General features: G+C 60.3%; 7 protein-coding genes and 1 long non-coding RNA gene across 16 annotated transcripts; 4 read left to right on the plus strand and 4 right to left on the minus strand.

Annotated features, from left to right (window-relative positions):
• Nucleotides 1–4,781: 4,781 nt before the first annotated feature.
• Nucleotides 4,782–19,089, minus strand: DRG2 (developmentally regulated GTP binding protein 2). Its single transcript, XM_082860370.1, has 13 exons — nucleotides 18,972–19,089; nucleotides 15,500–15,660; nucleotides 13,896–13,985; nucleotides 13,289–13,349; nucleotides 11,928–12,018; nucleotides 11,328–11,400; nucleotides 11,119–11,224; nucleotides 10,367–10,464; nucleotides 10,066–10,142; nucleotides 8,948–9,036; nucleotides 8,172–8,230; nucleotides 5,803–5,856; nucleotides 4,782–5,463 (listed from the first exon to the last, which is right to left on the minus strand). Exons 1-13 carry the CDS (start codon nucleotides 19,033–19,035, stop codon nucleotides 5,377–5,379), a joined length of 1,110 nt encoding a protein of 369 aa, XP_082716496.1. The 5' UTR covers nucleotides 19,036–19,089; the 3' UTR covers nucleotides 4,782–5,376.
• Nucleotides 19,090–28,231: 9,142 nt separating this feature from the next.
• On the minus strand, nucleotides 28,232–43,988 carry GID4 (GID complex subunit 4 homolog). Its single transcript, XM_082860148.1, has 6 exons — nucleotides 43,728–43,988; nucleotides 39,650–39,709; nucleotides 34,382–34,489; nucleotides 32,214–32,315; nucleotides 30,834–30,964; nucleotides 28,232–28,509 (listed from the first exon to the last, which is right to left on the minus strand). Exons 1-6 carry the CDS (start codon nucleotides 43,914–43,916, stop codon nucleotides 28,446–28,448), a joined length of 654 nt encoding a protein of 217 aa, XP_082716274.1. The 5' UTR covers nucleotides 43,917–43,988; the 3' UTR covers nucleotides 28,232–28,445.
• Nucleotides 43,989–44,378: 390 nt separating this feature from the next.
• ATPAF2 (ATP synthase mitochondrial F1 complex assembly factor 2) lies at nucleotides 44,379–57,065 on the plus strand. 2 transcript variants are annotated; one of them, XM_082860146.1, is made up of 8 exons: nucleotides 44,379–44,662; nucleotides 50,259–50,306; nucleotides 50,548–50,693; nucleotides 51,685–51,782; nucleotides 53,189–53,269; nucleotides 54,792–54,904; nucleotides 55,248–55,363; nucleotides 56,761–57,065. In XM_082860146.1, the coding sequence occupies exons 1-8, from the start codon at nucleotides 44,530–44,532 to the stop codon at nucleotides 56,896–56,898; spliced, it is 873 nt and encodes a 290-aa protein (XP_082716272.1). In that variant the 5' UTR covers nucleotides 44,379–44,529; the 3' UTR covers nucleotides 56,899–57,065. The 2 variants fall into 2 exon arrangements, with proteins under 2 accessions (XP_082716272.1, XP_082716273.1); XM_082860147.1 differs by having other exon boundaries at nucleotides 50,262–50,306.
• A 1,084-nt stretch (nucleotides 57,066–58,149) lies between these two features.
• On the minus strand, nucleotides 58,150–77,582 carry DRC3 (dynein regulatory complex subunit 3; the record flags this gene model as incomplete). Its single annotated transcript, XM_082860590.1, has 12 exons — nucleotides 58,150–58,284; nucleotides 58,458–58,589; nucleotides 61,429–61,552; nucleotides 62,604–62,674; nucleotides 64,309–64,440; nucleotides 65,236–65,418; nucleotides 66,411–66,515; nucleotides 67,062–67,181; nucleotides 69,673–69,819; nucleotides 72,338–72,504; nucleotides 74,763–74,879; nucleotides 77,426–77,582. 12 exons carry the CDS (start codon nucleotides 77,580–77,582, stop codon nucleotides 58,171–58,173), a joined length of 1,569 nt encoding a protein of 522 aa, XP_082716716.1. The 3' UTR covers nucleotides 58,150–58,170.
• A 3,914-nt stretch (nucleotides 77,583–81,496) lies between these two features.
• On the plus strand, nucleotides 81,497–163,485 carry TOM1L2 (target of myb1 like 2 membrane trafficking protein). Of its 2 annotated transcripts, XM_082860373.1 has the most exons (15): nucleotides 81,497–81,615; nucleotides 125,550–125,634; nucleotides 131,260–131,338; nucleotides 134,960–135,109; nucleotides 139,517–139,651; nucleotides 140,860–141,000; nucleotides 142,671–142,787; nucleotides 147,472–147,605; nucleotides 149,510–149,558; nucleotides 149,859–149,982; nucleotides 151,336–151,453; nucleotides 153,005–153,080; nucleotides 159,655–159,714; nucleotides 161,290–161,326; nucleotides 161,969–163,485. In XM_082860373.1, exons 1-15 carry the CDS (start codon nucleotides 81,564–81,566, stop codon nucleotides 162,115–162,117), a joined length of 1,506 nt encoding a protein of 501 aa, XP_082716499.1. In that variant the 5' UTR covers nucleotides 81,497–81,563; the 3' UTR covers nucleotides 162,118–163,485. The 2 variants fall into 2 exon arrangements, with proteins under 2 accessions (XP_082716499.1, XP_082716498.1); XM_082860372.1 differs by lacking the exons at nucleotides 161,290–161,326; nucleotides 161,969–163,485 and having other exon boundaries at nucleotides 159,655–160,385.
• A 7,692-nt stretch (nucleotides 163,486–171,177) lies between these two features.
• SREBF1 (sterol regulatory element binding transcription factor 1) lies at nucleotides 171,178–187,832 on the plus strand. Of its 7 annotated transcripts, XM_082861221.1 has the most exons (20): nucleotides 171,178–171,335; nucleotides 178,325–178,394; nucleotides 179,725–180,141; nucleotides 180,506–180,693; nucleotides 180,772–180,909; nucleotides 180,990–181,211; nucleotides 181,939–182,053; nucleotides 182,199–182,419; nucleotides 182,629–182,830; nucleotides 182,951–183,129; nucleotides 183,406–183,667; nucleotides 183,748–183,914; nucleotides 184,067–184,235; nucleotides 184,658–184,766; nucleotides 185,024–185,133; nucleotides 185,249–185,381; nucleotides 185,548–185,713; nucleotides 186,091–186,291; nucleotides 186,392–186,503; nucleotides 186,868–187,831. In XM_082861221.1, the coding sequence occupies exons 1-20, from the start codon at nucleotides 171,216–171,218 to the stop codon at nucleotides 187,095–187,097; spliced, it is 3,531 nt and encodes a 1,176-aa protein (XP_082717347.1). In that variant the 5' UTR covers nucleotides 171,178–171,215; the 3' UTR covers nucleotides 187,098–187,831. The 7 variants fall into 7 exon arrangements, with proteins under 7 accessions (XP_082717347.1, XP_082717342.1, XP_082717341.1 ...); XM_082861216.1 differs by lacking the exon at nucleotides 178,325–178,394 and having other exon boundaries at nucleotides 171,178–171,306; nucleotides 181,996–182,053; nucleotides 186,868–187,832; XM_082861215.1 differs by lacking the exon at nucleotides 178,325–178,394 and having other exon boundaries at nucleotides 171,178–171,306; nucleotides 186,868–187,830.
• A 1,667-nt stretch (nucleotides 187,833–189,499) lies between these two features.
• Nucleotides 189,500–202,318, minus strand: RAI1 (retinoic acid induced 1). The gene is made up of 4 exons (XM_082860591.1): nucleotides 196,829–202,318; nucleotides 193,032–193,125; nucleotides 189,913–189,962; nucleotides 189,500–189,581 (listed from the first exon to the last, which is right to left on the minus strand). The coding sequence occupies exons 1-4, from the start codon at nucleotides 202,310–202,312 to the stop codon at nucleotides 189,567–189,569; spliced, it is 5,643 nt and encodes a 1,880-aa protein (XP_082716717.1). The 5' UTR covers nucleotides 202,313–202,318; the 3' UTR covers nucleotides 189,500–189,566.
• A 34,386-nt stretch (nucleotides 202,319–236,704) lies between these two features.
• Nucleotides 236,705–240,068, plus strand: LOC309975926. The gene is made up of 3 exons (XR_014326977.1): nucleotides 236,705–236,750; nucleotides 238,745–238,864; nucleotides 239,988–240,068. It is a non-coding gene; the product is annotated as an uncharacterized lncRNA (long non-coding RNA).
• The last annotated feature ends 34,941 nt before the right edge of the window (nucleotides 240,069–275,009 follow it).

A 275,009-nucleotide genomic window follows, 5' to 3' on the forward strand; every position in this document is an offset into this window, starting at 1 on the left:
CAGGAGGGGAGGGAGGGAGGCCTGGGGGAGGCACAGCGGTCCGGACGTGATGGAGGAACAGCAAGGCCAGGGTGACCGAGTGCAGTGAGGGGCGAAGACGGCGGGTGGGGCAGAGGTCAGGGGTGAGGACTTGGCCACGGCTGTGGCAGAGAAGGGATGGAATTGGACCTCCTTGGTCTTCACAGGATCCCTCTCGCTGCCACAGGAAGGACGGATGGCAGGGGCTGAGGGCACAAGCGGTGGCTGTTGTGGGAGCTACCGTGGCGGTCCGGGCGAGCGACGCGGGGGCCTGGGCCGGGCTGGGCAGTGCGGTGGACAGAGTGCGGGGATGCTGGTATATTTTGCAGGTGGAGCCTGCAGGCAGCTCACGAGCACCTGCACGGTTTCCTTACTGAAGCAGGCGGGAGAGTGGAGGCGGCCAGTGGAGGTGAGGGAGGCCGTGGGTGGAGCTCTGCACGTGGTGATCTCGGACGTCCGCCGTCCAGGGAGTTGGCGGGACTCGCACGGCTGTCAGGGAGTCAGCGGCGTCTGGGTGGTGCTGGGGCCACAGCTCGGCAGGATGGCACCGGGGGTGGGTGCACGTGGAGGACGGGCCCTAGGAGTGAGCCTGGGGCTGCACTGTTTGGGGCCAAGGCGGCCCCAGAGACCAGAAGGGTGGTGTGGGCAGGCCCTGCTGCCGGCTGTCACCCAGGCCACCTCCCCAGAGCAGAGAGGAGCCGCGGCCTGGAATAACGGTGTCGGTAATAACAATGATAAGAGCAGCTTATTCTCCGCAGGCCCTGTGCCTGGCTCTCTGTTTATCTCATGAAGGCGCCCGTTGGCCCCAGGAGCGGAGGGTGCCCTAGTGCCCACACGTACAGCTGAGGAGCCCAGGGCAGAGGCTGCATCCAGGACAGGGATGGGACCGACCCAGAGTTCCGAGCCGCCCCTCCCAGCCCCCAGGCTCCTTCTCCGAGCAACGTGGGCGCTCCTATGGCTGGGCTGGCCGCTCTGAGCTTCCGTCTCTTCATCTGGACAGTGGGCTTCGCAGCCCAAAGACGCCTGCCTGAGGTTCGCTGCAGCCCGGTGAGTCGCTGGCCAGCATCCAGCGCTGGCCTCCCAGCTGTTCTCCTGGGCAAACCACAGGCCACCGAGGACCCCCAGTGTGGGCAGGCAGAGGTGTGGCTCCGGGCGGTGTCCCCGGGCCCCCCTCCCGTCCTCACTTTCCTCAAATGTCACGTGGAGCCGGGGGGTGGGGTTGCACCCTGCAGTCTCTAAGGGGAGCCCCCTTCTCTGGCTGGTTCAGGGTCCCGCCTCCCTCTTGGGGTCCCTGGCCTCTGCTGCAGGCACAGAGCAGGTGTCAGGGAACAAGTGTCTCACTCATTCATGTGTCACCTGCCACATGCCAGGCACCGTGCTGGGCTCCAGGGGGCCACAGAGTCGAGCAGAACCAGGCATGGCTTCCGCCCCCACTCAGCTCCCAGTGTCAGGGGGACATGGATGTTAAGCGAAAAGCCACACCAACAAGGGGGGAGCCACAGCCGTGGGAAGAGCCGTGAAGGCCAGGCCACGACGCAGGTGGGCAGACGCTGCATGGGGAGGCCAGGGGGTTCCCTGAGTTTCTGACCCTGAGCCAAGATCTGAGGGATGAGGGAGCTAATCAGATGGAAGAGGGAACAGTGTTGGGGCAGAGGGAAGAGTATGTGCAAAGGCCAGGTGGTGAGAGAGGTGGAGTGACGTGGGGCATGTGGAGTGGCAAGTGGCCAGAATGGGAGCTGGGGTGGGACTGTGGTCTCCATCTCTATGGCAGCAGCGAACGTGGCAGGGCTTTGAGCTGTCAGGGATGCTGCGAGCAGGTCTGGAAATAAAAGTAACCAGCACCGCCAAGCTTTCCGACGTGCCGGGCTCAGGGCCAAATGCTCTCCCCCAGGATCTCACTAGATCCTCACAGTGTGTAGGGTGGAAGCTGCTGTTCCTGCTGTGTAGCTGAAGGGTCTGTAAAACAGGTCTCAGGGAGGTTAGGTCGCTGAGCGAAGGGCCAGAGCGAGGACCCGACCGCCTGCTTCAGAGCGTCCTGCGCTCACCTGCGGCCTCACGCTGCTCCTTGCGTGGCCGTCCTGGACCAAAGCTTTTGGGCCACTGTGTGGAGGATGGGGCGCGGGGGCCAGTGGCTGTGCCGGGGTCAGCTGTGGTGGGGGACACACTCAAGTCAAGCGGGCAGCCCCAGAGAGGGTTGTGTGGGGCCTTCGGGGCTGGCCCGGTGCCTGAGGCCAGGTGGGAGGTGTGGGAAGATGACAAGTTTGGTCTGAGACGCAGAGGGTTTTGGGGTGACAGTGGGCCGTCCAGGTGGAGAGTTGGGGAGGCAGTTTAGCCCTGCAGGTCGGGGGTGACAGGGTCAAGGCTGTCTAGGAGAGGGACAGAGCGAGAAGGGGGGACCCCAACTCTGGCCTTAAGGACTGTGTGCCAAGGAGGCGGGGAGGGGCTGCCGAGGAGGGGCCCAGGAGAACGAGGTTAGAAACTTCGCAGCTCCGCGGCGGGTGGCATGTGGCCTCGGCAGGAGCTGTTCTGGCAGCACGCTGGGGAAGCTGGGGGCAGAGGGTGGACATGGGGAAGCCAGGCCGTGACTGGTGGGGGGGAGGGGGTGGCCACAGGGAATGATGCACCCGGGAGGAGTGTGTTTTCAGTGAGGAAGGCCCAGCAAGAAGGCGGCTGTCTGCACACCAAGGAGTGAGGCCTTGGGGCACCTCGATCTCTGACTTCCAGCCTTCAGAACCGTGAGAACATCTTGTCCATTGTTTAAGCCACCAGCCTGCGTACTTTGTTATGGTGGCCCCGGCTAGGCCCAGGAGGATGAGTCACACAGACCCAGGAGAGAGCATGCGAGCGGAGTGAAGGCCCTGAGGTGGCCTCTCCATTGTGGAGGGAGGGGTGGCTGCAGATGAGTGCGGAGCGGTGGGAGTTTTCCAGCCGGGGTTCGAGGGGGCAGGGCCGTTTCAGAGGCTGTCAGTGGCACAGGGAGGCGCCCACCCTGGGTGGTGTAAGCATCCCCCCGGGGCCGGGCCACATGGGATCTTGAGGAGGACAGATGAGCTTAGGGATTTTTGCCAAAGAAGGTTTCTGAAATGAGGAAGCGGGGAGTCTAAGCTGGAGAGGAAGGGACACAGGGACGAACACGGGGACGTGGATGGACATCCGTGTCCTGAGCCCTTTGGCACCCGAGTCTCATAAAGCTGCAGGCCAGGCCCCCTGGGAGCACAGCCCTGCAGCCAGGGCAGAGGGACGTGTGGGTACTGCTGACCTTCATAAAGACAGGCCGTTTGAGCAGAAGGGACCTGGGGTCACCCTGGCCAGAGCCTCCCTGCACAGAAGGCCCAGGAGGATGAGTGATGGCAATAGGGGGCGCCTGGGACAGGGGCTGACCCTTGGGGTGCACCTTGGTGGTGTGGGGCAGGGACTTTTGGGAGGTGTTGGGGGGCTTCACCAGCCTGAGGGATGCCTTCCCCAGCACGAGGCGCTGCGAGAGACCAGTTCATGCCGACCTACCCTCGCGCAGGCTGGACAGCCTAACCATGCTGACTACAGATCCAAGAGGCCGAGGACCCATCACAGACGCACAGACTGCCCTGGAAACGAGCCCACCCACGGGAGACGGGGGGGCCCAGTGACCGGAGCCTCAGACCCTGCCCCGCCAAGCCCGCACTGGCCAAGGAGGCCCAGACCTCTAGCCTCATCTCCATCCTTTCCCAGCCTGCTTGGGGGACACAACAGGCCTGGATCTGACGCCCTGTGAACCTGAGGCAGGAAGCGGCAACGACCATCGCCCAGGCAGAAACCCTCCCTTGGGACCTTGTGGCTAGGCCTTGTGGCAGGAGGTGGGGCCAAGGTAAGCAGCCCACCGTCGCCGAGAGGAGGACGGCGCTGGGCATCGATCATGTCATTTTACAGATGAAGAAGCCGAGGCTGAGACAGACCTCACGGTGAGGGAGCAAGGCCACAGGTCAGCCACCACCCCCTCCCCCTTCCCCCTTCCGCCTGGGTGTGCTAGTCAGAGACCCCAGGGGTCCAGGGCCGGGTCACCTTACCTGGGTCCAGTGGCCTGCTCCCTGCCTGCATGCCGCCCGACGGGGGTCCTTCGGCCGGGCCCCAGGAGTGCGGCTGCCAGTGGAGAAGCTGCGTCTGTATCATGGGCGGCAAGCCCAGCCCCCCACGCTGCCCGCCTGGGGCCCCCATGCATATTTAATAACGTCTATTATTCCTGTTTTGTCACCGGAAAGGAGCCTGAGCCGCTGACAGAGAAGCCAAGAACAGCCGGGAGAGCTGGGCAGTGGGCCTGCTCCACAGCCCAGCCCCCGGGGCTCTGCCCCACCTGCTGGCCCAGTGCCTCCGAAAACCTGTTGCCACCTGCCCCAAAGGCTGCAGGGCCGGGAGGAAGTCTTCTCATTGGCTCAGCAGCCTCAGCTGGGGCTCCAATCCCAGCTCTGCGCTCACAAGCCGTGTAGCCGAGGGCAAGTCACTGCCCCTGGAGCCCAGGCTGCTCGCAGGCCCGCACGGCGCCTCGCATCACTCCTCACAGAGGCCCCCCTGAACCCCAGGCTTGGGCCTGCTTCCCCAAGGCCCAGGATCCGCACACTCACTGCTGCCCCGACCCAACCTGGCAACCGAGTTCAGCAAACTCACAAAACTGTCCTTAGTGAACAGGCATTGTTTCCACTTTTTATTTCAGGAAGGAGAGCCGAGAGATTTGGGGGTGCAGGGTGGGGTGGTATTTAGAGAAAACGCAGAGCCCAGACTCCAAATCCGCCACCCGAGGTAACTGCACCGGGCTGGGTCCTGGGCTCTGTGCTGGGCAGGGGGTGCCCTGGGAGGGGGTGGCCCTTCTGGACTGGTCAGGCTGTGGAGGGCGTGAGCTGGGCCTTTAAAGCCCCAGATCTCTGGTTTCCATCACGGGGCAGCCCTGGGGTGGGGGGTGGATAGGGGGTTTTGTCCTGGGCAGCCCCCTCCCTGAGAACCAGAAAAACCGGCAGGAGCTGAGGGGCCGCCAGGGACCCAAGTAGGCCCACGGCATCAAGCCAGCCATCTGCACTAGGCCCTAGCTGGGGACAGGTGGGCAGCTTGCCCATTCTGCACTGGAAGGGGTGGGGAGTGGGGGGAGAAGGCGCAGGCCCAGGGACCCAAATAGGACCCCTTCCAGAGTCCAGTCTCATGGGAAACACTGCCAGCCCAGCCCAGCCCCAACCTCGTCCTAAGGCCCCAGCATGCTGTCCACCATCTGCCCATTGAAGAAATTTCTGCAAGCAGCAGAGACATGAGAGACCCCTTCCTGGGGTGCATTTGTATTTCCCCACTTTAGGCTCTGGTGAGTTCCACTGGGGGCGGGGCGGGGCGGGGGCGGGGCCACTACTTCTTCACGATCTGGATGACGTCCTCGTGCTCCATGGTGTGGGTCAGGCCCACCCGCTGCGGGCTATACTTGGTGCTGGTGCCCTGAGTGGGGAGCGGGACGGGGGACCACATCAGCCTCTGTACCCACCCGGCCGAAGCTGACAGTGTCACTGGAAGGGGGTGGAGGTGCAGATGGGGGGTCTAGAGTGGGGGTCCCAGCGCCAGCAGACCCCGCAGCCTCTAACAGCAGGACTCCCAGCGGTCCACCCGGCCCGGATTCCTAAGCGGGAGGGCCGTGTCTGGTCTGGGTCAGCATGCAAGCCACACACCCCGCAGAGCAGGACTGACAGACACCCCAGTCCCCATGCGGAAGGACGGGAGCTCCTGCCTGACACTGAGGCTGCCCCGGGCGACCCTGCCCACCTCCCGCCCAAGACTCACCCACACCAGCGCGTACTTGAACTGGCTGGCGAGTGACCGGTGGATGCGGTGGCACTGGGGGACGGGAGAGGGACGGATGGTGAGCCCGGGCTGCGCCCAGAAGCAGCTGGGCCCAGGGCAGGTGCTCTGGCGGTCCCCACGCAGCCTTGTGCTCACAGCTGCTCTGGCGCTCCCGCTTCCTGCCTCTATGGGGCCGCGGCCACTGAAGGACCTGGGCCCGCCCACCCACCCTGCTGGAAAGGCAGCCCTGACAGGAGCTCTGGCAGGTGGATGAGGGCTGTCAGGGTCCCCACCGGGCCTGCCTCTCTCACCTCCTGCCGCCCTGACCCGGAACCTCCCACATAACACGTCACCCCCAGCCCAGGATGGCCCACGTCCTGTAGCACTCCCGAGTAGGGACAAAGGTCACAGGAACCCAGCGCTGTTAGGAGGCCCGAAGGGAAGAACTTGGAGGGCAGCCAGCTCTTCCGCCCGAGAATGTGGCCCCCTGGCTGCACAGGCTGAGCGGGCGCGGTGGAGGCGGCTGGGGTGAGGATAGTGCGACGTCGCCTGTCCTCCATGTGCCCACAGCCTCACAGGCCCTGGGCAGAGACCAAATGCCTGAGCCCAGACATCAGGCCTACAGGACCATTTCCGGGGGGCCATCCTGATCTGGGCCTCCTCTGGGTGACCAAGGATGCGTGGCCACAGCAGAGGACACTGCCGGCAGGGACGAGCACAGACACACACACACCCGTCTCGACACTCTGTTTTCTAGACCAAAAGACGAAATCTGACGGTCCAGGTCAGCTCTGCCTGCAAATGCGCGTGCCCCCGAACGACAGAACTAGACCTGCCTGACAAGCTCAGGGTCACACGGTTGCAGAGTCGTCCCGGGACCCTGGGAGCCCTCGAGGCAGATGGGGAGGGTGCCCTCCAGTTTGCTGCAGGTCCCATCGTGCCCTGGCATTCCTGACACCAAAGTCAGTAGGCGCTGTTTCCCACTGAGCCTGCTCCACGGCTCTCCCTGGAGACAAGCGTTCCTATGCACTTGTGTCTCTAGCAATGAGGGAGGATGGAAGGCCGCCCAAGCTGCACCGCACAGCATGTGGGATTCAGTCCCCCGACCAGGGATTGAACCTGCGCCCCCCCTGCAGTGTAAGCGCAGAGTCTTAACCACTGGACCACCAGGGAAGTCCCCTAAGGTCATTCTTTTTAATACTGTTTGTGGATGGGAGACCCTTGAAGCCCACAGTGTCTCTCACCCCTGCCGGCCCTGCCAGGTCCTTTCTGCCCCTGGGGCTTATGGCCCGTGATCCTGTGCAGGCAAGGCTCTTGTCAGCTCCACTACGTGGACTGCAAAGGCCCCGGGGGCTCCGTTACCGCCAGATGAGGTTACCCCTCAATGTTAGTATGTGGGCGCCAGGGTGCAACCCCATGTCTGACTGGCTTCTCTACTTTGGGTCTGTGGTCAGCACCCAGGCAGGCCTGTGTGCACAGCATGGCACCTGTGATAGGTGAGTATCCAGGAGGGGCTGAGGTCCTGCAAGGCAGGCCTCGCTGGGACAAGATCCAGGCTCTGGAACCAAGGCCCCCGCAGGCCCCTCCCCACCTTCTAGCACCTGCTGCCTTCGACCCTGCGACCCTCCGTGCCAGCTGGCAGCCAACGGCCCACAGTCCATGTTCGCTCCTGCCTCGGGCCTTTGCACCTGCCGCCCCACTGCCTGGAAGAGCCTTTTGCTCCTGGCCTCTCCAGCTTTCCTGCCAGGTGTGGCGGAAGCCCCACGTCCTGAGAGGGCCTGAGAGGGCCAGGGCATGTGCCAACGTGCCGCCGCCACCCCCCACTGCACTCCCCTCGGTGTGGGACTGTTTAGCTGCAGGACTGGGTGGCTGGCATCTGTTGACCCCAAAGGACCCCAGTTCCGGCAGGAACCGGGGCTACTCGGCTGGGCACTGATGCTCACTAGCGTGTTGGGTGCACTGAGCCCCCGGGGGTGGAGCCGATGGGGCGCGTGGAGGGGCGGGCTGCGCGGGGGGCTGAGTGGAGGCAAGCATGGGGGAGGCACAACTGGGAACGCACAACCCAGAATCGTCCTGGGCGGCAGCTCTACTGACCTAACGCCTGAATGGCCCCGAGGACCCCGCAGCCCTGGTGGGACAGGATGGTGACGACCGCTTCCCAGGCGTCTTCCCTGCACCGGGCAGCAAGCCGAGTGCCTTACCCGCTGGGCCCATCCCACGCCGCCCCCTAACTGCAGCTGGGTGGCAGGACACGCGCCCAAGCACCCGATTGCAACGCGGCGGCTGAGGGCCAGGAAGACGTCAGGCAGGGCCCTGGGCGATGGGCAGAGCTCCCCCCACCCTGGCCTGGACAGGTCTCCTCAACTCACCACGTGCTCCACAGAGGCCCCTTTCCGGAGGATGATGGCGTCCGTGAAGTCCGGCCTCTCTGCACAGACAGGCGGGGCGGGGCGGGAAGTCAGCAGAGTCGGGGCCCACTGCCACGCAGCCCCCCTCCGCAGGAAGCGGAGGCCCTTCCAGTCTCCGGCTTTGGCCTGCGCTTCCCCCACTCCCGGGCACACCCTCGCTAAGAGCCCCGAACAGACTTCTACAGCCTTGACTCAACACAGAAAATCAAACCACACCCCAGTCCAGGGAGCAACCTCCTGCAAACCCATCAGCCACAAGAGCCCCGGCCGAGGGGACCCGCAGGAGAACCCGGGCTGGACCGGCTCCGGCCGGGCAGCCTCATCTCCCGCTGCAGACACAGCCAAGGTCGACGCAAACTGCCCAAGCTCGGCCGCCAGGCCGTGGGATGTGAGGCGTGTGCACAGGGGCTGGGACGTCGGGGAGGCCCCCGTGTGCCCAGTGCCCTAAAGCCTTGACGTAGCGTCTGTCACCGCTTGGGGAGCCACTGCTGGCGGTGTCTATCCCATCCCCACATCCCCCTCAAGGCCAGCAGCCCCAGAACTCGGCATTCTTTGCCACAAGGGCTCAGGCCGAGGCCTCTGACAGGCTGCGGTAGAGGGTGGTGCCAGCTCTGAGATGGGAGAAAGCTGTCGTGTAGAGACTGGCTGGGCCGGGGCTCTGGGCGCCGCGCGCAGACCGGGCGGCCCGGGGGAGGGGGAGGCCCGGCCGCTTCTCGGGCCGTGCGGCCCTGACTCACGGCCTCTCTTCTTGGTGTAGATGCAGGTCAGGGCCAGGTACTCCCAGAGCATCTCCAGCAGATAGTCCAGGTTCAGCTTCATGCCGCAGCTGCCGGGAGGAAGGGGCCGGTCAGAGCATCCAGGGCTCCCGGCACCCAGGCCAGTGCAGCCCAGCTGGCGCCCATGGGGCAGCACAACCGCAGGCCTGACGGTGCTTCAGCTGCCAACACCTCTTGTCACTGTCACGTTCACGCCCAGCACAGCCTGCCATCTCTCCGGGGCCCTGTGGAGGGCACAGGGCACCTGTGGCAGCTGGGGTGGCCAGAAGCAGAGGATGACAATGCAGAGCCCACCCCCCGAGGGGCCCAGGGCTGCCCGGCAGGGGTTTCAGCGATGCGGTGACCCCTGGCTTGGTCCTTTGCCGCTGTACTGCCCTGAGTGGGGACCCGCGCTCCCCTGCGATGCACGTGAGCAGGTACAGGGGTGGCCTGCAGGGCCCTGAGGACGGGGCCCGGACGCAGCAGCAGGAGGGGAGCCGAGCTGTCCTGTGGGAAGGACACCCGCTCTCTGCTGCTCTTCGTGGCTGCTAGGGACGCCCGGGAAGCAGTCCTGGCGTGGGCCTAGGAGCCCCCTCCTCCTCAGTCCCCAAGGCCCTGCTCCCCAAAAGCCAAGCGCCATCGTGACGCTGCAGAGCACCTGGTGGAGCTGGGGAGCCAGCAGGGTGGGCACAAAGCCAGGCTGCCCCGACAGAGGGCCCCACAGCCACGGCGAGCCAGAGTGCAGGCGGCTCCCAGGACCCGCCCCTCAGAGAAGCCCCCACCTGAGGACTTCAGTCCCTTCTCCCCACCCCAGCGGAGGGGACAGGAGCCACATCTTACAGGGCCTCAGGAGCAGCGGGCTACAGCCTGGCTCTCTGGGGGTCTGCAGTTAACTGCTAAGCCACGAAGCCGCTAACCACTCTCACTCCCAGACCTTGGTGGATGAAGTCCTTCTGTTTTCTTAACCAGAGCTTACCCCATCACCCACCTGGCCCAGACAGGTTAGGGGGGACTCGGCCACGGTCACCAGCAGCTACCCCGCGGCGCACAGAGGCCTGACAGATGGACTCCCACTCAGAGAGGGCGGCCGCGAGCCTCACCTAATGACCACGCTGTCAGGTTTCCGGGCCAGGCGGTCCACTTCCTCCATTGAGATCTGGTCGATTTTGTTATAAACCTGGGGTTGGAAAGGGGGAGGGGGTGTTGGGGAATGAGAGGAAGAGAGCAGTGTGGCAACAGGGCTCCACCCGCTGACTCAAGGATGGGGAGAGGCTGAAGGGGCCTGGGGGAGAGGCTGCGCTGGCGCTCTGGGGCAAGCCCGAGGCGCCTGCGGGATGGAAGCAGCCCCTGGGGTGAGGGCTCCCCTCCCACGTGGCTGCCCCGGGGGCTGGTACCACTTACATACAAGCAGGGCATGTACACGCGGTTGCCCATGATCACGTCTATGAACTCGTCCGGGGAACAGTCTTCTCGGAACAGCACCTCCGCGTTGAAGATCTCTGAGGGGCCAGGGTTAAGGGCAACCTGTGCGCCAGCAGCGCCCCCCCCACCCCCGCTGCCAGCAGGGCCTGAAACAGCCGATCGCGAGAGACGCTGCCAAGAAGGACTGTAAGGTTACCTGCTTCCACGGTTTTGCAGGATTTTAACGTTTGGGGAGCTCCCTCACTTTTCTCAGGGAAGCACAACGTGTAAGGGGTTCAATATTTTGAATCTTTGCTGTTACAACAGAAGAAACGACGCCCTTGCCAGGATCGCCAAGGCAGCCAGTTCCAGAGCGCGGAGCGCTGGTCCCGCTCCCACTACGACGCGAGCTGCCCCCTGCGGCTGCCCTGCCTCCGCTCCAACCACCGCCCCCAGCCTGGCCCCCCCCCGCCCCCTGGGGTCGCCCCGAGGCCTCCGCAGCCCAGGAGGCCCTGTCCCTCGCCATCTCGTCTTCCTTCCACACGTGACCGGCCTTGTACCCTGCAAGGAGACAGGGGTGCACGGCTACGGCCCGGCCAGCCTGAAGCTTGGGGAGCGTGAAGCAAAGGGGACAGAAGTGCCTCATGTGAGCTGGCCGCAGCTTTCCTGCGGCTTGGACGGAGCTGGGTGATGTGGGCTGTCTGCGTCACCCGGGCCTCCGCTGCCCGACGGCCACGGCCCCCCTCTCGCACCTTCGGGAAGGATGCTGTACTCATGCAGGATCAGCTGCACCAGCTTCTCTGAGCACTGGGTCAGCGTGACCGTCGAGTTGAAGGAGATGCCGCCTCCTTTCTTGGGCTGGAGGAGACAGGGAGGGGTGATGCTGACAGAGCGGCAGCCGCAGCCCGCACCGCTCACCCTGCGGGCCGCGGCCGGTCCCACCCCCTTGCCGAGGCCTCACCTTGAAGTAGATGTTGGGCTTGTGCTTGTTGAGGCGGATGCCGACCGACCCCAGCTCCTTCTCCAGCAGGGACCTGGTGGAGCCCCCATGGCCTTCACAGGTGCCCGGGGCAGGCCGTGCGGCCTCCACCCTCCACGGCCTGCCCCCCCGCACCCGCCACCAGCCGCCGAATGTCCCCTCCCAGCAACCAAAGGCGCTGAGGACGAGCCCCAGACCCTCGGGTCAGTCCGAGGGGAGATCGCCTGCTGTGCCCTCAGCCGCAGGCCAGGGCGTGAGCAAGGCTCTGCTGTTTGCGGCCGGGCTCCTGGCAGACGCTGGGCAGCAATGGGGCACCCAGGCCCCCGCAGACAGGAGCCAGAGCCAGGGGGGCACGGCACAGCCCCATCCTCCAGACGCAAGCCTCTCGGGGAGGCTGCCCCAGGCCACCTGCACTGGGTGTAGCCGTGGACAGTCCTGCCACTGCTCCCACATGGCAGAGCGCCAAGCACCCCTGGAACCACCCACCACGAGCTCAGGGACACACGGGCGGTAGCCGCAGTGTCCTGTTCCCCCCGCAGGGCCTTCCCAGGCATGTCAGCCTGCCCCATCCCAACTGCGGACCTCTGCACCTCTCCCTTGGTGGCGTCCAGCATCATGATGACGACGTCGGCTGTGCGTGCCACGGCGATCACCTGCCGGCCACGGCCCTTCCCTGGTCAGGAGGGAGGAACGTGGTTACACAGTGACATGGGCAGGACCGCGGGACGCCCGCAGCCCATGGCGCAGGCTCCTGCCCCTACAGGCCCGCGCGGTCTGCCGTGCGCCGCCCCCAGGCAGGTACTTCTCCTGAGCCCTGTCTCACTCGTGGAAATGTGTTCTAGGAGCAACCCCGACACCAGCGCCTGGGGAGCAGAGGCGCCCCTGCTGCCCCCCACCCCCACCCCGCTCCGCGGGCCGAGCTGGGTGATCCTTCACCAGCTGCTCACTCAGCCTGCAGAGCCACACTGGGCAGTCGCTGTTATCTACCTGGTCCAGACACCAGAAAACCGAGGCCTGGCTTAGAAACACTCAACCACTTGCCCAAGACCACAAAGCTACGTGGTCCCAGGATGTGATGAGTCTGCCCCTCCCAGAACGAGGGTTACGGTGAGGAAGCAGCAGAAGGCACAGGGAGGGGCTGTGGAGCCGTCACCAAGGTCAGACCCTGCCATCGGACAGCCAGAGAAGGCAGGCACCAGGCCAAGGTCACACAGCCACTTGGGGACTGGGGTCACAGCAGGGACCCAGTGGTCTCCAGGGGCCTCCTGACTACAGCGGGTGAGCCTCCCCCGTGGGGGCCAGGCCTCCTCCTGCTGGCTGGGATGGCAGGTTCCTGGGGGACCACCATCGCTCCCCACGCCAATCCAAGTAGGCAGGACCTCGCCCTGATGAGGGCGGTGGGCACGGGACCCCCAGGAGGAGGCTCCAACTCCAGTCCCGCACTGCACAGGTGCACGGTCATTTAGGGCAGACGCTCAGCCGTCCGTCCCCACGCTCCTCCCGGCCGTGAGAAGGAAATGACGACACTCACTCGGTCACAGGGGTGTCAGAGGATTAAGCGAGACAACGGTCCGCACGGAGCTGGCACCTGGCAAGGGAGGGACGACCCCAGCGGGCAGCCACCTGCCACCAAAGCCGAGGGCGTGTCCCATCTCAGAGGACAGGGCTCCGGGGCTAGGGCTCCACTGCCGTGCGCCCGTCCCTGGCCGGGTCCACCACACACTGGACGTGGAAACCAAAGCTGCCTGGTGAGCCGTGTGACCCTGGGCAAGCCACCCACCTCCTGGGCCTCAGTCCCCTCAGCTCTGAGGCCAGAGTCTCTCGGGAACAGAGCACTGGGCCCGGGGAGGGGCTGTGAGCCCAACCCTCCCGTCAACCGTCCACAGGCGCCCACAGGGGAGCCTGGGCTCCACCCCGCCCCCCCCACCTGCTCCCCCTCCCACCTTGTGCTGCGCCTTCGATGATCCCAGGAAGGTCCAGGAGCTGGATGTTGGCGCCTTTGTACTAGGATGCAGGAAAGGAGGTAAGGCGGGGCCGGCGGGCTGTGAAGGGGCCTCCCGGGCCTAGTGTGAGCCGCGGCCCCACCCCAGCCAGCCTGGCGCGGACCATGTCCCGTGAGCCGAGGGGCCGCCTGGAGGGCGGGAGTCTCTATAAGCCCCCGGCAGCCACTGCTGATGGTAACAGCGCTTCACGGTGGGAGGCCCAAGGCCACAGAACCCCCGTTGCCCAAGGCTCCAAAGCTTCTCAGGGAACAGGAGCCAGCCAGCCACGGGTGACCGAGCCGGGGCGGTGCAGGGCAGCGGGTCACAGAGGGGCACCGGGGAGAGCTGTGCATGCTGGCAGACTCTCGGAACCAGCCAGGATTGCAGGACGGGCCAGGCATCTCTGGGGTCCCGACAGCCCCAGCCCCCAGCGGTGTCCGTGCTTGAGGGCAGAGCAGCTCAGCCCAGAGCCTCCCCCGGCACACGAGACACACACACACACGCACGCGCGCGCGCGCGCGCGTGCGCGCTCACCCTCCCTCCTGGGATCCGGCAAGCCCCGACTTACTTCAATGACCCCAGGGATGCAGGTCAGGGTTGTGAATTCATAGGACGCAGCCTCGCTGGCCGTGGAGGTGATCAGGCTGAGGAAGGTGGACTGGGAGAAAGCAGCTCGTTGCAGCGGGGGTCCTGCCCGCCTCCAGGAGCCCAGGTGCGACGCGGGGAGACCCCCACCCCCCCGCTGGGCTGTGATGACAACAGCTGGAAAAGTCACCTCTGGCCCTGCCTGGGGGGTTCAACACCACACCACCCTGTGCCTGAGGCCTCAGGCCTGCCTCGGGTGGACACAGGGACCTGGTTCCTAAGGGGGTTCCCCCGCTACATTGGGGCCCATCCCCAGCTCCACGGAACCTCCAGACCCTCCTGGGCCCAGAAAACTTGGAGTAGGTGTCGGTCCCACAGCACACAGCTGCTGCCCCCAGGAGGGCGAAGAGGCAGGGACCCTCCTGCCTGAGAGCGCCGGCGGTGGCGCAGGGCTGCAAGGGAGGGAGGGAGGGGAGCGGGAAGGATCCGGATGGGACCTCGCGGCCGGCCCACGGCAGGAGTGGGGCCACACCTGGCCGGGACTGAGAGACCCTGCCTTCGGTCCTGCTTCTGCTGGGGACCCGGGACCTCGATCCGGTCCTGACCTTATGAAGGAGGTGACAAGACAGGGGGAGCGCAGTGATGGACGCTGTGGCCCAGAGGCCAGCACAGCTGCGGGCAGTGCCACGAGGCCAGCCTGGCCTGGCCCGGTGCCCCCACCCTAGTCAGCAGGGAGCTGGGGTGCAGCTCGCTCACACGCCCTCAGGCCCTGGAACCCAAACAGGGCTCGTGAGAGATCACAGGCCTCAGGTCACAAAGTCTCTGCCCAGGGGGCCTCTTGGAAACTTGAGGAAACATAAAAACCTGGTGGGGTAGACAGGTGTGGCCAGCCAGGCGGCCCTGAGAGCCGTGGTTGTCAGAGGCCAACCTGGGGGACACCCCCGAACCTGTCTGGCCCCTGCAGGAGGGCGGCCCGCGCCCTCCTGTGCTCAGAGAGCCCAGATTCCCAACAGGGCCCAGACCCCAAGGGCACAGCTCTCGGTCACTAGAGTGGCTCCTCCCAGCCTGGGCTTCTCACCCGGGAGAGAAGGCCTTGCAGGCTGGAAAGTAAGGTCGAAAGAAAAGGCTAAAACGAGCGAATCCACGGCAACACCCTAGGAGTCAAAGCCTGGCCGTGCTCGCCGGCCGCCCAGGGGTCACACCCGGTCAGTTCAAGGCGCCCCGCCACCCTCGCTCCCCAACGGCCTCCGCCTCAAGGTCCCCTCCTCGGGGCTCTGCTCACACACCTGCTCACAGGGCAGCTGCCCCGCTCCACGTGCCTGCCCTTCCCCTCTCCTCCGCAAGCTCGGGGCTGAGTGGGCAGGGGCAGAACATGCCTGGCACGAGGTGCACACTCAGTGAACATCTGTGCTTGGGGACAAGGCAGAGGCCAGCGGGGCCACTCCTGCTGAAGAGTCCCCACCGGGCCCGGGGAGGCTGGGTCTCCTGCGCCCTGGAGCTGGCTCAGAGAGGAGGGAGGGGGCGCGGCCGCGGCAGAGCGGAGACCAGCCACCTTCCTCCCCGAGGCCTGCGGTGCCCATCACTGACCTTACCCACAGAGGGGAAGCCGATCAGCGCCACGCGGGCGTCGCCCGACTTCATGACATCGAAGCCCTCGCCTTTGGATGAGGACGATTTGGAGGGTTCCAGGAGCTGGGCCCGATACTTGGCGAGTTTTGCTTTCAGCAGGCCCAGGTGATACTCGGTGGCTAGAAGACAACACAAGATGGAAGGTGAGTGTCCCGGGTGGGTTGGGAGGGTGCCGTACGCAACCGAATGCTGGCCGGGACCCTTAGAGCCAGACAGCAACCGACAGACAGACACGACCCAATGTCAGTGGTTCTCAGCCAGGGCGGCACCACTCCTGGGGGCATCCTGGAGGGCGTTTTCAGGTGTCGCTGCGATGGTGAAGTGATGGTGAAGTCTTCACGGGCACTTATCAGGCAGGAGCTGGGGAAGCCCGCAGCTCTATAAGAAAGTCAGACCAGCAGAGCCAAGAACTGTCCTGTGTCGCAGGGCCACAGAGGGAGCCTGGATCAGGATCTCTGGGGCCCAGAGCCTCACAGGGCGTTTTTACAGCGTTGACAGACACTGACATTCCCAGGAGTGGAACTACTGTGTATGCTGAGGGAAGAGTATAGCATGTTTTGTTTGAAACTTTACCCAGACAGGCTTGCCTGCTTGGGACCCCAGGCTGCCAACAGGGAGGCCTCGTGGAGGGGACGTGAGTCACCCACACGACACACCTGCATCATCTGCACTGTGGCTACCACATGTGCAGCGCTGCAAACACCTCACCGCCTCCTTGTAACTCCACTGTATCTTGGCTGTGCCCCTACATTCATTTATGGAAATAAACCCTATTTTAGTTATAAATTACTTTCCTTTTTCTCCTCCTTGATATCGATTTTTTCCAAATTCTCATGTACGTAAGTTACACTACTGATGGGGAGCTGCACTGCAGGGCAGCAGAGGGAGGGTACAGGACCTCAGCTACGTGTCATGTTGCTGTGGTCAGGTGACCGGCCTGGCCACTTCCCGTCTCCACCACTGTCCCTCTCGTTGGCACAGTCCAGCCGCCCATTCTCGCCTCAGGACCTTTGCACTTGCTACCCCATTTCAACCTCATCTTCCCAAGGCTGACTCCTTCTCAGCTCCATGTCACCTCTTCAAAGAGGCCTCCCCTGCCCAGTCATGCAGAGGCAATGTCACGCGGAGCTTAAGGGCCTGTGTTGGAATTCCATCCTGAAATTACGGGCCATTTTACTTTGGAAAAGTTGCTTAACCTCCTCGTGCATCAGTTTCTTAATCTGCAAAATAGGGATGTTATCAGCGATAACTACTTCTGCAGATTTCTGTAATTAAAGAAAGCTCTGCGAACAATGACCAGCACATGGTAAGCTCTCAATACAAGTCGGTTATTATTACTGTCTGCAGTAACCCCCTCCCCTGCCAGGCCCCTTGCTGGTCCCATTTGTCTTCATGCTTCTCAGCACCATTTGAAACGAGAGCCGACCCTGGAATAACACGGGTTTCAACTGCACGGGCCCACTTATACGGGAATTGTTTTCAGTGATGTAACAGTGCTACATGGTCTGCGGTGGACGGAATCTGTGGCTGCGGAACCGTGGACATGGAGGGACGGCTATCGGATGCGGCATTCTAAGATCGTGGGGTCTGCGGTGGGTCCCGGAACCAGTGCCCCCCTCCCCCATACCGAGGGACGACTGAATCTTGTTTCTTTGCTTCCCTCCCTCCAGAAGGGCAGGATCCCCAGCTTCCGGTGCGGTGCTCAGGAAGTGTTTTGGCAACTGAATGAGTGAATTGAGGGCAGTGAGAAGTGGTCAAGGACAGGCTCAGCAAGTCGGGTTCACGTGGTCCTTTCTGTCACCCCGGCGCATGAGACTCTGAGCATCTCTGAAGGGAAGGACTACGTCTTGATCCCTTCATCACCTTTACATCCCCTCCTGGACCACTGCCAAAGCGGCAGCATCTCAAGCCTCCTGCTACTTGCCTTGAGCCCCATGGATGATGCTCTGCAGGGCAGCCAGGGGGAGCTTTTAAAACAGAAGTCTCTGCTGCTTAACACCCTCCACTAGCTTCCACTGCCCTTAGAACACAACCTGGACCCTTTCGCATGACCTACAAGGCCTACACGACTGGCCCACTCCTTTCCCATCCTGCACTCCAGCCCCAGCCCTTCAGCTCCTTCAACAAGCCAAGTTCATTCCTGCCTCAGGTCCTCTGCACCAGCTGTTTCATCTGCCAGGAACAGTCTCCCCGCAGGTCTTTGCATGGCTGGTTCCTTCTTCTCATTCTGGTCTCGGCTCAAACGTCCCCACCCACCTCATGGTGGTGTTCTCTGATCATCCCACCTTAGTAGCCCCAGCCCTTACCCCGACACGCTTGCGACATCACCCTAGTTTGTCTCCACAGCGTTTATTATTGGCTGAAATTATCCTGTGTATTCAGCTACCAGTTTACAGATGGTCCACTGGAAGGTCAGCTCCATGCGGGCAAGGACGTGCCAGCCGTTCACTGCTTTAACCACAGTGCCTGGCACCTAGTAAGGGTTCCGTGAGTATTTACAGAATGAGAGTGAAGGCAGCCCCCCAACTTCACAGCCAAGGGACGACAGACACTGAGACCAACCACAGGCTTGCTTCCTGCTCCTGCAATCCCACAGCAGGGCTGGTCAGGCACTGGGCCTCGCCCACCACAGCCAACCACATCTCCCACTACTCCAGACCCTCCTCATCTAGACTCTCCTCCTCCCTCTCCCATGAACACGCCGTGCTCACCCCAGCTCCCGTGTCTTTGCCTCAGCAGTGCCCCTCTCCTGGAATCCCGCCCCCAACCAGCTCAAGTCCCGCCTCCTCCTGGAAACCTCTTTGGGTGTCACCGGTCTCCTCTCCTCACTGCTCCTCCCCTCTGAGCTCCCGCAGCCCTTACAGTCTGCGCCCAGATTTGATGCGTCAAGTGCTACCTATGCTGCGGGATCCACTTTAATACCGGGTGCTCACACGCGTCCAGTGCTTTGCAAACAGAATCCGGTTTAACTTAGCTGTGAGCTAAGAGGGCGCACGGGGTTATTACCCTCATTTGCAGAGGGGGACACTGAGGTTCCCAGAGGTGAGGTGACTTCCCGAGCTTTCACAGCAGGTACGAGGTGGAGCCGGGGTCCAAACCCAGGTCCGCCAGACTCAAGTCCTGACTGCCTCCACCCCACCGAGGGGCTCCGGGCAGCTGGCAAGGCTGTACCTGTGTGAGGGGGGGGGGTCTCCTCCTGGACTTCCGCCCACAAAGGAGCAGAGCACCAATCCACCAGGCCCGACCGCCAGGAGACCCGGCTTCGAACCCCGACCCCGCCTCTCCGGGTCGGATGCTTGCTCCGTATGCTGGGGTTCTCTACTCGGCCCCCTTGTCGGGCCCCGATCCGCACCCTTGGGATCCCGCCCGGCTCCTCCGGCTCCGGCAGCCCCCCCGCCCGCCGCAGACGCCCCGCCGGGCCGGCCCTCACCCTTGTTCTTCTGCGTGCGGGCGATTTCCTTCTCGATCTCGGAGATCTTCTCCAGGATCCCCATGGCGGCGGCTGAACCAGGCGCACAGGCGAGACAGGCTGCAGCGGCTCCGCGAACTCCGGCCCGTCGGCGGCTGCAGATCAGCGTGCGCCGGAAGCCCACCGAGAACGGCGTCCGCGTGCGCCCGGAGCACCTGGATGCAGACTCCGGGCAGGCGACGTCGAGCGCAGTGCCAGATGCAATTGGTTCCGCCCGCTAGGCCGGCGGGGCTGGAGAGGGGTGGGGGATGGGCCGGGCCGGGGCGTGGCCAGGCCGGCGGGGGCGAGGCCAGGCGAAGATGTGCAGGAGCGGGGCGTGGGAGACCCAAAGGGACCGTCCCGCGGTGGACTCCGCACTGCGGGTCCCAGCACAGCCGACTTCGCTGGTGTAAAGAAAAGGCGCTGAGCTGAAAGTCTGGTGGCTTATTTTGTATCGAGGTTAAATATGGGTCCCCAACCTAGCCTTACTACCCTGCCAACAGATGCCTCCTGATAGGACGCAGTATAGACAGCATCTGTTATGCGGAATTCTTGCCAAAATATACTGTGTCTGAATTTACACCCGAGGAAACATCAGACAAATCTAGAAAGTGGTACATTTTATGGGACAAGTGGCCTGTCTTCAAAATTGTCAATGATGTAGGTGGAGGGGCTGGCGGTGGGGAAGGGATTGTTCTAGATTAAGAGATGTTAAATATAATGTGTGGACCTTGCCTGGATTCCGGTTGAATTTTTTTTTTAATATATTTATTTATTTTTGGCTGCGTTGGGTCTTCGTTGCTGCGTGCGGGCTTTCTCTAGTTGTGGAGAGCTGGCTTCTCATTGCGGTGGCTTCTCTTGTTGCATAGCACGGGCTCTAGGCGCGCAGGCTTCAGTAGTTGTGGCACGTGGGCTCAGTAGTTATGTCTCGTGGGCTCTAGAGCATAGGCTCAGTAGTTGTGGCGCACGGGCTTAGTTGCTCCATAGCATGTGGGCTCTTCCCAGACCAGGGCTCGAACCCATGTCCCCTGCATTGGCAGGCGGATTCTTAACCACTGTGCCACCAGGGAAGTCCCGTCCGGGTGAAAATTTAAAAAGCAGTTATGAGAAGACATTCTTAGGACAATTGGGAAAAATCTGACTTTGGATAGAATATTAGATATTACAGAGTTTTTGCTAATTTTCTTGGGTGTAATTATGTAGGAGATTTTCTTTATTCTTAGCAGATGCACGTGGTGGTGCTCAGGTGTTGTCTTTGTCTGCTCAGGCTTCCATAACAAAATACCGCTCACTTAAACAAAAGAATTTAATTTGCTCAGTCTGGAGGCTGCAAGTCCCACATCAGGGTGCCAGAATGGTTGGGTTCTGGTGCAAGTCCCATTCCTGCCTTACAGACCACCGCCTTCTTGCCACGTCCTTACGGGGCCTTTCCTCGGAAAGTGTGCGCAGTGGGAAAGAGAGAGAGAGAACTCGCTGGTGATTCTTCTTAGCCCCCTCTTATGACCTCACTTGACCCCAAAACCTCCCAAAGGCCCATCTCCAAATACCATCACACTGGGGGCTAGGGCATCAATATATGAATTTGGGGAGGTGACACAAACATTCAGGCCGCAACAGGGGTAAAAGGTCATGATGTCTATACCGTACTTTCAAGTACGTGTGTGTATATATATATATTCAGAGAAAGTGTGAAGGAAATGTGGCATTATGTTCACACTTGTTGAACATGGGGGAAGGGTGTGTGTGTGTGTGTGTGTGTGTGTATATGAATTATTCTTTCAACTTTCCATGTTTTTTTTTTTTTTTTTCGGTACGCAGGCCTCTCAGCATTGTGGCCTCTCCTGTTGCGGAGCACAGGCTCCGGACGCACAGGCTCAGCAGCCATGGCTCACGGGCCCAGCCGCTCCGCGGCATGTGGGATCTTCCCGGACCGGGGCACGAACCCGTGTCCCCTACATCAGCAGGCGGACTCTCAACCACTGCGCCACCAGGGAAGCCCTCCTGCATGTTTTTTATACAAAGTTGGGAGTAGGGAGCAGGTCACTGGAAATCACGCTGTGTTCAGATCCAAGGTTCATAACTGTGTGTGCTTGGTTAAATTTCTTAACCTCTCTGAGCCTATTTCTACACCCTGAAAACGGGGATAACATGGTTGCTGTAAAAATGAAATAATAGATAAAGTTTGCTTGCTCATAAGTCCTCCTTGAATGCCAGAGCCACTGTCCATCACGTGTCCTCCAGGGGTGTCACAGCCTCCCCAGACTTAGCCCACGTTTACCAAACGCCTATTATGCACCAGGCTCCAGGCTGGACAGGGGTGTCGTAAGCTCCAGCTTGCCGCTCTCCTCCTCCTCTGACAAAGCAAGGTTAGAAGTCATGCAAAGTGACTGGCCCAGCGGCTCAAGCTTTTCATGGCAGGGCTGAGATGTGAAGTCCAGGGACCCCAGGGTAACAGGCAGACAGCGAGGAGAACATCTATGTCTACAGGTCTGTGAAGTTCAGGGAAGATGGGAGGTGAAAGCCTCTGGGAACTGGGCAGTCCAGGCAAGCGTGGAGCCCTGGCCCGGTGCGGGGGGAAGGTCCTCTAATTCCCTCTGCCCCAAGACGCGGTTCCGGGCTTTGACTGCCACCACCCTTGTGCCCACGGAGGTGTGTTCACTACCGTTTACATCTGGGAAGGTGGAAGTGTCCTGGAATGCGACTCACCTTTCAAGAGTCCTGGCATCTCTGCTGTTGTGTCTGCTTCACTCGCAATCCCCAGGGGTCTGTTTCTTCATAAATATTGTGAAATCAGGCCTACTCCCAGGGTCAAGGGAGAAAACCCAAATGTCAAGCGTTTTCTAGGCAACGAGGCCTTTCCTGCTTGGAAGGTCTGGGTCTTCCAAACCCAAACCCCGGACGCCAACTACCAACCTCGCGTGTTCATGTCACCCGAGGAATCTCAGAGTAAGAGTTTACAAACTTCTGAAGTGGCTGCTAGTGGAACTGTAAAATATTTGATTTGTGCATCAAAGGATACTATCAACGGAGTGAAAAGGAAACCCACGGAATGGGAGAAATATCTGCAAACTATATATTGGATAAGGAGTTAATACCCAGAATATATAAAGAAGTCATTAGGGCTTCCCTGGTGGCGCAGTGGTTGAGAGTCTGCCTGCCGATGCAGGGGACACAGGTTCGTGCCCCGGTCCGGGAAGATCCCACGTGCTGCGGAGCGGCTGGGCCCGTGAGCCATGGCCGCTGAGCCTGCGTGTCCGGAGCCTGTGCTCCACAACGGGAGAGGCCACGGCAGTGAGAGGCCCGCGTACCGCAAAAAAAAAAAAAAAAAAGAAGTCATTAGTCAACAGCAACACAACCTGATTTTTAAAATGGATGAAGGACTTGAGTAGACGTTTCTCCAGAGAAGATATATGGATGGCCAACAGCACGTGGGAAGATGTTCCACATCACTAGTCATTAGGGAAATGCAAATCAAAACCACAATGAGATAACGCCTCACGCCCGTGAGGATGGGGTGTGTATTTGTGTATCTGTGTGTATTTTATATATATATATATATATACACACACATATATAGAAAGAGAGAAAGAGAGAGAGTGGGGGAGAACAAGTGTTGGTGAGAACACGGAGAAAGTGGAGCCCTTGTGCGCTGTTGCTGGGAATATAAAATGGTGCGGCCAACTATGGAAAACAGTATGCAGGTTCCTCAAAAATTAAAAATAGAACCACCACATGATCTGGCAATTCCACTTCTGAGTACGTATCCAAAAGTGAAAGCAGAGACTTGAAGAGGAATTTGTACACCCACGTTCATTATTTGCAATACCCCAAAACTGGGAGTAACCCAAGCGTTTGCTGATGGATGAACGGATAAACAAAAGGCGGTCTATACATACAATGGAATATCATTCAGCCTTAAAAAGGAAGGAAGTTCTGACACGTTTAGTGAAACAGGCCAGTCACAAAAGGATAAACACTGGCCATCCCACTTACACGAGGTCCCTGGAGCCGTCAGGTCCATAGAGGTGGGAAGTAGAAGGGTGGGTGCCAGGGGCTGAGGGGGGGGAAGTTGGTGTTTAATGGGGACTGAGCTCCACTTTGGGAAGATGGAGAAGTTCCAGAGATGACGGAGGCGATGGGTGTACAACACGATGACTGTGCTTAAGCCACTGGACTGTACACTTCAAAGTGGCTGAAATGGTAAATGTATACCGTGAACATTTTACCACAATTAAAAAAGAACCTCAGTGTGTGTGACAGTGTGAAATAATTCACCCGCAAAACCTTCTGAGCACTTTCCTTCCCTCCCACACTTGCTCTGACTCCCCCTGGCCTCTACCCGTCTGTGCAAGCCACTCCCTCAAGGTTAGAAGTGACCTTCACGCGGCTGGACCCCATGGTCAGCCCTGAGCGTCACGGACACAGTGGGTCCCTCCTTCTCCTGAAGGCCCTGCCGTCCCGCGGCCCGCAGGACCCCAGATCCCTGGCCTCCCCCGCCACCCTGCTTCCACCGCGGACCCCTCCTCCCATCCATGAGCACCCCCATCTCATGGTTGTTGTTGTTTGTTTTTTTTTTTTGCGGTACGTGGGCCTCTCACTGTTGTGTCCTCTCCCGTTGCGGAGCACAGGCTCCGGACGCGCAGGCTCAGCGGCCACGGCTCACGGGCCCAGCCGCTCCGCGGCATGTGGGATCTTCCCGGACCGGGGCACAAACCCGCGTCCCCTGCATCGGCAGGTGGACTCTCAACCACTGCGCCACCAGGGAAGCCCCATCTCATGGTTTTAAACACCCTGTCTAGATGCTGACAGCTCTCCAATCCCCGTCTCCAGTCTAGACCTTCCTCCTGAATTTCAGGGCCGCACGGCCACCATCACTTGGAGTCTAACTTGTATTTCCCACAGACTTAACGCGTCCAAAACTGAGCTCCGCGCCCTCCCCTCAGACCCCCTCCACCGTCGGCCGCTGCACCTGATGACCCGCTGTCCAGGGCACCAGCCAGCTGGGAGCGGCCACGCGTACCCCCCAGACCCGGCCGCCAGAAACCCACCGCCCGATCCTCACGGGCCCAGGGCGACCACGGGCGGCCCAGTTAGAGCCGGACCAGCCTGTGGCCGCGAGTGCCCATGGCTGGAGGGGCGGAACCCCCCACCTGTGCCACGTGCACTGCAGACGCACGCGCAGCCCAGGTGCATCTTCCCGGGAGCCGCTCTCCATCACGGCTCGCTGCTTTCTTAGTTTCTTAGTCGGCTGGGCATTCGCTCACCACAGGGCCAATTACATCAACTACAGCTTCTGATTTTCTGCATCCCTGCTGCCCACCCCCCAGAGCCGGCCCGTTTTCAGGGGAGGCAAAGGCTCCCACTCCCCCGTGTGATTCTCCCACACAGGCCACCATCCCGGAGCCCACACTGCTGCTACACCTTCTCATGCAATGGTCTAGCCACTACCCCTGGCCTGATCGTCCCAGGGCCAGGCAGCCTCGTGCCCCAGGCCCGCCCGAATCACTCCAACTAGCCGGCCCTACACGGTCTGCCCCCCTCCCCCGCCGCCCTTCCCTCAGAAAGCCCAACAAAGATGGCGGTTTCTGTTCACCTTCTGCCCAAAACCTGGTGCTCCCCACGCGACCCCGCGTGGCAGGCGTGCTCCCTTCTCTTACAAATCTCTCCATGTCTCCACTCCGACACCTCCATGAATCAAACGTCGGCAGCGAACAAATGAGACAGTGACCCCGACTAACACAGAGGCTGCTGGTTCTTCCAAAAGCCTCGGACCCCCCGGACAGCTCTCGCTGTTACACTCCCCAGGCAGCCCGTCAGCTTCACCCTCCAGCTCGGCAGTGGGCTCCCACTGCTCTCCACCGGCCCCTTCAGTCCCTCCACCCGGGAAGATCCTTTAAAAGCTGCACCGGGTCCCATCCCGCCTCTGCCCACACCCTCCGATGCCTCTCCTCCTTCTGAGTAAAGCCAGAGCCCTGATCCCGACAGCGACCGACAAGGTCCCACAGGCCCCGAGGCTCCTACACACCCCACGCCGCTGTCCCCTCTGCCTGGAGGGCTCACCCCCACACGTCTGCGTGGCTTGCACCCACCTCCAGGTCTTTGCTCAATGTCACCCGACCGTCTTTTCAACCAGCGCAACCCACAGTGGCCCCCAGCCTGCCGCACCTCTGCCTGCTCTTCCCCTGTAATGCTTGTCCCTCAACATCTAACAGACACGGATTCTTTACTGTGTCATTGCCATGTATCCCCCTGCTGGGACATAGGCCATTCTCGGGATCCGTCACGTGTGGACGGGTCACAAGCACCCAGGACGGCGGTCAGCACACAGCAAGCGCACCTGGGGGAGGTGAGCACAGACGTGGGAGAGGCTACCGCCGTCCCTTCTCTTTACTTCCCGGGCTCTGAGGTTCCAGATGGGGAGGAAGTCTCACTGGCTCCGTCCACACACCAGCCAAGCACCAGGCTGGCATCTCTACCCCGACATTACCCAGCAGGTAACCCTGCTCCGCGGGCCAGCTCACTAGCCTGGAGGCCTCGCCCCTAATCACGCAGATGTCCCCCCGTGTTGGAATCCCCTGCGGGGGCCCAGAAACCTCCACAGCCACAGGGCCGGAAAGGGGGTTGGTTTCTTCTAACAGAACCGTTTTGCTTTAGAAATAGGACAGACTCACTGCTTAAATACCTTTATTATTTTTTAAAAATTATTTGGACATTGATAGCTCTGCAAAATACTTCTCCCGTCCCAAACCCTCAAACCCTTTCCACATGTACTCCCTAAAGAAACAAAATACTTTTTGCCCATTCAAATCTAATTTTTAAAAACATGTAAGATTCAAAATCAAATATTACTTTTCTTTCCCAGAACTCGTTAGTAATTTTAAACCACAATGCACATACTCAATGGCATTTCTTTTTAAAAATTAGCTTATCTGACTATTTATGAGGAAAAAAAAAATCAATTCAAGGCCTTAGAATATAAATTCCCTGTTTCTGAAAGCAAAAGACATTGAAAAGCCCCCTTTGCTCCCCTGGAGTTCGTGCCGTGCACATCACCACAGAGCCAGCAGGCAGATGGACCATCTGCTTCACGGGAGGCATCGCTTCGTTACCGTGGGACCGCAGCTGAGACGCCGTCGAGTCTGAAAGGATGGGTGGGTGGGAAGGGACGACACCAGCAGCAGTGGCGAGGCTGAGAGTGCGGGGTGGAGGGCATCTGAGCAGAGCAGGAGCTGAGTCCTGAGGATGGGGTGGGGGAGACGGCAGGGAGTGTGCATCTGCCCTCGTTTCTCGACGATGAATACAAGAGTCAACCAAAAACACTGCACATAGAAGCAGAGGCATGTGGGTTTACGAGAAGGCCCAGGAAAGAATAACCTGGGCTGGGGATGACCGCCCGAGCTCCTTCGGGAGCTAAGTCAGGGCAGGTGGTCTGGGAGTTACTCAGGGGATGTGGAGACCACCCCTTCTGCATCCTCGACAGACAGGTTTGTACGAGAACCAATCTTCATCACAGGTGTGTCCCAAAGAGCTGGCAAAGGGTACCACTTCTGCACCCCCGAACACCGCTGCACTTGACCCCTGGCTCAGCAAGGAAGCCAGCCCACAACAAAGCCCGGCCCGCCCGGGCAGCAGCGCCGCGCAGACACCCTGCCCTGCCCGCTGGAGGACGCGCACGCAGCCCCGACAGGCTCCAGGCGGACCTCACCCGCGGCATTCTGAGTGGCACCTGAACCCTTCCAGGAGCTGGTTACACCCTGCGGCGCTGGCCCAGGCCTTGTGCCCCCAGCTGGGATTGACCAGAGCCAGCCACTCCACTGCCTTTGGGAGTTTTAAAATCTGGGAAACATTTCTGACTCATCTCTGGAGACAGACGTGAAGCATCTCTCCAATGCAGCCACCAGGCAACTTTCCAGGGTCCCCAGGCCCTGGCCTTTCCAGGTGCATCCCTGCAGGGAGCTTCAGGACCACACAGCCCAGTGGCCCTGACACCCACCCACCACCTTCCCCAACACTTCTCCTTTAAGGCTTCTCCTGACTCAACCTCAGGAACATACAGTACGTACGTCAATGAACGAAAGTCACTTCTTGGGAATAAGAGATTGCCCCACCAGGCACCTAGACGGAAGGGCTTTGTGCTTTCTTACTCCGCCCGTGGACATGCACCTCGCGTTTGTTTTGCTCCCGTGGGTTAAAATACTACCTCGTTGTTAAAGCTTTCCCTCCAGTATTCTGAGCACGTCTTGTAAAGCACCAGCAAATGCCAATCCCCCAAGCCCTGCCCACATCTGCGCGCTACAGCGGATGCCACGCTATGAGGCTTTCTAAACATTTAAACGACACAACTGCACGCGCACGCGCACAGACACACACACACTTTGGCACGTGAGCCTCGAGCTCTTTGGGAGTGCTCATATGCTCCCACCCCTCCCCCACGCCAACGCTGCTGAGCTGCCTGACGGGACAGGGCGCCACGAAGCACTGCTGTTCTGAGTAGCGAAAGGAGGACGCACAAATGCTAAACCGGCCCCCAAAACGGCTCTCACGTTTAGCGCTGTGACTGACGCAATGCTGCAAAACTTCTGTACCACATGACCAGTTTCAAACTGCTGGCTGATTAAATATACATTTACAAATAGATATAGGTATAAAAACTACTAAGTCAACATTTGCTGTTTTCAATGTGAAAACGATAAAATGTAATTCTGAATAATTGTGCATTTGCCATAGGGTCCTTGTTCAAGGGACCATAAAAATAATTTTGTAATAAAAAAACCTTTTTTTTTTCTTTTTTTTTTTTTAAGTTTAGTATTGCCCTCAAGTTCAAAAGTTTGGAGCAAACGTGCTGAGTGAGCAGGACGGGAATCTGTCCCTGCCAGGGATCGGGAAGCCTTAAATCCTGTGACCTGGACAGCAGGCCCGGGGAAGCTGCCGGCCACTGACTAGCTCAGCGTGAGCATCCCAGGTCTGGCAGCTCCCCAACCCCGCCGAGCGATTGGCCGCCTCCCTGCACAGGGCTCCGGGGGCACACGGCTGCTGGGCTCGGCCGTCCCTTGAGCTACCAGAGTGAGCAACCGGGGGGCGGGGGGCCTGGTGGGGCCCACTGAGCACCAAGGCCGAGGGAGGCCGGGGCTGGAGGGGGCGTGGGGGAAGGGATGTGCGTCTCAGTGATACAGAAGTCAGCTGTGCAGGAGGAAAAGTGCATTTACGGTAGCTTAAAAACAGCTTAAGACCAAACTGCCACAGAGAGGGAAGAGGAACCGAGGCCGCCCTCCACCTGCCCTCGCCGGTCGGCCGCACGCCTCGGATGCCGTGGGTTGACATTCATGCTTTCTGATGCGAGTCTGCTCGTGAAGAAACAGGAACACACGTTCTCCTGGTTCTGGCAGGTACACAGTTTTCTTGGCAAATTTCTTTTTTGCCAAGTTCAGTTTATCTGGTTGCTGTCCCGGACCGCTGTCACCGGAATTCGTAGATGGGCGCGCTGTGTTCTGGAACATGAGTGAGATTGAGCGACTGATACCTGTGGGGAGGAGAGGAGGGTGGCGGGGGGGGGATCGTCAGAGCATCCTGAAAACCAGCACAGGGTGTGGAACCTGCCCCGCCGGCGCCCGCAGAGCCCATGCCTACATGAAACGCTGGCTCATCTCAGACTCCGTCAGGGGAGCTGAGCTTGGCCTTGTTTCCATTTCTCTGGTTAATCCCCCTGGACTACGCAGAAGACCTGCCGTTTGTGGGCCCTGCTCCAATCCTGAAGCAACGACAGCCTGTCTCAGGAAACGAGAGGCCAAGTCCTCTGGGGGAGGGTGCAGACCAGGCCCTCCAGCCCTCCCCACCGCCCTGCTTCCCTCCGAAGCCGTGCGACCTGCAGAGCAGAGATCCGGAGAGCTTGGGATCGATGACGTCACAGCCACCCCCCCCAACCTTAGCGACTTCATCTTCCTTCTCCCTAGACGCGGCTGCTAGAGCATCCGAGAGCTCTGCGGGGTGTGCGTCCCCGTGACGGGTGCTCCGAGGAGGGAAGCAGATGAAGGATAAACGGGGCGGGACGGTCCCCACTCGGGGATGCTCAGTGTGTCGGCTCCCCCCACCCCATCCACAGAAGAGGGAGGAGCAGCAGAGAAGAGCAGTTTATCTCTTACCCAAAACATCAACAAGAAGGGACGATGGGGGCTTCCCTGGTGGCGCAGTGGTTAAGAATCCGCCTGCCAGTGCAGGGGACACGGGTTCGAGCCCTGGTCCCAGAAGATCCCACATGCCGCAGAGCAGCTAAGCCCGTGCGCCACAACTACTGAGTCCACGTGCCGCAACTACCGAAGCCTGCGCGCCTAGAGCCCGTGCTCCGCAACAATAGAAGCCACCGCAGTGAGAAGCCTGTGCACTGCAACAAAGAGAAGCCCCTGCTCACCCAACTAGAGAAAGTCCGCGCGCAGCAACAAAGACCCAACGCAGCCAAAAAAAAAAAAAAAAGGAAAAGAAAGGACGATGCATTAGCCATCAGAACCCTAACCCTGGGCCTTTGCACCCAGTGGGATGGCTGTAATCCTAAATGTTGGGAAGGACACGGGGAAACGGGAGAAGCGGAACCTTTGCTCATCACTGGTGGGAACGTGAAAAGGTGCGGCTGCTGTGGGAAACAGTTCCCTGAAAAGTGAAATATAGAATACCCCGTGACCCGGCAATCCCACCCCAGCTGTGAGACCAGAGAAACTGAGAGCAGGGACTCAGGCTCTTGCACACCCACGTCCACAGCAGCCGAAAGGTGGGAATGACCCACGTGTCCATCCACTGATGAACAGATAAAGACAAGGTGGTCCATCCACACGATGGGAAATCACTCAGCAATATAAAGACGAAGACCTGACACACAGCGCAACCCGGGGCCCTTCAAAGCCGACGCTCAGACACAGAGGGCACACGGTACGCGGCCCATTTGCATGACACGTCCAACAGGCAAACCTGTACTTAGAGAGCGCAGCTTAGTGGTTGCCTGGGGCTGGAGGGGGCGGGGAGGTGGGGTGACAGCTCAGGGGGGTAGGGTTCCCTCTCGTGCCGATGCAAACGTTCTGAAATTGAGTGCAGTGATGGCTGCACAACCCTGTCGACACGAAAGCCCACTGGACTGTACCCTTCCAGTGAGGAGACTGCACAGCAGGTGAACTGTATCTCCGTAAAGCGGGTATTTTTAAAAGGATAGGAAAAGTTTTAAAAACTCATTTGAAAGCTGAACAGGTGTTGACACCCCAACAACGGCCGCTCCCACAGAGGCCGGGGCTGCATGGAGCCCCGGGCACTCGGCTGTCGCTGGGTAGCCCCACGCAGCGCCCCACAGGAGCCTCCAGAGCGTGCCCAAGTCGCGAGGAAAGAATTTCCACGTTCAGAGAGGAAGCCAGGTATTTCATGGCACCGTCTGCCCTTCAGGGGTAACGGGGCACTCGCAAAAGCTCACGGAGCTACGAGAAGGCCCGCAAAGGTGCCAAACACCTGCCCTCGGGTGGCACGCGGCCGCCACCGGGGCAGAGGCCCAGGGCAGGGCCGACCACGCCCGCAGGCACCGGTCACTGGCCGGCACCAGGTGGGAGCGTGAGCACAAAATTAAAAAGGCCGCTGACAGCCAAGTTCCCGCTGTCCACAGCGGGGTCTGACACTTCAGTTACTGATTAAACTGGGGAGGAATAAATACAAGACCCGCAAGATTGAGACAAACATAGCTGAAAATACTTGCTGCTTGAAAGCGTTTAGCTATGAGTCCCTGTGCCCAGAACTTCATTTTTTCACCTTGTTTACACTGCCCTGTGGACGGAAGCGAGCCCCTCGAGAAATGAGGCCTCGGCGGCCGGTCCTTACCATTCCGAGCTCCTGTGGTAATAGTAACCCTCTATGGAGGCCGCCGACTTCTGGAAACAGATGTAGTAAAAGCCGGCAAAGGAAGCACCGCTGATGTCCTTGATCGTGTGGTCCGGGACCAGGAACTGCTCCTGCACATGGATGGGGATGGAGGGTCAGCGCCGGGGGCTCCGGCCCCCCAGGCCTCCCTGCCCCCTGCAGGGGGCTTGCTAGGCAACTGTGAACCCCCGAGCCACTCGCATGTTCAACATACGAACATGGCCACCACGTGTCGAGGTCACCGGGGTCAGAGCCGAGAGTGGGCGCCGTGGTGCCCACGCCTCGAGAGTACATCACAACTTTCCCACCCCTGAGCCGCGGACTCACGCTTCTGCTGCACCCCAGGAACCGTCGCTAGGCTCCCGGTCACCTTGAGAGCCGAGGGTCACTTCTATGGCCCGGGCCTCACCCCGAGGGCAGGTGGAGCTCGCTCGCCCTGGGGACCCCCCCATCAGCAGCGGTCAGAATGGTGCTGCTCTCCTCAGACCCCGGGCAGAGCCAGCCCCCTGGGGGGTGAGGCCAGGGCCCGCAGGAGGCCTAGACGGCCCACGGGGGAGTCTCCCTGCGTGAGAAACTCTTGGAGACCAAGCAACTCTCCTTCCCTTTCCCCAGTCTCTGAAATTGTAGTTTTTCAAATTAATTTTGAAGTAGAGTCTCACCCGACACTTCCTTTAGCGGGTTGCTTAGCTGGCCGGCTGCGAGGCGGGACTCAGGTTTTCCCCCGGCACCTGCCTGTCTGCCGCCAGTGCCAAGCCCCTGCCCCAGTTCTCACCATAGAAACACAGACCGGGAAGGAGGGTGCTACAGGATTCATCTGCAGGAAAGCTGGCGAGATTTCACCTAAAGCGGCTTTTTCCTACAGCTTGGGGGTGAGGGGCTGGAGGTGGGTGTAGGTTCTCGAAGCGATTTCACACGCTCGCCTGCTGAATTCAGTACCCTGTGGCTCTAACCCAGGAAACACCGGAGGGGGCATCAGAGCCGACCCAGTGAGCCTGGCCCAAAGGGGTTTTCAAGGGCTGGGGGAAAACCCAAATTCTGTCCCCAGCCCCGGGTTTCCTGAGCTGGAGGGACCGGGGGCGCCGTGACGGCCCACAGCCCGGGCGAGGTCACTTAGGGGCGGAGACGATGGGGGTCTCCTGAGTACACAGGACACTTGGGATGACCCAGCCTGCAGGGTCGCCGGAGAGAACAAAGGGAGAGGACACAAGAGCGTGGAGGGTGCCGCCCCAGGCCTGGGTCCCGCCCGGAGCTCTGCCTGCTCCCCACGGAGAGTGAGAATGGGCCTGAGGGGCCTGGGACCCAGGGGCCACACCACAGACCAGCACAGCCGGGCAGCCTTACCTTCCACCTCATGAAGACATAGTCCCCACTCTTCAGCTCTTCGTAATCAAAGTCGTCTGAATTAAACGATTTTGCATACTGATAAAAAGCCAGAAACTTGCCCTGAAAGCCAAAAGCAGAGTGTGAGAATGAGGGACAGAGGAGGTGGCGGGTGTGCTGGGCCGACGCAGTGGTCCCTCCAGGGCGAGGCGGCGGCTGGCGGGCAGGGAGCGTCTGGTCACCCCATGCACTGGGGCCTGGACCCCGGGGCAGACGCCCGGACCCTACGCCTGCCTAGCTAACATGCCAGGAAAGGCCGCTGAGCGGGGATGGATACACCCCCGGGCCTTCTCTCACACCTCACCCCAGACAGACGCAGCCGGACGATGAGGGACGGGGTCTCCGTACATCAACCAACGGGGGCAAAGACTCAGGCTGAACCAGCCTGTAGTGTCGGGGTTGGGGGGAGTTAGTAAAGTGGGGTCCCCTGACAACGCAGTGGCCTGGCGGCTTGGGGCCAGCTAGCTGAGACCAGAAACAAGTAACACTTGGTAACGGCAACAAAGCTGTACCTTTATGATCATGTTTTTGTTAAAAAAAAAAAAAAAGGTCCATATACTCAAAAGAGATTTAGGAAAAGGTCAACCCCTGCTTTAGCTTTAGGTGTTCGGCATTATAGATGTTTTGCTTTTGTTTCCTCCAAATATTTAAAAATAAGTATGTATTAATTCTATAAAAAAAACTCCTGAATAAAAAGTTAAGACAGAGAGGTATTAAGTCATAGAATCTGTCACACAGATATTTTTATTCTAAGTAGATTATGTGTGAGGAATCTTTATCGCGATAATGATAATCACCATAATCTTTTATCCCTTTATCGTAACACCCACTTCAAATCTCATTCAGGAAAACTCGAGGGTCAACTACAGTGTCCTGACCACAGTGTGCAGTAGACATCGTGGCTCCCCAACAGACAGAGGGGCACTCAGAGTCCCTGGGGCCCACGTGGGAGTCTGGGAATCCCACGTGGGGAGAGGGCATCGGGAAACCCTGAGTCCCGCGAAGGCAGCCAGCGCTCCTGGAGGGAAACCATCCACATGCCTGACCTCGCACGCCCAGCAGGCCGGGGCCCAGGGTGGCCTTCCCGGCCCCTCTTTCACTCAAAATAGTTCAACCCAGCCTAGGAAGGCTGGAGTCCGGGTGTCTCCAGCTCTAACGAAAGGCAACGGGAAGTTGGAGTTGCTCTCCAGGTTCTTCACCTGCAGCCAACCAGCCTCAAACTGAGTTTTCATTGGGCCTCAAAGACCTTGCTTTTCGCAGGACCAATTTGAAATGGAAAACAAAGTTGGAAGGAAGACAGGCCGTGTGCTCGCTGGGCTGTGCAGGAGAGGTAGGTGCCAGGCGGGGAGAGCCAGCCAGGGCAGGGCCTGACAGCTCCCAGGGGTGCTCCCCGACAGCGACACCTTCCAGGCTCCCCAACTTCCGGACGCTCGGCCCCGTTCGTACTCTCTTAGAAACACAGGTGGCCATCTATCTCAGCGTCTGCTTGCTACGTTTAAAAGCTCAAGTTTAAATTCAATTGAAACTCAGCATTTGATAGATGTTTCTTTCCTAACTTAAGTATGAGAAAGCGGTTCACCTACAAGGACGCTGACTCAGAGTGTCTGCAGGAGGGGCCCCCCAGGAGACCGTGGGCCCGGAAGCAGGAGAGCGTGTACACAGCCAGGAGTGCTGGTGGGGACAGTGAGCTGCTCTGGAATCTCCACTACTGACACCTCATCCTGGGTGCTTTAGGGGTGAGCGCACTGGACTTCCTCGGTAGGAAACCAAAGTTCATCCTCGCCACAGCCAGCTAAGCCAAAAGGCGCTAGCGACCAGCTGAGAAATGGGTTTTTAAAGACACAAGACGCGCGTGGCCCTGGCGGAAAGGCCCGAGGAGGAGCTCTGAGCTGTCTTGAGGAGCTCATGGCTGCGAGCACACACCCGTGCTTGACAGGTGCGGGCGTTTCCAGGGACGGAGCGGCCCTGAGGTCCTGCTCGTGAGGGGGAACCGCGCCTCCGCCCTGGCCCACCCTAAAGGCAGAGGCCGTTCGCAGGCTTCCCCAGAGCAGAGGCAGCGAGAAAGGAACAGGGGCTGGAGAGGGACGGTGCCACGAGCCCCCGGGGGCCCAGGGCAGAGGGGCACTCACCCAGTGCTTGCGGTCAACATCCTCGTCTGCATCCCACTTCCGGGTTAAGAAAGGGTGCTTTTTGCTGATTATTTCTCCTTCAAAGAAGGTCGTGAGGGTTGGATACTCCTATGGTAAGAACCCAAATGTCAAACACGACGTCAAACAGCAGTTGTAACCTTTCACAAAGGAAGAAACCAACCTCGCTGTAATTTCTCCCCAAAACTTTGCAGAAATGACCGCCACACTGCTGAGCAACCACCCAGCCCAGCGACGCCCGCGGCCGTGGAGGGAGCCTGACGTGAAGGGGCTGGGGGGAGGGGGTCTGTTGGATTCCGGGGCCTTTGCCAGAAGCAGAGAACCCTTCTTTGGCGCACTTGTTAAGTGCTGATGGCTCAGAGAAGATATTTGGACAGGTTATTTCTGAATACAAAGCAGATGGTAACTTGATAGGTTTTACTTTCCAAGGCGAATACCCAGAGAGGCTCCGAAATCGAGCTCCGTCTCCCTCGTGCCGCGGCTCAGCCACTGCTTCTCAGACTGGCTCAGCCTGTCCCTTTTACGCCGACTCTTCAGCTTCGGGGGGTGGGGGGAGGTTGGTAGAATACCTTCATGTATTAGGCATTCGTATAATTCTATCGCACGAGCTAAGACAGCTTATGCGACGGGAAACATTGATAAATCACGTCGGCCCTGGGAAGTCACAACGGCTGCAAAAACAAGTAAGCCGTCATCCTGATTGGGTGCTTGGAATACTCCGGGCAACCTGGCTACTTGTTCCTCTGATAGTAAGGAAGCACTAAAGATTTTGAAAAAATTAATGAAAGAACAAGTCAACATCGTAAAAAAGTGTACCGTTTCTCTGCATTTCTAGAAACCAGCCAACCCACCTGCCAGGTGGCCCCTCAGCACCACCCACCCGTCCGGGTACCTCCCGAGGGTGCGGTGATGACCCGCCGCCTGGCACAGCAAGGGTCACCGCCCTAAAATCCTAGGACCATAGAGGTCCCGCTTTCTTCTCACCCCACGTAAGCCCCTCTCAATCGGCATCAAACTTAACTACCCGTTTAAAATAAATCTGTTCTCATGGCTTTGCCACTTCTCCCGGCTCGCCTGCCACGTGGACCGGGGCTTCCAGAAAGGCCGTGGCTGCTTTACCGCACACATCCAGGCAGCCTGTCCTCGTAGCAGTGAGCTCGAAACACTACAGATTTGCCACCCCCCCCGAAACGCAGCCCTCACCCCAACACTGGTGCTGGGTTCCTCAAACAGATATTTATAGATACAGAGTGAAGAGATTAAAGAGGAGATAAGTTCCTAAGTGGAAACCTGATTTTTTTTTTTTTTGCGGTACGCGGGCCTCTCACTGTTGTGGCCTCTCCCGTTGCGGAGCGCAGGCTCCGGACGCGCAGGCTCAGCGGCCATGGCTCACGGGCCCAGCCGCTCCGCGGCACGTGGGATCCTCCCGGACCGGGGCACGAACCCGCGTCCCCTGCACCGGCAGGTGGACCTCAACCACTGCGCCACCAGGGAAGCCCGGAAACCTGATTTTTAAAGGTATAAACCAATCTCTACTCATCCGTTTTAGGAAGGACTGCTAAGGGAAAAAGTTCTGTGTAAGCTGGCGGCGGACTTGAGGCGCTAAATAAAAAGCTACAGACAGTGTACCGGCTTCCCAAGTTTCCTCAAGACTTCCCTAAAATAGAAGGATAAGTGGCCAAGTCCTCCTATTATAACACAAAGAACATACTTATGTTCAAGTCACGAGTTTTCCTAATAAGTGATTCTGCGCCGACTTCTCTCTCAAATGTTTCAGGCAATCTACCAGGGTGACCACAAGGTACCCACAAACTTCCAAAATTAAATAAAATAAACACCTAATGAATGAGAGTCATGGGCACAGAAGGAACCAAAAAGACAAAGCCTCTCACAGGGCAGGCGAGGACATTCGAGCCCTGACTACAGCTGGCGGGGGAGTCACAAAGGGGGCGGGGGTGGCCAGCACCCCCCGGGGGTGGGCTCCCTGTGCCAGGTCCCACTCCCCTCACTGATTCCAGGCTCGCCTGCCTGGAGGCGGCTCCAGCTTTCCGTGAAGACCTGCCTTCCGGGGGGTCCACGTTTGACTGGCCAGTAAGTCAGCAAGAACTTCTGAAACCAGCAGTAAACGAGCCCCTGGGGCTCCGGACAGTGTGACTGGCTCCCCGGTTCAGCCTCGGGAGCGTCCAGAACTGTCTGGAGAGTGCGTGGCAGGCCTGACCATGACACCCCCAGGCTGGGCTCCCAGGCCAGGTGCCAACCGCCTCCGCCGGGCCTCCCCGGGGACGCCCCTCTCCCCGCGGGTGGCTGGCTCGGGACTGCAAAGAGAATGTTATTTGACACCCATTCTCACAATTCTGGGATTTAACTTCCACAAGGCACACAAACTTCAAAAACCGTACTTATTTGTGAATGTGAGGCAGATGAGAGGCAATTTATCCCCAACGTAACAGTGAATTTTCCCTATTTCCGTACAGACGAGGAAGACCGTGACTATGACCCAAACCGTTCAGTTACATTAAAGCAAATCACATATTTGATTTTTCAACAACTATAAATGGAAAAGCAAACCAAAATGGGTAACTGTGTTTTACAACAGGTGTAAAACCATTCAAAGAATCATCACCCTTTTCTGCATTTTACCAATTATCCACAGTGACCGTGTACTAGATTTGTAACTTAAAAAAATGTCAGACAGTTGTACAATGCTGTGACTATACTGAAAGCCAACAGACTGTACGCTTTTTTTTTTTTTCGGCCGCGTGTTGCGGGATATCAGTTCCCCAACCAGGGATGGAACCCGTGCCCCCTGCAGTGTAAGTGCGGAGCCCTAACCACTGGACTGCCAGGGAGGTCCTAGACTGCACACTGTCAATGGGTGAATGTATGCTATGTGAATTATATCTCAGCAAAGGGACTAAAAAGTTATTAAAAAAGATGAATTCACAGACTCCTGACGCTCGGGCAGGACGAAGGGCCTCAGGAAACACAGCCCTCCTCTAGTAAAAGGCGGCTTCAGGCGGGAAGGGCCGGGCCCAGGGAAGGGCCAAGCCAGCACGCCATCCCCTCAGAGGCGGCTGGCTGTAGGTGGCTCGGGGGTGCTTCCCTTCCTTAGCGCCACCTGCTCCTGGTGGGACGTCCACAGCATTTCCGTACACGGTTTGTGGATTTTTAATCCTACTTAACCATTCGTACAAAGCTTCCTGTGACCATTTGGAATTGGTGTCCACATCCCACGTTACAGATTTTGCTGGTTTCCTTATGAAGTTAAATGTCTATGTCCTGCGCTCAACAAATGTGTTTGGCCACCTAAGAGCTGAGCATATTCTGTTTCCTGTGTGTCTTCTTGGTTTTTTGTTTTTTTTTTTTTTGCGGTACGCGGGCCTCTCACTGCTGTGGCCTCTCCTGTTGCGGAGCACAGGCTCCGGACGCGCAGGCTCAACAGCCATGGCTCATGGGCCCAGCCGCTCCGTGGCACGTGGGATCTTCCCAGACCGGGGCACGAACCCGTGTCCCCTGCATCGGCAGGCGGACTCTCAACCACTGCGCCACCAGGGAAGCCCGCGGGAGCTACTCTTTGTTGCGGTGCGTGGGCTTCTCATGGCGGTGGCTTCTCTTATTGTGGAGCATGGGCTCTAGGCGCAAGGGCTTCAGTAGTTGTGGCTCGCGGGCTCTAGAGCGCAGGCTCAGTAGTTGTGGCGCACAGGCTTAGTTGCTCTGCCGCATGTGGGATCTTCCCGGACCGGAGCACGAACCTGTGTCCCCTGCATTGGCAGGCGGACTCTCAACCACTGCGCCACCAGGGAAGCCCTCCTGTGTGTCTTCTACTAGCACAAACCTCCGGGTGAGAACCCTTCCTTTTGCTGTCATTTTCTACCCCGACTTGATTGGATGTTTTCTAGAGGAGGGAAGAGATACCTTTTTGTCTCAACGACAAATTTCACAGGAGATTCCCAGACTCCCGGTGGGGAAGCAGGAGAACAGGAGGAACGGGGGCGACGCAAACAAGTGTTTCCAGACCGAGGAGGACCAGCCTTGTCAGGTCCCTCGGAGCCTCCCACTCACTGACCCTGCGTCTTCCCCGGGAGACAGAGCAGGCTCCTGGAGCTCTCACCTCGCAGATGAGGAAACTGGAATAGACAGAGGTGACAGTCGTGGGGCCAGCAGAGGCGGCGCGAGGATGCCCGCCAGTGCCGCCGAACGCCGCGGCCCCCAACCCTCGGCCAGGCGGCGCCAGGCCCTCCTGCTGCCCGCTCAGCAGCGGGAAAAGAAAGCACGCTCTCTCTCGCCTACGATATTCCCAGGAGTTCTGAGGTTTAAGGTGGTTCAAAGAAAGGAAACACCTACGTTTCCGACTGCGAAGACCTCAGTCCTTGGAGGAATGATGCTCGCCCAGAGGCTGAAACTGACCCATGACGGTGGCAGCTATGCTCTTACTATGCTTGTTTTCCTCAAAAAGGATTAAAGGGGCTTCCCTGGTGGCACAGTGGTTGAGAATCTGCCTGCCAATGCAAGGAACACGGGTTCGAGCCCTGGTCTGGGAGGATCCCACATGCCGCAGAGCAACTGGGCCCGTGAGCCACAACTACTGAGCCTGCGCGTCCGGAGCCTGTGCTCCGCAACAAGAGAGGCCGCGATAGTGAGAGGCCCGCGCACCGCGATGAAGAGTGGCCCCCAGGCTTCCCTGGTGACACAGTGGTTGGGAGTCCGCCTGCCGATGCAGGGGGCGCGGGTTCGTGCCCTGGTCCGGGAGGATCCCGCGTGCCGCGGAGCAGCTGGGCCCGTGCGCCATGGCCGCTGAGCCTGAGCGTCCGGAGCTCCGCAACGGGAGGGGCCACAGCAGTGAGAGGCCTGCGTACCGCAAAACAAAACAAAACAAAACAAACAAACAAAAATAACAAACAGTGGCCCCCGCTTGCCACAACTAGAGAAAGCCCTCACACAGAAACGAAGACCCAACACAGCAAAAATAAATTAAGTAATAAACTCCTACCCCCAACATCTTCTTTAAAAAAAAAAAAAGGATTAAAGTAAAATCAGTAGCGTTGGGCATATGGTGACCTGTTTATAAACGTCAATGGTCTGTGAGTCTGCGTGCTTTCCAACAGGACACGTCCAAACTGCCTGCTCTACGCTCCCCCTGCAAAACCACACTTAGAAATGGGGCTCCTGAATGAGGCCTGAGGAGTCGAGGTTGCTGGCCCTTCAGCACCGAGGCCCCCTCTGGCTCCTGCCCGTGGGAGGCGCACTTACCTCAGTAAGGCCTTTGATCTTCAGATACCCACAGAGGTACGAGTTCCCCGTGTCCACGTGCTGAAAAGACACACACAGCCTCGTTACCAATGGAGGGTCCAGCAGGAGACAGCAGGGTCACGTCCGGCAGGCAGAGGCCCCTTCGAGGCCAGGGCGGCAGGCGGGTGGGGGGCGAGGGAGCCTGGAGGCCGGCTCGCCCAGTGCAGCCCGGGGCTCACAGGTCCTGTGGCACGCTGAGTGTTCAACATTGAGTGAGGCCTCATTTAAGAAACTAGGAACATTTTGTGGCATTTACCAGATCGGGGGACCCAACTACTTCCAATACACCATGAGTCAAACACCAAGGCAGTGCTTAAAAGCTGCAGTGAACTCAGCCAGCCAGACGAGGTCAGCACCAAAGCAAGAGGGCTTCAACGAAGCTGGGGCGGTCCCACCACCCGGTGTTGGGGACAACGGTCTCCACCCGAAAACCACCACAGCCCTGCAAACGTCCTTACCTGCTGACCTGGGCATCGGACAGCACCGAGCAGCTGATCCGAACTCACAGGGGTCAGTAAAGAAGTTGTGTTAAAGGACACACAGCTCTAACCCAAGGCCTTAAGTTTCAAGGATGCAATTCTCACTGAATTTCAATATAGTTTGGGGTCTCACAGCTGCCAGAAAGGGTATCAGGTGGCAAGGATACTTGCTAATAAGATTAAAAACTGCACTGTAAATTGGCTAACACTTTGCATGGATTACCACCTGCTTAAGAATCAGAATTTCACCCTGGCCTCCATCCAAGCATGTGTCTCTCCCTTTCTGCCCAAATTGATCTTGATGAACTCAAACCCACCACAGCGCAGAGAGCTTCAACCGAACAACGGGCCAGCATCTCAACAAGAAAGATAACAAGGCAAGTGCTCAGCAAGAAGGTCTTGCAGCACAGCTGTGTCCAACAGCTGCTCTTTTTAATATTCCTTCCACAGTGACCTGGCCTTCACTTCACTCTTAGCTTCTTGGATGGCAGAGGAGAAAGAAAGCAATCACAGTGACAAAACAACCACCACAAAAAGAGCAGTCAGAATCTTACAAACGTTTGAGGAACTCTTTAAACTGGAATTTCCAAAAAAAAAAAAAGGCACTCCAGAAGCACATGAAAAGAGGCCCAACATTGTTAGTCGTCCCGGAAGTTCAAATCAAAACCACAATGAGATACCACCTCACACCCACTAGGATGGCTACAATCAAAAAGAGGGACAATAACAAGTGTTGACGAGGATGTGGATAAACTGGAGCCTCAGACGCTGCTGGTGGGAATGCAAAATGATGCAGCCACTTTGGAAATCAGTCTGGCAGTTCCTCAAATGTTAAACAAATAATTACCATATGACCCAGTATTCCACTGGTAGGGAGACATCAGGAGAAAGGAAGACGTATGTCCACATAAGAACTTGTACGTGAATGCTCACAGCAGCGTGTTCATACCAGCCCCAGAGTGGAAAAAAATCCAAACACCCGTGGACGGATCAATGGATAAACAAAATGCTGTAGACCCACACAGGGGACTATTAGGCAACAATAAAAAGTCAGGAAGCACTGACACCTGCTATGATGTGGGTGAACCTTGAAACACTGTGCTCAATGGAAGAAGCTAGACACGAAAGGTCACATTATTGTATGACTCCATTTACACCAAAAGTCCAGAATAAGCAAATCTTAGGTGAAAAAAAAAGGGGTTGCCTAGGGTTGGAGGGGCGTGACAGCTAAGGGTTCTTTTGGGGATGATGAAAACGTTCTAAAATTAGATTGCAGTGACGGTTACACAACTTTGTGACTACATTAAAAAACGACTGAATTGTACACCTTACACGTGCGAATTGTGTTAATAGGTGCATCGTATCTCAGTAAAGCTGTTACGAAAAACAGGAAATAAATGAAGTTACAAAAAGCATAAGTATTCTAAGAAGGCTGAGCCCGAGAACCCAGTCCTGGCTGAAAAACCAGATGATGGAGCTATTCACACGCCACTGACTGTCTCCACGACGGACAAGCTGCTCACCAGTCCGGATACAGGGCAGCATTCCTGGGTGAGACCACTGCCCCCACCAACACTCCAAGGGGCCTCCAGCCACCGGCCAGGTCCTCCACTTGAGCCGCCCTGGGACCTACCAGTCGTGCACCAACTCAATCCCCACTCCCAGCGGTTCACGAGGAAGTTGGCACCTGACAGGAATTCAGAAACAACACACTAAGGAAAGGGAGGGGAGCTGCTGCAGTAACCAAGGCGAACTTCTCTTCTGACACTTGGCTACCCTGCCACTTGTCTCCGACCCCATCCTAAACCATCAAACTCAACAAGGGGCACAAGTTCAAGGTCATTGAAAACATGATCCTCACCAGGGATCTCACTCCTAGAATTCTATGATTAGCTGCAAAAAGTAAAAAGCCCTGTAACTTCCTACTAAACTCTCACATTTGAAGCAAAAGAGAAGGGGGATTACCACATTAGGCATCTCACCATGAAGACTGAAATAACTCAGCCACGGTAGTTTTTTTTTTTTGGCCGCACCTTGCAGCTTGCCGGATCTCAGTTCCCTGACCAGGGACTGAACCTGGACCATGACCATGAAAGCACCGAATCCTAACCACTGGACCGCGAGGGAACTCCTACTATTTTCAATTACAATAAATATCGTGGCTCATGATAGATATTTAAGTTTATAGACCAAAGACACAACACGGAAATGGAGTTCTCCCAATCAAAAGAAATTATCTATTCCTACAAAGCAGTAAGAAAAAAAAGGCTGATGAATGCTCTGCAGTGAGTGGAAAGAAAACACATCCACAACTGTTTTTTGGGTGGGAGAACTACATGCTCAGAAAAGAGGCTGTTTAAGATTTAAAATTATTAAAGGGCAAAGGGCAAGCATAAGGAAAAGACACTTACTACGTTCTGTCCTCACACAAGACCTCAAAGCTTCTGGAAAGCCTTTCAAGAGGACAGATGTTTGGGGGGGCTTCTGGGAACAGCCTAGGAGGTGAGGTATCAGACTAAGGACAAAGGGGCAAAGGGAGGAGGAGGTGGGTCCTGATGCAGGTCTGGGCAGCTAGAGAGAAGGAACAGTTTTCTAGGAGGGAGAGAAAAAGGAGTATCAACCACTGCCAATCTCCTTGGGCTGGGAAGAAATGTCAAGTGTGCTCCCATTTGCATGAGAGGGGTGAGGTGCAGGAAAGGGCCGGGACAGGTGAAGCTGCAGTTCCAAAGCCATTAGGGGCTGGCAGCAGGTTCTCAGAAATCCAGGTCAAATGGGGGGAGGTGGGTGGACACGGGAAGGAAATACAGTATGAGAAATAAAGCAAGTGAGTTACATTTCCCAGTACATGGGTATCAGAGACTGGGAGGAAGCCCTGGCCGTGTCGATCAAAGTTAAGAACACGAAAGAGCCCTGGAGCCCGGAAGGAGGAGAACAGAGGTGTAGGACAGGGAGATCTGGGCAGACAGGCCAGGGAGACCGGGAGTAGCCTGGAAGTGGCCAGAGGGCAGGGGTAGGGAGTACGAGAAGCCTGGGCCAGGAAGAGACTAGGGGTTGGGGGGCTAGGAGGCCAGCTTCTTAACAGACGATGAGGAGCCCACCCAGGATGAGGGCCCGGCCTGGGGGGTGGGGCAGGAATCAGGGTAGGCTGGGCACTCTCAAGCTCAGGGGCTAATGGAGGGAGGGGGCTGAGGAAGTCCCCCAAGGAGGAAACCCCAGGAGAAGGAGGCGGGACCCAGAGCCTGGGCTTCCTGGGACCGAGGAAAACGTATGGGGCAGCAGGCACGTCTCAGGCCTGGGAGGGTCCCGAGTCAGGGGGAACCACTGGAGAGCTCTTCGGGGTCCGAGAAAGGCTAGAAGGAGGGCTGGTCCTGGGGCGACAGGCCACGGGGAGATAGGGCCGGGTCTGAGGCCGCCGGTCCCCGGCTCTGGCCCGCAGAGTTGGGGTGCGCCGGAGTCTCCCGGCAGGCCCGGGCAGGAGGCCCGTCCGCGGCCGCGGTCTCGAGGGGGCGGCGGCGCGGCCCGGCCAGTGGGCGCCGCGAGAGGCCCGGCAGCCGGCTCACCTGCAGCACCACCTCCACGTCGTACGAGTTACCCTTGCTCTTCTGGTGGCCGCGGAACTTAGAGCCGCTGTAGAGCAGGCTGGTGGCCACGCCGGGCTGCTGCGTGTTGATGGGCGGCGGCGGGATGAGCGAGGCGGCGGAGGTGGCCGAGGCACCGGCCGGCGGGGGACACTCGGTGCGGACCGGCATCGCGGGGTCCCCCGGAGCCAGGGCTGGGGGAGGGGGGGGAACCACCGCCGCGCGGGAGCCGAGGAGGGTGGCCGGGGGTAAGGCCGGCGCGCGCGTGGGGCGGGAGGGGTCTACCCGCCGGCCGCCTGCGGTCTGAGCGCTCCGGCCGCCACCGGGACCCCGGGACCTGCGAGCAGGGCCTCCGGGTGCTAAGCGAGCCCCCTCCCCGCCTGCGCTCTAACACACACCCCTTCCGATTGGCTCCGGCGCGCCGGGGGGCGGGAGCAGGCTAGCGCGGCGCTTCTGCCTATTGGCGGGCGGAGACAGCACGTGGCGGGCACCGAGGCCCTCTGGGACTTGTAGTCTTCTTCCCGAGGCGCGGCGCGGGGGCGGGGCCTGGGCGTTTGTGATACTGATTGGCTGCGGCGTGCGCTGAGGCGCGCGGCGACGGCGCGCCGCGAGTGTCGTGCGCAACATGGCGGCGCCCAGGGAGGCTGAGGATGCCGGCGGCCGGTGAGAAGTTCCGGTCGCCGGTGAGAAGCTTCGTGCGGCCAGAGTGCGCAGCGTGCGGTCCCTCCGCTCAGTGTTCCCCGCGCTCAGATCTCGCGCGGTCGTTCTCCCAGGCCCCCGCGCGATGTGGAGGAGCTGCCTCCGGCTGCGGGGCGGGGATCGCCACCTCCTGAACTGCCCCCGGGGTGGCCTCACCGCCTCCAGGGGGCCCGGGCCAAAACCCCCGGCCCACGCCCGGGCCTACGCGCCCCCAGCAGGTGAGGGAGGCCAGGGCGGAGCAGGCTGAGGAGTTGGCCGTACAGGGTCACAGGTCGGAAGGGAAGCCCCGGCAAGAGCAGGGACCGCCCCAGAGCGCACGCGCGTCGTTTTCTTTAGCACGTGTGGCTTTTTTCTCTTCCGTTAGGAAAGCAGAAGTCATCCTTGTTTTCAGGCGGGGAAATTCGGGTTCTGGGTCGGGATTGCCCCAAGGGAGAAGAGCAAACTCTGAGAGGTTTGCGGGGTAAAGGCCGGTCTGCCGGGCTGCTTTCTGTGTCCCCGCGACCCGGCCCTGAAGGGACCTGGAGCCCGGGCTTTCAGTCTTTCATCCCGGCCGCTGTCTCCGCAGCTGTCCTGACCCTTCTTCCTACTGCCTTCCCACGACCCTTGCCATCTGCTAAGGAGTTAACACCCCGTGCCTCTTCCTCCCCTTTCAACTCAGATGAGGCTTAGGAGAAGGTAGTGGCTCTTTCGTTGCTTCTGGGGAGAGGTTTTAGGGGTAAGAGTGGGAGTGACTCCTTTGAGTGAAGATAGTAAAGCTCTCCTTCCAGTCACTCAGTATTGATGTGCTGAGGGCGGGAGGCACCGTTGTCTTCAAGAGAGACGTAGCCTCTACCTAGGTGATGTTCAGTGTCGAGTGCAGAAGGTTATAACACCCTGGTTAAACAATAGCCTATATCCTGCGTGAGGAAGGTACAAAGAAGCACCTATTCCCACCTTGGGGGTTTTGAGGGTCTAGAAAGGGTCTTGGGTGAAAGGACATTTAAGCTGAGTCTTGACAGACGAGAAGGAGCTCGGTGTAGAGGAGCAGGGAGGGTGGAACGTGGGCGGCTGGAACACGTCCAGAGGTGGCAGCGGGTGAGGGAGCTCGCTGTGACACTGCCTGCTTTAGGAAATCTAGAGCTCCACAGGCAGCTTGGCATCGTGGCAGAAGCACATAGCTGGGGTCTGATGCTGCTGAACCAGGAGCTGTGTGATCTTAGGCATGTGACTGCTTCGTTTGGACATCATTTTTGTCTGTGAGTTGAAGGGCTAGGTTGTCTCTGAGCGCCCTTCTGTTCCATAATTTTATACAAATAGGGAAGAGGAATGGATGTAGCAGGGAGCAGAGATCTCACTTGTCAGGGCCCAGGTGAAGGGCCTGGAGGTGATCCACGAAGAGCCAGTAAAGGGGAAGCAGGAAGGGCATCTGTGACCGTGTGATTTATGATAAGAAATGTACACATTTGGTCATTTTCTTGTACTGGCATACGTCTCCTAAAACCTTTGTAGCTTACTAAGTAATGAGAGTTATCGGAGAATCTTTTGTTAAAATAGTCGGTCTTCTGTCCTAAAAGAGCTCCAGAGTGATAAAGGTGAAAGGAGGGTCTTATTACTCATAACAAGCCCCTTTCAACCACACCTGAGTGTATGTTAACAAGGTGACTTTTTCCTTAGGGAAAGCCCCTAAGGATGGCGGCTGATTGCCAGGGGAACCAAACACACTGGATTAGAGGGTTGGAAGTTTCAGCCCCACCCCCTGACCTCTGGGAAAGGGAGAGGGACTGGAGATTGAATGGAGGTTGATCACTAATTACCTGTGATTTAATCATGCCTGTGTAATGAAGCCTCCATAAAACCCCTGAACTATGGGGTTTGGAGAGCTTCAAGGTTGGGGAACACATGGAGATGCAGGGAGGGTGCCCAGAGAGAGCATGGAAACTCGGCACCCTTTCCTCCATACCTTGCCCCATGCATCTCCTCCATTTGCCTGTCCCCGAGTTGTATCCTTTTGTAGTAAACTGGTACTCTAGTAAGTAAATTGTTCTCCTAAGTTCCGTCAACTGCTCTAGCAACCTATCATGCAGGACATAACTCTTGTAAGACTGAGTCCTTAAACTATGGGATCCAGCGCTGTCTCCAGGCGGGTCGTGTCAGAATTGAGTCAATTGTAGGACACTCAGCTGGTGTCTCAGTTGATCAGTGGTATCCGATCGGTAGGGATCCCTAACCCTAACCGCCCCCCCTCCACGTTTGGAGCATAGTATCTGTGTGAGTGTGTAAAGGAAAACGGGAGCGTTGTTTTTCCTTTACAGCACCCCAGGGAGGCAGCACACGAGCGAAGGGGACACGTTCAGGAATTCCCTTAAGTTTCCTCAATCAGAGGGTTCATCCAGTTGGTGGGTGCCACTTGCCGTCATGGTGGCACTGACCTGCCTCTGTTCCTTTCTACTGCAGACTTGCTAGCTTCGGCTCTTGGTAGGTAGTCAAACGTGGAGGAAGATAAGAGTGGGTGAAAGAGTGCCGAGCAGTGGGACGGAGCGTCTCGCACCGACCTGAGCGCTCTGCTTTTCCGACCTGAGCGTCGGTGCGTCTTTGGAGGAGTGGAAGGTTAAACCCAAGTGGTGGCTTCTCCGTGAAGACTTGGAGAGGCAAGTAGATTGAACTTGGCTCCTTAGGGACAGCTGTGCCATTGAAGGTTGTCAGAAGGCGAGGAGGGGGTTAGGAGAGGGTCACCGGGCTGTGTGGCGTCCAGCCCCGTACCAGCCGTTGGAGCCGTCAGCCGCTTAGAGGGGAAGGTGTTCGGAGAGGCTGCCTGTCCAGCTGAGGACGACACTGGTGAGGGCAAGGCTGGGGGTCTCCTCTGTTTACAAGTTGTCTGTCGCCTGCACAAGTGGTTTAGCTTCTCAGTCTCTGCCCCGTCTTCAGAGGCTGCTTGTGCTGGGTTGAGGCAGATGCTGTAGATAAGGAGGCCGGCCTGCCACCTGTTTTTGTTAATAAAGGTTTATTGGAACCCAGCCCTGCTCATTCACTGACATGCATCTAGGGCTGCTTTCACCACAGAGTTGGCTGGCTGCACCAGAGACTGGATGGCCTGCAAAGCCTGAAATACTTTATTTGGCTCTCGGCAGAAGTGTGCCAGCCCCTGCTCTGGATGCTAGAGCGATTTGGAAAAGAGGTGCGTTGAAGGATTTTTTAACAGCTTTATCGAGATGTGATGCACTTACAGTTCACTCACTTAAACTGTACAACTCAGTGGTTTTTAGTATACTCAAAGGGATTGTGCAGCCATCGATTCTAGAACATTCTTATCACCCCAAAGAATCCCTGTACCCTTTAGCTACCGCTCTCCGAGTACCCCCTCAATCCCTCCAGGCCTAGATAGCCACTGCTTTATTCTCTGTGTCTGTAGATTTCCCTAGTTTGGATATTTCATACAAATGGAATGTGGTTTTTTTGGACTGGCTTTTTTTCATTCAGCATGTTTTCAAGGTTTATCCCAGGGGTAACATGTGTCAGTACTCCATTCTCTCTCACAGCTGATAACATTCCATTGTAGGGACACACCATGTCTTATTTATGCAGTCATCCATTGGTGAACATTTGGGTGGTTTCCATCTTTTGGTGTTCTGAATGCCTCTGTAAACACTTGAGTACAGGTTTTTGTGTGGGCATATGTTTTCGTTTCTCACAGGCAGGTATCTAAGAGTAGAATTGCTGGATCAAATGGTACCTAACTTTCTGAGGAACTGCCACCCTGCTTTCCAAGGTGGCATTTCCACCAGCAATGTATGAAGGTCCCAGTTTCTCAGCCTCCTTCCCAACATCTGTCTTTTTGGTCATAGCCATCCTAGTGGGTGTGAAGTGGTGTCTCGGGGCTTTGCTTTGCATTCCCCTGATGATGAATGATGTCAAACATCTTTTCGTGTGCTTTTTGGACACTTGTACATTTTCTTTGGAGAAATGTCTATTCAGATCCTTTGACCATTTCTTAGTTGGGTTATTTGTCTTTTTATTATTGAATTGCAAGAGTTCTTTATATAGCTGGCCCGAAGATTCTGAAACTTGAAAACGCTCTGTCACAGCCGCCCCAGGATTATGGGTAGAGGGACCCCGAGTCAGAATCTAACTTTAAGGCTTAAGGCCCGCCAGGTGGCACTGTTTAGAAAGAGAAGGGTATTGAGGCAGCTCTGGGAAGGCACGTCCTCTGTTCCTGATGCACCGTGGTGGTTGCAGTTCTGAGGCTTTGAGTCTTTCCAAAGCAAAGGCCAGCCCGGAAATTGAGGCTGGTAGAAGGATCACTCACTGGTCTGTGAAGCCTGGGACAGGAGGAGGAGTGTCCGGGGAAGTGACACAGAAAATCGCCTGTTTCTTTATACGTATTGAAGCAGTCTCGCAGGAGAAAGGGAGCCAGTGGACATTGATTTCCAGTTCAGCACTCTTCACAGGAGCAGCTTGTTAATGTTCCCGCTTATATAGCCTGGTTTCTTGCGGCAGCTTTTAAAATTCAATGCTTTTTCACATACCCATTTCTTTGTATCTACATAGTCCTTAAAATTGTCACTTAAAAGGCACCAAGTGTGGTTTTGCTACAGAAACAGACGTTCTGTAAAGGGAGTGATTCGTACTCAAAATAGACCTGTTCTGTGCGATCCTGCAAGACTAGCCTGTCTCCTGCCTGTAAGGATGGGGTTTCCATTGCTGGTAGCTCGCCCTCTGTCACTGAGGATGTGGGTGCTTCACAGGCTCCTAATCTCATGACTTGTCTTATGAGACCCAAGACCTTGGAGGGTCCAGGGAGAAAACCTCCATCTTTTGACATTGTTGGGGAGCATGGATCCCGCCAAGTGAATTTTCCAGATCCTGGTCTCGTTGCCTGTGTGAACCCCCTATTTGGCTCCCCCACCCTCCTCGCTGGGACCTGCCGGCCTCCTCCCCAGATGTGGGCCTCTGCAGCCATCGTGGGCACACAGACACACACACACACACACACACACACACACACACACACACACTCTGAAAGCCATCAGCACGGTTGGGCCTGCCCTGCTCTTCTGCAGCTCTCAGGTGCCATCTGGCTGCTTGGAGGTCTTCCTTTGGCCCAGAAGAGATGAGTCTTCTTGGGTTTAGTGTCCGTCTACCCACGAGACAGTACGTGCCTCGAGGGCAGGGTAGCTTTGAGTCCTGCCCTGGAAGGGAGTTAGTCGTCACCAAGTTTGCTCCAAGACTGGAGTTTGCCCTCCCCTCAGCGCAGCCCTGAACCCGCCTGGCCGGCATCTCTGATCAGCACAGAGGTGGAATTGGCCAGGACAGAGGAGGGGGGCAGAGGTAAGAAGACCCCCTCGTGGGAGACATCGCTGTCCCGGCAGCTTTGGGAGGTTCAGCCTGTGCCATCAGTCTCTGCTCCGTCCTTTCTTTGACCGCCAGGTCTCTTGGGCCCATTTCCCATGGCCGTGTGGGGCGTGTGGTAGAATGCTCTGCTGTACCGGCAGGGTGGGTCCCTCCCCCAGGGATGAGTCAGCCTTCAGGTCCCCCCACCCCCCACTTCCTGCCTGGTCTGCTTTGGACGTGCTGCCCAGCCAGGCACTGGAGAACATGCTGGACATCGTCTGGGCACCCCGACCGAGGCCTCCAGACAGATGCAGGGGCCTCCAGTCTCGTGTCGGCGGGGCTGCTGCCCCTAGCCTCTTACTCAGAAGCCACTGATCCATGTGGAGTGGGGAGACCCTTGGGTGCTGTGTGGAAGTCAGGGTGGTCAGTCAGAATCAGCAGTGGTGGTACAGGCTCCTCCTGAGTCTCCACAGCATTTTAAACTGCGCTTTTGAAAAATCTTCCCAGCAGAAAGGAAGAGGTTCTATCAGAATGTCAGCATCACACAGGGTGAAGGTGAGTGTCTGGAATTTTCACTGCCTCTTTTGTTTCTGTGAATGGGTGGAAACACTTTTCACCTCCAGCCAGCTCCTCGGTGAGCTTGACCTTGGCGCTCTCGTCAGGTGTGTTTCTGTAAGCCACCCACCCCCCAGAAGGATCTCGGGGCGTCTTTGCACCGAATCAAGTAGCTAAATATAGGGGTGGTCACTCGATTCTGCTTATTAACCCCTGAGAGGTTTTCATCTGTTCTTTCAAGCTGGCTTTGAGATCAATCTGGACCACAGGAAGCTGAGGACTCCCCAAGCCAAGCTCTTCACCGTCCCCAGCGAGGCCCTGGCCGTCGCTGTGGCCACTGAGTGGGACTCTCAGCAGGACACCATCAAGACATACACCATGCACCTGGTAATAGGTCGCAGCCCGTGCCCGAGGCTGCCACGGGCTTCGTGGGGCAGCGGGCAGAATTAGGGATCCTCTTCCGATTTCGATAAGGCCCTGAGGCTGTGGGCACCCACCCCACCCCCACCCCCAGGGCCTGGTTCCTCCCTGGGTCTCGGGACACAATCCTTCCCTGGCCGCCAGCTCTCTTATTTCCCTCTGGGGCAGCCGTTCCTTTGTTTTGTCGGCTCTGAGGGTCTGTGATGGTCTGGGTCATGTGCTGGTCATGGACATGCTGGTCACGCCTGCTGTCCATCTCAGCAGCACGTAGCCAGCCTGGCCTCAGCTCAGTTCGCACTCAGCAGGGTTGGTGGCGGTGCAGACCCTCCCTGAGAAGCTGGCCTCCCTGAGGCCCTAGAGGAGCAGCTGGGGGAGAGGCCCACTCGGTCACCTTGGGCAACTTGCCGCCCCTCGGGCAAGGTCCCCACCCTGAAAAGTGGTGGTCAGGATGGGACCAGACGATGCGTCGAGAGTCTGTGCTTCCCGGCACATGGACCCAAGCCCCAGGCAGGCTTCTCAGCCTCTCTGCCCGCGTGCCAGCTCCCCTGGAGTGTCCAGGGAACAGGGGACACGGGCTGCAGACGGAGCCTTCAGGTAGCTCAGCAGCCTGTGGGCCACAAGGCAGATCTGGAAAAACTGTCCTGCCCCTGGGTTGGCTGGCTTGTCCCCTGCTTTCTGAGGCGTTGGGGAGTTGGCGGGTGAGCCTCTCAGCCGGATCCAGGAATGCCTCCACGTCGCCTTCACTGGACCTGATCTCCCTGGGCCTGGCTTCCCACGTCTCTGTAATGGTTACAGTGATAGTACCTCCTGGAAAGGGTTGTGGTGAGGGTTGAATTAAACACTGCAGAGCCTGGTAGTACAGAGACTGAGACCTTGGGGGAGTTCATTGTTCCTGGGGCCTGGGCAGTGTCCTCGGGACTGGCTGTGCTGACGGGCTCTCTCTCTGCCTTTGATCCAGACCACACTGTGCAACACGTCTCTAGACAACCCGACCCAGCGAGACAAGGACCAGCTCATCTGGGCAGCCGCAAAGTTCCTGGACACTGACACCGTCTGGTAATGGACGTGCGGGCAGCCTCCCCGGGGCCTGAGCGAGTTCCTCAGGCTGTTTGCCTGGAGCCTTCTTAGTGGAGGAGAGGGCAGGCCCTTACCTCCTCAGCAGTCAGCTGCTCTGCAGACCCCAGGCGGGAGGGCACGGGCTGCCCCAGCGTCGGGCCGGCCCTCTCCCACAGCCAGCAGCTGTCCCCTGGCCTGGGGCGGGATAGGCTGGTGGCCTCTGCAGCTCTCTCAGGCTCCAGGACCCAGGGGGTCATGTCCGGCCACCGCACGTTCTCATGTAGGTCGCCTGCTCCTCACTTGTCCGCTGGGTCACGGATGGCCCGACCTTGGCATCCAGCGGCCGGCCTCCTCGTCTGCATCCTCCCTGCGCCCAGGTTCTCTCACGGGTGGGTTGGGGATGTTGACAGGAAGTGGAAGGAACAACTGAGCAGCCCCATGTCTGCCGCCCGAATGCTCTGACACCCGGGTACCTCCAGGATGGCACGTGAAATCGGCACTGGGGCGAGGGGACAGAGGTGTCCCTGCAGAGGCCGCTGGCACTGCTGGTGGAAAGTCCGCGCTGTTTGCATTAGGGACCGTTTAGTTACAGGGAAGAGCACCCTTCCAGCCCAGCTCAGAGAAGGGGGTTTTCTTGGAGACCATTCCAGTACTGAGAGCAGATGTGGGTGGGAGCCCTCTCTGCCCTGCGGGCCACTCCTCTCCCCTGGGCAGCCGCCTCCCCGCACCCTCGTGACCTCCCTGCCACTTCTGCTCACACCAGCCTGGCCTCCCCGGCACCCCCAAGGCTTCTGTCCCAGGAGGCCTTGCAGCTCAGCTCCCCTCAGCTGACCTCATCTCTGTCTCTTGGTCAGAACAGTGGTGTGGCCTGGCATCGGTGGTGCCGGGCAGGGCCGCTGGCGGCCGCATCTGTGGCTGGGAGGCACGTGGGCAGACAGGCAGCTGGCCCGTGGCCGGGGTACCGCCTCTTGGGAGGGGCTGGCAGGCAGGACGAGTGACTGAGCTTCTGGCGCAGCATCCTGGGACCAAGGGGGTGTGGGTCTGGGGACAGTGTTAGTGTTGAGGGCAGCAGCAGGGCAGCACTGCAGGCAGTGACCTGTCGATAACTGGGGGTGTTCGGGACAGTGGGTCTCAAAGTCAAACTTACGCAGAACCCCTGGAGGGCTTGTGAAGCTGCAGGTTGCTGGTCTCCACCCCCAGAGGGCGGGGCCTGAGGATGTGCATTTCCAGCAAGGTCCAGGGTGAGCCCTGGGCCACACTTTGAGAACCACTGCTTTAGGGGAAAGGCGTGGGGGCGGGGGTAGGGGGTGGAGAGGTCTGCTGTTGCGTTTTGTGTATCTGTGTCTGTCGCTGGATGAAAGAATTGTACTTTTTTTATTAATGGAGGTGCTTTTGCACTGAATTAGCTGCAGGGTGGAAGAACCAGAGACGCTGGTGGAGCTGCAGAGGAACGAGTGGGACCCAGTCATAGGCTGGGCCGAGAGGAGGTGAGCCGCTCAGCGCTGGGCAGGCCAGGGTCCAGGCCATGCTGGACAGCCGAGGCCCTGAGCTGGTCAGCGTTCTGAGTTCAGAGCACCCAGGGGACTCAGGACAGGGCCACCTTGGGGGAAAATGCTGTTCAGTGCTTCTTCCCCCATTGGCTGTGTGACCTTGGGCTAGTGACTTGATCTCTCTGAGCTCCCTTGTTTGTGAGTGGGGCTCATAATCCCTGCCTCCCAGGGTGTCGGGAGGTGTACGCGAAGTGATGCACCCTGCTTGGCACACACTGAATGCTCGCATTGGCATATACCGCCCTGCTCGTTGTCACAGTTGCTGTGCAGTCGTATACACAGTCACAAAGCAGCGTGTGTGATCCTGACACATGGAGAAAAGTCTGGACAGGTGAACCTGTGGGTGGGAGGTTTCCAGGGATTGGTGATGCCCAGTGCTTTTCCTTAGCAGGAAGACTCTTGTGCGGAATTGAATAGGCCATTGATATGGCACAGTTGATTCAGTTTCATTTCATTCCCAGGGGATTCGCAGCGGGCTCTGACCCTGTGCTCCCTTGACCACGGTATTTTGTAAGTGTGCGTACATGGAGTGGTTTTGGCATAGCGTTTTTTATCTGTACACGTTTACAGAGCACCCACGATGTGTCGGCATCCTTGGGTTTTGTAGTAAGAGGCATAGCCAGTGTGCTGAAGGATCAGATAAAACTGAACGACTAGATGCCACGTGAGAACCGCAAAGATGCGATGCCATTTTGGAGTCCAGTGAAATGGAGCAGTAGTTTGGTGCCTGCAGGCCTTTGCTGTGGTACAGAATTGTCAGCTTTTTGTGGCAGTTGAAATTTTTCACACGTAGCAGATTACAGGAAAACGTGGCCACTTCCTGTGTTCCATTTGTACTATTGGAAATTTCGGAAAGACTGTTTCTAAAGCAATGGGGAAAATCAGTGATATGTGAGAGGAAATTACAAAAATTGCTTTTATTCCATTGTTTTTTCCTGCATTTTATGTAGTTAAGATTGTTCTTGGAAATGTATCGTTCTTGAAGCTAGCTCGTGTCCCAGACTAAAAACAGTGCCTTGTGTATGGTAGAGGCTAAATAAATGTGTGAAAAAGTGATTGCCTGATACAGGACATACACAACTATTGTAAAGAAAACAATATTTAAAAGAAGACTTTTATGGCTCATATGTGAGGACTTTTCTGCAAAGGTTTGAAACGCAGGCAGCCCATAGGTCTGATGGACGTTCAGGCCAATGAATTCGAATCTCAGGAGCTGTAAGTGACCCCCTGCTTCCTGACTTGCCAGCTGTGTCTCCATCCAGAGCTGTTTCTTGCCCTCTGCTCTTGGTGACAGAAGGTTACTAGGTCAGGAGGCCACGGACTGCAGCGGCAGGTGCTGTCCGTATTCCCAGTGGGCCCCTGAAGGGGCACACGTGTGCTCAGCAGGCTGGGGCTCTGCTTCTGGGCAGAAGCTGGGCTGCACAGCAGGACAGACAGACATGCAGCCTCTTCCTTTTAGATACGGCGTGAAGATCGGCTCCTCCACCAGCATCATGGGGCCCAGCATCCCAGCCCGGACTCGGGAGGTGCTGGTCAGCCACCTGGCCTCTTACAATATGTGGGCCCTACAAGGTACGTGGTGCTTCCTGTCGGCCAGGGAGGACGGGCTGGGGGTGGAGGGCTGTCATGCTAACCTGTCCCCTGGTCCACGGGCCAGCAGTTTCACACCCTTCCTGGGGGACGTGGCTCTCCCCTCTTCAGGAATCTCCATTCAGGTCTCCCTGGCCTGGCTCGGGTCACGGGGTGGAGTGCTCGCTCTGATGGGCCGGGGCCCGCCCCAGGCAGGAGCAGGGCAGGGATCCCCGAGGGAGAGCAGAGCGCTCCTTGAGAAGTGTGGCGAAGGCTCTGTCCCCCGCCTGGCGACTGCCCTGTGTGGGATGGGGCCCCAGGTCCTGACCTGGCTGTGTCCCTGCAGGGATTGAGTTTGTGGTGAGCCAGCTCAAGTCCATGGTGCTGACCTTGGGCCTGATCGACTTGCACCTGACGGTGGAGCAGGCTGTGCTGCTGTCGCGCCTGGAGGAGGCCTTCCAGGTGAGGCGCAGCCCCAAGGCAGACTCCCCGAAGGGCACCCCGCCGTGTACACGCGGAGCCCGGACACTAAGGCCCATAGAGGTGTCGCGTCACAATGGTAGCAAACCACGGCGGTGCTGCTCAGCCCTCCCTCACCGCCTCGCCGCCTCTTCTCAGCACCGTGTCGGGTGAGGGCTCTTGTTTCCCATCTTGCACAGGAGGAATCCGAGGCGTGGGCGCCCCCTGAGATGATGCCAGAGGTGGGTCTTGGAGCCCCCCTCTGCGGGTGGAGGTTCAGGCCAGTTCAGGCACAGCTGCAGGCTGGGCCCCTCAAGATGAGCAGGGGCCACGTGGGTGCTTCTAGAAGGAGGCTGAGCCTGCACACCCGGACGTGTGCACGGCGGGCCCTCGGGGCTGCTGCTCGTGCACGTTTGGTTCAGGGGGCTCAGAATTAATAAGGCTTTGCTGCACTGCCGTTTGCGTTTTTTAACTCAGAATGATGGTGTTCTCTGCAGTGCCCTTGTCATTTCTCCAGCCTCAGAAGGTTAACTGCTGTTACAAATTGGCTCCTAGCATGATGAAAACCCTTTTGTAATGACAGTATTTCCCAAGTTCGTCTAGTCATCGTTCAGGAAAATGCCAGGGGATAAAACTGCTTCTGTGTTGTGAGAGGCCGGCTACTGTCTGGTGTGAGAAAGGGTTGGATGGGAAGAGGGTGATCTGGGCCTGGAGGCGGCAGCCAGGAAGCCTGGTTTCCAGTCCGGGCTCTACTTTTGGCTGCGGGGTCCGAGCGGGGCCATCGTTCCCTGAACCTCACATTCCACCCACCGCAAAACAGTTCTCTGAGAGTATAAAACGCCCTTCAGATGTTCTGGGCCACCTGAAATGCAGGTAGATCTCGAGTTCCTGGGTGGGGGGCCCACGCCTCTGGGCCCCTGGCCAGGGAGGGGCCCACAGGGTGGGCTGGAGTCACACTGACAGCCATGCTCAGGACAGGGCTCCTCCTGGAGAGAGAGTCTGCAGCCCTGCCCAGTACAGACATGCCGGCCTCTGCTGTCCCGGCCTCCCCCAGGAGCCCAGCTGCAGCGACCTTGTGGCCCTGGCTGGCTTATTCATCCCCCCGCTCCTACCGGGGCACTTACAGCCCTGCCCAGTGAGGCAGCTCATGGAGGGTGACACTTTGCAGACTGCCTCACGCCAGCCTCCCCGTGGGAAGGTCAGGCCCCTGGAGGAGATGCACGTGTGGCCGTACCCATGAGCACGGTGCCTGCTCTGCCCGCCCCCCCACCGCGTTTTCTCACCTGTCGCTCCCCCTGCGTGTCTCTCATGTTCGGGTGGGATCAGAGCCGACTCTCCTCAGCTATGGGACGTCGTGGCTCTGGCCAGTCACCCAGTGGCCTGTCCCGTCCTCCCCTCAGATCCAGAAGTGGGGCAACGTCGAGTGGGCCCACGACTACGAGCTGCGGGACCTGCGGGCGCGCACGGCCGCCGGCGCCCTCTTCGTGCAACTCTGCTCTGAGAGCTCGGCCGTCAAGCACAAGCTGCTGCAGGGGTGAGGCCGGGCCCCAAGCCACGCGGCTGGTGGAGGCCAGCTCGGGCCGAGGCAGGGGGCGTGGGTACGAGTGACTATATTGAACGATTCTTTGCCTTGAAGCGCGTGGAGCCTCCACTCATTGCTCCTCCCGTGGTCCCCAAGGCCACCCTGCCCACCCACAGGGCATGTGCTGCTGGGCCGGACCCTTCCACTGGGGAGCTCTCAGTGGCCCTTAGCCCCAAGGCTTTGTTTTCCGGTTTTTAATCAGTCTTTTAAAACTGAGTCCCTCTTGGTCCGAGCCATCTGTTTCTGCTTGTTTGTTCCTACTGTTTTAGCAAAAATGATTTACTCTTAAAAATAGAAAGTAGGGTTTCCCTGGTGGCGCAGTGGTTACGAATCCGCCTGCCAATGCAGGGGACATGGGTTCGAGCCCTGGTCCGGGAAGATCCCACATGCCACGGAGCAACTAAGCCCGTGTGCCACAACTACTGAGTCTACGCTCTAGAGCCCGCGAGCCACAACTACTGAGCCCTCGCACCTAGAGCCCATGCTCCGCAACAAGAGAAGCCATGGCAATGAGAAGCCCACGCACCACAACAAAGAGTAGCCCTGCTCGCCACAACTAGAGAAAGCCCGCGCACAGCAACAAAGACCCAACACAGCCAAAAAAATATATAAATAAATTTTAAAATATATATTTTAAAAAACAAAGTAAACGGTGTTCGTTGTTTCTGGGATAAAAGCCTGGGCGAGGCCACCTGATGTGCGCGTGACCTGCTCAGGGATCCCAAGGTCCTCCTAACAGGGCCACTCACAGGGCTCCAGACTGCAGGTGGGGTCTCTGGGTGCCTGGGCCAAGGTCAGGGAGCAGGAAGAGTGTGTGAGTTTGGGGCACAAAGGCCTCGGAGCTGCCAGGCCTTGCTCTCCCCCATTCCGGGGGCACTGGCCAGCTCCCCGCAGGCCCCCACCTCGCACCCTGAGTGTGCTCGCCAGGGGTACTGTCACATCCCCACCTCACGGGTGACGCCCAGCTGTGCTCTCAGCTGTGGAGGGTCCTTGGGTTCCTGCAGCCTCTGCCAAGGTGGGCTGGCTGGGCCCCCAGGCTGTGCTGGGAGCTGTACCTGGGGAAGGGTCTGCCCTGGGCCCCGCGGAGGGGCGGCCGAGAGCCTAGGAGTCGCTCTCAGCAGATGCCAACTGCCCAGACGCGGACACAGAGGATGGATAAAGGTAACCAAAGTCCTTTATTTCTCTACCTGTGAAGTTCGGGTGTCGGGGGGAGGGCTGGGCCGCAGCCCTAGTCCAGGAGGTCGCTGTACTCCAGGCTGTCCAGCTCGCTCTGCACATGGTCGACGTACTGGTTGATCTCCTTCATGCGCCTGCGGTTCCTCATGATCTCGTCCTTGTGAATCTGTGGAGCATACGGCGGCTGGCCCAGTCAGGCGGGATCCTGAGCCTGCCTTCCTGACTCCGTTCCTCCCTGCTCCAGCCCTGCATGTGTGTCTGGTGTGCGCGTCTGCCCCAGGGCGGGCCTCCAGCGTGGGCTCCTGCTGCCGGGAGACGCCTGCCCTCAGCTGCGTTCACCTTGTCCACCAGGTGTGCGCGCCAGGAGTTGACCCTGGTCACCAGCTCGTCCTCCCGATTGTCGATCTTCAGGAGGTGGATGTCGTGTGAGGCCCCGACCGCGTTAACGATCGTGTCTTTGTCAACGAAGAGCTGGGGAGCAAGGAAGCGCAGGTGAGGGCCTGGACCCGCACGAGCACAGAGGCGATGGAGCCAGAGGGGACGGGCCCAGCTCCCTGCAGGCGGAGGCCGTGCCCAGCCCGCATGCTGCTTCCTCCGCCCGTCTCAGACGACCACGCCGTCGGCCTGGTGGCACCAGTGCCCGGAAGGGGCCCTCGGGCAGCAGGGCAGTGCTTGGGGGGAGCATGCCCTCCCCAAGAGAAGGCAGGGCAGCCCTGGCCACCTCGCCAGGCGTCTCCAGTCTAACTTGCCTGAAACCTGCCTGTCGAGTGGGCAGCACGAGGCCGGCCGAGGGGCACAGGGCTCCACTGACGACAGAAGGTCCCACAAACCGATGGGACTCTGCTGCCCCTCACGTCAACCCAGTCGGACCTGGGGTCCCACCTGGGCTCCTGCCTTGTTCCCACCCGCTTCCCCGCCGTGGATGACGCTGTGGGACGTGGGCCCCGCCAGGCCCGGCTGGTTCCAGGTGTTCACACGTGAACTGGCCACGTGCGCCCAGCACAGCTGCGGGTCCACATGGTCACTTCCCAGCGCGGGGAGGCCGTCACTGGCGGCTGCTTCAGCTTTAAGCAGAGGCGCTTCATGTCGCCAACGACGGCGAGGGACCTGAAAGCTCTGTGTTGTAGAGAGGGCACGGGCAGGTGTGTACACGTGGGTTTTTTCTCTCCTTCGGGAGTGGTTAACCTAATGGTCTCCAGAATACAGTCTATGGATCTTGAAATGTTAGTGTCTCTGCAAAAAGAGTGTTCTGAGACCCTGTTACTAATACGCTCGCTGATGGTTAGAAACAGAAACCAGACTTTTATCGCCGAGGGCCTCATCTGAAAGCCCCTGTCCTGCCCGTGTCCACCACCCACACGCTCCCTGTCATCTCTGAGCCTCGGTTTCCTCGCCTGTGAAAGGGAACCACACTGGCACCTATGTCACTGTGTCGGCTTGGAGATTAAAAGGGCAAATACACGTGCAGAGCTGCTCAGGCAGCTGGCCCTCGGGAGGCCCTCGGTCCCTGGCAGCTCCTTGTGGTGATTCCGCTCTAGTCAGGGCTTGCTACCCCACGTTTTGCTGCTTAAGCGTAAGGAGACGGTGTAGCATCTCCTGCTACAGGTGTTCCTAAAGGACGGAGCTGATGGGCCCGCAGAGGGAGGGGTGTCCAGCGGGCTCTGCCGGCTGCCCCGTGAGGCCTCCAGGGTGGCACCCGATACCAGTGCCGCCCGGGAGCCCAAGGCAGCCCCTTAGCCCAGAGGCAGAGCCCCATTACCCTGGGGCCTGGGGCCAAGGGCAGACCCAGAACGCCCACTTTGCAGTGAGGGCTCAGTGCCCGGGCTCGGCATCTCAGACTAAGGTTTGAATCCAGACTCATCCTCACAAGACGAGGTGTCCTCACAACACATCCTGGGTGTTTACCGAACTTCTCTGAGACCCTGTCTCCCCAGCTTTCCCATCTGTAGACTGGGTGGGAATGCCACTTTCAGGGGTCCTTTGGTGAGTTAACTAAGCCCATGCGAGCCCCACCCAGTCAGCAGCCTGAGTGTCCCAGGGCGCGGGAACAGGTGTCAGATGGCGCCGGGCACAGCCACCCTGGAAGCACCCGCCCAGGCTGCTCACCTCCCGTTGACTTCGGGGCCTCCTTTTCTGCATGTCCCAGTCCTGCGAGAGGTGTCACAGACCCCGGAGCCTTGCGTCAAAAACTCCACGACCGCTAGGTGGTCTGTCAGGCGGCTCCAGGGTGGGCTCTTGGGGTCAGCCTTCAGGCTCGGGAAGGTGACCTCTCCCTGTGTCTGGGTGTTTGAGGAGGCCCTGCCACCTTTCCACTGCCCTGGCGACTGTCTCGGCCCCTGACAGGCTGCGGAGTCGGAACTGCTGGTCCCTGCCTGCAGGACTCCCCCAGCACCTGACAGCGGGCGTGGTGAACCCGGCACCCCGGGTGGGGTCTGACAGCGGTGGGGAAGAGGCCACTCCTGCCTTCCCCGGGGGGCCTGTATGTAGTGTGAAGAGTAACCTAAGCAAGTCGATGCAAACACAATAGCTTGGAACCGTGACGGCGGCTCTGACAAGGATGAACGGCTGTGACGGAGAGACAGTGGGCCTTTGGGAAGGTGATGGGGGCCTCTCCAAGGAGCTGGGTGTGAGCTGAGATCTGAAACATGGGGAGGAGCCGGGTGCACGGAGGCCTGGGGGAAGGGTGTGTCGGGGCGGGGCTCGGCGGAGACCTTGCTCCAGGACTCACTAGGGGGAAGGAGTCCCTGGTCTCTGGCTGCTGCGTGGAGAAGAGCGGTAAGGCCAGGGTCCCGCAAAGGGCGGTGGTAGCTTGCCTTGGTGGAATGCGGAGGAGGAGAGAGGTGAGGGGGGCAGTGAATGGTGAAAGAAGGAAAGTGGGTGCCCTTCGCAGAGACACAGCCCACCTGTTGCCGGCCCCCAGCGCAGGAGACCTGGAGCCCCGCGAGCGGGCAGAGACCCCAGCAGTGCTTCCCGCCATAGAGACTCGGGGCTGAGACGACCTTCCGGGGAAATCTCGGACCTCAACCTCTATTTGTCGCTGCCTCTCTTAGAAGGTGCCAGAAGCCCCACAGAAATGAGCTTTGGGAAAGCCACCTCTCGGTAAGTTGAAAGCACTGAATTATCACAAGCTCCTCTGTAGCTGGGCTGCACTGGGTGCCCACCAGCTGCCTTTCTTGCCCATCTCGCCTGCCCACCGCCCCTCTTGCAGATGAGGAGACTGAGGCTCTGGCAGGTTTTTCAGGCTTTACGGGGGCTGTGGGGCTGCGAATGCCTGGCGCAGGGGCCGCCCCGCCCCCGCCCCCGCGCTCACCGCACGCACGGCGTCCGGCAGGTCCTCGTCCAGCTCGCCCTTGACTATCTTCTCCCGGGTGCTGATGGCGATCTCCAGGAGCTTCTCGTGGTGGTGGTTCTCCAGGTCCCGGCACTGAGCCATCGTGCAGCGCGAGTTAAGCCAAGGCCGGGCTGGAGCAGGCCGGGTGCGCCGTCCCCTGCGCTGGGCCCCGTGGAGCCCCGCCGTCAGGGCCCTCCGACTCGCCCGCCACGCACCCCCTCGGGGTCCCTCCTGGCCCGCTCCTCTCCAGCCCTTTCTCCCTGCTGCGGCAGCCGGAGTCCCACCCGCCCCTGCTGTGCTGGCGGCTCTCACACTCTGTGGTGACCTAAAGGCCTCCTCTTGGAACCTCCTCTCCCCATCCTCTGGGCCTTTGCACAGGCTGCCTCCTGAGCCTGCCTGGGACGCCCTCCCCACCGTTCCAGCCCGTCCCTCTGGCCCACCCTCAGGCCCTCACTGAGTGGACCCTCCAGGGAGCTTATATAGCCCTGTCACCCAGCAGGACCGTGGGCCCAGGAGGGCAGGACTGGGGGGACTTCTGGGGTGGACTTCAGGGGCCAGAGTTCAGGTGGCAAAAGGTCAGGCGTGCCCCCAGTGTTGGTTCCTGACCTGACATTTAACCCATCTCCTGATAGATGATGTATTTGTCAGTGGCTTCAGCATAGAGGTCGCCCCACCCCCAGGGCATGTGCACCTGCAGTGGGGGGGCGGGGAGGGTGGATCTGGGGGTGTGGTCTCCTGGTGAAGTCACTCATTAGAGAACAGATGGGCCACGACTTGTGCCGCAAGCGGTGGCCTGCAGAGCCACCCAGTGGGCATCCAGACTTCTACTCTAATAAGGCCCCTTTGTGCTGAGGGTCAGGAGGTATTCCTCGAACATTCCAAGTGGTTGGCAAATCTCCATCCTTTGAAGGTGGGCTTTTTTCCTTGGTGGCAGTGGGAGGGGGCAGGCATGTGACCCCACAGGGAGCCACCTGTAAGGGACCCCACTTAGTTGCATCCTGCTTAGCTGTAAAGAAGCTGTGCCCCTCTGTGCCTTTTGTTTAAAATGCAGGCGCCTCCCCCCAGCCCCCTGCAGGCGGGGAGCGGTGGTGCGAGCCCTGAGAGCCCCGCGGCCCGCAGCGCCTCCCCGCAGAGGGCCATCAAGGAAAGGATATAGGCTTTGGACGTTTTCGACAAAGAGTCCAACCAAGTCGATGATGTTCCTTTCAAACATGTTAATAGTCTCCTGGAAATGATAAAGAACGTGCATATTCAGACATGAACTCCAGCGAACTGCACCAGAGCAGAAGTTCTCCTTACCACTCAGCGGGCAGTGACCGCAGACCTGGAGGGTGAAGACCAACCACCTGACCTTCCCCAGGTGGCGCTGTGAGCCGACCCTGCCCCTCTCCCGACGACTGCCCCCAGCCGTCACCCTCCAGCCACTTTGCCTCGGTCACCCCCCAGGGCTTTAGTGTGACACCTTCTCCAGGCCTTTGCCTGTGCTGGTCTCTCTGCCAGGAGCCCCCCACCAACAGGCACACACAGAGCTCACCCCGTCCTTGGGGTTCTCGGTGGCATCTGCCTCCGCCACCTCCAGAGAAACGGGAGGGTCGCCAGGAGCCAGGCTGCCTGCCAGCTCCACTACGGGGTGTAACTCGAAACGTTGTTAACTTCCCTGGGCCTCAACTTCCCACCTATGAAATGGGTTCCCTTCGCACAGTATGTGTCTCACGAGGTTGTGGTGAAGCAGAAACGGGTTTCTTCACACAAAATGCTTTGCAAGGTGCCTGGCAGAGAGGAAACCCTCGGGAATGCCAGCTGTTACCCCAGGCCTCTCACCTGCAAGTCTCCCGCCTCCCTCCCTGAGGGCACCCCTGTATTGCTGCATCTAGTGCTGAGCAAGGCGCCCGGGCCTCACCCAGAGGCCCTGGGGAGGGCTGCTACCCACTGAGCCCACAGGGTGGGTCACGCCCCTGACCTACTCTAGACTCCAGGGGCTGCAGGGTGGGCCGACGGCACAGGGAATGCACCTGAATCCGAGGGCTATCTATAGACTGAGCTAATTACACATTTTTCAAATGTGTGTAAACCCTCTTGTAATGAAAAAAAATCGGGCCACTGGAAAGTGCGGCTCCAAAAAATCGGGCCACTGGAAAGTGCGGCTCCACTTAGTAGCCTTTTGGCGGCTAGTAAGTCACGCACAGGCTCTGGTGAATTGCGAGATGCTGACAAGGGGGTCCTCCCGGTCGGAAAGGCTGGGGGCCGCTGCCTGAGCTTCCCGATGCCCCAGAGATGTGGGGAGCGAGCGTCTGCTCTGTGATGTGCTGGGAACCTGGACGAGGCAGGCATCGGGGAGGCGCTGGCGGGGGCGGGCCACGGCAGCAGGCGGGAGGTTCTGTTGGTCACTGCTCTGCAGGCCCCAGCCTCCGCCGCAAGCTGCCTGGTAAACAAATGCGCAGGTCGGTCTGGCCGCCCCGGGTTTCACTTTCACGTAGCAGCACTCCGTTAGGCTTCTCGCTCGCCCTGAGATGCAGCGACTACAGGCTGCAGTGCCGGGAGCCTTCGTTCTATCCCGGAGTGGGGTGTGAAGAGCAGGGTGCATTTTGTTTCTCGACAGCTCCTTGGGTCTAATAAAGGACTCTCCCTGCCGCGGTTCTGCACTCTTCCTAGATGGGGAGACTGTTCCAGAAGAACGAGCTCACCTCTCATGCTGCACAAGGGCCACCTGTCATCTCAACGACTGAAAAGCACCAGAAGCACAGAAAGCTTTCGTGTGACCCGCCGAGTAGCTCCCGGGAAGGTGTTCCCTCGCCAGGTTCTTGCACAGGAACCAGGCAGGGCCGTCGCGTCACCTGTGTTCCCTGGGCCCCACCTCACCTCCAGCTGCTCCACCAGCTGCATCTCCAGCGTCATGAGCACGTTGACCAGCTCGGTGATGTCCTCGCTGTGCTCCGCCATCTTTATCTCGAAGTTGGTCAGTTCAGACTCGTCTCGGATGGAGCTTAAAGTCTGGAAACAAAACCTGTGCTTTAGGAATCCACAATTAAGAGTAATTCCTGAAGTGACAGGCGGCAGTTTGGTTTTGTGGGTCGGAACTTGGATTATGGGGTCGGACTGCCCAAGTCCGAGCGTCAGCTCCACCCCCTCCACGGCGGAGGCTGTCAGAGCAGAGGCTCCACCAGCTGGTGAGTTATTAGGCGTGGAAGGAGCGATGGCTTCAGAGTCACGTGGACCTGAACTGGGACCCGACTGGGTCACCGTGGGACCTCGAGTGACTCCCGTCTCCTCGGGTGCAGGGGCAGAGAGCCTGAGCTTCACGAAGCCTGGGGATGGGGCGCTGTCTGTGAGGCCCTGGCTCACCATGGGCTGACTCCCAGCCCAGCGGGGCTCTGCGGGGGAGGTTGGAACACAAGGTGGGCCCTGTCTTGGGGGAAGCCAGCTGGACCCCCGCAGCACCCCGTGTGCAAGTAGCTGTCAGGTCCGTCTGCAATGAGAGGTGCTCGTGGGCTGGAGAGCGCGGGGGTCCGAGCCGCACCCAGTACCAGCTGTTCACTGACAAGGGACCTGGAGGCTTGGCCGGCAGACGCAGTGTCAGCGGAGTGACCAGGCGTCACTGGGGGGCAAAGGGTATTTGTGGTCATGGCCACCCCATCTGGAGGAAGATCAGGCCCCTTGCCGGTATCAAGCCTGACCTGAAAGCAAGCGGCTTGCCCCGTGCGGTCTCGGGTCGTCAGAGGCAGAGGGGCTGGGCCTCTGGCGGGTGGGCACCTGGAGGAGGGGGGAGGGGCTGGGGGCGGGGCCTACCAGCAGGTGCTTCTCCTCGAACTTGGCGATCTCATGCTTGCCCTGCTCCTGCTTTTCCTGGATGGCCTCCTGGACACACCCCATGAAGGTGTCGAGCTCCGCCTTCCGCTTCTCCTGCTGCTTCATGCCGAACTTGAAGATGTTCAGGCAGATGACGACGAACTTGTCCTTGTAGGTGAGTGGCCGTTAAGGAAGCTCACGGCTGCCTGGGGGGCGCACATGGGGTGGAAGCAGCTGCCGTAGCAGAGCTGCAGTTGGGATTTGGAGTATGAATCGGTGGTTGGGCATCTCCAGCCTCAGCCTGAGGGATTCAGGGAGGGTCCTGCGTGGTGGGGGTGGGGCGACAGAGGAGAGACCCCCCCGGGGGACCTAAGGGGGTCAGGAACCCGGAGAAGGGGGAGCAGCCAGGGAGCTGAGCAGTGTGTGTTTTTGTCTCTGGGGCCCTGTTGTCCAGGCCGTCTTTGTTGCTCGGCGGCCACAGGTGCACAGGGAGGCTGCGGAGGTCAGGGGACCGCAGGCTCGGGGCAGAGAGCCCCAGGTTCAAGGCCTGGCCCTGCAGCTGCTTCTATGGCCTCCTCGCTGCTCTGGGCTGAGGGTCCCACATCTGCAGCGCCTGCCACACGAGGGGCGCTGAGGTGCTGAGGTCAGGCGGGGCTGCAGCCTAGGGCCGGGCTGGGTGGAGAGCTGACCCCGCGCACTCTGCTGAGCGGTGGGTGTTCAGGGGCAGGTTTCTCTCTGTGACTCGCGGCCCCTGCGTCCCTCAGCCACGGTGACAAGTGCCCATCACATCATCTGGGGGATGGGATGCAGGCTCAGCCCACAGCTCCTAACTGCACAGCCTGGATAATTCACCCTCTCCAAGCTCAGCTTCCCCAGCTATGAGAAGGCAGTTGGGGTCCAGTATAGCACCCACCCCATGGGGTGGTTGAAACAGTTTTAAATGCTGCATGCAAAGCACACAGCAGGAGCCCACAAACAAGGTAATGAGGGTCAGAGTCACAGACACGGTCAGCCAGCCTCCATCTCTGCCAGCCTGGGCCCTGCTGACCAGATACCCGTGTGTCCCTGCGCTCACAGCCAACCTGGTTCTCGAGGCCCTGGGTGGAAAGGGAGCCCCCCGGACTCCCACGCCCAGGCCCTGGGGGCGGCCGTGACCCGGAAGGGTATGTCTGCACGAGCTCGCCCACGCCGGGCAGGTAGGACAGCTGGCTACCCTCCACGTCCTCGGCGTACATGCTGTCAAACAGGAAGGGGCCGTTCAGGTGCTCCACGAAGGCCGCCTGCGGTCAGAGACACGGTGGGCTCCCTGGGCAGGGCCCTGCGCTGGGCACCGGGGCCAAGGTCGCCCGGCCCTTGGGAAGGCAGGCTGGGGAAGGGCACGCGATGGGCCCGGCACAGGCGGGGGTCCAGAGGCAGAAAACTGAAGGGTGCCCAGCTCAGTCCGGCCGGAGGAGAGGCACCACGGGGAGGAATGAGCTTTTCTGGCTGCCCCCCTACCCCCACCACCCCACCCCCGCCGCCAGGAACCAGCCAGGGGCCTTAAGGACAGGGGCTGCTCTGAGAGATGGTTCTGGCACAGAGTCCCCGGCCCTTGTGCTGGAGGGGCGCCTGGGGGCCGTGGGATGAGGAGGGGCAGGTCCGCGTGCTGCCCTGACTGAGGTTCTGGCAGCCCAGCAGCCCTGGGCACCAGCTATTCTCAATCAAAGGACAGGCTCTGGGGGCCTGGGCCCTGCTGACCTTCATGGCACTGGCCCATGACCGGTGGCGGCAGCATCCTGGGGCGGGGGCGGGGCGGGGCGGGGCAGGTCCTCCCACCGGTCTCCTACCTTGTGCCCCTCCAGCTCCTCCCACCGGGCCTGCTCTTCCTCCAGCTGGGCCTGCATCAGGCTCTCCTGGTGCTTCAGCTCGTCCACGCTGCACTGGTGCTTCATCTCTGCCAGCTCTTTCTGTTGGAGGATCGGGAAGTGGCATCGTCACCAGGGTCGTGGGGTCCCTCCTAGCTGCTGGCCTCTGCCGTGCTGTGGCCTCTCCAGCGTGGGCGGGGATCCCCTCCCCGCAGCCCTTGCCAAGTATTCTGAGCCTCAGGGAAATCAGTGGGGGAAGCAGCACGAGCAGGCCGAGGGTCCGTGGGACATCCCTGGGGTGGAGGCGCCCAGCGAAGACTCGGCCGCTCCCCCAGGCCTCCCTGACCAGGCTCTGGCCCTCTTGTAGGGCTGCACAAGGGAGAGGTGCAGTGGGTGCCCGAGCCACAGGCCTGGGCACGAGGTCTCAGCCCTCGGCTCTGGGCCCTGCCCCCTCCGGTCCTCCTCCACCCGTCCTGCGTATCCCCCTGCCTGCACTGGGGGCTGCTGGAGCCCCAGGTGACATCACCTGTGCTAAGGCTTCAGGTACAAGCACCGCCGACTCTCTGTGCTCCAGTATCTGCTCCCCCCACCCCCGCCCCCTCCTCTCTCTCAGGACCGTGGCCTGCACGCCCTGCCCTCTCCCTCTTATGCTGTAAGCCCCATGCCAGCTTCCAGGTCCCTGAATGCTCATCACATCATGAACTCTGCTGAAAACCACAGGGTTCTTCTCCACAGGCCTCCGTCTCAGCAGGACAAGCCCTGAACCCCAGCGTCTCCCTCCTGCCTGTCTCCCCCCCCAACACAGAAAGCCCCCCAAGCTCACAGCCCTCACCCATTCGTGTGCTCTGCTGGGACTGTCCACCGTTCCTCAGGGCTGCGCCAGCCTTCAGGCCCAATGGAAATGGGGAGGCACCGCAAGAGCCTGCCCTCAGCCCTGGTCGGCCTCGGCTGGGCCCGGCTGTCCTGCTGCCCGAGCCTGGCAGCACCAGCAGGTGAGAGGCTTGGGGCTGGCCTGGGGGCAGGCAGCAGCAAAAACGGGGGTTCCCGGTGCCCCTGCTTTGCGGGGCTCTGCTCTTACAACCTTTCCCTCATTACTGATCTTGGTGCTGGGCGGCCTGCCCCCTGTGGAATCTTCTGGGGAAGAGGAGAAACTGGCTGGGGAGGGGCTCGGGAACCGTGCGGTGTCCGGCTGTGCATGGTTTTTTGTTTTTTGGGGTTTTAAAAAATATTTATTGTATTTATTTGGTTGTGCTGGCTCCTTAATTGCAGTACGTGTGCTCCTTAGTTGTGGCATGCAAACTCTTGGTGGCGACATGCACGTGGGAGCTAGTTCCCTGACCCGGGATCGAACCTGGGCCCCCTGCATTGGGAGCTCGGAGTCTTAACCACTGTGCCACCAGGGAAATCCCTGTGCACACTCTTATGATGAGTGAAATACACCCCAGCAGCTCTTCAGCTATTCCAAGCATTTGAGCCCACGCTGCCTTTCAAATTATTGTCTAAATGCAAAAAGTAAGACTTGAGCGTCTTGGGACTTCCCTGGTGGTCCAGCGGTTAAGACTCTGCGCTCCCACTGCAGGGGACCCGGGCTCGATCCCTGGTCAGGGAACTAGATCCCACGTGCCGCAGCTAAGACCCGGAGCAGCCAAAAAAAGTAAATAAATATTAAAAAAAAAAAAAAAAAAGACTTGAGAGTCTTGGAACTCAAGATTTCAGATTCTTGTCCTGTTCTGGGACAAGAGAAGGCCATGGTCGGAGGAGGGGCAACTCTCTGGGCACCCCGACTCCGGCTGTTCTCCGTGGACCCCCCAGGAAGACACCCGTGAGTGGAGGGCTCCACGCTTGGCAGGCGGTGTGGCAGCCAGGACGGCAGCGTCAGCACCGAGACCCGGGGCCCAGCCGCCCTCCCTGCTTCCACTGGGCTCTCCCTGAGCCCCACATCACCTCAGGCCCCACCCAGGCACAGGCTCCTTTCTCCCAGGAAGGGCACCAGCTCCCAGGGAGAAGGGTGGGCAGGTCCCTGTCCCCCACTGCCCACGCTCAGCACGCAGGGATATCCCGGTCCTGCCGCCAAAGGCCTTGTGTCGGGCGGGGTTCTTTTCTCCAGGGGGCAAAGCACCCACAAACGTCATGCTGCAAAGGACGGGAAGCTCACAGCAGGGGAGTAGGATAGAGGCAGGGGCGGTCAGGCCAGGCCGGGCAGTGCACTGGGGAGGGGGGCTTCCTCCCGGCCCTGCTGCCAGACCGCCGGGCCCAGCTCCCCGCTCAGCACCCCGGCCGCGGGGGGCCTCTCTCTGGGGCCGGTGCCCTCGGCTCAGAGGGCGCTACCGTGAGCTGTCGTGGCATGGAGGCGAGTCCTGACTCTGCCCTGAGCTGCTGACCCCGCTAATCGCCTACCCTCACTTGGTCCCCCGACTTGTTCACCCAGAAAAGCAGACGGCGGCCTCGAGGTGGGAGGTGGCACGACAGTGACGGGGGCAGTAAAGGCACCGCGAGGAGGGCCGCCCTGCGCTCCTCCTGTGGACGCGCCCCTCCCCAGACGCCGGGGCCTGCACGCTGACCCGCGGAGCTGGACGCACGAGGGCCACGCTACCATGTGGTCGTCGATGCGCTGGAAGTCCAGGTACACCAGGTCGGGGAGGTAGGCACAGATGAACGTCCTGTAGTCCTCGGCCTCGGCGACTGGGTTCCCCGAGAGGCTGAGCGTCCGCAGGTCCTTGAACCGCCGCAGGTAGATGATCTGGGGGAGAGGGGGGTCGCCTGGGTCCTCTCTCCGTCCTCTGCCCGCACTGGGCGGAGCCACGAGGGAGGAGCCATGGGCTTTGCCCAGGACCCGTGGACCTGGGTCCCCATCTCCTCTTCTTAAGGTGGGTGCAGGGACGTGGTGCATAGGTGTTGAGAGGACCAAATGCCACACGCTGTGAGGGCCTCCACCTGCTCCCGTAATGCCCTGGCTGTGCCCATCGCTGCTGCTCTCAGAACGGGCGGCCTTTTCCAACTGTAAAGTGCTGTGCAAGGCCCAGCGCTCCTAAATTCAACGGAACCTGATTTACAGTTGGCCTGGACCAACTGGGTGGCAGCTAGTGGGATGTCCACTGGCGGCCGTTTATTCTTCCTATTGTTAGTAACCGGGGGAAAGTCAGCGAGATGCCCGTACCTCATCTGACCGCAACTCGTGTGCTTTCCTGAAGGAGCGTCTTTGTCATTTGTTTATTTGTTCAACAAAGATCACTAAGCACCTACCAGGCCTCAGGTACATGCCAGGCCTTAGGGACACAGTGGGAACAAAGCCCTTATAGCAGGAGCTGGCACTGTAAGGCAGGGGACAAGAATGTTTTAAAAGTAAGTAGAATCATTGCTGTTTGGTGTAAGTGCTAGAAGAACTCAAAGGGGGAGGGGGTGGAGAAGGGGCCTTAGGGACCATGACGGGGGGGTTTCAGTTAGGATTGAGGCCTCTGAGGCCTGAGGGAGCAGCCAGGGAAGAGCAGGGGCCAGTGCATTCCCAGAAGCAAAACCAGCACAAGCAAAGGCCCTGAGGCAGGAAAGAGCGTCCTGTACCAGGCACTCAGCAAGGCCAGGGGAGGGAACGGAGCGTCCACAGCAGGGCGTGGCATGGCCTGAGAGCCAGTGTCCCCTCCACGCCCAGGCCTGGACCTGCGTCCATTAGACTCTGCAGTGTCCGAGGGGCAGCAAGCCAGAGGGGATCTGCTCGCTGTGGCCCTGGGTACTGGACAGACCCAGGCAGGAACAGCTCAAGACACTCAGAAAGGTTTTCACAAGCAAGATTTGGGGCTATTGGGTGTGCCCTTAATCTGAAAATTCCTGAATAAGCATCATTTCCTGCAGAGCTCTCCTGTGCCCGGTCCTGTAGCAGCCGCTTAGCCCTAACTGACTCAGCCCTCACACCGGCCTGCCCCGCAGGCCACCGCTGTCCCGTACAGGTGGGCACGCGGGCCCCGGGTGCTGAGTCCCTGGCCCAAGGCCAGGCGGCCAGGAGCCCGTTAAACCTCAGCTCTCCACTTACACCTCCCTCAGCTGTCCTGTGTGCCCCCGCCCCGCAGGGCAGAGGGCAGCTGAGCAATCAGGTCTTGAACACTGGCAAGAGGTGGGCTGGGTTTACCACCTCCCAGGGGCGTGCAGGGCAAACCTCCCAGACCACACGGCCTCCGGGGTCCGGCCCTCAAACACAGGTGAGCAGCCGGCACCTGACCCGCCCCAGGCCTTTCACCTAAACCGCCTGGCCCGCCCGCCCCTCTGGGCTTGGTCGGGTGGCTGAGGGCGCGTCACACCGAGGGGCACCGTGGGAGAGATTTCTCCTGCTCTCTGTCCTGCTAGCTGTGGACGAGGAAGACTGCGGCCTGGACTGCTGGGTCACAGCCACAAGGAGCATCAGCCCAGGGCGACGCTAAGGCCGGCTGAGCCGAGAGGTGGGTCGGCCCCTCCACGCAGCCCCCTGCTCCGGCCTCGGCCGTGGCTGTGATGGACGCGGCTGCAGCGCCCATCTCTCCCCTGCTCTCCGAGCCCCACCTGCAGCGAGGCCGGGAGGGAGTTAATGCCGGGACGTGGCTCAGCCGCGGGGACAGGACTGGGGCTGGTGCTTGGGCCCCAGCACTCAGGCGTTCACTTCTGCACGCCCGCCCAGTGGCACGGAGCTCCCATCGCGCACGGCGGCAGTCTCTGTCACACACCTGCACGGTGGCTGTGGTTGCCCCGGGGTCACCCAGCTTCCTGAGGTCACCCCGTGGCACCCAGGGCCCTGCCCCGGCCCTGCTGCCAGCTCACGGAGTGTTGGCAGGGCGAGCGTCTCTGGTCTGCAGGCAAACCTCCATCCCTGCTACACTCATTCGTGCGGGGGTGAGGGGGTGGGTGTTCCTTCTGAAACGCAGGCCTGCCCTGGGCACACACGGCGTAGAGCCCCCCACGGCTCTCCTCTGCCGCTCTGGCTGCCTGGCCCTGGGCACCGCCCTGCACCCACACCCCGACCCTTCCAGTGACCTGGGGCTGTTGTTGGTCTCTGTCCCCAGTGAGCACGAGCCAGAGGCCCCACGGCCGAGGGGGCCCCACCCCAGCAAATGTCTGCTGAGTGCGGGGACAGGGAAGGAAAGATCCCACCGGGGCAGGGGCACAGACGGACCCGCACGTGGGCTCTCGTGGCCTAGGCTGGTGTGTGAACGTCATCCAGTCTGGAATTCTGGCCTTTCTGGGACAAGGGGAAGGTCGGAGGCTCAGCCTGTGGCCCCCCCGGCACCCTCGCTCACGTTCGTCATGTTGCCGATCTGGTTGTTGCCCAGCGACAGCACCTGCAGCTTGACCAGCGCGTCCAGCGAGTCGATCTTGGAGATCCGGTTGTTGAACAGGCTCAGGTCCTCCAGGTTCACCAGCGTGTCCAGCCCCTCGATGGCCTCAATGTTGTTGAAGGACAGGTCTGGAGAACGGCTCCGGGTTAGGGTGACTGTCCTGAATCCAACCCCCCCCGCCCCCCGGCTCTGCTGCCACCTTCCCGGCCCCAGACTCGGGCGAAGGCTCGCGTCTGTGCGGCCCTCGTTCTGGGATGGAAGCTCCCTGGTGGGTCGGGGCAGCGCACCTTGGGGTGGGGGAGACCCGCGCGGGCCGGGCTTCCCCAAACTCCAGGCCCAGCCCCGGCTGAGACCTCAGGAGCCCCTCTAGCCCAAGTTTCTCATCTTTGGGAATAAAACTGCTTTTCTGCCACCACGGGTTTGGGGGTTTGGTTGGGGTTGGTGTCCTTGAACACCGTTGGCCCAGAGGCCCAAACTGGGAACTTTTCAAGAGCTTCAGCTAAAGCCCTCAGTGTAAAGGGGACTCAGGAAGTCGGTTTGGCCTCCCTGGCACCTCAGGGGACACTCACCCGGGACACTCTCCCTACGCCAGGCCCTCCCTGGGCGTTTCCTCGTTTGTCATCGCCTGCATCTTAGGGCTGAGGGAGCCGAGATTCAAAGGGGCCTGGTGGTCACGTGCTCACGATCAAGTGCACGTAAGGAAGGTCGGGTGCAGGGGGCGGAGGGAACGCACAGAACCGGCTAGCACGCTGGCAGAGCGGGACCTGAACTGGGTCAGCCTGCTTCCTTTCGCTCCTGCAGCCGGGCTCTGCTCTTTGCAGGCGAGCTGGTAAACGTTTAACAAGGGGGTGGGCGCGGGCAGCCCTGCTCTGTAGCTCTTGCTGACTTCGGTGGTGTAAGTGCTCCCACTGTGGCCAATTTCAAGCTACCAACAGGACTGGCCTGACTGTAAAGCTGGGACAAGATGTGGACAGTCAGCTTCTGGGGGCAGTGCCAGCCGGCTCCCGCTCGCCCCCGGCGCTGGGGCAGCTGACCAGGCCACCAGCCGGGCCTGTGCTGGCAGGTGGGGGCAGCGCATGTGGCTGGACAAAGGCAGGCTTCTGACTCTCTGAGGGGCACCTGACCTCTTGCCAGAACTTTCCCCTCCGGCTCTCTCGCCGCCCCCCCCCCCAGAACACTGGGCATCACAGGGGCATCTCACAGGGACCGGTGACCCTTGTTTTATGTCTGCGAGACTGCAGGGCCTGGGAGCTCTTGCCTAAAAGCAGGTTCTTCAGAGGGGGTGAGGCTCAGGGTCTAGGCTGACCCGTCACCTCTCCTCCTCCAGCTCCTGGTGGTGCAGGTGGGCCGCCGAGCCCGGGACTCAGCATTAATGGGTGCTGGGCTGCCAGGAGGGCTTGTCTGGGTGAGACCTGGGCCCGGCAGTCAGGAGACCTGGCTCTGGGCTGCTCTGCTGCCGGTACGTGCAGCTCCAAGTCCACCAGCCCCTCAGCCTCTGCACCCGTGAGATGCACTGTAATCCTGCCCCGGGGGGGGGTTGCTGTGGTCTGGCGGCCGTCCTCACAACCACAGCTGCGTGTCCTGCAAGCTGGGAGGGGCCTCGATGCCTCAGGCTGCCTGTATTGGGAAGCAGCCTGACAGGACGGAGGGGACGTGGCTTTGGGATCAGACAGGCGTGGGTCTCGTCCCAGCTCTGCTGCGTCTTGGTCACAGAGCTCTGGGCGGTGCCCCGGCCTCTGGAGCCCCTAGGGTGACTGGGAGGGCCAAAGAAGCCCTCTCAGTTGTCTCGGGAGCTCCCAGCTGGCCCCACCCCTAGTTAGGTGCCCACTGCCAGACGTGAGGGTGCTGCCCGAGGCCAGCAGGTGGACGCAGTTCGGCAAAGCCCCTGCTGCCTTGGCAGTGAGGGCTGGACCCCTGGAGTCAGGCGAGCCCCCTGCTCGCTGTGACCTCAGTTTGCTCCCGTCTACAGTGGGGTCGCTGTGTGGTTAGAAGGCCTCACACGGAAAGCGCACGGGCCGTGCCTAGCACGTAGAAAGTGCTCAGCGCACGCTAGCATGGGGATGGTTAGTTCTGGTTTGATCTGGGCCCCCCAAATAGCAGGGGCCTCAGTTATCTGTCACCCTGAGTCTAGAGTACCTAGACGGAGTCCAGGCTGCTGCCATGAGCCCTCCCGGACTGGGAGGTTTGACAGCTGGGGCAGATGTTCTGCCCTGTGGTGTCCAAGCACATACGTGCTGAGCTTTGCCCAGCGCAGGCCCAGGCTTCCTTGTTCCCAGCAGATGGAGCTCCTGCTGCACCGGGGCCGCCATGGGGCTGGCAGGGAAGTTTACCTGGGGGGCAGCCTCGGGAGGCGTCACTGGGGGCTGGGGGACGTGCGGGGGCTCACCCAGCCAGACCAGGTGTGTGAGGTTCTCCAGGCCCTCGATCTTCTCGATGATGTTGTTGTCCAGCTGCAGCTTCCGCAGGTTCTCAAACTGCCAGAGGTTGTCGATGCGGAGGATATCTGAAACGATGTTGGACACACTTTGGCTGGTTCTGGCCCGGGTCAGGGTTAGGGTATAGTTCCAGGGTCTTGGGGGCCGGATGACTGATGCTGACCGTGGGAGAGGCCCCAGAGCCCCGCTGCCTTCCCCGGAGCGCAGGGAGCCCTGGAGGTGTGGGCCCAGCTCCGCGGAGCTCGGGGTCCCTGTTGGTGCTGCCGTCCGGGGCCACCACAGGGCCGGGTGGAGCAGGGTGGAGCGGGGCAGGCCCTCCAGGGCGGGAACTCACAGGGCTCCCCCTCGGAACACCTGGGCTCAGGACACAGGGCACGGGCAGGGCCCCCCAGGGTGACAAATAGAACTGAGGCTGCAGGGGTGGCCAGTCAACTAGTGGAGCCGTTTGGAGGGTGCTCTGGCCACATGGACGGAAATAGTTAATGTCTGTGCCCACTGACCCTGCAGTGTCTCTACCTGGAATCACACTGTGCCAGTGCCCGAGGATGAGGCCCCGAATGTCCATATACGGGGAGGGGATGAATCGCCCCACAGAGGCAGATCCTGACGTCACTCAAGTGCCTGACCCCACGGCCGCTGAAGACCACCCCCCTGGTCAGGCAGCCGACCCATCCCCTTGCTCCTGAGCCAGGCGGAGCTTGGTCTCTGTCTCGGCTGCCAGGAGCTCTGAGTAATGCTTAGTGTGACAAGCACACACTGTGTGTGTAAAACTCTAGAGGCCTGACCTTGTCCCCGGTTCTCTTAGAAACCACAGAGAGCTGTTGTTTACATGCCCCTTTTTCTACGTTTGCTTCTATAATGATTCCCAAAACATAAAGTTAGAGTATGCCCGTTAAAAGAACTGAAATAATATAGAAGTGAAAGGAGTAGAAAAAAAAAAAGAAAAAAGCCCTTAATAGCCACACATTCGGGGCAGCCGTTTCAACATTTATTCAGACAGGCAGGCACCCCTCCCAGCTGCCCACCCCAAGCTGGGTCTCAGTGGGGGGTGGTGGGCAGCATTTCTCTGACCCAGGGCCCTGCCCCTCCCGGTCCCCAGGGCTGCCTGGGATGGAGTTTGTCCCCAGCTCTGTGGTCACATTTCCTGGAATGACACCAGCCCCACCTGTGCTTCTGGGGCAAGGCCCAGCCCTGCCTCTGGATCTCCTGGTCTGGATTTTCCTTCTCTGGCCCTGGCCTTAGACCGATGGCCTTGGCTGTGATTGACCGTGCAGACACCAGCCCTGGGCGGCTCCCCCACTCCTGGGCGCCCTGCCTGGCGCACCTGTATGCTGGCTCTGCTCTAGGCCTCAGCAGTTCACGTGGAAAAGCCCGAACGACACGAAAGAGCCAGATGTATCTGACAGCATGACAGGGCTGCCCAAAAAGCCCATTCAATCTTCCACACAGACACGGGATCTGCCTCTGCTGCCACTGGCTTGGTGCAGCCTGTTGTCACGGCTCCCTGTCCCTCCTCTGCTCAGGACCTCCCTGGGCTCCTGCCTCACTCACTCAGAGCCAGATGCCGCCTTTCGGCCCCCGAGGCTGATGCTAGCTGATCCCTGCCTGACCACACTGCACCCCACTCCCCTTCTCTCCTCTCTTGCCTCTACTTCTCTCAACAGCACACGTGTCCCCCTCCCTCGAAGGTCAGCTCCACGAGTCCCTGGTGCGCAGAGCAGCGCCCTGCACGGGACAGGCATCCGCTACGTAGTGGGGGAGGGGCAGCAGGAGGTCTGAAGACCACTCCGCCTCCCCTTTAGCCCTTTCCCGCCAGAGCCTCAGGGCCCTCCCTGCTCTGGGCGGCCTGCGGGCTCCATGAGGCCGGGCCGGGCCTGCCGTGCGCACCACATCCCAGGGCTGACTCAGTAGCCCCTCGTGGTCACTGAGTGACCCGGCAGGCCAGCGTGGAGGCCCAGGACACAGCAGGAGCGTGAATCAGCCCGGTCCCTCTGCTGTGACCGGCCTGCGCCGGACATGAGGGGTCACGGGACCCCCGCCCACCCATCCTGCTTCCTCACCTATACCCTCCGCCCGACTCGCGGGCCTCCTTTAGTGAGCTGGGCACTGGGCCTGTGCTGTCTGGTCTCGTCTTCCCAGCCAGCGCCTGAGACACGGATTCCGGTCACCCCGGTTCACAGGTGGGGTGCTGAGGTCCTGCCTGATCCCAAGCCACATCTCCCCCCAGGCTGTCCTGCGACCTGGAGGAGACCCCCCCTTCTGTTTCCAGTCCCTCCTCTGAAGCTGCTCCCCCAGCACATGGCCCTCCCCCGACCCCGCACCTTCCTGGCCACGTGGACCACCCTCTTAGGTCCCCCCCACCTTTGGGGACCAGCGTGGCCTCTGGGGGTCACTTAAGACTTGGAACGGGAGGATGTTACCTCGCTTTGTTCTTACTCAGAATTGGGAGTGTTGTGGCTGTTCAAGTGCTACCCACACTTGGTATCAGGCTCTAAAACCGCCCGTGCTGGTACCGCACCTTCTGACCCAGGCAGCCCGAATGCGACCGCGGGCCGTGGCCCACGCATGGAATCGGGGAGCCCTGCGCCTGCCCCGCCCCACCCAGGATACGCACTCTGGAAGTCCAGCTGCAGGGACAGGACGTCCTTGAAGAGGATGCCCTCCTGCTTGGCCAGCTGCCCAGCCTCGTCTCGCGGGCCCTGCTCCCCAACGGCCAGCTTGAGCATCTCATCATCCATCACCCTGGGCTCCACGTCGCACAGCCGGTTCATCCTCCCTGGAAAACACCACGTCCCTCGCCCTGGCCGCTGCTCCTGCCTCCCTTTGAGGGCGGGGTCTGGCTGGGGTCCTTCCACGGCATCGTGGGGCAGTGTGGCGGCCACGGCACTCTGAAGGCGGCCCCCTCCTGCCCTTGGCTGCTGTACCCGGGCTGCTGCGAGGCCTCTCTGGACCCCCGCCTGCCTGGCCCCACGAGCAGGCTGTGTCACCACCCCGGCCCCGGTGTCCACACGGCTCTCTTCAGCCTGTGGAGCTCAGCTGCGCGCACAGCCGTGGCCACCTCAGGCCTCTGGCTTTCTGCGCCCGCCCTCGTCGGGTTTCTTGGCACCAACCACCGACCACAATCCTCGGAGGCCCCCCTTCCCTGAGAGCCTCACCCCCCCCAGGTGGCCATGTCTGTAAGCTCCCCGCCCTCAACCGCAGCTGCCCAGCGTGTGGCCACTGGTGGACACCAACCCAAGCTGGTCATTCGTGTCCCCCTCCCCCCCGAGAGACGTGAGCTGCGGCCGGAGGACAAAGTGCCCATCAGAGCTGGCCAGGTGCATGGTGAGTGAGAGAGTAAGAGGGCCTGGGGCAGACGGACAGACAGAAGCAGAGATGAGAATCTGATCCAGCAATAAACGTGAAAGGATGGACAGACTGACACAGAGGCTGCTTCTCCTCACTGGCTTCCGGGCCCCTCCTGTCCCGACCCCAGGCCCCGGGAGTGTCCTGACTTCGCACATTAAATCCTCTTTTCCTTAAACTAACCCCAGGAGGTGTCTGTTGCTAATGGGCCAAAGGGATTTGGCTGAGACGCTAAGGGGGGTCTGTGGGGTGGGTCAGTCACGGGCGGACCTGGGCTGCTGTTCGTGGCCAGACAGAGCCGTGGCCCTGGGCAGCCTGACCTCACTTCATCGTTGCCAGCCGTCTTAGTGAGAACACCCAGAAGGGCTGGACCCTGCAGGAGGGCGCGCACCACTGGAAACTCCCCAATTCTGCCTCCGAACCCTCTGCAAACTCAGTTCTCCCCCTACTTTCCACCCCGTTCTCACCTCCCTGCTGGCTTCACCTTCTGCCTTGGCCCCTGCGTCCCCACAGCCAGGCCTCCCTGCCCCACTGGTCCCTGATGCTGGGCAGCCCCACATTCTGCCTTTCATTCCAACGAGCGCTACTGGGGACACTCTTGACGTTGGGTGAGCCAGGGTGGGCCTAGCCATCCTGCACCTGGTCTCCAAGACTGCCCACCTCCCCTCCCCGTGCCGTGCAGCTTATGCAAATGTGCATCTCCTGTTTCTGGAGTGTCCATGACCCATGGTCCCAGGGCCTTTAACTTTCACAGGGCCTTTCCTCCTGCCCCCACCTCCGCCCCCTGCCCCCTTCTCCTCTGGTTCCTTCCTGCCTCCCAGTCTCTGCTCCATCCCCTTAGGGTGACTGACTCAACTCCCGAGGACGTTTCCAGTCCTCCAGCTCCCCGTCCTCTGAAACAATTTTTTCTGAGATTTCACATACCTTGACACCAACTTGTCTTTGGGGAAATTTTAACGTGCTGCATTTAGCAGATGTTACCTGAAAGTGTTTGTGCTTTTTTTTTTTTTTTTTAAAGAAAAGTGCTGTACTTTGGGAAAGGATGCTTAACTCTGATTTCAAAACTTTGGCTGACTTCTCTTCACTCCCACCCCACCAGGGTCTGGCCCCTGTGACGGGTCAAGCCTGCTTTCCATCAGGCCCAACAATCACCAAGTGATGTGGAATGGTTGTGTTTGTTACACACACAAGGGCAGGACTTGCATCCTTTGGCAACTAACTTCGCCTTCCCAGCCTTTGACCTCCACCTGTAAAAGATGGGTAACTCTTCCCTCCTACATTTGTTTAAGATCATTCATTTAGTCCACATACGTGTAATGAGTAGTCACTACATGCTGTGAATAAAACTGATCTCCTTACCTCTGTTTCAGACCTGAATCAGACAATTATACAAATCTTTAATTACAAACCATGACAAGTTTGTAGGTGTAGGGGACTGTGACAGCATACATGCAGGGACCTGTGCTGGCCAGGGAAGACCCCGCTGAGACCTGGAGGATGAGCAGGAAAGAAGGAAAAGGGGTCTGCGTGGTGAGGGTCCTGAGGTGGGAGAGGAGGAGACAGGTTCCACTGTGGCTGAAGCGATGCAAGCCTGGAGAGGCCTGCAGGAGTGTGGCGGTTATCCTAGGATCCCCGGGAAGCTCCTGGGGCTTACTAAGGGCAGTGACATGATCAGACTTTCATTTTAAGAAGCTCATTCTGGCTTGTAGTACCAAGAACAGCAAGAGTCGTGAGGCGAGAGGTGGCAGGGGTGGAGGTAAGATGTGGATTTTAGAGATCTCTAGGAACTTAGTTTACATGAAGGACTGAGTCTCCACAGTTTTCAGGTAAGAAAATGGAAGCAGGTTAGAAACATCAAGTTACATGCCCACGTGGATACATCTAGTACATGGCAGAGGCAGGAGGACAGGCCTCCAGGGCCCATTTTCTTTAATCACGACTCAACTGTGCCCAGGCACACTGCGGATCATTGTCAGAGTTCACACAGTTTCTCACAGCTGTTCGGGGTCGGGGCCAAAACCCCAACATTCCTTCCCAAGGGGGTTTTATCAGTAATTCACCACCCAGCCCGGGTTGCTGTTGACTTGCCTGACAATAGTGTTGTGGTGGGCGGGGAAAGCAGCAGAGAACCTTACACCTCCTCACAGAGAAACAGATCCTGAATTGTCCTGCGAAACAAGACCTTGGGATCAACTGGACCTGGAAAATAGAGCGCCTATTGGCCGTGAATTAATAAGAGAAACCCCACCCTTTACTGAGTGCTCACTCCGAGCTAGAGCACGTTCATGATCAAATTACAGGTCAGCTCTGGGAGCCATTAGAGAAGGGAGCCCTAATGCCCTGATGTCCCAGACAGGGAAACTGAGGCCCGGGAAGGGAGCTGCTGACAAGGGACAGACATGGACCCGGGCATCCACATTCCAAGTCAAAAGCCTTCACCAAGAGGAAGTCTAGGTCTAAGGAAGAGGAACAAGTTAGCAGCATTGAGAGGTCGGACAGAGGGTCAGTAATGCCCTCCTGAAGAAGCGTCTGTCGCTGGGCCGGGTACCTCTCTCTGGCCCGGAGGCCGGGGGTGGGACCTCAAAGGTCTCTTGGGGGCATGCGCCCGGAGGGAAGGCTTCCTCAGCTTCTCTCCCCACAAGGCCTGAAGGCCCCGGATCGGCGTGCGGCCGGCAGGGGCTGCCAGGGGCCTGCGCGCTCTCCTCTAGGTGGGGCGGCCGGCGGACTCCTCCGGGAAAAAAGGCTCCTCCCGCAGCCTCTCGGCCACGGGCTCTCAGAGACGCCGGCACTGTCCGCCGCCTGCGCCTCCTCGCTGAGCCCGGTTGCTAGGGGAACCAAGCGCCGCGCTCCTTTGCTGGGGGAAGTCAGGGAGTAGACATCCTGGGTTAAAGTTGACGACCACGTGATCACATTTCTGGGCGGGGAAAGCCTCCCAGAACCAACTAGCCGTAGGGAAAACAAATGCTTGTCCAATCAGCACTTTCTAAGGGAGAGGAACTTACTAGCTCCGCCCTGCCCCCGCCCCCTCTTGAGTGACTGACTCGACTCTTGTCCAATAATATTAAGGACTCCCTGGATTGACAATACATAAATGAATCAAAATACACAGACTTGCGTTGGGAGGCGGGCCAGGGGAGGTGACGGAGATTCCTGTGACCTAGGTCACCGCCCCGCCCAATCGGACGCCGCGGGATGGGCGTGACTTCGCGGAAGGAGCTGTAGGGGCCAATCGGAAGAGGGCATGGCAGCCATCGCCCAATAGACGCCGGAGAGGCGGGGCCAGGGGCAGGCACCGGCGTTCCCGAGGGTGGGGCCGGGGCAAGTGTCAGTCAGGCAGGGAACGCCGCTGGGGACGCGGAGACCCGGCGGCTGACGCGCGCTGGCTGCTACCGAGCCGTCCGCCCAAGATGGAGTTCCTCCTGGGGAACCCGTTCAGCACGCCGGTGGGGCAGTGCCTCGGTAAGGCCCCCACGGCGGCGCCCCGAGGCCTGGGCGGTGCTCCGCGCGTCCCTGCGCTGCGGGGCCCAGTCCTCCGACCCGGCCCGGCCGCCGCTTTCCCAGCGGGCTCCCTGCTCTGGGCCCGCCCGGCGGAGCCGCCCTCGGCGGGGAGCGGGAGGCCGGGCGCGCTCCTGGGGAGGCTATCGGGGGCGGGAGCGGCCGTGCCGGCTAACGACCGGAGCCCCGGCCGGGGAGCCTTGTCGCCGACTCTCCCCGTGACCTTGTGCGAGTCGCTGCCCTGTCGGGTCTGGAGTTCCGTCTGTCAGAGGCGGGGGTCCTGATGTCCGTGGTGCTGCTGTCTGCACGGTGACTGTCGCTCCCCTGCGCTCTTGAGTCTGCCCGCGGTGAACCCTTCGGTGGCAGATAGAGGGTTACTCGGCAGTTCTAATCCTGTGGGGGGCTCGGAAAGCCCGAGGTGCAGGTGAAGGACCACCAGAGGGCCCGCCCTATGGAATTTCCTTACTGAAAAAGCAACGTGCCTTTTCACCCAAGGTGGGCGCTCATGCCAAGTGTGATCAGTCCAGAATGTTGATTGGTTTCTTTTAAAACTGGGTTCCTCCTGGTTGGTGGAAGGACTGGTGAAAGGTCTTTCATGAGCACGGACCTTTGGAGTCCTTATGGGCCTGGCTGGATTAGGCTGTAGTGATTTGTTTATTTCCTGCTTTACTTATAAATGTCCAGCTTACTTTTCAGCCTTTAGTGGGGCCTGTGAAATTATTGAGGCCTCTCGCGTTGGCTAACTGGCATTTATTTGGGAGCCTTTCTTTTCTCTGTGGTGTAGCGTCTCTGATGAGGGGTGATGGGCCCTGGAGAGTGTTTCCCCACCTTTCTCGAGGCTCCCACCCCCGTTCTTCTTCCTCAGCTGCTCTTTCACTGCGTCCATGTTCTAGAAACTCATTTCTCAGTTGGGTATTGAATTCCAGTCAGCTAGGAGAGGGAGCCAGTAAACTTGGGGAATTTTTTTTTCTTTTTCTTTTCTGTCTGCTTTACAGTAGGAGACTCTGTTACTACCTTTGAAATGCCAAGGTAGTTGATGAGGGGTATAAGTTAAAGGGGACTTTAAAACATACAAACGTAAGGGATGTACAGGTGTATAGCAAGGGGAAAGAGCATGATGCTTCTCTCAGGAGGACCTGAGTTGAATTTTGCTTCGCCCGATTCAACTGTGGGACCCGAGAAAATTGTGCAGCCCTTCTGAGCCTTAGTTTGCTTGGTGGGGGGCGGAGATTGATTCATCCCCACACTGGAGAGGCTGTGTGGGACAGCGGGCCCATCTGTGATCAGGCCCCGCGTCCACCGTCCCGTGGACAAAACACTTGACCATGAAGAGGATGGAGCCTCCTCATTGCCAGTTGGCCAGCAGGCCAGACCTCGGTAATTTCACAGCTCAGTTCAGATAAATGACTAGAGGCCAGAGTGAGTATCTAACGTGTCTTCTGTGCTGTTGTGACGGTGTAAAAGCGACTCTCACGGCAATTAGTGCTGTTAGTGTTCTTTTAAAAGTATGTGCTAAAAAAAAAAAAAAAAAAAAAAAGTATGTGCTAGGGGGTTGGTGGGAGGGAGGGGGTGCAGAAATAGAACAACAGCGACAAAGCTAATGATTACGAGCAGAGGTATACCTCACGCGAAGCAGTTCCACAGCCATCACTTGCTCCTTACGGCTGCGCTGCGAAGTAAGCTTTATTGTCCTTCCCACTTTAGAGAAGAGGAAACTGAGGCTCAGCGAGGTGGAAGGATGGCTCAGCCGGTCAGAGGGAGCTGGGATTTCATAGCCGTCCCGGTGCTCAAGGGGTTGAGGGGGTCAGGAGAGGGAACAGAGATGCGTGGGACAACGTTGACCGACAGGAGGCCACGCAGTGCCGGTGCTCAGTTGCCTCGTGGGCACCGTGAGTGCTGTCAGGACGCCACTGCGCCCAGAGGAGCTGCGGCCTGCGCCTGGCGTCTTGGAGTCAGAGGGCCGTTGGTGAGGATGGGTGGGAACTACACCGGCAGAGAAGAGGCCCCCTGTGCCTGGGGACAGGTGGAGGAGGCGGGCAGGGGGCGTGAGCACCTCAGTGGTCCCCAGTCCGCGTGGAGCAGAGGTGGCTGTGGGGAACAGGGGCAAGTTGGGTTTGGGCCCAGGATGGAGCCCTGTCCTGGGTGGGTGGCATCAAAGGCCACATTCTGTAGCTGACCACAACTGTTAGTCTCTCTGGACCTCATTTTCCTCACTCAGCAGCCGCTGCGGCTTCTACCTAAACCATTCCCTCCGTCCATTTCAGCAGGCGTTTTGAGTGCGTATTGGGTACCAGGCCCCAGGATACAGATATTAAAAAGCTGCTCGGAGGGGCCCTTCTGTAGCGGTAACGCACCCACCAAGGTGTCCTGAGCTGCAGAGCCTCAGGCTCACCGTCCGGGGGTCCGTAGAGCCGCGATTACCCCGCCTCGTGCCTGGCCTCACTCGAGCTCCCTGGCCTTGTTCGGTCAAACGTGTGGTCTGCCCGTCGCAAGGCGGCGGCTAAGCTCCATCTGATGTGGTTTCGTGCCTTCCCTGCATCCATGCTGCCCGTGGTCCTGGAAGGTGGCTCCCGAGTGGAGGGCACGGGTCAGAGCTAGGACGGGCCGCAGTGTGAGGGCCGAGAAGCGTGGAAGAAGGCGGAGTGCTTCCTCGTGCCGTCCGACTCTCTCCTCTGAAACAAGTTTCAAATGGTCCTGTCCTAATGGCTGTCGCATATGCGGAGTCCCCAAGCCAGGTCTATGGTGCTCTGCAGACGTGCACGGTTCTCCTTGTGTTGGCCGGAAAACGTTTTCAGATCGTCCTTTTCCAGGAGTGAAGTTTGGATTCATTTAGTTGAAAAGATTGGTGAGTAGTTCGTTAATTGCACCCAGAGTATTGGGGGCAGGCTGGTAGCAGGAGGACCAGCGCTTCTCTGCCGCAGGGCTTGTGCCCGTGGATTGGGTGATGTGGGGTCTGAACTGCCTCCTGGAGCTTCATGCATTCAGGGGCTCTGTATCGCCTCTCTTGTATACCAAGCGAAACGCTTACCAGGATGTTCAGTCCAGTAAAGGAGCTAAGACAGGGACCTAAATCAGGTAAGACAGAAAGCGTTGGCATAAGATTGGACAGATAAACAAAGTAAGGTAATGGAGGACAGAGGGGTCACCTCCAGCAGCAGTAATAACAGTTAAAGGTTTTTTGTTTTTTAAAAAATTTTATTTTATTTATTTATTATTTTTGGCTGTGTTGGGTCTTCATTGCTGCACGTGGGCTTTCTCTAGCTGCAGCGAGCGGGGGCTACTCTTTGTTGCAGTGCGCGGGCTTCTCATTGCAGTGGCTTCTCTTGTTGCGGAGCACGGGCTCTTGGCGCACGGGCTTCACTAGTTGTTGCGCGCGGGCTTCAGTAGTTGTGGCTCGCGGGCTCTAGAGCGTAAACTCAGTAGTTGTGGTGCGCGGGCTTAGTTGCTCCACGGCATGTGGGATCTTCCTGGACCAGCGACCGAACCCGTGTCCCCTGCATTGGCAGGCAGATTCTTAACCACTGCGCCACCAGGGAAGTCCCTAGTTAAAGGTTTTGCTTTTTTAAAATTGCGTACTGTGTTACCGTGTGCCGGAGACTGCAGTAGGTGCTTTGTGTATCTTGCAGTCCTTTAATTCTTAGAACAACACTGTGAGTGAGGTACTGTTATTATTTCCACTTTGCGGACAGGGACCCGGAGGCAGTGAGAGGGTCACACAGCTAGCAGCGAGGGAGCTGGAGTTGCAACCCAGCGTCCCAGCATTCTGGCTCTGGAGCTGCTGCCCTGGGGGGCAGGTGAGGAGGGGCACCTCGGGGGCAGGAGGAACCCAGCCCTCAGGGGGTGGGATTCGGCTCACGTAGGAGAGGAGAGGAGGCTCGGAGGGCGCTCTGAGCGAAGGCTGGGTGTGGAGGGGTGGTAGTAACGCCAGCCTGGGGAGCGGTGGGGGGCCAGGTGGACAGACATCAGGCCTGACTGACGAGGCTTCGAATGTAGGCCACGTGGTTTGGCCTCTTTCATTGGTGGCACTGGGGAGCCATGGGTGATTTGTAGGGAGGGGAGTGGCACAGCTGTCATTACAGAGCCAGGGACATTTCCCCTTGGCAGCCCCCAAAAGGCCATTCCTCTCTGACCATCAGAGCCCCCGTGTGTGCAGAGCAGGGGTCCGATGGGGGAATCAGCACACGCCGTGCCAGTTCCCCGAGGTCCGGGGTTGGGCCCTTCCTGGAAGCCCCCAGTAGAGATGAGGGGTGCTGAGGTGGGTGGACGGAGCACGGGAAGAAGTGTGGGGTTCTGAGAGCATCTGTTCTTAACTGCCTGCATGGTTATAGAGCACCGGCCCGCTCCCTGCCCCCCTGCTTCCCGCTCAGGAGGACAGGAGCAGAGAGGATGGCTCGTAGGGCTTGGCGGGAGGGCTGCCCTGCTTAGGGGGCGCTATGGGGCTGTTAACAGGCCCCATAGAACTGTGCTGTTAAGAAACAGTGCAGACCCGTGTAGAAAGCTTGAAACATACACGCAAATGCAAAGGGGGAAAAATCACCATCCTGCGCTTTCTTACAAACTCTTTGAGACTCTTCTCATTTCACAGAATAAGTAAAATAAGTAGAGTGCTTGTGTATTTGACCCTCTATTTTCTCAAGCCTTGGAGATGCAGTGTTGTGTAAGTGCTCTTAGCATATTTCTGGGCGGTACGCCTGCTTTTTTGTGGGGTGGATGTCAGCTGATGAAGGGGGTATAAACACAGTGCCCAGAGGGGCATCGGTTAAGCACTGTTGCTCTTGACCTAGCAGATAAGTCACTCAGAATTTTTAGGCTAACCTACTAGTCTGAAAAGAAAGAAAGAACGTTCAGACTTTTTTTTGGTGACTCAGCTTGTTATGGCCAGGAGAAGGGCCTGTTAAAAACCAGCCTCAGACTTGGTGCGTATTTCAGTGCTCCCTCCAACCCTCCTGACCTAGAAGAATTTCCGATCTCCTCCATCCAGTCCTGGCTGTCAGCACTTGCCTCCTCCTCCAGGCAGCCTTCCTAGACCAGCCTGTTTGTGGTGCTGTCTCTTCTCTGAACTCACCGTGTGTGTTATCCGAGGCATTCACTTGGCTCTGTCCTCACCCTCCAGGGTTTGTGAAGACTAGAGGAGAGAACGTGTGTGGGTCCCCAGCACAGCTAACATACTCTTGCCTCCTCCTGCCGTGCTGTTTCCTGTTGTTTGTCTTGCGTCCTGTCCTGTTTATTGCCTCATCTTCCTCAGGGCAGGATGTGTACCTTCTGTTTACCCGTGACCTTCACAGCACGTGGTACAGTCTGCTCTGCACAGTTACTCACTCCAAAGGTTCCTTTCTATCAATGTTATTATTTTTTTAGCATCTTTCAAAGCTAAAAATAGTAGCCATCATTTACTGGCCCTTCACCACGTGCCAGGCACCCTGCGAAGTGCTGTACAAACGTTATCTCATTCAACATTTCTTTCTCAGGAAACTCCATGAAGTCAGGGGTGTCCTGTCCATTTTACAGGTGAGGACCGGCGGCTTAGAGGAGTTAAGCAACTTGCCCAGGGCCGAGCCGTGCTCCACACCCAGGGCTTGAGCTCCAGGGCTTCGTCCTGTTGGCCCGTAGACGGCAAGCCTGGCCTGGAGCCTGTAGACAAGAGGTGGCCTTCGCTGATCCACTGTGAGTTCCAGAGCCTTCTAGGTGCCCTTTCCCTGCTTGTTCTCTTCCACCACGGGCACTGTGTTTTGGCTGGAGACAGCCCCGTCTCTGCCTCTGTGAGCAGCTGCCTGCGTGTGGGTCCACTGACTGGACACGGGGAAGGGTGTGTGTGACAGAAATGCTGCCCCGTCGCTTCTCACAGGGCCCTTCAGGCGATCACTGAGACGCTGTGTGTAAAAGCATAACGCGTTGCTGTGTTTTAGTGTCTCCCGCACGCCTCCTAGACTCGCCTTCCATGAGGGCCCTCGTTTCTATTCGTAGCTGTTTATTTACTTCTTACAAATTGTAGAAAACACACAGCAGAGAATTTACCATTCTGACCGTTTCAGAATGTTCAGTGGCATTCAGTACATTCACCTTGTTGTGCAACCATCACCAGCATCCACTTCCAGAGCTTTTCTCATCTTGCCCAACTGAAACTCTGTCCCCATTAAGCACTAACTCCCCTCCTCTCCCCCCAGGCCCTGACCCCCCCGACCCTTCTACTTTCTATGAATCTCACGACTCCAGGGGCCTCACGTGAATGGAGTCATGCAGTGCTTGTCCTTCTATGCCTGGCTTGTTTCACTCAGCAAGATTCACCCATGTTGGAGCAGGTGTCAGAGTTTCCTTTCCTTTCTTTCCTTTTTTTTTTTTTTGCGGCACGCGGGCCTCTCACTGCTGTGGCCTCTCCCGTTGCGGAGCACGGGCTCCTGACGCGCAGGCTCAGCGGCCATGGCTCACGGGCCCAGCCGCTCCGCGGCACGTGGGATCTTCCCAGACTGGGGCACGAACCCGTGTCCCCTGCATCGGCAGGCGGACTCTCAACCACTGCGCCACCAGGGAAGCCCTTCTCTCTTTTTAAGGCTGAGTAATACTCCATTGTGTGTATAGAACACATTTTGTGTATCTATTCATCCACCTTTGAGTTGCTTCTACCTTTGGGCGGTTGTGAATACTGCTGCTGTGAACATGGGTGTGCAAATATCCCATGTTTGTGTTCGTGTCCCTGCATTCAATTCTTTTGGACATAAACCCAGAGGTGGAATTGCTGGGTCATGTGGTCATTCTGTTTTCAATATTTGGAGGGAGAACCGCCATGCTCTTTTCCACAGCAGCTGTACCGTTTTACATCCCCACTAGCTGTGCATAGGGTTCCAGTTTCTTCACATTCTCCCCCAAACTTGTCATTTATTTATTTTTTTATAGTAGCCATCCTAATGGCTGTGAAGTGTTTTCTCACTGTAGTTTTGAGTTGATACCGAGCATCTTTTCATGTGCTGATTGGCCATTTGTGTATCTTTGGAGAAATGTCGACTCACATCCTTTGCACATTTTTTAATCAGGTTGGTTTTGTTGTTGAGTTTTAGGAATTCTCTCTATTTGTTGGATATTGACCTCTTATTAGATATTAGATTTTCTCCCCAGGGGGAGAAAATATTGCCTCTTTACTCTGTTGCTTGGGTCCTTTGATGAAACCCAGTGTATCTGTTTTTTCTCTTGTTGCCTGTGCCTGTGGTGTCCTGCCCTGATTCTCAGAAGAGTCTGACACGTGCCCTGAGGACAGGCAGGGTGACGCGGGCTGTGCTGGTCGGCCTCACTCCTCACCGGGTGCCGGCTGAGGGCCCCACAGGCAGCAGCCCCGCGAGGCAGGCGCAGTCACTCACGTCTGGTAGAGAAGGAGACAGGCTCAGCAGGCGAGTCCCTCCCGGAGGCCTGGGGTAACAAGTGGCAGCGCAGGGACTTGCACCAGGCCTGTGGGCTCCAGAGCCAGGGCCCTTACCCACTCAACCGGAGTTGTCTGTGGAGTTGAGTAGATGCACTTGTGGCTGAAAATCTGCAAATAGTCGTCTCAAGTTCAGATCGGCCTTAGCATTACTCGCTGTTCACCCGGTTCCAGTGCGAGTCGGCGCAGTGTCCTTGTCACCCCTGTTTCCAGAGTTCGGTGAGAGGCAATGCACCAAGACTCTCACTGTGGATTTTCCTTTCTCTTCGGATGTGCTTTGGATCCACAGTGTCAGGAGGAGGAAGAGGGATGAATAGACGCCAGGTTCTCCAGTGGCCAGCTTGCTTTTCAGGCATCACCAGCTGCTGTTTTAATCAGGATTGAAGCGCAGGCCTTGTAGTCTGGGGGGCACGTCCAAAATTCTGTTTGAGGTTTTGGTTTAAAGTGGAGGTTGATGGAGAGAGCCTGGTCCCTCCTCTCAGGGAACTGGGCCTCTGAGAGCTGGGAACAAGGCCAGGGCCCGGAAGCGATGCTGTTACGTTCTCTGCCGCTACACACGGGCTCCTGGAGTGGCGTTGTCACTGTGGGAAACACGGCCTGGGGAGGGTGCTGCCTGGTGTCGGAAGGCGGAGTTAACTCCGGAAACTTCAACCAGCGATTCCAGGAACCACTGAATTCTGGCTGGAAGGGCCTTCGTGGCATTTGATCCAAACCCCTCACCACTACCGTTGAGGAAACTGAGGCCCAGATAGGCTAGGTCTGTGCTGTTTCTACCCCAACAATTCTTTTTGTTTTTTTTTGTTTTGTTTTGGGGGGTTTTTTTTGGCTACACAGCGCAGCATGCGGGATCTTAGTTCCCCGACCAGGGATGGAACCCATGCCCCCTGCAGTGGAAGCACAGAGCCCTAACCACTGGACTGCCAGGGCAGTCCCTACCCCGACAGCACTTCTGACACCAAATGTGTGGGTTTTTTCTGGACGCTAGCCAATTCTGACACTAACTGGCATCCCCAATCCAATCCGATTCGATTCACTTCGACCTGTCTGCCTGCCTGGGGTTGTTGCAGGACCGCAGGGAAACGGCTCAGCCCCACGAGAGCGCCGCACTTCAGACACCAGCACCTCTGACTAGCTGGCTGTAAATTGGGGGTGTTCCTGTGACCCCCTCTTCAGGTTTGAGAATTTGCTAGCTTAGCTCACAAGACACGGGAAAACACCTTACTTGGTTTTCAGGGTGAGTCCGTCACATCATGAATGACTCCAGCTCACGAAGATGAAAACTTTTGTTTCAAAGTTAACCACGTTTAGTCTAATCACGTGGGACTATTTAGCTCCCGGTTTGGTGGTTGATAAAGTTAGCTCATGAACTCCCCTTTGCGCTTCTGTTTTTCCTGCTCTTTCTGGCTTCCGTCCAGAACAGAGGAGCTGCTCCCAGACAGGACTCAGGAGGGCCGGGGCTGGCCGGCGCCCCGCTGCTGATTTGCTGTGTGACTCTGGAAAGGTCACGTCCGACCGTTAACTCCTGTGATGAGGGCGAGTTGAACAAGTTCATTTCCACGCCTGAAGCTTAAGGCCTAAATCAAAGTAGCTTTCAGTTTTTCTTCAGACCTTTAGCCTCCATAACTCAGCCTCAAGGGCACAGAACAACTCTCTGCATACTTAAAAAAAAATTATGGTAAAATATACATAACACAAAATTCACCATCTTCACCATTTTTCAGTGAACAGTTGAGTGGTGTTAAGTCCATTCACCTGGTTGTTCAGCCATCACCACCATCATCTCTAGAACTCTTTACATCTTGTAAATCCGACACTGTCCCCATTAAACAGTAACTCCTATTCTCCCTCCCCCCAGCCCCTGGCACCCCCCTTCTACTTTCTGTCTCTATGAATTTGACGACTCCAGGAACCTCATATAGGTGGAATCAGACAGTATTTGTCTTTTTGTGACTTGCTAATTTTACTCAGCAGAATGTCTTTAAGATTCACCCATGTTGGAGCAGGTGAAAAGAATCTTTCTTCTTTTTTTTTGCGGCACACGGGCCTCTCACTGTTGTGGCCTCTCCCATTGTGGAGCACAGGCTCCAGACGCGCAGGCTCAGTGGCCATGGCTCACGGGCCCAGCTGCTCCGCGGCACGTGGGATCCTCCCGGACCAGGGCACGAATCCACGTCCCCTGCATCAGCAGGCGGACTCTCAACCACTGCGCCACCAGGGAAGCCCTCTCCTTTCTTTTTAAGGCTGAATAGTACTCCATTGTACGTATAGGCCATGTTTTGTGTATCCACACATCTATCTTTGGACACTTGGGTTGCTTCCACGTTTTGGCTGTCGTGATTAATGCTGCTGTGAACATGATGTACAGATTTCTCTTTAAGATCCTGCTTTCAATTCTTTCGAGTATATACCCAGCAGTAGAATTGCTGTCTCATATGGTCATGTGGTAGTTGTATTTTTAATTTTTTTAGGAACCTCTGTACTGTTTCCATAGTGGCTGCCCCATTTCCCATCCCCACTCACGGTGCACGAGGGGTCCAATTTCTCCACATCCTCGCTGATACTTTATGTTCTGGTTTTTTGATAGCAGTCATCCTGAAGGGTGTGAAGAGGTTGCATACTTTTTGGGGTGTATTATTAAGCTCCCGGGAGAGTTGGGGAGCCAGCGCCACGAGGCGCCCTTCCCTCAGCTCAGAGGCTCCCTCCACAGTCGGATCTGTGCCAGGATGGACACGTGAAGAAAGTTCCGGGGAGTGATTGGGACACCTGCGGCGAGGACCATGGTGGCCCTGGGATCGGGGGGCGTCTGAGTAAGGTGGCATCGAGCCTGCCTCTCGGGAGGAGCTGGAGAGGCAGAGCAGAGAGCCGTACGTGGGGGCCAGGGCGGAGGAAAGGCCCAGAGGTGGGTGGTGTGCCCGGCAGCTGGGGGCGCTCCCCCGGGAGTGGGCCGCCGACCACCGGGGACTGGCGGGCAGTCACACTGAGTCAGTGCTCTGAGGGTCTCGTGCCCCAGCTTGCCTGCTCCCTGTTCTAACTCGGTGGGGGGTGGCCTCGGTCGGGGCCTTAGGGAGGCAACAGGATCCAGCTAGAATAACCTGGCTTTGATTTCACCGTCCTTGTTTATTTTCGTTATTTTTATGTTACTTCGGATTAATGCCAGATGAATTTGCATGAGAGAAGGGAGCCTCGTGGCGCTGGTTCCTCAAGTCCCTCGGGAGCCCCCGAGGGCCAGGCCGTTCCCCCCACCTGCACCCAGCCCTCCCTCCTGGTCCTGCCGGGCCGGGTGCTGGGAAGCATGGCCAGTGCACTGGGCCCTGCTGGCGGGCAGGCCGCACCGCCCCTCCGGGCGCTGGAAGAGGCAGGTGGGGCCCCGAGGGGCGGGCTGGAGTGTGCCCTGACAGCATCTGAGCAAGGACCTCTGCACGTGCCCCTTGGCTTCCGCCTGCTTAGGCTTCACCTGCTCTTTGGGACAGTCCACCCTCACGGCCCCCCCGCCCCCGCCCCGCATTTCCACCCCTGCGTGGCATTGCCACAGGGGGTGGGAGGACAGGCCTGACTCTGTCCTCCCACCCCCTCCCCAGGATCATCGTGACCGCATCTCATGGCCTGGCTGGTGTGGGCGGGAGGTTATGCGGGGAGATGTAGCTGCTGGGGGGGATCAGGCCCTGCGCCCAGCCCACTCTTGGCAGGGGCACGTGGACCAAGCGGAAAGTCCAGGGCTGTGCCCTGGGGCTGCTCCCGCTCTGCAAAAGGGGCACGTTTTTGTAATTTGCTCAGCACTCCCCGTGGGCTGGCTGGAGAGCCGTGGCCCACACCCACCCCCTAGGTAAGGGCTGGGGGCATCCATCCTGGTGTCCATCCTGCTGGCATGATAATGTGCGTGGCTTTCCTTCTCTTCTCTGTCCTCCAAGTTCTCTGTAATTAATTTTTTTAAGTGGAAAAACCCAGAGTCCTCCATTTCGTGAAGATTACTTGGGATCTAGTTTTGTGCGGTGCCGAATCAGAGCCACAGAAAATCTCCGTGGACAATTAAGGGGTCACTTTTGCTCCTAAAATATCAACATTGACTAAGGTTTACAGGCTAAAAGAAGAGGGAGGGACTTCCCTGGTGGTCCAGTGGTTGAGAATCCGCCTTCCGGTGCAGGAGATGCGGGTTCGAGCCCTGGTCGGGGAACTAAGATCCCGCGTGCCGGGGGGCAGCTGAGCCCGTGTGCCGCAACTAAGACCTGACACAGCCAAAAATAAAAATTAATTAATTAATTTAAACAAATTTTTTTAAAAATAGAGGGAAAATGGGTGAGTGTGTGCTGAAGCTTGATAATGAGTTTGCTCTGCTGTGATGTGGGCCTGTCCCCTCCTCAGCGCACGTCCGTGGTTTGCGGCAGAATTAGCTCTTTATTGTCTAGTGGAGTCCAACTGGTGTTGGGCATTGAAATCCATGTTTATTTACGTTCGTGTGTGTGTGTGTGTGTGTGTGTGTGTGTGTGTGTGTGTCCTTTCAGAGAGCTGTTCATTCCCAGCTTGGCACTGTTTTCTATCCTGTGCCCAGAGATTTCTGAGCCATGTATACATATATATATAAATATATATATATATTTTTTAAATTTATATATATATATTTTTTGCGGTATGCAGGCCTCTCACTGTTGTGGCCTCTCCCGTTGCGGAGCACAGGCTCCGGACGCGCAGGCTCAGTGGCCATGGCTCACGGGCCCAGCCGCTCCGCAGCATGTAGTATCTTCCCGGACCAGGGCACGAACCCGTGTCCCCTGCTTCGGCAGGCGGACTCTCAACCACTGCACCACCAGGGAAGCCCTATAAATATATTTTTAATATTTATTTACTTATTTATTTGGTTGCACCAGGTCTTGGTTGCGACAGGCAGGGTCCTTAGTTGTGGCATTCGAACTCTTAGTTGCGGCATGCATGTGGGATCTAGTTCCGTGACCAGGGAGCGAACCCGGGCCCCCTGCGTTGGGAGTGCACTGTGCCACCAGGGAAGTCCCTCGTATGTATGTGTATGTATATATATATATATATATATTTTTTTTTTTTTTGCGGTACGCAGGCCTCTCACTGATGTGGCCTCTCCCGCTGCGGAGCACAGGCTCCAGACGCGCAGGCTCAGTGGCCATGGCTCACGGGCCCAGCTGCTCCACGGCACATGGGATCTTCCCGGACCGGGGCACGAACCGGCGTCCCCTGCATCAGCGGCATCAGCAGGCGGACTCTCAACCACTGGGCCACCAGGGAAGCCCTATATTTTTAATATATGTTAAATCATTCATCAAGGAACGTGTGTATGCTGAAACATTGGTGGCCACCTCCCTTACAATTTGACTCTTTCTACCCAGTTTTTAACTGTGTTCATCCTATAGGCACTGTTTCTTGGCTAACGAGATAAAATCATCTTTGAAAGGAAAGCTAAAGACTCTTGCATTACCTTTTTCTCCTTTAAATCCACCCTTTGGTATTTGCAAAGGTCAGATGAGCGATTCTGGCGTCCGTGGCCCTGATGAGTGGGAAACCGTACGTTCCCATTGGCCTCTGAGGATGAGGGATTACTGCGGTGGCCGAGGCATCTGCTGTAATGTCAGGAGCGCGGCGATGGGAATGGCAGGAGCAGCAGGCCCATGAAAAATGCAGGAAGAGGGAAGCTCCTCTCCGCTTGCAACCACGCGGACACCTCTGAGCATTTGTTCTCCTCTGTTAAACCTTGTGGCTGAGAATCAAGTACGGGGGGCGCGGGTGCCCCCGTCCTGAGAGGCCGCCCGCGCATCAGCCTGTTTGCGTTCAGCGTTCGCCCCCGTGGGGGATGTCGGCTTTATTCTAAGTTAAATAAAAATCGTCATGTTGGCGCCTAGATTTTCGCGGGAGAAGCAGGTGCTGTGCGTTGGGAGAGTAATGAATACGGCGTCTCTACCCTCTCCCAGGAGCAGATGGTCTGCGTCAGTTCATTTTGTGACCTTTCTTTGCTTCTAAGACACCAAATCTCTGATCCCACGGATCATAAATATTCTTTAGGTTTGCAGGCACGGAGGTAAGGGGAGCAGCAAGCTGTCGCTATCGTTTTCCATTTGTCTGGCACCTTTGGAAGGAACTCATTACAGCATGTTTAGGCCCCGCGTAAGCCTGCTGCAGCCATGGGCTTTACGGACACGTGAAGGGCGCCGCAGCCAGGCTGCCTCAGCCAAGGTCGGGGAGGAGCCCTCTGCACAGCGTCCTGCCGTCCTCACCTCTCCACTCACTGGGCAGCCCTCCCAGCAGCCGGCACAGCGCCCGCCCATCTACCCAGGGCCACAGTTTTTTTTTTTTTGCAGTACGCGGGCCTCTCACCGTTGTGGCCTCTCCCGTTGCGGAGCACAGGCTCCAGACGCACAGGCTCAGCGGCCATGGCTCACAGGCCCAGCCGCTCCACGGCATGTGAGATCTTCCCGGACCGGGACACAAACCCGTGTCCCCTGCATGGGCAGGCAGACTCTCAACCACTGCGCCACCAGGGAAGCCCAGAGCCGTGTTTCTAAAGTCACTAATCGTGATAACGGCCACCTCATCTTGATCGCCCATTGTATTGGGGGGGGCCATCAGGGGTGGCCTCGCCCTGCCCCAGAACCCGCATTCTCGCAGGAGGCAGACCGGAAATAAGAGCAGTCTGGGGGTTCCTGATAAAAGGAGTGTGCGCTGTGCTGGGCTCAACGGGAGGTGCCCCCAGAGCTGGTCCCCCGCAGGGTTGTATGGATTGAGGGGGGTGCTGGGGGAGGACACAGTTCTGGGTGTCCGCGGGGGCCTGGTTCGGGGGCGGACAGTCACCCTGGGTGTCGGGCTGGAGGGCGTGGACCTCGTCTGGAGTCAAGGGGGAAGCCTGGCAAATGAACTTACTACAAAATAGAAGTAGAGTCACAGAGGTAGAAAACAAACTTATGGTTACGGGGAGGGGGAGGGGGAGGGGCGGGGGGGATAAGCTGGGAGATTGGGATTGACATGTACACACTACTGTATATAAAATAGGTAACTAATAAGGACCTGCTGTAGAGCACAGGGAGCTCTACTCAATACTCTGTAATGACCTAGATAGGAAAAGAATCTAAACAAGAGTGGATACATGCATGTGTGTAACTGATCCACTTTGCTGTACCCCTGAAACTAACACAACATTGTAAATTAACTGTACTCCAATAAAAAATTTTTAATAAGTGGTGGGGGGGCTTGGGGTGGTTTTGAATGCGTGGGGGGACCACGTGGCCAGGCTTCTGTTTGGGGAAGAGCATCCTGGGCGATGTGGAGGGCGGGCTGTGGGAAGAGGGCTGCAGGGGTGACGCCAGCGAGGGCCGAGAGCCCCTGTCCCGCTCCGGCTGTCATTGCCTTCTCCTCCTTCCGTCTCTCATGACTCCATCCTCCTTCCTGTCACCCAGAGCCTCTCCACACCCCAGTAGTCCTGCTTCCCTTCTGCCACCTCCCGGGACCCCTGGGGCAGGGGCTCACCCTTCCCCAGCCCCCCTACAGCAGCCTGGGCTTCCACCACGGGACCCTCAGTGGAGACCACCTTGCTTTCGACTCCCCGGTTCGGGCATGGGCAGTCCCCTGGGGCTGGGCCCTGTGGGTAGAAGAGGGGGCGGGGGCTACAGGGCAATTATCTCAGTGGATCTGAGGGGACTCAGAACTGGGGGACAGCACACCTCAGTTTGAGAGCCTCCTCCGCCTTACACATTCTCCAGGAGATGAGGCGATCTTTTTGGTGTTTACTTTTTCCTGGGGAAGATTTCAAACATAAAAATAGGGAAAACAGTGTAATGAGCTTCTACGTTCCCCATGACTCAGCTTCCCCAAGTCCTCGGCATTTGGCTGAGCCGACCTAGTCTCATGGACTCGGCTCGCCTCATTATGTGGAAGCAGATTCCATGTCTCCTGTCATTGTGACCGTGCGCGTCTCTGAAAGGTCAGGGCTTTTGGCTGAAGCCCGGGAGCCTGGACTCCCTGAGCCCGGCCTTCTTGCCTGCCCGGTGGGTGAGGACGCCTCGCCCAGGGCTGCTGGGCACGGGGTCGCTCGGGAGGCCTTTGCCAGAACCCATACAGCTGCTTTTCTCCACGACCTGCTTCGCACCCGGCACCATCACAGCCTGGGGGCGGGCGAGACCCGGGCCTGTTCTGGGCCCCAGCGCTCACCACCGTGCTTGGGGCAGTGGCTTAGGCTGGGCCTCTGTGTCCTCATCTTTAAAAATGGGGCAGTCGGAGCTCCCTCATAGGCTGGGTTTAAGGTTTAAAGGAGACAATGTGTTATGTGTCCGTACATGATAAGCTCAGTACACGGTAGCTTGTATTGTAAACATTCTTTCGGTTATACACCCTGCAGCATATTAGCCGCTATCCCTGTTTTACAAATGAAGCAACGGAACCTTAACACCAAGATTAAGTCACGTGCCTGCGCTCCTGGGGCGAGTGAATTATAGAGCCAGGGGTCTGAGCCCAGGTCTGACTCCCCCACGGCCCCCCTTTGTTATGGCTAATTCTTTATTGAACCGTGCTCAGCGGCCTCGAAGAAAAGAACGTGCTGGTCTTGGATCAGCAGACCAAGGTCATGCGGTCCTGCCTCTGTCTGATGTTCCAGCCAGCGCAGTCTCCTAGCACCTGACAGCACATGCAGGTTCTCCCCAGACCCCTCGCCCGTATCCTCCGCCTTCTTCCCGCTTCTCCGTTGTTAGCGCCAGTCAGCCCCGCAGTGCAGAGAAACGGGGCGGGCCAGGGAAGACAGTTCAGGTCAAACACGGGCACGTCAGCCCTTTTGTGCTGAGTTTTAGTGGAAAGAGGCAAGCTCTAAAGGGCAGTGAGGGTCGTTGGTCACCTGCAGATGTTTGTTTTCCAGTCCGCCGAGATAGTGAGGGGCGGACAGGACGGATTAATCCGTTTCAACTGTAAAATTGATGGGAACGGAAAATGTGAAGTAAATGTGCCAGAGCTGGACATCAAACTCAGGCCCGGCCGGTCTCTTCGGTCCACAGTGCCTCGGGCCACGCAGGCAGAGACCCCGGGGGCAGGTGAGAAACGCTGCCGGCAGGTGACCCACTGGCTCGGAACCCTCCTCTGGAAGATCCGGTCCAGTTCTGGCTTAATGGGAGTCAGCGTCACTGGGCCAGGACTCAGCTTCCTGTCTGGCTCTCCACACCTGTTCAGGGAGGTTCTCCGTTACCCAAACGTGCAAGCCAGGCAGATGAGCGAGTTTTCTGTAGCTGTCGGAGGGCAGAGCGCGGACTTGGGCATGTTTAGGCCACGGCCAGGCCTCTTCCTGCGCGTCCACCGTGGCCGCTGGGCCTCCATCAGTGAGCAGCAGAATCGCCGGGGACCCGTGGCTCCTCCCAGTTGCTCAGCCTGCCCAGGGAAGAAGTGGCAGTTAGCAAAGGTGGAGGACGGCCTCTCACTGGAGAAATGATCTTCTCTGTGGGTGTGAGTGCGTTCTGGGGTGTCACATCTGGAACACCAACCTTCAGTGGTGTAGTTTCCCCAAATCAAACGCTAGAACAGATTTTAGGGGAAGGTGGAGAGTCCCAGTGGTACAGATCTTACAGGTATGACTTGCAAGCCCCGTGGAGGAGCCTGCCCTTTGGGTAGGAAAGCAAAACCGGTTACTTCACTGCTGGAATGACAGCCTGGCTTTCTTGGGGTCCAGCCAAGAAAACAATTTATGAGACTGACCCCTATGCTTAACCAGCTAAAGCTTTGGGCTGAAATCCAGAATTCTTATTATGGGAAGTGGAGTTAAAATTGTTCCCTCTGAAACCCAGTGGCTGTTTATTTGATTAGCGAGGTCGCTCCAATGACAGCTGTGGAGCCCAGTCTTTAATTAGGAGAAGAATTTGCCCTGAACTTCATCAGAATGGCATTTCTGAGGGCCTCCATTGTTTTCCTTCCTGGCTTCTTCCAGCCTCGCCTTAGGCCCAGTCTTCATCCAGGGTCAGAGCTTGTTTCTTCCCCGACGCTCCATTCCACACACTGTCAGCAGCCCCGGCCCCTCTGCCTGCACAAGCTGGGGGGCTGCTTCTGGAGCCCAGGGTCCGCATGAGGCCTGCGTGCGTTTGTTGCATGAAGTTGGGTAAAGCTGCCGAGTCTGGAGCGCCTTTGTTGCAGCCACGCGCTACTGCAAGTGCTCTGCACGTGTAAGCGCATCTCATCTCAGTGACAAGCAGGTGAAGCAGAATCCGAAACATCCGGTTTCACAGGTGAGGATGCTGAGGGGCAGAGATGACGCAGCTGGTTAGTGACGTGCCCCCTGCGGAGCCTAGCACACCGCAGCACTCAGTGGAAGTTTATCGAGCCTGGGCATCTTCCGCGCCTAAACGTCCCTGACGTTTATCATCTGCCCTCCAGTTGTTTTGTTTGTTGTTTTTGTTTTGGCTGCACTGTGCAGCTTGTGCAACCTTAGTTCCCAGACCAGGGATCGAACCCAGGCCCTGGCGGTGAGAGTACAGAGTCTTAAATACTGGACCGCTAGGGAATTCCATCTGCCCTCTAGGTTTTACTTTAACTTTTCTCTGAGAATATTGAATGTATCAATCTTATCTTCAAATCTGGGTTTACTTTTTTTTTTTTTTTTGCGGTATGCGGGCCTCTCTGTTGTGGCCTCTCCCGTTGCGGAGCACAGGCTCCAGACGCGCAGGCTCAGCGGCCATGGCTCACGGGCCCAGCCGCTCCGCGGCATGTGGGATCTTCCCGGACCAGGGCACGAACTCGTGTCCCCTGCATTGGCAGGCGGACTCTCAACCACTGCGCCACCAGGGAAGCCCCTGGGTTTACTTTTTAAACTTTGTGTTATGGAAAAATTTAAGCATGTGCAAAAAAAGAGAATAGTATCATGAAGCTCCACTTAACCCTTTATATAACTTCAACAGTTATCGACTCACGGCATATTTTGTCAATATGCCCATCTACTCGCTCTCCTGGCCTGTATTATTTTGAAGTAAATCCCCCAAATCATAGTATTTCAGCCATATATTTTCAGTGTGTATCTCTATAAGAAAATAAACTCTTTTAAAAACAACCATAATACCATTATTGTGCTTCAAGAATGAACAGTAGGGTTTCCCTGGTGGTGCAGTGGTTGAGGGTCCGCCTGCCGATGCAGGGGATACGGGTTTGTGCCCTGGTCTGGGAAGATCCCACATGCCGCGGAGCGGCTGGGCCCGTGAGCCATGGCCGCTGAGCCTGCGCGTCTGGAGCCTGTGCTCCGCAACGGGAGAGGCCACAGCAGTGAGAGGCCCGCGTACCGCAAAAAAAAAAAAAAAAAAAAAAGAATGAACAGTAATTCCCTAATGTTGCATATTCAGTTGGCATTAAAGTTTCTAGTTGTCTCTCTTTTTTTTTAAATTGGGGTATAGTTGCTTTACAATGTTGTGTTAGTTTCTACTGTACAGCAAAGTGAATCAGCCATATGTATATATATATCCCCTCTTTTTTGGATTTCCTTCCCATTTAGGTCACCACAGAGCACTGAGTAGAGTTTCCTGTGCTATACAGCAGGTTCTCATTAGTTATCTATTTTATACATATTAGTGTACATATGTCAATCCCAATCTCCCAATTTATCCCACCCCACTCCCGTTCCCCCCTTGGCATCCATGCATTTGTTCTCTACATCTGTGTCTCTATTTCTGCCTTGCAAACAGGTTTATCTATACCATTTTTCTAGATTCCACGTATATACGTTAATATGCGTATTTGTTTCTGATGACTCTTTACAGTCTGTTTGAATAGGCTCTGGCAAGGTCTGCATTGCGGCTGGTTGATGTGTCTCTTCTGTCTCTTTTAATCTGTAGGCTCCTCCTCCATATTTCCTTTACTGCAGGGTATTTGTTGAAGAAACCAGGTCACTTGTCCTCTTGAGTTTCCCGTGGCTTGGATTGTGCTGATTGTATCTCCGTGGTGTCATCTGACATGCTCACGTGTTCCTCTGTTTCCCGTAAGCTACAGTCTGACCAAGTTGAGGTTTAATTTCCTGACAGGACTCCCTCTCAGGAGGCAAGGACCTCTGCTGTCTCTTTGCGCTGTTCACAACCACTGATGACCAGGGCCTAGATCCACTGATTCTTTAGGGATTGTAAATGGTTTCCAAACTGGGTTTTATTCCCTCGAGGACCTGTTCCTCAAGGTGCCTGTCCCAGGGCCAGGCACAGAGAAGGCTTCATAAGACTCGCTACCAGTTCCGCCCTCTGGCTTCTCTTCAGCATTCCTGCTCACTGACCGATCGCTAGGAAATGGGCCTCCCCGGGAGAGGAATGAAATTGTCCCTTTGACTCGACGCTCCCCTCACCCACCCCCGCTCATGTCCTTGTGCTTTTTCCCTTCCACCCTCGGCATTGGAGGGTGCTCGGCGGCCCCCGGGGAAGAGCGCTAGGGCAGCAGGGGCGGCCTCGCGTGGGGCCCCCCGGGTACCAGCGAGAGCTCAGTTCTTCTCGGCTCTGAAAGCCGCTGCCCGCTTGGCCTGGCGTTAGTCTCAACACCAAAAGATGGGCAGTGTCTGGGAGGAGAGGGCTGGCCTCCCTCTGCAGGCCCGGGGAGAGGTTTAGTTCAGCTGGCAGACCCTTGTGTACTGGGAGTAAAGGACTGTAGACAAGTCCTTTAGCGGATGTCCACAGGTCGGGGTCACCCCACTCCCAGGGAGCTGCGTTGTACCGCCTGGCAAGGCTCTTGGGATCAGAAGCCAGAGCCGACCCCGGTGAGCCCGCTGCCCTGCGGGTCTGGGCGAGTCGCCCCGGGTGTGTGGACAGGGGCGCAGGGGCAGCTCCCTTAGGGTCCCGGCCGGGGTTCCACTCAGGGACCAGGCAGGGGCCTCGGCACCCAGGGTGGTGGCTCTCCCGATGGCCTGTCCCCAGGACGAGGCCCTGCCCTGGGCGGGGGCAGATCTGGAGAGGTTCGCGGCCACCTGGCGTCTTGGGTCCCTCCTGGCCACCGTTTATCGTGTGGACCACGTGAGTCACGGCGAGTCTATGGCCCCCGTGGTGGGCCTTGAGCTGAGCCTAGAGAAGGTGGCTCCAGGGCCCGGGAAGCTGCTGCGAGCCCAGGGGTCAGAACCCGTGCACAGCGCCACCCCTGGGAGCGCGGGAGACGGGCCTTGTTTCACCTGCTTGGTGGTCCCAGCCTCCACTTTCTGGAGGCCTCGGCCTTTGAGCCCATGCCTGCGAGCCCCCCGATTCTGAACCCCGTGGGGCCTTGAACACTCTAGTTCTGCCTCAGGAACGCGGTCATTTCCTTGTCGCTCGACCCCCGTAAAAGATGGAAGTGAAAGGTCTAGTGTTCCTCGGGTGGGATTAGAGCAGGACGCCTGTTCCAAACCCAGGGGAGTAGTCAGTTGGGCTTTTATGGCATTTCGGGGACACGGGGTCAGACCAAGGGGTTCCCTGGAGGTACCCAGAGAGCTCTGGGGACACGAACCGCGGTGGGGACAGCCTGCCCAGCTTTGCCTGCCTTTATATTTGGGTGCAGGGACAGATGGGCCCGGCCCCCTCTTCTGCTCCCCCCGAAACTTGTCACTACGCGCCGTGGGTCTGGAGACCCTGAGGGGAAGGGTCACGGGAGGTGTGCTCACCCTGTCTGACCCCGCAGACGTGGCCGCTGGCGAGCAGGGCGGGATGATGGGAGGGGGCGTTTTCGGCCCTGGAGCCTTTTTCCTCCGCAGAAACGTAGAGAAGTAGAGAGAAACAGTCATTATCCTACTACCCAGAGGCCACTGCTCTGGACGTTTCGGCCTGTTTCCTTCCTGTGCTGTTAATGTATTTTTGTTTACAGAGATTATACTGTAAATACAATTTTGTGTCCTTCTTCTTACCATAATAAGCATTTTAAATTAAAAACAGCTTATAAATACCATGTTTAAATGACTACATCATGTTCCATCATGTGGGTATATCGTGGTTTACTGTACCATTCCCTAAATGTTAGGCATTCAGATTGTTTCTTTTATTTTTTCCTTGCCGTTATAATTAATGCAGCAATAAGCCCTGGTAGGGCTTAAGTCTTTGTCTGTGTCTTAGGTTATGATAATGAATTCCTGTCACTGGAATCACCCTGTCAGAGGGGATGCTCCTTTTCGAGGTCATCACTCTCTAAAAACTTTACTGCCTTTTATTTTCTCAGCCTGTTTCGGGATCCAGCGTGGGTTCAGGTGGCGGGTTAGTGTGTGAAACGGGGCTGGGAAGGCTTCGTGGAAGAGAGCTTTTAGGCCACGTTCCGAAGGGGTTGGTCGTTCCTGAGGGTAGACGCAGGTGGGGAGGGTGGGGAGACTGTCCTAGGCACCCAGGCAGAGCAGGAGACGCAGATGCCCAGGGCTGCTAGTGAGTGTGCACCTGGGAGAGCCGGGGCCAGAGGAGGGGGGACGGGAGAGGGTGGGGCGGGGGTGGGGGGGTGCGAGCAAGGCCTGGGGACAGAGCGTGGACTTGGCCATATGGAAGGGGGAAACCAGGGAGGGGCTTTGAGCAGGCAGGTGACGTGAGGAGGCGTGCGTGCTGGGTCACCTGGCTGCCGGGCGGAGGGTGGACAGGACAGGGCGGGAAGGGATGCCGCCAGTTAGGACCGTTGGGTGAGAGGGGTTCCTCGCAGACTTGGCTACATGGATAGGAGACAGTGCATTTCGTTTAAATTTACATTTCTTCAATTCCTGCTGAGGTTGGACATTTTTATGTTGATTTGCCAACTGTATTTCATCATTTGTGACTTGACTCCATGTGTCCTGATGGGTCCCAGAGGCGCCGTCGCTGCAGATGTTAGGTGTGGCCAGACGCGTGGTCCAGCTTTGCACCGGAGCCCTTGGAGAACCAGCGAGGGGAGGTGGTGCCTGGGCCCCGGGACGTCCTCTGCTCTGTCCCGTTCTCCTCAAGCTGGCACCGTGACCAGGGCCTTGGAAAGCATGGCGCGGCAAGCGCAGGGTCTACTGACCAAGAGAGTAGTAAAAGTGGCCGTGGAGGGACTTCCCTGGCGGTCCAGTGGTTAAGACTTCGCCTTCCAATGCAGGGCGTGCAGGTTCAATCCTCGGTCGGGGAGCTAAGATCTCACATGCCTCGTGGCCAAAAAACCAAAACATAAAACAGAAGCAATATTGTGACAAATTCAATAAAGACTTTGGAAATGGTCCACATCAAAAAAAAAAAAAAAAAGTGGCCCTGGAGGTCGCTTCTCTGCCATCAGATTTGAGGAAGAGGCTCAGGATGCAGCCAAGTCAGCCTAAGTCAGGGGGTCCCTAGCGAGCGGGGTCAGCTGTGCTGGAGGAGAAGCCCAGTCCAGGCTGGGTCCTACCAGCAGGCCGTGCGCACTCGCTGGAGCGGAGAAGGTGAGTGAGAACAGGGCCCTGGGGACGAGGTTACCTCCCAGCCCCAACCCAGAGTTAACGGCAGCCAGCTTGGAGACCTTGCCTATTAATGTATTTGTTGCTGGCTTTTCTGATAGCCCCAGAAGCTTCCTGAGGAAATCACAGGCAGGGGCTGGCCAAGAGCGAACCCTGATTGGAAAACGTTGCTTCCTAGCTGGCTGCTTGCCAGACGGCAGGGTCTCTTGCATTTGGTCCCCTCTGAGGGGTGGCTGGCTCTGTGTGCAGTATGTTCACCCCAGCTCCACCCTGGTCGCTGTGACGGGGTCGCTGAGTCGCGGTGCGAGTGGCGGTGGGGTGGCTGAGTAATGATCCGCGTTCTCTTTGCAGCTTCTGGATTAGGAAACCCAGGGACCTTGAGCCGCGTCTCATCCTGGAGCGTTTCCCGGTTAAATCTGAACGGTGTCAGATTGTTAAAAGGCCACTGTTATGGCCGGGCCTTGTCGCGGTCATGCCCTCACTGTGGCTGGAGTCCCCCCACTTTGGCATTTAATTTTACACCAAGACCAGGGACTTCCCTGGTGGCGCAGTGGTTGAGAATCCGCCTGCCGATGCAGGGGACACGGGTCCGAGCCCTGGTCCGGGAAGACCCCACATGCTGCAGAGCAACTAAGCCCCTGAGCCACAACTACTGAGCCTGCACTCAAGAGCTCGTGCTCCGCGACAAGAGAAGCCACTGCAGTGAGAAGCCCACGCACCGCAACAAAGAGTAGCCCCCGCTCGCCGCAACTAGAGAAAGCCCGCGCCCAGCAACGAAGACCCAACGCAGCCAAAAATAAATAAATTAGTTAATGAAAAAAAAAATTTTACGCCAAGGCCAGATCAGATAAGGCATGGCAGAGAGTTGGATGAGCTGACCGACCAGAGGCCTTCCCGAAACTATTCCAGGGTCCTGATGAGTCCTGGTTGAAAAGAAATACACAGTTTTTATAGAAAAATGTGGAAAGTTAACCCCACAAAGCCGAAGCAGACACACACGTGGTTGCTCTCGCACCGCAGTGTTGCCCAGTTACGGCCTGGCCTGGGCCTGCAGGCCTGCCTCCATCCACAGGTGCGCGCTGATTAACGTAAACCTGCGTGTACGATCTTTGCCTTGACGTTCTCCCACTTGACGTGCGGGCACCGCTTGCCCAGCTTCCCATTTCCTCCCCACCAGCAGCCGCGTGTGCCCGGGGGCTCAGGCGAGCCTTCCCAGGCCGTGAGTCACCTCAAGGGACATGCTGTCATCTCGGTCAGGGCCTTGTGGCTTCAGCCAGGTTTGGGTCCCGTCGCATTCTTCAAATGCCGTCAGATCATCATCCTTTCAGGATGGCTTCAATTTTTAAAGCAAGTTAGTCATTTTCCACGGCCCAGCGTCCTGTGCTGGGCGAGGCTGAACCTGAGACTTGGCTGCTGCCAAGGAGAGCACACTTCCTGGGTGACCTGCAGGGGAGCGGAGAGGATGAGAGGGTGCAGCCCTCAGGCACCTGGGGCGCCCCGACGGGCCGGGGCCTTGGAAGCCAGCTCTGAGCCGGGCATGAGCGTCGTGCTCAGACCCGGGGAGCTTGGCAATGCGCCCACGAGGACGGGATGGACGGCCTGGGGGAGAGGGCCAGAGGGACGTGAACCTTGCCTGTGGCTGTGGTGGACACTCCTCGTTTCCCCCTGTCTTGGGGTGGCTCTGGGCCCAGCTGGACCATTCTTTTACGCAGTTTCCCTTGCAGCTACGCGTGGCCGTAGGGCACAGTTTTGGCCTCCGAGAGGGACAGTACCCCTTCAGCAGTAAAATGGCAAAGCCCTCTGGCCCACGCGCCTTCTTCCTTCCTGTTTCACGGACTCTGCCTGCTGGGGCAGCGGCTGTCTCGCAGGTACAGGGACGGAAGCACAGGCCAGGGCCGGCGGAGCAAGAAGACAAACAGATCCCGGTCCTGCGTGAGGGCCTGGAGGGGCTGCTCCCGCCCCGAGCCTCCTGCTTCCAGAGTTCTGGTTCCGTGAGGAAAATAACCCACCATCTGTTTAAGCGACTTGTTAGTTCGTTTTTAATTGCTTGCAGCTGAATGCAATCATACCTGATAAGGTAATGTTTTAATATTTTACAAGGGAGAAATGTATTTACATATTGTGTAATTAAAAATGAAAAATAATTTAAATCCCCACAGATTTCTGGGCCCACAAAAGACACACTGAAACAGAATCTTTGGGGATGGGACTCACATATCTGTATTTTTAACAAACTCTCCAATGATCTGTTGTAAAATAAATCATTTCCATATTCGTTAATACTGTTCCCATTTTATACATGAAAACATTGAGGTCCAAGGAGCTTAAATGACTTAACCCAGTTTTTTTTTTTTTAATATCGGAGTATAGTTGATTAACAATGCTGTGTTAGTTTCAGGTGTACAGCAAAGTGATTCAGTTATACATATACATGTATCTATTCTTTTTCAAGTTCTTTTCTCATTTAGGTTATTCTCCCAGTATTTTTAAGTGAGACTTGTGTCCAGCGCTGTCTGGTTCCAGAGTGCGCCCCCTGCTCACCCCAGGGAGGCCTGGCTTCCCCTCCACCTCACTGTCACACTACTTCTGGAGGGAACTTCCAAACTGGAAGATTCAAAACTGTTTTGGACACGGTTTTGCACTGCTGTCCGGGGCAGTATCCCTGCAATGCACATGTCCCCAGGAGAGGAAGCCAAGTATGGTTTTCTGGTGTGTTGGTTAAAAAGTGGACTCATCAATTCTTGGTCGTGTCTTCTGCTTTTGAAACAAAACTTCTTTGAAATTAGTTTTTTCCACAGACTTTCTCTGGTTAAGTCACTTAAGAATTACTAGACCATCTCACCCGTGAAAGGTAATTATGGTTGTTTTATAAGTGTGGAAGACGTATAGCTTGTAAGTGCTTGAGGAGTCTCCTGTGAGTTATTAGAACTTGCAGGATTCATGTTCTACCAAATTAGCCAGCACGAGCTGATAGATTTTATCTGTAGTTCAGCAAGGCTTGGTCAGCGCTGTACATTCATAACGGTTAAATACACACCAGCTCCCTCAGAGAGGTTAACTCTGGGTAAGGTGGCCACCTCAGGTTGTAATAGCGCGATTTGCCTGGGATTTGGAGACTTTTATGACGAGAATGCTCTTCTGATGGTGAAGAGGGTCTTTGCTGCGAGAAGCAGGGGGTCAGTGCCCTGGAGCCCCTCAGGTGGGCTGAGCGCGTCCTGTGGACCCAGCGTGGCCTGGGGGCAGGAGCTCCTTGTCCTAGCCCTGGGTCTGGCATGAGCCCACCGTGTGTCGGATCTCTGACTAATTCCACACGGTCAGACTCTCAGACAGCGCTGTTCCCGAGGTCCCTTGGGCGTGGGGCACGCTGGGGCATGCTTTCCTACATCGCCTTCAGGGAACTCCTTTGCTGGGGGGGTCTCTATGGTAGCAGCTGTGGCCACCCATACTTCTCCTGAGGGCTGCTCTGTGCCAGGCCTTTACAGATGTTCATTCAGTTCTCACAAAAGCTTTGCAAGGTGTAGGTATTACTCTTCCCGATCCCTAGGTAAGGAAACTGAGGCTCAGAGAGGTCTAGTTACTTGCTCAGGATCACACAGCCGATAAGCAGCAGAATCAGACTTGGGCTCAGGTCAGCCCGACTGCAGGCTGTGTGACCCTGGCTCCGTGGTGCTGGTGCTTGTGTTGGGCGGCGGCAGGGGCCCGGGAAGCATGCTGGACGAGGCCTCTTTTGACTGGGAATCTGGGAGGCCTTTGGAGCAGAGGCAGGATCTAGAGTGTAGGGTAATTCCAGGTAAGCTTGGGAAGGTCGCAGTGTGTTCTGGGAATCAGGAGGAGCCCGGCTGGACGAACCGTGCCATCCCCCGGGGACCTGGGGAGGCCAGAGGAGGACGTGAGGCTGGGAAGGTGACGGGTCAAGTCAGCGAGGGTGCGAGGCACCGGGAAGTTGGGGGAAGAACGTTTTGTGTTTCGTGTGAAGCTGTTTTCAAGATGTTTTGTATTATGCTGCCCATCATTCCTTAACACAAGAATGACTGCAGTAAGTTCATCTTGAAGTCACTCACTTAGCGCCAGGAGAAAACAGTCCCCCCCTCCCAGTGGAGCACCGTTTACTCTGCCTTTAATCAGAAAGTGAGACTGTGGGCTTGTTGTCTTTGCCTTTCTGCCCAGGCAGCCAGGAAGGCCAGGCCTGATTTGGTATCTGACTGTAATAACTCTCGTACCTTTCTGGTTCTTGGGAAAAAGGTTCATCTTTTATTCCATGTGTTTTCTAGTCTTCATTTCATTTTATTTGCCTTGAGTATAAATTATTATTAAAGACGACCATAAGTTCCTTTTGGAAGGAGGCAGGGTGTATCCTTTAAATATATTCTAACTCTTGGTAAGAAGAAACCGGGACTGACTTCCTCGCATGGTCATAGGAGCAGCCGTGAAGGGCCAGGCCGGGGCAGTGGTGGATGAAAGCGTTCTCTCGGGTTAATGGACTGCCAGCCAGAGGCTTCCGCGAAGGGCGCTGTACGTCCTAGCCAAGGGAGGGAAAGAGCCCGCCCCTGGGAACTGCGGAGGCGCCGAGTCCGGGGAGCCGGCTGCAGGCGTGTGCCCCCCGGGCTCTGCAGCCCCGCTCGCCTCTCTTTCCTTCTGTCTTCACACTTGGCTGTGATCCGCTCATTCCCTAGAACCCCCTGGACCAGTTTTTTGGCTCTTACTGGGAGAATGGACTAGGTCGTGTGTCGGCAATTCTCCGTAACCGCTTCCCGGAGCCTTTAGGGAAATCCTCTGGGAGATGACTCTGCACAGTTAACATCAGCATCCCAGGCCCACAGAGAGAGGCTGCAGACCCTGAGTGCAGAGTCTGCTCGTTCTCCGGAGGGGCCTCCGCAGAGAGTGCTGCGGCCGCCCGGGTGCCATGGAAATTCATGTTCTGTTTAGCTTCTCAGGTGTTCCTATGAACAGCGCAGCTAAAGCACCTGGGATGCTCGGCGCAGGAAGCTCTCCCACTGGGGTCGGGCTCTCGGACCAGCCTGTCCAGAGTGTGTGCCGAGTTGGGTTCGGATGCACTTTTCTGGAAAGGTCTTCCCAGATGCTCACAGGGAATGTATGCTTCCTTTAACATTCCATCCAGAAAGAGTTAAGAACCACTGCTCTGGGGCTTCCCTGGTGGCGCAGTGGTTGAGAGTCCGCCTGCCGATGCAGGGGACACAGGTTCGTGCCCTGGTCTGGGAGGATCCCACATGCCGCCGAACGGCTGGGCCTGTGAGCCACGGCCGCTGAGCCTGCGCGTCCGGAGCCTGTGCTCCGCAACCACTGCTCTGAAAAACGGCCTCTGGTTTTCTTCCTGACCTTCTTGAATATCCATATCAAACCACTTCCCCCAAAGCATGCTGCTCAGAGCAGCTGTAGGCAGAGGGGTGGGGGGCCATCCGGGCCATGGAGGCACAAAGCCAGCACCGGGGACGTGGCACAGAGGGCAGTCCCCCTCCCCCAGTCCCTGCCGCCGAATTGTGCTGGGCCGTGTGTGTCGGGAACCCGGGCAGGGGAGACCCAGGGCAGGCTCGCAGAAACGCAGCACGGCTTTGCCTGTGTCCAGTGCGGTTTGGTTTTGCCTGCGCTCTTCCCAAGCCGAGGGCTGCAGGGTGCTTTGTGCACAGAAAGGAAGCATTGTCCTTACTAAAGATGCCTTTTCCGAAGGGTTCCTGCGGGCGGAACAGCTCTGCAGAACAAACCAGGCCAAACCTCAGACTGGACCGCAGCCGTTTAGATTCTGTTTCGCTTGGGGAGCATCTGCCGCGTCCCTACCGTGTGCTGTGGAATCCCTGGTCTCCTGGGGCAGGGAGGTTCGGGAGTAGCCACCACACGGCCCCGGCCCCGGGGCTGCGGGGAACCAGGGAGGGAGGCTGCGGGGCCCCGAGCGCTATCAAGTCAGCAGCAGCGGCCAGGCCTCTGTGAGAGGACGCGGCTCTGTGTTCTCTCCCAACCCTTCTCTTATGTGAGTGCGCATTTTACCTTGTGGTGATTAGTAGGCATCTGATACTTTGGCTCCCCGATTTTCACTTAGCATTCCTGCACTGATTTCCACTTAGCAGTGAGGCCGAGGTATTTATCATTTTTAAAAGCCATGTACATCTTTTGCCTTATTGTTGGAGCCTCGTGGAGCAGCCATCCTCTCATTTGCTGAGAACAACAGGGACTTTCTCAATTAGGCATCCTTGCAGAATCAGCTCCCCCCGCTCCCTAACTTATTTCCTGAGGGGTGTCTTGCTGAGCCAAAGTTATGAATAGTTTTATGCCTTTCCTACTGAATTTTTTCTTATTATTATGGAAAATTTCAAACATATGAAAAGAAGAGAGACTATCAGGATGCCCTCCCGTGTATTTACTGGTGTGTTTCAACAGTGATCAAGTCAGGGCGCTTGGGGTCACCTACAGCCCCACAGACTTTTCCTGCCCCGATTGCTGTGCAACAAATCCAAATCCCAGACATCACATAATTTCATCTATAAATACCTAGGTGTGTATTTCTTTTTTTTTTAAATAAATTTATTTATTTTTGGCTGCGTTGGGTCTTTGTTGCAGTGCGCAGGCTTTCTATAGTTGCGGTGAGCGGGGGCTTCTCTTGTTGTGCAGCACGGACTCTAGGCGCACAGGCTTCAGTAGTTGTGGCTCGCGGGCTCTAGAGCGCAGGCTCAGTAGTTGTAGCGCACGGGCTTAGTTGCTCCGCGGCATGTGGGATCTTCCCGGACCAGGGCTCGAACCCGTGTCCCCTGCCTTGGCAGGCGATTCTTAACCACTGCGCCACCAGGGAAGCCCGAGATTCCTATCCTTCAGAAATACACACTTAGGGCTTGTGTATTATACTGAAGCCTGCGCGCCTAGAGCCCGTGCTCCGCAACAAGAGAAGCCACCATAATGAGAAGCCCGCGCACCACAACGAAGAGTAGCCCCCGCTCGCCGCAAGTAGGGAAAGTCCCCGCCCAGCAACAAAGACACAACACAGCCAAAAAAAAAAAAAGAATTATGGCTACGTTTCCATGTAATCTCCCTGTTTATTTTCACTGTTGGTATTCCTGATTTTTTTATGTCGATAGATAGGCACGATTTCCCAGGTGATTCAGAGCCTTATTGGGTTGGCCTTGGAATGCAAATCACACGTGTGTCGTGTCTGTATCTCCCGTGCTGCCCAGACTGGCTCTCCCTTTGGTCCTCCCTGACTGTCCGGGTGCCCCACCAGGTGGCAGAAAAACCAAGTCATGGGTCACCCGCTGTGGGACAGGAGCTGTTACTGGGGAGACCTGGTCAGGATGAAAATGCCTTTATAGTCCATGGAGAGGTTTTCTCATGCTTGGGACAGAATTGCATCCAGCTATTTTTGATGGAAGAATTAAATAAGTTGGGCTTCCATGGTGGCGCAATGGTTAAGAATCTGCCTGCCAATGCAGGGGACATGGGTTCGAGCCCTGATCCAGGAAGATCCCACGTGCCACGGAGCAGCTAAGCCTGTGTGCCACAACTACTGAGCCTGCGTTCTAGAGCCCATGAGCCACAACTACTGAGCCCACGTGCCATAACTACTGAAGCCCGTGCACCTAGAGCCCGTGTTCTGCAACAAGAGAAGCCACTGCAATGAGAAGCCTGCGCACCACAACGAAGAGTAGCCCCCGCTCGCCGCAGCTAGAGGAAGCCCACGCGCAGCAACGAAGACCCATTATAGCCAAAAAATAAATGAATAAATTTATTTTTTTAAAAAAAGAATTAAATGACTGGATTTTAGTTTTGGTCACAAGTTTGCCATTTTATTCTTAGTCTTTTGCAGTACAATAGCCCCTTCTTTGTAAAACAGTATAATAACAGAAAGAAATTTTAAAGATTTGCCTCTAAGCCACACTGATTATTTTCACTTCTTTCTGTTTCTCTTCCGGCACAATCCATATGCATCCCTTTAAAAAAAAAATTGTGTCTTGTGTTCTTTACATCATCACAAAATGTTTCTGTATGGTTTTAATAGCAATTACTTATAATGGCTATATGGTATTTAGTTAAGTTGATATAGATACCATCATTTACTTAGCCACCACTTTTTTACTTCATATTTGAGAAGTTTAAGAATTTTAAATAGGGACTTCCCTGGCCATCCAGTGGTTAAGACTCCATGCTTCCACTGCTGGGGGCGCGGGTTTGATCCTTGGTTAGGGAAGTTCGGCATGCCTTGCAGTGTGGCCAAAAAAAAAAAAAAAAAGGATTTTGAATAAGACTATATTGAATGCATCCCCGTGTGTAGCTTTTTTCCTTTTTTTACAGCTTTATCAAGATCTAATTCCCATACCATACGACTCACCCTTTAAAGTGTACAGTCCAGTGGTGGTTGGTATATTCGCAGCATTGCGAAGCTGTCACCACAATCAGTTTTAGATCATTTCCATCCTCCCATGTCCATCAGCAGTCACCCCTCATTTCCCCCAACCCTAGGCAACCACCAATCTACTTTCCATCTCTATAGATTTGCCTATTCTGGACGTTTCATGTAAATGGACTTATCCAACCTGGGGTCTTTTTTTCCCATTTGAAAAATAGTGAAAAAATACAAATTTGCCATTTTTAAGTGGCATTAAGTACATTCATATTGTGTGCAACCATCACCACCGTCATCTCCAGAACGTTTTCATTTTCCCAAACTGAAATCCTACCCCATTAAACCCTCACTCCCCACCCCTCCCCTAGGCCTCGGCCCCCACCCTTCTACTTCCTGTCTCTATGGATTTGTCCCCTCGAGATCGCTCCTGTAACTGGTATCATGCAGTACGTGTCCTTCTGTGTCTGACTTCTTTCTTTTTTTTAAAAAATAAATTTATTTATTTCTGGCTGCGTTGGGTCTTTGTTGCTGCGCGCGGGCTTTCTCTAGTTGCGGTGAGTGGGGGCTGCTCTTCGTTGCGGTGCGCGGGCTTCTCATTGCGGTGGCCTCTCCGGTTGCGGAGCATGGGCTCTAGGCACGCGGGCTTCAGTAGTTGTGGCACGCGGGCTCAGTAGTTGCGGCTCACGGGCTCTAGAGCGCAGGCTCAGTAGTTGTGGCGCACGGGCTTAGTTGCTCCGCGGCATGTGGGATCTTCCCGGCGCAGGGCTGGAGCCCGTGTCCCCTGCGCTGGCGGGCGGGTTCCTGACCCCTGCGCCCCCAGGGAGCCCCGTCTGACTTCTTTCAGTTGGCACAGGGCCTCAGGGTCCATCCATGTTGGAACACACATCTGCATTTCTTTCCTTTTTATTGCCAAGTATTATTCCATTGTATGGATCTTCATCTGTTGTTCAGTTGATGGACATGGGTTATTTCAGCGTTTTGGCTGTTACGAATAGTGCTGCCATGACGTTCAGGTGCAGGTGTTCATGTGGAAAGATGTCTTCATGTCTCTTGGGTGACCCAGGGGTGCAATTGCTGGGCTGGGTAGCTTTTTTATTTGAAATATCCCTTTAAGCTAAGAGTCCTAAAAAGATTGTTAGGTCAAAGGACAAGAATCTTTTACAGCATGCCCCTGGATGTCTGTTGTTTTTCCAGAAGGTTCTTAAAGGTGTGTGGCCGCCAGGGAGGTGATGCCCTGGTCTCCCTATAGCCGTCCCAGCAGTGGGCATCGTTCTTTTAAAAGTGTGTGTTGATTCAGGAGTAGGAATTTCGCTTCGTTGCTCCGACGCGGTATTTGTTCTTATCAGCTGCTCTTCCTCCTCGGGCTAGACCTCCAGGTGGGAAACATCTGCTAACATGTGAGCCCCATTCGAGGGGTTGTTTTCGCCTGGTCCCCACAGAAGCTGTGAGTGGGTGGCCAGGAGCCTGTTCCTCTGGACCTGGTTCCGGGGGCCGGCTCTTTGCAGGAGTGGGGCCACACACTCAGGCTTCACCGAGCACAGCCGGGGTGAGCCCTGGGGAACTTGGGGGAGGCTTCCTCCAGGCTGGGAGTTTTGTAATTGGTCTTTGAGGCTGGAAGGAGACCTTCCTTTTTGGTGTCGTTCATGGTGACGGCTGTGGTCCCTGGCTAGTCTCGTTGGCTGATGGGTGCCTGGCCGGCGGGGTGCAGCCTGTCCTGGTCATGGTCCTGTCCGTCCACACACTAGGAGCACCCTAAAAGCCGTGGAGGCGGCTCCTCTGCCTTCCTGAGCTCCTGTCCACAGAAGGCTTGAGGTAGGTCCTGTCTGTTGCACACTCACTAACTCACTTAATACTCACCCCCTGTGAGGGGGAGGGACTGTTGTGTGCCCGTTTTTATGGATGACTAAGCTGCAGCTGAGAGAGCTGGAGGAATGTGGCCACGGTCAGATGCCCAGGGCCGGCCTGGGCCCCGTGCTCGCTCCCTCTTCCCCGAGCAGTCAGCTGGCTGTGTGCTCCGGCTTGGGCCCTCGGGGGTCACCGTGATCTGTCTCCACCACACGCTGTCGCTGTTCTTGCAGGAAGCCTGCCTCTCAGAGGACGGTGGGGGGGGGGGGGCTGTTCCCAGCCGCGGCCCCTCCTCCTGCAGGCCCGGGGTGGGGGGGGGGGCGGGACCTCTGCGGGCCTCCCTCCGTATGGTGCTCCCCCGCACTCACTGGGTCACGGTCTGCGTGCCTCCTGCCTGCTTCTGTTCTGTGCCTGCCAGTGCCCTGGCGCGGAGGCCCCTCAGGCAGTTTGGGCTTGAACTGGGAAGCCTTCCGTGGCTCTGTGGCTCGGCCCCTTGCCCTCGCCTCTGCCCTGGGGGTGCGCATGGGCGAGGCCAGCAGCCCCAGAGCCGCAGGTCAGCTCGATTTCCTGCAGCTCTGACCTGAGCACCAGCCCCCCACCGGACCTTTCTCTTCCCGTCAACCGGCCCAGCAGCCTGGCTGTCGGATAACAGCCGGAGACCCCGGCGGCCCCGCGCTTGCGGCCTGGCCCGGCTCCTGCAGAGCCCTGCGCCCCCAGCTGCCCACCCGGCCCTAAGTCGGCGCCCCCAGCCCCCGTCCCGCACCCGCCTGTACCTACTCGGGAAATGCTCCATCGGGTGCCCCGTGTCTCTGCCTCTAGAGGACACACCCACGTGCACCTAAGCTGGGGACCCCCAAGGGGGGGGTCCCAGTTAAAAAGAACTTGGGTCAGCAGCCTGGGGCCTGTGAGGCTGACAGGCGTCTCCTCTCTGCTGCGGGCTGGCCTGAAGGGCCCCTTTGTTGGGGGAGGGGAGCGTGTGGTGTCCTAATTAGGCCGGCGTGGAGTTGGGGCTCGGACAGAGCTGCCCCTTGGAACCGAGCTCTCCAGGTGGGAGAGTAAGTTAGTGATTTTGTGAATTTGTCAGTCTTTAAAGAAAATAGGAGATTAAAAAGAGAAGACTAAATGCAGTGTGGTATTCTGGATTGGATCCTGGACAAAAAGGGCATTTTAGTGGAAAAACGGAGAAATCCGAATAAAGCCTGGAGTTTAGTTAGTAGTTCTCTGCCGATGTTAATTTTTCAGTTTTGACACGTGAGCAGTGGTTCTGTAAGATGTTAACATTAGCAGAAACTGGGAGAAGGGCACATAGGGACCCTTACACAATCTCTGCGACTTCTCAGGAAATCTGAAATTATTCCAATATTAAAAGTTTATTAACGAAAAAAGGAAGAACAAGGAGAGAGTTGACCTGGCAGCCGATTGCACTTGATCCCTCACCCCTGCTGCCTGTTCACTTCTCGGCCCAGGCCTTCTCAGCTCCACCTGGGAAATCAGGAGGGCAGGCTGTGGCCGGGGACTGGGGCCCTGGCTGCTCTCGAGGCCCCAGCCTTGTCTGTGGGTGTCGGGGTCCCAGGCTGCGTGCGCCAGGGTGACCTTGGTCGCTGCTCCCTGCAGGCGCTGCGCTGTCGCTGTCGGGCTGATCACCCCTCGGCCTCACTGTCTTCCCCTCTGAGACGGGCTGCCCTCCGTGGGGGCGGGTCTGGGGTACATAAGACGAGTCTGTGAAGAGCCCGGCCCAACAGAAGGTGTGCTCGCTGGACACCGGATTCCCTCCCCTTGCGCTCCTTCTGTGCGAGAGGAGTGCGCACCGGCGCCTTGACGACGCGAGGTCAGAGGTGGCAGCTCTGAGGGTGAGACGTGGCCGGCGGGGCACGGGCAGCCTGCCCAGGGCCCATGTCCAGAGTCGGGAGATGTGACATGTGTCGTGAGTGACTCGTAGGCAATCTTACCGGCTGGGCTCTGAGACCTGGGAGCTTCAGCGTTTGGATCCCTGAGGAAACGGTGCCTCTGCCTCGCAGGTGGGCCGGGCCGTTGGGCGCTTCCTTCTGGAAGGGGAGCCCCTGTGGCGCAGAAACCCAGAAATCAGGAAGCTGGGTGTCTGCAGGCTCCTGGGCATCAAGCGGCCGGGGTGGCTGGTGGGCGGCTGTTTACCTGTAGGTGGCAGTGGTGACATGGGAATGCGAGGGAAGGGTGTGGGGGGCCATGGCACGGGGGCGGGGCGGGGGGAGGCCACTGAGTCATGGGCTCTGCAGTGCTTCCTGTTTCGTGCTTAGTTCATTTCACAGCTGCCACGTGAGAAAACCCGCTGTGATTATCGCATCTTAGAGATGACGGAAAGCCTTAAAGAGGTTGCGTTCCGGGGGTCACACAGTAATTGGCTGAAGTTTGAAGCCACCAAAGCGTGGGTTCCAACTCCCTGCTCAGACTCCACAGTCACGCCTGTTTCTCCTGCTTCTGAGCCCAGAGGGAGACCCTGGGGACAGCTGGCGCCCAGCGCTGATCTCCCCAGGCCACCCAGGGCCCAGCGCCCAGGGCCGCAGAGGGTGTCATCGCTGCTTGGCATCACAGGCCAGGCCCTGCCGCGGATGCGGAGACGTGCTGCCTTCGTGCAGCTGCAGGTTTAGACGGGAAGCCAGGTACCCCCACGGTTTGTTACGGCCGTCACATTGGGAGAACCTCCCAGAACAGAGTTGGAACGGCCTTGAGAACTTGGCCCTCACATGGACTGTACCGTCAGGTGCTGGCGCCTGTCAGAAGCATCCCTAGGGATGGTATCTAAGGAGGCTCGGGGGAGGACGTGGTGGCAACACTAGACATGGGCAGGCTGGCGGGGGCGAAGGCTTTCCAGGCCGGAGAAGTCCAAGTAACCTCCTGGGGGCGGGACGCAGATACAAGGCCCCTTGGCTGGCAGAGTCCTCTGGACCCGGATGTGGCTCCCGCTTTCACACTCGGGCAGGTAACCTACCTTTTCCTGAAATGAGGACTCAGCTCCGATGGGTCTCCTCTTCCCTTCATTTGCTCTCACAGTGATGATCGGGTTTGGTGAAGTTCTATGTAAGCCCAGGAATGCTAACTTTCACCACTTCTATTCAACATGGTACTGGGAGTCCTTGCTGGAGCGATTACAGGAGAAAAGAAATAAAGGACATCCAAATGGGAAAGAAAGAAGTAAAATTATCTTTGCTCACAGATGACATAACCTTGTATGTAGAAAACCTAAAGATTTCATGGAAAAAAAAAGTGTTAGAATTAATAGATTCAGCAAAGCTTCAGGATAAAAAAATCAACACTCAAGAATCAGCTGTATTTCTATACACTAACACTGAACAATCTGAAAAGGAAATTGAGAAAACAATTTCATTTATAATAGCATGAAAAAGAATAGAATCCCTAGGAATTAACCAAGGAGGTAAGAGACTTATACACTGAAAACTACAAAACACTGCTGAAAGGAAGGAAAGAAGATAAATACATGGAAAGACAACCCATATTCATGGGTTGAAGACTTAATACTTTTAAGATGACAAAACTACCCGAAGTGATCTGCAGATTCAATGAAACCCGCATCGAAAGCCCACCAGCATTTTTTGCAGAAATAAAAAACTCCATCCGAAAATTCATATGGAACCTCAGCGGACTCCAAATAGCCAAAACAACCTTGAAAAAGAAGCACAAAGTTAGAGGACTCAGCTTCCCTGATTCAGAATTTACAGCAATCAGAACAGCGTGGCGCTGGCATAAGGACAGATGTACACCAATGGGATAGAATAGAGAGCCTGGAAGTAAATCTTCCCATATATGCTCAACTGATTTTTGACATGGGTGCCAAGACCGTTTAGTGGGAAAAAGACAGTCTTTCCAACAGATGGTGCTGGGAAAACTGGATATCCCCATGTAAAAGAATGAAGTGGGACCCATACCTTATACCATATAGAAAACTTAACTCAAAATAGGGCAAAGACCTAAACATAAGAGTTAAATTATAAACATTTTAGGAGAAAACAGGGGGATAGCTTCATGACGCTGGATTTAGCAATGATTTCTTGGATATGACACCAAAAGAAAAAAAATAGATAAATCAGACTTAATCAAAATTGGAAACTTTTGTGCATGAAAGGACATCAAAAGAGGAAAACACCGCCCACAAAATGGGAGAAAATATTTGCAAAGCATGTATCTGATAAAGGATTAATTTCCAGAATATATAAATAACTTCTAGGGACTTCCCTGGTGGCGCAGTGGTTAAGAATCTGCCTGCCAGTGCAGGGGACGCGGACGGGTTCGAGCCCTGGTCCGGGAAGGTCCCACATGCCACGGAGCAACTAAGCCCGTGTGCCACAACTACTGAGCCTGTGCTCTAGAGCCTGTGTGCCACAACTACTGAGCGTGTGTGCCACAACTACTGGAGCCCACGTGCCTAGAGCCCGTGCTCCTCAACAAAGAGCAGGCCCCGCTCACCACAACTAGAGAAAGCGCGCACACAGCAACGAAGACCCAACACAGCCAAAAATGAATAAATAGATAAAAATTAAATAACTTCTACAACTCAACAACAAAAAACCAAACTACCCAATTTAAAAATGGACTTGAATAGACATTTACCCAAAGAAGATATACAGTTGGTCAATAAGCATGTGAAAAGGTGCTCAACATCACTAAGTCATTAGGAAATGCAAATCAAGACTGTGATGAGATACAAAATAACAAGGAGACGAGGGTGTGGAGAAATTGGAACCCTTGTGCACTGCTGCTGGGAGCATAAAATGATGCAGCCGCTGTGGGAAACAGTCTGGCAGTTCCTCAAAAAGTTAAACATAAAATCACCGTATGACCACCAATCCCACTTCTAGGTATACACCCAAAAGAACGGAAGGCAGGGACTCAAACCGGTATTTGCACGCCAATGTTCATAGCAGCATCATTCACTGTAGCCAAAAGGTGGAAACAGCCCATACAGATGAATAAACAAAGTGTGGTCTCTACGCGCAATGGAGTAGTATTCAGCCTTAGAAAAGAAGAAAATCCTGACACTTGCTCCAATCATGGATGAATCTTGAGGAAATTATGCTTCATGAAATAAGCCAGTCACAAAAAGGACAAATATTGTATGAATCCACTTATGTGAGGTACTTAGAGGGGTCACTTCCTAAAGACAGAAAGCAGAAGGGTGGGTGCCAGCAGCTGGGGGAGGGGGATGGGAGTGAGGGTTTAATGGAGACAGAGTTTCAGTTTGGGAAGATGAATAATTTCTGGAGATGATGGTGATGACGGTTGCACAACAATATGCATGTACGGAATGCCACTGAGCTGTGCATTTAGAAATGGTTAAGGTGGTAAATTTTATGTTATGTATACTTTACCACACACACACACAAAAAATCATGGGTGACTTCCCTGGTGGTCCAGTAGTTAAGACACTGAGCTCCCAATGCAGGGGGCCCAGGTTCAATCCCTGGTCGGGGAACTAGATTCCACATGCTGCAACTAAGAGTCCGCGTGCCGCAACTAAAGATCCCACGTGCCGCAACTAAGACCGAGCACAGCCAAATAAATAAACAAATAAATATTATTTTAAAAATCACCAAAAAAAGAAGAAAATAAATCATAGGCCAATGTACTGTCAGAGTGGGGTAGGGGACTGGGGGGATCAGAGATCACTGAGACCTGTTACCTCATTTGGCGGGAAACAACACCTAGAGAAGGAACCAGAGAAGAAAAGGGAAGCAGAGTCCAGGAGCTCAGGCAGAGCCAGGACTGGAGCCAGGGTCCTCGAGCTGCAGGGCAGGGACTCGGTCTGTCTTGCCTCCTGCTGTTTCCCCATGCCCAGCCCTCAGTGGCTGTTAGCTGGAGGGCTGTGTCCCGTTCCTTCCCCGGGGCGGGACCCCCAGCCCCCTGGCGCTGTTGGAACACGTCTGTCTGTCCCTGCCTCGTGCCCACAGGTTCTGGTGGGAAGGCACAGGGCGGGACCCAGGCAGGGGTGTCTCACCTGCAGCCAAGGTTGGAAGCAAGTTCTCCATCACCACTCACCCCCCCCCGGCCCTCTCCAGCTGCGGGGTGGGGGAGAGGGGCTTACCCATTCCCTGAGGACTTCACACCAGCTCTGGCTGGTTCTTCCTGGCTTGTCTTGTCCTATGTGCCCTGCTTACAGGGGCTTGCCGTTGTCTGTCACAGTTGGTGGGCAGGGGCGGGGTTGCCACTCACTTCCCCATGGCCCCGTGGCACTAGGGCCCAGGGATCGGGGCCCCAGTGCTGTGGCTGGACTGGGTCACGACTGGCCGTCTCCCTCTCCCTGCCCGCAGGTCAAGGACGGTGCAGGGCACTTCTTAGGCTGCTAATCTCAAGTACATGGCATGGGGACCACGGGGTTTTATTTTGCCTTAAAGTTCCAGAGGAAGCTGCCTCTGTAGTCTGCGGGCTGTTCAGATGTACTTTATCTGCCTTTTAAGGGGTGAAGGAGGAGTGGGGCCTGCTGGCGTAGAAAAGGACATCCCATAAAGCAGGGGTGAGGCTCTCCAGTGGAAGAGGACCAGCTGCAATTAACATTCACAGAGCAGGTTAGGAATCTGGAGCAGGCGGCCACCATGGCTCTGAGTACAGTGTTGGGGTTGATTTTTCTTTCCGCCTGGCTGGTCTGTGCCCACCTGCCCCACTAGCATGTAGCAATGCGGAATCCAGATGGCTGCTTCCGTCATTGGTGCGTGTCATCAGATGAGCTTCTTGCCCATCCGGACCCCCTTTCCTCCGTTCTCCACACCGGGCACGAAGCAACCCGGAACGCTGTTTCTTTGCGCCGGCACCTCTGGGCTCCTTCTCACACTCTTGATTGTTGGGGAGGTAGAAAATTTGGCTGTTTTTTCCTCCATTCTCACCAGAAGGATGTTGCTGAATGCAAACATGCTAATCCAGCCTCTTCCGCCTTCTGGGGCTGGCTGTTTCTGAAGTTGCTCCATTTCACAGCAGAGTGGGACGTCCACAGCCAAGAAACCAAGCCACTGGGTCTCGAGGCTCCTCCCAGCAGGACCACCTGGGATTTCCCACTGCGTGGGAGGCGTGAGGGGTGGGCTGCTGGAGAAAAGCCCTGCTGGGAGAGGGCACTGTCATGGCTGGCAGGGTCGAGCGGCCCCCCACCAGGTATCAAACCCGTGCCCCCTGCAGTGGAAGCGCGGAGCCTTAACCACTGGACCGCTAGGGAAGTCCCAGGGTCGACCTTCAAGGCGTCCTGGCCCCCAGCCCGCACCAGGCAGGAGGCAGCCTTTTCTGAATGGAGAAAATGCCATGGCAACAGCATCAGGATGACATACTCTTTTACGCTGAAAGTTTAATGGGAGCTGTGTCTGCCCCTTCACAGCCCTGCGCTTCACAGCCCTGTCCAGCCCTGCCCTGCCCAGGCCTGCTCAGCCCCTGGTCATTAGCATATCACTGGGGACCTCTAAAAGGTCAGCCCTTTGCAGCCCGGGTCACTGGTGCTTTGATCTTTCTCCATCCCAAGGGCTAGCTGGCGGGAATGACTTGGCCCTTGTCCCCTGGAGCATTGTGTTTCTGCTGTTGCACCAGGATTTATCTTCTGTTTTGACAATTTATGTGATAAAAGAAATGAGCCTGAACTTTGCGTCCTCTGGCCTGGGGACAGGACGGAGGGAGGGAGCCCGTGGGAGTGGCCACAGTTGCAGGGCAATCAGATCCAACTCAGTTCTGTTGCTGGGGGAATTCTTTTATGAGGAGAGGAAAACGAGAGCTGATTTGAGCTCCTTTGTCAGCCGTACCTCCTTCATCTGTCTCAGCCGAGCCAAATACCCACAGCTGCATTTCTGTGGCATATCCAGCAAAATGAAAAGAAAGCAGCATTCTTTGGGGGTTGGTTCTTTATAATCAAAAGGAGTATCTATCTTTTAGCTTGAAAACTCAGAACGCCGATAATTGGATGGAAAGCGCTGACCCCGAGGATGGGTTCTCATGCCTTTGACCCCCTTCCCGGTGCCGGGGGAGGGGGAGGTTCATGGACTCTGCTGCTACCCCTAACTTGGATGTGAGGTTCATTGATTGAACGTTTCCTCTGTTAAGCCTCCAAGACAGTGTCCCCGTGGCCCTGCCACGGTGCCACTGCCGCTCTCTCTTCCCAAGTCTGTGCCGTGGCCCGTGCTGTGACTGGCCAGACCACCGGCGGAGGGCGGCCCTTTGGCCAGCTGGCCTGTCCCTTCGCTGGCTCCGTAGGGTCGCAGGCAGGACGGCTTTATTAGGAGGCCACTGGGTTTGTGGCCGCAGACACCCCTGCTGTGTGACCCCTGGGGGCAGTCCCCTCCTCTGGGCGTGGACACCTTGAAGGGGAGGGCCCTTCAGAGAGCCGAGTGGCTGGGCGAGCGGGGGTGTGGGGTGTGGGGTGGGGTGCGGGGGCAAGGGTCGTCCCGACGCTGCCTCGTTCTGCCCTCACCTCGAGCAGCCTCTGCCCTCGGTCTTCCCTTCTCTAGACTGGACGGTGCTTTGGCCATTCCTCCTGCGTGCCTGCCCCTGCTCTCCCCCGATCAAATGCTCCTGCCAAGTGGCACCGTGGGCTCTGGTGGTTGAGACCCCTGCCCCCCGCCCAGCCCACCGCACACATGGGCTCATCAGGGGTGACTCTCACCGCTTGGGGGCAGGTTTGCTCATTCGCAGGTAGGGAGTCTGGGTGCCCAGGGTGACGAATAAAGGGGGTGAAGATTTTGGGGATATAGCCTTTTCGGTAAAAATTAAAGCAGTGAGGCTTTTTCCATGCAGACTGAAGGCTGTTGCACAGATGTTTGGAGCAGTAGCAGTAGCTGTTTGGAGTGTGTGCTCACCGCTTGTAAGGACAGCCTTCGTTTGGGCGTGTGAGTTCCAGGGTGTTGTGTACAAAACAAGCGTCCCTTCTCCGCAGCTGCCTCCGGTAAAACAAGGCCACTTCCAACACGTACAGAGGTCGCGGGGTTTTTATGGAGCGTCAGTGGAAGTGCGGGTTGTTTGAAGCTTTTGTTGAAAGGGGGGTGATGGCCTTCCTCTCGAGAATCGTGCAGTTAGGATGGGGCAGGCTTGGAATTCAGCTAAGATCCCAAAGTTGGGTCCAAACTCGCCTGTGCTAACTGCTGAGGCCATATCAGCAAATGCCTAGGCGTTAGAGACAGACAGACCTGAGACCGGATGTCAGTGCCACCAACTCAGCTATGTGATCCCGGCCAAGGACCCAACCTCTGAGCCTCACTTCCTTCTTTCTAAATGTGGGAGAGAATCATGCCTACCTTAGGGGGATTTTTTTTTTTTAATTGTGTTAAAATACACATAACAAAATTGGCCATCTTCACCATTTTTAAGTGTTAAATACATTCACATTGTCGTGCAACCGCTCTCTGGACCTTTTTCATCTTGCAAAACTGAAGCTCTGTCCGCATTCAGCAGCAACTCACCCCCTCCTTCCCCCAGCCTCTGGCACCCACCATTCTACTTTCTCTCTATGAATTTGACTACTTTAGGATGCTCAAATAAGTGGAATCACACAGTATTTATCTTTTTGTATCTGGCTTGTTTCACTCAGCATAATATCCTTGAGGTTCTATTCATGTTGGAGCAGGTGTCAGAATTTCCTTCCCTTTTAAGGCTGAATAATATTACATTGTGTGAACCTACCACATTTTGTTTATCCATCATCTGTGTCTAGACACCTGGGTTGCTTCCTGGCTATTGTGAATAAAGCTGCTGTGAACATGAATGTGAAAATACCTCTTTGAGATCCTACTTTCAACTCTTTTGAAACTCTCTTTGGGTGTGTACCCAAAAGTGGAATTTCTGGATCATATGGTAGTTCTCTTTTTGATAATTTGAGGACCTGTCATATTTTTTTTTTCTTTTTTTTTTGCAGTACGCGGGCCTCTCACTGTTGTGGCCTCTCCCGCTGCAGAGCACAGGCTCCGGACGCGCAGGCTCAGTGGCCATGGCTCACGGGCCCAGCCGCTCCGCGGCATGTGGGATCTTCCCGGACAGGGGCATGAACCCGTGTCCCCTGCATCGACAGGTGGACTCTCAACCACTGCGCCACCAGGGAAGCCCCCTGCCGTATTTTTTATAAGGGCTATATCATTTTCCATTCCCACCAACAGTGCACAAGCAGTTTCTCCACATCCTCTCCAGCACTTGTTATTTTCTGTTTTTTTTAATATATATTTTATTTATGGCTGTTTTATGTAACTGGATCTTCATTGTGGCACAAGGGGTCTTTTAGTTGCGGCATGCAGGCTTCTTAGTTGTGTCACGCATGTGGGATCTAGTTCCCCCACCAGGGATCGAACCTGGGGCCCCTGCATTGGGAGCGCAGAGTCTTAGCCACTGGACCACCAGGGGAGTCCCTATTTTCTGTTTTTTTTGATAGCAGCCGTCCTAGTGGGTGTGAGGTGGTATCTCGTTGTTTTGGTTTGCATTTCGCTAATGACTAGTGATTTTTAACACTTTTTTTTTATGGACTTACTGGCCATTTGTATATCTTTTTTGGAGAAATGTCTGTTCAGGTCTTCTTTATTTATTCTAAAGGATACTAACTCCTTCTCAGATTTGCAAATATTTTCTAACATTCCGTAGGTTGCTCCGTTTTTACTCTGTTGGTTGCGTCTTTTAATGCGCAGAAAGTTTTAAATTTTTGTGCAGTCCGGTTTATCTATTTTTTCTTCCGTTGCCTGTGCTTTTGTTGTCACATCCATGAGTAGAATCATTGCCACACCCGATGTCATGAAGCCTTTCCCCTGCGTTCTCTTCTGAGAGTTCTAGTTCTAGCTCATGGGAGTTTGGTGAATGAAGGGCAGGCTTAGGAGTCAGTCCCCGGCCCCCCTCCCAGGTATTCTCGTGGGAGCAGCACCCAGAGGTGCTGTCGGCTCAGCCCATCTGCCTGGTGGGAGAGTGGGGTGGGTCCGGGTCCCTCCTCTTCCCCGCCGGGGTCCTTATTCCAGGAGAAGTATAAGCCAGTTTTCTTTCTGAATTTGCAGAAAAGGCTACAGACGGCTCCCTGCAGAGCGAGGACTGGACGCTGAACATGGAGATCTGCGACATCATCAATGAGACGGAGGAAGGGTGCGTGTCCCCCACCCAGGGCAGGCGGGCGGCGGGCCGCTCAAGTCGGTCTGTGTGCAGCCCGCTGCCCTGACGTCTGACAAGTGGTTTTCCTCACCGTCCTCCCCCCGCCCGCAGTCAGAGCAGTGACCACCTCTTAATCACAAGGGGAATGACGTTGCTTGGCTTCGGGGTCCCCTGCAGCACGATCCCCACCTCCTCCCACCTTCCGCAGCCCTGGGGGCTGGCTGGAGTCCCAGGAGGGAGAGGCCCCCGGGGTCTGTGGGGTAGTGGAAGGCGGGGCGCGGGGAAGACTTGTGAGGCCCAGGCCCCCCCACCCCTGCGCCGCCGGGTCTGTTCTTGCTGCTGTATTTACGTCCTCTTCTGCATCACAGGTACATTCCATGTGTACTGCTTCCAAATTAGTCGGTATGTGGCCCTCTGTCCACACTGTAAAAATGGAATTTACGGTAGCCACGCCCTCTTAAACCCTCTCCAGACCTGGGCAGCCCTGGCCTTGGCGCTGTCCTTACTGGCCTTGCCACGTGGAGGCTGGGGACCAGCCTCTGACGGTTGGCCCTGCCTTCATTCAACAAACATGTCCTGAGTGACCACCTCATGCCGGGTCCCAGAGTGAGTACTGAGGGCACAGCAGGGACGGGACAGACGGAGTCCCTCCCCTGCGCCACGAGCAGGACAGTTACCACGCACCCTGGTCAGCTGATGACATGGCTGGGGAGGAAGAGCTGGGGGTGAGTGCTTGTGAACAAGTCACCCAGGAGGGCCTGGCCCAGGTGGCTCGAGGGGCGGAGGTGTGAGCACCAGGCCAGGGAAGGGCTTCCCAGCGCACGGTCCCAGGACAGAGGGGCTCTGTTGTGTCTGAGGGACAGCACTGGGGCCGGGGGGCCGGGATCCAGGCAGGGACCCTGTCTTCCACTTGGTCTGACGTTCATCTTATTTATTTATTTTTAAAGATTTATTTATGATTTATTTAATTTATTTTTGGCTGCATCAAGTCTCAATTGAGGCATGCGGGATCTTTCCTTGTGGTGCGCGGGCTTCTCTCTAGTTGTGGCGCGCGGGCTTCTCTCTAGTTGTGGCGCGCGGGTTTTCTCTCCTGTAGTTGTGGTGTGGGCTCTGTAGTTTGTGGCATGCGGGCTTAGTTGCTCCGCGGCATGTGGGATCTTAGCTCCCTGACCAGGGATCGAACCCACGTCCCCTGCATTGTAAGGCGGATTCTTTACCCCTGGACCACTGGGGAAGTCCCCATTTTATTTTTTTTATAGTTTTTTTTGTGTTTAAATTTATCTGGCTCCACCAGGTCTTAATTGCAGCACTTGGGATCTTTAGCTGCAGCATGTGGACTCTTAGTTGCGGCATGCAGGATCTAGTTCCCTGACCAGGGATTGAACCCGGGCCCCCTGCTTTGGGAGCATGGAGTCTTAGCCACCGGACCACCAGGGAAGTCCCTGAGGTTCATTTTAGGGACCACGCTGGCTGCCATGCCCAGGACGGCTGGGCTGGGGCTGTCACAATCACCCTGGTGTGAAGCGATGGCAGCTTTGACTGGGGTGGCAGTAGAGGGGGTGAGAAGCCATGAGAGTCTGAGCATTTCTGAAGGCGGAGCCGGTGGAATTTGTGCCGTGGGCCTGAGAGGAGAGACAGGATAGATAATCCGAGGTTCGGGGCAGCTGCATCCCAAGGCCCAGCAGGCCGGGTTGGAGGTTCAGCTAAGGTTCAAGCCCTTCCGAGGCGGCGCTGGCGGGAGGGGTGGAGGGCTTGGCCGCCCTAGGGGCAGCAGATTGGGAGCCCTCTGGGAGGGGAGCTGCAGGCAACCAGCTCGGTCCTGGCAGGAGACGGGATGTGTTGAGGAGAAGGCATTTTAACCCCGCAGCCCCTGGCCTCCTTCCTGCCCACCCCGCCCCCGGCCTGTCCACGTTTATTGAGCCCACGGGTGGGGCGCGGCCTCTGGAGGCCGAGGCGGGTGCTGGACGGGTGGCCAAGGCCGTGGGTGCAGAGGGGAGGAAGTGGGAAGTGCGGGGGGGTGGGATGGGCATCTGGACCAGAGGCCGGAAGGGGGCTCAGGCCGCGGGCACTCTAGCTCCCTTTGCCCATGTCGCCCGCCCCTCCGTCTGCCACACCGAGCTCCTCCCTCACCCACGGGCCTTCCTGACATCTCTCTGGCCCCGCTGGTCTTTTGGTTCCGTGAACCTCCCACTCTCATGCCCAGCTTGCGGGTCCCCAGGAAGCGCGGAACGTGCACACGTGTCGGAACGGAGCGTCCTCGTCCCATGGGGGCTGGAGCGCAGCCCCTCCCCCTGCCTTGTCGAGGGAGGGTCCTGGCCCCTGCTGTCGGCCTCTTCCTGAATGAGGGGAAGGCTGCCCTCTCCCTGTCCCAACGCCCCGCGGATAAGCCCCTGTTGTGTGATCCCCTCACAGCCCGTATTGTACTTGGGCTCGCCACAGCTCAAACTCGTGTGTTCTGATGTGTGTGGGAGGGAGTGTCTGTCTCGCCCCCAAAGCCCTGGGCCCCGAGCTCCCTGAGGCAGGCATCTGTCTTCCTTACGGCCACATCTCCACCACCTGGACACATTCGTGAGGTAAGAGAGTAAGTGGATAAAGTCCCTGGGGACTCAGGGCCTGAGGACGAAGGGGGTCGTGACCCAGGGCTACATGGGCTCCACGAGGGAGGCCAGTGCCAGGCGCCTGGGGAGGGGCATCCAGGTGGGGTCCAGCAGCCGCCCAGTGGTCAGCGGGCAAGGTGGGTGGATGGCAGGGCAGGAGAGAGGGACCAGGGGCCTGGGTGACCCTGGGTGGGTTCCCCTCCCGTCTCGGTCCACTCGGGTATAAAGTGGGTCCCAGCAGTGGCCGCTCGTGGCTTCACTGCCCCGCCCTGTGCCCAGCCCACGCGAAGCCCCGGCCCACACCAGCTCAGGCAGCACCCTCCAGCCTGACAGGGCAGGGCCAGACCATTTTAATGATGAGGGGCTCAGGCTCTAGCATGGGAGCTCTGTCTGTGCTTCCTTTATTTATTCGGAGCTCACCTCTGGGAGACGGTCCTGCTGGGCACCGATTTGGTGAGCTGTCCTGCAGGCCCCTCCCTGGGCTCGCCCTAACGCCCAGGCTGGGGTCACCTCCAGCCTGGGGCCTTGTGTGGCTGTCCCTCGTGCCCTGGACCCTTGGTCACTAGGCAGGAGTGCCCTGGCTAGATGACCTCCCCGGAATGTTTTAGACCCTGTTTACCAGGCCTCACCCAGACCTGCCAGGTTAGATGCAGCAGGCGTGTGGATTTAGTAAATGCCCTTCAGGCAATTCTGACATGCGGCTCTGGTGAGGATCCCCTGACCTGGTCGTTTTCGTGACCATCTTGGACCGTCCCCAGCTCATGGACTCTTTGTGCCCCAGCCTCTAAACTGGAGTAGCCCCGGATAAATGCAATGGAGCAAGGGAACAGCTGGGAGGGGGCGGCCAGGAGGAGAGGAGGTGTCCAGGGTGGGCGGGGCGGGGCATCGCCCCCCTGCAGGGTAAGTGGGAAGCAGCTCAGAGGTGGCAGTTCTGGAGCCGAAGGACAAGGTGGACTCAGGATGACCAGAGAGAAGGTCTCTTCTGGGTCTGGGGTCCAGCTCCCGCAGCCCCGACCTCTCCTCCTGCTCGGGGCCCTTTCCTGCTCTGCTGGGCTCCAGCACCCCACTCCCCTCTCCCAGTTTCCTGCTCTGTGTCTGATGGGCTGCTGTGCGGTTCCTCTGACAGGACTTTGATTCTGTCTCCGAGGCTGCTTCCCCGGGGAGAGAGAGAAGTACTTGCTTTGGTGTCCCCAGTGCCTCTCAAGCAGCACTTCCCCCATGGATTTTCGGTGGGTTTTCACTTTCTCTCTAACCCGGGAGCCTTCCGCCTCTCTGATTTCCCGCCACCGCCAAGTGAGCAGAGCCCTGGGAGGCTCTTCCCATGTAGTGCCCCGTGGAAGTTCAAGAGGAGGGATGAGAGCGTGCCCGGCGGGGCCTTTGAGACAGAGGAAATCAGTCCCCGCTCCTGGCCAGCGGCTGCTGACCTTCATCAGCCCCAGGCCACCAAGTCCTCAAAGCCGAGAGCCTGTCGAGTCCCATGTTTGCAGAAATCAGCACCCCTGTTTGGGAACTGCAGCCACACTGCAAACACACCTGGCAGGGACCCCTCCCCAGGGAGCCGAGAAGTTCCGCGGGGAAGCCATGCTTCAGGTGACTTGGGTCTGTTTATTCCTTCTAGAATCCTCGCCTTGCTTCTGTGTGTTTCTGTTGAAATTGGGCTGATTGGCAGAGCTGCTCCCCTCTCCTTCCCCAGCTCCCTCACACACGTCTTGAGAGTATTTTTTTTTTTTTTTTTGTCTTTGTTTCTGGGCACAGGCTTTCTCTAGTCACAGCGGAAGGGGGCTACTCTTCTTTGCGGTGCACGGGCTTCTCATTGCGGTGGCTTCTCTTGTTGTGAAGCACGGGCTCTAGGCGCGCAGGCTCAGTAGTTGTGGCTCGCCGACTCTAGAGCGCAGGCTCAGTAGCTGTGGTGCATGGGCTTCGTTGCTCTGCAGCATGTGGGATCTTCCCAGACCAGGGCTCGAACCCGTGTCCCCTGCATTGGCAGGCGGATTCTTAACCACAGCGCCACCAGGGAAGTCCTGGTAAATAGGTTGTATTTCCAAACTGTCGGAATAGGAGGCCCCGATTTATGAACCTTCACTTTAGGAAAGACCCAGATTATGCTGGCCTGCTGATAGGTGGGCGGCAGGAGCCCACTTGTGATAGCAGAGGGCGGCGTTCCCCAGAGCGGGCCATGGGCACCGGGGGACCCTTAGACACGGGCTCTGCGCCAGGTAGATGCCCTCAGGGGCTGGCTGGAGACCCGCCTCCCAGCGTGGCTGTGGTTTCAGGAGGAGTGTGTACTGAGAGCAGACAGTTGGCGTATGACAGAGCTGTTGTCAGCTGGAGGACCCTGCAGCTCTGCCTACGGGGCCCCCGGGAAGCCGGGTCAGAGCTGGTACCAAAACACACAACTCCCAGGGTTTTGAGCAGACTTCAGTTTTCTCAGGGAAAAAGGAGTTCCACAGAGCCTGGAACCTGGACATCCAGATCTGCACAGGGACCTGGCCGTTCTCGCCTGTGTTTCTCTGTCGGGGTCCCTTCAGTGAACCCACCAGTGGCAGGCTGGTTATTGTTCTGGGTAAATCATACTTGCACATGATGTGGAATTCAAGAGGGCTGCAGCCTGCGACCTGGGGAACAGCCCCTCCTCCTCGGCCCTGGCGCCCTCCCCAGGGGCGGCTCCCTCCAGGGTCCCCTCCTGGCAAAGATGTGTGCGCTGGGCATTCCTCGTACTTTTGTAACTCACATGGCTGCGTCCCCTCTGCCCTGCTCTGCAGATGACACTAGTCTGTATTTTTGGTGCGTTAAGAGTGTTTATTCTTCTGTGCAGCTGCATAGTACTCCGTTGTATGGATAAGCACAATTTAATTCAACCTGATTCACATTGATGGACATTTCGTTTGTTTCCAGTCTTTCACATTTACAAACAGGCGGTAGCAAGTAACCTCGTGTACATGCTAGTTGGCACGAGTGGCCCTGACTCTGTAGGCTGGGGCTCCGGTGGGATTGGCAGGATCTGCATATGTCTATTCTCCAGGCCAAAGGATGCCATTCGAGCCCTGAAGAAGCGGCTCAACGGGAACCGGAACTACCGAGAGGTGATGCTGGCGCTGACGGTGAGTGCCCCCCTGCCCTCCCCCAGGGCGGGAGAACGTCCGGGAGCCGCAGCTGGGGGACAGCCTGGAGTGAGCGCTGCTAGGGGTAGCTGTGCCTCCTGCTGCCGCCCCAGTGTGTCCACCCTTTGAGACGGGTGAGCCAGCAGGTACGCGGCACGGGCAGTGTTGTCCGATGCAGAAGCCCAGAGCAGAGAAGCCACAGGCCTGGGCGTGGGTCCCCGGGGGCCAGCAGCCTGCTGTGAGGCACTGAGGCCAGCTGCTTCTCTAGGGGTCAGCTTCCTCCTTGTAAAAGTGCCGACTTCCACCGAGCACCTGCCCGAGACTAGGCTAGCTCTTCAGATGTTAACTCAGATGCTTCCAGAAACCTTCCTAAATAGGTTTCATCATCCGCTTTTACGGATGCAGAAACTGAGGCTCGGAGAGGCCCAGAAGTTTGCCCAGACTTCACAGCTAGTGAGGTGCCAACTGGATCATGGGATAAAAACTGAACATCGCCTCAGAGGTTCTAGGGAAAGTCAGCAAGTGACTCCTTTCAGGAAGGAACAGACCAGGTTTTTGCCCGTCTTTCAGATGTCAGAAAATTAAAAGGGACAACTTCAGGTATTATTTCTGTCTTGAAAGCTAACATTTTTTCAAATGTGGCAAAAACCAGGCCACAACATGTTCCTCTAATAGAAACTGTAACAGGTCAGCATGTGGACCTCCCTGTAGGGTTGAGTAGTGGGTTGTTTATCCAAAACAGCCATAACATGTTCCTTTTAAAGCAGAGAAACTGTTTGGATTTCTTGACCAAGTGAAAACCCACGACTTATTAGAGTTCTCTGCCAGGGAATTGGCGTTTGAATAATGAGAAAAAGACCAATTGAGAAACAGGGAGTTGAAAGCTTTTGTTTTTTCCTCAGAATTTCAACTGCAGCTTTCACTAAACCCACAGCGATGCCCAAAATGAACTGTTTTCAGAAACAGAAATCACCAGGGACAGGCAAAACTCACGAACTCTTAGCACGCAGGCCATTTTCCTGGCATCTAAACACCTCCCACTCCATGCCCAGCATCGTGGTAGCTGCCTGGGATGGAGATCTCTCCACCGTGGGCCCTGCCATTCCTTCCTTCCTGTAGTAGAGCATGAGGGCCACCATTTAGTGTTTCCTTAAGTCTTACATTTAAGTCTTTAGACCGTTTCAAATTAATTTTTGTGACTGGTGTAAGTTAGAGGTCCAGTTTCATTCTTCTGCATGTGAATATCTAGTTTTCCCAACATCATTTATTGAAGAGACTGTCCTTTCCCCATTGAGTATTCTTGGCTCCCTTGTCAAATGTTAGTTGGCAGTATATGTGAGGGTTTATTTCTGGGCTCTCAGGTGTGTTCCATTGGTCTGTGTGTCTATTTTTATGCTAATACCACACTGTTTTGCTTACTATAGCTTTATAATACAGTTTGAAATCAGGAAGTGTGATGTTTCCCACTGTGGTCTTCTTTCTCAGGATTGTTTTGGCTGTTCAGGGTCGTTTATGGTTCCATATGAGTTTTAGGATTGTTTTTTCTGTTTCTGTGAAATCTGTAGATGGCTTTGGGTACTGTGGACATTTTAACAGTATTAATTCTTCTGATCCGAGAACATGGGATACCTTTCCATTTACTTGTGTCTTTACTTTTTCTTACCAATGTCTTGTAATTTTCAGGGCACAGATCTTTCACCTCCTTGGTTAGATTTATTCCTAAGTATTTATTTTGATGTGGTCAGGCCTTTGCTGCAAATCCCGTAATGCCTTTGGGAGATTTGTGAAAGGTGCAGACCCATTTTTCGTCCGCTGGAGGCCCAGCCTGGCACACACTGCCTGGGCTCACGTCTGCTCTCGTGGCTTCTCTGTCTTGTCCTTGAACTAACCCTGTTCGTCCATCACAGTCCTCCTGCTTCCTGAGGGCCTTGTAACTTCATATCTGCCCCCACCAAGGTTGTCAGGATGTACCCCAAATAGGAGTTGGTCAGAGGTCTGGGGCTTCCTGCTCAGTCATCAGTGCGGCTCTGACTGCTTGGAGGCGCTGTTTGCCTACTCCGCGGGCCTTAGCTGCATTCAGGAAAGTTCCCACCGTGTTTCAGGACCAACAACCCGCAGCGACAGATTTGCCTTTTTGGTAGAGCAGCCTGCAGTGGGCTTGCCAGCCGGGAGCACTTCCGCAGCTCCTGCTCTGCCGGGCGGCCCCACCGCCTCTGTCCAGGGCATTTTAAGGACCGAATGAGGGAACGAGAGCGTGGCAGTGGTTGCCTGTCGTCTGAGGCACTCACTGATCTTGGAGGAGGGTGGCCCTGTGCCTCAGGGCGGGCGGAGGCTCAGAGGAGGCTGCAGGGGATCCTGTCCTGCTTCTGGCCTGACCAGCAATTTGTACCTACACCACTTTCTTCACCTTCTAAGCCTTTTAACTCTGGGAAAAAAAGGGGATAACAGCCTCCACTTAAAAAGGGTGAATGAGTTGTGAGGATGGAGTGAAATGACATACAACGTGAAAGGGTCTCCCCTGGGTCAGCCATGCAGTCACGTTCCTAACATCAGTGTTAGAAACTTTCTCCATGACCAAGCTTTGTCCAGGGAAAGCCCCGTTGCCCGACCCTAGCCCCGGGGAGTGGCTGCCTAGGGTCACCAGTGGTCAGTTAGTTTAGGTGAATGAGGACAAGCAAGGCGGCCAGCAGTGTCCCCTGATGCTGGTGACGTCCTTCCGTGGAGGCAGTCCCCACCAGCCAGCTGTGGCCTGGGTGCCGGCGTGGGAGGGGCCGGCTCATCGTCCGGGTCAGGGGGTTTCCAGAGAGCGAAGGGGTCCGGAGAGCTGCCTGCGAGGCTGGAGGGACCCTCCAGTGGGTGCTGTGAGCTCAAGGCCCCTTGCTCGTGCGGTGGGGGCCCAGGACAGTAACCCTGTGACACGTCCTCCTGCACTGGCCCGCCAGGCAGGTCTGCGCTTCAGACACGCTCACCCTAACTGCAGTCCTGCAGCGGGGCACTCGCGCCCACTTTGCAGGCAGGGAAGCCGAGCTCAGACAGACTGGCCCTGAAAGTGGACCTGAGATTCAAGCCCACGCTGGCCATTGCTCAGAACCCACAAGCGCTGTGCTCTTCTAGTGGCCGAGGCCTGTGTAACTTACTTTTCCGGACGAGGAAGGAGGGGCAGAGTTGATTCGAATGTGGCCAAGGCCACAAACCGCATATGGGGGTGAGAGACCCGGGTCGCGGCCGGTCTCAGTTGTGGAAGCAGGGTTGTGCGGCCGTGTGGGGCATTCGCCTCTTCACGACCAGGTCCAGTAACTCACCAGCAGTGCAGGCTGCTCCAGTGGGCTCCGCCCGGGAGGGCCCGCATCCACTGGCTGTTGCCACCAACCCAGAGGCTCGTTTCCAGGGATGCTCGGTCGTTTTGACCCCGCTGAGACCCCAGTACCCTTCTCGTGCGGATCCGGTGCCGCTCGACTGCTGTGCAGGCCCAGAGACCCCAGCCAGCAAGGGGCCGCCTGTGTCCTGCAGAAGGGTTTGCCTCTGGAGGAGCCCATCGCCAGGATGGTCGGCAGTGGGGAGAGGGGGCCGCGTCTCCTTGGCCCCTGGGGGTGACCTCTGTTTCCATCCCGCCTGCATCAGGTGCTGGAGACGTGCGTGAAGAACTGTGGCCACCGCTTCCACGTCCTCGTGGCCAACCGGGATTTCATCGACGGCGTCCTGGTCAAAATCATCTCTCCCAAGAGCAACCCCCCAACCATCGTGCAGGACAAGGTGCTGGCTCTCATCCAGGTGGGTCGGCGGGGAGAGAGGAAGGCGGGGCCTCCCAGCAGCAAGTCCTCACGCTTCCCCATCATTTGGAGGAAAAGATGGGTGCTTCTGGGTTTAAATATTTGTTGAGAAACACTTGTTTCTTACCCTCATCCCGCTGAGATGACACCCTCAGCGGTGGCTCTCCTGGCCGTTGCTGGCTGTGTCCGGGTGCCTGGCCCTCGGCTGCCCATGGGGGACAGGCCTGGAGCCTAACAGAGCCACGTGCCGGGTCCACGTGCCACTGGGCGGGGCCAACTCTGGGGTCGTGGGGGTGGTGTTCAGGATTCACTGCGGACGTGACAATTCTGCTGAACCCTGAGGGGTGACAAGCTGGGTGGAAAGGTCAGAGTGCAAGGGGTATGGCAGGTAGAGAGCAGTATGTGCAAAGGCCTGGAGCATCGAGAGCACAGGTGACACTTTGGGACGTGTTCGTTATTCATTGTCCTGTAACAAATTAGCCCAAACTTAGCAGCTTAGAGCAACAGACGTTTATTGCCTCCTAATTTCTGTGGGCCAGGGCTTCAGGGACACCTTAGCTGGGCGGTTCTCGGGAGGGTGCCGTCAGGGTGTCGGCCAGGGCCACCTCCTCCGAAGGCTCGGCTGGGGCTGGAGGAGCTGCCTCCAGGCTGCTCCCACGCAGCGCCCCCACCAGCGGCCCCCCCACCCCGCCAGCAGCAGGTGTCCTAGTGTCCCACGTCCTCGCCATCGTCTTCCTCATAGCCCGTCTGACGGGTGCACAGAGGTTTTGCATCCCGTTGGCCTTTTTAAACCCGTCTTGGAAAGAAGGTGATGTTATTTCCATGCTGAATATGCTTTTAAAATGAGAAGTTAAGGTCTGATGGTCCCCTGGGAGGGCGAGGGCTGCAGCTTTTCTGAAGTCTCCAGCACCTGTGTCCCCACAGGCATGGGAGACTTCAGAAAGTCTCTCTTTGCACGGCCCCCTCGCTCCCCACCCACCGTCCCTCTGACACCTTCCTAGAACGCCGATCCCAGGCATCGTGGTCCCAGGGTGGCCCACAGAGCTGGCGTTTCCAGTGCACGTTTGCCACCGTCTGGTCCGCTGTGAAGTCAGGATGCCCGTCCCTCCCCGCTCCCCTCCACCCCTAATCCCTCCATTCAGCCAGGCAGCCGTGTCCTCTGGCTGCCCTCCTGCCACTCCACCTCCCTGGGCTGCACGGAAAGACACCCCCTCGGGCTCATGTGCTCAAGGGACCCTGCCCTTCAGGAGGACAGCGTGCCAGATGCAGCAGGCCCTTCTGGAAGGGACAGGGCTCCCGGTGGCCCGGGAGGAGGGGGCCTGTCCAGAGGGCGGGCCTCCCGTGACGTCCCCTTTGTGGGACATCCCCCCGCTCTACGCCACCCTCAACCTCTTCCTGGGGTTGTTCCAGGACAGAAAGGACATGGTTCTGGTGGAGGAACCTCATCCCTGCCTCCCGCACTCCCCCCAGAGTAGTGTCTAAAAATTCTCTTTCTTTCCACCGAAGAGGGGAGCTGATGGCGGGGGGTGGGAGGGGCAGGGGGAGCCGGGGGGTCTGTGTTCTCAGGAGGTGGCAGGGAGCTGGTGGCCGGGCTTGCAGTAGATTCTGTGGATGGGCAGCTCCCGAAACCCTGTCCCTGTGAGTGAGAAGCCCAGGAGCACGAGCAGGACGGCACAGCAGCTTCCTTTTGTCCAGGGAATGGAACCCATTGTTTAAATCAGCAATTGTTTATTGATCTGAAATTGGATGATTTAAAACTTTGTCGAGTGCTTCCCTGGTGGCGCAGCGGTTGAGAGTCCGCCTGCCGATGCAGGGCACGCGGGTTCGTGCCCCGGTCCGGGAGGATCCCACATGCCGCGGAGCGGCTGGGCCCGTGAGCCATGGCCGCTGGGCCTGTGAGTCCGGAGCCTGTGTGTCTGGAGCCTGTGCTCCGCAGCGGGAGAGGCCACAGCAGTGAGAGGCTTGAGGGGTCTGGAGCAAATGGCTCATGTTTGCATAAGGTTTTAGTCCTTTCTTTGGTGTGCGATCCAGGGGAAAGGAGATCGGAACTCCCTCTGGGCTTTCCAACCCCTGACACGTGGGCACGGGTGGGCGGGGCAGGGCGTCGGGCAGTGAGCGGGCGCTGTGATGCTGACCCACAGCTCCCAGGACAGGCCTTCTGCTCTGACAGCAGCCGCCCTGCCGCTCCCTGGCTTCTTGTGGGGAAGCAGACCTCCCGAGGCCACGGCCCCTGAGGCAGGGTCGTGATTCTCAGCGGGGCCAGCTGTCTAGAGGGGCTCCTGCGCCGTCACCGTCACCTCAGTCCACTGGCCGCCTGCATGGCCATGCTCCCCTGTCCCTGCAGCAGGAATCTTCGCATTGGTGAGGCCGTGTTCGCTCTGACTTGACAAATGCTGTCTGACTGCCTTCTCTGTGCCCCCGGGAGACTCGGCAGCTGGGGGGCACAGGTGTGGGCACCGGCCCGGAAGGTGCCCAAGGCACACGGCATCTCCCGCCCTGTGCTTCCCCCCAAGGTGCTGGCGTCAGGGGTGTGGTCAGTAGAGAGCACTGCCGTGGACACAGACTCTGCTGCAGCCCCGCACCCCGACTGCACAGGGGTCCCGCGCAGGACGGGGGCGATTAGCCAGGACTGCTTGGCTGCTTAGATAGCAGATGCCAACCCCAGCTGCCTGGGCAAAGAGCAGAGCTGGTCATGGCAGGGCTACCCAGAGCCCCGGGGTGACGGCCAGGGAGGGGACATGCTGGTCATGACAAGGCAGGCTACCCAGAGCCCCGGGGTGACGGCCAGGGAGGGGACATGCTGATCATGACAAGGCAGGCCACCCAGAGCCCCGGGGTGACGGCCAGGGAGGGGACATGCTGGTCATGGCAAGGCTACCCAGAGCCCCGGGGTGACGGCCAGGGAGGGGACATGCTGGTCATGACAAGGCGGGCTACCCAGAGCCCCGGGGTGATGGCCAGGGAGGGGACATGCTGGTCATGGCAAGGTAGGCCACCCAGAGCCCCGGGGTGACGGCCGGGGAGGGGACAGACCTTCTGAGTGTCTGCGCCGAGCAGTGCTGGTCATGACAAGGCAGGCTACCCAGAACCCCGGGGTGACGGCCAGGGAGGGGACAGACCTTCTCCTGAGTGTCCGCGCCGTCCCAGCAGGCAGGCTCTCCCTGCTCCCTGGTCCGGGCTGGCATGTGGGTGCGACCCAGGGCCCACATCTACCCATAGAGCAGCCCAGCCCTCCGAGGGCCCAGGGCCAGGCTCCTGAAGCAGGAGGCCGTAGCTGCTCAGCTGGGCACGTGTACCCCCTGCGGGGCCGTCCATGGGGCCTGCTGATCGCTGCTGGACAGGTGCCCCAAGAAGTGTCCGCCGACTGGAGAGAACAGTCGTGGTCTTCTTATGTGAGACCTGCTGGGGGTGGAAGGCAGCATAAGTTAAAAGGGCTCCCCTGGAGCTGTTGTCTTTCTGCAGCAACGAAGGCCGGAGGCGGCTCCAGGAGGAGCTGACTGCCTCCTGCTTCTACCCGCCTCCCCGTGGGCAGTGAAACGCGCCCCCCACCAGCGTCCAGGAGGAAGTGTGACCACGAGGGGCTGTCCTGACGTGGGCGTTAAGTCCCTGCGTGTGCAGGTTGGATGAGCAGGCCCCAGGAGGCCGGGCTCACGGCAGGATTTGTGGTCAGTGAGATGCAGCAGCCAAACTGAACGAGGCCTTTTGGAAACTGCTCTCTTGGTCAGAGATGGGGGGAAGCAGCTGGGCCCTGTGACAGCGACAGAGCTGCAGGCAGGACGGCGTTCCTCGTCCTCTGGGCCCCTCTTGGGGGCTGCCCTTTGGAGGAACTTCCTTTTTTGATACCTTCTATAACTTCCAGAGAACAGAATTTAAAGATAAATTTTGACAGTTCCTTGAATCAGAGACGAGCGGCAGCCTTTTGAAATATGTGTTCCTTCCTCCCCGTGTTGTGTCTTACATAACGGAAGCTAGTGGCCGAGCTTCCCAGTGGACTGTCGCACACGGGCGCCTGGTGCCAGCGCTGTGAGTAGCGCGGGTGCACCTGCCCCGGCCGCAGTCACCTCGGCCGTCGGATGGGCGGCCAGGCAGTGTGGACTCCGGCTCCCTGACCTACTAGGGTCAGCCTGGACTTTCATGCACGGAGCGTGGAGGCCACGCCGCTGTCCCCGCACATCCTGCGGGCGCGGCCTCTCCAGCCGCACGTTGCCAGGCACATCTCCTGGGCTCAGCCCCATGCTTCGGTGTGGTCGCTCCGTCTCCGCTCTAGGCTGTGCCCCACGCTGGACTGAGTTCTGTGCTTTGCTTTCATTCGTGCTCAGCCTGGTGGCACTGGCAGGAAGGAGCAGGGTGGCTGGGCCGCAGCCCTGAGCGCCCCGTCGCCCCTAACAGGCCCCCTCCTCCCCTCCAGGCGTGGGCCGACGCCTTCCGGAGCAGCCCTGACCTCACGGGCGTCGTGCACGCTTACGAAGAGCTGAAGAGGAAGGGCATGGAGTTCCCCATGGCCGACCTGGACGCGCTGTCCCCCATACACACACCCCAGCGGGTGAGCCTCGGCCGCGTCCCCAAGGGCCTGTTGCAGGGACAGCCTCTGAATTATGCAGCTTCACCAGCCTCCTTAGGGCTCCAGGGCGTTTCTTGTTGATAACGAGCGGGTGCGGGAGAGAGATGGCTGGTGGCTGGTGGCTCAGGGACCCCCCCACCCGCCCCAGGTGCGGGAGAGAGACGGCTGGTGGCTGGTGGCTCAGGGACCCCCCCACCCGCCCCGGTTTTCACCCCAACTGTGGGAGAAGGTGACAAAGGAGCCGTGTGGACGCTGTCATGGCTGTGGCCTCTCGGGTGGAGCCATCCTGGGAGGGGTGCGGCACCTGCTCTCCCGAGCCCAGGCGTCTGGTGTGGGGACCGCGTCTCCCAGGGCGGCCGGAGGAGCCCCGCCTCCACATCGGCAACGTGAGGGGCTGGCGAGGTCCCTGTTCATGGGTTTTTGAACTGGACAAGTCAAATGGATCTAAAATTTACTTTGGGCTATGAGTGGTCACCCTTGACTCCCGCCAGCCTTGGGATGCAAAGCCCCGGGAGGGCCCGCTGAGGGCAGCTCCCACATGCTAGCAGCTTCAGGAGAGAAGGTGCCCAGGCAACGCCATCCTTCCTTTTCGGGGGCAGCCAGGCCCTCTTCTGTCCCGGGAGAGCCGGAGGCTCAGGATCTGGGAGAGGCACCCACCCCAGCTCCCTCTGCCACGGCCCCGTTTGTCCGTCTCTGAGGGACGGTGCCGTGCAGGCCTCCTGCGTGGGCACGGCTCACGTTCAAGGGGTCACGAGGGGCCCAGAGGGAAGCACGAGGACTTGGGCTTTCCTAGCGTTTCTCTCACGTGATCCCTCCAAGCCACTTGCTGCACTTTGTGGAGTAAACCTGTTTTATTCTTCGAATCGTGACGCAGAGCAGCGTGGCGGTTCCTGTAGTTACAGAGAACGTTCAGTAAATTGCATAATTACTGTTTCTATTAGTCCGCTTGTAAAGGCCAAAAAGTAACCTTCTGGTGCCAAACGGGGGCTCCTGATTAGAAAACTTACCAGCAGGCCCTCCCCTCCGATCCCGAGGTGGTCCTGACGGTGGGAGGGTGGCCAGAGCCCTCACAGGCTGCGCTGGGGGCTGCCTCTGTGGCCCGCCTGGTGTCTGTGAGGTCCGTGGAGGGAGGAGGGGTGGGGGGGCCCAGGCGGCCCAGGCGGACAGAAGGCTTTGTCGTTGCCGTGCAGAGCGTCCCGGAGGTGGACCCAGCCACCAGCATGCCCAAGTCCCAGTCGCAGCTGCAGCCGAGGACGAGCAGCGGCTCCTCCTTGGTGCCGCAGGCCCCGGCTCTGAGCGCTGCGGGCCCCATCACGGCCAATTCAGAGCAGGTACGTGCACGCTTAGGGGCCACAGGCCAGCCTGCCACTGCCCTCGGTCTCCCAGGAGACAGAGGAGGCCTCCCCAGACGGGCCCTGTGAAGGGTGTCGGCGACACGGGTGCAAGTGCCCGGCCCTCCTGAGGGCGCGCTGTCCAGGGCGGTGGTCACTCGAGGTGGGAGGTGGGGGGCTCCAGGCACAGCAGGTGGGCGGTTTGGAGGACGGGGTGGGGCGGGGGCGGGGCTGGCAAGAATCACAGCAGGAGGTGAGGCCAAAAGCCCGGGAGCCAGCGGAGTTGTGAAGGGCCTCGGGTGTCCACAGAGAGGTTTAGACTTATCCTGAGAGAAGGCAGCCTGGGCCAGGGCGGAGCCCGCAGGAAGGACCAAGTCCTGCTGCGTCCCGAGCAACGCCCAGTCTCCCCGAGTTATTTCCTGCAGAGCTAATGCTGCCTCAATGCCAACCTGGACTCTTTTGGAGGAGTCTGGAGACGAGTCTTTAGACGAATCTATAGAACTTCCATTAGTTAAAAAGTGAGGATTGGTCAGACTTGAAAGAAAATCCATCCACTGTTTCTGTTTTTTAAATTCTCATTTACTATTTGTGACAGTTTCATTATTATGGAACCTCATTTAAACAGAGGGCTCAAGCGATTGTGTCCGGTTAGCGGAGTGTGTGCACATTTCTGTTCTGTGGGCCCCGAGGATGGGGCGGCCGGGCAGGTGGTGGCCTGGGATCGGACAGGCCTGGGCTCAGCCCGCTGCTCCTGGTGAGGCTTCAGCCAGGTCGCTTAACCTCGGTCTCCTGTCAGTAGACCGGGCGGCGGTCCTTCTCTCCTGCCCACCGGGCGTCATGGGCTGGCTGGGCAGTGGCAGGAAGGCCCCTGGGATCCCCAGAGCAGGGAGGAGGTGGAGGCCGCAGCTGAAACTACCGCTGCCCGTCCTGGGCCCCCGCCACAGCCTGCACCAGGCCTCCCAGGTGGCCCTGGGAAGAGGGAAGGCGGACGCGTTTGCAGTTGGACGGCCACCGAGACCCTCCCCTGATTGGCCGTCTGTGCCCGGGGGGAGCTCGGGAGCGGTCGGAAGGAGGGTCTGGGATGGGCGAGGGGACGTGGGCAGGACGAGAGGGGGCTGAATGTGGTGAAGTGAGACAGCAGACCCGACTGGGCAGTGTGGGGTGTGCCCCTGGATGGCCACGGCTGGCCTGTGAGGTCACCTTTGCACAGGTGAGGACACAGGCTCAGAGAGCTGTCCCTGCTGTGGGAGAGGCAGCCCGGGTCCCGGCTCTGGGGAGCTCTGTGGAGCTGGCAGTGGAGACAGGCACCCCTGGATGGGGAGCCGGTGGGGAAGGCACGGCTCAGAGGCCACTGTGCTTGGAGCCTCGATTCCGGGCCAGAGCCTGCAACTGTGAGGTTCCTAGTCGAGGACCCCAGACCTGCAGGGACCTCGGGGGCCACGCTCTCCACCACGTGAAGGAGCAGAAACGGGGCCTGAGAGGCTCACTTCCCCTGCAGGCCCCGCTCGGCCCCCTCCCCCCGTGCTCCAACCCAGCACTGCCCGCGCTTCCCGGGGCTCCCAGCTGCCAGCTGCCGGCGCCCCCCGTGCGCAGACGCAGACGGAGCTGGCCCGCGTCCACCTGGTGCAGGCTCACTGACCCCGTCCCCACACTTCCCCCGGCCCCCACAGATCGCCAGGCTGCGGAGCGAACTGGACGTCGTTCGGGGAAACACAAAGGTCATGTCCGAGATGCTAACGGAGATGGTTCCCGGGCAGGAGGACTCGTCAGATCTGGAGCTGCTGCAGGTGAGGGCCTCCGGGCCGGGGGTTGGGCAGGATGGGGTTTGGGGCCCGTCCTCTAGAGGGACCGAGTCCGAGGAGGCCCGCGTCCAGCCCACGCATCCCGGAGGCGGTCAGAGGCCAGTCCCAGGTGCTCTCTTCTTTATCCTCCTTAAAAACGTTTTTTCCTCATTGTAAAATGCCAGTTGCAAAATACGTGCCCATCCAAAGAAAAAGGAAGTACAAAGAAGAAAATCGTTTTCTTTAACCCCAGCGTCCGCAGATAAGCACTGTCGGTGTTCTGATGTATTTTCTTTCAGACATTTTTTCCATGTTTATTTCACATGGGGTTGAGATGATATCAGGTGTATGATTTTATGTGTTGCTTTGTTCACCCAACATGACGTCACAAACGTGCAGGGACCGCTAACTGTTCCTGCTCGTGGGAGCCACTTCTGAGACTTCTGGGGTGAAGCTGAGGGTCCCCGGCCAGGGTGGCCCACGTCCTGGCTCCGGAGGCTCTGTGGCTCACTGGCCACCTGCAGGTCTGGGAGCCAGGCGGAAAGAGCTGGCCTGCAGGGTTCCTACCCCAGGTCCGCCATGCCCAGAGCTGGCGCCCAGCTCTCCTGACACCGTCTCAGAGACTCTGGCATCGGTGGGAAGTGGCAGCGGCCCCGCCCGCAGAAGCAGCACCTCCTGGAGGGTGGAGAGGACGCTGTGAAATGTGAGGGTCAGCGGGGAGCACCTCCCACGCCTGCCCCTCGGGGCAGCCGGTCTTGGTCCCCTGAGGGCCACACTGGCTGCTGTCCTCCAGGAGGGCATGCTTCCCGGGTGGCCTGGCCCAAGCAGCTGCTTGCCGTGCCCCCTTCCAGCCCCTAAGGGGGTGAGGGTGTGGGTGGGGGAGACCTGCCCAGGGTGTGGGCTGTGGTCCCCGCTCTGGAGGATCTCACAGCGGGCAGCCTACCTACCTGGGTCCGGGCCCTCCGGCTGCTCTGGACGCCGAGCAACCAGATCCCGCAGCAGCCCAGCTTCAGGTGTGCCATCAGTGCCGCGTCAGCCTCCATCTGCGGTCTGCAGGGTTCTTCCAGGCGTTACCCCAGGCGCAGGAAACTGAGATCAGTCCAGGAACAGTGCAGGAACTGAGGGGCCTCTCGAGGCAGCTCTGTGCTGTGTCAGCACCAGAATTCTTGCTGACAGGGGTTTGCAGTGGACAGAGCTGAGTTCCTGGTAGCAGGCGCAGCAGAACAAAGCCAGCCCTGCGGACAGCCAGGGCCAACCAGACAGCACACACCTCTGCGTGTGCGTGTGTGTTTAAACGAGCCCGTCAGCCAAGACAAACAGAACCTGATCTCCTGGCGTCAGCTCAGTTTTCAAAAATAGGTTGCTTCCCATGACGTTTCCCTTCCCTCTGTCTTGTTCCAACTCCAAGCCTGCCGACGTCGCTGCTATCTTATAAGTCAAACAGAGAGGACGGTTCTGGGTGTCAGTGGGAGGCTGTCCTTTCGGCACGAGAGACTCGGGAGCCGGCAGCTCTGTAAGCAGACACGGCCGTCCTGGCCGCTGGCCTCACTCCTCGAGCCAGCCAAGCAGGATCTCCCAGGGGTTGGGGCTGCATGTGGGAAAGTGCTACGGTCTGCTTGGTAAGGGACGGGATCAGACTGTGCCCCGGGACCCCTCACTCGAGCTGGAGGGTGGCCAGATTGCTCAGGGCAGAAGCTACCCAGAGCTCAAAGTGGAAATAAATGCATTTGTCACCAGCCCAAGTGTTCATGCCCACAGAAGCTGCTGCGGATTTGAGTGTAAACTGCTGGGAGGAAATGGGAAGAGGGAAATGGGAGGTGTCGGCGAGGGCGCGCCGCTGCAGCCGACCAGCATCCTGGCCGGCTGCGTCCGTCCGGACGGCTTCCTGTGCTTCGCACAGGACTTGCAGGTGTGGCCTCACCCGCGGCTCGCAGAGTGGCAGGAACTCAGGCAGCGTGGGCGAGGGGAGGCGGGACCCCGGAGGGAGCACAGCAGCATCCCCCTCTGGGCTGGGAGAGACCTGGGAGGCGGCTTGTCCAGCCCCACCCTGTGCTGATTCCCCATGCCGGCAGCATGCCTGGTGCTGCCTTGTTTCTGAACATCCTCAGCGACAGGCTGGGGAGGCACTTCCGCCTCCAAACACATGACCTGGATAGACTTTGGGAAGCAGCACGACAGGGCAGGAAGAGCTGCGGCCTAGGGATCCCCGGCTTCACTCTGGACCTGGCCGCTGATGAACTAGGTGACTTAGGGCCTGGAGTAATCTCCCCCCGTTGGCCGGCTGGGAAGCGGCTGATTGAAGCCCGTCCACACCGTGCCTGCAGCCCCGGACTGTCTGCTCCACCCGCTGGAGCAGACACAAGTTCCTCCCTCACGTAGCAGGTCCTTCCATGCTTGCAGGCTGTTGGCCGCCCTCCCTCGGGTGGCCCGGTGGCTCTGAGCAGGGGGCAGCGCTGGGGAACCTGCCGCCTCCGTCTCCCTCCCTCACGGGCTGTCCAGCCACGTCTTCCCTGTCCTGAGACTCTGCATCTCTGTCTGCTGGACCTTATGCCCTTGGCTGCGCCTGGGAGTCCGGCCTTGGGAATCTCTAAAGATCCCGATGCCGGCGGCCGTGCCCCCACCGCCCCCAGATCAGCCTCTCCAGCTCTGTCTGCAGTTAGTGATAACGCGTGATTAATCCAGTGACCCCCAGGATGGGCATCCCTCACGGCCATCCCTCAGCTGACGAAGGAGGCCCATCCCACATTGTGTCTTCAAGTAGCAGATGGTTTATCCCCTCTCGCTTCTTGCCTCTCATTTCAACAAAAACCAGGGGGGCCAGGACCATCTTCTCTAGAGAAATCTAGTTTATTCTATGTGTTCAGCTTCATTATTTCCCCCTTTCTCTTCAACAAAGACTGTGTCTCCCTCGTGTCTCCTTTGCAGCTGTAGAAAGCAGATCTTCAGGGCCTTATTCCCTGTGGGTTCAGAGGAGACCCAGAAGATGATTAAAAGATGGTTTTGCAAGGTGGGGAGGAGAATGTCCCTTGAAGAAAAGATACAGGCATTGGGATGAATTAGACAAAAAAGGGACATTTTACAAAGCCTTCTGGTGGATGGAGGGCTTTTGCACCAAGAGCAGTGACCAGCCGCCCTCCCTTCTGTTGAGAACCAGACCCCAGAGGCCAGACTGAGACCGTCTGCGTTTAGGAAGTTCCTGTCCCAGCTGTTGCCAGGCGGGAAGGGCAAGCCGGGCAGGCTCTGGCTGTCTGTGGCTCAGGACCAGGAGAAGGTGCCTGTCTGGGTGGTTTGGAGGCAGGTAGGGTCTGCCTGCTGGTGATGGCGTGGAGGGCCCGCAGGCAGCCAGCGGGTGTCTGTGGTGGCACAGATCTTCATGCTCTGGTCCTCCTCTCCAGTGCAATCTCTTCTCGTTTCTTCCTGTTTAATTTTTTTAAGACAGTAACTTAAAAGGTTGAAGCAAGGAGAAGGTGAAACTTTCTCTCTGCAGAGACCCCTGGAGACCCCTGATCCGGGCCGTGTTTAGGCAAAGCTCCGTGGGGGGTCCCTGGGTGCCAACCCAGGCGTAGAGCACGCGAGGCCCTGCCAGCGGGTGGGGGATGTCCTGCCCGCCTCTGCCCCAGCTGAAGGCCACGGGAGCCAGACCCCAGTGCACGGCCTCGGGTCTCATCCTTCCTCCAGGCGAGGCCCCAGAAACCACCTAGCGCTTCCCAAACGTTCTGCAAAGTGATGGAACACCTCCTCCACAAGTGAAACTCTACAGAGACCTATCAGTGTCCGAACAGATGAGAGCATAGCCACCCTGGCTGCTGTGGTGGTGCCCGGCGCCCCCATCCCACCCTAGGAGGGCCGAGCCCAGGGCGCTGGACCCCCAGACAGCGGGTGGAGCCCAGGGCACTGGACCCTCGGACAGCGGGTGGAGCCCAGGGCACTGGACCCCCGGACAGCGGGTGGAGCCCAGGGAGCTGGACCCCCGGACAGCGGGTGGAGCCCAGGGCGCTGGACCCCCGGACAGCGGGTGGTCAGGGCTGCTTGCTGCTGCCTTGGCCGCCACACCCAGCAGGGACTGGGCTCTGGGGGGAGATTGAATCCAACCCTGGCCTCTCCCTGCGGGTGCTACTGGTGCTTCGGGCGTGTGTGCCAGGTGCTTGAGATGCTCCCCGCAGCCTACTGAGGGCTGGCGGCGCCTCCGTGAAGCCTCCTCTGGGGGGCTTCGCCCTCTGGGGTGGTTGGGAGCCAGTCTGCACCTACTGGAGGTGAAGGGGAGCCCAGGGCGCTCTAGGCAGTCTGGGGCGGCAGTGCGGGCTCAGGGCATGTTCATAGCACACAGGGAGTCTTGGCGGGTGAGATGCACGATGATACACAGAGGCTGGGGCGTCCTGTCCCAAGTGGTAGAGTGGCGTCTGGCACGGTCTGTTGAAGAGAACAAGCAACTGCAGAGAATCACGTTTTTAGATTTTCCAGACGGTTTGTGCAAACCCGTACTCTGCGCACAGCAGAGTGTGCGCTAGGACGCTTGTCCATCAAGAGGCGCCTCCTGGTGGGCGGGGCGGGGGTCCACCTGGCCTCCCGCACACGCCTGGCTTTGTGGACAAGCCTGGGCCCATGTGGCTTTATGAACTGGCACATGTATTTGCAAAGCAAGTAGAGTGTGAACAAGGGGCACCCGTGGTAGTCAGACCTGTGTCCCCAGGAGCTGCACAGGACCTGCCGCGCCATGCAGCAGCGCGTTGTGGAGCTCATCTCCCGCGTGTGCAACGAGGAGGTCACCGAGGAGCTGCTGCACGTCAACGATGACCTCAACAACGTCTTCCTCCGATACGAGAGGTGGGAGCCGGAGCGGGGGTGGGGGTTGGGGCGTGCAGAGTAGAGGCGGAAAATACTCCTCGGAGATGCTGACCTGTTCCCATGACGGGGAAGTGCTTCTTGTTCTCCTGGGAGCCAGCAGCAGGAACGTGCCGCAGAGTCAGGCGCTGCCCTTCATGAGCCTCGGGCTGGCCCCTGTCACCCCAGCCCAGGAGGGAGGATGGGGCTCGGGGACCCTGCGCTCTTGCACCTGCTCCTTTGAAGATCCTCTGAATCTGAAAAGGATTAAGGGGGAGAAATCTCTATCAGGGAAAAAAAGATTTTCTCTTGCCCATTTTTAAAAAAAGAGAAAGAGAGATTTTCCCTTCCTTTGCCACCGCCAGCATGTGTGGAGCGCGGAAGCAGGCAGGTGTGAGTGCTGGGAGAGACACGCATTTCCGTTCTTCCAAATCATTTTCGGGTTTGAGGTAACAAACGTGCATATTCTTTTGCCTTCCCAGAGCCGTCCCTCAGGGAGAAAGGTGAGTGATCCAGGCAGTGCTCAGCAAGCAGGGAAGTGGCGAGCGGGCTCCCATCCGTGGCTCTGACGGGGCTGCCCCAGAAAGCGCCTTGGCCTGGCCAGCCTTCTGCTCCTAAGGATGAGGCCTGGGCCCCGGGCCGCTGACTCGTGACCTGATGACCTGGCATCACGTAGGGTCCGGGTGACAGATGCTCGCATCTGGGCCTTGGAGGGTGATTTTGCTGGGGTTGCCACAGCTCTGGGCTGTGTCTCAGCTTCGACCACGGTGGCAGCGGTGGGTGGCCCTGTGTCCACCCGACAGATGACGAGCCCTCCACAGGAGGAATGGGGGCCTGTCTGGGGCCCCCTGTGCCACGGGAGCGCAGGAACAGAGCCGGGGGCCTCAACTCCCGGCCCCAGAGCCCCGGGTTCCTGCCCTGCGGTGCCAGGGTCTCCACTGTAAACAGGCTGAGCTTTTCACCTGTTAAACCCGTCTCAGCCCTTTCTGGCACAGGGTGACAGCGATTCAGAGGCAAAGCCGGGGGCCGGCAGCCCTGAGGTGCCCTTCCGGCCAGAGAGCCTTTGCTAAGACTGATGGTCAGCAAGGGCGTGGGAAGGTGCTCCCGCAGGAGAACCTTGGGGGGGTCATAGTTCTGTCCTTGTCGACCACTGAGGATAAACTGCATCTCAGGGGTGGCCTGACCAGGTTGTCCCCCTGGGGATCCCTGCTCACCAGGTGCTGACCCCAGCACATGGGGAGAACAGTGTGGAGCAGGGAATCTCAGCAGATGCCCAGCTGGAGAGGTCTCTTGGCGGCCTCTTAGCCTGTGGCGTCTGGGGCTGCCATGCTGGTCCCCACCTGATAGAGAATGACCTGGGTGCTGGAGAGGAGAGTCTGTCCTCGGCCAGGCTGCGGCCAGCAGGCGGGGGCCCTGGCCCACCGACCCTCCCGCAGCTGCTGGGGCCTGTGCCTGCCCTCCTGCTCCACGCGCCTGGCCCTGGGCCCCACCCCTTCCCCTAGCAAGTTAGCCCTTCAGCTCGTCACTCCGCCACAGAGCTGTCCAACAGGGAGGGGCTGCTGTTCTCCTCTGGATCTGGGGCGCCCCCAGGGAAGGTGGCTGGCCCTGGGGGTGCTTATGATGGCCTCCTGCATGTGCCAGCCCGCACCTGCAGTGCCCTTGGGGAGGCTGGGAGGCTGATCCCCACTCGGGGGAGCCCCATGCAGCAGCAGGAAGGGCGAAGTTGTGTGTTGGGGGTTGTCCACTCCCTGGCCCCCCAAATGGGCCCGGTGGTTCTCCTTCCCCAGAGCCTGGGTCTCTGCTGGCCTCCCGGCCCACGGGCCCCGGGAGCTTCCCAGGCCAGTGGGCTTCGCGATGCCGTGTCCCGGGCACTCCCTCTCCTTACTCCACTTTCCTTTCCCCATTAGGTTTGAACGATACAGGTCAGGCCGATCCGTTCAAAATGCCAGTAATGGAGTGAGTATTCCTTCAGAATTCTCGCCTTTCTGGAGGCCGGGAAACCTGGGGTCTCCTGGGGTTAAAATATCGGGGCGATGGGAGAGCAAGCTCTGGTGGGTGGGCTCTGAGGAGGTGTCGGCAGGGCACGTCCCTGGCGGGAGGGGGCAAAGAAGCCCCCGGGACCTCGCTGTTCCTTAGATGGGGGAGGGGCGGGGGGTAACTCACAACAGCCCACCCGGGACCCTGGGTGGTGCCTGCCAGCTTTCCCCTCGGGGCCCAGCACGCGGGCCGGGGCTCAGCCCACCTCCTGCCCGGCAGGTGCTGAGCGAAGTGACAGAGGACAACCTCATCGACCTGGGCCCGGGGTCTCCAGCCGTGGTGAGCCCGACCGTGGGGGGCACGGTGCCCCCGTCTTCCCTCTCCTCCCAGCTTGCGGGCTTGGGTGAGTGTCCCGGAACTGCCTCCCTCCCCCCCGCCCCCCACCGGCCTTGTGGGGGACCCGTGGGACAGCGTGTGCCTGGGTCCTGCTGTGCCATTTCAGCTGAAGGCTTGTTCCCTAAACTTAAGAGTTTGAACCCATGTTGGAAAGCAGGGGTGCGAGGTGGTCCAAGGGACTGGAAGCTGTTGGCTTTTTGAAGAAAGGTGGCTGCTGTGTTGTACGTGGCTTATTCTCTATGGCTGGAGTGATTTCCTTCTCAACGTCAACCAGGCCAAGGGTGGCAAATGGTATCAGCTGCTTGGGTGCTTGGCACGTGGGCCCAGGAAGGATGCTGAGGCCACGTCGGGGCTTGGAAGAGTCCGTGGCTGATCGGTGACGTCTGCCCTGGGCTTGTCAACAGGAAGGGGTTTGCTCTCCTTGAGCTAGTATCAGTGAGAGTACGCCATCCTCTGAAACCTAAAACAGAAGATGCCATTTTCTCGCAGTTTGTTCAGTTTAATGTGTGTCCGTGACGCTGGATGTCCCACCCGGGCTGGATGAGCCCAGTCTGGGACAGAGGAGGTCACAGTGTTACATGACCACTCAGCACGGCCCTCTCAAAATGCTGTCTTCCACCCTGCACTCCTGTTTCCTTAGTATTTGTCTTTGTACCTTCGTCTCATTTCGGCTGAATCAAGCTTTCACTCAGTGCCCTGGCAGTTGCTGTAGTGGCTTCTCGACCTCTCACGTATCCGTAGCCACTGTTTCTCTTTCTCTGCCTTCAGTCTACCCAGCATGTGGCCACGAGGCTTAATACCTAAAATTCAGATTGGATTCCGCTGCCCCTGCTTTAAAAAGCTCTAGTGTTTCCCCATCGACTCCTTTGCCGGCGTGTGACCTCTTCAGCAGCCTCATCTCTCTGCCAGCACCCTTCCCGCGTCACCCCCTCTGCCCGCCGCCCAGCCCCCCTCCCGCTCCTGTAGCAGTTTCTGGTCCCCCGCCCATATCTCCACCTAATTCTGTGCTGCTGTCTGTCCCCCTACTCTGTGTACCCCCTTGAGGCCGGGAACGGCGCCAGAGTCACTGTGGTCCAGTCAGGGTCGAGCTCTGGCCGTGCGCGCGCCTACGAAATACTTGTCACATAAGTGACCTTGGCCTGTGGCCTCTGTGACCGGCTCCCAGGGGCGCCTTGGTGCGGGCAGGAGCCTGCACGGCCCGCCTGCTCGCCGCTCGCCTTCATTCGGGAGCGACTTGGGGGGCTCGGGGGCTGTCCTCGCTCCCTTCTGTCCCCGCAGGACTTCAGCCCGCCAGGTGACTTCTTCCCAAGGTCAGGCCCACAGTTGCTGTCGCCCACCCCTCCTCTGTTCTGTTGCACAGACCTGGGCGCGGAGAGCGTCAGCGGCACCCTGAGCTCGCTCCAGCAGTGTCACCCCCGGGACGGCTTTGACATGTTCGCCCAGACCAGAGGGAGCTCCTCGGCTGAGCAGCGCAAGACGTATGTGGGGACCCTCCCGGTGGCTCTCAGACCCGGCCTGGGCCCGCGGCCAGCACAAAGGGGCCTCTTATTCACTGGGGTCCGGTTGCCGGGACCTGGCGGTAGACACAGCTGTTGAGTGGAGGCCAGCACCCTGAGCCGGGCGGCCATGCGGGTTCCTGCCACCTGCTCCCCTGCTCTCCCTGCCCCCGCGCTGCCGCTGCCGCAGAAACTTCGTCTGTAGGAGGAGCTGGGGGCGCGGGGTGGGGCAGGCAGGCACCAAGTTGGCTCCTCGCCCCTGGGCTGCGAGCAGCGTCTTTCCTGACGGCGGCTCTGGCCAAGATGAGCCCTGTGGAATCAGGGGAGTTGATTCCAAAACACACAGCCCCCTGCATCTCCCTGGAACCTGCTTTGAGCTTTCTGTTCAGCCTTTGACCACCTCCCCCGGGACCCAGCCTCTTGACGCATCCAGCTCTTTGAGTCCCGTACTCAGGACTCAGCAGGTTGACCAGAAGCCCAGGGCCCCAGGCACCTTTTAGCTGCTTTCAAAATGGATACAGCACAAGAAGTCGGGGAGCAGAAGAAGACAACCCCGCAATGAGTGACAGACCCTCACCCCAGACCGGGAGACCACCTTCCTTGTCAGATGCCACTGAGGCTGCTGCTTTTTTATTAATATCGTTATTTTATTTATTTATTTATTTAGGCTGTGTTGGGTCTTCGTTGATGTGCGCGGACTTTCTCTAGTTGCAGCGAGCGGGGGCTACTCTTCGTTGCGGTGCACGGGTTTCTCGTTGCGGTGCTTCTCTTGTTGTGAAGCACGGGCTCTAGGCGCGCAGGCTCAGTAGCTGTGGCTCGCAGGCTCTAGAGCGCAGGCTCAGTAGTTGTGGCGCACGGGCTTAGTTGCTTCACGGCATGTGGGATCTTCCCGGACCAGGACTCGAACCCATGTTCTCTGTATTGGCAGGAGGATTTTTTTTTTTTTTTGCCATACGCGGGCCTCTCACTGCTGTGGCCTCTCCCGTTGCGGAGCACAGGCTCCGGACGTGCAGGCTCAGCGGCCATGGCTCACGGGCCCAGCCGCTCCGCGGCACGCGGGATCCTCCCGGACCGGGGCACGAACCCGTATCCCCTGCATCGGCAGGCGGACTCTCAACCACTGCGCCACCAGGGAAGCCCGGCAGGAGGATTCTTAACCACTGCGCCAGCAGGGAAGCCAAGGCCACTGCTTTTAAAATGAGAATTGTGACCCCTTTGCTTGCATCCAGCCTCTCCCTCTAAGCAGTTCCGGGCCCTCTGGCACCCTGTCCTTGAGCTTTACAGATGCCTCTAGTGTTACTTAACAGAGGGAAATGGAGGTGGTACAGAGTCCCAGACCCCAGAGGGAGCGAGTGGCTGGGCTGTGCTTGAACCCAGGCCTCCTGGCTTCAGCTGCGGCCAGACCACGACCCCACGACCTAAAGCCGAGGCCTCTGAGTACTCGTGAGGAAGGTGCCGAAGATGGAGGGTGATTGCAGGTCACCACCCCCCTGCCCCCCCGTGACCACTCTGCTTGTGCTGCTTCGTCCCCAGGGCCACCTACGAGGACCCCCAGGCCGTCGGAGTAATTGCTTCTGCGGTAGACGGTCGGAAACAGAACCCCGAAGTGGTAGGTCTCTCGCCCTGTTTTTCTGCCTGGGGGGAAAGCAGGGCCGTCTGGTAAAGCCAGCTGGAGAGTTAGGCAGAGCTGGCGGCACGGAGGGCAGACTGGGGCGAGCCATGTCAGCTCCTGAGTGCCCCCAACCCGTGGGGACGCCCATATCAGGACACCCAGAGGAGACAGGCCCAGAGAGGCAGAGATGTGCGGAGGGCACTCCGCGAGCCACCTTGGGCGGGGCTGCACCCCGGGGGGGTCTGATGGGGAGCCTCTGCTGTCCCCCATGGTGGCTCTAAGCTCTCAGGGCGCAGGGCTCCTGTGGCCAGAGAGGGTCTCTCCCCAAAGGTTGCAGTGCCCTGGGGTGGGCAGCTCTTTGACAGAAGGGAAATGGAGGCCTGGGCCTGTCCCTGCAGGCCTGCCCCTCAGAAGGTGGCTGGTGGGGCTGGCTTGGGGAGGGGGCTGGAGTGGGGGAGCAGCGCTGAGGGCAGAGGTGCTCGGAGGTGAAGGAGGGGCTTCTGTGATTTCTGGGAGATCGCGGTGCCCGGAAGGAAAAGGTTTGTGCCTCCATGCTTCTCGTGAGGTGGTTCCCTTCTCGCCTGAGAAATGTGTGTGGCCACGAGCGAATGAATGTGTGTGTGTGTGTGGGGGGTGGCGTTGGGGGGACAGTGGCCCCAGAACAGTCGCCCCCTGGCCCGCCCCATCCCGGGCTACAAAGGGGCAGCGCTCATCTGTCCACTGGAGGGGAGCCTGGCTTCCCAAACACCAGCCCTTGGCCTCCCGCAGCCCCTGTCCAAGTGGCCCGGGCAGGCGGCAGTGCTGAGGCCTGGCGTCCCCAAGAAAGCTCATCGCCTGGTCCCCATGTTCCTCCCAGCTTGTTGAGGGCCGTGCGTCCCTCTGCACCAGCCACCAGGGGGCGCAGAAGAGCCACCCAGGCTGCGGCTCTCAGTGCCCCGCCCCCCGCAGAACCCCTGAGGCCGGGACTGTGCCGTGGCCCAGTGGTCCTGTTGCTGAGGACGGCCCCCACCCCAACTCAGGGCACCAGGGAGCCAGTAAGGCCGGCCCATCCTCCTGGCCCAGCTGGCCAGGCCGGCCCGGTCAGCTCTCCACTCTGCCTCCAGGGCCTGCCCCGCTAAGGCCAGGAGTGCCCTTCTGCCACTGCCTCTGCCAGTGCCCGGGGTCCAAGCACAGGAATGCAGCCAGCTCCCTGCCTTTCACCCGGGGTGCCTGGCCTGCCTCCTGTTTTCAACATTTCCACCTGCAGCAGGCAGGCTGCTCCTCGTGTGCCCTGCTCCTTGGGGTGATGCAGGGAGCAGGGTTCGTGTGGGCCATGTGTGTGTGTGTGTGTGTGTGTGTGTGTGTGTGCGCGCGTGCGCCTGTCTGTGGGTGTGTCTTTGTATCTGTGTGCACACACTTATATGCATCTTCAGGCCTGTACTTCGGGTTATGGTGTTCCATATCCTAAACAGTGCTGCCCTGGAAGTGAAACCTGGGCCATGGGAGAAATTGAGAACACGGTAAAGGAGAAAAAACTGTGTAGCCACACCTTCACGGTACAGCCACACCAGTAGTTCTAACTTTAAATACTTTCATCATTTAGAAAAGGCAATATCCCCAAATTCATCATTCACATTAAGAGTTTGGAAAAAGAACGCCACAGGTAACTGAGGAGGAAAAGATAATGAGAGCAGAGATGATTGTGCAAAAGCTGGTTCTGTGAAGCCGCTCCTCAGTGGCCCTGAGAGCCTAGGCGGAGGGCAGCCCCGGCCGGCCTTCTGCGGCCCCAGGGGCGTGGGAACAAGGGTTCAGGTGCGTGTTACCCTCTTGGGGTGCCTGTTACTAAACACCTCTTCTTTTATCCAGGAGGTAAGGGCATGTTTGGGGGGTGGGCCACTGGGTCCCAGCTCCTCAGGTGACCGCGCACCAGCTCTGACAGTGGCTTTTCTGTTTCCATGACATGTGCTATTGGCTTCTTTACCACGGGTCTTGCTGTGACTTTCCTTTCTGGGACTTTTCTGTCCTCGGCCCAGAAGAGAGGTAAAGGTGGGGACTCTGACCTGGAGCCCATAGACAGCTGGCTCATAGCCCAAGGAATGGTGAGAGGTCACCAGCCGCGCTGAGCCCCTTGTCCCCCCCCCACCACCACCCTCGGCGCTTCCCTCTGTCTTCTCGCAGGTGCCCAGTCTTCCCCTCCTGTCTGTCTCCTTAAGCTGCAGACTTCCAGCCCCAGAAACTCCATCTGTGGTTTTCTGTGGAGGTCCGGGCGTTTGCAGGAGTGAGGGGAGGGCCCTTTCCCTCCTTCTACCGTTTCTGGAGCTCTGGGCAGTATTCACTTTTCCAGGATGAGCACAAGTTACTGTGGCCTCTGCTTGGGAGGGGATGTTTCTGAGAGGACAGGCTCAAAGCATCTGACTGGGCAGAGAACGCCGCCCAGCCTGTGAATGTGGCAGTCTAGGCCGATGGGGTTTCGTCCTGTAATTGTTTGTGCCCACTGTGCCCCCGGAAGGATCTGAGACCTCCTAAAGAAACACAAACGCTACTGGAACGGAATAAGAAGATGTGGGGATCATACACGCAGTCAGCCTCAGGAAGTAGGGTGTCCATGGCTCCAAGACCCGGCAGGATCCCTCCTGCCTCGTGATCAGGTGGCCCCGAGTCTGTGCACAGAGAGGTCACTTGCTGCAGGCTGCCTGCGGTGCAGGGACGATTTCACCTCTGAGACCGGGGTCTGTGCATGGTGGAGCCTGAGCGGGAGACCTAGACACACCAGGAGGAAGCCGAACTGACCCCTTGGGGCCGGGCCAGCCTGGGGCCAGGGGAGGGCTCTTCAGGCTGGGCCAGCATGCCCGAGCCTGCGGGCAGCACAGGGTCACCTGCCTAAGCAAGTGTGACTAGCTCTCGAGGACACGGGCCAAAGGGCTGTCAGAGCCCCCTGGCTCTGGGTGTCTGCCCGCCCAGCTGGGAGCTGGCGACCCAGCACAGCCGCACTCGGGGGGCCGTCTCCCTCCACCTGCCGGCAGCCCGTCCTGCTTGCTGCACCAGACCCCAAGGCCGTTCTTAGGGACATGGGCTAGCCCGGCCCCTTGTTTGCTTCTGTGGGGACAAGCAGGGGCTCTGGCCCACACGTGCGGGTGGCCTTAGAGCAGCACTCCTGGAGACCACGTCCACTCCACTGTCCAAATTGGGAGGATCCAGCTGTGTGTCCTTGTGCCTATTAGTCCTGCAAAAAATGATACTGCCCACACAGCCGCCCCGCGTGTGGCTTGGTAGCCGGTGGTGGCACCCACCCCTGCCCGGCCCCACCTAGAGCTCCAGTCTCCGACCAGAAACAAGCCCGACTAACAGCTAACCCTGTGTCTCACCTGCCCGACTGCAGTGTTTTGTTTTGTTTTCTTTTAAACAGCGTATATTAATTGCTTTGCCTCATTTCCCATAGCATAGAAACCCTGAGTCTTTCCAAACCTGCCAAGTACAAATTCTTTACTTGGAAACTTTTTGTACTATTGAGCGAGACCAAAGGGCCTGTAGACTGAACCTCAGGTTGGGGAGGTGGCCGGAGGACTGTCGGGGGGCAAGAGCCCCTGGAAGCATTGCACCCGAGCGCAGCACTTGGTCCGGCCGCGTTGGAAGTGGTGCTGGTTTCCTTGCGGGGAGGCGTGTCGGGCATCCAGGTCCAGCACCAGGCCCGTTACCGTGGAGGAGAGCCCCAAGAACCTTCTCGAGCAGCCTGCCTGGGGACGGCGGTGCTCTTGCCTCTCCCGGCGGCGGTCGGAGGCCTGTCACCCACACGCAGGGTGCAGCCAGGATAGGTGAAAGAGTAGGAGTCGCAGCAGGAACCCAAAGAGGTTAGAGAAAAGTCTGCCGCTGCCCAGGCCCAGGCTTGGGGCGGGGCCCCCTACGCAGACCGGGCGGCGCCCTTCCCCTTTGAGCCGGTGACCCTCCCGCCCACACGCAGGGCTGCCCGTCTGAGCCCAGGCTGGCCCACCCCTGCCACGTCCACGGCTGCCCTCCGCATCCAGCGCCTCAGCCAGCCAGCCCCATCCGGCCGTCCTCGGAGCTAGGGAGTTTGGGCGGCCGGTCTGTATCCAAGGGTGTACCCACACGCGCTCCCTTTATTTTTTTCTCGTTGCATCTGTTTCCCTTTCTGTCTCCTTCCTCCAACTCACACTCTGGCAGCCCCCTTGCCCGGGAGGTGCTCACCCCAGGGCGTGTGAGAGCCCAGGTCGCTCAGGGTGAGAACGCTGAGGCCTCTCTGGCCTGGGGATGTGCCCGCAGCTGGAGCGGTGACAGAGCAGCTCCTGTTTGCAGGGCAGCGCAAGTGTCTACTGTGTCTGAAGCACCTGGTTTTGGGGCAGCTTTGCCGCGCTCCTGGCGCCGTGCTCCCCCATCGATTCCCAGGCAGGCGGCTCGTGAGCCCAGGCTGCATCCAGCCTGGCAGGGCGGCCCATCCCCCCGTCACGTGAGCTATCCTGTCACCCACACCCGACTCCACGTGATGCATGCCCTCGGCCAGCGCCTCTCAGTCAGGGCTCAGGCCCCACGGCTCCGGCATCCCTGGGTTTCTGAGTTAGAAACGGAAGCACCCGACTAGAACTGAAGGGCTCTGGGGTCGTGAGTGGCGGAAGACGTCGCCCCATTTCACAGACGAGGCTGAGGCCCCAGACCTGGGGCTTCTTGGGGCCCCGGAGGTGGGGAGCCCCTGGAAGGGAGCAAGTCCACCCCTGACTTGTGGGTGGCAGGCCTGTTTTGAGGGGTGAGGAGCTTCTCATGTGTCAGTGTTTATTTTCTGAGCGTGCTGGCTCTCAAGATCGGTCCAGAGGAGAAAACTGAGGCGCTATCCCTGCCCCCGAGGGACCAATTCTGAACAGTAACAAAAAAGTTACGAGCAAAACCTGAAGGCCTAAGGCGCATGACAACTTAGTGTCTTTTTTCAAGCTTTGCGACCCGAGGAATCCCCACTCCTCCTGGGCGGGCCGAGGCTGGTGGGTTGGCAGGTTTCTCCCTGGAGACACACTGACTTCCCACGCTTGGTCCTGGGGATTTGGCGGTGTGGCACGAGTCCTCCCCGAGGCTGGGCGTCCTGGCTTAGAAGCATCATGATAACGAAAATTGGCATCTCCTGTCATGGGAATGTGTCGGGCAGAAGCCCCGTCAGCAGGCGTAAGACTGGCCGGTCGCACCCTGGACGCCGCTGGTCCCTGCTCCGTGGGGAGGGAAGTCGGCTCCAGGTGCTGCCAGCAGCCCCTTGGCGTCCTGCCCGGAGGGAGGACCATGTGTTCCTTGTCACCATGAGTCATTTCAGGGTGGTTTGAACTCCTTGGTATTTTTTCATTTCAACATTCTTAAGTCCCCAGTAGGTCAAAGAAATTAAATGGCAACGTAGGCAGAATCTCCCTCATCTGATCGAGGTTGGCCTGAGCCACTCTGAGACACATGTGGAAGCCAGAGGAGGGTCTGCCGGCCCAGCTGTGTGACGTTGGGGTGAACCCAGCTACAGACACAGTGCCCGCAGTTTTTCTAGAAATAGCGAGCTTGTGAGTGAGTTCTAGGAGGTACCTCCCAGACCCAGCCAAGGTGAGGATGCAGGTCACCTCGGTCAAGGGCCATCCTCTCGTTTATCTAGTCTGGGAGCCAACATTTCATTAACGTGGCTTCGAAGGGGTTAAAGGTTCCTTTTCCTTCTTATCATACGATCATTTGATTATGTCTGACAGCAGCTTAAGTATTTCTAGCCAGATAGATTTTCAGGCCCTTGGCATGGGTGGCCCAGGCGTGGACAGGGCCCAGGCACCAGAGGGGTGCCCTCCTTTGCTCGGGACCCTGGTCCCCCTTCCCAACCGCTCCCCTGCTCCCCCCGTCCCCCCCGCCCGACTCCCCTGCTTTCAGTTGCACTTCTTTTCTTTGTTGCTGGGGCCACAGACAGCCATTGGAAGCCGGGAGGAAAGGGTGGGATGGGAGGAGGCTGCGGCATTCAGGCCGCTTCCTGATTTTTCCACCAAAGGGACACAAAGACAACCAAAGCCTGCGGTCCCTTTTGTCATCAAAGCCCTTGCTTTGGCCTGTGTCTGCTGGTGGAGGAATGTGCCGGGCTGCTGTGGGCCAGGCCACACCCAGGCCTGGGTGCCCTTCCCACTCAGAAATGCCCCAGGACACCATCCTTTCAGTGAGCGAGCCTGGACCACCTGCCCCCTGCCCCGCCCTGGGCGGACGGCCACATGGCCTCCCCGTCCTGTCGGGGCCGGGACTGTGGCAGGCGGAGGGGCTCCACACCGGCCTGCAGGCCGGCGCCCCAGGGCTGAGAGGCAGACACGCTAGTCAAAAAGTTATCCACTGAAGAACGCGTACTGCGCCTCCCTCCCCACCGCGTCCCGTCCCGTCCCGTCCCGTCGCTAGCCCTGCTTCCTAGAGCTGCTGCTTCCCTCACCTGCCGTTTCCCACGTGGCTGCCTGCGTGCCCGCCCGCCTGCTGCGCCAACGTGTTCTGCTCTGTGTACGTCTGGCTCCGTCGGGCTGCTTGGGTTGACGTGTCCGCTGTTCTGTCTCCCCTGCCTGGCCGCGGGCTGCCTGGCCGCTGCCTGCCGCTTCCATAGATCCCCGTGGTGCAGCCGTCTGTCATGGACGACATTGAGGTGTGGCTCAGGACCGACCTGGTGAGACTCGACTTTTCTATCTCGTGTGGGGAGTGGCGAGGCCCAGGCGCCTCTGAGGACAGGAGGCCTGGGGGCCGGCGCGGGGCCGCTCCCTGGGGAGGTGGAGGAGGGGAGGCTGGGCAGGCGCCCCCCGGGGTCCGCACCTGCTCGGCGGGCCACGCCGCCCCCAAGACGCACACTGACTTTTCCCAGTTACTGCGGTTTCAGGTGTGTGTGTGCTTGGGTTCTTTTGGTTTGGGGTTTTTGTACGCTTTTTAATTTATATTTTTATTTATTTATTTTTTGGTTTTCATTTTTTTCTTTTAATTGTGAAATATACCCAGAGACATTTTTTTCTTTTAATTGTGAAATTTACACAGACATGAGTTGGTGTTTGTTTTTTAATTCACTCTCATCCCCCTTCCCCAGCATCTCCTGGTATCTTGGATTTAATGGTTCCAGGGACCATTGTCTTTATCCCCAGAGATGGGCAGGAAGGTTAGGACATCGTGCAGCTGGCAAGGGCAGCCGGTCCGAGAGGGGAGGGCTGTGCTTGCTGGTCCCCCGCTGCCCCCCGCCAAGCACTCTCACCACCACCCCCAGCCCCCCACCCCCGGGGCTGGTGAAGAAATGCACCCTGGGAGGGGAGGTGTTTGTCCATGGTCATGGCTGGTGGGACTCTCCCCATGACCTGAGGACAACTCGTCCTTGCTTCTCGCTGCCTCCCCTCAGGACACCCCCCCACCTAGGACGGCAGACCTCAGCCCCCAGGACGGGCCTCCTGCCGCTCCGGGCCAGCCCCCAACCCCCCCCACCAAAGCCGGGCTTCCCGGAGACTCAGGTGCCATGCCAGGGGAGGAGGGGCCCCCCCATTACGCCTTTCCCAGGGAATGCCCGGAAAGCAACAGCTCCCATCGCAGAGCAGGCAGGCCGGGGCCCCCACCTCACGGGGGGCACCCGCGCTCGAGGGCCAGGGACCTCCCAGCCAGCCGCACAGCAGGTCAGGGGCAGAGCCAGGAAGGAAGCCCGGGCCGTGTCTGCTTCCCCATCACTGTGCAGAGTTCCCAGTGGCCCCCACGTTCCGCACAGAATTGACCCCCCAGAGCCTCCCCAGTGACAGCATCGGGGCGCAGGAGGACGCTGCCAGAGCGCCGCAGGGTCCGGCCCCGTGCTTCCAGGCCTCACGCGGTTCCCAGCTGCTGGCGTGGCCGTGACCTCCCAGCGCCCTGTGGCTGCCCGCGAGGGGACGCCCAGTGGAGGAGTGCCCGGGGCCCTGGCTGCCTGAGGCGCAGCCTCCTCCTGGCCGCCCTGCAGGCCTGCCCCGCGGCTCAGCCGGAGAACGAACCTGCACCTTTTAGAATTTTTGCTTTCTGACCCTTCTGAGGGATCAAAACCTAGAACCTACTATTTTTGTTTTTACTTTCTAAAAACAAAGTTTCTGCGTCTCTGATTAAGACGAGAGCAGTGCTTTGCTCTGACAGAACTTGGGGGGACGGGAAGTAGGAAGTTTTGCTCGGGTGCCGCCCTGGGGTGGCCGAGGGCGGGAGCGGCAGCAGGGTGGGCGGGTCCTAATGCCCTCTCTCTGCTCTCCCACAGAAGGGCGACGACCTGGAGGAGGGCGTCACGAGCGAAGGTAGGCCTACCCCCCACAACCCGCTGCTGCTGTGTCCGCCCCAGGCTCTGGGAGCCCCCCCCCGCCCTCCGCCATGCCGCCTGGGCGGGCCTCCCCTGCGGGCTCCTGGGCTGTGTCCCACCCAGGCCTTGTGCTGATGAGGGAGGTGCTGCAGCTGGTGAACAGTAGGCACAGTTGCCTGCACTGCTGACCAGTTTGCCCCCGCCAGATGCTCAGTGCAGCTGAAGCAAGACACATGCCATGCAGTCAGCAGGGCACGCAGGGAACCCCTGGGCCTGGCACCCTGTGGCTGCACAGCTGGGCCCCTCTGCAGGCACAGAGCCCTGCTTGGTGGGTGTGGGGGGGGGTTTCCCTGCCAAGTTCAAGGAGGAACTCTCCCCTCCAGCTCCCCCTGCCCTGCCTTCTATGCTGATCTGCATGATGGAAAAGCTCCAAGTCAGTGGTGGGGCAGGAATCCTAACTGGCACCCCCCAGCCCCCCACGCCCCCACCCCGCCGGCTTGTGGCAGGCTTCCCGCTTGCCCTGGTTATGGCGGAGGAGGAAAGGGGGCGGTGCTCTGTGGGGAGCAGGTGGGCGTGGCTGTTGGAGCCTCAATACAGCTGAGCCCTTACCAGTCCCGGCCGGCCTTGTTTTGTGTTGTAGAGTTCGATAAATTCCTTGAAGAAAGGGCCAAAGCTGCCGAAATGGTTCCCAACCTCCCCTCTCCCCCAGCGGAGGCTCTGGCCCCGGCCTCAAATCCCTCCAGCCGGAAGAAGCCGGAGCAGTCGGAGGACGCCCTCTTTGCCCTGTGAGCTGTCCTGTGGTTGGGCCCCCCCACGGCAGGTCACCTCTAGCTCCCCCCATCCACACCAGGCACTGGCCACTCTTCCCATCCCCAGCCCTCACCTGGTCCTGCGCTGCTGTGTCTCCATGGAAACGCCACTGTGTTTGCTCCCAGGCCTCCCGCTAGTCAGGACCAGCTTTAGCCACCCTCTCTGTGGGCGGCGGGACAGCGTTGCTGTAGCCACAGCCCCTCAACTTCTGCTCTTCCTGCCCACCAGCTCCCTCTGCCTGTTCCTTCCCAGGAAGAGCCCACAGCTGGTCCAGCACCGGGCAGGGCAGTCCCTTTGGGTCTGGTCCTGAGCGGTTCCTCTGGTCACCTGCACACAGAGAAGGGGCTCAGGCCCCAGCCCCTTGCCCGGCGTGCCCCTGCCCAGCTCAGCGGGCCTCTCCTGCCCTCCCGTGACCCCCTGTGCCCCAGAGAGGGCAGGTCTGCACCTGCGGGCTTGGTCGCCCTCCCCGGACCGTTGCTGCCTGATGAGTGTCGGCACCTTAGAAGGCTCTGTGGATGCCCACGGGTGGTGTCTCTCACCCGCCATCTGCTTGACCTTTTCTTCATACTCAGCTGCTCGCCCAGACCCACGTCCAAGCTGGCTCAGCAGCTGAGCCTGGGACCAAGGGCTCCCCCGCGGGTCTGCATGCTCCTGGTGTGGGCAGAGCCACGGGCTGTCAGGAGGGCAGCTCGCAGCCCTGGCCGGTCAGCTCTTGCAGAGATAACTCTACTGTCTCCAAGCTGCCCCTGTGCCCCACAGGCCCTGTGGCCGCCCCCCCTGTGGAGGGGCCTGCACAGTGAGGGCTGGCTCTGGCCAGCTGGGGAGAGCTCTGCACGTTGGTGACTGTGCTTCGGCCTGGTCTGCGGCAGCCTCCACGCCTCCGCCTCCAGGGCCCAGCAGCAGGCGGTGTTGCACCCCAGGCGAGATCCCAGTGGCCGAAGGCCCCTGCACTCTACTGGGCGGGGCCTCAGCCTCCCCTGCAGACTGTCCTGAAGCCTGACCTCCTCCCACCCCAGACCCGGCGCCCAACCAACCTAGGAGGGGCTGGTGACACCCACTCCTGTCTTGGGTCCTTGCTGGTATCTCGGGCCATGGGCAAGGCACTAGCCGCTCGGCCCAAGCCCAGTCCAGCCTGAGCCGCCCTGTGCTGTGGCCCAGAAGAGCGAACACACTGCTGCCGCGGCTTCCACCAGCCTGTGAGCCCTGGTCCAGATCAGCGTTCCAGCACGCGCGGCCTGGGCGTCGGGGCAAGGCCTGGCAGGGCCACCTGGTGGGCCTGGCCCGCGGTGTGGTCAGCCCTTCCCACCTGGCAGCCCAAGCAGGGAGAAGAGGCTGGGCCTGACACAGGCCGGGATCAGTGCCGCCGTGGGCTCCAGCGGGAGCGTTTAGGACGGGGCTGGAGGGCTGTGCGGGGCACCAGCAGGAGCAGGTGTGGGGGAAAGCGGGGTGCTGCCCGTCTGGGACCCACACCCAGCCTGGCACCCTCACCCAGCTTGGCACCCTGCAGCTTCCTCTGGAGAGGAGGCCTGGGGTCCGGCTGGGGCTGTCACACTCCAGTTCCTCAGAGGGCTCTCAGGAAGTCCCCACCACAGAGCTGGGCCAGCCTGCCTGCACCCCGCCCAGCCCCGACCCTCAGACAGCTGCACCCCTCTCCTCGGCGTTTCCAAGGGCGAGGCCCCGAGGCTGGCGTGGATGCTGAGCGTGTGAAGTTGGCCGACTTGAGCTGCACAGAAGGTGGCTGGGTGGCCTGGTTGTCCCTGGCGACCCTAGCTGGTATCCCTGGGCCTTGGGCGCAGCCTGGGGAGCGTGTCTGTGTGGGGGCGGGGGACAGTGGGCCTCGGGTGGCCAGTCCAACGGGAGCTGCAGCAGCCAGGCCCAGCGTCCGCTGAGGGAGGAGCCGGCCTTCCACCCGGCGAAGCAGGGAGCCCAGGGGTCTCCCGATGGAGGGTGAAGTGGAGACGTACCTGCCCAGGGAGGCCCCGCAAAGCCGCCCCCCAGCCCCAGCTGCTCAGCCAGGCACAGCTGAGAGAGGTGGGGCCGCCGGGGCGGCGGGTGGTGGTGGCCTCGCTGGCCGTCCCAGCTGGAGCTGACCCTCTGCTCGCCCATCAGGTCACAGCAGCCTGCCCCAGCCATAGGCCGGCCTGGGAAGCAGGTGCCCGGGGCGGTGCTGCTCTACCCTTCCTGTCCTGAGCCCTAGGCGCCCTGGGCGCCTCCCACTGAGCCCTCCCACTGGCTCCCTTCCGCCTGGGGGGCACGGCGCTCGGGAAGGGAAGCTGGCCAGAGCCTTCCGCCCTGGGGAGTGGGACCCCCCCGAGCCAGCAGCCTCTCCACCAGTGTTAGACATCACAGATACAGTATGTACTTAATTACACTACATTATTGCTGGGATTCCTTATAAACACTAATTATACCTGATTATAGGTTAAAATATTTATTTTGTCAAGATATTTTCTTGGGGATGTGTGTAACCTTTTCTGTGTTGTGTGCTGAGATGTGAAAACTAACCCTCTGCTCCTGACTTTCTGGCCAGTGGGCAGCAGCTAATGGCACTAAGTGCAGTGCGACCCGGGCACCGGCGGGCCTTTGGCCAGCCTGCCCCAGAGCGGCCTCTGCCCGGGACCCCCAGGCACCGTGCAGGCCGACCGGCCCAGGGGACACGTGAGCAACTGGCTTATCAGCACGCGCGGGACAAGGGCCACAGAGCTGCAGCGGCTCGTTGCTGGCCGGGCCAGAGGGCAAGGTGGCCGTCTGTCCTCCTGTCTCTCTGTCAGCCCCCTCAGTGTGAGCGACCGTGCTGTCTGCCCTGGGCCACGCTGCCTTGGCTCGCTGCCCTCCCCCTCCTTACCCAGGGTCCAGAGCAAGGGGCCTGGGGAGGCGTGAGGCCTGGGCCTTCCCTCAAGGCCCCAGTGGGGAGAGGGGACCGGTGGCAGCAGGCGCCCAGACTCGGCTCTTCCCGTCCCTTCCTGCTGCCACAGCCCCGCTTGCCTCCACACGCTTCTAACTCAGTCCAGCCCAGCCTTCCGGAGGGTCCGAGGGGGCTGTGGGCTGGCGAAGGGGAAGCACCGTGGAGGGCGGCGGTGCTCTGCGCTGGCTGCCGCCAGGTCCGGGCCCCTCCCCCGTCCCCGACGTGGGCAGAGCCGGCTTCCCCACCCGGGCTGAGCGTGTGCACCCAGAAGACGCCCGGGGGCCCCCGCCTCTCCCAGTGCCCTGCTCCAGCCCGTGCTGTCCCTGGGGCACCCTGGGAACAGCTGTCAACCCCGGAGTCTCGCTGCATCTCTCCAGGCACTCCTGGAGGAAGGGGGGGTGGGGGGGATATTTATTTCCTCGCGTTTGCACTTGACTTGTGAGGGTTCTCAGGTTTGTGGTCCGGCGTCCCTCAGCCTGGCGGTCCGTCTAGAGGGGAGTCAGCGACACCAGAGCGTCTGTCCACCCACTGGCTCTCCTTCCAGACATGTCTGTCTAGTTTGGGATCTTGCATGTAAAATACTCCACAATAAACAAACAGACTGTTGCTGTGTGATCTCTGTCAAGTCGGCGGTGACTGTCCGGAGGGCCAGCCAGATCCGACCACCTGCTTTCTCTAGGCAGCGGCAGAGTGGGCCCTGCTGGAGGGAGCAGGCAGGGAAGCTCGCCACCTCACGCGGCCCCTACCCTGGAAGGCCCCTCCCACCCCTTGCCTGTCCCTGCTTGGCCACCCTGGGGCACCGCCTGCTTTGGGGCTTTCGGTTGGAGCGGCTGTAAACCCGCCACAGCCTGCCTGACAGCTCAGACCAGGGGCCGGGGTTCTTCCTCCATCTCTTACCGGGTCCCAGGAGCATCCAGGCCTGAGCCACCTCCTCAGCGCCCTCCGCTGGGCTCCCTGAGCATGGCTGGCTGCTGGATTGGAGAGCCACTGCTCCCCTTTTCTGGGACAGCTTTACTGAGATGTAGTTCACGCAACATGAATTCACCCATTTAAAGTGTATGATTAGGGACTTCCCTGGTGGCACAGTGGTTAAGAATCTGCCTGCCAATGCAGGGGACACGGGTTGGAGCCCTGGTCCGGGAAGATCCCACATGCCGCGGAGCAACGAAGCCCGTGCGCCACAACTACTGAGCCTGCGCTCTAGAGCCCGTGAGCTGCAACTACTGAGCCTGCGTGCCACAACTACTGAAGCCCTCGTGCCACAACTGCTGAGCCCACAAGCCACAACTACTGAGCCCACGTGTCACAACTACTGAAGCCCTTGCACCTAGCGCCCGTGCTCCGCAACAAGAGAAGCCATCGCCATGAGAAGCCCGCACACCGCAACGAAGAGTAGCCCCCACTCGCCACAACCAGAGAAAAGCCCGCGTGCAGCAATGAAGACCCAACGCAGCCAGTAAATAAATAAATTAATTAATAAAATAAAATAAAATAGAAAAGCCACCGCCATGAGAAGCCCACGCACCGCAGCAAAGAGTAGCCCCCTGCTCGCCACAACCAGAGAAAAGCCTGCGTGCACCAACGAAGACCCAACGCAGCCAATAAATAAATAAATAAATAAAATAAATAAATAAAATAAATAAGAGGAGCCACCGCCATGAGAAGCCCGTGCACTGCAACGAAGAGTAGCCCGCCCCGCTCGCCACAACCAGAGAAAAGCCCACATGCAGCAGCGAAGGCCCAACGCAGCCAAAAATAAATAAATTTATAAAAAAAATAAAATAATAAAGTATGATCAGGTAGTTTTTAGCACATTCAGAGTTGTGCGACCCTCACCACAATCAATTTTAGAGCATCTTCATCACCCCCAAAAGAACCCCCTACTCTTTAGCAGTTACCCCCCTCAGCCCCCTATCCCTTTTAAAAAGGGTTCGCCTCTCCTCTCCTGTGCTGGGAGCTGGGCACTGCTGCAGGCGGTGGTCCTCTGGGAAGCAGGCCTCTCCCTGAGGCTCAGGGGCCGTGGGGGACCTATGCCTTCTCCAGGTGGCTTAGGGGAGGTGGGGAGCCCTTTAATCCCTTCACCTCCCAGGGTTCAAGGATGCACCTCAAGTGGAATGGACTCATCAAGCCCCCAGGTGAGCCTGGAATAAGTGCAGAGACATCTGCCCGCGTCTCATATGCAGGTGACAAGACCGAGGCCCGGACGTTTTGCCTGGGATCAGCAGCAGAATCCGCTCAAGCTCAGCCCTTGGACCTCCCAGACCAGGGCCGCGGAGGAGCGCGCAGGGAGAGCACTGTCTCCGTCGCCATGGCCAGCAAGGGAACTGCCCCCTGCCCCCCACACCAGGCCTTCTGGGAGGGCAGCTCAGGAGGGGGCTGCCATGCCTGCTGATAGGAGACGGGCCACGTTCAGACCTCCGCCAGCTCAGGTGGGCCTCAGTTGGAGTGAGAGAGAGGCCCTGCGCCCAGGGAGTCTGGGAGCGGCTTCTGAAGTGTGGGCCCCCATCCCTGTGAATGGAAGGCATGTCCCCTGTGTAGTCTTTCTACAACCACTCCTCTTGCAAGGAAAGGTTCTCTTTGGGGTCCTGAGGGGCTAGGGTGGGCAGACAAGAGGACTTGAACAGGCACAACTCACCCAGAAATACCGTTTGCTGCAGAGGAGCCCCTGCCAGCTCTTGCTGGGTGGACTTCAGGGGGTCTGTGCAGGGGGTCCAGGCCCTCAGCACCAGGGAGTCCATGGGACGTGCCATTCCCTCCCCACCCCCGCCTGGGGCTGCAGGCCTGGGGCAGGTCCCTGAGCTCCGGATGATGTGAGAAATGGGGTAGTGGGTAGTTAACCCAATGCCTCCAGGGCCCTGCCTGGATGGACCCCAGGGATGGAGGGGACTGGGGAAGCTCACAGGCCATTGTAGCCTGCTGTTGCCAGATTGTCCCATTTTTCAAGAAAAGCCAGGAATCCAGCCTTCAGGTGAAATGTACATTTGACAGTGGACTCAAAATCAGAACCCGTGTATACTTGGACGTGGCCCGTGGGTGTCAGCTGATGCCTCACTCTCCATGTCTGTAAGGCCCACCCCTCACTGTGCTGCAGACCTCGGGGTTCAAGCAGCTCTTCTGTGGAGGGTTTACTGCCAGAGAGGCTCAGAGAGAGCTAGAAATGACTTGCACAGCGCACAGTAGAGGGCAAGCTGGCATGAGAACACAAGGTCATCTAGGACCAGAATCATCCATGTCAAGGGCCATGTGGTTCCATTATGTCTGATGCGGGGGTGGGGGGAACCCAAGGCTCCCTGCTGGCTCTGTGCAGCCTCCGCCACAGCTGGGCAGGTCCCAGCTCGGCTGCTGCAGAATGAAGGACAAACGGGCAGGTGGGTGGCAAGGGGGCTCCAGGAGTGGGGAGGGGTCTCGGTAGCCTGTGAAGCTACGCCCAGTGCCGGCAGCCCTGGCAACTCCCGTGCCTGCCCCGCCACCCATCCCTGAGCTCGGGCAGCGAGGACATGGCTTGGCCCTGCCCGCGCTGGACACCTGCCCAAACGGCTCTGAACCCACAGAAGATGCCCCTGCGCCTCTCGGACGCCCGGGACAGAAGCGAGCCCGGCCTCACAGCTGGCACACGGGGCCGGGTGGGCCGCGGACCGGGGACCGGGCGGGACGCCGGCTCTGGGCCGGGCCGGGCCACAGGGCGGGGCGGGGCGCCCGGGTCGGTCAGGCGGCGCACGTGACCCGGCCGCCGGGAGCCGGGCGCTGACGCCGCGTCACCCCACCCGAGGCCGCGCGCCCATTGGCTGCGCCGCGGGCCGGGGCGGGGCTCGTCCGGCCGGCGCCCCCGCCGCTCCCGGCGCGCGTCCCCGCGGCCTCGCTCTCCTCACCTGTGAAATGGGATGCCGTCCTACCGGGGAGTAAGGGGTTAACGCGGACGCGCGCAGCCCCGGCATGCGGCGCGGTGCGAGCGCAGAGCCCCCAGGAGGGTCGGGGTAGGGGCTCGCAGAGGAGCAGGTTCCTCGAAGAGCCGCAGCCCCAGCCTGCTTTCCCAGCCCTCCCCTGGACGCTTGCCCGGCTGGTCTCGGGCTGCGCAGCGAAGTGTGGTCTCTTTGGTGGCAGATCCTTACCCCCTCCCACGACTGGGCCCTACAGGAGGCTTCAGCCAGGCTTCACTGCAACTGGCGGCTCGAGTCCAGGCTGCAGGTCTCCGTGGGCCTTGCCTCACCTTCTCTCCTGAGCTGCTGCAGTTCTGTGTGCATATTGACTGAGTGTGCTCTTTACATATGCGGTAAACGCGTCTAAAGGACAGTCAGGCAGGTCTGTCGTGACCGTGACTCCAATACACCTTCCCACAGCAGGAAGGGGTGTTCTTATTTTACAGAGACTCAGAAAGGTGAAGTAAATGGTTCCAGGTCACACAGCAAGTGGGCAAAAATCCGGACCTGCTTCCTGACTCTGAGAAGGTGGTCTTCAGGCTTCACTTAGCACCCCCTCCTCTCCCCGGGAGGAGCTGTTGGAATTTTCAGGGAAGCCACCAGATTCCCAAGGCCGCCTGGGTGCTTGGCTCCTACTTGGGGGGTGGAGGGGTCTAGGGCGTCAGGATGCAGGGGGCTGAGAAAGGGGATCCCTCTGTTCCCCAGCAGAAGTTCATCCGGAGGGCCAGGCCCTGAGTGGGGGGGGGGGTGTCCTTGAGCAGGGCCACTTGGGGAACAGATGTGGTTTGGAGGCCCCCGGGTCCTGGCCACCCCTGTTCTGGGTAATTTTCCACAGCAGCCACTTCCGGGAGGGGAACAAAGAGCCCTGCGTGTCCGGGCTGAGCCTCAGGGACTTGGGCCTCCAAGGGCTCTCTTGGCCTGGGCAACCCCCTTCCAAAGTGCGCCACTAATTTCACTCTGTCAGAGGGTGTGGCCAGACAGGCTATATCTGGAGCCTGAGCAAAGCAGTACTCGGGATGGCTGGATCCACTGAGGCAGGGGGCTAGGGAGGCCTGGGGATCCAGGCCTTTGATAAGTCTCCTTGGCTGCCCCTACCAAGGGTGCCTGTCTGCTTGCATACCTCCAGGGACAGGGAGCTCACTGCTTTCCCACTTTCAGTACCTGATGTTAGTTCTGGTTTATCTCAATCCACCTCATTAGACCCCTCCCTTGCCACCTATCTCTGCCCCCAATCCACAGGACGCAGGGTCCAGGGTCCAGCCCTCTCCCCAGCCTAGCTGCCTCCTCTGACCTGGCCCCAGCCTGTCATGATCCAGGGCAAGGTGGCCCAGGTCTAAAGCACAGTCTGCTCCTTCATCCCAGCTGCTCCTAGGGACAGACACCGAGATGTGAGTCTCTCACTAGGATCAGCTGGATGGGAGATGGGAGTCAGATGGCCTTGGGGCCCAGCCCTGTTGCCGCCCCAAGTAGCTGTGTGGCCTTGTGCAGGTTAGCTCCTGGACTCTGTGGCTCTTCCTGTCCTCCTGGGTGTGGAGGCCAACCCTTCTGTCATTCCCACAGCTGCATCTGGGAGCAAACCAGATTAAGTCAGGGTGGGAAATTCCAGCCTCTTCCAGGCTCTTCAGGAGGCCCATCTGATCTGGACACTGAGGAGGGTCAGGCTCATCTCACAGGCCCAACCAGCCATGGTCACTAACGTCCGGGCCACCTATGCGGAGGCATCATCAAGTCCCGTTGCAGCTGAGGTAAATGAGGCACAGAGTGGGGCCCGCTGCCTGGCCCGAGGCCACACAGCAGGTCTTGGACGGTCTGTCTCCTAAAGACCCAACTCTCGGAACAATGTTTGTCGGGTCACCTCCCTCCCCAAGTCCAGAGACCTCTGAGACGGACCCAGTCCGGGGCTTCCACTCGGCCCCCTTGCTTGGTGCTGGAGAGGCCAGGGCCTGCCGAAGCCCCGCAGCAGTCGTCACTTGGATGGAGGGGCCGGCCGGGTAGGTGTGCAGGCCAGACCCGAGCCGGCCCCGCGCTCTCCAGGTGGGGCGGGACCGTCCACCGGGGGCGGGGCTCCCCGCAAGGCTCCTCCCCGCCCCCGCCCACCCCGCAGAGCCGCCGCCGGGGAGCCCAGTTGCCGAGGAACTTTTCGCGGGCGCCGAGCCCCACTGAGGCCAGGGCGTGACGCGAACTCGCGGAGCGGCGGCGGCGGCGGCGGCGGCGGCGGCGGGCCGAGCGGGCCGCCGGGAGGAGGCGACTGCGCCATGGACGAGCCACACTTCAGCGAAGCGGCCTTGGAGCAGGCGCTGGCTGAGCCGAGCGAGCTGGACGCGGCGCTGCTGACCGACATCGAAGGTGCGTCAGGGCCACTGGGCTCCGCGCGAGTGGGGCGCGCAGGAGGCGCCGGCCTTTGTCTTCCGGGGCGGCGGGGGGCGCAGAGCGGGGCGGGGCGCGGCGCTGGCGCTGGCTCCGTGCGGGGCGCCCGGGGCGCCCCGCGTCTCTGCGCCGAGCGCTGCGGGCCTCGCTGTCCTGTCCGCGCGGAGCCTCCCGCGCCCGCCCTGGCTGTTCACGCCGCTCCGGGTCCTTGGAGGCTCGGCGCTGGGCACGTGCGCCTCTGGGCGTCCCGGTCCGCCCCCCGCGGCCAGTGAGTCCTCAGCCCCTAGGCGGCTGCGGCGAGAACCTGGGACCCGGGCATCGCCGAGGCCCCGCCCCCGCTTCGGCCTTGACGTCAGCGGGAGGTTATTCTCGGTCATTCCCTCCGGCCCGAAAGTTCAGCTCGGCGCAGGAGCTCTTGCGCAGGCGCGCGGGCGCCTCCAGCCCCTGCCCCCCAGGGTCCGGTTCTCCTAGCCGGCGCCGGGCATCGGTTCGGCACACATTTACTGAGCATCTACTAGGCCCCGTCCTAGGCACCAGGGGTTCACAGACAGACCTGGGCTCCCCTTTTCTTGGAAGCACAAAAATCGCCAAGGAAACCCACAAACGGATATTTAGTTACACCTTGTGGTCGAGCCGGGGCAGGGCGACAGCTTCCGGTAGAGCGGTGGGGTGAGACCTGAAAGTCAGCCCCAGGACCCGCTGGGAAGGATGTCTTCGCCGCAGAGGACACGGCGAGGAGTTGGAGATTCACAGGTGAGGCTGGGCAGGTTGGCAGACCGAGGACCCTTGTCGGCAGGGAAAGGAGGGAGCAGCTGCGCCGACTCGCTTACACCTGTGGAAGCACCGCTCTGATTGTTCTACAGAGAAGGGGTTGGGGGAGACGCTGAAGCAGGGGCCAGTTAGGAGGCTGTTGCCCACTGTGCAGACAGCAAATCCCAGCCCCCCTGAGTTGCCTCCGAGGTTGCTGTGTTGCACTTGGCTGATGGGGAAACAGGCCAAGAGCACAGGACCCAAACCTCCCACAACCTGGATAGACACGTCCATGGTGCCTGTGGCCACTCTGGGGTTAGCAAAACGGACACCCACTCCTGCCTTACTGCAGCCTTGCAGATGAACCCAGCTGGCAGGGCCCAAGAGTCGCCAGGTCCCCTGAGAGGAACGAGGGTTGAGAGGAGGGCCAGGCAGCCCTCGAGTCCAGGATGGGGAGCTGGACTGGATCCCAGAGGCAGTGGGGAGTCTTGGGGGAGGGGTTGGGGCAGGGCAATTCCATGCTTGGGTTCTGTGCCGGAAGTTCCCTCTAGCTGTTGGGGTGGATGATCACAGAACGAGTAGAGAAGACTCATTCAGCACTTACTGTATGCCAGGCACTGTGCTGACCACTGAGTCCTCCCAACAGCCCCAATGAGGGCCTTGAGGCACAGAGAGGTTAAGTGACTTGTCCCAGGTCACACAGCCAGAGCATGGCAGAGCCAGAATTCAGACCCAAGCTGTGGGCTCCAGAGCCCAAGCTCTTAACCGCTGGGCTCCTAAAAGTGTGTGCGTGTGTGTGGGGGGGTGGGCAATAGAGCAGGGGACCCAGGAGGCTACTCCACATGGAGGTATGCTGGGGGTCGGGGAGGGGTCATAGGTCACACAGCCACCTCCCCATCCCAGGCGAGAGCCTTTGACTCATGAGACTGAGGACCAGCCTTGTGCCCCGCCCAGCCGGGCATCTGCCTCGACCAGACTCTGTCGTGTGACCAGCTCTTGGCGTGGCGCTCTCACCAGGAGTCTCAGGTTCTGTGCTGAAGGCACTGCCCCCGCCACAGTGCGCCGTGGCTCCTGGTGAGTCAGTCTGCTCCCGGCCTCCTCTTGTGGTTCTTGCTTTGGGGTCCTTTGTGGCCGTGGGCAGAGGGCACGTGAGAGCTGTCCCGCGCGAGCATTGGGATCGTTGTGGGTTCTGGGGCAGTCCTCACCTCCCTGCTGGTTAATTCACCAGGCCTGGAACGTGTGCTTAGTGCAGAAGAGGCAGTGGAGATGACTGCTTGTCGGGGCCCGCGCATCTCCCGCGGGTGCGCCTGGGGCTCCCGCGCACAGCCTGTAGTCATCTCTGGCTGGGCTCCCCAAGTTCACTCTGTCTTTGCACCCCAGGTGTCTGCCTTACGGCATCTTGCCCACCGCTCTGTCCAGTACCTGAATCAACTGCACGGGCCAGGTCTCCTGGGGTCCAGGCCAGCCTGGTGGAGAGGACACACGGGGGCCACCCTGCCCCCAGGCCTCTCCCCACGGTCTCTCATGCCCAGTTGTCTGCCTGGCCCCACCAAGCACGGGCCCTCCTTAGGAAACAAGCTCACGGTGGCTTACAGCCCAGCTCCTGGCCCCGGCGCGCACGTCCTCAGCTCCCTAACAACCATGGCTCCCCAGTGCCCCGAGCTAAAGTCCCCTTGTCCCAGCATGGCGTTCGAGACCTGTACGGTGGGCCAAGCCTGCCCTCCGTGATGATTCCCGTCCCTCCAGGTCCCACCCCTCAGGCCCCCACGCCGCTGCCATGTTCTGCCCCCGTGCGGTGCCCCCGCCTCGTCCCCACGGCAGAGCCTGGGAGAGGCCTCTTCCACCAGACACGACCCGCTCTCCATCCCTCTTCCTGCCTTTGGTACCCGGCCTGGTGACCGGAAGCAGAAGGCCCCCCCAGCGTGGCCATCTGCTGCCCTCTCGGCTGCAGCGGCTCCCCTGGAAAGCAGGGGCTGAGGCTGTAGATGGGGGTGGTTCCAGCCCTCGCGCCTCTGAGGGGCACGGAGAGGAGCGTGCCGGGAGCTCCCTCTTTCCCGATGGTCACTGGACACAAACATCCTGAGTGACCTGGTCAGCCCCAGGCAGGGGCCTGGGATCCGGACTTTGCCCAGCTGATAAGCGCAGGCCAGGTGAGAATGACTGCGCCGGCCAGAGGAAGCGTCTCTGTCCTTGTGTCTTGCCAGCCGCAGGCCCTGTGGATGTGCCCTTTGACTCCGGGACCTGAGTGGGGCTGCCCATCTGCACATGTGTTGGGAGAGGGGAGGGCCTCAGAAATGCCATGGTCACCTCTTCACCCAGTGTGTAGACAAGGAGCAGACGCCTCCACTGCCCCCCAGCTGCCCAGCCTGTACGGCAGCCGAGGGGGTTGGCAGCAGCAGGAAGGCCAGGCCCCGCGGTGCTTGCTTCCCAGGCCAAGCACCTGTTGGAGACCATTTCTAGCTGGCGGAGGAGGGCCAGAGCACAGCAGGTGTTTCCGAGTCTCCAGCCATAGTTGATGCTTTGCTGGGCAGAGCACCTCCAGGCAGCCTTGGGGATGCAAACTGAAGCACTTGGGAGATTCCAGTCACACAGTTGTGGGGACTAAGGAAAGCGACCAAAAGTAGGTAAAACGACAAAGCCCAGTGCTGGGGCTGCTCCGAGGAAATGGGAAGCATCGCAGGGGAGAGTGCGGACGGGTTTATCCTTCCAGAAAGCAGCCTGGCAGCTCTGAAGCAGCACGCTGCCTTTGAAACAACACACCCACTGCAGGTTTAAAACAGCTGCAGTGAGGCAACCGCGAAGGGGGACATATAATTAATGTAAAGGAGTGGGTAGCACTATTTAGACTGGAACGTTGCTCAGCAGGACGGGACCGCCCCCTGCATTGCCGCTGCATCAGGCCCATGGGTTGTTTCCCAGCTGCTGGAAGGAGTCTCTACCCCAGGACAGGATGTTGGAATTGGTGCTGGCCAATCTGTCCAGTGGCCGTGCTCAGGGTCACTTGGTCCATGTAACTGGGAGCGGCATGTGGAGCGGCACTGATGAGAGAAGAGTGCAAGGTGGTGACCTCAGAGCAGGTTTTGAGAGAAGGAGTTTGCAGGTGGACACAGGATAGTGGGAAGGGCCTTTGGGGCAGAGGGAACGGGCTGGGCCAGCGCACAGCCTTCTGAAAGCAGACAAGGAGAGTGAGGCTCACCGGACTCAGACAGCCAGGGACCAGCAGGGGTGGGGCTGGCAGTGCACACGCCCCTCGATCTGGTCTCCTCTGTGCTCAGCCCCGTGCTGAGTGATTGCGTGTCCCAGCTGGCTCAGGCCTTGACCCCGCCCTAGGGGCTCCTCTAAGGGCAGTTAGGAAGGCCTCGCAGCGGAGGTGGTGCTGGGGCTCCTCCTTGCACCTTCGCGCTGCCTCGCCTCCGTGTCCCACGCTGCACACACGTCCTGACCTGGGGTGAGTGGTGGCAGCGAGGTGGGACAGAGCCAGGCTGGCCCTGGGGCTCACACCTGCCCCTGGCAGGCTGGGCTGAGGGCTGTGGGCTTGGGGGTTGGCAGGCCTGGGTTTGCGTCCCAGATTGTCCACTTGGCAGCCAGGGGACCTGGGGCCTGTGGCTTCCCTCTGAGGCTTAGTGACCTCGTCCGTCTAGAGGGCTCACGCCCAGCTTCCCCTGGGGCTCCAGCCCCGGGCCCGTCCCACTCCAGGAAGAGCCGGCACCCACTTGCACCCCCGGGCAGCCCTGCGCACACTCACCGGCTGTGGACATGTGAGCCTGCCAACCGGGCTCCTCAGAGAGCAGCAGGGTGGGTGGCAGGCAGGGTGCAGCCCCCCTCCCCACCACTGCCCTGCGCCCTCCATCGAGCGGGCGGAGCTGGGACGGGGCTGCTGCTTTGCACCGTTTGCCATTCTTCACAGCTGTGCAGACTTTGTGACCTGCTTGCAAATCCCTTTCCTGCCCGTTCCCTGAGAAACAGTCTCCTTGGCTCAGGTGAGAGACGAACGTGGGTTGGAACTCCAGCTCTTGACTGTCTCCCTGACCCCCACCCCCTTGACTCCCTCTGCTCTGGCCACACCGGCCTCCTCGCTGTCTTGATGTCACCTTCTCAGAGAGGCCTGCCCTGACCGCCTCCGTGTGTTCATGGTGCTCATCACCACCCATACCCCTGTTCCTCCCTGGATTTGCAGACCGTTGGTTATAGATGGAACAGAAACTCCACGAGGGACGTCTACGTGCTGTGTTCCAGCACCCTAGTGCCTGGTACACTTAGTAGACACTTAGGAAAGGGCAGTAGGTATTGCCACAGAAGCAGATCTGGGCTTCGTGGGCCAGGCTGTGTAGGGGAGGTGGTGAGCTCCCTGTCCCAGGAAGCGTGCAAGCAGGGTTTCTTCAGGGTGCAAGGCCTCGTGCAGTTTGGATGGGCCGGAGGCTCCCGTGACGGTCAGAGCTGGGCTCCTGTAGGTTCGTGGTGCAGGGCCCCTCCAGGATTTGCATCATGGCCTCACCGAATAAACACGCAGGAGAATAAAAGGCTGCCCCACATCTGCCTCCAGAGGGAGGTTTGAAGGCAAGCCAGGGAGGGGGGAGGAGGTTTCAGGTTTCCTGTTGGGTCCTGATAGGATCAGGGCAGGCTAGGAGGAAGGAGAGCAAAAGGAGCCAGGCTTGGGGGCGGGCAGGTGGGCCCACTGAGGCCGAGCCCGAGCCTCCGGTCTCCCGATGTGCAGTGTGCAGACAGTGCATGCAGAAGCCACGTGGGCCTTGAGTCTTCCCTCATGCGGGAAGCCGAGTGCTCAGCTCACCCAAGGAGGGGCCAGCCTTTCAGACCTGCTGCGGGGGGGCGCTTCCTTAAACTTCCTTAAATTGTGCACGCTGGGGACCTCTCTTGCCTCCTGGAATCCCCTACTCCGAGGCCAGGAGTGAAGGCTCAGAGAAGGGGAGTGAGAAGGGAGAAGGGCAGAAGGATGGGTCAGGAGCTGGGAGGACTGGACCCCTGGGGCGGTCAGCCCTGGCCCCGGCCCTTCGGAGTCGCAGGCGAGTGTCTGCGTGTGGGCCTTGGAATTCAGGCCTCAGTGTCTTCCAGTCTCAAGGTACTGAGGTGAGGGAGGAGCCTTCCCAACAGCAGTGTCCTGTTTGTTTTTTGGGGGTGAGGGAGGGTGTGAGAGCCACCGGCTGAGGAGAGACAGAGCTGAGGATGCTAGAGAATTCTGTTGCCCTTGGCACCCCCTGCAAGGCCATGGAAGGACCCGGACAAAGGAGGATGGGGGGGCGTTACCTCGGCTAGCCTCCTGGAGAGGGAGGGCCATCCGGGCCGGGGGTTCTCCAGTACCCCAACACCCTCGGAGGCTGCAGGAGACCAGGAGAGGGTACCGGGGTGGGCCCGGCCACAGTTGGGAGGCTGGCCTGAGCCCGGGGTCTGCTTGGCCACAAAAGCCGGAGCTGGCAACCTGGGCTGCTGGCCAGGCTATGTTCATGTGTGTGTGTGGAACTCTGACCTTACACAGAAGGGGAGATAGGCCCAGGTACCCCTCCAAAGACCCCCAGAGCCTGTCACCCTACGACTTCCTCACCTTCTGTCCCAGGGATTGGGCTGCCTCTTGGACTCCCCGGCCCTACAGTGAATAAGTGAGTGAATCAGGCTTCACCCAGAGACTGCTAGTCGGGTGGGGGAGGGGGTGAGACCTTCACCGACCCCCATCCCAGACCCAGGCCCCTCTGCAAAGGGATGTCTGTGTGGGGCGTCAGCTCTGGTTGTTACTGGCTGGGCACTTTGGGGTAGGGGTTTCCCTTCCTCAGTTTCCCAACAGTGACCTGTTGTCAGGGGTCCATGCGGTTGGGTGCGGCAGAGGCTTGGATGCGGAGTTGGGGCACCCCTGGCCGGCCCCACGCCCGCTCCGCCGCGCTCTCGGAGGTGGTGGGAGTAGGGGACGTGATTACCAGTAACCCCTGCGGACGTCGGCGCCGAGCGGGTTGAGGGACGGCGTCCGCGAGTAACCCCGGCCCCCTCCGGCCCTGCGGGGCTCAAACCGAGCCGCGCGCCGCGGGGGTGGGGCGGGGCCCCAGGAGGCGGTGGCGCGGCCGCTGATTGGCCGCGCGCGCTCACCCCATGCCCGGGCCGCGGCCCCTGGAGGGCGTGGCCATTAGGCGGGGCGTGGCCATTAGGCGGGGGCGGAGCCAGCGGGGGCGGGACCGGCGGCGCGCTCGGCAGCTTTAAAGCGCGGCCGGCCACGCAGGTGAAGTCAGCGCGCGGACACGGGCAGGCCAGACGCCTGGACCCCCCCCGAAGGGCGGTGGGCGCAGGCCGCGGAGCCATGGACTGCACGTTCGAAGGTATTTTTTGGAGGACCCCACCTCTTTATTACAGTTTCCCTCTGCATCGCGGGGTCCTCATCCCCGGTGCCCTGAGGGGAGGTATACGCGCCCCCGGCTCTCAGGGGAGCTGGCGGACCCCCCCCACCTCAGTAGTCACCCCCACCCCCACGTCTGGCGTGAGAGGGTGGCCTTCCCACATCCTCTGCTCCGCAGGGAGGAGGGCCGGTTGTCCTTCTGTCTCCTGGGGCTCCTAGTTTGGAGGGCTTCTTGAGCTTGCTAGACAGTGGCCCCCTGGGTTCAGCCAGTTTTTCTTTCTGGCCCTCAGTTTCCCCATCTGTCAAAGGGGCTCATGAAGGCTGGGGAGCGAGCAGGTCCTGAAGGTGAAAGGTCTCTATGCCCCATGACCTGCGCAAACCTGGAGGGCCCGCCCCGTGTTTCTGTTTGAGGACCAGGAGGCTGAGCCTGGCACCCCCGTCTCGCTCTCCTGGAGGCCGTAGGGAGGGTCCCCTGCAGTCACTTTCCTGCCTGGCACCTGTCAGTAGGAGGGACTCAGGCGACGTTGACTCTCCCCTCCGTGCGGCCATCCTGCCACAAAGGGTCTCATCTGTCTTGTGCAGATGAGGAAACCGAGGCCCAGTGAGAGGAAGCCCTAGCAGGCTGGGGGCCTGGGGTACACCTCGGGCTCCCAGGGTTTGCACATGGATCCTGCAGAGCACTCTGACCAAGTGGGTGGCTCCCCCAGTGGGTTAGAGGGCCCTAGGCTGACCCAGCCAGGCTGCTGATCGCCAGCTGGGGAAGAGGGCCTGTGGCCAGGCTGGGGCCGCGGCAGGCAGTGTGTCCAGTCTGTGTGAGGAGGAAAGAGGACAGATGGCGTTTGCTTTTGTCGAGGGGAGACTGAAGCCTGAATGGCCGGTCCCGAGGCTGCTTGGCTGCAGACGGGGTCTGGGCTTGTGCCCAGAACACACAGGGACACTCTGGTTGGCACACACTTGGCCAGCGGCTGGCTCTGCCCGAAGCCTCGGTCTGTCCCACAGAGGAGCGGGCTGGCGGAGGCAGCCCTGAAGTCGGGAGTGGTGGCCCAGGCCTCAGTTCTGCCTGCGCCTGGTCCTGGGGCAGGTCGGTGGGCCTCAGGGGGGCGCTGGGCTCGTCCGGTGTTGCAAGGCCATTTGACGCACCTGGCAGAGCTCCAGATGTCACAGGTGTCTGTGAGTGGGGGCTCCTGGGGGTGGCTTTCTGTTTCCGTGGCGTTGGTCCCACAGGTACGCTGTGGGGTGGGGGTGGGGGGGAGCGTGCAAATCCGTGACACCTGCCCCGCTGTTGCTCACACAGCTTCTCCTCCTTACCGCAGACATGCTTCAGCTCATCAACAACCAAGACAGCGACTTCCCGGGCCTGTTCGACCCGCCCTACGCTGGGGGCGGAGCAGGGGGCACAGAGCCCGCCAGTCCATATGCCAGCTCCCCAGGCAGCCTGTCCCCACCTCCTTCCACGATGAGCTCCCCACTCGAAGGCTTCCTGGGGGGGACCAAGGCGACAACCCCACCCTTGTCCCCTCCCCAGCCTGCACCCACCCCCCTGAAGATGTACCCTTCCGTGCCTGCCTTCTCCGCGGGGCCTGCTATCAAGGAGGAACCAGCACCCCAGACCACCCTCCAGCCGCTGCCGGGGGCCCTCCTGCCCCAGCGTCTTCCGGCCCCAGCCCCACCGCAGTTCAGCTCTGCCCCTGTGTTGGGCTATCCCAGCCCTCCTGGAGGCTTCTCCACAGGTGAGGGGGGCGTGTGGAGGGAGGAGCACAGCAGGAGCACCAGGAGGAGGGTCTGCTGTGGTCTCAGTAGAGGAATTTGCAGGCTCTAGAAGTCGGTCCCTGCTGTGCTGCTGGAGGTGCTCCCGTCACCAGCAGCTCTCAGGAAGCACCGCTTCCCAGCCTCCCAGCGTCCGCAGCAGATAGGTGCTGGGCTGGGAAGCGAGCAGGCTTGCATCAGAGCCCCAGGCAGGGACTGTCCCGATAGTAACCTGAGGCCATGAGGGTAACGACTCATTCAAGGTCACAGGGTGATAAATACCTGCGGGGCGGGTTGGAAGTGGGTTAGGGCAGCCTGTGTCCGCAGCTCCTGCCTTTATCTCTGCAGGGACCCCCCCGGGGAGCACCGCGCAGTCGCTGCCTGGCCTGCCACTGGCTGCCCTTCCAGGGGTCCCGCCCGTCTCCTTGCACAACCAGGTCCAGAGTGCGGCTCCCCAGCAGCTGTTGACGGCCACAGCCACCCCGACGGTGGCCCCTGGAACAACCACTGTGACCTCACAGGTCCAGCAGGTCCCGGTGAGAGGGTCTGGCCCGGCCTCAGGGAGGTGGTGGCCCCGACCCACAGCCCACAGCTGAGCCCCCTCCCGTCCTTAGGTCCTGCTGCAGCCCCACTTCATCAAGGCAGACTCGCTGCTCCTGACGACTGTGAAAACAGACGTGGGAGCCCCCATGAAGGCGGCAGGCATCAGCTCCCTGGCCCCTGGCATGGCTGTGCAGGCAGCGCCCTTGCAGGTGGGCGGCTTGGGCAGGGCGGGGGGGCGGGGGTGTTGTATGCATGCATGTCCACCTGCTAACCGTGCCTGGCCCCACAGACCCTGGTGAGTGGCGGAACCATCCTGGCGACTGTGCCGCTGGTAGTGGATGCTGACAAGCTGCCCATCAACCGGCTGGCAGCTGGCGGCAAGGCCCCGGGCTCGGCCCAGAGCCGAGGTGAGAAGCGTACGGCCCACAATGCCATTGAGAAACGCTACCGCTCTTCCATCAATGACAAGATCGTCGAGCTCAAGGACCTGGTGGTGGGCACAGAGGCCAAGGTGCGGGCAGAGGCCCCGATGGGGTGGTCCTGGGGAAGGAGGCATGTGGGGGGAAGAGGAGGCACCTGGGAGGAAGAGGAGGATGGGGCTGAACCTGGACAGACAGGCCTGGGGCTCCAGACTCCTCGGGCCTGGTGGCTCTGTTTAGCTGAGCTTCATGGAGGCCCCGTGCGGTGGGGGCTCTTTTAGGTACTGGGGATTCAGCACTGAACAGACAGACTGCTGTTCAGTTGAGCAGCTGACGTTCTGGCGGGGTGTCGGGGCGCCGGCAGACAGGACAGATCCGTGTTGGGGTTTGCTGGCGGGGTGTCGGGGCACCGGCAGACAGGACAGATCCGTGCTGCGGTTTGCCAGGTGGCATGAAAGAAAACGGGGTGGGAAGAGGGATGGTGGGAGTCGCAGATCTGAATCGGGTGGTCGGGGAGGCCTGGCAAAGGTGATGCCGTATGTGAACAGAGGCCTGGAGGAGGCGAGGGGGCAAGGCATGGAGGTGGAACGATGGTGACAGCGGTTAGCCGATGGTGACAGCGGTTAGCCGTAAGCTGTTGTGTGCATTTTACTTGGGAGGAAGGTTCTACTAGGGAGGAACATTCCACGTAGAAGGAACAGCAGGTGCAAAGGCCCTGAGGCAACTGTGTAGCAGAGCAGTCCCACCCCTTGCGCTTAGCTGCCCACTTGTCCGGCCTGACCGGCCACCTGTGCTGTGTCTCCTCCCTACCGCCTGCAGCTGAATAAATCTGCTGTCTTGCGCAAGGCCATCGACTACATCCGCTTCCTTCAGCAGGGCAACCAGAGACTCAAGCAGGAGAACCTGAATCTGCGCACCGCTGCCCACAAAAGCAGTGAGTCCTTTCCTCCCCTCCACGCCTGCTCACCCTGCGAGGGCCCTTCACCCTCTCTTCGGCCTTCCCGTGGCCCTCAGCTCCGATTTGGGGCGAGGTAGGGTGTGTAGCCCTCACCCCAGCCCAGCTCCTCTCTGGCCCACAGAATCTCTGAAGGACCTGGTGTCAGCCTCCAGCAGTGGAGGCCACACAGACGTGCCCATGGAGGGCGAGAAGCCAGAGGTGGTGGACACCCTGAGCCCGCCACCCTCGGACGCCGGCTCGCCCTTCCAGAGCAGCCCACTGTCCCTTGGCAGCAGGGGCAGTAGCAGTGGTGGCAGTGGCAGTGACTCGGAGCCTGACAGCCCAGTCTTTGAGGACAGCCAGGTTGGGTCGCACGTCGTTGCCCCCTCCCTGTCATCCAGCGACATCCTCTGAGTTCCGGGACTGGGGCGTGTCCTACCTCCCGTTTTAGAGACGGGGAGCTGGGCGGGGGTCCCGCAGTAAGGCTGGGGGCAGAGCTGATCTCTCCTCCTCTGAGCTGAGCTCTCTGGGCTGTGCTCACCCCGTTCTCACTGCCCCGCCCACCCCGCCAGGTGAAGCCAGAGCAGCTGCCGCCCCCCCACAGCCGGGGCATGCTGGACCGCTCCCGCCTGGCCCTGTGTGTGCTTGTCTTCCTCTGTGTCTCCTGCAACCCCTTGGCCTCCCTGCTGGGCAGCCGGGGTCCCGCTGGCCCCTCCGATGCCACCAGTGTCTACCACGGTCCTGGGCGCAGCATGCTGGGTGCTGAGGGCAGAGGTAGGACAGGCCAGCCTGGGCAGTGCGAGGGGGGACTCTTGGGGACGTAGAGCCCGGGCCTGTGGGCTTGGGGCTCTGGACTTCCTGGGTGGCATGTCCCCAGCCTGTGTCTGCCCCCAGACGGCCTTGGCTGGGCCCCGTGGCTGCTGCCCCCACTGGTCTGGCTGATGAACGGGTTGCTGGTGCTGTCCTCCTTGGCGCTGCTCTTTGTCTACGGAGAGCCGGTCACGCGGCCCCACTCGGGCCCCGCCGTGCACTTCTGGAGGCATCGCAAGCAGGCCGACCTGGACCTGGCCCGGGTAAGCGGCCGGACCCCGGGGGTGTGGAGGGCGGGCAGGGCTGGGACCCTCAGCAACACCTGGGGAGGTGCCGGGCACACCGTGAATCTCCCCTGTTCTCTCCACTCCTGTCTCCCCCTCAGACCCCACGGAGCCCCGGGGGCCCAGCCGGCACTGCTGGGGTGGTGGGGTCGTGGCGGGGAGCCCAAGGTGGGGGGCTCTCTGGGGCTCGGGGGGTGGCATGTGCTGGGGACGCTCGGACCCCGCCTTTCTCACCTGGAAAACCTTCCTCCGCAGGGGGACTTCGCCCAGGCTGCCCAGCAGCTGTGGCTGGCCCTGCGGGCCCTGGGCCGACCCCTGCCCACCTCCCACCTGGACCTGGCCTGCAGCCTGCTCTGGGGCCTCATCCGCCACCTGCTGCAGCATCTCTGGGTGGGCCGCTGGCTGGCAGGCCGGGCGGGGGGCCTGCGGAGCGATGGTGCCCTGCAGGTGGACGCCCGCACCAGTGCCCGCGACGCGGCCCTCGCCTACCACAAGCTGCACCAGCTGCACACCATGGGTATGGCGGGCGAGGGCTGGGCCTGAGGGCGTCCCACCACCTCTGCGCCATGCCCAGCCTCATGCCTTCCCATTTTCCAGGGAAGTACTCGGGCGGGCACCTGGCTGCCGCCAACCTGGCACTGAGTGCCCTGAACCTGGCCGAGTGCGCGGGGGAGGCCATGTCCGTGGCCACGCTGGCTGAGATCTATGTGGCCACCGCGCTCAGGGTCAAGACCAGTCTCCCCCGGGCCTTGCATTTCCTGACAGTGAGTAGGTGGTGGGCTTGGTGGGGGACGGGGCTCAGGTCTCCCTGGGCTGAGGGCTGCCTGGGAGAGGCAGCTGGTTATGGGGTGGGCTCCAGGCCCTCTGGGGTCTCAGCCCAGGGTCTGGTGTGACAGCCCGCCCCTCTCGCCCACAGCGCTTCTTCCTGAGTAGCGCCCGCCAGGCCTCCCTGGCACAGAGCGGCTCAGTGCCTCTTGCCATGCAGTGGCTCTGCCACCCTGTGGGCCACCGTTTCTTCGTGGATGGTGACTGGGCCGTGTGCAGCGCTCCGCGGCACAGCCTGTACAGCATCGCCGGGGACCCAGGTGCCTTCTCACCCTGCGCCTGTCCCCTGTCCCCTGCCTCTCTGCTGTCCCTGCCCACCCTGGTCTGTTGCCCCACCATCCATTGTCGCCACGGGGGCTGCAGGAACAGGGAGGCCAGGCGGGCTCTGTCTCAGTCGGGGCTCTTCAGAGGCAAACAGGAAGAGGGATTTGGGGGCAGGTGGCTGATTTGGGAGGTGCTCCCAGGCGACACCGCTGTGCTGTGAGGTCAGGAAAGGCGTGTGCCCAAGCTAGGTTATCCTGTCCACGGGGTGGGGGACGCAGAATATTTATCGCCCAGCTTTCGTCCGTCTCAGAGCCAGGCCCCCCCGTGCCCAGGGAAGAGTCCTAGGCGCAGGGAAGCGCCTGTGCGCGGGGAGGTGGGGCCCTTCCCCCCCGCCCCACTCACCCACTCCTCTCCACAGTGGACCCCCTGGCCCACGTGGCTCAGCTGTTCCGTGAACATCTCTTGGAGCGAGCACTGCATTGCCTGGCCCAGCCCAGCCCCGGCCCCGGATCAGCCGATGGGGACAGGTGAGTGTCCCTCTGCGCCTCAGCGGGCCAGGTCTCCCACCCCCGTCCAGTGGAGCTTGGGAAAGGCTACGTCCAGGGACCCGTGTCGGTGGCCAGAGCTGGGTCACCGTGGCCTCAGTTTCCCCACCAGCCCGGCAGGGGCCGGCCGCGCTTTGAGGAGCCAGGAAGCCAGGCTGTGCCGTGGGGGCAGGTGAGGAGGGCCGTCCGCTTCAGGACCCCTGCCACCTGTCCCGACAGCCAGTCCTCTCCTGCCACAGGGAATTCTCCGATGCCCTCGGGTACCTGCAGCTGCTGAACAGCTGTTCTGACGTGGCCGGGGCTCCTGCCTGCAGCTTTTCCATCGGCTCCGGCATGGCTGCCACCGCCGGTGAGCCCCCAGGCCTCCCCGCCCCGTGACGCCCTCGGGCTCAGCGCCACAGCAGCTCGGCCTTGGGTGTGGTGTGGCCGAGTTTCAGGGACCCCTCTGGCCCTGCTTCCTGCAGGCACAGACCCGGTGGCCAAGTGGTGGGCCTCGCTGACGGCTGTGGTGACCCACTGGCTCCAGCGGGATGAGGCGGCGGCCGAGCGGCTGTATCCCCTGGTGGAGCACCTGCCCCGCGCCCTGCAGGAGTCCGAGTGAGCGCAGGCTGCGTGCTCGTGCCCCCACCCCGACCCCCAGCTTTGTTCTGTGCGGTTGGGGTCCCGTCATTTCTTTCCCGGGAAGCCAGAACCAGGGCAGGGGAAGCTCGGCGAGGGCCTGAGGCCTGGTCTGACCGTCACACCTCTGCCTTGGCCCCAACAGGAGACCCCTGCCCAGGGCGGCTCTGCACACCTTCAAGGCTGCCCGGGCCCTGCTGGGCCGTGGGAAGGCAGAGTCTGGCCCGGCCAGCCTGGCCATGTGTGAGAAGGCCAGTGGGTACCTTCAGGACAGCCTGGTCGTTACACCAGCCGGCAGCTCCATTGACAAGGTGAGGGCTGGGGCCAGGGGCCTGGCGGATCTTGGGGGCCTTGGCCTTTCCACTCCCCGGACGGTCCCCCTTGGGCTGCAGAAGACTGCAGGGTCAGCCCAACAGTACAGGACTGGGGGGCTAAGGTTTGGGTCCAGGGGAGAGTGGCTGCCCCCGTCTGGCCTCAGTGTCCCCACCCCCGGAGGACGGCTGGGGTGAGCGGTGTGGCAGGGCCTGGAGAGCGGGCGGCCCCGCGGTGCATTGCTGTTGCATTGCACGTGTGAGGCGGGTGCAGTGCCTCGGCAGTGCAGCCCGGAGCCGGCCCCTGGCACCATGGGCCCCCACTCTTCCCTCCCAGAGCCAGAGCCCCCTGACCCCTGCCCTGCCCACCACCCCAGGTCATGCAGCTGCTCTTGTGTGACCTGCTCCTTGGGGCGCGCACCAGCCTGTGGCAGCGGCAGAAGCCGCCGGCACCCTCCCAGGCCTCACCGGGCCCGGGCAGTGGGTCCCAGGCCTCTGCCCTCGAGCTCCGTGGCTTCCAGAGGGACCTGAGTGGTCTGAGGCGTCTGGCACAGAGTTTCCGGCCTGCCATGCGGAGGGTGAGTGCCCATGGGGCTCTGGCTTGCATTGGGGATGTATGTGAGGTGTCGGGAGGGAGCGGGGGCCTGGCTGGAACCTCTCCTGGCCCCTTCTGCCCAGGTGTTCCTGCATGAAGCCACTGCCCGGCTGATGGCAGGGGCCAGCCCGGCGCGGACACACCAGCTCCTGGACCGCAGCCTGAGGAGGAGGGCCGGCCCCTGCGGCAAAGGAGGTGAGAAGGACAGCTGGCCCAGGTGGGAAGGGCCACACGCCAGGTGGAGGCTGCAGAGGGAGGCTGTGTGTGAGACACACAGAGGCCGAGGGACTTGGTGGTGGCTTCCTGATGGGAGGCCTGACCTGAGAGTCAGTGGGGACAACTGTCCTTTGTAGGACACGCGACTGGGTACGCGGTCTGTGCTCCAGGGGCAGGCGCGGAAGGGGCGAGGCTCCGTGCTCCTCCGAGACCGAGGGGGGCGGGTGGGGGCGGGTGCTGACTAGCCTGGGGCGGGGCCGGTTGTCCAGGGGGGCGGGGCAAGGATCCGAGCCCCACCCCCGGCGCGGCCCCGCCCCTGACATGCCACTGTGCGTGTGTGCAGGCACGGCGGCGGAGCTGGAGCCGCGGCCCACGAGGCGGGAGCACGCGGAGGCGTTGCTCCTGGCTTCCTGCTACCTGCCGCCCGGCTTCCTGTCGGCGCCTGGGCAGCGAGTGGGCATGCTGGCCGAGGCGGCACGCACGCTCGAGAAGCTCGGTGACCGCCGGCTGCTGCATGACTGCCAGCAGATGCTCATGCGCCTGGGCGGCGGGACCACCGTAACCTCCAGCTAGACCCCCGCTGGCGGCCCAGCCCCAGCGCCCCTGTTTCTCTCGACGGCCGAGGGCAGCGCCGGAGACCCGGGGTCCGAGGCTCGCCCATGGAGTGCACTGTCCCTGGAGGGCTGGAGACCCTCGGGGACTTCCGCACTTGACCTTGGGGCCTCCCCAGCCCGCTCCAGCCCTCGATGAGCGGCGGCCGGGATGGTGCTGGCCCCTGGTGGCCGGCCGGGGGATTGCCGGGGCCTGGCCGCCGCCGGGGGTCAACTGTTACGCGCGCCGCCGCCGATCCTGGGCTTTCCCTCTCCGTCCAGAGGGAAGAGGGGTGCGTCTCACTGAGCCGAAGGGCCCTGCCCCCGGCGCCTCCCTCCCATCTGGGGAGACCTGTGCATAGTGTAGATCGTGGTGCGCCAGCCTCCTGGCCTCTGAGGTTCCAAGTGTTACTTTGCCTTTTGCAAACTTTATTTTCATAGATTGAGACGTTTTATACAGAGAATAAAAAATGAACTTATTTATAATCTGGGTTCTGCTCCTTTGGGGAGGGGTGTGTGTGCTAACCAGAGGGGATCCTTTGGGCCATCCGTCCCCCCAGCACCCAGGCAAATGCTTCCCATCCCTACCTGCCCTTCGGTTTGGGAGGCCCGGCTTTATTCCCTCCAGCTGACTTGGGTCCCACTGATCACGGGGCCGCACGTTTGGGCTATATCATCTCCTAACCCTTAGGGTCCGTATGGTCTCAGCTGTGCCTCCTTGCCTCCTCTCCCAGCTTCTGCCCCCTTCAGGTCCCGGGATGACATAGGAGGACAGCTCCATGTCTTTGGGGATCTGTTGTGACAGCAGGAGCTACAACCTGGGTCTCCCTGTGTGTCTGGGTGTCAGTCTCACCTGCCTGACCCCTGTCCCCTTCCCGGAGGTCACGTGGGTGTGGCTGGGCAGCAAGGGCTTCTTTCCTGTACCTGCAGTAAGGTCCCCAGAGCCCTCCCCTCCCTTCCCCTCCCCTCCATTCCAACCTCTCCCCCAGAGCCTGGCCCCTCTCCCAGCAGAATCTGGTCAGAATCCACGGGCTGCAGAATTCCAAAACAATCGTTGTATCTTTATTGACTTTTTTTTTTCTGAATGCAATGACTGTTTTTTTTACTCTTAAGGAAAATAAACATCTTTTAGAAACAGCTCGATACACACAATCTTCAGTGTGAAGCAATATACTAATAAGAACACTAGTCGTCTTAACATTTACAGTCTTCATATATATTATATATATGTATATGTATACATATATATACACTATATAACGAGGCCGGATATAATACACACGTTCACCGTTTTACAGTCATATGTACAGGAAGTTTCTAGGGCGGCCCCGGGCTGGAGCTGCATCAGGCCTATCGAAGCGTGGACAGAGCTGAGGACACGGACAGACAGGCGGACGAACTGGCGGGCACTGGCCCGGGCGGTGGTGGCTGCTTGGGGAAGGAGGCAGCGCCGGAGCCCCCTTCCCAGCAAGGGCCCCGTGCTGAGGGGCACACGACGCACGGCGGCGACACACGGGAGAAGCGAGCATGTTCCCAACATATATACATTCTATGTGACATATATATAGAGGGGCACACAGGTGTGTACATGGATCTAGCGCTGTCTCCGCTCCCGTGCGAGTGGCGCTGCGGCCCCCGGAGACGGTGGTCGTGCAGAGGGTCGGTCATGCGTCTGCCGGGGGTGCACTCTGGTCGCGACTTTTAGTTTTGCGCTCCCAGGCTGGGCTCCGGGGACGGGGCGGACTGGAAGGGAGACGAGCAGAAGCCAGCGGGAGCCAGTCCGGCCCACGCCCGGGGAGCCCGCATCCCCTGAGCACGGGCCCCAGGCCCCCGGCCCTCCCGACCCGTACGAAGGTTTTGGCCAAGGCTGGGAAGGAAGGGCGCACAGCCTCCGGCCCCTCCTGAGCCGGACAGGCTTCGGCTCCCCCCCCCCCCCGCCCCCAGCCTCGTTCCAGGAGACACGTCCTGGAGGGAAGCCAGCCTCGGCCTCTTCGGACCCCACCCCACTCCCAGGGTGCCCAGCTGCGTGCCACTACCGACCCACGTAGAATGTGTGCCACGTCGTCCTGAAACTTCCAGGGGGAGAAGCGTATCCCCAGGCTAAAGGCCTCCCACCCACGCCGGAGCCTGGGTGTTCCAAGGAGTCTGGCCGCTCCGCGGGCTCCCCCTCTCCAAGCCTGGCCGGGGGGTGGGGGCGAGAAGGCCCTGTGCCGTCCGGTTCCGGGAGCAGACGGATCCAGAACCTGTTTTCTTCCCGACCGGGGACCACTAGTTTCCGCCCGAGGAGGCCAGATCCAAGATCCGGGTTCCGGATCAAGGATCGGCTCTGGACCCGCGCCGGAAGCAGCGCGAAGGCGCGGGGGCTGCGCCGGCGGCTCCTCTCCTCGGCGTCGGCGGCGTCGGCGGGCGGGCGGGCGGGCGGGATCCGGCGGCTCCTCCGGCCGGGGGTGGATTACAATGGCAGCCTCTGCGGGGAAGAGACGCGCGGCTAGTTGCTGACTGCGGGGCACCTGCCGAGCAGTCAACTCCTCCAGACCCGCCCCTCGGCCCCGACCCCGCCCGCTCCTCCAGAGCGAGGCCCCACCTGCAGCTTTGCCCGTAGGCCAGTCCCCGCGCCCCGCCCCGCCCCGCCCCGGGCTGGCCCCGCCTCCCGCACGTGCGGGCTGTATAAGTGGCCCGGGGCCCACCCATGCTGATCCGCCCCCGCCTGGTCCGCCTGGTCCACCCGGAGCCGGCGTTCCCGCGCCGGGGCTCCTCTCCAGCCTGGGCCCCTCCAGGGGAGGCTCGCGGTCACCCACCTTATGTTTGGGGCATTTCAAAGAAAAGTTCTCTTCGATGAATATGCAACCTGTGAGCAAGAGAAGTTCGTGCGGTCAGAACGGCGTCTTGTCCGGCCGGGAGGGGGGCCCACCGCCCCGGACGCCCTCAGCTGCAGGGTTTTTTTCCAAAGAGTAAGTCAGCCTCTGCTTGAAATCCGACCCAGTCCGAACTCCGTCAGCCCTCCAGCCCCGCTGGCCTATCTGTCCTTTACTCTCCTTTCCCCTCCCTCTGGAACCCCCTTTGGTCATGGGGAGGCCTCCCCACTCTCCCCCTCGCCCTCCCCCGCTGTGCTTTGCTGGGCCGCACTGGTCACTCCCTCCTGTGGTCCGGGCCCAGCCCCTAGGTAGGCCTTGACGCCCAGGGGGCGCAGTGAGCGTGTGTTGACCACCTGGGGCTGGGGTGGCACTTCCGGAGGCACCACGCTCAGCCGCCCCCAGCAGCCACTCTGGACGTGGGGAGGCAGGGCCAGTCACCCATCCCCAGCCCCTCTCCTGGTGTCTGCACTTGGGGAGCCAGGGCCCCGCTGACAGAGTGGCCTGGGGCCTGGTGCTCGCTCTGCTAGCTCCAATGTGGGCTGCCTAACAAAGGGCGCAGGGTCAGTGGGCCTGGGCAGCTCTGGTGCCCCGCGGTCTCAGGGTCCGGCCCAGACCCCTGGAGAGCCCCACGGAGGACCGTACTTCCAGACCCGGGTCGGGCAGGTGCAAGGTGCTGACCAGGGGCTGGGTAACTGCCGGGGGCTCCTGCCTGCCCAGCTCACTCCCTGGGTTCCCCCCGCGCCCCCCTGCTGCCTGGAGCCGGGTCCCCCTCCCCTCTGGCTGCTAGGCTCACTAGTCCTGCCCCCTTCTCTGGCCACTGTACCCCCTCCATGCCCCTCCCTCACACCGCCCCCTCAGGGCTCTGCTAAACTCTCCAACCTTTAGGCAGATGCCTCAAGTTCAACCCCAAAGGGAGCTGCACGTGTGGGGATTAACCGCCCCCACAACCCGGCCTTGCACAGCCCCTCTGTGAAGGAGAGAGGGGGCTGCCCAGCTGGGCCTGGTGGAGCGGGGAGGCCATGCAGAGCAGAGAGGAGCTGGCTCATCTGGGTCCACCAGCCTCAGCTGAGCTGCCGGCTGACTACGGCCACCTGGGTGAGCTCAATCTGGCATGCGGCAGGGCCCGCCTGCCCACACACACCCTCCTGAGATGTGCTGGAGGCTGGACCTGGAAGGTCCGGTGGCTGATACACCAGTGGCACAGCCTGCCCTGCCTCGGGCCTGCTCACTGACCTGGGGACGCTGGCCACCTCCCTCTCCCGCCTCCTCCCAGCATGGCCCGGCTTCCTGTGCGTGCAAAGCCTCTGAGGTGCAGGCTCCATCTGCACCTGCAGCCCCTCTCTCCGGAATGCAGGGCTCCGTCACAGGTCTGCTCAGGCCAGCATCTCATCTGCCCCCTGCGGCCCTACAGAGAGCCCTACTAGATGGGGAATCCCTCAAAGACATCACTGGAAACAGTTTGTATCGCTCCAAGCCTGGTAGATATGTCCCACCACAAGCCAGCTCCTGCCCACCTCCCTTGAGCTCTTGAGGACTGGCTCCAATGTCACCTCCTCCTAGAAGCCCTCCTGGATTCCCTCCCAACTCAGGATGGATCTCTCAGCACAGTCTCTCCTTGTCTGGTCTCCGTAACTTTAGGCAAGGATCACGGTTTTCCTGTCTGTCCCACTGAAACGTGAGCCCCCAAGGAGGCTGGGAAGCTGCAACACCGGAGAGGACAGCGCGCAGGACGTGGAGCCGGCCAGACAGTGAGTCACCCCCTGGTCCTGTTCCTGCAGTGCTGTGGCCACGGGTAAGACAGCCTGTCTGTGAAGGTGCCGCTGGAGACAGTGCAAGGCCTGGCACGGGGCTGGCAGAGCGCAGGCGCAAACCTAATCACTGCGGGAGGAGAGCTGCAGCCCGCGGCACCTGTTCCTGGAGGTCAGGCCCGGGGTCTGGTGAAGTGGCGGAGTCCACATTACAATCTGGTTCCCGCGGCCCTCAGGGCAGGGTGTGGAGCCAGAGCGGCCCCATGTCCCGCTCCAGCGCGCTCCCTCCCTGAGGTGCTAGCGCCTCAGCCCTCACCAAGGAACCGTCACCGCTCAGTCCCGGGTGTGCTCCTGGGGGCGGCTCGGTGCGGGCTGATGCCAGGAAGTGGCATTCAGGTGGGAAGAGGGGTCCTTGGGCTGTGGGAGCAGCGAGGGTCCTGCCAGGAGATGCCTCTGCCCTGCCGTCGTGCGACAGGGTCACGATAACCTCACCCTCTTCCAGGGCAGCAGGGGGCGGGGGACAGATTGCGGGGGCTGGCCCCCAAATCGGACCGGGGCTGCCCTTTCCGGGTCGTGCTTGTGATCTCACTCCCTGCTCCAAACAGCTGCAGAAAGAAGAAATGACTCTAACTTCAGCTTTACAGGTGGGGAACCGAGTGCAGAGACACTGGTGGACTCACCCAGTCCACACCTGAAGCATGCCACCAGGACTGGGGGCTCCGGGCTCTCTGACCCAGGCCATCAGTATGCCACCTGCCTGGTGATGGTAGGTGCTCGATAAATGCCCGCGGGTCAAGTGAGTGGGGGAGTGGAGAGAATGGGGCAGGTGCAGGGGAGCCTGGTCCTGACTCCAGGGCCCACCGTCCTGCTTAAACCTTCCACAGCTGTGCCGTGGAGCCAGGGGGAGTCTGTCTTGAACTTCCTCTTCTTCCATCTCACTCAGTTTTTGTTACTGAACTATCTTTTCTCCAACCCAGTGAACTCCTATTCAGCCTTTTCCCAAGGCCCAGCCCTGTAGCCCTGCTCTTGGAGGCCCGAGACCCTCTCGAGCTGTAGGCACCCCTCGGCAACGGCAGCTCACATACAGCTTTCCACTTTGTAGTTTGTGCTTCTGGGCCCTCCTCCAGCAGGTGGCTGGGGACTGACGTGTCTCCTTGTCACCAGCACTGCCCAGCACAGGGCCCAGCCGAGAGACATGAGAAGGTAAAGAATTGCTGGGGCAGGAGAAGAGGGAAGCCGACGGGTCAAGTGGGGTCAGTTCGAGGAGCTGTGCCTGCGTCCCCCGACCTTCGGTCCCCTTGGGCTGGCTCTTACCCGCATCGCTGGCACATGGGTAATGGTAGGTGTGGATGCATCCTTTGTGGCAGCACCCGATGGTGGCCCCGGCTTCCTGGCAGCTGGAACAAGTCTGGCGAGGAGAGAGGGAAGACAGGTGAGTCTGCAGTCGAGGGGCCCGGCCCCCACCCCTTCCTCCCAGGGGGCCCTGGACCGGCAGCTTGGAGGGAGGCTCAGAATGGACGTCCACAGGGCTGGTTTTGTGGCAGCCGCCGGCCTGGCACCTTGGGCGGGGGGAGCTCTCAGGGCGGGAAAGCAACCATCTTGTGGATAAGCCTCGGCATCCCGCAGGCCCGGGCGAGCCCCGGCTCAGCCCCTGTGCACCGCGCGACCTCAGCCAAGCAACTCCGCTCCTCCCGCCTCTTCCATACGGGGGGGACAGCGGCTGCCTCATGGGACAGTCGTGGAGATGAAATGAGCAACTCCGTGTGCCCAGCGGATGACAACGCACAGGGCCAGTCACCGCCCGGCTGTGCCCTCGCCCGCCAGCTCCTCCCCACAGCCTCCGGGTGGGCAGCTTCACGGACGCCACTTCACAGACAGTGAAGCTGAGGCCCCCGCTCCAGGCAGAGGTGGTAAGTATCATTTCCTACCCTTTCCGGGGTCAGAACAAGCACTGGACCCAGAGTCGGTGCTCTGCTCAGAGAGGCTGCTCACCCTGCCCAGGACCCACGAGGAGGAAACGGCCACTGCCTGAACGCGGGGTTCACGTAAACCCTACGCCGGCCGACACGGCAACTGGCCCACTCAGCCTCTCAAAAGCCAAAACCGTGGTCTGAGCTTGGGGGCTGCCCCAGGTTGGGCCCAGCTGTCTGCAGGGGGACGTGCCAGGATAGGATGGCGATGCCAGGAAGCCCCTTGGAAGCAAAACCTGAGGCCTGGGGAGGGACAGGCTGGTCCCTAGATCCTGCAGACCCCCTGTGCAGCAGGGGAGTGAGGTTTGGGAGGGGGAGCGGGGCAGGCCCCCGCGCGGAGGCTAAGCCACTGAAACCAGTAACTGCAGTTCGTGACACACCAGGCACACGTGGAGGCCGCCTCCTGAGAACACTCCGATGGCATCAGCATCACTTTATTTTATACAGGTGAGGGATGAGAGCTCAGAAAAGCCGAGTAACTTGCCCAAGGGCACACAGCTCAAGAGCAGCTGGATGGGCTTTGAGCCCAGCAACCCCGCTGGAGCACAGGCTGGCGGTCGTGGTGCCTCACTGCTCGGGGCGGGGGGCAGGGGTGGGCTCCCTCCCATGCCAGGGACTGATGGGGACCCCACCCCCAGCAGGTGGGAGGCCAGGAATGAGTCTTTTCACGCCCTCCCTGGGTCTAGCCTGAGAAGTGCCTGGGCATGCGTGTTCTGGAGCCGAGCTGGGGTGGGGGCTGGGGGTCGGTCTGGAACATCCATTGCCTCGGGACGGCAGTCTCCTTCTGCTCAGGACTGAGCCTCCTAGGGCTCTGTGGCGAAGGTGTGACGGAGCAGGAGTGGGCCCCCAGACCGGGCCCAAGTGGCCCTTCATGGCTAAACAGCGACAGTGGGCTCCTCTGGTGACGGCCGCACGCCATCCCGCCTGCACTGAGGCCCCCAAACCCTTGAGACAGGCATTTTAGATGTGGAGAAATGGAGGTACGGAGAGGCCTCAGGCCCTTCCGACCCCAGCGCCCACGTTCTGAGCTGTTCCCCTGGGTGGGTGATGGGGGGCCTGGGAGTTTGTGGGGAGAGGCAGCCTCCGGGCAGACTAGGAAACTGAGGTCCCTGGAGGTGGGCACAGCACGGCTCAGGGCGGGTAGGTGTGTAGGGGCCCCCAGGAAGGGACACGGAAGAGGGGTGCCCCCGGGCCTGTGCAGAAGTTCTGTTCCCGCAGAGCCAGGGTGCTGATGGGCGTGAAGGCCGGGGTCCGGCTGTCCCTGCAGCCCCACCTGCTGACGGGCTTCGGCGCCCCGAGGCTCACAGAGGACGGTGACTTGCTGGGGTCACAGACTGGCTCTTGGGGCAGAGCTGGGATTGGAACCGGGGTCTGCCCGACTCCAAGGCTGCGCGCTACCGCCGAGCTCCGAGGCAGAAAGGGTCTTGGGGGGACGGGCGGCCCACGGAGGTCTGGGCTTGTCAGTGGGCAGGGGGCTGAACCATGACCTGGGAAACCCCAGACCCCGCCCGTCTTTGCAGGCAGGGTGTCCTCCAGGTGCGGGCGCTGCTTTAATGAGCTCCGCCTGGCCCGGGACCCCCTCTCTGGCAGGGCGGCCGGTGACCACCCCTGTTCTGACCTTCCCAGGGATGCTCCCAGGGTGGGAGGCCGCTGGACCACTACTGGAGGATGGTACAGCGGGCAGAGATGGGGCGACCGGGCCAAGCTCCAGCTCTGTGACGTAACAGCCGCGTGACGCCAGGAAACCGCAAGGCCACTCGGCCCCCCGGCTTCCTCCCCAGGCCAACAGGAGGTTGGTGCAGTGAGGTGAGACCAAAGCGCCTGGAACAGGTGACCTGGGAAGGGGGGTTGGCCCCTGTGCTTGGACAAGGTGCAGAAGCAGCGCAGCCCAGTGGGGCGGAGCGAGCCGGGGAGACTTTCAGGAGGCCACAGGTGGCCGCTAGCTGGCCTGGTGATCTGAGCGTTTGGTATTATCTTTTAATGGCGGGAGACACCTGAACCTATTTCAGGGCCGCTGGGAAGGAGGCAGTGAGGAGGGAGAGAAGCAGACACACAGGAGGGAGGGGAGGAGACCGGAGGCAGGAAGGGTGAGGGCTCCGGGTCTTGGGGCTGCTGTCGGGCTAGAGGACCCCGCACGGAGAGGATCAGGCGCCGGAAACAGGGAGGTGTGGGCAGCCCAGTAGCGCCCCCCTGCCCAGCATAGGGCTGTCCGCGTGGCTGGTGCCGGGGTGGGGGTACCCAGAGGGAACAGGTGGGCAGGTGGGGTGGGCACAGGGCGGTGGGGCCCCGAGGGCTGGGGAGGGGGGCAGGAGCACGGGCTGCAGGAGAGAGTGCCGAGTCCCACCCCATCCCCGGGAGTGAGGGGATCGGGGGTCCCCTCGGTGATCGGAGTAATGGTCACACTGCTGAGACAACATGCTAGTGTCATCCAGGTGGCTGCCACTGTCACTGGCCCCAGGAGATAGTCACGGAGCACGTGGACGGGCCAGGCATGGCTGTAATAGCTTTATGGGTGTGAACTCACATAATCCTCAGGGTCCCTCCACAGGGGACTATCATGCCCACTTCAGAGATAAGGAAACAGAGGCACAGAGAGGTTAGGTTATATTCTTGGAGACACACAACAAGGGGCAGCGCTGGGACCTAAACCAAGCCCTCAGCGACTGTAGTTCCTCAGGGGACGTTTTAGGGCCTCGCAGGAAGGGTTCCTGGACCACCTGCCCCTAAGGGCTCACAGTCCAGCCACCTGGTGCTGGAGAGGCTCTTCCCCCGCAGGTCCCGCTGCACCTGAGGCCACGGAGGCAACCCCCTGACGTGCAGTTCTGGGGCCTGAGCATCTCAGCTGATGAGGTGAGCAGGGTGCTTGGGGGCTTGGGTGGGGGCGTGCTGCAGCCGGAAGGGGCCGAGTGCGTGCGTGGTGGGTACAGGGCTGAGCAGGCAGTAAGGGGCCACAGTGGGAGGTCTGGGGCAGGGCTGGGCAGATGTGTCCTGCCTCAGCCTGGAGCGTGCCTCCATGTTGCGGCTAGGCTCCCCGCGTGTTCATTTGTGATTGTGGTGTGTTTGGGCCAGATTGTAGCATTAGAGAGATGGCCTGCCTGCCTGCAGAACCCGAGGTCCCCACCGGCTGGGCTGGCCTCTTACCATGTCCATGGCCACCTTCATGGCCTCCTGCAGCCCAAAGAGCTTCCCGGCCACCAGGTAGACCCCGCCCGTCCACACGGCGCAGGCCTCGTGCACCCAGTGCTCCTGTGCGTCCCCGCCAGGCTCTGCCGGCGGCTCCTTGCTGCACTCGTGCTTGCGGCTCCTGTCAGCTGGGGCTGTCTCTTCACCACCTTCCCCGCGACCGTCACAGCAGTAGCAACTCTGCAGCCGCCGGGACAGGCCCCGGGCGCTGGTGCGCAGGGAGCCCTGCTTGGCTGGATCGGCTGGGCCGTCAGGCCTGGGGGGCTTCCCAGTGGTGGTGGTGGCGGCAGCGGCAGCTGGGCACTCGAGGCCTTTGAGTGTCCTCTCAAGAGGCAGCGAGGCCTCCTCGCAGGTGCTCTCTGGCCGCACCTTCTCCTTGAGTTTTGGCTTCTTTTTGGGGAGGCAGTGTCCGGGGTAGTAGGGCCCACAGAGGTCCCCGAGGTCCTTGAAGTTGGCTGGGTTTTGGCAGAGGCAGCAAACAAGGCAAGAGGTACTCAGGGCCTTGGAGACCACGGGCCCCAGATGCATGGTGGAGGAGAGGGGCAGGGAGGGCCGAGGCTGCAGGACAGAGCCTCCAGGGAGCGTGGCTAGGGAGGCCCCGGCCGCGTCCAGGGAGGAGGAGCAAGAGGATGAAGAGGAGGAAGGCTTCCTGTGGGGCTTGGGCTCGTCTCCGGGGGAGTTGACAACAGTGCATACGGTGGTGAACGCGTCCCGCTTCTCCACCCGCACGAAGGGCGAGAAGGCGGGGGTGCGGCTGTCTGCTCGCAGCCGCTTGCAGGAGGAAATGTATTTGAGGCGGATTTCAGGCTCTGCGGGATCCAGGGGCAGCACCTGCTGCTGCCGCCGCCGCTTGGCACGCCCCTTACAGGGTGAGGTGGTGGCGTTCTTGGCCCGGCCCCGCGTCAGGCGCTTCCGCTTGGAATAGCTGCTGTAGTTGGCGTGGCCAGGCTGCTTCTGTGCCCTCACCTGGGGCTGGCAGGGCCGGCCCTCAGGGGGCTGGGAGGCCAGCCCCAGCTCCTCCGTCTTTGGCTTCTTGCCTCCTCCGCCAGGGCTGTCCTCGCTGCCCCCCTGCGTGCTGCTGGCCGTCAGGAGCAGAGCTGGGCCGAGATGAGGCCTCTTCTCCAGGGAGCCTTTGGGGAGTCCGAGGGCTCCAGCCCTGCCTTTCCGGCTTCTCTTCTTAGGTGCCAGGGCAGTGCCCCCGGGCAGTAGGGCCTCTGGGGATGTGAAGGCCTCAGTTTTGAAACCGTCGGTCGAGGACAGTTTCTTATTGTTCACGAGTTTGCCTTTTAAGGATCTGTTGGTCGGATTTCTGCATAACGGATCGGCCCCCAAGGCTGCTGGGAACTTCTGCCCAGTGCTCACGTTTAAGAGACCTTCTTCTGCCCCCAGCGGGCTGCCCCCTGCGCTCTTGAGCCCGCGGTCCTTCTCGGGGAGGGATGGGCTCAGAGGATTCCCGGGAGGGGCCCCTGGTGCTCTGCACGCGAACTTTTTCAGGCTGGGCGAGGTGATCTTCTGCACGATGGCCTCCAGCTTCAGGCCCCGGCCTTTCCGGGGGGGCAGCACCTTGGTCTTCATGGCCCCCTGGACGGACGCCCGTGAGGCCAGCTTCAGGCTGGCGTCAGGGGTCTCCGGGGGTGGCGGCTTTGCCGTGGGCTCACCGTTGCCCTTGGTGGGCTTGGCCTTCTTGGGAGACGTCATCCTCTTGAAGAGGGTGGGAGGGCCCTCGGCCCCCTCCTCCTTCGTGTCCCCGCTGGTGCTGCCGCTGCGTAAGACCAGGTTGCGCTTCTTGGTGGGGACAGGCGCCATGAAGGCCGACTTCCTCTTGAGGGTGTGGAGGGGCCGATCGGAGAGCTTGCCGCCTGCACCAGGCTTGGGGACCCTTGCCCGCTGGCCCGCCCTGCCCTCCTTCTGGGGGCTACCGGCGACCTTGAACGTGGCGGGCAGGTGGTTGTTGGTGAGGAGCTTCTTGGCGGCGCGGCAGTTGGGGAGCCGGCTCTCCGAGGCCCGCCGCCGCTTGCAGTGGAAGGCCTCCTGGGTCCTGGTGCGGGACCGGAGGATCATGGAGCGCTGGTCTTTGCCTGGTACATCCGGCGAGTCTGTCTCCTTGGTCTTGGAGCCCACGGGGCTGCTGTCGGAGGCCACGGGCAGGGCGGCTGGGTTGCTGGGGCTGGACGCGGCCTTGGGGGAGGGCTTCCCCACCCGCTTGCCCGACTTGAAGGCAGCTCGCTGCTTGCCCCCCAGCTTGTCTGGGGGGGCAGGGGTGGTGGGAAGGCCCGGGGGTCCGGGCGTGCGGGGCTCACTCAGGGCCGTGAAGGAGCGGGTGCACATCCTGGGGAGCCCTTCCGAGGTCCCCCGGCCTGGGGCCCCCGCCCCTTCCATCTGTCCCTGGGGGGGCCCCGTGCACGATTCAGGGAGCAGCAGGTCTTTGGGCAGCGCCGGGGCCCTGCACGGGGAATCTTCGGCCTCGGGCAGCCCCCGGTGCACCCGCCGGCTCCGTAAGCTTTTGCCGCGAGGCACGGGCTCTTTCTTGGCGATGGGCGCCTCGGGCACAGCGGGCTTGTTCGGCTTCTGGGTCAGAGAGGCTTCCGGGGCCAGGGCGGTGGAATCCCCTGGGGCCAGCGCCCCCTCGGGCCCCTCTTCCCCTGGCTTCATGTGGGAGAGGGAGGACTCGAACCAGCTCTGCACCTTGGACTCGGTGCCCACGGTGGGGCCCAGCAAGATGACGGACTCGCCAGACAGGGCACACGGGGAGCCCCAGCCGGCCTTGGGGTCCAGCACCTCCTCCACCTCCTCCTTGCCACACAGCAGTGGGGCCTTGGGCGACAGCGGGTCCTGCAGGCCCGGCCTCTGCTCGGGGCTGCCCAGGAGCTCGCACAGAGACGAGTACTCCTCCGCCTCCAAGTCCCCCTTCCTGCCGGCGGGCGGCAGCAACGGGAGGTCTCCGAAGTCAGCGGCGGAGCAGCAGTGCCGGCTGTCCTCCAGCCACCGGTCGGCCTTGCCCACCTCGGGACACTGCAGCAGCCCACCCGCCTCCTCCTTCACCCCTCCCCCCTCCTCCTGCTGGGAGTCCCGGGGCACCACGGCCTTCTCCGCCGAGGGCTGCTCCTCCTGGAAGCCCAGGCAGGCCGGAGCCTCGCGGGCGTCCTCCTGGCCGACGCTGTCGGCGGCCTTCCCGCCCTGCTCCAGGCCCTTGGCGAGCTCGCCGGGGTGCAGCCCCCACCGGGGACAGGCGTCCCCCAGGTTCTCCTCGGGCCAGGCGAAGGGGTTGGCGCTGTCCGCCGAGCTGGCGGCGGTCGTGTCTGGGAAGCAGTCGAAAGCCGCCGTGGCGGGGTCCGAGGCGGCGGCCCCCAGCGTGGGCTTGGCACCAAAGGAGAGGGGACCAGTTGTCTTCTTGGGGTCAGGGGTGGCGAAGCCCACAGAGGGATCTTCGAACAGCCCCGGGCCGAAGTCCTTGGTGCCGCCGCCCTTCTCCAGCTGTAGGGCCTCGGGCAGGGCGTCCTGCTCCCCCGGCCGCGGCCACGCACCCTTGGCCATGGGGTCCAAGCAGGCGCTGTGGTTCTCCAGCGAGAAGGGCGGCTTGCCGGTGTCCTTGGCCAGGCCGGGCGCCTCGGCCCAGACCTTGTCGGCCTTCTCGCTGATGGCCTCCTGCAGCCCCAGGATCTCGGAGGCCAGGTCCTCCTGTGCCAGGGCGCTGAGCAGCAGGCGCGGGCAGTCCCGCTCGCCAGCCACGAGCTTGGAGAAGCTGTCGAGCGGCAGGCTGCCGTGCAGGCTCTGGAAGGAGTCATCGGACTTGGTGGACATGTCGTCGGGCGAAGTCACAGAGCAGGTGGACACGGACTCGGGCTTGGCCTTGGAGCTGCCGTGGACCCTGGCGGGGCTGCCGCGGGCCTGGCTGCAGTAGAGGAAGCTGCGCTCCAGCGGGTCCTCGGAGCCGCTCAGGTACTCGGCCTCGGGCGGCTCGGCGTGCGTGGACTGCGGGGTGCTGCTCAGCGGCTCCGACAGCGGCGTCCCTGCCGGCTCGGCCGAGTAGCCACTGCCCTCGGGGCTGCAGTGCTGGCTCTTGTGCTGCTCCGGGGTCCGGGCCGCCAGGCTCTTGACGCCCTTCTTCTGCGGCATGGCCGCCTTGGAGAGCAGCAGCTGCTGCACGGTGTTGGAGATGTTCTCCACCTGCGAGGTCAGCGCTGTGAGGCTGTGCAGGCTCAGGTCTGACAGCAGGCTCTCGGGAAGCTTGTCCTTCTGCAGGGCCTTGCAGTTGGCGGCCTGGGCGTCCACGGAGCCGGCGGCGTCCGTCGGGGAGGGGTTGAGCAGGGGCAGGAAGTGGCTGTGGTCCGCGAGACCGGCGGGGAAGGCTCCAGGGCCAAGTGGCTGCTGGTTGTAGGGAAAGTTCTCCAGGTTGGGCATCAGCGGCGACGGGGTGGAGCTGTAGGAAGGGGAGCGGCCCACGGAGCGAGCGGGCGAGTGGCTGGAGCCGGGGCTGAAGGTCTGGTAGTACTGCTCCGGGGTCCTGACGGCCGTGTCCGGCTGGCAGTAGCCGGGGCCCTGCTGCCCGTAGTGTTGGTACTTGGTGAGGCTCTGGTAGTGGAGGGTCTCCTGGGCGTGGTGGCGGCTCTGGAGGGCTTGCTGCTGCTGCTGCTGCTTCTGTGGCTCGTAGCTGAGGCGCCCAGGCTGGTAGGCGTGAAGGCTCGGGACCCGCTGGCCTGGGGCCAGGCCGGCGTTGGCGGTCAGCGGCCTGTCGTGGGGCTGGGTGGACGGGGCCGTGCAGCTCTTGTAGGAGTGGGCCCCCTGCCCGCCACCCTGGCCGGTGGAGGAGTAGGTGGAGGAGACGGGGAAGGACTGGGACTGCTGGGGGAAGTGGCTGCCCGGGGGGAAGGGCAGGGGCGAGGCGAGGTCGTTCTGGGGTTTCTGCCTTTGGAGCTTGGGGTAAGCCAGGGGCTGCGACAGCTGCTGCTGGACGTGGAGGGTGTGAGTCCGAAAGGGCAGCTGGGCGCCCTGCTCTGGGTACTGCCGGGCGGGGGGCGCTGCTGTCTTCTTCATCAGGTTCTCGTCATATTTGCCCACGGCCCCTGGCAGGGGTTGCGGCTGCGGGGGTGGTGGCTGCGGCGCCCCCCAGGCCTGCAGGCCCTCCTCCCCCGAGTAGCGGCTGGGGTAGGGGCTGCCGTCCTGGACGGCGTAGCCCGCGAAGGACGGCCTCCCCTGCGGGGCCTGCGGAGAGGACAGGCCTTTGCTGGCGCGCGCCGCCGTGGCGGGCGTGCCGGCGCCGCCCTCGTAGCTGGGGAAGGGCTGCGGGCTGTAATAGTCCTTGGTCAGCAGACGCTGCCGGTCGCAGCTCAGCCCAGCCTGACTCGGCTGCCGGTAATTCTCCAGGCGAGATGTCTCCTGTGAGGTCTGCTGGTAGGTCTGTTGTTTGCCATGGAAACCACACCTTTCTCGAAAAGACTGCATGACTCGGGCTGGTTATCTGTGAAAAGAGAAAGGGCGAGAGGGAGGGCGGGGAGGGGCAGAGGGAGAGCGATTCAGACGAGCCATTTCCTCTCCCTCGGAGAGCCGGCCCCCCTCCCGGCCCTGCCCTCTCCCGCAGCCTCCCCACCAGCTGTGCACATATTGACAACTTCTGTGTCAGGGACGTGTGCTCTGTAATTCCCGCTCCGACAGGGATGGGTACAGGGAGGCCACCGAGGAGGGAGGTGCGCCCCGGCTGCCCAGCGCCAGGTCACTGGGGAGCTGCCCCCTCCCTCAGCCGGCTCCCCCCTCCCTCCCCCACAGCCCTTCCCTGCCATTTCAGAATCATTTAGCAGGGCAATTCCCGCTCCCCTGTCCCCTGGGGCTGCTGGATCCGGTAAGCTAGCCCCAGTGCAGCAGTGTTCAGGCGTGACCCAGTGTGCGGGGGGCTGGGGACAGCTTGCCCTGCCCCAGAAGCCACTCACCGAGGCCTGGCGTGCGCGCACGCGCACACACGCACACGCACACGCACACACACACACACCCCTCCTCCATCACTGCCATGCCATCTGGAATCTGTCTGTTCCTTCCAGCAGACGCTGATTAGGGGCTGCCGAGCCACTGTAGGCATAAAATGTCCCCTCCTCGACTCCCAGGAACGCAGGACGGCGGCACCTGCCTCCTATTTTTCATACCGTAGGCACGTAAACAGATTACATGGCCCGGAGAGAGGCAGCACATGCTGATGGGGGACAGGGCTGCGGTCCCTCCACGTGAGAGGCAGCCCTGGGCCTCCTGGGTGGGCGGGGCCTGCACGGGGTCAGGGCCAGGCCGAGAGCCCATCTGTTTATGATTTTAGGGGCCGGCGCGCACAGGGTCCGACCTGCCCCAAAGCAGGATCGGGGGTCAGGAAGTGACCTTGGAGTGGGGGTGGGGGGGGCCTTCAAGGCAGAACAACTGGATTCACATAACAGGCCAGCTGCAGCGTCCAGGCTAATGGTGGTCCTGCCGCCACCCAAGACCCTCGGAGGAGGGAGGAAGGAGTAAGGATGCCCCAGGCTCAGGAGTCCTCATGGCGAGGGCTGGCGGTAGCCTGCGTCCCTGGGCACGGCGTTTACACACACCATGCTCGCCTGCACAGCCCAGGCCCCCAGGAGGGCACAGGGAACCTCGCGGTGCCCGTTCCCAACCCCAAAGAGGAAGGGGTGGCTCGCCATGGGCTACGAGCCTCCAGGGCTCTACGGGGGGAGCACAGAGAACGGGGTGGGGGACAGGCACACGTGGAGGGAGGGGCTCCCCCAAGAGGTGCAGCTCACCCCTTCTTCACCCAGCTCCCACCTCCATGCTCTCCTCATGCGGTGGCCGGGGGGTGGGGCGGGGTGCTGACCAGGGAGGTGTCAAGCCTGGGGCGGCCGGGCAACCCCAGAAACCCTGTCAGCACAGCCCAGGCCAACCTCCCTGCCCTTGGCAGTCGGCTGCCCGGCCTCAGGGACTGAAGCCCATGACCCTGGAGAGAGCTCGGCCCCTGCCCGCAGGACGGGTCACAGCCCCATGCCATGTACTCTCCCTGGCTCATCACAGGCGCCCCGACACGGAGGAGACCCCCTTCTGACCCAGTTTAGTCCATCCTGGTAGCTGCAATCAAACACGACAGGAGGTGCCTGCTGTGACCCAGCCTTGGTTCCGGGGCGGCTCCCCGCCAGGTGGGCAGCCCGCACCTCCCCCATGGGGCTCCGGGAGGGGGGGTGCCGGCGGGGGAGGGGAGGCTCCTTCTGCCCTTGGGCAGTGCACACGGGCACTCCCTCTGGCCCAGGCCTGAGCTGGCAGGTGGAGGCCTCTGCTCAGTGTCCTCTGCAGTCCCCGCGCTCTGCCCTCCCTGGCCTCGCTGATGAGCCCGGAATTCGCAAACCGAGGCCCACTCTGAAGGCCGCGCGTCGTATATCCGCACAAATTACATTTCGGCTTTTATTACCCAGATCGCTCTCATTTCCCGCTGAGCGTCTTGTGGATATCGTTAACATTTCTACAGCTTTTTTTTTTTTTTTTAATATTTTTTCGCATTCTCTACAAATGCGTTACCAGAAACGTTATTTAAAAAGAGTGCTCTGGCCAGTGTCCCCTTCCCTGTTTAATCAGTCCAGCTGCTGCGTCTTTGAATTTCGCAGAGCCGTATTACAGCGGGTTTTCCAACGCACAGGAGCAGCTGGACGCGGTGAAAGCATCTATCTCTAAGACAAGACAGTTCAATTAAAACACGCGAAGCCTAGTGGCTGGTGGAGAAGGCAGGCAAAACTGCCTCCCAGCACCACCTCCGACCCCAGGCCCAGGGAGGGGAGGGGGGCGCAGGAGCAAAGGCCACCTCTCAGAGCCACCAGGTCCCCGGCCCCCGCCAGCTCTGCCGGGAGAAAATGGGGCTCGGCCTCTTTAAGAGCTGCCTCAGGCCTGCCACAGGCTCTGTTGTTATTAATTATTATGATTATGATTAGTTTTCAAGAGCACTAGAATAGGACAGGCGGGAGAGAGGCAGGCTGAGAGCTGGGGTGGGCGGCATCAGGAGGGGGCGGAAAGAGGTTCGCTGGACAGAGAGATGGTGACCTCTGAACCCGGGAGGAGAGGTGGCAGCGGAGGGGTGCAGGCTGGAGGTCTGGCCTCTGTTCTGCTAGAGGGAGAAGGGGTGGGGGTCAGGGGAGGGCACCCAGTAACATACCTTCACAGGACGACTCCTGGTCCAGACCCGCCTCCCCCCGCCCCAGACACTTGGTCAAGGCCACATCTCAGGTTCTAGCCAAACTGGGAGGGAAGGAAGAAGGAAAAAGAGGAAAGAAAGAAGGGAGGAGGAAGTCAGTCCTGAGCTCCAGATCCGTCAGTGCTTCTGTGGCGACTCCTGTGAGCCGGCCTGCCCAGGCCCCTGGCTCAGGCAGAAACGGCGCAAAGCTGGGCCGGGCCGCAGGGCCCGCCCGTGCCCAGGGACTCCTCTAGCTCAGCGACCGGTCTCCCTGCCCCCCATGCCGTGAAAGGGGGCGTGACGAGCCCCACAGACACCCTCAGGCCCCAGGCACGAGGCTATCAGCCCCCGAAGGCCTTCGGCAGCAGGGCAACCAGGGCTCAGCCGTGTTCTCAGGCAAAGAGCACGGCTCTGCGGTCCCCGCACAGGCACTGTGGGCCCGCTGGGGTGGGGGGCAGGGGCAGCCTTGCCCGCGGTGCCTGCCCACCCCGTGTCTGCACACTCACTGCTTTGACTGTTCTGCCCTTTTACAGAGAGAGGGGAGGCTCAGGGGGGCGAGGACCTGAGCGTGAGCCACCCACAGGGCAGTTCCTTGTGACGGATGCTGCAGCGGCATGGACGGCCCTCGCCAAGAATTCCCAGTTTAGAGGAAGGCCCCTTGGGGCACGATAAGGAAATGGGGGTGCCCAGGTCCCCTCTGCAACCTGCATGGCCCCAGAAGCCGGGTCGGGCCCCACCCAACTGTAGGGAATCTACTAGTGGGCAGTGGTGGCCCCTGGCTGCCTGCTGTGCCCTGGGCAGCCTCAGAGACAACTCACTGGGCCCACAGCCTCTCTAGCCCCCAGGGTCAGGCCCCGGTCAGGGAAGTGGCCCAGCGTGGGCCGGAGCTGCTGTAGCTCCCGCAGGGACCCGGGAGGGAGGGGCGAGGAGGAAGCTTCTGTTCCCCAGCGGGGGCCCTGGGGCCATCCCACTCGCTCACCCAAGGTTCTTTTACGACCTGGTTTTCTGATTTGCAGCTGCAGGGAAAGAACTTTAAAACCCAACCCACTCAAGGCCTGGGAACCAGGAAGGAGGAGAGAGTTACCTGAGTCAGGAGGCCGGGGATGGGGGTGTCCCAGGAGGAACGGAATGGTGGGACCACCTTGTGCCTCCCCATGTGCTGTGGGTGATACTAAATGGGACACCTTGATGAAAACGATCGATCGTTAGTCAGGCCCACTGCTATTCTGTGGGGGCTATTGAATCCCAAGAGCCTGGCCTAAATGGGGGGAAGGGGTGTTTCCAAGGACTCCCCAAGACCAGAGAGCCCAGGGCCCCCAGGCCTCTGGGACAGGTACCAGGAGAGGTCAGCTTGGGGCAGAGGGGGCCCATCCCGGGCATAAGGAATCCCAGAGAACAAGGCAGCCCCCACCCCAAAGTACGGCGTCTCAAGACCACCCTCTGTGGGCAACAACCGTCCTCGTTCACGGGCACCCACGGGAGAACCCCACAAGGATCCAGCACACCCCTCTCTGCAGGGCTGGAGGCCCTGAATGTTCAGACAAGTTATGGGGTGAGAGGGGGAGAAGCAGGAAGACAGCCGGGCTCCTTAGCTGAGGCTAGGGACCGCGGGGCAGGGGGAGGTCCGGGGCTCTTTGGAGGACGTGTGAATGCGGGGGCAGAGGCTTCTGGTCTCTCCAGGGGTCTGGAAAGCCTCCCCTCGAAGCCCACCAATGCTGCCTCTTCCAAGGACCCAGCGGCGGAGACAGCCAAGACCTACTAAGCCCCCAGAAAGAGAGCCTCCCCTCAGGGTCAACCCACCAGGAGGACGCGCTGCCCCGTCCCGGGCATCACCGCTGTCCTGGGCACCATCCGGGCGCCGCCTGCGGAGCTCTCAGCCCGGCCGCCTCACCCCTGCCCCATAGTGCAGTTTCTGGGATGTGAGGGTCAGCTGAGCCGGAGGGGCCCACGGCCCAAGGGGTGAGGGCAGATGGCCAGCCGGACCCCTCCCCGCCGTGAGGTGTGGGGCAGCAAGGATTCGGCGCAGCCGAGCTGTTGGCGCTCACGAGCCCTCCGGGGGAGGCTGGCGGGTGGGGGGCCCACCCTGCTATCGGCTCCACACCCATCAGTCTCGTGGACAGTGGTTGCTTTTACGTCATTTTATCCACCACTCCCCAACTCTGTCAAATGAGGAAAAGAAAATGGGGCTGGTCCTGGATGCACACAGCTAAGAGGGCTGGGGTCAGTGGCCCCCAGTTTCAAGGTGAAGGAGCTGGTCCAGAGGCTAGCATGGGGAGCTGCCCCATGCCCCGCTGGTCTCCCGGGTGACTGCACAGTGCAGGTGACAGAGGATCTGTTTGCTGCTTTTCAGGGGAGGCAGAGAAGGCAAGGAGAGAGCCTAACCTCTCACCCCAGTCTTGTCCTGGACACCCCACGTGCCCCACCCACCGTGACTTCCCGGGGAAGAGGACGTACCAAGGTGCCCAGCTGGTGGTCAGTGTGGCACCTCCTGGGGCCTCAGGGCCTTTACACCGCCTTTTCCTCTGCTGGGAATGCCATTCTCAGGTACCACGTGGCTCCTCTGGCCCCCTGGGCTCCAAGCCTTTGCTCACGTCACCTCAGGTGGCCGACCCTAACCACTGTTGGAAACCCACACTCCACCGCCCCCCGTGCCCCCCACTTCTCCAAGGTAACAAGTCATATGGCTGGTGGGCTGGCTGGCTTTATTACTGCCTCTCCTCTCCAGGAAGTAAGTTCCACAAGAGCAGGGATTTTGCCTGTTTTGTTCACAGCCATATCCCCAAGTCCCTGAACAATAACTGTTTGTTGAATGTATATTGTTTAAAATGTCACATGGGGGACTTCCCTGGCGGCACAGTGGTTAAGAATCCGCCTGCCGATGCAGGGGACACGGGTCCGAGCCCTGGTCCGGGAAGATCCCACGCGCCGCGGAGCAGCTAAGCCCGTGCGCCACAACTACTGAGCCTGCGCTCCAGAGCCCGTGAGCCACAAGTCCTGAAGCCCGCGCACCTAGAGCCCCTGCTCTGCAACAAGAGAAGCCACTGCAATGAGAAGCCTGTGCGCCGCAACTAGAGAGAGCCCGCGCACAGCAGCGAAGACCCAATGCAGCCATAAATAAATAAATAAATAAATAAATAAATAAATAAATAAATAAAAATGTCACGTGGGACTTCCCTGGTGGTCTAGTGGTTAAGACGCCATGCTTCCACTGCAGGGGGCACAGGTTCGATCCGTGGTCGGGGCACTAAGTAAGATCCTCCATGCTGCGCGGTGCAGCCAATAAATAAATAAATAAAATCCAAAGTCTACTTGTTGAAAAATAAATAAAATGTCGCATTATGAAAATACCCAGAACGAGGTCGAGTGGAGGTGCAGAGCACATCTGGGTGGGCGTGAGGGGCTTGTGGCCACAGCTCCTCCTCAGTCACTTGACAAAGAAGATCTCCCTCGGGCCTGGCAGGTAACGCCCCGTGAAGGGTCAGAAAGGAGGTAAAGTGCTCCAGCCGACTGCTGCCGGTGGGAAGGGGGGCCCAGGGTGCCAGAGCCTCGGAGTGTTTTATAGAAAGAGGAATCTCTCATTTTAAAAAATGCTATCTGGGCAGAAGAGCTAAACAGACATTTCTCCAAAGAAGACATACAGATAGATGGCCAATAGGCACATGAAAGGACGCTCAACGTCACTAGTTATTAGAGAAACGCAAATCAAAACAACAAGGTACCACCTCACACCAGTCAGAAAGGCCACCATTAAAAAAGTCTACAAATAACAAATGCTGGAGAGGATGTGGAGAAAAGGGAACCCTCCTGCACTGTTGGTGGGAATGTAAGTTGGTGCAGCCACTATGGCGAACAGTATGGAGGTTCCTCAAAAAACTAAAAATACAGCTACCATATGATCCAGCAAGCCCACTCCTGGGCATGTATCCGGACAAAACTCTAATTCGAAAAGACACACGCACCTCTATGCTCACAGCGGCGCGGTTCGCGATAGCCAAGACATGGAAACGACGTAAATAAAGAAGATGCGGTACATGTATACAAAGGACTACTACTCAGCCATGAAAAAGAATGAAATAATGCCTCTGCAGCAACATGGATGGACCTAGAGAGGCTCATACTAAGCAAGAAAGAGAAAGACGAACAGCATACGGTATCACTTATATGTGGAATCTACAGTATGACACAAATGAACATGTCCACAAAACAGAAACAGACTCACAGACGTAGAGAACAGACTTGTGGTTGCCAAAGGGTAAGTGCAGATGGGGGAGGGATGGAGTGGGAGTTTGGGATTAGCAGATGCAAACTAGTGTACACAGGATGGATAAACAACAAGGTCCTACTGTACAGCACAGGGAACTAGATTCCATATCCTTGATAAACCATAAAGGAAAAGAATACGAAAAATATGTGTAGGTATAATCGAATCACTTTGCTGTACGAAAGAAATTAATACGACATTGTAAATCAACTAGACTTCAATAAAACTTGTTTAAAAATGTCGTCAACCAAGTAAAAACTTTAACACCCCGGAGACCAAGAGAACTGGCCTGCGGGCTGCACTTGATCAGAAGCCCCTGGTGTCAGATGCAGACGCCACTTGGCCCCAGTGAGGCAGGGCCTTGTTGGGCACCTGGGGGATGCCTGGTGTGAAGGAGTGACAGCAGGAGCCCCCCCACCCCGAACTCTCCCTGGCCTCTGGGAGAAGCCCTGAGGCCAGCACGAACCAGTTAAGCTCTGGATGGAACCAAAGGGGAAGCACTGGAGGCCTGCGGGAGGGCGGCGCTGGGCAGCGGCGGTGCCATGGGGCCAGAGCGATGGGGGCTGCAAAGGCTGGGCGGCGGAAGGCCCGAGGCCCACAGAGGAGCCCGTAGCCTCCTTGAGAGCTCCGCCCCACCTTCCACGTGGCTGGGTCCCTGGTGGCCCTCATCAGTGGTAATTACGTAATGAATGGTCTAATGAGCCGGTTCACCTGTGCATCCCTCGCTGGAAAGCAGCCTGATGAGGGCAGGGGCTTCATCTGTTGGGTCCTAGGCTCGAAGCCTAGAAACTGCCCCAAGTAGCTGCCTATTAAATGCTGCCTGGGTGGGGTGGGTGGATGAACAGAGGGGTGAGGGTGCGTTACCTGACCCTCACCACAGCCCTGACGACAGGCCTGGAGGCCAGGACACGCGCAACAGCCAACCAGGAAGGGAAGATGGCGCTTATGTTCTGCCCTCCACAGCCCCCTGGGTCACAGCCCTCTGTGCCCGAGCCCACTCGCTTGTCAAGCCCGTCTCCACTTAGCCTAGAGTGTGCACAGGGGCCAACCCGGGCGCTGAGGATACACCGGAAAATGCAATGGCTCCAGCCCTCCTGAGGCAGACAGACACAGACGAGGCTCTGGGGGCCGGGAGAGGAGGTGGTCAGGGCAGGCTGGAAGGAGGGGGCCCGCCCCATGGGAGGACCGGCCTGAGTGAGGTGGGGCGGGGACTGAGCAGGTGCGGTGGCTGCAGTTACCGCCCCTCCCCCCACCTCAGGTGGCCTGGCTGCTGCAGCCAACGGTCAGATGCCCACTGTCCTCATGGTACCGATCCCTGGCAATCCTGCAAAGTCACCCCCATTTGTCAGCTGCCTGCATCACTGCTCCCGGGGAAGGGCCACTCTCCCCCACTCTGGGAGGCCCACTGGTCTGTGGCCGGAGCTGGAGTGGGCTCTCCGACCCGTTTCCGACAGGGGTGCCTGCATGCCCCCCTACCGCCCGGCCAACAGGGCCAGCCGCTAAGAGCAGTGAGCCACCAGCAGCCACTTTCTGCAGAGCATATCGGAGGTCAAACCTCCCCCCTCGTTTTGCAGAGGGTTACTGGAAGCCCACAGAGGGGCAGTGACTTGTCCGGAAGGCCCAGCAGGGCTGAGATCTGTGCTCTGTGCCCCAGAATGGCCCCTCTGTCCACCAGAAAATGAACTCTGAGCTGGAGGCCAAAAGTGGGGGCCCAGATCCTCTTCCTGGACACCCAGTTTCCCAGGGGCCAGGGAACGGCCCCCTTCCTCAGCCCGGGCGGGAACCTGCCCTCCCTTCCCTGCCTCTGACACCCCCTCCCTCTCTGCAGCACGCTGACAGCCCCTCCCATCCCCCCTCCACCTGGGGGAGCTGGGGAATCGGCGCCCCCTCCCACCCCCAGCCCCCAGGGGAGGAAGCGGCCTGTCAGGCCGCCACGGCGTGTCAAATCCTCTCGCTGCCTAATTGTGAGAAGGCGGCGTTTAAAGAAACGCTTTTCTGGCCGCCTGCCACACCGCAAACTGCTTGGTATAATTTTATTATTAAGGAGAGAGAAAAAGAGGGAGGGGGTTATAGGAGAGACAGAGAGGAAGGCAGTGAGGAAAGGAAATTGCTTAGTCCGAGTCAGCTGGTGGAGTATTCTCAACGTGGAAGCGGGCCGGCTTTCCAGTTGGCAAGCTGACTCCGTTAATTGCGCATTCAGCCTCTACTTAGGGTAATTGAAACGAAGCGGGGCCCGGGTCTGACAGTTAGGGTCTGCGCCTCGGCCGTTAACCCTTCCGCCCCCGCCCTCGCAGCTCCCACGCACCCCGGGAGCGCGGGCGGCCGGCGTGTGCCCCAGCGCCGGCAGGGTTAACGCGGCTCGAGAGCCGGGCGCCGGCCGAGCGGGGGATGGGAACGAGGATGGGGAGCCGCGCGGGGTGTGCGGGGGCGTCTGCGGCCTCGCCGCCCCCCCTGCAACAGATGTTTCAGGCGTGTAAGACAAAGGCAGAGCGCCTGCCGCTGCCGGGAGAAAATCCGCAGGACTCCCTCAGGGGCAGGTAAAATTTCACCTTCTATTTGTGTTCCCCCCGCCCGCCCCCGCCCGGTTTCCCGGCCTCTGCGCCAATCCGGAAAGCGCCACCAAAGACGCCGCGCCGCCGCCTTCGCCGCCCAACCCGCTGACCCCAGCAAGGTCGCGGCGACCTCGGGCTCCGCCAGACGCGCGCGGGCCCCTCCTGGGGCGCCCCCGGCCGCGGTCCCGCGATCGTAGGCGCCGGGAGCAAGGAAGGGGCGCTCTTCTCGCCACGAGGCGGAGGCGAGGTGGACGCCGCGCGCCTCCCTCCTGCCCGCGCTGGGACCCCGGGGGCTGCGCCCCTCCAGCCCCCATCATTCATCTCCCTGATTCCCGCTGTAGCCGCCCTCGGAAGTCAGCCGAGTGAAGCAGCTGTTCCTTGCACACTCCACTTGACCAAAGATGATGATAAATGAGGCCCGGGCCGCGTCGGGGACGCGGCGGCCGCCGCGAGGGGCGCGCAGGGCGGGGCGTACGACCCGCACCCCCTCCCCGCGCTCCGGGAAGGGCGAGGACGCGAAGGACAGACGGCGACGTGCAAAATCAAAGGCCCGCACTCCCCTCCCGGCGCCCCGCGCTGCCCCGGCGCCGGCGAAGAGGTGCACCCCGAGCACCGCGGCCCAGGCGGAGACCCCCTTCTCACGGTGGCGCCGCCGCCCGGCCACCCCTTCGCACCCCGGCCCCCGGTGCCTCGGTCCCCACCGCGCCCTCGCCCCCACCCCCGCGCCTCAAACCGATTAACGCTCGTAAATAATGAATAATGGAGCGAAGCTTCCCTCGGCCGCGCGAGGCTGCGGGCGGGGCCGCCGCCGCCAGCTGCGCCCGGTCCCGGGGAGGGGGCGCCCCGGCCGGGCGCGGGGGCTCGGGCGCGCGGCCCCGCACACGTGCAGCCGCGGCGCGCAGGCGGGCACCCCGCCCGCCGAGGAGGGGGAATCCCGCTCTGCCCTCCCCAACGCCGCCACCTCCCCTGGAGTCCTCTGGCACCGAACGAGGCGAGAGAGCGCGCGCGAGCTTCCCAGCCGGAGAGGGTTATTTTTAACCTGTTCCCCTTTCCATTCCAGCCTCTCGGGTTTGCGCGCCCGCCTCCCCCCCCCCCCGCCCCCCCAGCAGCCGAGGACGCGGGCTCCTCACCTCGCTCAGCGGCTCCGGACTCCGAGCGCCTCCCCCGGCCCGCGGCCCCCGCCTCTGCGCGGGCATAGCGCGGCGGAATCTCAGCCTGGAAAGGACCGATTAGCAGCCGCGTGCCTTTCTGCGAAATATTGGAACCGGCTGGGCTGGGGGCGGGGAGCCCGGCGCGCTAGTCCTCTCGCCTCGCCTCCCTCCGCGCTCGCCTGGGCGGCGAGGCGGCTCGGCTCTCCCTCCGCAGATGCGGGGCGGCCGGGCCGGGGCGCCGAGCCCCCTCTGGATTTCGCCCTTCTCTCCTTAACGCCCACCCTTCCTTCTTCAGTCATCGAGGAAGCTGGCGCTTCTAACCCGCGGACCCTCGGGCAGCGGCGGCGCCAAGTGGTGCGTCGCCTGCCCCATCTCCAGCCCCCTCCCTAAGCCGCTCCAAACACACACACCGTTGACACAGCAGCGGCCTTGCACACCCACACCTTCAAGTCAGATCCGCCGGCCGGGCCAGGGCGCACCGAGGCCTCCTCCCGGGCTTGCCCTCCCTCAGGCCCACCCTCGCCCCTCCCTCCCGGCCCCTTCCCCAGGAGGCCCAGCAGCTCAGACCCCGACCCCTAACTCAGAGGCCTGAGGCACAGGAAGTTCACGTCCACTCCCATTACCCTGCTCTCCGAAAGGCCACCCAATCCAAACCCCAGCCTGTCCTTAGCCCCAGAGGAGCTGTCTGAACCCAGGAACCCCTGAGGGCTTCCACTGGATCAGTCACTTGACATTTTGCAGACTCTGCTCAGGCCCAATCCTGGAGACCCCCAGGCACAGGCCACCCCCGACCACCTCCCTCCTGAACGAGGTGGGGGGCGAGAGAAAACCGCTGCAGAACAGAGGTGGGGACTGGAGGGCAGGGGCTGGGAAGAGAGGGAGCTGCCTGGCCCAGTGGCAGCAAAGAAAAGGGCCTATCTGGGAACGGGGGCCAGGTTTCTCCCCGGATTAGCTGAAGGGTGGGGGAGCCCAAGACCCCCACCCCGAGGAAGCAGCCAGTGGCCAGGGTTGCTGCAGAGAGGGAAGCCTGGCCAGCCGGGGTGGAGGCAGGGGGATGCCTGTGGAATCCAGATGTGAGGACAGCTGGTCTGGTGACACCCTAGGGCCAGCTGGGAGGCCCAGCCTGGCCTGCAGGGGAGGCAGTCTGCGGGTAGAGCGGGGCCCCCTGAGCACACGCAGGGCCTGGCAGGGCAGAGGGGGGTTCTCCAGGGGCTTCTCCCCTCAACCAGCCTGGACACAGGGCCCGGGGCCTCCCTCACATCTTGAAAGTTCTCGGTAACCCTCAGACGGTGGAAGTGGGTGTAACAGCAGCGGCGGCACGGCGTGCCTGGCCCCCTCCTGTGGCCTTCGTAGACTGTACTTCTGACCCTCAAACTGCCCTTCTAGGAGGCAACGTGACCTCTCATTTCACAGATGTGGAGACTGAGCCGCAGAGCGGGACGGGGGCCGTGGCGGGGTGAGGGGGGGCCCCTCCCTGTTCCAGGGCGCAAGTATGACAGTGAAGCCCTGGTTCACTCCTTTGGAAATTTCAGAAAACTGGTTTTCTTGGGAGAAAGAAGGGGCAGGGGGCTTGGTGTGGTGAAGCGCTGTAGAGAAGTCACACTGCCTTCTCCCCACCCACGTCCCCCCCTTCCCCCGCAGAACCAGCCACCAAGGCACCAGGCCCTACTGATGGTCTCAGGCAGGGCCTCATCTGCCGCCCAAATATAAACGTCACAAGGCCATGTACCACTGCTCTTTACACGTGTGTAGCTGTAGTTACGACAAACGCACTACAACTTCACGCAGGGCCTGGCAGCTTTGCGTTGCCCAAACAACGGACGGCTCCGATTTTGATATGAAAGGGGGTCTCCATCTCAAGACTGGCTTCTGGGCGGGGGGAGCCCTGCCAGATGAACAGCTGGGGCCACCTTGTGCTCTGGACTTCCCCGCCGCCCCCTCTGCTGGGAAAGGAGCTTCCATTTCCGGGTGTGGCTTGGATGGATGGCCTGCTGCACACATCCCTCTCCCAGGGTCGGGGTGGATCCTGGGCAGCGCCCCCAGACACGTCGCCTGGTGACCAGAAGCACTGGCCTTTGGGGAGAGCACACCACCAGCGCTGATCTGGAGGTGGCCCAGGACCGCTCTTCTCAGGATGGAAAATATTTGCCTTTGGTTTTCGGCTGCCGCCTCGTCCTGGCTGACTTTCCTCCACACAGCCCTGAAACGTGGAGGTGCTGGAGGGTAGAAATGAGGTGAGGGCAGCTATCTGAGTCCAGCATCCAGCCGTTCTGAACAGCACTCTGTTTTTCTCATACTTTCTGCCCGTTTTCTGCGCGCTGGTTGCAGCTAAAGGCTAGTTTCCCTTTTCCCAGGCCCAGCCCCCTCGGGCCTCACCTCCAACTAAACCAGACCCTTCCAGATCTCCCTCCTCCCTTCCGGGTCCCTCAGCATCTAGGGGAAAGTGCCTCTCCCAGCTATACACAGCTAACTCGGCCCGACCCAGAGAGCCTGGTTCTGGAAAGCTGCAGGAGAATCCCTCCTGGCTGGCTCTGCGGTGGAAGAGTGGCAGTCTCCTCCCGAGACCAGGCCAGAGCTCCAGAGAGATGTCACATCCACACTGGCCAGGCCAGCCAATGGTGATGGCTCACAGGCGGCTGGCTGTGTGGCCTTGGGGCACCGCCCCCGCTCCATCCCCACCCTGACTCTCAATACCGAGGCCCTGATGCCACACAGCTCTGCACACTGTCTGCTGGGTGGCCTTGGGCAGCTCACTTCACCTCTCTGAGCCTCAAGCGCCTCAGCTGGAGCTGCTCTGACCCCACCTGATGGGGGGGGCGGGCCGCAAGGCTGGCGGAGACGCTGTGCTTGGTGCCCGGTGGAGGTTTCACGAGGGGCAGCAGCTTCCAGCGCCCCAGCGCCATCCACGGGGCGAGGGCCGGACCTTGCTCTACCTCTACCTCCCGGGGAGCAAAGTGGGGGGCCAGAGCAGGTCCTCGGGAAGGGCCCGGGGAGGGCTAATGCCCCAGAGTGAGGGAGGGCCTCCGGGACTGAGGGTTAAGGTCTGCCCACGGACTGTTTCCTGCCTGGAGTCCCCATGTGTGTCCTACGCTGCAGGGCGTGTCTTAGTGAGATGGCGTCTGCTGAGCTGGGTCCAGAGTGATTCTAACAAGCTCCCAGGTGAGTGTCTCTGCCGGCCTGGGAGGCCGGGAGGCCGGGCTCAGCCAGGGGCTCCGGGTCCTGTCCTGTCCGAGGAGGGCCGTCCAGGACCAGGGACCAGGCTGTGGCTCGGCGTTCCCGAGCCCTCCGTCTCAGAGCCGGGGTCCTGCCGCGGCCTGGGCAAGCCCGGGACTCTGAATTCAGCCCTGTTTCCTGGCAGCGACTCAGCGATGAAAGGGCAGCTCACGCTGCTGAACCCACCGTCACTTCAAGTCCAGGCCTGATCCCACCCTTTCCCCTGATGGTTCCCGAACACTCTCCCCTTCCCTGACCCCTTCCGAGGGGCCAAGATATCTGGACCCCAGCATAGACCCCAGGGGCTGCAGTCCTGGGAGTACAGGGCTCACCCACACTGTTCTCACCGCCCCAAGGGCCCGGCGCTGACCTAATAAGCACTTTCACCAACAAACTTCATCCTCACGCCAGTCCCGCGGGCTGGGTCGCATGATCGTTCTTGTTTCACAGATGACAGCACTGAGCCCAGAGACCATACCCCGCAGGAGGGAACAGGCCTGCAGGGGCTGGACTCTGGCTCTCCCCGGCCTGGCCCCCAGACGTGCCAGACCTTGGAGGATTTCTTCTGGGGAAACCACCTGTTTCGGCCCCACCAGCACAGGTATGCATGTGGCGTCTGCACCTCCCCTGGCCAGCAGCTGCCCCTGCTCTAGTTGGGGATGTGTGGGTAAGCTGGTACGGTCTCTTAGAGAGCTTTTTGGCAATCTGGACCCAAATGGGAGCTAGACGTGCCTCCTGACCCAGCAGTCCTGCCTACAGCCAGGCCCAGAGTCATCTGCACAGGTTAACTGCAGCATCGTTTGTAAAGGCCAAACACCGGAGATCCCCTAAATGTCCCTGTGAAGGGGCTGAGGGAAACACACGTGGGGAATTCCATACAGTGGATACGAGTGAGGAAGGGCTTCGTGTGTGAATAGGGTGCCGCCTTCAAGTCGGACGAGAAAAGCGCAGCGTAGAAAGTGTGCAGAGATGCCCCATTTGTACAAAAGAGGAGAGTGGATTTGAGTTTTCTTTTTTTACCGTTAGCATGTGCCACCAACTTAAGAATTTAAAACTTGGGACTTCCCTGGTGGTCCAGTGGTTAAGAATCCGCCTTCCAATGCAGGGGGACACGGGTTACAGCCCTGGTCGGGGAACTAAGATCCCACATGCCGCGGGGCAACTAAGCCCATGCGCCGCAACGAAAGATCCTGCGTGCCGCAACTAAGACCCGAAGCAGCCAAAAAAAAAAGAGAGAATTTAAAACTTATGCTATGGATACATATCTGCTCTCCGGGCTGGCTCTGCAGGATGGCTGGAGAGCACGCCTGGTGTCGGGCTCCCATCTGGCATGGCCGCTTTCCAGCTGCTGGACTGCAGAAGCCCAGGGGCCAGCAGCAGGAGGGGAGGAACCCAGCTGCCCATGTCCACATCCTGAAGTGGACAGCAGAGGGGTCATCCCCTCGTCCTACAGATGAGAAAACCGAGGTCCCACCTGAACCCCCATAGAGGCCACGTCCTCCCGCTTCCTGGTGCACGGCCTTGGGGACACACGAGCCAGGACTGGGTCAAGCCCTGAGCTGTGGAGGCAGCTGCCGCCACCAGGGCCCTTATAAACGGGGCCCGGGGTTCACGGGGGCTGCTCCTGGCCAGTGGGTCACCGAACTTCCCACTCCATTTCTCCCAGCACCGCGCTTCCCTTTGATCATCAAAACACGTAGAGGCAAAGGCCACTCTGGCTCCGGGGGCCCTGCGACTGTGGGCTGTGAGGGCATGGCTCATGGGGACCCAGTCCAGGAACGCTGGGCCAGTTCCCGGCTGAGCCACCCGTGCGCCGTGGGGCTGGGCCTCCGTTTCCCCGGCTGTGAGGAAGAGTGGGGGTCCGTCCCTCAGAGGGCGATGTGTCAAGGGACAGGGCCTGGCAGAGCAGGGCCCAACAAGCAAGCTGGTACTTCTGAAAGGTAAACATTTCTATAATTTTATGTAACAGAGGGAAAGTTCAGGAAAATCCCTGACTGGTCCTAGTGCTGGCTACGGAGCTGGGGCCAAGAAGGTGGGAGCTCCTCGGGGTGACAAGAGCAGCGGTGCCTGCCATGCCGGCAGAGGCCCGGCGGGCAGTGGCCAGCCGGAGCAGGGCCCGGCCGTCTGGGTTCCCGAGCTGGGTTCCCGGCACGTTGGGCAGAACAGACTTGGCCGGCTGGCTGGAAGCCCCTGCAGCCCCAGGCGCATGGAAAGAGGTCTCAGAAAGGCCCCTGTGTCCGCCCTTCTCTAGCTGTTTTTTCCAGACCAGAGCCTCCCGTGTCTTTGGAAAGAGCATCGAGTACCCGAGGTTGCCGCTGACTCACTGTGTGACCTCAGGTGAGTCACCCCACCTCTCTGGGCTTCCATTTCCTCGCCCGTAAGACAGGGCAAGTGATAAGTGCCCATCTCACGGGGTTGAGCAAAGACCCAATGAGAAAACAGACATAAAAGTGCTTTGTCATCATCACCCTCGTAGCTAATTCTAACATGATGCTTACGTGTGCAGAGCCCTGTTCTAGGAAGCAGTCAACGTATTTTTAACTCCTCTTACAGATGAGGCAACAGAGGCACAGAGAGGTTAGGGCACTTGTCCAGAGTCACACAGCTTGTGAGGGGCAGAAGCACCGTGACAGGAAAGTACCGTGAGGGATGATATTATAATTCATGGCTGTGGGTCAGGCCGAGGATGGGCAAGCTTCAGGCTGTTCCCGAGGCAGCGCTGGCCAGCCCAGAGGGGTCACGTGCGGGGCAGAAGGGCCCTACATCACACCCGAGCGGGAGCAGGGGCTCAGAGGGGGCTTCCCGGAGGCTCGCCCTCACCGGGTCCGAGTGGCGTGAGACCTTGCGGGCCGTGGTGGGGTCTGGAAGTGTCAGGCACAAGTGCCCACAGAGCTCAGCAGGCAGTTCCAAACGCTGGTGGGGAGAATGGGTGACAGACTCGGGGTTCCCCAGAGCCCCCCAGGGCTGCCGCGCCCACCCCTCCAGCGCACATCCACCAGCTCCAGTCTGGCTCACAGTGGCCAGCGGGTCAGCGCCCTTCAGCGGCAGATCGCACGTCGAGGCCCAGCGAGCGCAGGGGGCCGCGCAGCACAGGGGCTCAGAGCCGCACCCCCATCTCCGCCCCCCACCTCCCCTGCAGGCCTGCAGCAGCCTCTTCTCCCTCCCTGTCCCACTGCCGAGGCCGTGTGATTCTGAGGCCTGGGGGGCAGCGGCCTCCCTCTGGCTGAGGCCTCCCTGGCGCTGCTGTCTGGATGTGGGAGGGACGCAGCTCCCAGCATATGAGGAAGGGCCACTGGTACCCAGAAGGGCGTGAGATTCCCATGGGAAAGGGGTGGTTCCAGCAGCAGCCCCTTCAGGCTGGCTCGGCTGGTGGATAAGCTCCAGCCGGCTCCTCGGGCACCTGCCCCTCGCGGAGACAAAGGCTGCGGGGCAGAGGCCAGGACACGTGCAAACGTGAGAGGGAACCCCAGGCAGCCCGTCCTGGCCTTCCTTCTGCTGCGGCTCCATCTTTATTCCTTTCCCCTCCTTTTCAGGCAAACCTGACCCTCGAGAACTGGATGGGCCCGCAGGTCCACACAACACCCCACAGCCCCAGAGCTCCCCTGCCACTACCCCTTTACCCACAGGGCCAGCGCCGGAAAGATTGTCTCCCAAATAAACTGCATTTAGAGATCACCCTGTGTTCTCTCTCATGGGTGCAAAAGGACGGCAAATTAGGACTTTGATGGACACGAGCAAGCTGGGGGTCGTGGGCCTTGTGCCTGTTGAATGAATGAGTGAGTGAATGGACGGATGGATGGGTGGGTGGAAAGACAGGTGGGTGGGTGGAATTCCAGCCCCAAGCAAAGCCATTGCTACTTTTTTTTAGCCTGAGCAAAATAAGATTTCCTCAAGGCTTTTAAGAACATGGCAGGCGGGACTTCCCTGGTGGTGCTGCGATTAAGAATCCCCCTGCCAATGTAGGGGACGCAGGTTCGAGCCCCGGTCCGGGAAGATCCCACCTGCCGCGGAGCAACTAAGCCCATGCGCCACAACTACTGAGCCTGTGCTCTAGAGCCCGCGTGCCACAACTACTGAAGCCCGCGCGCCTAGAGCCCGTGCTCCGCAGCAAGAGAAGCCACTGCAACGAGAAGTGCACACACCACAACAAAGAGTAGCCCCCGCTCGCCGCAACTAGAGAAAGCCCCACACGCAGCAATGAAGACCCAACGCAGCAAAAAATAAACAAAATTAGAGAACAAACAAACATGGCAGGCCATTCCCAAGGTCCCAGGGGTCCCCTCTGCAACCACACATCATGACGCCTGGGCTGGGGAATGGAGGGGCACAGGGAGGGGCCCTGGATCCTGGGCCCCTGCTTCCCCGTGCTGTGTCATCTCAGGGCCTCCAAAGCTCACCCAGAAGCCCCGTTTCCTGGGCCCTGTCCCAGAGGCCCCTGGGAGTCCCCCTGACCTGTAAGCGTCCACAGGGCCAGGGTCCCTGGGAGCCTCGAGCTGGGGCCCGAAGGGCACACGAGGGAGGGGTGAACCCGCCCGGCAGCTTTGCAGAGCCGGAGCGAGCAGGACGTCTGGCATCTGTGGGGACAGTGAGGATGGTTTAAGGTGAAATTTAAGCCCATTAGAGCCTGGCTAATGACAGCAGCAGCAACGGTGAAAATGAAGATGGCGGGCGTGTGAGCGCCACCGGGTGTGGGGCTGGCGCCGCCTCCGCCTCCGTGCTCGGGCCGGGCCCCCGCCCCACCGGCAGGCCCCACCCCTGCCCCCCGGCCACGTGGGCCGGCCCCCAGGGTCAGCAAGTGGCTGGGGCCTTAGCCGGGGCGTGAGAAAAGATCCGGCCAGACCACGGAGGCGGCAGCTTCTTAATCTCCCTCCTTTGATAACTTCCGTCTTTTTTGTGCACACGCGAGAATCCAGCCCCGCCGCCGGCATCTCTTCCCGGGCTGAGCCGTCTCCCTGCAGCTAATGCCTGACAGCTCTGTTTATGTCTCCCCATAATTCTCCAGTTTTATGGGGGCTTTTTCGGGGCCATTAAGCTCCCAGCCACAAGCTCTTCCCCGGCCCCCGCCCGCCTCTGTCCTTGAGGCCTGGCAGCCCCACCGCCCTTTGGGAGAAGGGCTGTCCTCCGCCGGCAGGTGGACGAGGACCTCGGCCGAGCCCCTCTGGATGCCGCCTCCCCCCCCCCCCCCCCCACGGCTCCAGCTCCCTCGTCCTCTCGGCACAGGTCTCGGGAGACGGGACCCTCCGGGGTCCTGGAGCGCCTGGCACCGCCCGCCCTCCCTTGGGCCCAACCTTTGGCTTCTCTTCCCCGGTGAACTTTGCTCCTCCCACAGGCTCGGCTGTTCCTGAGAACAAAGCCCGCCCCCCCCCACCTCCCTCTGCTCCAGACCCCCAGATCCAGCGCATGCAGGGCACCGAGGCCCCCCCGCACCACTCCACAGACCTTGTCCTCTGCCCCAGTCTCCCCACGGGCTGTCTCTGAGGAGGCCCCCGAGTCCTCAGGGCACCCCCTTCCCTTCCTCACGACCACAGCCCAGATCTAGCCTCTGTCCCATGTGGCCTCTCTCCAGCTGGGCTCAGGGCGCTCCCCCTCTGCTGCAAAGCCTTCAGTGGCTCCCCATCACCTTCACCTACCTGAGTCCCCATCCTCAGCGGCTGCTCTGAACTCTGCAGCCCCCGCGTCCTGGGGAGAGCCGGCTGCCGACGCCCTGCCCTCTTCCACTGAGATCAGACCTCGGGTGTCCCCAGCAGGAGCTGCCCCGACACCAGGCCTGCTCACACCTCCCGGGGCGCCCGTCCCCTCCTCTGCAGCTCAAACACAAGGCAGAAGGACTTCCTCAGCGGGAAGCAGCCCTTCCCTTGACTCTGGGTGCCACGGTCCCCTCCCATGGCTCCTACAGCTCCTGGAGTCCCCGGTCGCCCCAGCCTGGACCCCTGGCTTCCTGGGTGCCCCGGGGCAGAGAGGTGCCCCTTGGAGTCCGTTTCCCCACCACAGCATGGGGCAGTGTCCCCCTGGGGCCCACACTAGGCCAGAGTCACCGCACAGAGGCCAACCTGGGATGTCGGAAGGCAGAGCCTCCCCCGAATCCCCTTTCTTTCTGGGCACACGGCCTCCGGGGGTGAGGCAGCGGAAGGAGTGACTACCCCTCCCATACCCCCCCATGCCCTGCTCCTCCGGGGAGACCTGCGCCGCCCCAGGCAGTCATTTCTCCTCGGCCCTTTAATTTCCGCTTTTCCTTTCCGCGGAGCTGCTTCACGTGCGGGTGGCCGAGACTGCGCCCCGGCACTGTCACCAGCCTCCGGATGCCAGGTGGCGGGGCCCCGCCCCTCCCCCATGGTGGGTGCTAGGGGATGCACGGGCCTTCCCTTCGTCCGGAGGAGGGGGGAGGGGACCACGGGGCGAGGGTGCCAGCGCTGCACCCCGTCCTCCTCTTCACGGGCGCTCGGCTCAGTTTCAGTCGATTCCGACCTCGTCGCCCACCGCCTCCCAGGGTGTCTGGCCACAGCTCGGCAGGCCCCCCTGCCCGGGCCCGCCCGCCTCCCACCCAGACCTCCTGCCCTTGGCAGGTGCCACAGCCACGCGGGCAGCCCCCGGCCTGAGCCTCCGCGTGACCCGGGCAGGGGGCGTCCTGGCCCGCCCCCGCCTGACACACAGCCCCGGAGCACCGCGCGGGGTGCCGGCCAGGCCATCCTACGCCCCGTTTCCAGCAACCCTATCGTTAAGAGCAGCACAAGCTCTGTAATCTGAGGGGCCCAGCGCAAAATGAAAATGGGGAACCCTGCTCAGAAGGCCTTCATCTCCAGATGGCAACAGAGCAGCACGGGACATTCTGAGTGCAGACCCCGCCTGGCCGCAGGACCGCAGGCCCACAAAGCCGGCGCAGCCCAGAGGAGGTCAGCGGGCCAGCCGCCACACCCCGCGGCAAGCGGCCACACCCGTAACGACAGTTCCTATCGACCAAGCGCTTGCTTTGTGCTAAGAGCTCTGTACATACTAAGTCAGAAAACCATCACAGACTCTACAGCTTACGGCGGGCGGGGGTGGGGGGGTGGGGGCGGTGGTGTTCAGAGGCAATGTGATTTGCCCAGGGTCCCTTGCTGGAGACAGGATGAGCCCAGACTCCAGGGGCTGGGGTGTCAGGGCTCCTGACTGAACCACACGCCGCTGAAACGCCGAGACCCCTGATGTCGGCTCTGAATGGAGCCTTGGGAACCCACCCTGAACTGTCCCCACAGAGATGCAGAAACTAAGGCTCAGAGAGGGTGTCCGACTCCTGCAAGATCACACAGCATAGCAGGACCCGATCCCGGTCCTCAACAGGCCTGTTTCCAAAGACGCAGGCAAACGCTCACGATCCGGTGCAGGGCAGGACGCAAACGCGACGGGAGACACACAGATGCCCACATCAGCATCTACTCATCAGAGGGCCAGGCGCTGACTTCTCTTCTCTACACTCTTGGTTATTTTTTGTATTTTCTCCAGTGAGCTGAGATTTTTAAAAAGACCAACAGCTCGGAGTTTTTGGAATGAATGAGGAAGGGGGTTTGTGGAACCGAGCCCTGGTTAAAAGAGTTGCCACGGATACGGAGCAGGGTTTACACGCTTCCCAAGACCCAGAGCTTCGGGTCCTGCCTGGCTCTCTGGGGAAGTCCCAGTGCTCAGGATGCCGTGGGCCCCGGGAGGGCTTCCGGGCGCTGCAAGTCTTGCCGTCCCCCGTGGCTGGTCAGGAGGCAGGTCTGGTGTTCACTGGCAGTGCTGTCCTCTGCTGGACCTCCCCTCTGGCCCTCGCTGGTCCCCACCTCCCTCTGGCCCCCCACATCCCCGAGGCCCCCCTGGAACGCACACCACCCCACCCTCTCCTGCTCACAGCCCAGTGGATCCCCACCGCCGCAATATCTACAAGACCAGACTCCCCCCCCTTCCCCGAATGTGGCCCCTTTCTAGCCTCATCGGCCGGGGCCGGACAGTGCTGGATGCCTGCGCAGACCCTGCCTAGAGCACCGCCTCTACCTGCCCCCCAGTCCCGAGCAGGGGCCGCTCCCAGTTCCCTGCCACGCGGTGGACCACCTCTCACTGGGTCACCCCCACTGAGCCCACCGGACCTGGCACGGTACCCAGGGAATCCGCCTGGGCCCCCTCTGCCCCGCGGAGGTGGATGCTGGGCCTTGGGCAGACAGCTCGGAGCCTTCTCCTGCCACGAGATCCCCCTGGGTCTCCGGCCTGAGAAGAGCTGACAGCTCCTTAATAAAAGCTGCCACAGACGCGCCTGAGTGACATCGTGACATCGCACCAGCCCGGCTGGCCGAGAGGCGACCCACATCAAAGCCCCGTTTTTCTTCTTCCTGTGAGGCACTGAAACGATTTACATGAAGAGCCCTACATGTGTCTCGCAACAAAGATGCGTTTCTTCTCGTGACTGGCCACGGCCCCCGGCCCACCCGGCTTCCCCAGATGCCCCCCCCGGTGCCTGGCCCGCTTCCGCAAGAGCAGGGGTCTCAGGGACCACCCTGTACCTGGGTCACCCAGACACAGGGCTGGGGGAGGCCAGCCGAAGGAACAACCAAGCCACGCCTATTAAAATAAAAACTAAAAACAACCAACCCTGAAGGGCTCGGGGGTAGGGCCATGCCTGGGCCCAGAGGTCTGAGGATCTCAGCGGAGCCTTGCTCTGGCCTCAGACGGCAGGACAGGGGCTAGGCACGCAGCGGCCGCGTGCGCACCCTGGACCCACCAAGCAAGTCTACCAGCACTGCAGAGCGGGCCTGGGAGCCAGGCCTCCCCGCCCGGGCCCAGCACGTGGCCCCCGCCGCAGTGCCCCCAGCCTCGGGAGCCGGGGTGGCTCCAGGTGAGGTTCCCGAAGAGTCCCGTCTTCCAACAGCCGAGGCCCAACCCCTGTACTCCTGGCTTCGGTTTGGGCAAAGAATCACCCTCCCTTGGCCCCTCTATTAAGAAATGACACCCCGAGAGGTGACCCTGTGAGCCATGATCCCCGACTTTCGTCCCACGCGCCCAGAGTGGGGCTCGGCCAAGCACAGTTGCCCCTGTGCCGACCCCCTGGCGGGTCTCGGTCTCCCCGAGTGTCAGACCGGCTCGGGAGCGCTCCCCACACGTGTGCCGGGCACCGGTGAGTTCTAGGCGTTAAGATACCCGACCTTCCCTGCCCGCGCGTGAGCACGTGCTGTCACCATTTGGGGCTGAACACGCAGCCCCACGTCTTGGTCTTGCTTTACGGGATTTTGGGGGGCACTGATTCTGTGTGACCTTCACCTTCCAAGTCCCACGGGAGATAAGACTGCGCTAGGGACATTTCTGGATTCCGAGGGCCTGACCCCTGGCCCTGGCCAGGGTTGCTCCCTTGGTCTCCCCTCCCCTGCCGACTCCAGGGGGGCCTTCTTAAACACCACGAGACCACGGCAATCCCACCTCGAGACACACAGCCAACGCGGGTGCCACGCACTGGCACCAGACCCTGTGCTCCTGAACACTCCCCGCAGGCTCAGTCGTAGAAGCCTCCAGCTGTACACGGACGGGATGTTCTCAGAGGTGGCACGGATGGACAGCACGATGGAAACACCCACACCGGCTGCATGCGGCCTGCGCAAGTCACAGAGCTGGACCCGAGAGACCACACGGATGAAGTTCACAAGTTGACGCTCGGACCCTGGGCAGGCCAGGCCTGGGGGGGGACACGGGGACATGCGGCCGGTAATGCCTTCTCCTGATCTGCGTGCTGGTCAGACACGAGTGTCCAGTTGGCAGCAATTCATTGGCTGTTCACTCAGGATTCATGCCCTTCTCTGCATGGGATCAATAAACAGTTAAAAAGTAAAGCCATCGAGACTTCAGCCTTCTCTACTCAAGGCCTCCTGAGGCTCCTCAGTTTGCTCAGAATGAAGTATGGGAACCACCTCAGCCCGTTGGGTCAAGGTCAGCCCACCTCCAGATACTCGCTTTGCTCCTCGGTCAATAGTAGTGTGCGCTTCCCCCGCAAGGAGGAAGGATGGCTCCCGCCTTGCTCAACGGAATTTGAGTGAAAGTGACGTGTTGCTTTCAGAAGCTCCATGAGCCCAGGTGCCTCTGTCTTCCCCCGACCCCCACACCCCGGGATGTGCAGCCCTCAGAAGGCTGCTGCTGTCAGCCTGGGTCCTTGAGTGACTGCAGTGAGCAGTCCCTCCGCTGTCCAGTCACAACACACAGCACCAGGGAGGGATAAACCCTGTTTTTAAGGGGCTGATCTTTGGGGGATGCTTGTTATGCAGCAACCCTGTCCGTCCTGACTTGTACACCAGGCTTCCAAGGCTCTCTGTGGCCTGGTCCTTGATGAGCTCTCTGGCTCTGCGAAACAGAAACACTCTGGCCCTGAGCCCCATGGGGTCTCTGCCCCAGGCACGCTGGGATCTCAGCTGTTCAGACCCAGCTGGTTCCTTCCTGTCCTGGGCCTTTGTGCCTCCATCCATCTCCCAGGAGGACTGCCACCTGCTGCCTAGGCACTCGGGTGGAGCTGGCCGCTCCCTCTTCTGGACCACGCAGCCCAGCCCGTACCGCCCTTGCCTGCTCCTCTCAGAGGCCCCGTGAGGGCAGGCACGTAGTCAGGCAACCGTCGTCCCCTACAGGACCAGCAGGGGATAAAGGCACACAGGCGTGGCCTCCAGCTGCTGCGGTGGGACTTCAAAGGTGGCCCCTGCCCTTGATCACAAAGCCAAGGACGGCCCAGGAGGCTGTGGACACCCCGGCCAAGCTCTAGGACCCTCCCAGACCTGCAGAGCTGGCTGGCGTACTCAGAACACAGCTTGTCTTAAACCCACCCTCCCTCCTCTGGTGTCTAAGAGCTGCCACGCCACCCTGAGGGCCTCTTAGTGGCTGGGGAAAATTGGGGTGCAAGGCAGGATCTGGGGGCACTCAGGGGGAGGCGGCGCCACCCATTAGCCTATCTTAGACGATACTGGTTGGAGTCTCAGGAAAAGAATGTCTCTTCCAGAAAGGCCTCCGTTTAAGGCCATGTGAGAACTGATCTCAGCTCGGCACGGCCTTGGAGTCCCAGCTACAGGTTCCCAGCAGTGGCCGGGGACCCTCCCGGAGCAGCACGGTTTCAGAGGGGCCTCGGCTGAGTCTCCAGTCGTGGTGGCAGGAGGGCCGAAGGTGGGGTGGTGTGGGCAGGACTCTGGGCGCATCAAGGTGCACACTGGCCGCCTAGGCACAGGCCCCAGGGACCCCGTGTCCACGGGGCTCTTGGTTCCCCCGAGCCGTCCCACCTGCGCCCCGCAAGTTCCCCACCCAGAGCAGGGGTCCGTGGGAGCAAAAGTGATGGCAGCGGCCACAGCAGGGAGGCCTCTGAGCACCACACAGGAGAACTCGGAAGTTCCGAGAGGGCGGGCGACTTGCTCAAGGCCACACAGGGCAGCGAGTGCTGGGGGCTCACCCTCCTGACTGCTGGGGGCCCCCTCACTGCCACGGGGTAGACCTCCCCCTTGGTTCAGACCGAGTCCCTGAGATCGGCCTGCACTGCTCTCCAGCTTCAATTCCCACCCCTTTCCCCTGTACGTTCTCCAGCCACACTGGCCCCTCGGACGTGCTGGGCCCTCACCTCTGGGCCTTTGCACACGCCGTTCCCTCCTCCTGGATCACCAGTTCCTGGTCCCCACAGCTCTCACCGCCCTCTGCAGTCACATCCTTCGTGTACTTGTTGACTCCCTTCCGTCTGTCTGCCCCATGGGCGGTGAGCTGTAAGCACTGGGTCCCGTCTGTCATGCTGAATGGCCAGGCTGCGGCTGCTTCCAGGTTCCAGGCTGTCCTCACAGCCGCAGGCCGCACTCCCTCCCCTCACTCTGCATCTGCTGGCCCTCCTCCAGAGCCCACTCCCTCACTGCCAGCCCCGCCCCCTGCTCGGACCCCTCCCGGTCCATCTCTCCAGGCTGGCATCCAGGGGTGACCCCCACCCACCTTCCCAGCTCCCAGACCTCACGCCCAGCAACGCTAAACCACAGGGTGCTACCTGTACCTACCAGCTCTCTCGTGCCGCCCCTTGCACATACTGGGTGCGATCACCTTAGGGTACGCCTCTCCCTAGTTCGCCTCGCAGACGTTCAGGGTCACCTCCTCTCGGCTCTCGTGTGACGTCCCAACAGTCGTCTGTCCTGGTTTCCCTCCCTGCCCCCGCCCTCACTGCCCACCGTGCTGTGGGTCTGCCTCCCAGGGTGCCCCAGTGCCCAGCACATAGCTGGTGCTCAGAGAAAGCGAGCGATGTGGCTGCCGGACGGACCAGGGCCGTGTGATTCCAGAGGCCGAAGCTGTAGGCTGAACACGAGCCTCTAAGAGACCAGCGGGGGCTCTGCCACCCGTCCCCAGGGCGCCAGGACGACAGCAGCCGCTTTCATCCGCTCGCTGTGCGCCAGGAGTTCACACATGGATCACCTCTTCCAGCCCCAAGACAACCTTTCAAAGTACAGATGAGGACTGAGCACAGAGAGGACAAGGAACTAGTGCAATGTCACACAGCCAGGAAGTAGAGGAGCTGTGGTCCCCGGAGCACGCAGTTCCAGGAGGCTCTGGGGGGCCGCAGAGAGGGGGCCGTCTGCCAGGCGTCCCTCCCAAACTCCCCCATCGCCACCCATCTAGAGCCTGGCCTTGTTGCCAGACTGCTCCTTCCTGAGTCCATCCCCAAATCCTCTGGCTGGGAGGTGGGGGCCCTCCCGGGAGCATTTCCCAGCCTGGCTTGGGTGGCCCGGGCCAGGCAGGGTGGGCCCAGTGGGCTGTACCACCATGGATAGCTGAGGAGACCCAGGCTCGGCCAGGTTGGGGGACGTCCCCAGGCCCCAGCTGCGTCCCAGCTCTACTCTGAGAAGCTGCGTGGCTGCTGGGGGCCCATGTTGGTGTGGGACTCTGGGAGTGGGCCCTGGGCTCAGGGGCACCCTCCAAAGCAGGGGAACCTGGGGCCAGGGCACCAACTGAGCTGCCATCAGCACCAGCATCCAGGAGCTCCTGGAAGGCCAGGGGACACGGGACTGGGCCAACCTTTTGGGTGACAGTCAGTGTGACTCTGGCCCAGACGCCAAGCCCCCCCTGGGTCGCTGGGCCCTCCCTCTCCCCCTTTCCACCATCATAGCTCTGAACACACACCCACACGTCCTGGGCACTTGTCTGTCTCTCCCAAGTTTCTGGCAGCCCTGGGGGTCCACAACCCTGAGTGGGCCCCCAGCCCTGTCCACACAGGGCTCTGACCAGGAAGGGGCCCTCAGTGGATATCCGTTAGGCGAGCAAACAGATCCTATGCTTTACTGTCCTTCCATAACGTCCCACGGCCCACCTCCTCCAGGAAGGACACCCTGAACACCCTGCTCCCTCCACTGTGGTCACTGGGCACCCTTAGTAATTAAGCAGAGATCTCACCCCAAGGCTCAGTTTAACCCCAGATCCAAATCACAGCATCCCTGTGGGCTCCAACCAACTTCCGCTCACTCACCTTTGGGGACGGAGGGCTCACTTCCCACAGCACCTACTAGGTGCGAGCCTCCGTGCTGGGCGCTGGGTGCAGGAGCAGGACAGTCCCAGCCTGCAGCCCCCAAAGAAGAGCTGGCCGTTCTACATCAGCCAGGCCCGCTCCAGGGACCTCAGCTCTTGGCAAACTCCCCCCGGATACATGGGGAGATGGGGAGCTGTTCCCAACTCGCTCAGCAGTAACAGCAGGTCACCGGGGATGCAGAAAAAGAGGACGCCACGTTTGTTTTTAAAAAACGTATGACCATGCCCGGTTCTGGAGCAACTGGACCTGAGATGTGGCCAGGTCGCTGTTGGGTGGTGTGATCCCGGGCGGGGCGGGGTCATCCTCCTGGGGCCGCTATCTATTTGCTGAATTTCCCACAGCGAACGTGTATTATTCGTCACAAGGGGGGAAAGTCTGCCAATCGACGCCTTTGCTAGGCTGAGCCCTGGTCTGTGTCCTCGTTTGTGTCCTGCCTGCCAGGCAGCGGAGAGCAAGTGATACGACTCCTCGTGGGTGGGCCCTGTGACCCCATCGCTTCTCCAGACCCCCACCTGGGCCCTTGCTGGCCCCACCCTGCCCATGCTGTCCCCCGTGGGGTCTGTACTGGTCTGGCCCTCACTGTGATGGCAAAGTCGCCAGGGAAGGGACCACGGGTGCAGCGTGGGGCTGCGCATACAGCAAGTGCATAATAATAGCTCACAGAGAGCGGCCGCCTCCCCTGCCTTCTACCATGCAGGTGCTCTCCCCGCTCCAGGCCAAGGGGGGCTGATACCAGTGCTTATAGGTGTTTGCTATCCCGCAGCCCAGGGTCCCGAAACACTGCCACCAGAGACAACATCTGTGGCGCTTCTGCAAACTCAAATCCAACTTTGCTCCTCCCCAGTTTAAAACCTTCCACAGCCCCCTCAGTGTCCCGAAATCACTGCCCTCCCCCCACCCCCCACCGCCAGCTTCGTAGCCAAGGTCTTGTACCCTCTGACCCCTGTTCCCTCCTGCAGGTCTCCTCCCCGACCAAAACAGATCAGCCTACAGCCCAGCTGCCAACGGGGCTGCCTCACAGCCCTGGGCCTTTGCACACGCCGGTCCCTCTGTCCAGAACAGGCAGACCTGCCCCTATTCATCCTTCAAAATCCTGTGAAGAGGCTCCCTGATCCCGGCCCCTCCCCCAGGCCCGTTACCCGCCTGGCTCCCTCCTGAGTCTGTCTGTACACACATTGATCACTGCACTCGATGCAATTAGGGGTTGACGCGTCTGTCTCCTACCAAACCGGACGCGACAGGGACCGGGCCTTTTGTCTTTGTTTTAAATCCCTAGTGCCCAGATACCGCCTGCAGATAAACAGGCACTCAGGAACGTCTAGCTGACAGGTGGGTGAGTCGGTAAACAACGTCTGCACGGCCCTTTACAGTTTCCGAAGCCTTTTCCCGTCCTCTGTCTCACTGGGCTCCTCCACAGGGCAGCGGGGAGCAAAGGCCCCGGACCCCATCCCTGACGACAGGCGCCACCTCCGAAGGGCCTGGGGTCCTTTCCCTCTGCCTGGTCGGGAGCCGAGCTTCGCCGGGAGCCTCTGGCAGGCTCACCAAGAGCGGCTTGGACCCCTTTTCAGCAGGAAGCCGACTGTTTCCCCTGCCAAAAGGGCTCCCTACCCTCCACCGCTGGGGAGAGCCAGGCGGATGCCCAGGTGGCAGCCTGGCCGGGTAGAGGCTCGGCACCGGCCGCCATCCTGTCATCCCGCCTAGAGCCGTGGGATGCGGTGGGCTGGAGCTGCAGCCCACCAGCGAGTCTTGGTAACAGTTGCTATGTAAAACGCTTGGAGGGGGAATTTACTGTCAGCGTTAATAATAGATGAAGGTTTCAGAATTTTTGATGCTTTACGTTCTGAGCCGTTTGATTTATAATGTCTCTGGAAAGGGAGGGAAGAGGGTGCGGGCAAGGGAGGAGGCCCAGAGGCACGAGCTGGGAGCGTATCCCCCGCCACCCTGGCCAGACGGGGAAACAGAGGCCAAGCGGCAGAGCCACATGGCTCCGATGCCAGGACCCCAGGGGCTGCCCCATCCTCGGGAGGGGAGGCAGGGTCTCGGCCCCTCCCGCCCGCCCTGGGTTGTTCTGATGGATCCCTGCTTCTCCTTTTAGCGCGAGCAGGTGTATCTCAAGTAGACTCTGGGAAGCGGCGCTGGTGGCGCCCGTGGGGGGCTGCGCAGGGCTGATTACAGGCTCCACGGAGACAAATGCAAGTCCCAACTTCCCTTCGGCTGCAAGCACCACCGCTGTCGAGGCGCGGAAAGTCCTCCGTGGGGAGCAGGCTGTGTGGGCAGGAAGCAGGGCTGCTGGCCGGGTCCCACCGCCTCTGCGAGGGGCTGGCCTGGACGCGGAGGAAAGCAGGAGAGGCCTCCCCTGGGGCCCTCCTCAGGAGGGTGCCCTCCCTGACCTTCCCACCCGGCCTCCCCCAACCCTCCTCAGCCTCTCCATCCAGGCCAGGAGGTCTTCAGACAGGCCCGTACCTCCCTGGATCCCCAAGACCCCAGTCTTTGGGCCAAAGAAACGGGACCCTGGGCCGGGCACCCCAATATCCAGACCGCAACCCCTCACCTTGACAGCTGTCCCCAAAAGTCACGGCATCTCCCACTTACGAACGGGGGTGTGTCGGGCTCAGGGTCCTCTTGCCTCCCTCCTTGGGCCCTGCACACCCAAGAGCCCTGGCGACCCCTGCTCCAAACACATGGGAGAGCCCTGCCCTCCCTGGGCCCTCATCTCCTGCTTCGGGGATCAGGCGAAGTGTACCCAGGCCCCAGGGCCCAGCATTCCACACCAGCCTGCTGTGGACTCACCGGCGCTGCCCCGCCGCCACCGCCCTCTGGGGCTGCTCGTGAGGGCCCACAAACTCTAAAGGGCTGCGGGCACGCCGCTAGTGGCGATGACACAATAGTTAGGACCATTCTCACCGGGTGGCACAATGCCCCCACGAACAGGCAGGAGAACCGTGGCCTTGGGAGGACAGCTCCGACCCCACAGTAGCCCCCCCGGCCCCCTCCCGCCTGCCTCATTACCGGGTCTTTGTCTGTCTTGATCACCGCCCTGCCCGGAGCACACGGTAGGGGTTCAATGGGTGTTTGTGGCAGGTTGCGTGGATAAAGGCATGAAGTGGTGAGTCCCCTCTCCAGGTGTGCTCCGAGCCCCTCCTGACCGGCCTGCAGGCAGGGGCCGGTGCTGGATGTAATCATGGCTCGCCCCCCCCCCCCCCACCGCTGTCCACTGCCGGGCCCGGGCATTCCGGAACTCCTATGCCAGGCCCAAGCCGGGCACTTACGGGACCAGGACACACACACCCACCAGCAGGCCCCTGAATACCCCCTGAGCCACAGATGGAGGGCTGCTGCCCTGGGCCTGCAGAGCCCCTGCCGGTACTGCCAGGGCCCTGGGCACTTAAATCAAGAAGGAGGCCTTTGGGGGTCAGGTCCCCTGCCCACTGGGAGAGAAGTCCTGCCTCGGGGGGGCTCCTGCAGGAACTGCGAGAATCGCTCGTTCACTCAGCCATTCAGTCACCAGATACTCTCCAAGGCCCTCCTCTGAGCCACGCCCTGTGGAGACATGCTGGGGACATTTGGGAATCCGACCTGGTCCCCACCTGGGGGGCACCCCAGGAGACACACTAATTATCTACACGAGAGTGTGGGGAGCAGCTCTGCGGGGCGCCGGGTGCCACGGCGGCTCAGTCACACCTGAGGGTGCAGGGATCGGAGACAGTGAGGCCAGGCCCAGGCCGGGGGGCTGAGCCAGGGCCGAGGGTCCGGGGGACGTCCCCTCTTCTGGCTCAGAGAAACACCCCCGGCGGGGGGGACCCTGGCTGATGGTGACTGAGAGTGCTGCCTGGGGAGGGGGCTTAAAGGGTCGTGGCCCCCCGATGTCTTCAGGATCCTCGTTCCACAGAGGCAGGGGTCCCTCAGGGGGCTGTGTCCAGCCTGCGCGTGGGATGGACATTGCTCTTGAGGGTCTGAGGATCTCCGGTGGAGAGAGACCCCCCCCGGGTGGAGAGCGCTGCCCCAGCGTCCGGCAGCCTCTGTCCCCTGGAGCGTCACCGTCCAGGCCCTGCCACCCTTCAGCCTGGCTGAGCTGGACGGGAGGGCAGTGAGGGTGGCCGGCAGGCCAGGCCTCGGCAAACAGGAAATGCCAGCTCACCCTTGAGTCGGCTCCAGTGCCGACTCCCCTTGGCCTCTAGGTCCACCCCAGGCCTGCACCCCTCCTGTCTGCTGTGGCCCGGGACTCCCAGCCTCACCAACCCCACTTCAGGTCTCTGCCTGTGGTGGTCCAAAGGCAAAGCTTGGAGCCGAGAGCCCACTTAACCAGCCACTGATGCCTCATTCATTCAACAACGCTGTATTTCACACCGGGTGCCAGGCCCCGTGTCTAGGGCTCACTGCCCAGTGCTGGGTGCTGCCAGGCTGTGGAGATACGGTGCATACACCAGGGTGGCAGCACTGTGACAGAAAAGCCCAGAAGCCTCTAACCAGCCCAATGATCAGAGGAGGCTTCCACGAGGTGGCGTCACTTAGACTCATCAGCTGCGTGATGTGAGGTGCTGTGGGGTGTGGCTTTGGCTACTTCCTCTCCTGGTCTTTGCCCTCCTCCCCGTCCCACTGCAAAGCTTCTGTTCATCAAGTCTTCCCAGACAGGCAGGGCTTCTCCACTCCAAATGCCCAGCCCTCCAAGCCTCAGTTTTCCTGATCTATAAAATGGGCCCAGTGAATCACTCATGTCAACCAAATAAATAACTCATCTTCTCCCCACTCTCCGCCGAGAGACCAGCTTCTTGGACCATCTTCCTATCCCAAGCAAGGCCTGTGGGCAGCCCCCAGCCACTGCCCAATACAATCCCAGGACTCTGGGAGCACCAGGAACCAAGCGTTAGCGGATGAGGGCTGCCAAGTCGTCCATCATGCCTTTAATGAGGGAATTTACGGAAGGCCAGCTGATCAGTGATAGCACACATGATTTCTGCAACTTCGTTAGTGCTGCTAACCCGAGTTATCATATAAGAGGCAGGAGTGTGGCTAGGGGTTGGGGGCAGGCCATATGATGCTTATGCATAAGACAGGAAAAGATACCCCAGGTGCAAGGCTGTACAACGTGTCCAGTGGAGTGTAGGCTGGACTTCTGCCAGGAACTCTTGTGCAGTATACAACCTATACAACGGTACACTTGGGCCCTAGGTTTAGGTGAGTGTCAGCATGGAGGCGGTTCCCCAAACAGGTCTCCCAAGCCTTTCAGACCACTGAACTCAGGTGTGAGAGCAGCCTGAAATCAAATGCAAAGTGTGTGTGTGTGCACGTGCGTGCACACACACGCACAAGCACGTTTTTCTAAAGCGAGTGCAGAGCTTTTATCCAATTCCCATAGGGTGCAGAGTCCCTGCAGTCTAGACCTGGATCTGGCCCCAGGGTCTGGGATGGAGAGGGCTAGACAGGTCTTAGTAGAGCCTGGGGATGCAAACCTTTGATATTCTGTTTCTCAAACACTGAAGGTTCTGAGTATCAACACCACACAGGCTTGAAAAAAGGCAGATTCCTGGGTTGTTTCCCTTGAGATCTGTAGTTTGCGGGTGGCCTGAGCCCAGAAATCTTTGGTGGTACAAACTCTGGGATTTCGATCAAACCGGCCAAAGCTCCAGAAGCTCTGATGTTATACACAGTTACTACTGGCTTTGCCTAGCATTGTATTTCCGCTTTTGGTGTTGGTGGGGAACAACGTATGTACCCCAGAGCCCATTCAAACCCCGAAAGCTGCATCTGTGCGTAACAGGGAGTGCCATGGGGGCAGGGGCTGTGGAGTTTTGTCACTCCCACTCCAGGCACAGTGAGTGGGCCACTGGGCCTCCCAAGGTCTCTGTTCCCAAGGTGTGCTGAGCAGCCCTCACCAGCCCATTTCTGTACCATGTGTGCCTCCTAGGCGGGGCCACCCCACGGCTCCCCATGTTGCCAGAACAGGGGGCCATTCACCACGGGCACACGCCAAGCCAGGCTCCTCCGGCTTGGCATCCAGGCCAGATGCTCACCCCATGGCCTGGCCTTGGACATAAGCTCTTCTGTGTCTGGGCGTGAAGGGACATCTGTCTCCCTTTCTCCCAAGCCCCAGCGTCCAGCCCTCCGCCTGCCAAGGAGGCCTTGGAGGCAGCCAAATGAATGGATTCATTCAACAATATAAACTGAGCACCTACTGTGTGCCAGGCCACGGGCAGGACCCTGCCTGAACGGCAATCTGGTGTGGGAGGGGGATGCACGATTAAAGGTTCAACCACACGGGAGACACGGCCTAAGCGGTGCAGGCACGTGGTCTGTTAGGAAAGCTTCCAGAGGAAGGGTGAGGAACTGGCCAGGATAAGGGACTTGGAGACCAGGAACAGGCAATGCACGTGCAAAGGCCCTGTGGCAGGAAGGGGCCGGTCGGGGACAGATTGGCGAGGTGGACCACAAAGTGCGCGTACCAAGATTAGGAGGCACTGGCCAAGTCGGGCCTCTCACTGCCAGACCCCGGGGACCAGAAGAAACGACCAGAGACGGAGCCAGGTCGAGGCGGCCTTTGTTCTGGGCGCCATCCACGCGCACTCCCCCAACCACGCCCCCCGGAGGCCGTCCCGGAAGCCCCGCCCCTTCCAGCCGCACACACACGCGCGCGCGCCTGGTTAATCCCGGCCGCGCGCGCCAGAGACACGCCCCGCCCACTTCCTGCCCGGGATACCCCGCCTCTCCGCAGCGTGTCGGCCAATCAGGGGCGGCGGCCAGGCGGGGGCGGGGCCCGTGCGAACACAAAAGGCCAGAAACCCACACAGTCTCCGGCGCTGTAACCATGACTACCGGCGCCCTCGCACCGCCCCGGACGCAGCCGGGGACGCGCCCGCGGGCCGGGGGTGGGGGCCAGTGGGGGGTCTCGCCCGCGGTGCGCTCGGCCTCCCGCCCTCGTCCACTGAGAAATAGGGTCACGTTTTGCCCAGGGCTGAATTCGCTCCTTAATTCAACATTTACTGAAAGCCTGCTGTGTCCAGAGGCTAGAGATCCGCCACCGAACAGGTCAGACTCCAAACAAAATCCTGCCCTCGGGTGGCTTATACCGGGAGGCAGGGTGCGGAAGGGACGCAACCAACGAGCATAAACGTAAGCAAATTACAGGGCGAGGTGACTAAGCGCCGCTTCGGGGAAAACACAGATTGGAGTGAGCAGAATGGGAAATGTCAGGGTCCGCAGCCTTACACGGGGTGATCTGGCGGCCTCCTCAAGAGGTGACACCGAGGGAAGGCTAAAGGGAGAGGAATCAGCTGTGTGGCGTTGGAGCCAGAGGAAGAGCCAGTGCGACGGGGCGGGGAGCAAGGCGGCCCCGCGTGTGTAGCTGAGAACAGGGAGCAGAGGCGACCAGGCCTGAGAGGTGACAGCACAGGGCCTCGGCAGGTCCCCCTCTTCTTCCTTTCCTGCTGTCCTTCCTCCTTCCTCTTCTCTTCCCAGGCCTTCTCTCCTCCACAACTAGAACTAGACTACTCCCTCAGCTCAGATAGGAAGGACCTGGGTTACTGGTCTGGGCAGCAGACCAGGCTCTGGGGCTGAGGCAGAGCCAGGAGCCAGGCTCTGCCAGCCTCTGCTAAGCTGTTCCCTGTGCCTGGCACGCCCTTCCCACCTGTCAACGTGTCAAGTGTCACCTCCTCCCGGAAGCCAGGCTTGGTGAGGCACCACTCCTGGAACTACCCTCCATACAGACGCTATCACAGCACTGACCATCACCCTCCTGCAGCTTTCCCTCTGGGGGCATCTGTCCTTCCTCTGCGTGGGTGACAGGCAGGGGGCAGCTGCCAAGTGGCAGAAAGGCCAGCAGGAGAGCACTTGTCAATCACAGGGGACGGGGAAGACAGAACCTGAAGTCGACGGCCAGCGGTTAGTGGGCACGCGTGAGCCTACCAACCACTAACTACCACCCCCGGTGCGGGAGGGTGAGTACTGCCTTAGCCTCCGTGCACAGGAGCCCCGCAGGAGCCCAGAGCTGGTGACTTAGGAACAAACAGAAGCCGTCCAACAAACATGGACAGCTAAAATGATGGAGAGACATACCCCGCCCCCAGGCGAGAACAAACCCTCATAAGAGGAGGAAAAGGGGGAGCCAGCCCCTGCGGCTCTGCACACTGGCCGCCTCCTTAAATGCCCACGCGTTTGGTGTGTCGAGACAGGGTGAGAGTGTCAGCAGGACACTATGGACAGGTGGCCTTTAGGAAGCAGGGCAGGGCAGCACTTGACAACACGGGTCCTCGGGCCGGCTCTGGCCGGAACATGTCATCTGAGCCTCAGTCTCCTCGTGTGCAAAAGGGGCTGAGAGTAATACCCGTCTTGCGGGGCCGCAGTGAAAACTACATTGATGAAGTCGACAAAACCCACGTCCTCTCCCTGGAGCCGCAGCTGGACTGTATCTCCCAGCCTCTCCTGCAACTGGGGACAGTCACATAACTCAGTTCCAGCCAGTGGCATGTGAGGGCAGGTGAGGTGCCCCGCCCAGGCATGGGGACCAAGCCCAGGCCGCAAGGGAAGGCAGGGCCTCGACACAGGAGAAGCCACCCATCGGCCAGAAACTCTTGCTGCCCTCATGTGTGAAGAATGAACTTCTGGAAATGTTAGCGTTTGTCTGTTACTGCAACCAGCCTTACCCTAACTAGCTCAGGGATCCACTTACCCATTTCCTCGTTTACCCTTCAATAAATACTCATGAGGGGCTCTGGGCTCTGGGGATGCCCTCGTGGAGCTTAGGTGTCAACAAAGGCCATCCTCCGTAAGTGCTCAGGGCAGGGGACTGGGGCAGAAAGGCTTCCCTGAGATGGGGTCTCAAAGAGAGGGCAGAGAAGGGGAGAGGCCGCAGGGGTGGAGGTCCTTCGGCCTGAGGGAACACGGTCCACTCCTGGAACCCAGAGGTGGAAAGATGCAGCCGAAGTGGCCCGACTTCATCACCTCCCCGTTCTGAGCCTCCGTTTTCTCTTTGAAACGAAGGCGACACTAATAACACTGCCTCTCGGGGCATCTCAGGATCGCAGGGGAGAGAACGCCACTTGAGATGCTCCTGGATGCCCTTTCATCCCGACATCACCCAGAGTGGGAGCCAAGGCCTCTGCCGGCCGCCTGTGCGGTGCAGGTGGGGGACGTCGGTTCAGGAGGTGAGCAGGGCTGGGCAGGGGCTCGGGCAGGGCAGGGAGGGCTGGCGGCTGCTCTTCAGGCTCGTGCACGCAGGCTGCACATCAAGGATTGTCTCCAGCCGGGAGAGCTATTAGGCAGCAGCGGAAGTGCTGCTGGCTCTCTGGGGAGGCGGCCGGGGGGGGGGGGGGGGGGGCGCTGAGCGGGAACTCTCTGCTGACAGGCAGATGCTGTCTGCTATTCAGTCTCCTCTGGACAGGGAAACGGGCAGCGGAGGATCCGGGGGCAGGTCTGGGAGGTCCCTGGGGGCTGATGCGTTGAGCACTTCCCTGATGCCCCGTGCCAGCCTGGCTGCTGTCTCCTGAGATAAGGAGCAGAAAAAGACACAGCAGATCTGGGAGGCGTGCTGGGCACCGGGCAAGCAGGAGGTTGCTGGCCAGGGGAGGTCCGACCAGGAGCTGGAGCCCCCAGGGACTTGCAGTGGGACCACGTCACTTCCGCCCTCATATACCTGCCTCGGCTCCCCAGCTGTCTGCTGAGAGCATCAAGGCTCCTCCAGACCCCAGCACACCTCTGCACCACAGCTGCTCCCACTGCCATGCTTCTGCATCCACCGTTTCTTCCGCCAGGCGTGCCAGACTCACCTCCCATCCCCTTACATCTTTTCTATCATCTTTTTAAGAACCCCTTGGAGTTCTAAACCTGGCTGAGTGAGGTGGCCAAGCAACTTCCCCTCCAAGCCGTAGCTTACTCATTGAGAACATGTGGAAGCTATTTCTTACCTCACAGGATTGTTGGTGCAAATTAAACACGACAGCGTCTGTGAAAAGCACCTGATGGCAAACAGCACGAAGTAGTTATTTAAAAAGTAGCCCCCCCACCTCAAAAAACACCAACCAACTTCTTGCAGCAGCACCTCCTCCGGGAAGCCTTCCCTGACCACACCCCCTGGTCTGGCTTAAGTGCCTTCTTGTTGGTCCCTTCCTCCCTGGGCAACCCCTGGCACAGCACCACACGGGGCAGCAATGACTGTGACTTTCCTGGTGGGTGCCAGGCCCCACAGTCAGTGTCAGACAAAGAAGTTGCAAGAAGGGGTGAATGGCACAGGCCCAACCTCAGCTTCCTCCTCTGTCTGGCCCCTGGTAGGTGAGAAGACAGGCATCTCAGATGCCCCTGGACCCCAGGATTCTCGGCCTCCATGCTCGGGACCAGCTTGCCAGGCTGCTGTCCATCTCTGCTCGGAGCAGTCCTGACCTCGGCCCAGGCCCCCACTCTCCTCCCCAGGCAGCCACTGATGGCAGCTCCCAGAGATGGGGATGGGCCCACTCCACTCCCTCATCCTCTGCCATGCTGCCGGTCAGCCAGTGGCCAAGTGGCCAGCCTGAGCTCAGGGCTGGCTGGAGAAGGGGTGATGAAACATCCCAGGTGGCCCCAGGAGCTTAGGGAAGCAACGGGTGGGGGTCCCCGAGCTGTCTCCATTTCTTCTAGGAAGCTCAGGGGTACTACGCATTTATCCCAGACGAGGCCACGCTGACACAAATCCAGCAGGGCCCTGCTCTGGGCCAGAAGCTGTCAGCTCACAGCCCCGCTGGCTATCTCCCCCCACCCAAAGCTCGGGGAGGCAGTTATGGATGTCTTTGATTAATAAGAAATGGGGGCAATGAATTAATCATTATGTAATAAATGCAGCTTGTTTGGCAGCCATATCTTTCAAAAACACGGCTCCTGTGTGTGAGAAATAGCGGAGGGGGGTCCCTCAGTAAACACATATGGCACTCCAGGGGAGGCTACCATGTTTGCCCCAGGAGCCCCTGTACCTGGGGGTCGGCAGTGACAGCCTCGGGCATCTTCTGGCGGGGGGCGGGGGGGGGGGGCGTGACACGGGAGCACCTGGCCAGGAGTCCCTGGAGAGACAGAACAGGCGGTAGGGGGGCGGGGGGAGTAGGGCAGAGAACAGGGGCTCTGGGCTCAGCCCAGGTCCCTACCTCCCTGCCCAGTGCAGGGCGGGGCTCCCGGTCCTGGGGCTGCTGCCCGCCCTGCTCTGAAAGGAGAAGCAGGAACACATGTTTCCTTGGATCAGAAAATAACGTCGGCTCCCAGATGGGCCATGGGCCGCGTCCTCTCCCTCTCCCGCTTTGTGCCAAGGTCTGTCTTTCTGGGGAGCAGCAGAGGGTGGCGGGCGGGGGCAGGGGCACCAGCGGGGCACCTGGCGCTCGGTCATCGCCTACTGCTGTCTGCCGCGAGATGTGACAGGTGCTGGCAGGGGGCATCCCGCCCAGGATGGGGGCCGGGCAGTGGGGCCTGGGATGGAGGCCAGACCTCCACGCCCCCCCCCCCCCCCGCCCCGGCCACCCGCCTGCCGGCTCACAGCTGTACTGGAGGTCGGCTCCCACCCACAGGGGACCGGAGCTTGGCCCCCTCGGGCCGTCGTGGCTCCTGTCGCTCAGAACAGAGCAGGGCCCGAGGCCGCCCGCCTGTCCTCCCAGGGGCTGGTCGCAGAGGGCCTGACCCGGCAGAACCGCGGGGACCCAGGGGCCACGGGTCCCAAACCGGATCCAGGTCCAGGTGCCCTCCGTGCTTCCTCCCCTCTGCACTTCTGAAGTCTGCACGCGCCCGAGGGGACCCGTGGGCCCTTCCTGAGCCCCACAATGCCCCGACCTGTCTCCCAGCAGGCCCTTCCCCGTGACGCCTCCCCAGCACCTACAGGCGGCGCCCTTCCGGCCCCAGCCAGTCTCCCCAGCAGGATGAGGGTTCCCTGCACAGTAGGTGCTCAATGAAGGGGTGTGTGCAACGGCCTCAGGGTCTCCCCCAGCCAAGCTGGTTCAGTGAGAAGGAGGGGCGGGTGCGGGCAGCACGTGGGACCCCACAGTGGGCGTGTCCAAATGCCACCCTCTGCGCAGTCACTCACGTGGGCGAGCCATCTCTTAGGCCCCGTGTGCCCAGAACTGTGCAGGGGACACGGGTAACTGGTCCCACCGCCCGTTCCCATTCGTATGTCCCCTCCCCGCCCCAAGCCCGCTGGCTGCCCTGCTGCCCAGCCAGGGCACTCCTGAGCGGACGGGGCCCTGGCTGGCATCAGCGGCACCTGAGGGCCACCCCGGGAACTGTGGTTCAGGCAGGCCAAGGTCAGGGACGGTGTGCTGGGCTTTTCTGTGTCTCTGCCCAAGGGCCCGACCAGACGAGCCCCAGGCTGCTCCCAAGTGTGCCAGCCGACGAGCAGCAGCCTGGCGCCCGGAGCGGCATGCGGGGCAGCCCCAGAGAGAATGCCGAGTGTGAGATGTGCCGCCCACCTGCCCTAGCACTGCCGGTACCATAACCCAGGCCGGTGGTGCCTGGGCGCCGACGGTGATGAACTGCAAGGGGTGGGGGGCAGCTGCGCCCCTGGACACTGCTCAGGGGCCTCCTCGTCGGCCGGGGGCCCGGCACACAGAAGAGACACGAGAAATGTCTCGGGCATGGAAGTGAGTACAGATTCCTTCCAAATCGCAAAGGCTACCGTTTATCGACTGTTCTGCCTATATGACCTTGTTTAAAACCCAGACTGGGAGAATTCCCTGGCAGTCCCATGGTTAGGACTCTGCACTTTCATTGCTGAGAACCCAGGTTCAATCCCTGGTTGGGGAACTAAGATCCCACAAGCTGAGCAGCGAGGCCAATAATAATAATAATAAATAATAAAACTGGGACTGGAATGAAGGAATTTGTAACAGCAGAAAAGCCGTTCACGTGGTAAGCAGGGGACACTGGAGGGGCACGCGGGGCTGCAGAACACTGCGTGCGGAAGGGTCCCATGGAGTATAACCCCAGAGGCATGAGAAACGCACAGAATTCCCGGCGACGGGAGGGTGGGCCCCCCCGACTGCGACCCGGGGTCGGCGGGTGGGGGGTGGCAGCGGCTTGGGCCTGGAGCTCTGGGAACATGAACTTCTGAGTTCACACGCTTCTGTTTTGTCTTTTTTTTTTTCAAACAATGAATGCATGTTATTATTTTTTTAAAGGATATGACTTTTGGCAAAGTTGCCAGTGAATCGGTGCCCGGGGTGGGGGGTTGTGGGCCTGGCAGGCCATCCGGGGTAGGCGACTTCAGACTGGGGAACACGTGTGCGCACAGGCATTAATTCAGGAGGCAAAGACCTGCCCCTCCGAGCTGCCTGCCAGCTACCCCAGGCCTTGGCAGTAGCAGCCATTCATTCATTCATTCACTGATTCATTCACAGATATTTATCACGTTGTCTGCCGTGAGTCTCCGGGGCCTCTGTGGTAGGCCGGGCGCTGTGGCCTGGGGCCGGGCTGGGGTGCACAGGCCCCTGCCCGCCTCCTGCCGTGTGCCTCCTGCATCCCCGCCCCTTGGCCCCTGTACGGCGTCACCTGCGGCCACGGGAGCCCAGCCCCCACCCCCCCCACCCCCAAGCCGGCAGGCGCCCAAGATGGAACTTCAGTCTCTGGGAGAGACACGGGCATGAGCTGGTTACTGCCTTTTCAGCAAACATAATTCCTTTTTATTAGAAAATTAAAGGCTGGGGCCAGCTTGCCAAAAGCCAGAAGAGCTGAAACGTGCTTTCCTAAGATATGCAGCATCTAATGAAACAGATTTGCTTGTCTGCCTCCTTTCCCACCATCACCTCCCCTGGGCCCACCCTCCCTCCAGTCCCACCCCTTCCACGGCTTGGCCTGGGCCCCGCAGGTCCAGCACCTGGGCACGGGGGGGGGGGCGGGGGGGGGCTCGCCTCTGGCCCCTGGCACAGGGCAGGAGCCCCACTCCCCAGGTGCCAGCCTTTTGAGAATTATCTCAGGGATTCTCTTGCTTTCCTGAGACGCAAAGGCGCCCGTGGCCTCCGCTAAGCTGAGGGTGTCTGGAGGGAAAGGCAGGAACAATAAAGGACTGGGCTCCTGAGAAAGGAGCTCGTCCATCTGGAGACCCAGGAGTGGCAGCTCCAGACAGCAGGAGGAAGCCAGGGCAGAGGCGAGGAGAGGAGAGGACTGTCCCTCGCGGCCACACAAAAAGCCACCCAGGGAGTTCTCTCTTACTGAAAAGTCCTTGATTCTTCCCTTTCTGCCGCAGAACTCTCATTAATGGGGCAATGGAGGGGCCCGGGGGATGGTCCTCCCGCACAGGAAGGTGGCCGCGCCGCCCCACGAGTCTTTAGAGCTGGGAACTAGGGAACTCCAGGATTGGGTTTTTCTTCCACTAATCTCCCTTCCTCTTTCCTTTTCTTTTTTCTCTGCCGGTCAGAGGTTACCTCCCTGGTTTACAGGGAACCTCAGAGCTGGGTGGAGAAAGCTGGGAGTGACGTGTGTGTGAGCGCGTGTGCGTGCGCATGTGAGAGCTCGCGCACGCGCGTGTGCGCCTGTGTGTGTGTGTGTGAGCGCGCGTGTGTGCGCAGGCGTGTGCGCTGAATGCAAAAATGGTGACCACACTCTTGGGGTGCCAACGGGGGTGGGAGTAGGGGGCGGGGTGTCTGTCTCAGGTATGTCTGCCCCCGGCCCCCTCCCCACACGTCCCCACCCCTCCCCACTCTGCTCCCTGTTCAAGGGCAAATCCATCCCCTCACTCCCTCCTTGAGTAACAAAAGGCAGATGGAGTCCCCTTCCACCTGCTCTGACTGAAGCCTCTGCTGTGGCATGTCTAGCAAAACCGCTTTGTTCTGGGGAAAACCAAGACGGAGGTCTGTCCCAGGGCCCGCCAGGGTGGGGGTCAGAAAGGAACACGAAAAGCAGCAGCAGCGTCCCACAGGTCCGCGCCGCCTGGACCCCTTGCCTGAGACGCGTGGTCCAGGGAAGCACCACCAAAAGGGCTCTGGTCAGCAGAGTCCGGTCGGATCCCAGCCTAGTGACCACATTTGCCCCGTGGCCTGGGGCAAATTCTTTCGCTCTCCGCGCCTGGCTTGCTGGCCTTTCATGACAACCACAGGAAGCCCCTGGCACAGTGTCAGGTCTCTCCCCCGACCTGGCCAGCTCTTGGGCTGATGGGAGGAGTCACTTTCCCATGGGGCGGGGAGGGAGTGTGGAAAGAAACAGCAGTGACAGTGACACCACTTCCCCAGGGGTGGCTGTGCGGGGTCCAGAGCCTCTGGGAGGTTTCAGAGGAAGAGGGCATGTCCCTGACCCTGGTACCCAGGGTTTCTCTGGGTGGAGGAGGCGCTGGGATCCCTGGCCAGGGTCCTCCCAAAAGGAGGCCATGGCAGCAGCTAGGGGCAGGCAGGGGCCCTGGCCCAGGTGCCAAAGATCTGCATTCCGTGTGTGCACCACTCCCCGCAACGTCGAGGTCCCAAGGCTCCAGGAGGGCACCAAGCCTGAGGCTGCAGCATGGGGCCTGGCCCGCGTAGATGAGCAACCCCCATGTGCTCTGGAGCACTGATGCCTGGACCCCGGGCCACGTGCTTAGAAGGGGATTCAGCCTGGCCTCTGAGTCCCTGCGGGGGGGCGGGGGGGGGGAAGGCTGCAGCATCAGGAGGCTCCCTTCCCCCTTGGCGGTGAGGTGAGTCAGCCCGCCAGCTCGGGGGAGGCGCTGCTGCTGGGCCCAAGGTGAGGAGGTCAGCCCAGCAGCAGACCGGCTGGCTGGGCTGGCGCCTGGGACCCAGCCCACAGGCAGCCTCTGGGGCTCCAGGCCCCCCACCCGAAGGAGGATGGGGCCCAGCTCAGGGCAGGTGGTGGCTTAAGCCTCAAAATCCCCAAGCAAGGGGAGGCCAGTGGGGGGCGGCTGGAGGTCAGGGGAGGGGGCAGGCGCAGGACGGTCTGGGGCTGAGAGAGGGCAGCGCGCCCGCCCAGCTCTGCAGGTGGAGGGGCCCCAGGCCCGGCCCCCTGCTGCCTGGTTCTGTCTGCACCCGCATCCCCGCCCCGAAAACACCCTCGTCTTTGCTTCCCCGGCGCCCCGGGCTGGCCTGTCCTTTCCCGTCCATCTCTGGCCCCTCACCCTTGGAGGGCAGCCATAGCCCACCCACCCGCCTCCAAAGGTGGGCTGTGCGCTCCTAGAGCCGGGGCTCCAGGGAGCCTTGCCGCGCGCAGTTCTCATCATAATGGTTTTCCAGGGTGCGTAGAGGACACAGCGCCCTCCGCCCTCGCCCCGGACAGCCCCACCGTCCCTTGTCGTAGCCTGCGCCCCGGGTGCAGGGCCCCCCACACAGGCGTTTCTGGGTGCCAGGAAAACACCCCTAGCACCAACCCGGCACGCTAACAGCCCCACCTGAGAACACCCACAAACCCCACTTCCCAGATGGGGAAGACTGAGACCCCCAGGGGCCCCCTGCATCCCCGAACCTCAGAGCCGCTCCCCGCCCCCAGCCTGAGGAGGCCTGCTGGAGCCCACCCTTCTCCCCATTTCCTGCTGCCCCTGGGGTCCTCTGTCCCCTCCAGCAGACAGGCCCCCCTGGCCCCATGGGGCGGCAGGGACCACCCAGGCAGAGAGAGCGGGAGAGTGAGTGTGTGTGTGTGTGTGTGTGTGTGTGTGCGGTGACCCAGCCCACCGGACGCTCCGCCCAGCTGACCGCAGCTGGGAAAACAGGCTCCCAGCCCCCGCTGCCCGCCCCGCCCCCCTGCCCAGCCCCAGCCCAGCCCACCCGGCCAGCGCCTCACCGGGCCCTGAACCAGGAACTGGGCCCACGGCCATGGTCGCCTCGGCCTGAGCCAGAGCCCCTGGCCGCCCCCCTGGTACCCTGGCTGAGAAGCCCCCAACACAGGCTGCCCCAGATCCACACCTGCTTCAGGCCAGCCCCCCTCCAGCTCTCGACCTTTCCCCAAACCGTGAGGGGTGAAGGGTCCGTCCCTTAACTGCAGTGTCCCTACAACTGCCCGAGACCCCCATCTCCCTGAACCGCAGCCCTCCACCCCATGCCCGCCGCCAGCATGCGGGGCGTGGGGCGCCCCCTTAGCTCCCTCCGTCCGGGGTGGGGGGGCTCCCTGCCCTCTCCCACCCCACCAGGTGCGGGGTCTCTGCCGGCCCCGTGCTCCCGAGGCAGGATCACTGAGGCTGAAATTTCAATTAAGGACGAGAAATAATTACTCCGGGGCTCCAGGCCAGCTCAAATGGTGACAGTCCTCAAAATCTGCTTCCCTGGAGTGGGGGGGAGGTGGCCCGGGACCCCGAGGTCAGCCTGGGCCCGAGCAGGCACCTGGCCTTCCCCCACTTTTGGCCTTGAACCTCGCAACCCTTCTGCTGAACCGAGACCAACCTCAGGGCTGCTCAAAAGTAGGGGGTGCTGGGGGGCTCGAGAGGGTGGGAGCTCCTGTCAGGGGGGCTGGGGAGTGAGCCTCCGATGGCTCCGGGGAGCTGCATCAAGGGAAATTGACCATTCAGCCTCTGCCTGTTCCTGCAGTGAGCCCCGAGGCGGCCAGGGTCCCACAGGCAGGGGCTGGGGACCCCAGGAGCAGGACCAGAAGGCTCCGGCATCCCTCGGGGAGGGGTGGGCCTAGGCAGGAACCGCCCCTCCAGGCCTTGGGCCCACCCCACAAAGCAAGGGTCGCAGGTGGGGCTGTTTCTGGGCCCCCAAGGCCATCCCCCATCTACGCCTCAAGAAGCATTCACAGCCAGCCTTAACTACGCCACCCTCATCTCCAGAAAACTCCCTCTCCAGACACGTCCCCGCTCTGAAAATGACCCATTTCCTCTCCAGAAACCCTCTGTTTAATCCAGAATGTTCCATCTCCAGAAATGTTCCATCTTATTTCCAGAAATATCCTTTCTCATCTTCAAATATAGCCCATCTCCAGAAATGCCAGCGCTCTCTAAAAAGGCTCCATCTTAGCTCCAAAAATGCTCCATTTCCAGAAATATCACACCCCGTCTCCAGAGATGTTTCATTTCAGCTTCCAAAATACCTCAGATCCAGAAGTGCCCTATTTTATGCCCAGAAATACTCCAGCATCATCTTCAAAAACATTCCACATTTCCAGAAGTACCGTAGTTTGTCTCTAGAAATAGTCCATTTCCAGAGATGTTTCGCCTCTAACAATGTTTGGAATCCAGAAAGGCCTCATCTTCACCCCAGAAAATGCCCTCTAGTTCCAAAAATGCCCCCATTTCACCTTCCATCTTCATGCCCCTCCTCCAGAAAAACTTTGCATCGTCTCTAGAAACGTCCTCATCCTCTCTCCAGAAACGCCATGTCTCATTTCTAAAAACACTCCATTGCTGGAAATATTCCGTCTGCATCTGGAAACGCTCACGGTGTGTCCACAAGGGTCTCCCCCTCCGGCCCAGATGCTGCAGAAACTCAGGAACCCACTTCCTTCAGGACCTCCCGGGGATCTCTCGGCCACCTGCAGGGCCTGCTCATATCCCAGGAGCAAGGATAAAGTAAGAGGTGGGCTGGCAGGTGTCGAGGTCCCTGGAAGCGGGGAGCATGGACCCTCCCGGGTCTGACCCAGGGGCAGTGAGGGGCCCGGGTGGGAAGGTCTGGCCCAGGAAGGGTGGGCGGGGCCTTGGCACCCCCCACCACCACCACAAACGCGTCCACTGGCCCCGGTGCCCGCACTCACAGCCCCCCCTCCCACCCCTCAGAACCACACACGCGTGCAGCCCCACCCGGGCAAGCGCACAGAACACACGTCCCCACGCTCCTCCACGCTCCCCGCCTCTCTGGGCAGGTCTGGGGACCCCGAGGGGCAGAAGGCCGCTGCTGGGGCCCTCCAACCAGACAGGGCGGCCTCAATAACTGCTGTGTGTCATCGGGGGAAATTCACGGCCCGGGACTCTGGGCTCAGAAGGGAGATGAGGGTGTGCATTCCTGACCTGCTCGCATACCTACTAGGATGGGGCCCCAGAGCAGCCCCGCTGCTTCCGGGCCACGGGAAACGACAGCAAGTTCCTCTCTGGGTGGAACTGAAACTCCACGAAGTCACCTCTGCCCACATGGCCCGGCACTGCTGTCTGGAGTTGCGAAGCCTGTGTCCCACCGAGACTTCACAAGGAGATGCCCCCCTCCCTGTCCCCAGACAGCGTGGAGAGGTAAGGGGTCAGCTGTTCTGCAGGAAGGGGCCTGGAGACACGTGGGTGGAGGGCGGGCGTGCCGGCACGTGCACGCGTGTGTCCTCACGTGCAGATACACAGGCAGGCATGCAGTACACTTCCAGGCCCTGGACCCACAGCCGGGAAGGGAGGAGGTGGCCTGTCCGCACCAGGTCTGTTCCTCAGACCTCGGGGCGGCCGTTCTTAGAGCCTCCAGGTGGGCAGGAGGGGAAGGGGGCCCAATCCACGGTCTCCGCTCCTGGTGGCATCGGTTAGCTCTGGTCTGCTCCCACGGGAGGATAATTACCATTTATTAGGCCTCCCGATTTACACTCAGCCTCAATTAACTGGAACCTCCCGAGCCCCCTTTTCTGATCCTTTGGGGCCAAGGGCAGACGCGACACACCTTCAAGGTGCCCTTCAATTTCCCTCGGCGTGGGCCCCTTTGTCTGCCACCACACTGGCCAGCTCCTGCCCAGAAAGGGGGCTTCCACATCTGTCCCCCTCAATCTCTCTCGTCCCAGAGAGTCATCCTCTCTCCATGGAGACCTCCCGCTCTGGGAATTCACGTCCCCACTCAAAGAACGTGAGAGAGAAAAGCCGTATCCAGGACGGAGAGCAGGGGGCGAGGCCTCGCGTGGGACGGCGGGTGGGGTGTCCCCCGGGCTCTCAGCTCCGGGGCCGCAGACTTTCTGGAGGCGTCTGCATTGGTATTCTCCGTCCCTCATAGCCCAAATTACACCGACTCTCCCGGGACCCTTTCATTGCACGTTATCGCTTCAGCAAAAGGTTATGTGCGAGAACATCAAAATCCTTCCCACATATTAACCAAAAGAGCGTTTTTTTAAATGCACAGGGAAAACGTGGCCAATTTTACAGTATCTGAGATGAGAACGGGTGTTGGACTGGGTGGCACCCGGCAGTCCCTCACCTCTCTGCACCCTCTTCCCTCGATCAGAGAGGCCGGGAGGGTGGATGTGAGGCTGGACCCAGCAGTCGCAGTCACGGTCACATGTGGAACCAGCAGAGCCCGGCTGGGGGCAGTGTCCAGGTGCTGCCCAGCAGGCGTGAGGGCAGGAGAGCTCGGCAATGCGCCCCAGGCACCCCGGGCCCCTTCCCACACCTCTTCTCTTCCCCACGCAGCCCCCTCCTTCCTTTTATTTTATTTACTTTTGGCTGGAGAATTTCTTCAAGATCCAGTTTGAATCGGTTCCTCAGTTGTGACATTTTACAGATGAGCGTCAAAGACATAATCTGCCCAAGATCAGCAAAGGCTGGGGTGCCGAAAGCTGGGGTGCCGGGATGGGAACTCAGGCGTAAGCTGGGGGGTGGGGGGGAGACTAGACTGAGCAGGGACTGCAGAGGCCCAGGTGGTGGGCAGCCTGATCCCGGCTCTGCCTGCAGTGCTAGGACCTGCCAGTTGTAAGAGAAGCAAAAAGTGGGAATTTTATGTGAAATCTGCTATTTCTTAAACCCTGTGTGGGCCACACAGCGCCCATCCGAAGGCATCATCAGTGGACAACCTCTGGCCTGAGGTCTCCCGCCCAGTCTCTGGCGCCTCCTGGGAGGGTGGTCTGCTCAGACAAGGGAGCCAAGGGCAGACACGACAGAAGTTTCTCCCCCGAGTGAAGTGGGGGAGTGGGAGAGGGCAGGACTGCAGCAAGTGTTTTAATTCTCTAGGAGATGGCTCGGGTGCTCTTCTGTCAGACGGAGCTGATGGCCGAAGCCCCCAGTGCGAGAGGCTCAGAGGGACCCGTAGGATGGGGCGGGGAAGGAGGAGGAAGTCCCAGAGGTCAGCTCCCTTCACCGGCAGGGTCTCTGCCCTATCGGCCACCCCCGCTGCTCAGGCTACAAGAAACCCCAAGATAACTGGAGCCCCGGGCAGGTGCGGAGACAGCTGGGAGGGGCCGCCCCTGCCTCGTGTCACAGCAGGTGATGCCCTGCGTGGCCGGCCTCCTCCAGTCACCGCAACGCGAGCCGCGATGCCAGCTCCCCTTGCCCCCTCCCCAGACAGAGGGACGGTGTGGGAAGGCCTGCCCTGCCTGGGACGCCGCCCGCCCTGGGTCACCCCAGCTGAGCGTCTTACTGTCCCCCGAGGACCTTGACCCACAGGTGCCTGACTCCTCCAAGCCTCAGTGTTTCCATCTGTAAAATGGGGACAACAGGAGACTTTCCTTCACAGGGGGTCTGAAGACAGGAAATAAGTGCTCGGGGGGCCCAGCAGCAGGAGGTCTTGCAGAGAGGATGCTCTGAACAGTAGGACTCCAGGTACCAGTCCTCTGCCCCCTGCCATCCCCACCGCCCCCCCTCCTGCCCCATCCCTACCGCCCCTCCTCCTGCCCTCTCTGGGTGTCCTTCCTCTCCATGCTGAGCTTCCTTCTGGGGAATTACAATCTGCTGGGCTTTAATTCCTGGTCCCCATGGCCCGCCATCTCTCTCCCCAGCCAAGATGTCATAATCCCTCTGGCTGGGGGCTGGGCTCAGTTGCAGGCCCCGCAGGCCCCTGCCTCGCCCTGGAGTGGCGCCCCAGGTCTGAGTTCTGTCCAGTCCACGTGCCACCAATTACAATCAGAGGAGGCGGGCGTTCTCAGGGAGCAAACTCAGGCCCTGAAGGGTCACGCTGCCCCACCGGGTCCTCCCACTTCTCCCTCGTCAGCCCCAGTGCACCCACCTCCAAGCCGCAGCTCCAGCCACGCTCCCCGCCCAGAGCACCCTTCTTTTCCCACTGCCTTCACAGCAGTCATGGCCCAGACTCCATTCAGCCTCCACCCCTGCCTCTACCTCTCCTGCTCCCACCGTCTGACCTCCAGAGCCCTGCAGGTTCTCTCCCGCCTCCAGGCTTGCTGTAAGGTGTGCCCGTGCCCTTCTTCCTCTGGGAGGCCCACCCTGACTCCCCTGGGACAGGGCCAGGGTGCTGTCGGCAAACATTTGAAGGAAATGAGCCTGACCTATGACCCCGGTGCCCATCAGATGCCCGCCCCGCCCGGCTGTGCACACAGGGGGACGGGGCAGGCTGGCGCTCAGGTGGGTCCCGGCAGCCCCGGGTGTGCCCTCTGCTCCCACCTCCAAGACGGCGAACAGGGCTGGGGACAGTGCAGACATGCATGAGGCTGGTAGACTGAGGTTCAAGGCTGGACACAGAGGGTGGTTACAGTGACCCCTGAGGAACAGCCACTTAGCCAGGAGGCTGCAAACTGCGGCCTGGGGTCTCAATCTGGCCACAGGCGAGTTGCCGGATTAGGTGACAACGCACCCTAGCCAGAAGATGTCACGTAAACACCTGAGTACCAGTTCCTAAGAAGGCGGGTAACGGCACCTGGGCCACATCCCCAAATGCCACCCAGCAGAGCTGAGCTGCTGCCCCCCACAAGGACCACGCGGCCCCCTACCCTCGGTAGATATGCCTGCTGGCCCTGCGGGTCCTGCAGGTTGGAGGGCCCTGCGCTGTGCAGACACGAGCTCATCCCGGGTCATTCCTGGGCCACACGCCTTTGTGTAAGCAGGATACTGTGGGAGGAGAGAGGAGGCCTCTCCGGCCCTGGGAAAGGCAAGAAGGCCGATACCGCGTGGGTCAGGGTGCTCCTGGAAGGTGGCACCCTGCAGGCCCGGGCGGGCAGGGTCTCTGCCTGCTTCAGTGCGAAGGGCTTTTCGTGGGAGAAGCCAACATCTGCCTGTCTCTCTCCCAGCGCTGCCCTTGGGAATGGACAGAAGACCTTTCTGGTCCCATCGACACCTCTAGTTCCTCATGACACCATTTCTGGCCCCAGAACCCTCCCCTGGGTCAAGCTCCCCCTAGGAATGTGGGATCTGGTCCAGCAGGTACATCCCCTCCCTTTTTCCAGACGCTCTACCTTTGATAATGTAGTTTCAGGTGGGCCCAGTGAACTCCTTAGTCCCCTGGAGGCTCCTACCGAGACGACAGCCACCTCAACCCCAGAATGTCCCCCGGAAGCACCGAAGGAGTAACAGCGCATCTCCCTCCCAGAAGCCAGCAAACCCAGGGCCCCTGCCGTGGCAACGCACAGGTGCCCTGGTTGGACAGACGCGCAGGCAAACGCTTAACGAGCCCCTCTGTGCGTCCGGATGCATCCGGGCCCTTGAACAAACTGGACCTGGTTTTCCTTACCTTCCCGACAGTCCGGTCAGGAAAAAGCTGTGCTCCCCACGGCACAAAGGGGCAACTGCGGCTGGAGGAAGCATGAAAGGCCCATGCTCGTGGCCGGTGCCAAGTGCGTGCAGTGCAAGGGGCAGGGCAGTGGGCCACCTTCTGGACAGTCGGGTCCCCACAAATGCGAGGTGACCCGGTTCGCCGAGCGCCTCCCAGTTACAGACCGCGACACCACCTGATTCTGGGATGCAGGCTGAGGGTCTCCTGGCTTCTTGTTATTACGGCTACTTGTTCCATGACTGCAGGGCTTACAGGGCTGACTGGGGGCCAGACAACCAGGCCAGGCAGAGTGTGACCTGGCCCAGACTTCTCCAGAAAGGTCTTGGTGGCAATGGACCCAGGAGTGTGGTTCCTCGGTGGCCAGCGGTTCCTGGCCAGGCCCTGCCCAGGCTGGTGAACACAACACGATTGAGACCGGAGCTGCTCCGGGCTGGCGAGCCATCTGCTCCCCACGTGAGCGGGCACCATAGCCCTACACCCCATGCAGCTCGGACCTCAGAGCTGAACGAGCTCAGAAGTGCTGTGAGCATGACAAGGCTTGCCCTTGCGCACCCCAGCTTCCCAGGGGTCCTGCAGAGGGAGGACCCCTCATCGTGGGAGTCTGGGCCTCGGGATCAGAGGACGGGGTCCCCAACCTCTGACTCCGTGACCTCAAGCATGCCAATTCTCTATAAAACTGGAACCACAAACGCTGACTCGCAGGATGTGCGCAAACAGGCCCAGTGCCCTGCATATGAGTGGGCATCTATGGGGCCTGGTGGCTGCCACCCCGACACCCAGGCACACACCCAGCACAAAGGCACAGCACAGAAATGCCCAAATGCCCACACTCAAGGGAGGGTGGCTCTTAACCTCGACCTCCCGGATGGAGCTGTTTGTACCTCAGAGAACATACCTGGGAGTGGGGCACCTTCAAAACTCAAAGGAGAAGCTCAAATCTACCATGGACACGTACCCCCAACACCTCGCCACCTGCCCCCACCTCCAGGTCCGCTCCACTCTGGGGGCCGGGTCTCGAGCTGGCCCTGCCCTGCAGTGGAAGCCCGCCCCATCCTACATCTCTGGCCGCAGCCCCATCCTCTCTCCGGCTGGGGGATGTGAGCAGAAATGGCTCCATCAGGATATAATCGTTTTTAATTAACGTGCAGATCATTTCACAGGCTGATCTCCTTGGAGACCAGAGGGAAGACGGTCTTTTAAGATTTTCTTTTGCCTCCCCCCACCCCCCCCTCCCAGTCGAAGGCTGCCCCCCTTCACCCCCCCCCAGCCGCAACCTTGAAAGCAGCACAAAAGCCTGGTGCCTAGATCCCTCTTGGGGCCATTAGGAGGAAAGTGTGTGCTCGCACACAGATAAACACGCACGTGCCCAAGCTCCAGGGCGCGCTCTCCCCCTGGAAATGCACGAATGGGATCAGAGACCCACAGACACGGTACACGTGGGGACACACACAGATTCACACACACACACACACACACACACACACACACAGGTATGCACGCACGCACACGTGCCCAAGAATGTACAAACGGCCCGAGGCACACAGACATGGGCACACACACCCAGGCTGGCAGGCACGCCGACCCCCAAGAACACACAAACAGGATCAGACACACAGACATATGCACATGCAAGCACACGAGAAGGCGTCCAAGCCCAGAGACACCCCAGAAAGGCCCAAATACCCACACTCATGGGAGGGCTGCGCACAGGGGGGATAGAAGGCCCCTGTCCTGCAGTGCCTCGCCCCCGCATGTACCCCGGCCCTGACCTCGGACCTGAGGGGGCCCCACAGGGACCCACGAACAGAAAAGCCACCGCCCAGGTCTTGCCTCCCTGCCACCCACCTGGTCTGGGTCCTCCTGATCTCCAGAGCCCCCTGAACAGCTGTCCCACTCTGCCCTGAGCGAGCCCACCCCAAGGTCCAGCCTTTCCGGGCCATGCAGGTCTGGCCAGCCCCCGCCCGCACTGGGAGCCTTGCCCCCAGCCGCTCCTTCGGGTGCCCAATGAGGCTGGGGGCCGGGGGCTTCCTCTCTCCTTTTTTCACTTTAAACAGGTCCTTTCCTTCTCCATTTTCTGCCTTTACACCCCCCTTCTAATCCCTTTTTCTCCGAGTGCCTTTGCTCCCAGCCTTCCCTCCCTGTCTCCTCCTTCTTCCCCTCCCTTTTTCCCCTTCCTCCCCAGGGGCCTCCTGGGGTCAAGCTGAGCCAGAGGGAGTGGGTGAGATGTCGCTGGTCCTTCCCCACTGCCCCGCAGTGGCCGTCTGTGCCAATACCCACTCCCAGCCACTGAAAAGACCCAGAGCTAGGTCTCCAGATAGGTAAACGGAGGCCTGGGGGAAGGGGCATGACCCCTGGGGTCCCCTGACATCTGCAATCCCACCGTCTCTCTGCACTTGCTTTAGGTCCTCCGCTTTTCCTCCTGGAAAATGGGATGGCAAGGAGGGAGGGGGAGCCGTGTGGAGGGGCCACAGGGAATCCACGGCGGGCCAGTGGCAGGCTGGTACCTTGGGTGGCCCCAGGTGCCGTGGACATCGTGGCCACAGCCAGTGTGCGTGACACACACGGTCTGGGCAGCCTGTCTGGTGCTCCAGCTGCCGACATGATAGGCCAGCCAGGTGCCTCTCCTCTCTTGCGGTCTCAGTGCCCCCATCTGTGAAATGGCCAAGGTCAGCCTAGAAGACCCCTAGGGACTCTTCCCAGATGCGGAAACCAAAAGGCAGGTCAGTAGCCCATTCTTGGCCGCTACGAGGCCCAGCGGCTGCTGTGTGACCTTGGAATTCACTTCCCCTCTCTGGGCTCACGCTTCCTCCTGTGTCAAAGGAAGGAGGTCAGACAGGCGATTCATTGCCAAGGCCCTTTCGGCTCTGAGAGAAGGTTCTAGATAGTGGGGAGGAAGGAGAAGAGTGTTCCACTTATCAGGGAAAAAACGAGGAGCCCGTTTCTCCCGCTGCAGGTGGGAGCAGTGTCATTTTGAGGAAATCATTTTAAACGTCAAAAAAAGCTCTCCACACAAATAAATCCACTACCTCATTCATCAGGGCATCCAGAACGTGGAACAAAAGGGGAATATTAAGTGAACGGTGGCACATCCATCCAATTGGAAAAGCCTGAAGACGTTAGCTGCGCTGTTTATGAAGAGCTGGTTACAAAACAGGAAAAGGCTCCCGTTAGCGCCAACGAAGTGCAGGATATACGTCTGAACATAAAGAATGCCGACAAGTCTCTAAAAAACAAACCAACCGCCGAGTCAAGAAGACCGTGGAGAAAGACCACAAAATACTAACATTGTCACAGCCCACCGAGGCTGTCCGTAACCTTTTTTATTTTCCTCTATTTTTCACATTTTTCTATTAGCCGTATTTTAAAATATATACATTGAAAATATCGTTTAAAAAAAAAAACAAGGACTGAACGCTTCCAATTGAGAAACTTTCCCCTACCGTTCATTTATTCATTCATTCATGACTGATGCATTCACCCCTGTGTCCATCGGCCAAAGCCCACGGCTCATCATGGCCAGGATGGGCTCTCACTTACAGGAAAGGGAAACCAGTGGGGGAGGGAAGACGCGCCCCCCTACCCCGCCCCTACCCCAGGATCTACACCAGGGGCCTGTGCTGTATCTGGCCCTCGGGTGAGCAGAAATCGATCCTGCCAGGTCCTGCCTTCCTGCAGCCTCGGCAGGCCTGCCCTCAGCTGCCAGGGCCTCACAGTCTAGCCTATAGGTCAGAAACCCACGCTTAACGGCGGGGAATGGGGACCGGGGGAACGCGTCCACCCCACGTCCACGGCAACAGCCCCAAGGCAGTAGGCATAACCCCTTTTCCCTTGAGGCCACACAGCTGCTATCTGGCTGCGGGCACCTTCTCTGGGCTCAGATTCCCACCTCCCCAGGGTCCCTGAGTAAAGCACCACCCCACCAGGTGGGAGCACAGCACGTCAAAGGTCCACACTGCGGCCTGCCAGGTTGGGGCTGACAGGTTTCCCGGGAGGGTTAACTCTTCCCACACCTGGACGGAGCCACAGAACAGCTGCCCCCCTCCCGCAGGAACGCCTTCTTAAGTCGAAGGATTTCCTTCCCCTGACCGGGTTTGCTGGGCCCAACCCTCGGGAGAAAAAGGGGAGAGCCCCCCTTAGCGCCCTGCGCCGCTGCCTGGAACCCAACGAAGGCAGATTTCCACGGACTCTCCTTCACCCCCGCTCCCATTCCAACTAGCCCCGACCCCTTTCACCCCTCCCCTCCGCCCCCAAGGAGCAAAGGAATCCGAGCGCTTAGCTGACCCTGCGGCCGCCACTTTGAGTCGAGCCCCCCTTCAGGACTGCGGTCCCCAGAAATTCTCCGGGCCAGCGCTCCCTTGGCAGGGCCCAGGCGGGAAAGGAGAAGTTCCCACCCCTCTTCTCCCCTCCCCCAGCCCCTAGGGGAGGAGCGAGGGTCCGGATCTCCGGGTCAAGGAGCAGCGTCTGCTGTGGATCGCAGGAGACACACACTCCGTCACACACACACACACACACACACACACACACACACACACACACACCACCCTCGAGATCACCTCTGAAGCCCGCATTGTACAGGAGGGGAGGAGGCTGGTGGTGGGGGGCCTCGACGTGCCTGGAGTCACCAGCCAATCACCAAGCCCGAGAGAGGCTGGAACCCACGACCCGGGCCCCGAACCCAAGCCTCGGGCCTCCACTGCGCACCCCACCCCGCCCGACCCATCCGACGTCAACATCTCTAACCCAAACAAGCCCCTCCCCCTAAGGAGTCCCCCTCCCCCTTTCCCTGGCCAGGGTCAGCAGCCCCCGGAGAGACCGAGCTTCGACCCCCCCCCACCTCCCCCCGCAACCGCACAGACGCGAGGTTTCATTGTCAACCTGGCCACTGGGGCGCGCGCGAGGCGGCGGTGCAGGGCAGGGGAGCTATCGCGGCCAGTGGGGAGGGGTCTCCAGGGGAAGTGTTTAGAGCAGCTCCTCTCGCTCTGTCCAGATCCGGAAGCCGCCGGGGGAGAAGGAAGGCGGGGGCGGGGAGTGCGCGACCTCCGCGCTCGCGGGCTGCAAGGAGGGGCCGCGGCGGCTGGAGGAAGCGCCCGAGGCGTCGGGGGCGCCGAGTCCCCCGGGAGGCTGCGCTCTCGGGAAGTTTCCCACCAGTGGCCCGGAGCAGGACTGGGAGCGCAGACACCCCTCCCCGCCTGACCAGCTCCCGGGCACAGATTGCGAACTTGAGCAAACTCCTTCCTTCCCCGCGTCCCTCCCCTCCCGTCCGCGGCCACCAGCCCCGCCATCTCAGACCCCAGCCTTAGGCCAGTGGCGCTGTCGCCAAGACCCCTCACCTATGTATGGTGGAGAAAAGGGGAGGGAGGAATCCCCAACACAACCAAACTGCAACCGAAAAAAAGAAAAAAGAAATTCCTTCTGAGCCCCATTTCCTCAACCGGTGTGGAAAACCCCAAACAGGCAGATCTGCAACTCTAGCCAAGATCGCGGCGCGGCGGGAGGGGTGCCGGGGGCGGGAGGCGACCCCCGCCGGCAGCCCCGAGAGCCCTCGCGCCCGGATCGGCCCCCCGAAGACACAAAGCTCCGCCGCCAACAATACCTGCGGGTTCCTCCTGGGTCTCCCGGGCGCCAGCGCTGCGCGTCTCGCCGCCTCCCTTCCCCGCGCCGCCTCTCCTCCTCCTCAGCTCGCGCGCGCTCGCCCTTCGTCTCTTCCAGAACGCGGCGGCCGGATGAGATCCTTGGGAGAAAAAAATGTGAGCGCTCGCACGGTTCCTTTCTCTCCGCCCGCCGCTCGCGGCGGCCCGGGGCTCGCTCCTTTCTCCCTCGCGCTCCCGCGCGCGCCGCGCCTCTAGCGCCCCGCGTTTCCTTCTCAGCAGACCCTGCGAGCGCCCTCAGTAGCCATTATTCACGGGCCACCGGGGGCAGGAGGTAGAGACAGCCCAGTGGCCGCATCCACTCGGCGAGCGCGATGCGGGCACGGGGCGCGCGCGGGGAGGGGCGCGCGATGAGGGGGCTTGGCTGCGCGCAGCCCGCGCCCCAGACGCGGGGGAGGGGAGGAGGCGGAGGGGGCAGGGAAGGAGGAGGCGGGGGAGGAGCGGGAGCTGGTGAAGCGAGCGGGAGGAGGGGGCGCCGGGGAGACGCTCCCGCGGCTCTCACCGCAGGGGCTCGGGGTCAACGGCTAGGAGGCTCCGAGGCGATTAGAGACCGGGCGGGGGAGTGGGGGTGGGGGTAAGTGTCTTCGTGCGCGCGCGCGCGCGCGCGCACGAAGACATGGAAGGGGAGGGAGAGAGGGAGGGAACGCTTTAATATTTTCCCAGTGACTTACGAGCCCGTGGATGAGCTCCTGGCTGCGCGCTTGGGCTCGTGTGTGTATCAGCGTGGCTGTGTGTTTCTGGTCTGTCTTCCGTGTGAATATCACGGGGCTTGGGGGCCCGCGGCGAGCTTGTGAATGTGCTTCTGGGTCTCGGGGGCACGGAATGATGCGGTGCCTGCGTGGGGTTGTTTGTGTGCGATTGTTTATCGACGGTTGCGGGACTGCGCCTGTGTGGGCCGTGTCTGCGTGAGGTTGTGTGTTTATGGGCTTGTGTCTGCGTGGGCTCGAGTGTGTCTCAGGGGTGTCGTGTCTCCGTGGGGGCTTGTTTGCGTGGGGCTGCGGTTGTAGGGACCGTGCACGGCTGGGGTGCGCCCGCAGGCGGCCTTGTGTGGGGCTGGCGGGGCAGTGTTCTGCGTGCAGGGCCGAGGCCTGGCTTGTGAGGGGGGGGGGTCCGCGTGGCGTCGGGGACCGCACCGCCGCAGAAGAGGCGCTTGAGGCACGAACAGGCCGCGCTGGGGTCGGGGCGAAGCGAGACGAGTGGTGGCGGAAAAGAGAAGGCGGAGACCCGGGGGCCCGCATCCCGCCCCCACCCCACACCCCCGTCCGCACCAGAGACGCAGCTTGGAGATCCTGGCCCTGGCCAGCCCCGCGGTCCTAGAGGCACCGGGTTTGGAGGACCCTACCGGCCCGGGAAGACGCCTACGGGCTGGGGGTTAGCGGGGACCCAAGCCGGGAGCAGCCCAGAAGCGCGCGGCGAGGGCTGCCCGCAGAGGCGGGTCGCGGTCCGGAGACGGCGGAGGACCAGGCCCAGACAAAGAAGAGCGGGGCCGGGGCCTCGAGGCGGGACCGTACCTCCGGTTCCCCCGCGGCCGAGGGGCGGCCCCTCCTCGCTCCAGTCCCGGGGCCGCCGCCGCAGCGGCCCCAGAGCCCCAGGGACGCGGAACTACGCGCCCCGGGCGGGGCCAAGGTGGGGGGCGGGGGTGAGCGTAGCAGGCGGGCGCCGCGCCCCGGGGCCGTGATTGAGCGCTCGGCAGCCCGCCCCTCGCCCGGCAGCGCACCGCCCACGCAGCCATTCATTCATTCATCCATCCTCTCTCCATCCACCCACCTTCCATCCATACACGTGTCCGGCCTATCGTCCGTCCGCCCGATTATCGCGCCAGGGATCACCCTGACGCGTCAGAGCTGGCTCTCTCCACTCTCTCCTGCTCGCCAATCTGTCCGTGCCGTCCTCCTCGGCCGCCACCTTGCCTCCCCGGAGGGAGGAGTGCACCCCACGCCCTGTCACACTCGGGCTTTGCTTTTCAGTGATTCAGGGGACCCCTGTCCCCGCCTACTAACCCCCCCCCTAACGGATTCATACATCCTACACCCACCCCTGCCTTCTCCCCGCCCTCCCCGAGACCTGGCGAGGGCAGTAGCCAGCAGCTCGTCACACCGCTGCTGGAGGGCCTCCTCAGCCCGGCCTTCTCTGCGCTGGGGCTGGGGGCACTCGAGGGGGGGGCTTATGAAGGATTGCTCTGCCCCCAGGTCCTGGTGGCACAGGGGCCATGTGGACCCCAGTGACCACAACAGTCACTCCCAAACCTGCCATTTGTAGGGTGTCAACTGGGGATGAAAAAAACAGGTTCCTGGGCTCTAGCCCAGACCTCATCAACCCAAGTGCCCAAAGCCTCTTCATAGGCTGTTCCCTCTGCCTGGGAATCAGCATCTCACAGCCAGGCTTGGGAACCACTGGCCTGGAACATCTTACAGCCTGCCCGGTCCTGAGTGCAGCCGCCCGGCGCAAAGAGCAGCCCTTTTTGCTCCCAGAAATGGACCCTCTAGGCTGACCCCAGACTCACCTGGGAAGGACGCACCGAAAAAAGAGATGCCAACTGCAGGCACCTGATCCCACCAGCTGGCCCTGAGCACCTCTCCCTGCTCTGGGCTCTAGCCCCACCCCCCACCTCTAACATGCAGACTGCTTAATCTCCATCTTCAATTATCTGGCCTGGGAACCAGGCTCACTCAGTCCCGAGGCCGCTCAGCGAGCCAGGAGAGGCCCACTGTGTGCACCATTAGACAAAAGAGTCCCAATCCCTGCTGGGACCCCCGCCCCAGCCTTAGTGCCACCTGACCCACCGCCTCAGACTGTCCCTGTCACATTCTGACGCAGCCACCTCCTCCAGCCACCCACGGGCTACGCGGCAGGTGGGAGAATGAGGTTGGTAGTGGATGCCCCCTTCCCCTGGGGGGCAGGCACAGGCTCCCTCCCCTTCCTGGTTTCAGAGTGATCAGAAGAAAAAGTCCTCACAGTGGCTGAAGCTCCCACACTATCAGCGCCCCCTGCCCCTCACCACTGTCTCCTTGCGGTTCCTTGAATTCACCAGGCACGTTCTCACCTCAGGGCCTTTGCACTTGCTGGTCCTTCCGCCTGGAATGCTCCTCCCCACCTTCTACTGTACCACACAGTTCACTGACATATGTATTTTGTAGGAATTTTTGTCTGTCTGCTCACTGGTGTATCCTCCGTGCCTGGAACGGTGCTTGGCACACATTCAATAAGTATTTGGTGACTGAGCCTGACCCAGCCCAGGGCTTTCTCTTTGAACACAGGGCCCCTCTGGAGAACAATGGGAGGGGACAGAAAACAGCGGGGCAAGGACAGATGGTATGACTCATCCAAGGTCACTCTAGGGCCCTTCATGGATTCTGGATTCCCAGCACGAGTCCTGAGAGTCTGGAGGAATGAGATGGGGAGCCATGGCTCATCCCAAAGGAGGACAAGGGCGTGGCTGAGGGTCCAGATTCACACCCGCCAAAAAGGACAGAGACCCCCTACCTGGCCAGGGCCCTCCCACCAGTGTTGTCATGGAAGGTGGTGAGGACAGCCTCTCATGGAAGGGATCTGCCAATCTCTGAGAGAAGCCAGGCTCAGAGCCATCAGAGGACTCGTCAAGGACACACAGCAGGACAAGCTGATCCCCACCTGACTGTAAGTCTCCAGAGCGCGCACTCGGCGTGCACTTAGCAAAGGAATGAATGAAGTGACGGTGCCAAGATTCAGACTTAGGTCTGCACAGCCCCCAACCCCTCGCCTGTCCCATCAGACCCTACTAGCAGGATTCACGGGACTGTGGCAGCCGTGCCCAGCACACGGCGGGTCTTCTGTCCACACTGAGGGGAGGCTGCCAGGCTGGCTAGCTCCCTGCTCCGGCCAGGGGTCTAAGTCCACGGCTCACCACTTGCGTCCTGCTCCAGGCTCGGCGGGGACAGGGGATGCCCTCGCGTGGCTGGCAGGAGAGTCCCGTGGGCCAGGGTGGGGTGTTCACAGTCTCAAAGGGCCGCTGCTTCCTGGGGAGGCGTGGCTGCAGTCAGAGAGCCAGGGCTTGGACTGGCGGCCCTTCACTCTCCCAGCACTGTCTGCAAAGCCGCCTTCCTGCAAAGCCTGTGTCCAAATGCTGTCCAGGGTGAAATAATAAACAGGGACCCCAGGCAGGCAATGCGGTCAGCGGGGCTGCCAGATGTTGGGCTCACTGACAGGCCATCAGGGAAGGGGTGAGCCAGGCACCACCCTGGTGGGCACGAGGGGCGGAGAAAAGGGACGTGCGCTCCAGACACCAGGCCAGGCGGGTGCTACCGAGACCCAGAAGTCTCATTCCAGCTCAGCCCTGCTCTGGTGACCCCCAGGCCTCCTGGCCTCAGGGCGGCTGCAGCTCGCCGAGGAGAGGATGCAGCACCAGGTATCTGGCCTGCAGGGGCGCAGGCCTGGGGTCAGAGGTGCACCAGCAGTTTCAAGTTTCCATCTTTCCCTCATCTCGGCCACCCTCCCCATTTCGGAGACAGGGTCCCTGAGGTCCAGATGGCTGACTGGCCCACCGTCACCCAACTGCTTGGCCCATGTTTACTGAGCACCTACTATGTTCCAGGACCGTTCTGCACGTGAGGATTCAGAGCAAGGAACAAGACAAAGCTCCCCTTCGTCCTCATCAGGACACTGTCAAGAAACTGCATGAGTGAGTGAGTTCCGTGGTCTGTGACATTTAGGGGAGGTGTGCTGCGACAAATAAATGAAGCTGGGGAGTGGGCTGGGAGCCCGGGGCGGGGATGCTGTCTTCCTGTCACTGGCCAGGGAACCGGCACTTGAAACAGGTGAGAACAGACCTGAAACATGAAGGCAGTGAGGCAGCTACCAGGGGCAGAGCTGTGCAGACAGAGGGGACGGCGAGGCTGGAGGAGGCCCAGAGGCCGGAGTGGAGGTGCGATGGGGCACGTGGGAGGGAACAGGGACAGAGAAGGGACAGGAGCCACCCACAGGCCCTTGTGCACGTCTGTGAGGCCTGCAGCTCTCGCGGGGCACCAGATGAGGTGTCCCTGCAGCGCTCTGAGCCAAGGAGGCCAGGGACCTCCACGGGTCCTCACAGGGGTGAGGCCAGGGCAGGAACAGGGAGCCCAGGGAGGTGGCCTGGCCAGGACGGGGACCAGGGAGAGTCGAGAGGGCGTCCAGTTCTGGGTTTGTTTTGGAGGCGGGGCTGACAGGATTAGCCGCTGCGGGCAGCCAGGTGGGCACGTGGGGCGGGCTCCCCCAGCGGGAGGGCACTCCTCCTGTGCCTGTGACAGGTCTGTGACCTTCACGTCCACTCTGTCCGCTCAGATGCCTCCACTGTTAGCAGATGTGCCAGGAGCCGTGCCCGCCTGGGTCAGCTCTGGTGACCTGACAAGTTGAGTCCACTCCGAGCCTCAGTTTCCCCTTTTTACGCACTTGTGGGTCCACGTCAGCAGCCGAGGCCCGGGTACCTCCCTCCCTGCGGCTCCTGTCCACCTCACAGACCAGCAGGCAGGCCTGCCCCACGGATCGCTCCTTGGCCCAACGTTTCTGGAGTGCCCACCGGGTGCCAGGTGTTGTCAGGGAGCCGGGGAGACAGCAGAGGACAAGGCAGACCCGCACCCTGCCCTCGCGGGCCAACGTGGACAGCAAACAGCTCCCGCCCGCCTCCTTTTTCTCCCCAAACCCTCTCACGCCCAGCACTTCCTGAGAGCTGGGCCACAATGTGGACTCAGGGCAAAGAACCTGATGTTTTTGCTGGGGGCAGGGGCGGGGAATCAGGAGTATAAATGCCCAAGTTCCCTTAAGTTGGGGGCACATTTTCAGTTTGTTCATCTCCCCCGCATCCCAGGGGCCAGCAGGAGAGGTTGCAGGAAGGTGTGGGGTCTCCTCATTTAGGAGCAGGGCTGCGTGGCGCCCACCTCTCCTGCCCGGGGCTGGCCTGTGGCCCTGGGGCTGGCTGCACTGGGGTCCACTCACAGTGCCTGCTGAACGGCAGCCCAAGACCAGTCCTTCTTCCCTGTGCCTTTGGTCTGTAAGACCTTTGATCTCTGCCATCTGTCTGTCCATCCTTCCTTTCTAGACTGGTAGGAGGCCACCAGATGAGGTCATATAACTCAGACTCAGATAGGGCACACCCACCTTCTAGGGGACCCTCTTCCCTGGGTGTGGGACCTGGCCTGGAGGTCCCAAACTTTCTCTCTCTCACACACTCACCCCGCCAGTAGCCTCTGCAGCCTCCCTCTGCTGGGGGATCCAGGCCAGTGCAGCCCCATCACCCTGCCCCCGCCATCACCTTCCTCTCTCAGCGTCCCAGCACACCTGAAGATGCTGGATTCTGTCCCTGAGCTTGGAGACTGCAAGGCCCCGGATTCGGAGAGAGCGGATCAGTGGGGGGAAAAGAAGAGGGAAGGAAGACAGATGGACAGACGGGAAGTGCAGATGAAGGGCAGGGGAGAAGGAAGGAGGTGAGAGATGGGAGCAGAACGGAGGAAAGAAGGGAGCCTGGAGGAGAGGGTGGGCAGGGGTCTCCCGGTGCCTCTCCCGCTCTGCATTCTCCGGAAAGCTCCTGGGACCGGAGGGCACACCTCGGTTCCTGGCTATGACCAAGGCCACCCACTCCCAGCACTTCTGGCCTGGCTGCGATCCTGACTTGGCCCTGGGAGCAGCTCCTGGCAGCCACACGCCTGCTTGGTGCCCAGCAGGGCCCACCAAGGGGCTGGGGGCCACAGTGGGGCTGAGGCCTAACCAGTCCACTGCACCAATGCGGATGAACCCCTGGCCCCAGCCACAGACTGACCCTTGATCCCAGTCAGTGCGCCAGCATCCTGACCCGACCCCAGCCACAGACAGACCCCCGCCCTCTGCCGGGGATGGACTTCTGACCCCAGCCATAGTCTCTAGCCACAGGCTGACCTCTGACCCCGGCCCCAGCCTCAACCCTGATGCTGGCAGAGGCCTACTGTGGTGACCATCCTGTGGACATGTTCCTCTGGGGACCACGTAGGAAGAAGGGAGAGGGCCCAGTTCAGGGCCGCTCACCCCCCAGGGAAGAAGCACCATGAAGCCAGCAGTGGCCACAGAGGCCTCAGGCCTGCGGTGACTGGGGAGGCTGGACGCACACACGCAGCCAGGCCCCAGGGCACAGCACACAGATGTGTGCACACGCAGACTGTGCCCCCTGCCCCCGGCCCCTTCTCGCTGGGCCACACAGCCCCTCCGGCCCAGGCCCAGGGGCTCCCCAGGCATCAGACAATGGGAGCGACAACAGACAGCCCTCCACTTCCTCACGGCCCCTCCGTGGGCCCCGTGGCTTCCTCTGCCCGCCTGGGAGGGAGCCCAGCAAGAGGGCGAGCGTTGCTCCCTCCCCCAAACTCCCCCCACTTCACACAGCAGATCAAGGCGGTCAGGACGTGCACACACACACTCCCCTGATTAGACACACACGTACTCATATGCAGGCGAAGAGATGCACACAGGGCGTGTATGCACGTGCAAGGGGCACAGGGTGAGGACACGCAGAGACTCCTCTGTGACAGCGCCACACACACACACACACACACACACACACACACACCTGCCTCCCCGACCCCAGCGCTCGTGGTGCCCCTACCTCTGGTGGCTCACGTGACCCCTCCAGCCCCTTCCCAGCTCCGCTCAGAGCTCCTGGGGCCTCTGCCCTCCCTCGACTTGGTGGCTCCAGGGATGCGGCCCCCAGGGACTCTCCTGGCCCACAGCCCCCGGCACCTGAGGACCCGAGTCCTCCTGACCTTGTCTCGCCTGGCCCCAGGCTGCTTGTGGTGCGCTCTTCCTAAGGGGGACCCAGTCCCCTGACCCAGCTGGCAGGATGAGGGAGGCCCGGGCCCAGTTTCTCCAGGGGCAGGTGAATCCCGAGGACATTCACATCGAAAGCCTGAATTCAGGGCCTCCTGGATCTGCAGAGAATGTCCTCTGGAAGGATGGAGAAGAAACTGCTGGAGGGTGTGGGCGGGGGCCGTTTGGGGAGCTGCGTGAGTGTGAGTGTGCGAGGATGGGGGAGGGGGAGGGGAGGGGAATCACGGTTCTCGTGCCCCGCCTCCTAGTCTGGCTCCATCCCAAATTCCCCGGTGGAAACCAGGTGATGGGTGGGGGCAGGGGTGGCGGGTGGAGATGGCGTCAACTCCACCAGCGTCAGCTCCGTCCCAGCAGCCTTGGAGGTAGGAGTCTTCAACCCACCTTAGAGACGCGAAAACGGGCTGGGGGAGCAGAGGAGCAAGGTTTAGGCCTGGGTGATTTCAGGTCCAGCCCGAACCGCTGCGCCGTCCCCAGAGCTTCTCGAGTGGCATAAGGTGCCACTCTTATGCACCTGTTACGCCCAGGCCCCGGCCCAGCGCAGCCCACCCGGCACATGTGTGGAAGAAAGGGTCCAACCCTGGCTTCAGACGCCCTGCTGGGCTCTCCAGGAGAGTTAGTGGGAGCTGAGGTCACCACACTCCCAGACACCCTGAACCAGGAAAGGCAGGCCCCCACCTGCCCCCAGAGCAAGTCCAGCTCTGCCATATCCCGGCTGTGTGTCCCTGGGCAGCGCCACGCCCTCTCTGGGCCCGGTTTCCACAGCTGAGAAGAGGGATAATGCGTCTGCTCCGGCTTGTGGGTGACAGTGGTGGGGGATGGGAGTGGGGCGGACACGGGCTGGACAGCAGGCTGCTAGGCTGTAATAGGTCTCTCCCAAAGTTAGCAAGAAGCTCACAGTGTGCGCCCAGGAGACTCCTCCCAAACCTAGGACCAAAACCCATGTGAGGACCCTTCACTGGACAAGCTGACAGGGCCGAGAGCCAAGTCCAACCAGCCACAACTAGCAGCATTTCCAGCTGCTCCCCTGCGCTTTGGGCAGAGCGGAGAGGCCGACTGCTGGTCAGCTTCCTGCACGGTCCACACGCTCCCGGGACCTGAGGCAACAGAGCTCACTCAGCGGCTCCCCATCGCATTTCTCAGCCTCAGTTTTTTCCACCTTTAAAAGGGGGTGTTGATGAATGGAAATTAGCACGTGGAAGTCACTGCGCGATCTGCCTGCTGTATCTCTGAGGAGGGTTATTCCCTTCTGGTCTACGGAGAGAGCTGAGTTTTCAGCCTCTGGGATGAGTATCAAATTCCAGTTCCATGGCGATGGTCTGAATGTTGCATGTGGTCACCCTCCTCAGCCGTGCTCCTGGGGCAGAGGCCCAGACCCGCTTCGTCCCAGAACCGCACGGCCACCGACACCGCCCTGGGCTGCTAATCCCCACATCCCTCCACAGCCTCCCAGCAGCCAAGCGCAGGGCAAGGAGGCGCCGGGAGCCCCGCGCCGCGCACCCAGGAACCAGGGCCCAGAGAGGGCGGTGAGGAGAAGGAGAAGCAGCAGAGAGACAGCTTTCGCCTCCATATAAGGAAGAACTTGCTCACAGGCAAGAGCTGCCCAGGAATGGAGTGAGCCTGCCGCCCGGGGAGGTGGTGAGCGGCCTGTGGCTGACGGCGGACAAGCGGACGAGGGGGTCTCCGGGCGGGGGCCCCGCGCAGGCGGCTCGCCGGCAGGCCGGGGGAGGGCCGCGGGGACCTCTGGTCCTGCGACTTGCCCGAGGCCACGTGAGCAGGCACGGAACTCCAGAAGGTCAGAGCTGGGGGCCGGAGCTGCCGCGTGAAAGCCCGCAGACCCACCGACGGCATCGGAAACGGGCTGGAGGAAGGGGCCCAGCCCTCCGATCGATTCCCTACCTGCCCCCCCACCCCCCCCATCACGAGGCACTTAACTTTTAGAGGGAAATGCCTACTTTTGATTTTAGAAGTTGGAAAGTATACAAAAGTAGAAAGGAGAAAAAGCCAAGGTTCCCCTCGCCCTGGGACAGTTACCACTAATACTTCCTTCCAATCTTCTCTACACACATCAGTTTTGGTTAGAAATCCTCGTGTGCTCTAAAGTTTAAAAAATTAAGATACCATTCACATACTATAAAATTCACCCTTTCAAAGCAGTTTTTGGTGTATGCACAGAGTCGTGCAACCATCACCACTATTTATTTCCGGAACATTTTCATCAGAAAGAAACCAGTACCCATGAGCAGTCACCCCAGTCTCCCCCACACCACAGCCCCTGTCAGCCGCTCATCTGCTCTCCGTCTTTAGGGGCCAGGGCAGCACCTCTTCCCGGCCTCCCTGTGCCCACCCCGGCCCCCTTCAGCACTCTGGCAGCCGAGGGAGCCTGCTGAAACTCAGGTCAGATCATAACCTGCCCACCCGCCCTCAGAACCCTCCGTGGCGGCTCCCACCTCACCCGAGCTACAACCTCACTTACACCTCGGCCCACAGTCCCGTGCAATTGGACCTCTGCTGCCTCACCTCCTCCCACCCTCCCCTTCGCTCCCTCTGCTCTAGGCACGCTGGCCTCCATCAAGCATGGTCCTGCCCCAGGGCCTTTGCACCAGCTGTTCCTCTCACCTGGAACACGCTTCTGCTAGGCTCAACTTTCCCCACCACTCCCTGTAATTCTGCTTTCTTCTTCAGGACACGTCACCTGACATTCTTTCTGTCCCATCTTCTCCACTAAAATGGCAGCTCGCACCTAGCACTGAGTTGCAGTTCAGTGAATATTTGGGTTGTTTCCAATAGAACAAGCAATGTAAAGGAACACATGCAAAACCCCTGCGCCTACAGAGCCGTTGTAACCGGCCGCCCCTCTGCCTGTGGGCATGCGAGGTGCAAGCCACACGGTGCCTCTCCAGACCTTGCCGGGGGAGCTCTGAAAACTCGGATCTGGTCATCCATGCCGCACAGCCGCACGACGACGTCAGCAGGCGGTGAGGCTCCCACAAAGGCCCAGCCGACCCCACCCAATCCCAGCTACAGCCCGGCCCCTCCCCAGGCACCGGAGCTCCCACCACCCTAGCAGCTGCTGCAGCCGGTGCCTGTTCTCCCCGTGGTCCCACACCTGCTAAGGGACCCCGCCTCACTTGCCCCCTCGGGTGTCCCCCACCTCCCCCTCTGACTGAGCTAGGGGGCACCCTCTCCCTCCCAGCCTCCCCTGGCCCTGGCTGCGCCCAGCATACAGTAGGGCACATAGGAGGCAGGAAGCTGCGTTAAGGGGCTGAGTGAACGGCCCCGGCCCTGAGGGATCTACTGGAACGTGCACGCACCTAGAAAAGTCCGGCTGGGGTCAGGCTCAGTGCCCACACTTGCCAACCACCTACTGTGTGCTGGCAGGAGACACAGCGATGGAAAACCCAGGACAGCCCTGGAGGGTGGGGGTGGGGGTAGGGGGTCAGGTACAGAGAAGAGGTGGGAGAGCTGGAGCCCAGATGCGCCGCTGCAGTAGGGCCCGCACATGTGTGTGTGCGCGTTCACGCTGACGATAGCAGGCTCCAAGGTGGGCAGAGCCTGGAGTTCTCCCAGGGCCTCGGTCTCCCCCCCTGCATGCAGGGCTCCCTGGATTGCCAGCCTCCCTGGCCCCACGGCTCAGTCCCGCCTCCCCGGAGAGGTTTTCCGGGTACTGCGGCCCTGCCTTCTCATCCATCAGGATTTTGCTGCATTCCTGTGAGTCATTCTCCAAACAAACCCGTCTGAGGAAGAGAAGGGAGCAGGGGAGGGTAAGAGGAGAGGCTCCATGTGAACCCAGCTCTGCCTCCCACCCACTCCCCCTCCACACCCACTCCGATGCACATGTGGGGCCCCCAGGAGAGCTCTGGAGTAAGTCTGGTCAGCTGTGCCGTGGAGTTGCTGTGTGACCTTGGGCAAGACCCTTGCCCTCTCTGGGCCTCTGGAGAAGATAGCCCTGAAGGTCTCCAGCTATAGGATGCACGGGCTTCCTCGGGGGCTGTCTGTCACAAAGGAGGCAGGGTTTGAGGGAGGTGTGCCCAGGGTCCCCGATGAGGCTCTTTCCACTTCCTTTTCTGTCTCCCCACCTCTACAGTGAGGAGGGCAAAGCCTCAGTAGGCAGGGGGCCGAGGAGCTGGCAGAGCAGCTTGTGCCAGTCACAGGGCTCAGGCCTGCCTCGCCCGCCCGCCGCGGGACCAGCGGGGCCTCCAGCGGAAGGCCCATCCCCTGCACCAAGGGCGCTGGGCAGGCCTCCCCCGCGGCGCCAGGAGAGGGGGGGGGCGTCTCTGGGCAGAGCCCAGCTCTGGGGTGGGGGATGGGACACCGCCTAAGCCAGGAGGAAAAGTCCCCACAGCAGCAGCGGGAAGTGAGTCTCTGGCTGCGTCTGCGTGCGTCATTCCGTGTGCGCGCACGCGTGCGCGTGTCAGTAGAGCGACTCCCACCAGAGTCAGTGGGTGTTTCTCAGTGAGAAGCTGGCCTCTGAGTCGCCCTCACTGCGGCCACCAGTTTTGACCGGAGCACGTGCAGGAGCCCGACGCCCTCGTCCGCATGTCCATCTGTGCCTCGGGGTCCGGCTGGTCCGAGGCCAGCTGGCACACCTGTGTGTGTGAGACGCAGGCTGTGCGGGCCGTGGAAGGGCTGGGTGCACCCACGAGCGTGCCCACAGCGTGAGGGCTGGCGTCCAGGGTGAGCATCCAGCTGGAGGACCCCCTCCCGAGGCACGACTCCAGGGACTGCCCCTCGAGGCTCCTGCTCTCCGGCTCCAGAACAAGCAGCTTCCAACCCCCGCAGCTGCACCCACGCATGCGCCCCGGCCCGGGGCTCATATCTGGGGGCCCCTTGACACTCAGAGGAATGCTGCCGGCCACGTGCCTGGGCACTGTGCACGGACTCTGGACCCGGTATTAGGGTGCAAGGAGCCCGGGCAGGGGCCCGCCCACCTTCCCAAGGCCCAGCAGGTCCTGGGTCAGGCCTCGAGGCCACATCCTGGCCCAGAGGAGGGAGGTCAGCGGCCTGCAAGGGCACGGGGGGCAGGGAGCAGACCCAGGGCTGTGCGGGACAGAGACCCTGCGGGGCAGCCAGGGGTGCTCAGCCACTGCTCCCAGCTGGGACAAGGGAGGGTCAGCTTATAGGCACAACGGAACAGGGGTAACGAGAGCCGGAAGCCAGGAGACCAGCAGGGCCCCCGGAGGCCGGGGTGATGAGGGGGAAGTGGAGGCTATGGGCGGAGAAAGGGGGTTTCTGAGCGTGTGGGAGAGACCAAATGGGGGGCACCGAGACGAACAGCCACACAGGACAAGACGGGGGCTCCCAGCTCTGCCCTGACCCAGGCTGGGACGTGGACCGTCCTCCTCACAGGTGGAGGCCAGGGGCTGGCACGGCAGTGGTTTCCGGGCTGCTGCCTGACCACGCAGGAGACCCCCGGGTTGCAGCCCCGCTCCCACTGTAAGTTGCTTCTCCCTGGGCCTCAGTCTCCCCGCCTGTAAAAGGGGCACCCCGGCCCACCCTGCCCCTGAGTGCGCTCCCCTCTGTGCCTGGAGCTGGGGGCGGGGCACGGGACTCACCCCCCAGCTCCCCGCAGTTGCCGAGCTGGGATGCTGTGGGCGCTTCCACCCGGGCTAGAGGATTTCAGCACGTACAGGACAGGCTTGGGGCAGTGTGCTGGTGCCCAGCCCAGGACAGGGACCTGGTCTCCAGACTCTGGGCCATTGCTCTGTGGCCCTCACCTTGTCTGGAAGCCCTCGGTTACGAGAAGGAGAGTGTGGGTGGAGACGGCCACCGCTGAAGGATGGGGGCTCAGGGACACGGGGACACAGAGTCCCCCTGGGTCTCAAGCGTGACAGACGATGCACTGTCTGGGGACGTCACAGCAGGCGTGCAAGATGTAGGAGGTCGTGACCCACCGAGGCCGATCCCGCCCAGGAGCGCCGAGACCTCAGGATTCCACCTGGTCCCCCAGCCTCACCCGGGAGGGAGAGCAGCCAGAGGGGCGGGCAGGAGGACGTGGGAGCCAAGCCCTCGATCCGGGCCGCAGCCACGCACATCCACCAAGGGGTCTCCCCCTGGAGGGCAGCCCCCACTCCTGCTGCTTCCTCCAGGTCACATACACTGGGAGAGGGCCCGGGCCTGCAGGCTGAGCGATCCTGGAGGGCAAAGGGAGCAGAGAGTGGGGTGCAGGGAAGCTGGAGGGGGAGGGGGACGAGGGTGGCGGGGTACCCACTCCTCTATTTCTGGGAGATGGGGTGGGCAGTAGCCTCTGAGGCCCATCAGGTTGCAGGGCCTGAGGACTCCGGGAAGCTTCTCCTGCTCTCTGAGCTCTGCTGGCCCCTCAAGTCCCCAGGGAGCCTGTGAGCTCCTAGATCAGCTCAGGGCAGCTCTCTTGGGGTGAAAGCCAAGGCCGGCCGTGGTCAGAGGCCTTTCCCAATCCCTCCCCCACTCCACCCATCACACTGGTCCCTTCGCTTGTTTTTGCAACATGTGCAGCACGCTCCTGCCTCAGGGCCTTTGCACGGCCATTCCCCCCAGATGTCCCCCAGGTTCACCGACCTCCCTCAAGTCGCCTGCTCAGGAGGCCTTTCCTGACTCCCCAATTTAAAGCTGTGAACAGCTCCCCGACTCCTGCACCATTTTTTCCTCGCCGCATTTATCGCCTTCTAATATCCTCTGGGGTACCGTCTCCCCTTAGAGCAGACGCTCCAGCAGGGCAGGACCTCTGCTCTGTTCATCCACGTGCACCCAGAACAGCGCCCGGCACAGGGCAGGGGCTCAGTAAATGCGTGGGAATGGGTACAACACCCTGTTCTCTGAGACAGGAGAGCCTCCACTTGAATGGTGAAATCTTTATAACGTTCCCCCTGTCGCAGTTTCAATTCTCTTTTCTCCCGAGACGGCACAGAGAAGACACACGTGCCACCCCTCCCAGCCCAGGCCCATCCCCAAAGCAGTGGTTGGATCTGGGGCAGGAAGGGTGGTCATCCTTTTCCTTCAGTCCGCTGACCACCCTGCATCCTAGACGTTACCCCTGGGTGTTGCTCAGGCACTGGCCGCATTGACCCCCCAAACCTTCCCCATCCCTGTGCAGGGCGCCCCTACCCACCCACCACTCCCCCGGGAACACTGGCCGTCCTCCAGGCTCTCCCTGTGCCTGCCTCTCCTCTTCAGACCCCTGTCCGGCCCTTGCCCACCCGGATCCACGGCCTGGCTCCTACCTGGTCTCCCTCTCCAAGTGCTGGCCTTCTGTCTTACCCGTGATTCAGCCTCATCTCTCAGCCCAGAGCACTGCGCCAAAGGCCAAAGTCTCCCTCCAGCCTGGCCGTGCCCTGGCCCCAGCCCTGCTGGCCACACCCAACCGCCCAGGTCTCTCGTCACCCCTCAGCCTTTGCTGGAGCAGCGCCCGCTGCCCGGCTCAGCAAGTCTGCTGCCCGCCGCCCTTTCAGGGTGCCCCCGCCACTAGCCCCTTAGGGGACCTGGCCCTCTCTGGGCCGGGCACCGTCACTCTGGACAACGATCTCCAGCTCCCCACCGTCCTGTGGGCTCCCTCAGGCCAGTGAACAGGTGCTCAAGGGACACCTGCTGAATAAATGAATGAATGATGTGAACCAATTAGCGAGAAGGTAAATAAATGAGTGAGAGTCTGAGTGGAAGGGCTCTGGCAACAGGTCAGCAATCACGTTCTACTTTCTGCCAGGTCTCCTCCACGGCGCACAGTTCTCCGGTACAGACCTGGCAGGGGGCACGCTTGGACACGATGCTGACGACAGTCACGGTGCATCAGTCAGAACGGGCTAGGCTGTGTTGCTGTAACAAAAGCCCCAAAGCTCAAGGGCTTAAAACAAAACGACAACAACAACAACAACAACAAAAAAAAAAAACAACAAAGGCTTATTTCCCGTTCACACTGCAGGTCCAGCAGGGTGGCAGGGAGGTTCCTGCTCACCAAGGTGTCACACCTGGGCCAAGGGAAAGAGGCCTGGCAGGTGGCCCTGGCAGTGACACACCCAGCCAGGGAGGGACACATGTCTCATTGGCCAGACCTGGTCACATGACCCCAACCAACCACAAGCCGTCCCAGAAGCTCATCCTACCATGGGCTCGGGAGGATGGGGAACTAGGAGTTTGGACCAAAAGCTCGACTGACACCTCTGATGACACCACCACCAATACCAACAGCAGAGGCCACTCATCCAGTACTTCCTGTGCCCTGGACGCTGGTCTGAGGGCCAAAGTGGGATTTCCCTTAATGCTCACGCGTTATTCTGAGGCCAGTGCCATGAAGAGCCCCATTTTCCTGATGAGATCACTGAAGCCCAGACACTGAAGTGACTGACTCACCGAGATCACCCAGCTTGGACGTGGGGACCCCGAGGTCAGAACTCACGTTGGTAATTCCGGGACCTCGCGAACTCCCCCATGGAGCCCACTGCTGGGCACAGGCTCTCAGCTTCCTCCACCAAGGCCAGCTGGGGGCAAGGACTGCACTGGTCGGATGACTGTCCCCACCAGAAAGAGCCTCCTTGCCCTGCCGTGTCCCATATCCAGACATCCCCGATGCTGGTCCCAAATTTCACGGATAGAAATGGAGGCCCAGAGGGAGGGGTGACCGGGCCAAGGTCACCCCGTGG

This window comes from Leucopleurus acutus, assembly GCF_964270905.1.
Source record: "Leucopleurus acutus genome assembly, chromosome: 19".
Taxonomy (NCBI): domain Eukaryota; kingdom Metazoa; phylum Chordata; class Mammalia; order Artiodactyla; family Delphinidae; genus Leucopleurus; species Leucopleurus acutus.

Excerpts from the sequence above, each read along its gene's own strand:
- SREBF1 (XM_082861221.1), top strand. The coding sequence starts at position 171,216 with ATGGACGAGCCACACTTCAGCGAAGCGGCCTTGGAGCAGGCGCTGGCT. Across the intron at positions 185,382-185,547 it reads CGCGCCCTGCAGGAGTCCGA|GAGACCCCTGCCCAGGGCGG; the intron begins GTGAGCGCAGGC and ends TGGCCCCAACAG. Across the intron at positions 185,714-186,090 it reads CCGGCAGCTCCATTGACAAG|GTCATGCAGCTGCTCTTGTG; the intron begins GTGAGGGCTGGG and ends CCACCACCCCAG.
- ATPAF2 (XM_082860146.1), top strand. The coding sequence starts at position 44,530 with ATGTGGAGGAGCTGCCTCCGGCTGCGGGGCGGGGATCGCCACCTCCTG. Across the intron at positions 50,307-50,547 it reads CAGCATCACACAGGGTGAAG|CTGGCTTTGAGATCAATCTG; the intron begins GTGAGTGTCTGG and ends TGTTCTTTCAAG. Across the intron at positions 51,783-53,188 it reads CTGGACACTGACACCGTCTG|CTGCAGGGTGGAAGAACCAG; the intron begins GTAATGGACGTG and ends GCACTGAATTAG.
- GID4 (XM_082860148.1), bottom strand. The coding sequence starts at position 43,916 with ATGCCGGTCCGCACCGAGTGTCCCCCGCCGGCCGGTGCCTCGGCCACC. Across the intron at positions 32,316-34,381 it reads ATGTTGACCGCAAGCACTGG|GGCAAGTTTCTGGCTTTTTA; the intron begins GTGAGTGCCCCT and ends TTTGGCTTTCAG. Across the intron at positions 30,965-32,213 it reads ATGTCTTCATGAGGTGGAAG|GAGCAGTTCCTGGTCCCGGA; the intron begins GTAAGGCTGCCC and ends ATCCATGTGCAG.
- RAI1 (XM_082860591.1), bottom strand. The coding sequence starts at position 202,312 with ATGCAGTCTTTTCGAGAAAGGTGTGGTTTCCATGGCAAACAACAGACC. Across the intron at positions 193,126-196,828 it reads TGAAGGTGGCCATGGACATG|ACTTGTTCCAGCTGCCAGGA; the intron begins GTAAGAGGCCAG and ends TCTCCTCGCCAG. Across the intron at positions 189,963-193,031 it reads CCCATGTGCCAGCGATGCGG|GTTGCATATTCATCGAAGAG; the intron begins GTAAGAGCCAGC and ends TCTTGCTCACAG.
- TOM1L2 (XM_082860372.1), top strand. The coding sequence starts at position 81,564 with ATGGAGTTCCTCCTGGGGAACCCGTTCAGCACGCCGGTGGGGCAGTGC. Across the intron at positions 125,635-131,259 it reads ATCAATGAGACGGAGGAAGG|GCCAAAGGATGCCATTCGAG; the intron begins GTGCGTGTCCCC and ends TCTATTCTCCAG. Across the intron at positions 139,652-140,859 it reads CCATACACACACCCCAGCGG|AGCGTCCCGGAGGTGGACCC; the intron begins GTGAGCCTCGGC and ends GTTGCCGTGCAG.
- DRG2 (XM_082860370.1), bottom strand. The coding sequence starts at position 19,035 with ATGGGGATCCTGGAGAAGATCTCCGAGATCGAGAAGGAAATCGCCCGC. Across the intron at positions 13,986-15,499 it reads GCTTCCCCTCTGTGGGTAAG|TCCACCTTCCTCAGCCTGAT; the intron begins GTCAGTGATGGG and ends GCTTTCTCCCAG. Across the intron at positions 5,857-8,171 it reads GGGCCTCTGTGGAGCACGTG|TGCCACCGCATCCACCGGTC; the intron begins GTGAGTTGAGGA and ends CCCGTCCCCCAG.